This window comes from Zalophus californianus, chromosome 4, assembly GCF_009762305.2.
Source record: "Zalophus californianus isolate mZalCal1 chromosome 4, mZalCal1.pri.v2, whole genome shotgun sequence".
NCBI lineage: Eukaryota > Metazoa > Chordata > Mammalia > Carnivora > Otariidae > Zalophus > Zalophus californianus.
In genome coordinates, this window is record NC_045598.1 from 99,038,739 (window position 1) to 99,301,994 (window position 263,256).

General features: G+C 39.9%; 2 protein-coding genes and 1 pseudogene across 2 annotated transcripts; 1 reads left to right on the top strand and 2 right to left on the bottom strand.

The window, feature by feature from the left end:
* The first annotated feature begins 539 nt into the window (after nucleotides 1-539).
* Nucleotides 540-199,471, top strand: MAN1A2 (mannosidase alpha class 1A member 2). The gene is made up of 13 exons (XM_027599147.2): nucleotides 540-1,313; nucleotides 48,762-49,017; nucleotides 55,331-55,427; nucleotides 74,163-74,281; nucleotides 79,719-79,799; nucleotides 99,771-99,865; nucleotides 130,390-130,513; nucleotides 134,935-135,028; nucleotides 156,157-156,272; nucleotides 159,825-160,044; nucleotides 165,054-165,226; nucleotides 168,140-168,255; nucleotides 193,580-199,471. The coding sequence occupies exons 1-13, from the start codon at nucleotides 1,012-1,014 to the stop codon at nucleotides 193,710-193,712; spliced, it is 1,926 nt and encodes a 641-aa protein (XP_027454948.1). The 5' UTR covers nucleotides 540-1,011; the 3' UTR covers nucleotides 193,713-199,471.
* On the bottom strand, nucleotides 30,205-32,976 carry LOC113914490 (annotated as a pseudogene).
* A 3,612-nt stretch (nucleotides 199,472-203,083) lies between the features above and the next one.
* Nucleotides 203,084-204,641, bottom strand: LOC113936171 (casein kinase I). Its single transcript, XM_027619217.2, has one exon. It carries the CDS (start codon nucleotides 204,524-204,526, stop codon nucleotides 203,864-203,866), a length of 663 nt encoding a protein of 220 aa, XP_027475018.1. The 5' UTR covers nucleotides 204,527-204,641; the 3' UTR covers nucleotides 203,084-203,863.
* Nucleotides 204,642-263,256: the final 58,615 nt, after the last annotated feature.

The window sequence follows — 263,256 nt, forward strand, 5'->3', positions numbered from 1 at the left end:
TGCCCCGGGCTCTCGGACTGAGGGGCCGCGGCTCGACTTCTTCCCACGCCGCGGAGCGGCGGGGGCCCGGTCACCGCTGCCGGGCGCGGCGGGGTCAGCGGCGGCCTCGTCCAGGGAGCAGGCGCCGGGGTTAACTTCGGCGGCGGCGGCGGCGGCGGCGGCGAGCGGGAGGAGGAGCCGGGCGGGGGCGGCCGCCGCGCTTCCCCTCCCCCCGCACACGCCGGGGCTTCTCAGTGGCCGCCCGAGGAGGAAGTTCCGCTCCCCGCCAGACCCGTGCGCTAGCAACAGCGGCGGCGGCAGCGGCGGCTGCGAGGGCGCAGGCATTTGGGGCGCGAATGCCCTTCGCGCCGGCCGTCGAGGGAGCAGCGGCGGAGCTCTCCCCCGAGCGTGGAGCCTGGGGGCGGTGTCGGGAGGCGCGGGCGTGCGAGACCCCTTTCCCGCGGCTTCGCTCGGCGCCGCCGCTTCGCCTTCCCGGCGAGGCGGGAGACCTCCCTCCTTCCCTGTTGGCTGACTTCCGAGGAGCCCCTTATTTTTCCACCACCGAGGTGAAGAGGTTCTGGAATCGAAACATCAGAGGTGGTTAAGTGAATCAGCTGCAACTCCTCGGATCTGGTCAGTCTCCCTTTTGGGGCGGGAGACCACATTGGAGCATCTCACTGGGGTGCAGGAATGGAAGACCCCACCTTGCATCCTTTCTGCAGTGTTGCTTGCCTCATCTACTCTTAGGAATGAAGAGGAGACTTGTGATAACCCGATGAGGTACTGAAAACCAAATGGCAGAGAAAATATTACAGGACACAAACTAGTGATCGGTGTGGGGGCCACGCACGTTTCTGAATGTAATTGGACGAGCGTGAAAGAGGTGCCCTATTAAAAAGCACAGGAGTCCTTTAAGAGGAGCAAAATTGAGTTTCTCCATTTTTTTGCCAAGATTTTGGAGACCGTTCAATGTCTTGTACGTTTGATATAAGATGAGAACTTTGTAAGATATTCTGTTCAAGAGCGTAAACGATGACTACCCCGGCCCTGCTGCCCTTATCTGGACGAAGGATACCACCTCTGAACCTGGGGCCGCCTTCCTTCCCACATCACAGGGCTACCTTGAGACTTTCCGAGAAGTTTATCCTCCTCCTTATTCTAAGTGCCTTCATCACCCTGTGTTTTGGGGCATTCTTCTTCCTTCCAGACTCTTCAAAACACAAACGCTTTGATCTGGGTTTGGAAGATGTGTTAATTCCTCATGTAGATGCCAGCAAAGGGGCTAAAAACCCTGGAGTCTTCCTCATCCATGGACCTGATGAACATAGACACAGGTTTGTTTATTTCAGAAGTTTTGGTATTAACATTTGTTAGAGCAGGGTATGGTTTATTGCATCAAATCTGTCTTATTATTATTTTTTTTAGTAAGATGTAATTTTCCCTGAGTCGTTAGAGTTGTAGTTACTTCAAAACTGGTGGAATAAAACCATGGACTGGAAGGGCTCCTAGAGCCCCATCTAAAGTGCAGCTCCTTTGTTTTATATAGGAGAAACATTTGTGCTCAGCGATATTATGTCTGATGTGAACAATTGGGAGGTAGGAGAATTTAATCTAAAGAAATGATCACCTATGCTACGTCTTCATTTATTAGAATGTGTTGCATTCAGTCATAGTGCCACCCTGTGAAATAGACCCATTGAATCCTGACAGCTTCTATGAGTTCTCTTCCCAAGGGCTCTTATTCTCTAGCTTGTAGTTAAAGATCAGTAGTGAATCTTACCTTTTTAGGAAGACAAACTATGGACAGAATATACCTGTCCTTTTTTAGCGTACAAAAGTACCCTGACTTCTGTTATTTTCAGGGGATCTGTTTTGGTACTGCATGTGAAAATCAGTTATGTTAAAAATATCATCGAATCTTACAGTCATTTCACTTTGTGTCTTGTAGAAAGATTTGGTTATGTTTTTAAATTTTTTATTTTTTTTTAATATGTGAGTTGGAGTGTGTCAAGTAACTTTTGCAATATGGTTGATGGTTCACGTTCTTTCAAATCACCAAATTTGAGGAGAGCTCTTGGGTGAGTAAAGACAAATTAGGATAGAATAGGAGCTCTAGTGATTATCTCTTTAAATCATTTATGCAATTTGTGCCAAAAGAAGAGTTTGGGAAAGTAGTTTACTTTTCTCAAACCTACATTTTTTTTTTGACCTGCTAAGTCCCCTTTTTCCTGTTTCTTAAAATAATTTTTGAGTATGTGGAAAAAAAAAACTATACTTGAATTCTGTTTTCAACTGACATTAGTTTTCACTTTTTATTAAGCAGGAGTTGAAGAAGCTTAGGTTTAGATGTGAGCCTAAGTTAAATACTTGGGATAATGCAATGTTGTAATGACAGCTGGTTTTTCCTTTTTCTCAATCTTAATTCATTATTTGCTTCCCAATTCTTTGACTTTTGGCCAAACCTTGTGGAGTAGTTACTTCTAAAATTGTTTCAAGCCATTATTTTGTAACTAAATTTGGACTTTTTGCCATCATTTTCAACTTCTGTACTTTTTTGCATCAGTTTCTTTTATTTTTGCTCTTTGCTCTTTGTGACTTCGAGAAAAATCTGATGTGATCTGTGAAATATGTTGCTGAAAAATTAACACTGAAAGTACTGTTTTCCTGGAGAACCTTATTTCCCATGATTTTTATACAAGCTATGATAAATATTTGAGAATAAAGGGTGTTAAGACTGGCTTCAGATTTCTTTGAGAGCCACACATTAACATTACTGAACTCTATTACACTAATCTGTCATGTACTAAACAGTTTATATTTTGTGTGGTCTAAAGGTTAATTAAAAAATATACAATATATGGCAACATTCTAGTTTAAAAATATTCACTAGAAAAATTCTCTCTGGGCGCCTGACTGGCTCAGTCGTTAAGCATCTGCCTTGGGCTCAGGTCATGATCCCAGGGTCCTGGAAATGAGCCCCGCATCGGGCTCCTTGCTCAGCGGGGAGCCTGCTTCTCCCACTCCCACTGCTTGTTCACCCTCTCTCGCTGTGATGTCAAATAAATAAAATCTTAAAAAAAAAAAATTCTCAGTTAAGTGTAGTTAAAATGTAAGATTTGAGAAAAAAAAGATTTGAATGAGAATACAGGTATGTCCATCTTTTTTACATTTTTAAAAAGCCTACTTAGATCTCTTAAACAAGAAATCTTTCTTTTTAAAAAAATATTTAATTGAGAGAGAGAGAGACAGCGAGAGAGGGAACACAAGCAGGGGGAGTGGGAGAGGGAGAAGCAGGCTTCCTGCAGAACATGGAGCCCAATGCGGTGCTGGATCCCAGGACCCTGGGATCATGACCTGAGCTGAAGGCAGTCGCTTAACCGACTGAGCCACCCAGGTGCCCCTCTTAAACAAGAATTCTTAAGTTTATATAACCTGTGAATATTTTGCTTTGTGTATTGTTATCCAAAACTAGTGAGTTACTGAGTTGGGAGCTTTGGTTGGTTATTGAGTCTAATGGTAAGGGATTGTGAGCCAGATCCTGAGTTTTGGATATTAAGAGCCCGGGTATCAAATGATACATGTGAGAATTTATTCAGACTGCTTAGTTCCTGAATTTTGGAAAGCAAGGATTCAAATTGTGAGGGTTCCGGTGAAGAGGGATCCCTGTATTATCTCTGTACGTATTTCTGAGGTTATATCCGTTTATATTTGTTTGGTATGTTATCGGTTGTTGCTTATATCTGAAAGCACAATCTGTAGCAGTTTCTAACATGGGCAATAAACTATATTTCAAAATAGAGATCATTCAAGTAATAAGTTTAAAATGTGAGACATAAAACATCAAGCTAATGTAGAAACATTAGCTCATTTAAAAATCATTCAGAAAGATAATATTTCAACAGAACTAGTTGGTGCTAAAATCATACCTATTTTGGGTGTGGTTCAAAAAAATCTTAATTTGAAAACTACAAATTGATAATTTATCTTTATTTTGTGTATGTAGAAGGGTGCAGGGTAGAGGGATGAGAAACCTCACTTTAATGGAGAAGTAATGGAACATGAATCATGGCCATTATTTCTTATTCACAGTATTTAAGGGGTACTTGTTGAATTGACTTTTCTTTATTAATGAGTTAATTTAGTATTATAGTTAGGTGCTTAAGTTCTAGAGCCTTGACTGCATGGATTTATGCCCTAGTTTTCACTGATTAGATGTATGATCTTGAAATTTTTAAACTCTGTGTCTAAGCTGCTTCCTCTGGATGACATTGGCATCTACTTTACAGATTGTTCTAGTGAATGAGATAGTACATGTAAAGTGCTCAAAATATTTCCTAGTATTTAGTAAGTGCTCAGTAAAGATTAGCAGTTATTGTTACTGGTAATTATAGTTTTAATTGAATTATTTTAATTTTGAGACCACTTTAAATACTGTACATGTTTCTGAAAAGTTAGGAACAGATTAATATTTTAAAAGTATACCCAAACCTGTTGTCTAAAGGAACATTTTATAACCAGAGTAGTTAGCAAAAAATGTGTATCGCATGTCCACTGCGTGTCAGGCCCTGCTTTGATGGAGCTTCTCATCTAGGGGGATGATGGGCATTAAATAAATACGTTTCTTTTCTTTTCTTTTTTTTTTAAAGATTTTATTTATTTATTTGACAGAGAGAGAGACAGCGAGAGAGGGAACACAAGCAGGGGGAGTGGGAGAGGGAGAAGCAGGCTTCCCGCCGAGCAGGGAGTCCGATGCGAGGCTCCATCCCAGGACCCTGGGATCATGACCTGAGCTGAAGGCAGACGCTTAATAAGTGAGTCACCCAGGCGCCCCTAAATACATACATTTATTTTCAAAGTGTGCTAAGTGTTATGGAGTTGTACTCAGTGCTGTCCAGGGCACATAATGGTGTGATTTATCCTGTGGATTGGGGTGAGGGGGCAGCCCATGGGAATAGGGAAGTTTTCATTGAGGAAGCAATGAATGGCTCAGAGACTTAGAACAAATAGATCGCTAAGTGAGGTAGAGATGTGGGAAAAAGTGATCAAAGCAGAGGACACCACATTTGTGAGAACCCTAAGAAAAAAGCCTGGCATCATTGAGGATCTGAGAAATGTTCAGTATGGCTGGTGTAGAGATTTAGCAGTGTGGGGCTAGGCGAAAAGACTACATGAGAGGTCAGATTTGGCCTCCTTGTTATTCAGAAAGTATGAGTTAGTTGCAGGCCTTCACATATCAGATTTCACATGAAAGTCTGGACTTCTGATTTCTCTTGAAAAAATTGGAGGATCTGGCAACACCCAAATGGGTTTTTTCACATGGCAGCCCTGAGCTGGATCTGGGCAGCTGCTCTCTCTAGAGGGGTATGTGCTCTTCATTTTACGCCTCTCCACTACTAAGCTGCCAGATAAGTAAATCTAATGAATCAGCATTTCACCTGGTTGTTGTTGAGTTGGGAATCCCTGGGCACGATCCTGGAGAGTCTAGTTAAGTTTTTGGTCTTTATCCTGAGTACTGTGGAAAGTCATTGAAGGGTTTTCGTTAAAGCAAAGCAATGACATAATCATTTTTTTAAATTTATTCTCTTTTTTTTATTTTTTATTTTTTTATTATTATTATTTTTTTTTAAAGATTTTATTTATTTATTCATGAAAGACAGAGAGAGAGAGAGAGAGAGAGAGAGAGAGAGAGGCAGGCAGAGGGAGAAGCAGGCTCCCAAGGAGCAGGGAGCCCGACGCGGGACTCGATCCCAGGACCCTGGGATCATGACCTGAGCCGAAAGGCAGACGCTTAACCATCTGAGCCACCCAGCCGCCCTATTCTCTTTTTTTTTAAAGATTTTATTTATTTGAGAGAGAGAATGAGATAGAGCATGAGAGGGGGGAGGGTCAGAGGGAGAAGCAGACTCCCGCTGAGCAGGGAGCCTGATGTGGGACTCAGTCCCGGGACTCCAGGATCATGCCTGAGCCGAAGGCAGTCGCTCAACCAACTGAGCCACCCAGGCACCTGACATAATCATTTTTTTAAAAATTTAAATAATCACTATGGTTGCATTATAAACACTGGATTGGAGAGGAGCCGAGGGCATGTGAAATTAGGAGAGGCTAGGCCACAGGAGAGATTGGCTTAGACCACAGTGGTGATAATGGAGAAGGAGAGAAATTAGTGGAGAAGAGTGGTTGATTCAAGAGATGTTAATATGTTAAGTTTCACAGAAATTGATAGTTGATCAAATATAGGGGCTAAGGTAGGAGAGGAGGGAGTCCAGGATAACTCTCAGTTTCTGGGTGACATGCTATGGATTACTAGGAAATATATACCATACGGGATTAATACTTTAATTTATATAATCGATAATACATGAATTTGAGATAAAGTCTTTTCATGAGAAAACCTGTATGTTCCCTTCTATTAAGTGGTTCACAAATAACCCATAGTTCTCAGATGATAATAATGTGAAGTTCATGGTTTGATGTTGATGACAGTCATTTTTAGCATCTGTGATTTCAAGGTAACCAAAACAGGTATTGGTTGTAAAACACAAGAATGTTGTTACAAGTGTATACTGATATACATAAAGTATGTTCACGATTTATGTACATAATAGACCTATCTAATTGAAATTTTACTAATTTCATTCTTGAAACTGACATTTGTTTTATATAATGGCTTTATATAAATGGGCTTTGTGGTTTGTTTTGTTTTTTAAATATTTATTTGAATTGCCAGTAAGTTTCATCCTCGAGTCAGCAGTTTGTTAGTGTAACTTGAATACTTGAAAATACGTTAACTTCTGATAGTTTCCTCAAACAGAAAGAATAGGCTTTGGAGTTAGAAGGACCTAAAGTTGCGTCTTTGTTTTACTAACTAGCTGTAAGACATTGTACTAGACATAATCACTCTAAACCTGTGCTGGCCAGTGTGTTTGTCACTAATGACACGTCAGTGTTGGACTTGAAATGTGTCTAGTCCAGATTGCAGTGTGCGTTTTTCAGTGAGAGTTTTTCAAGATTTTCATGTCATGATTTGCATTGTTGCTTGATTCAGTTTTGCTTTTTATTGCAAGAGTAGAGATTTTAAATCTCACTGTCATCATTTTAATTTTAATATCCTTCCTTATCTCATTCCTCCTCCATGCCTTTTTCCGCCTTATCCTGTTGTTAGGGAATTCGGCTCGTGTTTGGGGGAGGTCACATCATTTTATCCTGTTAAGTCTGCTGGGCTTTCCCTTGTAATGTATTTACCCTCTTTGTTTCATGGTTATTTTTCCCACTTGCCTTTACTCAGATGTGAAATCTGCTTATACTTGATATTTATCAACATTCTGATGTAGATGCCTTGATTGTATGTATGTTTATATAGACTTTGTTTACTTTTATTGAGTGAATAACCTTTTCACTTCTGTAGTTGGAGAACAAGTTGATCTGTGCACCTCAGTCTAATTTCCTCTACTCTGCTGTGATACTAGCATCTTTAGTCCTCTCAACTGTTTTGGTGCCAGAATACATTTTTATGTGATTCCTAAATTAAGAGTACAGTTGGCTGCATGGACAGCTACTGAGATTCTTCTTGTCTTGTCCATTACCACTTAGAAAGCAGTTTTTCATTGTTTCCCACATACTTCCCCCATCCTCCAGGAGTTGCTCTCTGACTGAACCTGATCAGTTAGATAATAAGGTAAGAATTGGGAAGAGAGTGGGGAAAGGCAAGTTGAACAGTGAGTGCTCTTACTGTATGGAGGTCTCTGTCCCATTTTCCTATTGGGACAGACCCTTGGTCTCTGAGATCAGTTACAGTTGGGGTAGCGTAGTAGTTTGGGCGTTTTTTTGTTGCATGAGGTGAGGCTTGATTCTGTATAATCTTAAGTATGGTTGTCAGTAAAGAATTCTTCCAAATTCTGATGTGATGGCTCTTATTTCTTTGATAGTCTGAGTTTTCATCATTTTCTGCATCTTTCATAAGTATTGATAGTGATTTGGAAGAGGCTGTATTTTGGCATTGTCACTGCTCACCAGATGACATTTGGTATATTCTTATTTAAAGTCGAATTTTGATCCTAGACCAAGTGACAGTGACCTTGCTTTTATTAGTTCAGCATTATCAAATCACTGAATATGTCAGTATATTTTTAATTCTCAGAAATGAATAAAGTATTAGAATGGTATGGTTAAAATGCAGAATGCCAAGGTATAAATTGTGATTTTCATGTTGGTCAGTGAGTGTTGGAAATTCTAGGAGATGATGCTCCGAAATTGAATGTTAATATATTAACAGTATTTATTGGATCAAGTTAAATGTTTTAAGGAAATCAAATTTGTTCGAGCATTAGTTTATTTGCTTTAAGAGCTATAATAGCCTTTCCAAAATTTCTCTTGGGTTTTATAAGAAGTGTTATAGGGCTATGAAATGTTTCTGTACTCTTATTAATATTTTTGGATTTTCTTTAAAGGATCAAGCAATCTAAGATTATTACTTCCAAATTATTAACGTTATCTTATGTAGGTTATGTAGTCTCTATAACATGTAGTTTGAAATTAGATTTTATTTTTTATCAGCATTATTTATTGTAATTCTGTGCTTCAGTTACGTTGAGTGATTTGCATTTAATCTTATTTCCTAATAAGATTAAAATAGAAATAGTGTTTTCTGATCTACAGGGTTCTTGTTAGTATTAATTTATCCATTACAGCTGAGATTGCCCAAATCCTCTTATGGGTTTATTTCCTTACCTCCCCTGTCTGTAGGTAGTGTTTTTCCCAGGTACTTTATCTTTCTCATGTATGTCTGTGATTGCATATTTACAGTCTATTTGCTTACTTCTCTGTCTCTCCTAAAAGAGTATGGGTTCCTTGAGGGCAAATAACTGTCTTTAATTTATCTTTATATGTCCAATGCTTGAAGTACATTTGGCCCTTAATAAAAGTATATACCTGTTGAATAAATGATGTGCATGGCAAGGTGGCAAATTCCCTAAGAGAAGGTATAAACAAAACACAAGGAAGAATTGAGAGGTAAAATGCAGAAGTAGGAGGAATGATGTCTTACAGTGAGAAGCATAGAGTCTTTAATAAAGGCCATTTATAAAAAATAATTTAAAAAATTAAGGAATGATTCCTATTGGCCCTCTACAACATACTTATTCCTATAAATGTATCTAAGTTATTTTGCATGCCCCCACATTGAATTTCTCCTTCTTTAGGAAAAAAGGAAGAAAATAATAGAGAGCATGTGATAAATGTTTTCACACATTTAACCTATAGTCTTTATGTCAGACCTGTAAGTTAGGTATTACTAACCTAATTTTTACAAATATAGCTATAAAATTAGATCATGCTGAAAGTTGGCACCTGAGAAACTAAACATCTCCAGTAGTTCCCCCACATCCGCGGTTTCACTTGCCTGGTTCTCAGTTACCTGCGGTCAGCCGCACTCTGGAAACAGATGATCCTCCTTCTGATGTGTGTGAGGTCAGTAGCAGCCTAATACTAGGTCACAGCACCTACATTCACCTCATCACGTAGGCATTTTATCATCACATCATCATCATCATAAGGGGAGTGCAGTACAATAAGGTATTTTGAGAGAGGGAGGGAGACCATATTCATGTAACATTTATTACAGTATATTGTTATTTTATTATGAGTTGTTTATCTTTTACTATTATTTATAAATTAAACTTTATCATAGGTATGTATAGGAAAAAATGGTGAATATACAGGGTTTGTTACTATCTGTGGTTTCAGGCATCCTTTAGGGGTCTTGGAACTTATCTCCCACAGAGAAGGAGGTCTTTTTTTGAAATCAGTAGTACCTGGTAAACATTAACTAACTGGACAAATGTTTTGTTTACTGTTGTTTGAAAATTATTTAAAAAATTAGCCTGTGGTTTGGGCTGATGCTACATATTAATTGGCCAGGACAATCATTTGCTGTTTTTAATTTCAGATAAATCAGAATTTTGCAAATTCTGTCAGAAAAGTTTCTTTTGATTGCCATTGAACCTCTGCTGGAAATTTTTCCTTTTAGAACATGGCTATAATGAAGAATACGCTGGAGATTTAGTTACAGATTAGGTTTTAGGATTTATTATAAGAAAAATCTTCAAAGGGCATTCATTTCAGTGGTCTATCTTGGAATTTTATGTAGTCCAGAAGGAAGGGATCATTGTATATTTAAAAGAACATCAGGCTCAGTGTTAAGAGATAGGGGCTTTAGTTTCAGCATTGTCCTTTCTTCCTGGAATGTGTTTAGATAAGCTATAACTTCCCTGTGCCTGATTTATGAAATGAGGGAATTGATTGAATCTTTAAAGATTCCTTCCATCTCATACATATGAAATATTAATAATTTCATGAAGTAGGGAACTGAAAAATGTGGCAGTAATTTACTTCAAGATATTACAAATACTGTGAAAACAAAATGTGTTCTAAATAGGAATTAGCAGTGTCATTTTTACATATAAAAATAAAGGTTAAAAACCATATCATATGTGACTATAATTCATTTCATAATATTCTGATTATATAATGAAATTTGTACCAATTTAAAAAGTGTAAATGAATGAAATACTGTTTTATAGTCTTGGTTCTCGTAAGTTTGAAAGTATAATCTATTGAACATTTTTTTGGAAACATTTTATGTGCTGGCCTGGATGAAGGTAATAGGTATATTTAGAAAAGTATTTCCAGGTGTCATTTTTGAGCCCAGTTAACAATTCCATCTTTATTTTTTTATTTTTATTTTTTAAAGATTTTATTTATTTATTTGACAGAGACACAGCAAGAGAGGGAACACAAGCAGAGGGAGTGGGAGAGGGAGAAGCAGGCTTCCCGCCGAACAGGGATCCCGATGTGGGACTCGATCCCAGGACTCTGGGACCGTGACCTGAGCCGAAGGCAGACGCTTAACCACTGAGCCACTGAGGCGCCGAACAATTCCATCTTTTAATTTGCTAAGTCTTTAGGATAAATGCTGTGGAAAATAGAGTCCCAGAGTAATTCAGGCTTCAGATCTGTGAAGGCTCTTACTATTCTTGATGCAAAATTTTCTTTGATTTCCTAACCTTAATATTGAGAGATGCCATTGAAAGTGTCTGTTTTCTTTTATTCCCCATATCTTAGCAAGAACTTTAGGGACAAGTTCTATAACGAGTTAAAGAAACAAAAGGATTTGAAGTAATCTGGAGACTACAAAGAACAATGTGTATATTGTTTTTCCTTTTACATTTTTGACATTTACATATTTATAAAATCAACCTCTATCACTTGTACAGATCTCTTGGCCTTTCCTTTGTGATAATGATGTTACCATTAGAGAATATTGGTCACATTCATTTATTCAGCAAGTGTTTTTGAGTATTTATGTGCTAAGCATTATACGAAGTGCTGGGGATTATAGAAGATTACTTTTGACTTGGACACCACTGAAAAATTTAAATCTTAGATTCAGATCTTAACATCATTCTTAAAGTATGTATTATCATCTTTGGAGTCAGATTCTGTGGGTCTTAGAGATACCTTCTCACCTAGATAAGACTTGGTGTATGCTTTTAGGTCATTGGCATTTTTTGAGGGTTCAGATACGTTATTGTCTTATCTTTCCTTCTCTCTGTTTTTTCTAATGCATTTATGTCATTAATTTGTGCATTTCTGAAATATGGACTGTGTTATCTGGAAATAAGGTACAATGTTCTATAGCTTTTTTCAGTCAGCATCTAGACTCTGGCATCTGAAAAAAATATGCCCACCAATTAAGATCTGGCATGATTGTATTTATGTGTCTGAAACTCTGTAGATAGCCATATTATGGTTATATTTGTAAGTTTATTTATAAAGTTATATGTGCATACATGACCTCTTAAATTACTTGGCAGTAAGGTGGCATCTGATACAAGGTTTATATTTGATACGTATCTGTTATGCATATAATAATAAATGTGAATATTTTTTCTGTTAATTAGTGATGTCATCAATAAACATTTACCTTTTCATGACCTGGATTTTTCCCTCTACCTAACAAGTAGAGTACTTAAAAGATTGGTAATACCTCGAGTGCAGTGAACATTGAGCGACTGGCTCCTCTTGCTCTTAGACTGTTTGTAGGTGTAGATTCATAGAGTCTGTGAAGAACAGTTTGGTACTATCAGCTAATTTAAAGTGCATATTCTTTGATTCAGCTCTTCTAAGAACTTATTCTTGGGAAATCGTCACATCACTGCACAAAGAAATGTTCAAGAATATCCCATGAAACTATAACATGACATATTTAAATGATCTAAATGTCTGTCAACAGGGGATTACTTAAATAGATGATAATATATCCCAGTATGTGCATAGTTCTTTTTTTTTAACCCCCTTATGGATCTTTCTGGTTATTCCCCAAAGCACTACACTGTTTTAATTTCATAGTTTTATAATAGTATGTTTTGATATCTGGTATAAATTCTCCATCATTTTTTACAAGAGTTATATGCATACATATAAGTCTTAACATAATATTAATGTAACTGTACCTGCTATTTAAAATGTTAACATTTTCCTATTTTAGCCAAAAATTACTCTTCTGGAGGCAAATTTCTGGCCTGAGTTGACATTGTCTTAAGTATATGATTTTATACTTCCGTAACACATATTGATAAAATTATCTATATAAATATAAATGCATAATTATATATTGTTTTGCATGTTCTTAAATATTATATAATATCATTCTGTGAGTTTCTTTTTTGCTCAACATTTTTTTAACAATTTATGTTGATATTGGGCTGTGATTCAATTATTTTATTCTCTTAATCCATTTTATGACTTAATGATAGTCCATTTTTTCTCCATGGTAAAAACTTAATAATAGAACTACTGGGTTGTAAAGTTGGTGTATCACTGACTCAAAATATTTTTTGCTAAATTGTCTGTAGAGTGGTTGTACCAATTTACACTCCTACCTGAATCTTCATAAACCATAAACCATGTGGTATTGTTAGACTTTAAACATCTTTATTAATCTGATGCCAATTTTAGTTTTTATTTCCCTGAGTACGAGTGAGGTGGGACTTTTTTTTTAACATTGGTTGTTTGGGTTTCCCAGTCTTTGAGTTGCTCGTTTACATTTTTTTGGTCAATTTTTCTTTTGGGTTTTTCTCCTTTTTCTTACTTGTATGAATTATTTATACATTCTGACTGAATTCTTTGTTATCTGCATTACACATCTTCTTGACGTGGATGCCTTATTTTTATACTTTATGGTTTCTTTAATGTTACAGAATTTAAAATTTTAATGTAATTGAAATTGTTAATTTTCTTCATGGTATTGCTTTGTGAATTTTGCTTAGGGAATGATTTAAATCCTGAAGTTATAGTGACCTGTATTTTTAATTCTGGCAGTTTTCAAGTTTTGTTTTTCACACCTAGGGATTTAACTTACTACTTGGTTTTAATTTTCTGTGTGATAAGGTAGGGATTGAGTTTATTTTTTTTTTTGTACAGGTGTCCAGTTTTCCCTGTGCTATTTTTTGAAGAATCTGTCTTTTCCCATAGATTTGTAATGCTGTTTCTTCCATAAAACAATTTTTCATAGGTTTGTTTCTGGGCTGTCTGTCCTATTTCTTTTGGATGTGCATGATGTGCTGTTTAGTAAGTGTATTAATGAGTGTAGCTTTACGTAAGTCTTGATATCAGGTAACGCTGCTGACCGAATGCTTGTGTCCTCCCAAAATTCGTGTGTTGAAATCCTGATTTTTAGTGTGATGGTATGAGGAGGGTGGAGCCTTTGGAAGGTAATTAGGTTATGAGTCTGAAACCCTCATGAATGTGATTAGTGCCCTTATAAGAACATGTGAGAGAGCTTGCTTTCTCTCTCTGCGCATTCCACCATGTGAGGAGCTGGCAGTCTGCAACCTGGAAGAGGGTTCTCACCAGAACCTGACATACTGGCATCCTGATCATGGACTTCCAGCCTCTGCAACTATAAGAAATAAATTTTTGTTGTTTATAGGCCACTCACTCTATGGTACTTTATTATGGCTGCACAAAGACAGGGTGGGTTTTACCTTATTCATTAAAATTGTGTTTGCCCTTCTTGAGTCTAAGCTCTTAAGTATTTCTTCAATCAAGGTAAATTTTGCATGACATAAAATCAGTCATCTTAAACAATTTAGTGGCATTTAGTACATTCACGGTGTTGTGCAATCACCGCCTCTGTGTAGTTCCAAAAATATTTTCATACCCTAAAAGAAGCTCCATACCCATTAAGCAGTGACTCCCCACTTGCTCTCCCCACCAGCCCCTAGCAAACTACCAGTCTCCTTTCTGTCTCTGAGGATTTTACCTATTCTGGTAAATGTTATGACCCATGTGGCATATATTTAACATAAATAGTATCACGCTATGTAAGACATTTTGTGTCTGGCTTCTTTCACTTACAGTGTTTTAGAGACTAATCCACATTGTAGCATGTGTCAGTACTTCATTCCTTTTTATGGCTGAGTGATACTCCATTGTTTGTATAGACAGTTTACAGTTTGTTTATGCATTCCTCTGGTGATGGACAAGTTGGACTGTTTCCGCCTTTTTGCTACTGTGAATAGTGCAGCTGTGAACATGTGTTTACATGTATTTGTTTAAGTATCTGTTTTGAATTCTTCTCTTGGGTATATCCCAAGGAGTAGAATTTCTGGGTCATATGGTAATTCTGTGTTTAACATTTTGAGGAACTGCCAAACTGTTTTCCATGGCAGCTGAATCATTGTACCTTCCCATTTGCGACATCTGAAGGTTCCAGTTTCTCCACATCCATGTCAAAGTTTAAAAAAAAATTATATCCATCCTAATGTGTGTGAAGTGGTATCTCATTGTAGTTTTCATTTGCATTTCCCCTCATGACTACTGATATTGAACATCTTTTCATGTGCTTATTGGCCCTTTGTGTATCTTTTTTTAAAGAAACGTCCACCCAAGTACTTTGTCCCTTTAAAAAAAATTGGGTGGTTTGTCCTTTTGTAATTGAGCGGTAAGATATATTTATATCTTCTGGATACTAGATCCTTATCAGATTGATGGTTTGTGAGTATTTTTGCCCTTCCTGTAGATTATCTTTCACGTTCTTGGAAATGTTCTTTCATGTAAATAGTTTTTAATTTTGATGAAGCCCAATTTATTTTCTTTTGTTACTTATGCTTTTGTTGTCATTTAAGAATTTATTACCAAACCAAGGTCACAAAGATTTACTCTTATTTTCTTAAGATTTTTATGACTCTTATTTTCTTAAGATTTTTTTGACCTTATGATTCTTAAGTATAGTATAGTACTGTCTTTTAATACCGAGTTTTTATATTTAGGTTGTGGATCCATTTTGACCTTTGGTGTATGGTATGAGAAAGGGGTCCAACTTCATTATTTTATGTGTGGTTATTCAGTTGTTCGTGCACCATTTATTGAGGAAACTTTTTTCCCCCCATTGAACAGTATTGGCACCCTTTTTGAAAATCAGTTGTCTGCACTAGTATGAGTCTATTTCTGAACACTCAGTTCTGTTACTTTCATCTGTATATATTTGTGCTTTTATGCCAGTACCACACTGGTTTTTTTGTTGTTGTTCTTGAAATTACATAGCTTTTACCCATTTAGTTCCACATTATCATGAAAAGTAAATCATTATTATTTAATATATAAAAAATTAAATAATGGACCTTATGTTAGCATCAGTCATAGATATAAAAGGCCATTTGGTCTGAGCTTAATAGGACTTAAAGTCCTCTAAAAATGTACATACATTTTAGAGAGAATGGGGATGAGGGAAAAAGAGAGCAATCAGAATCAGAAAGAGATGCAGGCAGAGGGAGAGACATTATTTTAAATAGGTATCTCATTCTCCACCACTGGGGTTGCACACACCTCACATGCAAGAGAATATAATAACAACATAATCTCGAAAATGCATTCAGAGATAGGAATTCATGACCTAGAATAGTACCACACAGTTTTGATTACTGAACCTTTGTAGCAAGTTTTGAATTTGGGAATGTGAGTGCTGCAAACATTGTTATTCTTTTTCAGGATTGTTTTAACTATTTGGGGCCACTTGCAGTTCCTTATATATTTGAGGATCAGCTTTTCGATTTCTGCAAAAACAGCTGTGGGAATTTTCATAGTGATTTTGTTGAATCTGTAGAGTGCTTTGAACAGTCATACCTTTTTAACAATATTAAGTCTTCCAATCCATGACTATATCTTTCCATCATGTACGTCTTCTTTTTCTTTCAGCAATATTTGTAGTTTTCAGTACACAAGTATTTCACCTCTTTAGTTAAATTTATTTCTAAGTATCTAATTCTTTTATATGCTATTATAAATGGAATTGTTTCCTTAATTTCCTTTTTTGGATTTTTTCATTTGTGATATATAGAAACGTAACTGATTTTTGTGTGTTGAGCTTGTGCTGTCGATTTTACTGAGTTTGTTATCTCCAGTAGTCATTTTGTGGATTCTTGGGGATTTTCTGTACATATAGGATCATGTCATCTGTGAATAGAGGTAGTTTTACTTTTGCCTTTCCAACTTGGATTCTTTTGATTTTTTTTTTTCTTGCCTAATTGCTCTGGCTAGAACTTTATAGTATAATGAATAGCAGTGGTGAAAGTGGGCATCTTTGCCTTATTTCTGATCTTAGGGGGAGAGCTTTTAGTCTTTCACTACTGAGTATGTTAGTTGTGAGGTTTTTATAAGTGCCCTTTATCATGTTGAGGGAAGTTTCTTTATATTCCTAGTTTGCTGTATGTTTATCATGAAAGGGTGTTGGATTTTGTCAGATGCTTTTTCTGCATCAGTTGAGATGATCATGTGTTTCATTCCCTTTGTTCCATTAATGTGGTGTATTACATTTTGTGATTTTCTTGTGTTGAACCACATTTGCATTTCTGGGATAAAATCTGCTTGCTCATGGTATGTATAATCCTTTTAATATGCTGTTGGGATTAGTTTGCTAGCATTTTGTTGAGGATATTTGCATCTGTATTTCTAAAGGGTATTGGTCTGTAGTTTTCTTGTGGTATCTTTGGCTTGATATCAGTGTCATGCTGGCTTCATGGAATGAGTTAAGTGTTCTTTCCTCTTCTATTTTTTTGGAAGAGTTTGAGGAGGATTGGTGTTAATTCTTTGAACATGGTAGAATTTACTTGTGAAACCATCTGGTCCTGGGCCTTTCTTTTTTGGGAGGTTTTTGGTTCCTGATTCAATATCCTTACCTTTTACAGGTTTATTTAGATTTTCTGTTTTTGCTTGAGTCACTTTTTGTAGTTTGTGTGTTTCTAGGAATGTGTCCAATTCATCTAGGTTTTCTAATTTGGTTGTGTACACTTATTTATAGTACTGTCTTTTAATCTTTTTTATTTCTGTAAGGTCAGCAGTAATGTCTCCATTTTTATTTCTGATTTTAGTTAGTTACATCATCTCTGTTCTAGCCATTATTGAAAGTGGAGTATGGAAGCTCCAACTATTATTGTAAAATTGCCTGTTTCTTCCTTCAGTTCTATCAATGCTTGTTTCATATATTTTGGGTTTTTTTTGTTTGGTGTTTATAATTATTATGTATATATTTATAATTGCTACATCTTCTTGATGAATTGACATCCATAAGTATTTTAGAATTAGGTTATCAAGATCCCAGCCTGCTGCTTTCCAGTTTCCCTTTAGTACTGCTTATTGGTTAAACCTAGTAGGAAGCCAGTTGATAAAAGAGAGGGATAATTTGCAGAGTCTAAGCCCCAGCATCATGAAGGAAAGTATAGAAGAGTAGATATGGAATTGAAGATTTGGGTTTACTCACTGGTGCTATCTGGCTTCCTTGTTTTTAGTGTATGGACTTCTTAAATAAATTTTTATTTTTTTATAAGATTTTATTATTTGTTTGAGAGAGAGAGAGCATGAGCAGACAGAGGGAGAGGGAGAGGGAGAAACAGGTTCCCCACTGAGCAGGGAGCTCCATGCAGGGCTTGATCCCAGGAGCCTGAGATTAGGGCCTCAGTTGAGGGCAGATGCTTAACTGACTGAGCCACCCAGGAACCCCTTTTAGTATATGGACTTTAATTAGGTCCAGATGAACAGTCAGTGGGGCAGTCTATGAGGGGCCTCTTTTTTGTAGACTTGGAGTTGAATAGGCAGTAGTTCACCTTAGGCAAAATGGATCCCTTTTGTCATGGCCTTTTCTCTGGAGAGCCCTGTAGTCTCCCTCAGGTGATGGTTTTGAACTGAGCAGATGATCAGGAGGACCTCTTCACAGGAGTGACTGAGTTTAGCCTTGCTGAAAGTTATAGCAGTTGGCAACTCAGGTATGAGAATAGCTTTGCAGGAGAGCAGGCTATATAGGTTAGTGCTTTGCCAAGTCCCAGGTCTCTTCCCAGATTCCTGAAAGTACTTTCTTTATCAGTGAGTAATAGTAATCAGTAATTATGGGTTGGTTGACTGCCTTCCTCCTCTCCAGCTTCTTCTCATTTATGCCATATTCAGAATAACTTGGGAGTTTAAAGCATTAGGTGGAACTCCTCTGTTTTTCAGTGGTGGTGGTGGGTCAGAATTTTTCATTCTACATTGGTTGCAGTTGCCTCACCAACATTTGAGAGTGAGTCAAAGGCATGGCATAGTCCTGGAATACCTCTTCCGTCTGCATTAAAAAAATTATAGTAGAGGAATTTTGGATACAGACAGTAGAAACCAAGTGTAATGCATGTTTAAAAAGGTATTTATTGGAAGGATATTGTTTGGCTTTCAGAATTGATATAAAGGCTAGAGAACTAGGTTTAGAAAATAGGCATTAAAGGAAGCTAGGTATGCAGAACCATAGTGAAGTTCAAGAAACAGTGTACCACCGTTAGTGCTGCTGTCACTGAGCAGTGGTTATGGCTTTGCTACCCTTTTTTTTTTTGTTTTATTTTGTTTTAAAGATTTTATTTATTTATTTGAGAGAGAGAGAAAGAAACAGAGGGAGCATAATCTGAGGGAGAGGCAGAAGCAGACTCCCCACTGATCAGGGAGCCTGATACGGGGCTCGATCCCAGGACCCTGGGATCATGACCTGAACCGAAGGTAGACCCTTAAGCGACTGAGCCACCCAGGTTCCCACTTTGCTACCTTTTGACACTGGATCTGCTTCCTGAGTTATTTCTAAAATTGAGTCCTTGTTTATGTCACTTCAGCTCTGTAGTCCCAGCCAGAGCATCTGATTGCCTAAGTGTGGGTTATAGGCTCTTGTCTTGTTGTTAGATGATAGAAAGACAAACTATCTTGAACCTTCTGACTTCTATAGGAAGAGAAGGGATTCTGCTTCCAGTATAGTGGTGAATTCCTCAATTTAGATAAGGGATTACGTATTAACATCTTAAGAAACCTAAGGTAAATTGAAAAGAACCATAAGTTTTATTACAGTGACTGGTATTGTAGTTGCGGATGAAATTTTTACTTGTGCTGTGCTATTTAGAAATGTAGATATAAACAGTCTTTCTAGACTCTACCCTTTCAGTACTTTCTGTGCAGTGGTTTAAAACAGGGGCCAGTATTCTCCCCTTAGAGGGTTGTTGGAAACATGAGGGCATTTTTTGCTTGTCACACTGATGAGAAGGGTAGCATTACTGGCATTTAGTGGATGGGCACCAGGAATCCTAACCACTGCAGTGCCCTGGTATTCTGCACAACAAAGAATTGAATTATCTTGCCCCAAATGCCCATAGTGCATTTGAGAAACACTGGATTATATGGATTATCTTAATGAAGGGCTGCAAATTATTATTGGCCTCTTTTACTTCACTGTCTGTACCCTCTAGTTTGAGCTTTCTTTCTTACTTCCTTGCTTTGCTTCTTGGTACTTTTCTTTTAGTTCAGGGACTTTATTCCTTTTCAAGCCAAAAAAAAAAAAAAAATCTTCAACACCACATACAAAGATTAACTCAAATTGATCAAAGACCTAATGTAAGAGCTAAGATTATGAAACTCTTAGAAGAAAACTTAGGGGAAAAGCTTCATGACATAGGATTTGGCAATGATTTCTTGGATAGGACACCAAAAACACAGGCAACAGAAGAAGAAAATAGATAAGTTGGACTTCATTAAAATTAAAAGCTTTTGGGGGCACCTGGCTGGCTCATTTGGTGGAGTGTGTGACTGACTCTTGGTCTCAGGTGAGTTCAAGCCTCACAATGGGTGTATAAATAAACTTTTTAATAAAATCTTAAAAAATTAAAAACATTTGGGTTATCACTAGTTTGTGGACTGCAGGGCTTGGAGCTGAGGATAGGGGGGTCTAAGTCTGTGTGGGCTGCCATAGCAAAATACCAGAGTGAATGGTTTAAATAACAAATCTATTTCTCATAGTTCTAGAGGCTAGAGAGTCCAAGATCAAGATCCAGCAGGATTTGGTTTCAGGTGAAGACTCTCTTCCTGGCTTGCAGGTGGCTGCCTTCTTGCCGTGTCCTCACATGACCTTGTCTTTTGTGCTTAGGTAAGGCAGGAAGGGTGTAGAGGAGAAAAGAGAGAGATTTCTCTTTCTCCTTCTAAGGCCTCTTATCTCCCATCATGAGGGCCTCACCCTTATGCAGTCTAAACCCTCATTACTTCCCAAAGGCCCCATTTCCAGATACTATCGTGTTCAGGGTTAGTTTCAATATACAAGTATGGGATACAGACATTCAGTCTATGTGAATTTTTAGGGATACATTCATTTCTAAGAGATAGCATCTTCGGGAGAAACCAAATAAACTTAGACCACAGAAGCAAGTTGTCAGTTTGAAGAGGCTAGGTGGAGAAGGAAGATATGAACCAGAAGAAAAATTAGAGAAACAAGAAAAGGAAGGTTCAAAACTAGAAAATGGGAAGGCAGAGCTGACCAGGAACAAGAGAGGTGGCTACTGCTTTGTTCCTGAATCTTATGTTTCAGGTGTAGGCAGGGGGTACTTGGTAAAGATGCTTATGGTGCAAACAGCAGCTTTGGGCCAGGGGCTGCACTAAAGTCTGAATGGATAATGTTTTAGTCCACAGGAAAATAAGGAGTAATGTTAACAAAACCTTTTTAAAAAGAACATTTAGAGTAAACTGTCTTTATGTCTTCACAGATGACCTTTAGTGACCTATAGTTTTGTTTTGAACATGATTTCTTTTTTTCTCTCTTTTTTAAATTTAAGTATAGTTGACACACAGTGTTACGTTAGTTTCAGGTGTACAACATAGTGATTATGTGCTTGCCCCAAGTGTAGCTGCCATCTGTCTCCATACAATGCCATACAGTGCCATTACCGTACTATTGACTATATCCCTTATGCTGTGCCTTTCATCCTGCTGGCTTATTCTAACTTCCATGACTGGAACCTGTACCTCCCACTCCACTTCATCCATTCTGTCCATCCCCCACCCCGTCCCCTCTGGCAGTCACCAGGTCTCTGTACTTATGGGTCTGTTGCTGGTTTTTCATATGTTCGTTTGTTTTGTTTTTAGGTTACACAGATGAGTGAAATCATATAGTATTTGACTTTCTCTGTCCAACTTATTTCACTGAGCATAATACCTTCTATTCATGTTGTTGCAAATGGCAAGATCTCATTTTTTTATGGCTGTGTAATATTCCATGATATGTTTACATGACATTTATACGTTTATTGATGGATACTTAGGTTGCTTTCATATCTTGCTATTGGAAATAATGCTGCAGTAAACATAATGGTGCATATATGAATTGATGATTTCTTATAATCAATCTAGCATAAATGTTGTCTCTGGCCTGCATTTAATGGTTACTTTTTGATGATTATGATTTTTGGGGAGAGAGGATCTTTATAATAATCAGAAAACCATCAACTTTCATTCTTTATACTTTCTTAGCTAGTTAAAAGGACTACTTAAAATACTGAGTCAGTCACCTTCTAAGACAAAAGAACATTATGAAATAAAGTCTTATAAAATATTGAAGCTGAAAGAAAGAGGCTGGGAGTTGCTGTGTACATAATAGTTTCTTCTTTTGCTTTTGAGTTTTATACCTGTTTTCAGTTTCTGATTCACTGCAGGATGGCCAGGCTTTGTTTTATTTAGAACCTCTGTTCTGGGGTAGAGATTTTACTATTTCTTTGTTACATATTTTTAAATGATAAGAAAACACTTTGAATTTCTCACAAGGTTTGTTTTATAATGGATTCTGGCATGTGTGGTTTGGTTATCTGTGCGCCTGCTCTGTCTGTGCTTTAGATTTTAATCTCAGGAGAGCAACACCTCAAGGAAGAAGCAAATTGACAAAATGTGGGGTTTTTTGGCCTTCCAAATAAATTGTAAAAATCGGTTGGGTTAAAAACAAGAGACATGAGGGGCGCCTGGGTGGCTCAGTCGTTAAGCGTCTGCCTTTGGCTTGGGTCATGATCTCAGGGTCCTTGGGATCAAGCCCTGCATCGGGCTCCCTGCTTTTCGGGAAGCCTGCGTCTCTCTCTCCCACTCCCCTGCTTGTGTTCCTTCTCTCACTGTGTCTGTCTCTGTCAAATAAATAAATAAAATATATTTAAAAAACCAAAAAAAACCCAGATACGTGAGAGAGATTGTAATCAAAATGATCACATGAAGGAAACAAACTTAGCACTATATTTATTGTTGAGGGATGAAATAAGTATGGTAGACGTAGATGATCAAGATGAAACAACAGGATCCGAGAAACATGATGAAAATTAAGGTGGCTTTCCATGTGATCATTCATTCATTATTCATCAGGTATTTATTGAGTACTATGTTTCAAACAGTGGGAATATAACAGAGTAAGATAATGCCCTAAACTTAAAAAGTTTAACAAACTTATAGAAAAATGATAACTATGAAAATAAGATTTATAAATAAAGGGCTATGGGAAGAGTGATGTTAGCATCATGGTTGCATAAGATGTCCCTCATTTTTGTGCCCTACCACCCACAACAATGTTTCAGCTTCTATCCGTGAACAAAAGTGCCTTTGTGGGGGCTTTGCAATCAGCATTATACACCAAAAGACCCAGGAGGAATCTTGCCCACCCCATCAGATAATAGGCAAAGAGACCTCTGTCCTGGCTGTGGACCCTGCAAACTGGCCTTTGACCTGGATTTAACCTTTCTTAGCTGCAGTCTGAAGCCCCTGGAGAACACTGAGACATTCACCTGTGGACAAGAGAGCCTTGGTGGGCATCCACGTTTCTAGAAGAGAAGTTCCAGCACTCTGTGGGAGCAAAAAAATATATGAGTTTGGACTCACTGGAGTGGGTAAAAGGAACAGCTTGGCCTTACCTGAATCAGCCCTCCCCCAACGTAGCACAGCTTCAGACCAGAGCCCATTTCAGCCCATGATTTCTCCCACGGGGGAAAGGCAGAATGGGTAAGTGAACATCCAGCTTCCCCAGCTATGCTGGATGTTGCCAGAGAGACTCATTTCTCTCTCCTCCCATCTAGTGTACTAAATTGGGAGCTCCCTGACTGAGATGTGAGAAAAGACTGGGATAGTGGCAGAAAGGACTCTTGGACATTCAAGGGATGTAGATTCTCTTAACTGCTTCATGGACCCCCATCAAGACGCTCACCCCTGAGTTGCTGGAAAAGCCTCACCTGTAGATTCCCTCAGCGGCCCATGGGCACCCTCAGCACTCCCTGTGCCATATACCTCCTCCCACTATGGAGCCAGATCTTTGTGCTCCTGAAGGCAAACTTAGGCACCCCAAATCTGTGGCTCAGGGAGAGAGCACAAACTTGTGCTGTCGTGCCACCCTTAGGAGAACAAAAGAGGCAGTCAGCACTCCACCTGGTGCATCGTAGGATTGAGAAAAGGCAGACAAAATCGAGAATTCTCCCACAAATGGGAACAAGAAGTATGAAGCAGGTGTATCGATAGAAAGTCTCAGAATTTCTAACAGGGCTGATGGAAGGCATTTATTCTCCCCAGAAGGCAGTTGGTAAAGACTAGAGGAGGTGACTGATACTTCAGCTGCAGAGAGAGCAATGCAAAAACTCCCAAAGAACATGAAGAACCAAGGAAACATGACACCACCAAGTAGTCACAATAGACTTCCAGTAACTAGACATGGAGATTGATGAATACAATGGATAAAAAATTCAAAATAGCTGTTTTAAGGAAAGTCAGTGAGCTATGAGAAAACACAGAGAACAAAATCGATACATGAGCAAAATGAGAAGATTAACAAGGAGATAGAAATCATAAGGAAGAACCAAATTCTGGAGCTGAAGAATTTGATGAAAGAAAGGAAGACTGCAGTAGAGAGAATCAGTATCAGAATGGACCAAGCAGAAGAATGATTCTGTGAGATAGAAGACAGAAACTTTGGAATTACACATGCAATAGAGAATAAAGAAGAAAGATGAGAAAGAGTGAAGAAAACCTATGTGATCTTTGGGATACTATCAGAAGAACCAATTTGCAAATTATTGTTGTTACAGAAGAAGAGAGGGAGAAGGGGGCAGAATACATATCCATCTCAGGTGTACACAGAACATTTTCCAGGATAGATCATAGGATAAGTCACAAAATAGGTCTTAATAAATATAAGAATATTGAAATCACACCAGGTAACTTTTTCAATAACTGGTCTGAAACTAGAAATCAATTACAGAACAAAAGCTGGAAAATTCATAAGTATGTTGAAATTCGGCAACACTTGAACAATCAGTGGATTAAAGAAGTCCAAAGGGAAATCCAGAAATACCTTGAAACATACGAAAATGGAAACACAACATACCAAAACTTATGGGATGCAGCAAAACCAGTTCTGAGAGGGAAGTTTATAGGGATAAACCCCTACATTAAGGAAAAAAAAGATTTTTAAATAAATAGCCTAACTTTAAATCTCAAGGAACTAAGAAAAAAACAAACAAAACAAATGAAGCCTACAGTTAGCAGAGGAAGGAAATGAAAAGAGCAAAAGGAACTGAAATGGAGACCAGAAAACCAATAGAAAAGATCAACCAAACTAAGAGCTGTGTTTTTGGAAAGATAAAATGGACAAGCCTCTACCTACACTGCTAAGCAAAAAAGAAAAGGCATGGGGCACCTGGGTGGCTCAGTCATTAAGCGTCTGACTTTGGCTCAGGTTGTGGTCCCAGGGTCCTGGGATCGAGCCCTGCATCGGGCTCCCTGCTCCGCGGGAGGCCTGCTTCTCCCTCTCCCACTCCCCCTGCTTGTGTTCCTGATCTTGCTCTCTGTCAAATAAATAAATAAAATCTTAAAAAAACCCCACACAAATAGAATCTGAAATTAAAGAGGACACAACTGATAGCACAGATATACAAAGGATAAGAGACTACTAAGGACAAATAAATGCCAACAAATTGGGTAATGGAGAAGAAATTGATACATCCTGGAAACATACAACCTATCAAGTCTGAATCATGAAGAAAGAGGAAATTGAATCAGTAATAGAAAAACAAGGAAAAGCCCAGGACCAGAGGGTTTCATGGGTGAACTCTACCAGACATTTAAGGAAAAATTAAGGTGACCAGTTCTTCTCAAACTCTTCAGAATATTGAAGAGGAGGGAGTACTCCCAAACTTATTTAATAAGATGAGCATTATCCTTATTTCAAAGCCAGACAGGGACACTCGAAGTAAAGAAAACTGCAGGCCAATATCCCTGATGAGAAAACTGCAGAAATCTCAATAAAGTATTAGGAAACCAAGTTCGGCCTCACATTAAAAGTATCATATACCATTATCAGGTGGGATTTGTTCCTGGGATGCAAAGGTGGCCCCAAATATGTAAATCAATACATGTGATACACTGCATTAATAGAATGAAAGATAAAAGTCATATGATCATCTCAGTAGATGAAGAAAAAGCATTTGACAAAATACAACATCCTTTCATGATAAAAACTCGCGGTAAATTGGGTATAGAAGGAACATACCTCAGCATAATAAAAGCCATATATGATAAGCCCACAGCTGTCATCATATTCAGCAAAGATTGAAAGCTTTTTCTCTAAGATCTAAGATAAGGCAAGAGTGCTCACTCTCATCACTCCTATTCAACATAGTACTGGAAATCGAAGCCAGGGCAAGCAGGCAAACTAAAGAAGAGACTGATCCAAATTGGAAAGGAAGAAATAGAATTGTCTTTGCAGATGATATGATCTTATGTGTAGAAAACCCGGAAAGACTCCACCATAAAAAAGATGGGAATATTCAGCGAACTCAGTAAAGTTGCAGGATATAAAATAAACATGTAGAAATCAGTTATGTTTCTGTACACTAACAAACTATCTGAAAAAGAAGTAAAGCAATCCCATTCACAATAACATCAAAAAGAATAAAATACTGAGGAATAAATTTAACCAAGGAGGTGAAAGATCTGTCAATGAAAACTACAGGATTTTGATAAAAACGATTGGAGAGAGATATCCCTGCTCATGGACTGAAAGAATTAATACTGTTTTTTTTTTTTTTTTTAAGATTTTATTTATTTGAGAGAGAGAGAGAGCATGAGAGGGGGGAGGGTCAGAGGGAGAAGCAGACTCCCTGCCGAACAGGGAGTCCGATGTGGGACTCGATCCCGGGACTCCAGGATCACGACCTGAGCCGAAGGCAGTCGCTTAACTGACTGAGCCACCCAGGCGCCAAGAATTAATATTGTTAAAATGTTCATACTACCTCAAGCTATCGATAGAGTCAGTGCAATTCCTGTCAGAATTCCACTGGTATTTTTCACAGAATTAGAGAAAACAATCCTAAAATTCATATGGAATCACAAAAGACCCTGCATAGCCAAAGCAATCCTGAGAAAGAAGAACAAAGCTGGAGACATCACACTTACTGACTTCAAAGTATACTATAGAGCTATGGTAATCAAAACAGTATGGTCCTCACATAAAAATAGACACAGACAAATTCTACTTGTAAGTAGAATATAAAGAGGCCAAAATCATAGAAACAGAGACTTAATTGTGGTTGTCAGGGGCTGGGAGTGGGGGAAATGGGAGGATGTTGGGTCAAAGGGTACAAACTTCCACTTACAAGACAAACAAGTTCTGGGGATCTAATATATAGCATGGTGATTATGGTTTAACAATACTATATTGTATACTTGAAAGTTGTTAAGAGAGTAGGTCTTAAATGTTCTTATCACAAATAAATGATAATTATATAACGATGGAGATGTTAGCTGATGGCTGTGGTGGTTATCATTTTGCCATATATAAATCTATCAAGTCAACATGTTAATACACCTGGAATTTATACAATGTTCTATGTCAGTTATATCTCAAAGTTGGAAAAAGAAAAAAAGGTGGGGAATATAGAGAATGCTGGATATAGAGAGTGGGATTTTTACAAATGCATATGAACTCATCAGGGCAGAACAGAGAAGACTCCAAAGGAGGAGTGGTTACCATGTGCATAGTCTGAAAGGTGCAAAATTGCAAAATATGATTAGAGTTAGGGTTATAGATTTTCTACAGTCCTGTCCGTGAATAAATACAGTTTTACTTCCTTCTTTCTGAAGTGGTTGCTTATTTTTTCTTGCCCTTTTGCACTGGCTAGAATCTCTAATACATTTTTGAATTGAAGTAGTGAGAGTAGGCACCCTTCCCTTGTTCCTTATCTTCAGGAGGAAGCATTCTGTCTTACCATTAAGGATGATGTTAGCTGTAGGTTTTTCATAGATGCCCTTTATTGGATTAGGAAGTTGCCTTACATTCTTAGTTTGCTGAGAGTTTTTTTTTTTTTTTTTAAATCAGGAATAGGAATTGGATTTTGCCACATTTTCTTTCTGTATCTACTGAGATGATCATATAGTCATTTCTTAAAAGTCTGTTAATATGGTGACTTGCATCGTTTGATTTTTGAATGTTAACTCCATTCAGTCATTACGTATTTTTTAAATCATAGAAGTCCTTTCCCTGTTCACAAGGAGTAGTTATTATTTTTGTCTGTTTTGGTATCAGAGTAATGCCCTCATGAAAGGAGTTGAGAAGTATTCCCTCTTCAGTTTCCTGAGTTTCTGAGGAACTGATACTGATTCTTCTCTAAATACTTGGTGGAGTTCACCAGTGAAATCATCTGAACTGCTGGAGTTCTCTATGGAAAGTTTTATGTACACATTCAGTTTCTTTAATAGATATTGGCTGTTCAGGTAGTAGTCTAGGTTCTCTTGAGTCCACCTGAGTATTTTTTTTTTTTTTAAGCAAGGAGTGTAAATTGTTGAATTTTTGGTGTAACCTTGTAAAAAACAGTCTCTTACTGTAACTTTATATTTGTAGTATTGTAGTTATGCCGCTGCTTTCATTCTAGTTATTATAATTTGTGGCTTTCTTTATTAGTCTTGTCAGAAATTTATCTTTTTTTTTTTTAAATCTGAGTGTGAGCCTTTTGTTTCATTGGTTTTGCTCAGTCTTCAATTTTTTCTTTCATTTCACTTTTATTATTTCTTCTGCTAGTTTTAGGTTTAGTTTTCTCTTTTTCTATTAAGTTAGAACCTGAGGTCCTTCATCTAAGATCTTTCTAATTTGGATTGGTTATGCTAGAACTGTCCCTGTAACCTTTCTTCTTTTCTTCATGCAGGCATTTAGTGCTGTGAATTTTCTGTAAGGATTCCTTGAGCTTCACCTACAGATTCTGATGTTTGCATTTTCTTTTAATTCAAGCCACTTTCTGATTTAATTTTTTTTAAAAAATAGCTTTATTGAGATCAAATTCACATACCATACAGTTCAACCACTTAAAGTGTACATTTCAGTGGTGTTTATTTATTTATTTATTTTCCTAAAGATTTTATTTATTTGACAGAGAGTTGGAGCACAAGTAGGCAGAGCGGCAGGCAGAGGCACTCCCTGCTGAGCCGGGAGCCTGACACGGGACTCGATCCCAGGACCCTGGGATCATGACCTGAGCCGAAGGCAGACGCTTAATGACTGAGCCACCCAGGCGCCCTCAGTAGTGTTTAATATATGCATACTTACATGCATCCACCACTGTATTATCTAGTATCACTTTTGATTTCTTTTTTGACCCTTAATTATTGAGAAATGTATTACTCAGTTTTCAAATATTTGGAGATTATCTAGATCCCATCATTTTATTGATTGCCACTTCAGTTCTATAGCAAAAAACATACTCTATGGTTTGAATCCTTTTAAATTTATTAAGACTTGTTTTACAGCCCAGAAAATGGTCTGTATTGGTAAATGTTTTATTTACATTTGAACAGAATGTGTGTTTTGCTGTTGTTGGGTAGTGTGTTTTATAAATGTCATTTAGGTCAGGTTGGTTGATGGTGTGTTGCTCATCTTTTATGTCCTTACTTATTTTCCTTCTTCTTTTATGAGTTATTGAGTGAAGGGTGTTGGATTTGCCTAATATGCTGTGGATTTGTCTGTTTTTCCTTTTATTTTGGTCAGTTTTGCTTCATATGTTTTGAAACCCTCTGATTAGATGTGTAATGTTTACATTGTTAGATTCTTTTGCTGTATTCTCTTGATGTATTAACCCTGTTATTATAAAACCTGCTTTATCCCTGCTCTGAAAACTACTGTCTGATATCCACATAACTGCTCCTACTTTTTAATAAACATCTTTATGAGATTTACTTTACATACCATAAAATTCACCCATATAAGTGAACAGTTAGGTGGGAGCGTCAGCCCCTCCTGTAGGCTGATGATTTCCAAATGCATGTCTTCAGCCCTGGAGATCTTAACCTGCTTGCTTTGTTGGCTTTTTTAAACACAATGTCTAAAACCATACTTACTCATTTCTTTCTCACTCTTTCCCTTTATTCCAAGTCGACCTTTTCTCTATTTTCTGTTTATTTATTTGAGAGAGAGAATGAGATAGGGAGAGAGAGCATGAGAGGGAGGAGGGTCAGAGGGAGAAGCAGACTCCCCGCCGAGCAGGGAGCCTGATGCGGGACTCGATCCCGGGACTCCAGGATCATGACCTGAGCCGAAGGCAGCTGCTTAACCAACTGATCCACCCAGGCGCCCTCTCTATTTTCTTTCTTTTTTTTTTTTTAACAATCACATAAGGAAGCATTTATTTGAGGTTTAACATGGAATCATACAAATAAAATTTGTATAAACACAATTCCACATCGAGTCATAACACAGCAAAAGACAAAGTAAAAACAAAGAAAACTAATTGGCGGCTATATACAGTTGGACAGTTGTGTCTTGTACACTAGAAAGTCTTTTACAAAATAATCATCTTAGATCAACAGAAGACCAGTGTTCAGTGTCATCCTGCAAGATGGGTTAACTTTAGCAATCTCCTCCTGTTTTCTCCAACATCCTCCTTTAGTATGGCTGGTAATTGTTTTGGTGATTGCCACCCCCTCGAGACGCCTTGCCGTAAGCGCTCTGTTGCCCACTGTAGTCTGCACATCCCTGTCCATATCCATAGTTCCCATAGTTATACCCGGTATAATGATAGCCGCCATAGCCACTATAGTTTTGATCACCACCATAGGCACTATTGTAATTTCCATATCCTTGATCATAATAGTTATTAAATCCTTGGTTCCAGTTTTGGCCCTGATCTCGTCCACGACCCCTAGTACCACCTCCTCCACCAGCTGCAGCACCTCTTCCTCCTTTTTGTTGTTGCTGTTGCTGCCTGTATACCTCTTTGGGTTGTGCAACTTTGATTTCACACTTCCCAGAACCAATTTGATGATACCTGCTTTCTAACAATTTCTTTACTGGCTCTTCGTCTGTATATGTAATAAAACAAAATCCTCTTCTTTCATTTGTTTTTGTATCCATGGGAAGTTCAATATTTTCAATCTCTCCAAAGGCTCCAAAATATTCTTTAATTTGTTCTTCAGAAGTATCTGGGCTCAATCCAAAATCCAAAAAGGTTTTTGTGGGGTTCTTTCCCTTTTAAAGCTTTGGCCCTTTTGGGGTCTATCAATTTGCCATCCAATTTGTGTTCTTTCAGTTCCAAAACCTTATCAACACTAGCAGCATCTTTGAAAAGCACAAATCCAAATCCTCTTGATCTCCCAGTCACTGGATCTGTTTTTATTGTACGGTCTACAACTTCCCCAAATCGAGACAAATATTCAGTCAGATCTTTCTTGCTCGTATCCCAGCTTAAGCCTCCAATAAACATTTTACCGTCATCCTGCTGATTCTTGCTCGCGTTGATCTTGGATCCGTCTGCGAATTCCTCTATGTTGCTGTACTTGTTCGTGTGCTCCATGGTGGCGGAGTTGTCGGCCGTGGGGTGCTGGCGCGCCGTCCGGGTCGCGCGGCAGCAGCGGCGGCGGAGCGTTGTATGGAGCTGGATTTAAAATGGCGGCGGAAGAGCCGCCCTCTCTATTTTCTGTTTAGTAAATGCTTACCCCTTTCTATCTAGTCACTAGAGTGAAAAACCCATCATACAACTCCTTTTCCCATTCACATTTAATCACTTAAACTTATTGTTGGTCCTGCCTGTCTAGGTCTCTGATATTTGGTCCCACCTCTCCCTATCCACTTTAGAGGGATTTTATTAGGTCCTTATCGTTTTTTGCTTGGGTGACCTCCTGACTCCCATTTCCTGTATCATTTTCCTTCCTAACTCCCTTGCCACCATGTTAGTCCTCAGGAGGCATTTTTTTTGTTTTTAAGATTTAAGTACAGGCATGCCATTTTCAAGTAGAAGTCCTTTAGTGGCTTCCTTTTGTCATCAGGATGCAATGCAAGCTCTGTTCATGATTAAGACTTTGTCCTCTCCAGCTTCCTTGTTATGTTCAGTCTGTTTTGCTTTACTGTACCATACCCTCTCCCACCACACACACTATGATTTAGCATACACAGCAACTAACTTGTGTGTTGTGTCACTTTGATATCTTTATATACTATCCCTTTTATGCCTAGCATGCCCATGTTTTCTTAATCTGTTTGGCAAACTCATGTTTTTACTTTTAATTTGTATTTGAAGATCATGCATTTCTTTTTTTTTTCCAAGATTTATTTTTATTTATTTTAGAGAGAGAGGGGGAGGGGCAGAGGGAGAAGGGAGAGAGAATCCCAAGCAGACTCCTTTCTCAGTGCGGAGCTTGATGTGGGGCTCAGGCCCAATCCCACGACCCAGAGATGGTAATCTGAACCAAAACCAAGAGTCAGGACGCTTAACTGACTGCGCCACCCAGGTGCCCTGAAGATCATGCATTTCTAAACTATTTTCCTATGTAAATCTTCTCAAGGCATATGTGTATACTTCGAGAATACCTTTTCTGTGGATAACTTACTTCTTCTGTCTAACCTACAGTCCCTGGTACACCACCTGTAGTTACTTACTTCCCTTTTTGTGATCCACTCATTTTGCATTTACTTTCTTTGCATGGGATTGTTAACTTCTGTGGGCAAATAATACCTTATTTTTCTTTGTATTCCCTGCACCTAGCTCAGTGCCCCTCACATTTGGTAGACATTTATTGATTATCATTGAGTTAAGCTGAAATTAATTCAATAACTGATAACTAGTGATTTAACCTGAAATTACCATTAACTCAAACTAAAATTCCCTAAAATGTAGTTAGATTGATCTATAACAGTTCTCTGTTGTAGACAAATTTTTTTGATAGCCATATGGTTTACCTATATCTGAACAAATTTAAGATAGAGATAGTGAATTGTGTTGATGGTTCAGGAGCTGCGTTATTAAAACGGGAACATGAAAGAACTTGGTATTTCATGGGGCCCACATGACCAAAGTAAGTGGATTTGGTATGGAAACTTGAGGTCGTTGGATTTCTCAGTGAATTTTATTTCACTTTGAATCTCTTTCAGTTTTTTTCAGGTGACTGACCAGTTACTTATTTTGGTGAACAGTTGTGCTTTCCTTTTAATGTGTTTTCTTAAGAATGGATTCACTCTTATGGAATAGGGAACCCAAATGTGATAGAGTTTGTGCTGTTTGGTTCTTAACTACAAATCTGTACACCAGAAGGTACACGGTTTAGCTTAAAATGGTAACATTCAGGAAGTTCTTTGTCGTTTGTATGACAGTGTATTCTGTGCACGTAGAGTGCGTTCATTTGCTATGAAGAATCATCTTAGACTATATATTTGTGAACAACCCTCTGAAAATAATTAGCATTGTTTTAACTCTTGGTTAGCTTGAGTTTAAGGAGTTCTTCCTTTATGACCTTGAAGCAGTGGCATTTCTTTTGGAAGGTATTAAATTCTTTCAGGCACTTGCCACTGAGCCTTGTAGAATATTGTTATTCCAGTATATTCTGTAGCTGTTGCTGACTATCTTGTGGTCGTTTCCTAAAACCATTCTTGGCCTATGATTGTGCATAAGTAGCTAGCTTGTGCTCTGTTTCTGTCTCTCTCAAATAAATAAAATCTTAAAAAAAATAAAAAAATTTAAAAAGGCCATCATATAGGTCATTGTCATTTCTCTTTTGGAAGATAGCATTACATTTTTGAATCATTCAGCATGTTTTTTAGTCAACCCATAGGATGATTAGAATTTGGAGATTAGTAAGAGTCACTTTAATAAAATTCCTCACTTATAAGGCTTTAGAAAAGTTATCTTTAAGGGCTTTTATGTTTCTTAAATCTAAATCAGAAGACAGGGCCTGGAAATCTTAGCAGTGCAATAATGGATGTGAATGAAAGCTGATGTAAACAGTGATTTTACCTTAAGAGAAAAGACTGTGTCAGTGGAAGTTTGAATGCTTGGAGTCTAGACAGGTGAGACCCAAAGGGTGAGAAGGAAGGGCAGTGACCTTTATTGGGGGCCTCCTTTCTGTTTGTTTCCTTCTCTTGCTGCACTCTGGTTTCTAATAATTTGTAGATTCTTTGGGTTTCCAGTGTATAAATCATATTATCAATGACAGAAGACTTTGAAATTTTTCTTGTATTTTCATCTTCTTTTACTTTGCTGGCTAAGACATCCAGTACAGTCAAATAAACTTTTTAATTTTTTTTTGCATTTTATAAATTTTATTATGTCATGTTAATCACCATACATTGCATTGTTCGTTTTTGATGTAGTGTTCCATGATTCATTGTTTGCATATAACACCCAGTGCTCCATGCAGAATGTGCCCTCCTTAAACCCATCATCAAGCTAACACATCCCCCCACCCCCTCCCCTCTAAAACCCTCAGGTTGTTTCTCAGAGTCCATAATCTCTCATGGTTTGACTCCCCCTCCAATGTCCCCCTGTTCATTTTTCCCTTCCTACTATCTTCTTTTTTTTTTTTTACATATATTATTTGTTTCAGAGGTACAGGTCTGTGATTCAACAGTCTTACACAATTCACAGTGCTCACTATAGCACAAACCCTCCCCAGTGTCTTATCACCCAGCCACCCCATCCGTCCCAACCCCCACCACTCCAGCAATCCTCAGTTTGTTTCCTGAGACTAAGAATTCCTCATATCAGTGAGATCATATGATACATGTCTTTCTCCGATTGACTTATTTCGCTCAGCATAACACTCTCCAGTTCCAACCATGTCATTGCAAGTGGCAAGATTTCATTCCTTTTGGTGGCTGCATAATATTCCATCGTGTATATATACCACATCTTCTTTATCCATTCATCTGTCGATGGACATCTTGGCTCTTTCCATAGTTTGACTATTGTGGACATTGCTGCTATAAACACTGGGGTGCACGTACCCCTTCGGATCCCTACATTTGTATCTTTGGGGTAAATACCCAGTAGTGCAATTCCTGGGTCATACGGTAGCTCTATTTTCAACTTTTTGAGGAACCTAAATACTGTTTTCCAGAGTGGCTGCACCAGCTTGCATTCCCACCAACAGTGTAGGGGAGGGTTCCCCTTTCTCCGCATCCCAGCCAACATCTGTCGTTTCCTGACTTGTTCATTTTAGCCATTCTGACGGGTGTGAGGTGGTATCTCATTGAGGTTTTGATTTGGATATCCCTGATACCGAGCGATGTTGAGTACTTTTTTTCATGTGTCTGTTGGCCATTTGGATGTCTTCTTTGGAAAAACGTCTTTTCATGTCTTCTGCCCATTTCTTGATTGGATTATTTGTTCTTTGGGTATTGAGTTCGATATGTTCTTTATAGATTTTGGATAGTAGCCCTTTATCTGATATGTCATTTGCAAATATTTTCTCCCATTCTGTCGGTTGTCTTTTGGTTTTGTGGACTGTTTCTTTTGCTGTGCAAAAGCTTTTTATCTTGATGAAGTCCCAATAGTTCATTTTTGCCCTTGCTTCCCTTGCCTTTGGCGATGTTTCTAGGAAGAAGTTGCTGCGGCTGAGGTCAAAGAGGTTGCTGCCTGTGTTCTCCTTTAGGATTTTGATGGACTCCTGTCTCAGATTTAGGTCTTTAACCATTTTGAGTCTATTTTTGTGTGTGGTATAAGGAAATGGTCCAGTTTCATTCTTGAGACTGTTTTTTGTGTGGTGTAAGGAAATGGTCCAGTTTCATTCTTTTGCATGTGGCTGTCCAATTTTCCCAACACCATTTGCTGAAGACACTGTCTTTTTTCCATTGGACATTCTTTCCTGCTTTGTCGAAGATTAGTTGACCATAGAGTTGAGGGTCCATTTCTGGGCTCTCTATTTTGTTCCATTGATCTATGTGTCTGTTTTTGTGCCAGTATCATACTGTCTTGATGATTGTAGCTTTGTAATAGAGCTTGAAGTCTAGAATTGTGATGCCGCCAGCTTTTCTTTTCTTTTTCAACATTCCTCTGGCTATTCGGGGTCTCTTCTGGTTCCATATAAATTTTAGGATTATTTGTTCCATTTCTTTGAAAAAAGTGGATGGTATTTTGATAAGGATTGCATTAAATGTGTAGATTGCTCTAGGTAGCATTGACATATTCACAGTATTTGTTCTTCCAATCCATGAGCATGGAACATTTTTCCATTTCTTTGTATCTTGCTCAGTTTCTTTCATGAGTATTTTATAGTTTTCAGAGTACAGATTCTTTGCCTCTTTGGTTAGATTTATTCCTAGGTATCTTATGGTTTTGGGTGCAGTTGTAAATGGGATCGACTCCTTAATTCCTCTTTCTTCTGTCTTGTTGTTGGTGTATAGGAATGCCACTGATTTCTGTGCATTGATTTTATATCCTACCACTTTACTGAATTCCTGTATGAGTTCTAGCCGTTTTGGGGTGGAGTCTTTTGGGTTTTCCACATAAAGTATCATATCATCAGCAAAGCGGGAGAGTTTGACTTCTTCTTTGCCAATTTGGATGCCTTTTCTTTCTTTTCGTTGTCTGATTGCTGTGGCTAGGACTTTTAATATGATGTTGAATAGCCGTGGTGATAGTGGACGTCCCTGCGGCGTTCCTGACCTTAGGGGGAAAGCTCTCAGTTTTTCCCCATTGAGAATGATATTCGCTGTGGGTTTTTCATAGATGGCTTTTATGATATTGAGGTGTGTACCCTCTATCCCTATACTCTGAAGAGTTTTGATCAAGAAAGGATGCTGTACTTTGTCAAATGCTTTTCCTGCATCTATTGAGAGGATCATATGGTTCTTGTTCTTTCTTTTATTCATGTATTGTATCACATTGATTGATTTGCGGATGTTGAACCAACCTTGCAGCCCAGGGATAAATCCCATTTGGTTGTGGTGCATAATCCTTTAATGTACTGTTGGATCCTATTGGCTAGTATTTTGGTGAGAATTTTTGCATCCATGTTCATCAAGGATATTGGTCTGTAATTCTCCTTTTTGATGGGGTCTTTGTCTGGTTTGGGGATCAAGGTAATGCTGGCCTCATAAAACGAGTTGGGAAGTTTTCCTTCCATTTCTATTTCTGGAACAGTTTCAGGAGAATAGGTATTAATTCTTCTTTAAATGTCTGGTAGAATTCCCCTGGGAAGCCATCTGGCCCTGGGCTTTTTGTTGGGAGATTTTTGATGACTGCTTCAATTTCCTTAGTGGTTCTAGGTCTGTTCAGGTTTTCTATTTCTTCTTGGTTCGATTTTGGTAGTTGATACATCTCTAGGAATGCATCCATTTCTTCCAGATTATCTAATGTGCTGGCATAGAGTTGCTCAGAATATGTTCTTATAATTGTTTGTATTTCCTTGGTGTTGGTTGTGATCTCTCCTCTTTCATTCATGATTTTGTTGATTTGGGTCATTTCTCTTTTCTTTTTGATAAGTCTGGCCAGGGATTTATCAGTCTTGTTAATTCTTTCAAAGAAGCAGCTCCTAGTTTCGTTGATCTGTTCTACTGTTTTTTTGGTTTCTGTTTCATTGATTTCTGCTCTGATCTTTATTATTTCTATTCTCCTGCTGGGTTTAGGCTTTATTTGCTGTTCTCTCTCCAGCTCCTTTAGGTGTAGGGTTAGGTTGTGTATTTGAGACCTTTCTTGTTTCTTGAGAAAGGCTTGTATTGCTATATACTTTCCTCTCAGGACTGCCTTTGCTGCGTCCCAAAGATTTTGAACAGTTGTGTTTTCATTTTCATTGGTTTCCATGAATTTTTTTAACTCTTCTTTAATTTCCTGGTTGACCCATTCATTGTTTAGTAGGATGCTTCTTAGCCTCCATGTATTTGAGTTCTTTCCGACTTTCCTCATGTGATTGAGTTCCAGTTTCAAAGCATTGTGGTCTGAAAATATGCAGGGAATGATCCCAAGTTTCTGGTACTGGTTGACCTGATTTGTGACCTAGGATGTGATCTGTTCTGGAGAATGTTCCATGGGCACTAGAGAAGAATGTGTATTCTGTTGCTATGGGATGGAATGTTCTGAATATATCTGTGAAGTCCATCTGGTCCAGTGTGTCATTTAAAGTCTTTATTTCCTTGTTGATCTTTTGCTTAGATGATCTGTCCATTTCAGTGAGGGGGGTATTAAAGTCCCCCACTCTTATTATGTTTTGTATGTGTTTCTTTGCTTCTGTTATTAATTGCCTTGTATAAGTGGCTGCTTCCATGTTCGGGGCATAGATATTTACAATTGTTAGATCTTCTTGTTGGATAGACCCTTTAAGTAGGATGTAGTGTCCTTCCTCATCTCTTATTACAATGTTTGGTTTAAAATCTAATTTGTCTGATATAAGGATTGCCACCCCAGCTTTCTTTTGGTGTCCATTAGCATGGTAAATGGTTTTGCACCCCCTCACTTTCAATCTGGGGGTGTCTTTGGGTCTGAAATGAGTCTCTTGCAGACAGCATATCGATGGTCTTGTTTTTTTATTCAGTCTGATACCCTCTGTCTTTTGATTGGGGCATTTAGCCCATTTACATTCAGGGTAACTATTGAAAGATATGAATTTAGTGCCATTGTATTGCCTGTAAGGTGACTGTTACTGTATATTGTTTGTGTTCCTTTCTGGTCTTTGTTACTTTTAGGCTCTTTTGTTTCTTAGAGGACCCCTTTCAATATTTCTTGTAGGGCTGGTTTTGTGTTTGCAAATTCCTTTAGTTTTTGTTTGTCCTGGAAGCTTTTTATCTCCTTCTATTTTCAATGACAGCCTAGCTGGATATAGTATTCTTGGCTGCATATTTTTCTCATTTAGTGCTCTGAAGATACCATGCCAGTCCTGTCTGGCCTGCCAGGTCTTTGTGGATAGGTCTGTTGCCAATCTAATGTTTCTACCATTGTAGGTTACAGATCTCTTCTCCCGAGCTGCTTTCAGGATTTTCTCTTTGTCTCTGAGACTCGTAAGTTTTACTATTAGATGTCGGGGTGTTGACCTATTTTTATTTATTTTGAGAGGGGTTCTCTGTGCCTCCTGGATTTTGATGCCTGTTTCCTTCCCCAAATTAGGGAAGTTCTCTGCTATAATTTGCTCCAATATACTTTCTGCCCCTCTCTCTCTTTCTTCTTCTTTTGGGATCCCAATTATTCTAATGTTGTTTCGTCTTATCTTATCGCTTATCTCTCGAATTCTGCCCTCATGATCCCGTAGTTTTATCTCTCTTTTTCTCAACTTCTTATTTTCCATCATTTGGCGTTCTATATCACTAATTCTCTCTTCTGCCTCCTTTATCCTAGCAGTTAGAGCCTCCATTTTTGATTGCATCTCATTAATAGCCTTTTTGATTTCGACTTGGTTAGATTTTAGTTCTTTTATTTCTCCAGAAAGGGTTTCTCTCATATCTTCCATGCTTTTTTCAAGCCCAGGTAGTATCTTTAAAATCGTCATTCTGAACTCTAGTTCCGATATCTTACTAATGTCCGTATTGTTTAGGTCCCTTGCAGTTGGTGCTGCCTCTTGTTCTTTTTTTTTTTAGGTGATTTTTTTTCTGTCTTGTCATTTTGTCCATAGGAGAATAGATGAATGAGAGAACAAAATGCTAACAGGGTAACAACGACCCCAGAAAAATATACAGTAAACAAATCAGAAGAGACCTGAACCTGGGGGAAAAGAAAGGGAAAGAAAGAAAAAAGAAAAAGAGAAAAAGATTAAAAAAAAGTATCAGATGTGATCAGGATGGTGCATAGATCAGTACCACACACTAGATTTTGGGTGTATTTTGGTCTTTTAGAAGAAACTGCCTCCCGGGCGCCTGGGTGGCTCAGTTGGTTAAGCGACTGCCTTCGGCTCAGGTCATGATCCTGGAGTCCCGGGATCGAGTCCCGCATCGGGCTCCCTGCTCAGCAGGGAGTCTGCTTCTCCCTCTGACCCTCTTCCCTCTCGTGCTCTCTCTCATTCTCTCTCTCTCAAACAAATAAATAAAATCTTAAAAAAAAAAAAAACTGCCTCCCAAAATTTTAAAGAATGAAAAGGTTATATATGTACCAAAATAAGGGTAAATACGATGAAGGGTTGGAATATGACTGTAAAGATGAAAATTAAAATAGATTTTATAAAAGGAATTGATAAGTTGGTTTAAAAAAGAAAGAAGAGAAATTAAAAAAAAGAATGTGATCAGGCAGGAGACTAGAACAAAAGCCATACGCTAGAGATTTAGGGTGTATTTTGATCTCTTAGAAGAAACTGTATCCCTAAATTTTAAAGAGAGAAAAACATATATATATATATATATATATACACCCAAATTAAGGTTAACTACAATGAAGGGATAGAATGTGAGTCTAAAAATGAAAAATAAAAAATATTTTTAAAAAAAGGGATTGAGAAGATGGTTGAAAAAGGGAAAAAGAAAAATTCAACAAAAAAAAATTAAAAAAAATTAATTTGAAAGACTAATGAATCATGGTAAAAATGCCCTGAATTCTGTGTGCAGTATTCCCCTAGTGCTGGAGTTTCGCCGTTCTCATTGATCAGTAAACTTGGGCTTGGCTGGCTGTTCGTGCTGATCTTCTGGGGGAGGGGCCTGTTGCCGTGGTTTGGAGGCAGAATTGCCCCGCCTTTGCTGGGTCCGGGCTAAGTAATCTGCTGGGGTTTGCTCTCGGGCGCTTTTGTTCCCTGCACGATTTCCGTACAGCTTTGGAGGAGGAGAGTGAAAATGGTGGCCTCCCAATCTCCGCCGGAGCAGCGGAGAACTCAGGGCCCCACTCCTCAGTGCGCCCACAGAGAAAAGTAGTCAGTCACTCCTGTCTCCCCGTCTCCGGTCACACTCCCTGCACACCCGGCTTGTGACCGAGCGTTTCTATCTCTGGCACCCGACTCGGTGTGGAGTCTCTAAACCCAGCATATCCCTGTGGTGCGCTCCTGCGCCACTCCTCCCCAGGGGAGGAAGGGGAGTCTCCCCGGATCTGCCGCTTGTTGGGTCCCTGCTGGAGGAGCAGTGGCCCAACTGGGCCGCGGATCACGGTGTATGTCAACCCCGAGCTGAGAGTCCACGCCTCGGCTCTGTCTCTGCAGCCAGCTTCCCGGCTCCGATACCCGGGAGCTCTGCCGCACTTAGGCACCCCCATCTTCTTGTGACCCTGCGGGTCCTGAGACCACACTGTCCCAGCGAGGGGTTCCCCCCCCCCCCCCAGCTTAGCCACTGGAGTGACGTCCCTCAGCGGAGAGCCTTCTAAAACTTCCGATTTTGGGCTCCTCTGCTCCATCACTTGCCAGAAGTGGCTGACGGAGGCCCCCTCCCCCACCGTCTATCCTACCGAATATCCCCTTGGATTCACTTCTCCGCAGGTCCTACCTTCCAGAAAGTGGTCGCTTTTCTGTTCAGAGACTTGCTTCTATTCTTTACTTCCATCTCCTCTTGAGTTCGTAGGTGTTCAGAATGGTTTGATCCCTACCTAGCTGAATTCCTGGGACCAGATGAAATTTAGGTCTCCTATTCCTCTGCGGTCTTGCTCCTTCTCCCTCAAAGTTTTGATGGTGAGCTTTCTTACTTGTTTCCCTCATTTTGAAGGGAATGCTTCTACAGTTTCACCATTAAGATTGCTGTTTTTTTATTAGGTTGATAAAGTTCTCTTTTTCTCCTTTGCTATAAGGTTTTATTTTTTTTAAAGATTTTATTTTTTAAGTAATCTCTTCCACCCACGTTGGGACTTGAACTCACAATCCTAAGAGCAAGTGTTACAGGCTTTACGACTGAGCCAGCCAGGCGCCCCTTGCTATAAGGTTTTAAAATCAGGAATGGATGTTGAATTTTATCACTTTACTCTTCTGTTTCTACTGAGTGATTTATATAATTTTTTTTCTTTAATACTAAGTAAATTACATGGATAGAATTTTCTAATGTTAAGCTGTTCTGGTTTCTGGGATAAGTCCAATTACTTATGATGAATTATTTTTTTCCATGTTTTGTTGCTGGTTAACTTTGCTGGTATTTTAATTAAAAGAAAAATCTGTTGTGAATGAACTTAGCCTGTGATTGTCCCTTTTCCATAGTAATCATTCAGTTCTGTTTTGGACGTGTTGAATTGGAGGCGTTTGGCAAATAGTGGCAGCGTCTCACATTATCGTTAGAAATTTGGATTTGGAGTACTTGGTAACCTGGTAAAGGCTGACCGTATATATATATATATATATATATATATATAGTTGAGAAAATACAGTTGGTTCGTGTTGAATAGGAAGAGTACATAGAGTGAGAACAGAAGTGGGGATGGAATATGACATTTTGGGAGCCGATTGATCATGGTAAAGCCAGTGATCAGCAGTTTGTTGGAAAGGCAAGTGTGAGGACGAGGTGGTTTCAAAGGATGGATAAACTTGGTTATCAGTTTTTAACTGTGACGGATAAAAGAGGGATGTGAGGTTAAGGAAAGTAGAAATAGCAAGTGTAGTGCTTTTAAAAAAGTACAGTGATAGAAGGAAGGGGGACACCAGTGATAGTGGAGACAGGCAGTTTTGAGGGAAGTTTTTATTTTTAAGGATGGATGAGACTTTAGGTTTCTTGGGTCAAGAGTAGAGAGGGAGGAGAGTATTTGTATATCTGCCTAAATCTTTGCCAAACAAGATTTCAATGTAATTTTATGTATCCTTATGTAATTGAGGATTGTATTTGCCCTTCAGAATATTTCCAAACATGACTTATTTTAATACTCTAATTGGAGAGGGAAATTTGTCACCTGGTTAGTTTCTTTCTGGCAAATCAGCTCTCAGATACTAATGAAAGCCTCAGGGAAAGAGAACATTTAGGTTGGAGAGTGTGTGGTTCAGTTAATATTAGGTCATTTTACCAAACCTAAAAGTCACAAAACAACAGTGGCTTGAGCCAAGATAAAAGCTTATTTGTGATCACACAAATTCTATAGGACGGTTTCAGTAAGGGAGGCAGAGAAAGAGTTTTACTTTTAGCAGGAGCATGTGTTTAGCTAAAAAGTGAGGGCTATAGGATGAAAGAAAGGTTGAAAAATAGTGTTTGTATCTACACAGTAAGAGACAAACTCTTAAATATAATTCATCTCTTCTATGAAAGGTGCTATTTGCATAAATGTTTAAGAAGTCAAAATGTATATGCTTGTGTCTAGGCTCTCTACTTACTAGCTCTGTGACCCTGAACAAATTACTTAATTTTTCTCTTTGTGCCTTAGTATTTTTTCTAATAAGATGGAGAACAGTGCTTAATAGAGGGTATCTCATAAATTGGTGTGAGAATTAAATAAGATAATCTTAAGTCATTGACTAAACCATTGTCACCATTGTCTTATATGATTTAAGCCAAAGCAATTGTTGCCATTTGCCTTTGCTTTTCAAGGACCAAGGGTGCATGGAGGGACAAAACAAGACAAAATAACAACAAAACCTTATATTATGTATAAGGTATCAAAAAGTGAGTTAAAAATTACACATTAACATGTAATTGAAAAAAGCAATTCCAGATCTCATGAGAACCTGTATATGTAAGACTGGATTTTATTGGAAGCTTCGGAAGGTGCCCAGAGTTAGCCCAACTTCAAAGTTTAGGTCCCAGTTCTACACAAGACCACCTCCCTTCTGACACCACCTGCAATTTCAGGGATCTCCCACAACCACCATCAGGTTTGATAATTTGCTAGCACTCATAGAACTTACTGAAAGGAGTTACACTCACAAAGGATTGTAGATTATAGGGAAAGGATAGAGGTTACAGTCAGCCAAAGGAGGAAGCACATTGGGTAAAGTCCAGGAGAGTTCCAGATGTGGAGCTTCTAGTGTCCTGTCCTTGTGAACTCAGGACATTACTCTCCTCCCCTCAAAGTGTGCCAGTACATATTGCTAACCAAGTAAGCTTGCTTAAGCTTTGGTGTCCAGAGTTTCTATTGAGGCTTTGTTGTGTAGGCATGATTAATTGATTGCCCACATGATTGAACTCAGTCTCAGTAAAACTGACCCAGAACCCTCACCCTAAGTCATATGGTTGATGTTTCTAGGGTGGCCAGCCGTGACTCTAGGACTATCAGATGTGGCCAACCCCACCCTAAGATTGGGTGCGGCCAGCACTCACCGTAAACAAGGACACTTTAGTCAGATGTGAAAGATTACCTCCCGGAACTTGAGGACAAAGGCCAGACTTCTCTTTGGTGGAGGCTAAATTCTTTACTACACGGAAAGATACAAGACACTGATGGAAAGGTAGAGGAAACATACACAAGTGCAAGTTCAACATGATTCTCTGTTGGAGATATCAAAGTTAAAAATAAAAATCTTAAAAATACATAAGTAAAAGATCAACTAGGTGAAAATAAACGTCCAAAAGAGTTGATTCAGCTGGTGTACTTGCAAATCTAGAGATTTGGCCACTAAAAATTTGAGGAGCCCCTTGAAAGGAGACCAAAATGAAAATAAAAGTTTGATATATATATAGAGAGAAGAAAACTATCAGAGAGATTAGGATGTTTGAGATAATTAATGGATTACAGTTTACTAAGTACTTTTATTTACCTTGGATACCACTAGCCAAGTGGTGTAGTCGGGGTAGTACCCAGAAAGTACTGATCTTGTGGTTTTTAGTGATTTGTGTCAGATTGCAGAGTAAGTCGGGGCAGAGCTGGAGAGAGAATTGTCTCCTGGCTTTTGGATTAAGTACTTTTACCTTAAGTACTTTTTCTCCTCAACTATAAAATGACTCTTCTTGGCACCCAGTTAACAGGAGGTCCAACTCAATTCCTTGGACTCGAGTTCCTCTTGACTAGATTGGTCTTCCTTTGAGCTCCAGTTCATGGTGGTTATTCTGTGGTGAGTGTACTCACTAAACTGCTAAACAAATAATTATTTTTGAGGGACAAATGCAAATTTATAGATCTTTTGATTTTCAAAATATTTTTTAATAAGACTGCACAATATTGCAGCAGTATAGCTCTGCTGAACAGTGTTTGGATGCCATAACAGTAACCCAAGTGAGGTAAAGTGACTGGGGGCTTTCCTATAGAGTACTAAAATTTAGAGGGTTGAATTTTTTATTTTTAAAAATAATTATTAAAAATTGTGTAATTTGAAAATTGTTTTCATATATAGGTTGCTCTCAAATATACTTCTTTACTTTTAGAGAAATAATTGATATTAGCATTTAATTAGTAAAATAGTAAATGAAAATAGGCTTCCCTGCACTCATGCCCATTATGCCTTCTATTTCTGAGGTAATACTGAAGGCCCCAGCTGTCGTTAATGGACATATGGGCAAAGGAGTCAGGGATGGAAAAGGGAGGTCACAGCTCCCTGCTAGTTCTACGGGAGACTGGCCACATTTTAAGAGCATTTGGTGCCCTCTAAATCCTTGTAGGTTTGCCCAGAAGCTCTTATGTCATTCAGTGCAGGGTTGCTGAGAAGTTGCAAGATGTCCCTGGGTATTGGTCCCTGGTTCCTGAGGCCACTGCTGTTATCCCACATCATTAAATGGCACTGTGTGTGTGTGTGTGTGTGTGTGTGTGTGTGTGTGTGTGTGTGTGTGTGTGTGTGTGTGTGTGTGTGTGTGTATCTGTGTGGGGTGAGGAAAAGGATAGGTGGTAAGGGAAGGAAGGAACCTTAAGTTGATAAGGACTTTTCTGTACTACTAGACTCATGTGTCATCTCATCCACTCCTCACAATAGTCTTGCAAGGTTGGTGGGGATACTCTTCACAGACGGGAAAAGGAGGCTCAGAGAGGTGACATACATCTAATGTCACACAGCAAAAAAGTAGTGGGTTCTACCAAAGGCTTAGTTGGTTGATGGCATAGTTTGAGGACATTCATCTATGACAGTGTGTTTCGTGGCATGCTAAAAGGAGTGTGTGCAGAAAAGGGCAATATGACTAAAAAAGGTTGGGCAGTGTTATGCTAGGCACCTTTATTGCAGAACTTCTCAGAGCCTTTAAAATACTCATGTGCATTGTGAAGCTTTTGAGAGGGATATAGAATGTGTTGTGGCCTGTATTTCTCCCCCACCATTAGGGTGGGCTCTAGAAAGTGGCATGTAATATCCACTGTTTGTGGAGGTTCACTGGTGGGTGAGGATGCTTTCACAGTGATGGCACAGATGAGCCATTGCAAACATGGTAGGGGCTTCCATGTGCCGTTCAGTGGTAGCATGATGCTTGCAGCTAGAAGGGGAAAGCATGGTTCCCGGTGGAGACTCTCCCAGTCATCATCAGGACAGAAATCGCCCTTGAAAGAACCAGTCGTTCCTGTTTGATGTTACTCTTCTTTGGAACTTAGTCCCAGGCCTTCTGCTTTCCTCACTCTGTGTGCATTGTTTGCTCGCTGAGTGAGTGAGTTGGGAACATTCTTATTTGGAAGTGACAGAACACCTAACTGGTTCAGCTCCACAGAGTCCGAAATGTGGGGACTGGCAGTTGAAGGCCCTGGTAGCAACCTAACGATATCAGCAGCACTTTACGGCTTTCTTTTCTTTCCTGAACCATGTTGGCCATTTATCCACAGGCCTTTTGTCTGCAAAATGGCCGTCGCAGCTTTAGGCATCGCAACCACAGCTGAAGACAGGAGTAGGTATTTGGATAGGTTTGGTCTTAGTAGCTAACAGGCCCTTTTCTCAAATGGGTCTTTCCATTTTTTAATCCCAAAAGGAAAATATTTCCTAGTAGCCCTCCTTTGTCTCTTTGGTTGGAATAGGGTTATGGATCACCCCTAGCTGCAGGGGCATTTGAGAAAGACTTGGTTGACATAGACACATTAATTATTCCTGGGCTAGGCACAGTGTTTCTCTGTTGGGAAGGAGAAGGAAGGGGGCTGGAAGGCTGATGATGCCCTCTTTTGCCTGAGTCTTCTGAACAGATCAGCCCAGAATTGCTCATGAATTCGCTCAGGGGACAACCTTGGCTTCTCCTTGCTGCATTCTTCCCACCTCCAGTCTGTCTGGAGGCCCCATGGATTCTTTCTTCCTACCCTCAAGTGCCCCTGTGTTTGTCCTGAATGTCTCTGTTGCATTCTCTCCTGTTTCCCTCATCAGCCCCTTCTTACTGCTAGCAATCCAGTATTTTTTCTAAACATTTAACATTTTATTTTTAGGGGCGCCTGGGTGGTTCAGTCATTAAGTGTCTGCCTTCGGCTCAGGTCATGATCCCAGGGTCTTGGGATAGAGCCCCGCACTGAGCTCCCTGCTCAGCGGAAAGCCTGCTTCTCCTTCTCCCACTCCCCTTGCTTGTGTTCCCTCTCTTTGCTGTGTCTTTCTCTGTCAACTAAATAAATAAAGTCTTTAAAAAAAATAAATAACATTTTATTTTTAATATTAGACGGAAAATTGATATTTTTCTCTTGATATTCTGTGATTTTTAAACACATGTACATATTCCCATAATCACTATAATTAGGTTACATAACAATGCTTTCATCCCCCCAATTTTCGTCTGTTATTCCTTTATAGTTAACCCCTCCCCCATCCATAACTCCTGGCAACCCCTGATCTACTCACCATTCTTATATTTTTGTCTTTTTGAGAATGTCACGTAAAAGGAAAATGTGGAATGTAACCTTATGAGATTGGCTTCTTTCACTCACATAGTAATATCTTTGAAATTCATTCAAGCGTGTATGAATAGTTTCTTTTTACTGCTAGTAGTATTCCATAGTGTGGCTAGGCCACAGTATAAACAGTGGTTTGTTTATTTACTTGTTGAAGGACCCTTGGGTTGTTTCCAGTTTTTGCCTATTATGGGTAAAGTTATAAACATTTTTGTATGGGATTTTTTCTCCAATTCTTAGAAATTGTGGTAAAATACATATAACATTTATCACTAACTATTTTTAAGTGTACAGTGCATTGGTATTAAATGCACTCATATTGTGTGTGTAACCATCTCCAGAACTCTTCTTGCAAAACTGAAACTCTACCCATTAAAGAATAACTTCCCATTTCCCTTTCTTCCCCCATCCTCTGGCAGCCACCATTCTACTTTCTATGGATTTTGGTTTCCTAAGTATCTCATTGAAGTGGAATCATACAGTACTTGTCCTTTTGTGTTGGGCTTATGTATAGGTTTTTGTGTGAACATAAGTCTTCACTCCTCCGGGATAAATGTCCAGTGCAGTTGCTGAATTTTGTGATAGTTGCATGTTGAATTTCTTAAGAAACTGCTGACCTTTTCCAGAGTGGCTGTACCATTTTTCTGTTCCCACCAGCAATGTTATAGGTCCAGCTGTCTGCAGAGTTTGAATTAAATTTCTGGAAAGGTAACTCTGGTGACTACTGAGTTAGATATTTACCCTTAGAGCAGTCATCATTGGCTGATGTGGAAAATAGTAACTACCACTCCTGTATTCATTCACGTGGATTGGGGTAGAAGTGGAGAGAAGATTGAACTCTCACAAAAGTAGGCCAGGGTAGAAAACCCAGTAGGTGTCCACTGCAGTAGTGGTGTCCAAACCTGTGTGCATACCAGAATTCATCAGAGGAGCTCTTCATAATACACAGTTGTGGGTTTCATACAGACTTACTGAATTGGAATCTATATTTTTAACAAGGGTTCAAGAGAGTTTTAAGTACTCTCTTAAACAATTCCTACAGTAGTTGGGAATTGTTGAGTTTTAAGATCTATAGTATTTTCAAAATGTAAAAGTTTTGGAAGCGTATCATGTACTGTATAATAAATGAAAAATTTCCCTAGCTCTTCTCTTTTCCACTTATCTCTTTCCTTGACCCTATATTTATATTTTTGTACCCTCCCCATACTTAATTCTATTTTTAATTTTCTTTCCCCCATCAAGTTTTCTCTCTGGTTGCTTTCTTTTTCCCCTTCCCTTTTCTTTCCCCCTCTTCTTTCTCATTTGTCTTCTGATAAGTTACTGATTGCTCTTTTATCTGTTCTCACTGGGTCCTGCAATTATAACTTACTTTCTCGGTTCCCTCTTCTTCCACCTTGTAAAGTGTTTGGTCTTCAGCATCCAGGGCTCATACCAAGTTATATTTATCCTATTTGGGCAGATAGATCTGAGTCTCTCTCACAGATCATCCTTACCTTTTAATGGCCAGAGTAGAAAACATCTATTAGGGTTTGGTGGAGGAAACTTTAAATTTTATGTTCAAAGATTGAGGTTCTTAAGGATCATTCTTACCAGTCTTTTTTTATTCTCCTCTTATAGGGAAGAAGAGGAACGTTTGAGAAATAAAATTCGAGCTGATCATGAGAAGGCCCTGGAAGAAGCAAAAGAAAAATTAAAAAAGTCGAGGGAGGAAATTCGAGCAGAAATTCAGACAGAGAAAAATAAGGTAGTCCAAGAGATGAAGACAAAAGAGAAGAAGCCACTGCCGCCAGTCCCTATACCAAATCTAATAGGAATAAATGGTGGAGACCCAGAAGATAATGACATAAGAAAGAAAAGGGAAAAAATTAAAGAGGTAATAAAACAGATTTATGATGTGGAGTGGTTTTGGTATTTGACTGGATTTAAATATATATGCATTTGTATCATCTGTGATGTCATACTTTGTTCTTGTTTGTTTTGGGGTCATGGTCATAGTTCAGATTCCAAGTTGGCAATAAGGGCTAGAACTTTCTTAATATGGATTATAGTATAATTATTGGACACTTAAAATTTTGATATAATGTTGTTTGCATCATTATACCACTCTGTTGAGAGAGCTTTTGATATCCAACATTTTATAAATAATGTACAATAGATCTGTAAATAATTTATCATTGAATAAGAAATTTCTGAAGTGTTTAGTTACAAGGGACTCTGCTAGATACTATGCAAATCTCCTCATAAACATGCCTCTGAAGAATTAGCATTGTATCTGCCATCTGTTAAAGACTAGGTCATGAAACCCTTCACCCATATTGCAGATATCTTCCAGAGTCTCAAAGGATTGAAGAATGGGGAACAATTGACCTCAGAATTCTTTAAATTGTTTAGTCTCAGAAGTCTTTCAATTTGTTATTCTAGGAATTATTTGGAGATAAAGAGAATGCCAGTGTGTGTGTGTGTGGGGGGGGAATTTAGTGAATATTACAGTTAAGTTTTGTTAATTAGAACTCCTGCTGATTTTTGGTAGAGTTTGCCATTGTACTGCCTGTGAAGAAAAAGATTTTGTCAGGTTGTAACAGTATCAACAATATTTCAAAAGGATTGTTTATCATAAAATAAGACGGAAGTTTAGTTCAAATAGTTAAATATCTATTTGGATATATTCTAGTAATGAATATGAAAGATTTAGCAGGTACTTTAAGCTTGGCCTTACGAATTATTGTGAGACCTTGACCTTGATGGAATCAAAATAGAGCTGTACTCTGATGTTACCTTAGCTCTGGAGACTCTTTTCTGTGCTGGCTGCCAAAGGCACTTTCTTTGGACCATATTGGGAAAACTCTGATAGATTTTTTTTTTTTTTGAGATGACTGACCTGCTATTTTTTAGATGTCATTAGAATTTATTGAAATACCTTCTTATGTACATAACAGTTCCAGTAACAGTGTGTGTTTAGGGGACTCCCAAGACCACCCACAGCCTCAGTGATTTGCTAGAAGTATTCCCAGAACTCGGCAAAGCTGTTGTATTCATGGTTTTGGTTTATTACAGCAGTAGCATACGGATTAAAATTAGTAATAGAAAAGGCCCATACGACGGAGTCCAGGAGACACCAGATGCAAGTTTCTAGCTGTCCTCTTCCACTGCAGTGGTATGGACAGTGCTTAACTCTCCCAGCAGTGATGTGTGGTAAGGAAGTATGGCCAACCAGGGAAGTTCCCCTGAGCCCCGGTGTCCAGGGTTTCTATTTGAGGTTCATTATGGAGGACTGGCTGACTTTAGTTCTCTAACGCCTCTAAAGGTCAGGCTGATACCATGTGGCCCAAGGCCCCCACCATAAATCACATTGTATGGGTAAACTGTCTGACATGGCCCAAGGCTACACTTAAATGAAGATACTCCAAAAGGCAGGATAATAAGATAATAAGATAATAAGAAAATAATGGTTATTTTCCAGGAGTCTGGCACAGGCCAAATCTTTCTTTGGGATGTATAGGATTTGGACAACCCAGACCTGGTGAGTTAACCCTTTAGAGCACACCATAATATCCAGTGTTCTTACAAGTCAACACAAAACATATTAAGGCCTCCTGTATAGGCTCCTATTAAACATTATGGCCCCTGGCTTAGTACGCAGAGAAAGTTGAAACTTAAGCTCATAGGGGAAGAAACTAACAAGAGGCAAGGTGATGTGAACTGAAGGATACCTGAAAGTTTGAAGAATTAGAGACATTGTTTACTTCTGAAGGCAGGGGTATAAAATGAAGTTGGAAAGGGATTATTTGAAAATTTTAAAAAGTGCTCTTAACTCCTAGATCCCCAGTTCTCCAGCTTAGGCATCCTAGCTGCTGCCTTCCTTTCCCCAACAGAAGACTAAAGTGTACCTTTTGGAGGGATAAATTAAAGGAGGTCTGGATTTGGGGAATACCAGTTATGGCTGAGGGAAAACACAAAAAAGGTGGTTAAGGTGGAGGGAATTAAGTGAAAAGTGTTCTGAATATTGAGACTGTTTTCTCCTGCTCAGCTCTCAGAATTCCGGCAGCCAGGTTTTTATATTCAATAAGTGGAAGATGGGAGGACTTCTCTCCAGTGAGACTGGCCCAAGAAAAGAGACCTGCACTGTTCCTCAGTGAAAACCCCTGGGTTTCACCTGTGCTCCCTAAAATGAGGCTCAATTCATGTTTTGCTCATTCACTGGCAGCATTTAATTATCTTGTAAGTGCTTCCCTCTTACGTGAAGAACAAACCAAAGACCACCAGGTGTTTCAGGAAAGTTTCTCACACTAGAGAGCAAAACAGATGAAGGATTCAGGAATTCAGAGAATACAGAAACCAGGGAGGACAAAAAAATAACAAAAAAGAATTAACATCATTGGAGTGACAAAAAATGGAACTCATAAAATGAGAACAGTAAGCTATGAAAAGGAACATTTGCAGAATATGAAGGAGCTCTTAGAAATTAAAAAATATAGAATTTTAAAATTCAGTAAAAGAGTTGGAAGATAAAATTGAGCAAATCTCTCAGTAGAACAAAGAGATGAGCAAACAAGAAAGTAAGATCAGTCAGGAACATCTAACAAGTGATTAGATGAGGAAAATAGAGAAGAAATCAATTTAAGAAAATTGGCTAAACCTAAAGAATGTGAGTTTACAGATTGAAAAGAACCCACCAACAATGAGCCAAAAAAAAAAAAGGGAAAAGAAAGACTCCTGAAATTTTAGAAAAATAGACATTCAAAAACAGAGCCTAAAAATTTAGAGAGGAAAAAAAAGTTTCCACTCAAAAGAGGATTGTATATAATGGCATCTCAGATTCCTCAACCATAATATTGGAAACTGGAAGAGAGTGGAGCAATGGCTTAGAAAGAATTATATATTCAGCCAAATTGTGAATCAAATCTGAGGGTAAATTTAGTCATTTTCTCAGATTGCTACTGGAAGCTATGCTTCAGCACAAAAATAGGAAGAGAAGACATTTTGGCAACAAGGGATCTGTCACTAGAGAGAGAAAGGAAGGGCATTCTCGGGACTCTGAATAAGGGACTCAGCAGGGTGACTGCTGTGCTTCAGGCAGAGAGAACAGAAGTCGAGGTCAGAGCAGGAGGGATAGCTTCAGGAAGTTTATATCAGGATAAAATGGAACTGATAGTTTATCTGATGTGTTTGATTATACTGAGACAAGTTTTTGAAGCTCAAGTACAATTTGGAAGTAAATTCAGAATTGTTCCATTAAAAACCTAAGTAAACAAAAAAACCCAAGCCCTCAGACAAGTAATTAAAAGCAGGAAAAACAAAAGTTGCATAAAGTAATATAATTATAAGAAAAACTTGTTGTTAATTACATCGGGAGGATGTGGGCCAGGGAAATATATGTGGGGAAGTGTATGTGGAGGTAGTGCTATAAAAGAGCTAAATTATCTTAACTATAGGGGAATATAGTACATACCTAAACCTTTTTTTAAAAATCAAGAAATAGCACTATAAACTCTATTTCAAGATATAGTGATAAATAGAAGAACAGGTGAAGGGCACCTGGGTAGCTTAGTTGGTTAAACAGCTGCCTTTAGCCCGGGTCATGTCATGATCCCAGGGTCCTGGGATCGAGTCCCATGTAGGGCTCTCTGCTCAGCCGGGAACCTGCTTCTCCCTTTCTCTCTGCCTGCCTCTCCCCCTGCTTGTGCTCTCTCTCTCTCTCTCTCTCTGCCAGATAAATAAAATCTTTAAAAAAAATTGAGCTTTTTGAGACATGATATGTATAAAATAAATTGTACCTCTTTTAAGAGTACTGCTTGTCGATGGGTTTTGACAGATGTACATACCTGCATAACAACTATTATCAAGATGTTTATAATCTCAAACGTTTTTCTTGTGCCCCACTCTGGTCAGTCCACCCAATTCCTTGGTCCCAGGCAACTACTGATCTACTTTTAGTCATTATAGATGAAGTTTGTCTTTTTCAGAGCTTCAGTCAAATGGAATCATAAAGTATGAAAGTGTGTGATATTTTGTTTCTGGGCTTTTGCTCAGCATAATTTTTTTGAGATTCATCTATGTGGATTGCACACAAAGGTCATTTTTTTCTTAATAGTATTCCATTGTATGGGTATACCATAACTTGTTTTATTTATTCACCTGTTGAACACTTGTTCAACATTTGTTCCAGTTTTTGGCTATAATGAATAAAGTTGCTGTGAACAGTTGTGTACAAGTATGTGTGTGGGCACATGATTTAGTTTTAATTTTGACATTTCAGTCTGTGATCTGTTGCCAGTTAATTTTTTTTTATTGTCTGAAGTAAGGGCTGTGCTTCAGTTTTTGCCCATAGGGCTTTCTAGTTGTTTCAGCATCATTTGTTGAAAATATTATCCTTTTCTTATTGAATTACCTTGGCACTTTTATTCAAAATCAAATGACAAAATCTGTAGGTGTTGAGCCTCTTTGTGGACTCATGCCTATTCTGTAACCCTTACTGCCAATAGGACACACTGTATTGAATACTTTAACTTATAGTAAGCTATGACATCAGGTTAAATCTTCCAGCTTTGTTCTTTTTAAAAATTGTTTTGGCATTTTTGGGTCCTTTGCCTTTCTAGAATTAGCTTCTTTATGAAAATAGAAGGTTGCTGGAGTTTGGGATTTTACTAAATCTGTAAATGAATTGGGAAGAATTATTAACAATATTCAGTGTTCCATGAACATGTTACATGTTTCCACTTACTTAGGTTTTCTTTGATTTCTCAGCAGTGTTTTATATTTCTCAGTATATAATTCTTGTACATATTAATTTATTCTGAAATATTTCATGTTTGAAGCTAATATAAATGGAATTATTTTTTAATTTCCATTTCTATTGTTTATTACTAGCATATAGAAATATATTTGATTTTAGTTTTCTGAACTTGTTTCCCTGTTACTTTATTGAAATCATTTACTAATTCTTAGGATTTTTCTTTATAGATTGCTTAGGATTCTCCTTATACATAGTAATGTGAATAGAGGTACTTTTCCTTTTTGATTTTTATGCCTTTTATTTCTTTTTCTTGTATCGTTACACTGGCTAGGACTTCCAGTACGTTGTTGAAAATAGGTGGTGAGAATGGACATACTTGATCTCAACTTTAGGGGTTAAGCATTTAGTCTTTTTCCATTAAATATGATGTTAGCTGTAAGTTTTTTGAAGATCCCCTTTTTTAGGTTTTAGATGTTTCCTTGTAGTTTACTGAGGGTTTTTATCATGAATGGGTGTTGAATCTTGTCAGGTGCTTTGTCTACCTCTATAAAAATGATTGTATGATGTTTTTCCCTTTATATTATTCTGAATTATATTGATTAGTGTTTGTTAAATTAATCTTCTATTCCTAGGTTAAACTGTACTTGATCATTATACAGTATCCTCTCTCTATTGCTAATTTTTGTTAAGGAATTTTGAATCTGTGTTTTTGAGGTATATTGGTTTTCAGTTTCCTTGTAATGTCTTTGTCTGGTTTTGGTGTCTGAATGATGCAAACTGCAAAAAAACAAGTTGAGGAATATTTTAATGAATAGTATACTGTTAATTGAATAGATTTTTTATATACCACAGTCCACTATTAAATAATTCAACTGTTATGTAATTAAATACTCTGCTTTGTGTAGCTTGGAGCTTCTTGGGTTGTAAGAAGTGCAGTTCAAACTAGTTGATAGAAAAAATATTTATTAGCTTAGTGGCTCTAAAGTAGGGCGTCAAGCTTGGCTTGGCTAAGTCCACATCTTAGATCTTGTTAATAATATGCACCCTTGTTCTTTTGTTGTTTAGTTTCTCCATGTTGGGGGAGCGTTAGCCCCCATCAGCTCCAAGATGATATATTACATAGACCTTGAGATTGCAAATTGAGAGAGTCCCTTCATCTATCCATAAAGGGACTTGATTGCTGCTACTTGAATCATACCTACCTAGTCACTTTGTTTAGGTCAGGGGTTGGCAAAATATAGCCTGCAGGCCAAGTTTTTTTTTTTTCTGTTGTGTAGACTGAGGTTAAACATGGTTATGTGTGTTAATCACACTGGTACAAATGTTAATAGAATAGTATCCTAACGTCGGAGATACAGGAGAGTGGGCAAGGCAGTAGTGATATGATCTAGATAGATGAAATAACAGTCTGTGAGTAATGTAAATTGATGGATTATAATTTTTCCTTTCTCAGATGATGAAACATGCCTGGGATAATTATAGGATATATGGATGGGGACATAATGAACTCAGACCTATTGCAAGGAAAGGGCACTCCACTAATATATTTGGTAAGTTTACTTCTAATTATATATCCACTACTATATCCGTTTTCTACGGCCATCTTTAAAACAGAATCTAACTTTTTAAGTACTTTATAAAATCTGAGTATTTCTATGTAACAATAATTTGAATTATAATAAGTGTATAACATGTACTTTGTTTCTTTTTTTTGCAAGTTTCAGTCAAGATTTAGTGATAGTTGCTTTGGAGTATACAGATGATGTGGTAGATTTTCTATGTGTATACACACACACACACACACACACAGATGTTATAGTCATTTATCTGAGTATTTTGAAGCTTTTTCTGCATTTTTTTCTTTAGTATCAGAGAAATCCAGTACCTATTTGTAATTTTTCTTCAAACGTAGTTCTGATACTGCTCATATTGTATAGGAGGAGGGGATGCAAAAGAAAGCAGTAGTGTTATGTATGTATAAAAAAGTTACATGCCCAGGGTGATTTCGTTGGTAAGGTGAGTGGGTTATGTTGTACATTCACAGTTCCAAGGGAAGGATTAATGTGTGTGTGGATGGAGGTCTGGGGAAGAGCTGTGTTCACCTTAGTTTGCTCTAACTTTCTACCTCTCCTGACTTGACTCCACTTGGTAAACTCAGTTTAAAAAAGTAAGTTAATTTACTTAACTTTTACTTAACCCAAGGACAAATCTTGAGAATTATCAAGCTGTTCTTTATCGACTTCACCTCCTTCCCCCATTCTCAATTTTTCTTGATGTGATGAATATCTTTTAAGTAATGATATGTGAAGGCAAGAAAATATTAATGGGGTAAGAAGGCACACATACTAGCTTTGTGCAGTGTAGTTATCTTTACTAATTATAATGTGCCACCACAGTAATCTTAATAACATTTTTCTTTGTGATATTTGGAAGAATTTTTCTAATACTATGATTTCTCTTATAATTTGTTTATTGCTTGGTTATTTTTTGTAAAAAATAAAGTGACTGAAAAGATCATTTCTCCCAGGTTTGAGAGATGTTGGGATGGAGGGATAATTTTCCTTTAGGTAATCAAAGACACTAGAGATCTTTTAATACAATATTTAAGTTACTGTCTATCACTAACTTAATACAATATTAAGTTAGTGTCTATCACTTAATGAAATAAAGCATGTTTCCTCAGTAGAGGTTACAGATAGAAAAGTTCCCATTGCTTTGTGGATGCCCCATTATGAGACATTAGTGCAGGAAAATTTATATTTAATGATTAATTAAAATTAGATCCTCTCTTCAAGTAAATATTTCTTTATATTAAACTCAGTGGTAAACTTGTGAGTCTTTTTAAAGGATTGGAGTATAAATGTGTACTGAAAATAAGAGTTGGATGTTAATTTTCTACTTGTTTTTTTAAACCTTATTTCTCAGAACATCTACTATATTAATATTTATCAAAGAGGTATGGGTCCTGAGCAAGGTAGTAGGTAAATAACATACATTATTTCATTTAATCATTGCAGTGACTGTCTAAGGAAGGGTTGTTTGCTGAATTTAAATTCAGAATATAAATGAGTCTTTAGGTAACTATTTCAGCAAGCAAAAGGGATATTTCTTTCTTAACTGAATGTTTTGTTAGAATCCTAATGGAGAAGTTTTGACTTAATTTTTTTTCTATTTAAAAACAATAGCTTTTTTTTTTAATGAAAGGTGGTTTTAATTTGTGGTAATTTTGTCAGACTTCTTCAAATGTAAACTTTGTAGATTACTCTTTGGTTAGGTTGGTGAATGATGACTGGGGCATGGCAGGTTCAAATTATTGTCAGGTGAGTTCTTGCCAGCTGGTTATTACAGCATTTAAGTTGATTTCGTGGGTAAACTGAGAATTATGTGTGAGATCCTAAAGGTTAAAGGAAGTTAGAGTTGGAAAGGGAGGCTTTACAAAATAAGCCCTTTTATTCTGAGTTAACGAGGTACAGAGGCAAGGTTTTGCCAGTGGTCCTCCATTTCAGAGGGATCATCATATAAATGAAAGCAATTAAGTACATATCAACAAGAAGTTTTACCTTCTTTGCTACCAGTCTGGCAAGAGATCAGTAACGTTAGGGATTCTGTAATTTGGTTTATGAATAAGACTGTTTTCCTTTAGAACAATAGTCTTATGCACATTAATAGAAACTTCAATAGTATTTGTATAGTTCATATTGCTGTGGACTGAATTGTGCCCCCCATAAATTTATATGTTGAAGCTCTAACCCCTAAGTCATTATATATGTAGATAGACTAGGAGTTAATAAATGAGGTCATAAGTGTGGGGCCCTAATCTGATAGGGCTGGAGCCCTTAAGAGAAGAGGAAGAGACACTAGAGCTTGCTCTCCCCATGCACATGCACCAAGAAAAGGTCCTATGAGGGCATAATAGGAAGATGGATGTCTACAAGCCTTCACCAAAATCTGGAACCTTGATTTGGGCTTTTACAGCCTCCAGAACTATGAGAAAATAAATTTCTGTTGTTTAAGCCTCCTAGTCTATATATTTCATTATAGCAGCCCAAGCAAAGTGATAAATGTAGTAGATACTGAGGGCTGGTTTTAGAGATGTATGTGAATGAACTTACTTTGCATTCAAAACAACCCTAAGAGGCAGGTGCTGTGGTTACTGTTTCCATTTTATAGATGAGGAAATTGAAGCACAGTTAGGGTTAACTGTCTTGCCCAAAGTCACCCAGTTAGTAAATAATGGAGCCAAGATTTGAATCCCAGCAGTCTAGTGTCAAGGTCCCTTTTTCTAACCGCCATTCCGCACTGTGTCAGTAGACTCTAAGGAAAGAAAAACATTAATAGCAGAACACAGGAAAAAATCCATCGTGAGAAGAAAATTCTAGTGAAATGGTAGAAAATGTGAAAATGCAATCTATAGAATTTTCAGTAATCAAAATTAGGTGCTTGATTCTTTTATTAAAATTTTTGAGTGGTTATAATTCTTTCCCTCCAAATAAGCTAACTAGGGATGGATCCTTTATTGTTTATTTTGTTTTATATTTTTAGATATTAGTTTATTAAAGGATTAATAAACAAAGGTCAAGACTTTGTTTCCCACTTATTCTGTTCTTTTTTGCATCTCATGTTCTTGCTGGTGAGTATGATTTGGAAGCTTAAAAAAAAAAAAGTCTTTTTTTTTACTTTTTTGTTGTTTACACAGAAGAAGTTTAACCAATGGGTGATAGTTCTGAGTGTCTCATTTGACATCCCAAATTCAGTTTGCCTTTACAGAATCAGAATCTTAGAGTTGAAAGGAACTTTAAGTTTAAAAGTCTGGCTTCTCTATTACGGAACATATAGGCTGGTATTGAACATATAGGAACGTACAGGTGAGTATTGAAACTTGTAGTATTTGAGATTATATGGAGAACAACTTAAAATGTGTCCTTTTCCATTTTATTAGCTTTAATTATGAAAAAAATCCTTTAAATGGTAACTGAAATCAGTGTTCCTCTGACTTCTAATAGTTAGCCCTTGGCATTATATGATTCTTTATGTGCAGAAAACAGAAAACCCATTTCATAATGGCTTAAGCTAAAAGAAATTTAATCAGCTCAGTGAAGTCCTAGCATAGATTGGAGTCCAGCTAAGCTTTTTCTTTATGTCTTTCCTCTGTTTTCCTCTGTGTGTTGGTATCTTCAGACTGGCTTCTTAGCAGGATGGCTGCCTCAGCTCGAAGCTTTATATGTTCATATTACCACATCTGTAGAAAAGAGAACACTGTAGGGAAGGGAGTACTTGGGTTTCTTAGAAACTTCATTGAAAGACTTACTGTTTCTTGTCTCTAACTGGCTTTTGTGCCCATCCTCGAACCAAATGCTGTTCCCAGGTTGGTGGCATATATTCCTTTGGTTTTACCCAGTTAAGGCCGACTCCTGTAGCTAGTGAATGCAAAGAAGGAAATGTTGCTGGATGTAAATTAGCACTGGTATTAATTATTCCAACAGTGGAATTCATGGAATGAATTCTTTTTACTTAGACATTCTGGAGAATAAAAAGTTTTATTATGGATAGGTCTCTTTGTATTTAAAAGAAAGAATTTTGCTTTGGAAAAGAGTGTTACTAACTTTGCAGTGGTTTTTGAAGTATGCTTTTATTTTCAGTATGTATCTATGTATGTGTTTGTGTAAATTCTTTTTGCTATTTCCAACTTAACTGGGTTTTGACTTCTAATATTTTGTCAAGGATTTTTGCATTTATATTTTGCATTATCTTTGTCTTGTTTTGATATCAGAGTAATGCTGGCCTCATTAAATGAATTTGGAAATATTCTCTGCTCTTCATATTTCTGGAAGAGATTGTTTAACATTGATTTTATTTTCTTCTTTAGTGTTGGTAAAATTCACCAGTGAAGCCATTGGCGTCTGGAGAGTTTTTTTCTGGGAGGTTTTTAATCTGTAAATTCAGTTTCTCTAGCAGTAAGGACCAATCAGTTTATCTACAATTGACTCTTGAACAATATGGTTGTGAACTGCATGGGTCCACTTATATGTGAGTTTTTTTGATAAATACAGTATAGTAGTATATATTCTCTTATGATTTTTTTCAAATTTTTATTTAAATTCTAGTTAGGTAACATACAGTGCAATATTGGTTTCATGAGTAGAATTCAGTGATTCATCACTTACATACAACACCCAGTGCTCACCACAAGTGCCCTCCTTAATACCCATCATCCATCTCTAGCCCATCCCCCACCCACCTCCCTTCATCAACTCTTAGATTGTTCTCTATCATTAAGAGTCTTTTTTAAGATTTTATTTATTTATTTGAGAGAGAGATAGCAAGAGATAGAGCATGAGCAGGGGAGAGAGGGAGAAGCAGGCTCCCCGCTGAGCCGGGAGCCCTATGCTGGGCTCCATCCCAGGACCCTGGGATCATGACCTGAGCTGAAGGCAGATGCTTAACCGACTGAACCACCCAGGTGCCCCTATCGTTTAAGAGTATTTTACAGTTTTTCTCCCCTCTCTTTTTTTTCTTTTTTTCCCCTTCCCATATAGTCATCTGTTTCTTAAATTCCACATGAGTGAAATCATAATATTTATCTTACTGTGACTGACTTATTTCGCTTAGCATAATACACTCTAGCTCCATCCACCTTATTGCAAATGGCAGAATTTCATTCTTTTTGATGGCTGAGTAATATTCTATGGTGGGTGGGTGTGTGTGTGTGTGTGTGTGCATAGTATATATACGTATATATAACTTCTTTATCCATTCATCCGTCGACAGACATTTGGGCTCTCTCCATAGTTGGGCTGTAAACAATTGGGGTGCATGTAGCTTCTTATGATTTAATAACATTTTTTTTAGCATACTTTATTGTAAGAATATAGTTTATAATACGTATACAAAATACGTGTTAATCAACTCTTTGTTATCAGTAAGGCTGCTAGTAAACAGTAGGCAATTCATGATTAAATTTTGGGGGATTCAAAAAATTACACATGGGTTTTTGACTGCATTGGGAGCCAGCACCCTTAACCCCGGCGTTCTTTAGTTTTGGGTTCTAAGTTTTGGTAGTTTGTGTTTTTTTGAGGAATTGGTTTATTTCATCTTAGGTACTGCTTTTATGTGTGTAGAGTGTTTGGAGTATTGCCTTGTTATCTTTTGATTGTGGCAGCTGTAGTGATAATATAATATTAGTAATCCATGTTTTTTCTTTGTCAGTCCTGCTAGAAGCTTGGTTTCATTGATCTTTTAAAATAATTTATCATAGTTCACTTTATTTTTTTTATTCAAGTAATATCAACATAGAGTATTATACTAGTTTTAAATGTACAATATAATGATATAGAAATTCTCTACATTACTCAGTGCTCATCGCTATAAGGGTACTCTTAATCCTCTTCACCTATTTCACCTGCCCCCCACCAAACTCCCCTCTGTAACCATCAGTTCATTCTCTATAGTTAAGAGTTTGTTTCTTGGTTTACCTCTTTTTTTCTTCCCCCCATGTTCATTTGTTCTGTTTCTTAATTTCCACATAGGAGTGAAATCATACGGTATTTGTCTTTCTCTGGCTTACTTATTTCACTTAGCATTATATCATCTAGATCCATCCATGTTGTTGCAGATGGCAAGATTTTATTCTTTTTTTATGGCTGAGTGATTGTCTATTGTATATGTATATCACATTTTTTTAAATCCACTTATCTGTCAGTGGATACTTGGGTTGCTTCCGTGTCTTGGCTATTATCAACAATGCTGCAGTAAACATAGGGGTGCATTTATCTTTTTAAATTTGTTTTCATTTTCTTTAGGTAAATAGCCAGTAGCAGAATTACTGGATCATGTAGTAATTCCATTTTTAATTTTTTGAGGAATCTTCATACTGTTTTCTACAGTTGTGTGCACCAGTTTATATTCCCACTAATGGTACTTGAGTGTTCCTTTTTCTCCACATCCTTGCCAGCTCTTGTTATTTATTGTGTCTTTGGTTTTAACATTCTGATAGGTGTGAGGTGATCATCTCATAGTGGTTTGTTTTGCATTTCCCTGATGATAAGTGATGTTAAGCATCCTTTCATGTGTCTGCTGGCCATCTATATATCTTCTTTGGAAAAATGTCTGTTCATTGATCTTTTTTATATTTTCTTTATGTTTTCAATTTCTTTGATTTTTGTTCTTTATTATTTTCTTTCTTCCACAGATTCGGGTAGATTTAGCTCTTTTCTGATTTCTTTAAGTGGAAGTTTAGAGTATGGATCTGAGATCCTCTTTTCCAGTGTAAGCATTTAATTCTATAAGTTAACTGTGAGGTGCTGCTTTAGTTATATCCCAAAGATTTTGATATGCTGTGTTTTAATTTTCATTTAATTCAATATGTTTAAAAATTTCCCTTGAGGAACCTTCCTGCACCGTTGGTGGGAATGCAAACTGGTGCAACCACTCTGGAAAGCAGTATGGAGGGTCTTCAAAAAGTTAAAAATAGAACTACCCTATGACCCAGCAATTGCACTGCTAGGTATTATCTGAAAGATACAGAAATACTAATTTAAAGGGATACATGAACCCTGATGTTTATAGCAGCATTATTTACAATAGCCAAATTATGGAAAGAGACTAAATTTCCATCAATTGATGAATGGATAAAGAAGATGTGGTATAGGTAGTCCAAGACGGAGGGGGAATAGGAGGCCTTAGTTTCATCTGGTCCCAGGTTGAGCTAAATAGCTGTCAGATCATTCTGAACACCTGTGAACTCAACCAGAGATCTAAGAAAAGAATTGCTGCAGTTCTACAAATAGAAAAGCGATACTTCTACAAGGTAGGAGGCGCAGACAAGTGAATCCGAGGTGATATATGGGCAGATAAGCCTCGGGGGGAGGGAGCTTCTGTAAGCCAGCTACTGGAAAGTGATATAACAGTGGAGTGCAAAATCAGAACTTGTAGAAGTTTGCTCCAGTGGGGGACATCCCTGCCTGAAAGGCTCTTAGTTGGCAAAGCAGGGTGGAATCGTAGGTGGGACAGTGTGGTCTCAGGAACCCTGGGGTTACAGAAAGACCCTGAGTGCGGCAGAGCTCTCAGGTGTCTGAGTGGGGAAGCCGGCTGCAATCAGGTGAGCTCAGAAGTGGGCTTTCAGCTCAGTGTTGCCATAAACCACAAACCCCTGCACGGTTGGGTGACTGCTCTCAGAGCAGGGGCCCAGCAAGTGGCAGAACTATGGTGAGATCCTATTCTATCCCCCGGGAGGAGTGGCACAGGTGCACCCTGCAGGAGTCTGCAGGGTTTGGGGATGTGAATGGGGCTTGTGTGTCTGAGGTAGAAACTCTCCTTGGTCACAGGCTGGGTGAGCACGGACTGTGGCTGGAGACCAGGGAGAGAGGAGTGATTGCTTTTCCCTGAGGGCAGCTGAAGAGTGGGGCCCTGAGCTTTCAGCTCTGGGGCTGGAGATTGGGAGGCCTCCATTTTCATTCTCATCCTCTGCAGCAGTACGGGAAAACCTTCAGGGAACAAAAGCGACATAGAACAATCCTGACAGCTTCCTTAGCTGGGCCCCCTGGCAAGCGTGGTGCAGTTCCATCTGGGGCAAAGACACCTGAGAATCAATGCGATAGGCATTGATCAGATGGGCAAGATCAGAAAGAACATCCAGTCAAGACCAAGTGTACCAGTCACACACAACTGTCAAACTCCAGTGCTGGGGGAAAATAGTATATAGAATTCATGTTTTTTTCCCCATGATTCTTTGGCTTTCAATTTTAATTTTTTTCTCTTTCCTTTTTCAAATAATTTCTTATTTTATCAACTCTTTTTTTAAAATTTTTTTAAATTTTCATCTTTAAATTTACATTCTATCTTTTCATTCATTGTATTTAATTTTATTTTTGTATATATATATGTTTTTCTTTCTTTACAATTTTAGAATGCAGTTTCTTCTAACAAACAAACCAAAATACACCCAGAATCTAGTGTATTGCTCTGTTCTTGTCACCTGTCTGATCATATTTTCTTCCTTTTTTTTTAGTCTTTTTAAATTTTTATCTTTACAGTTACATTCTATCCTTTCAATGTTATTTAATTTTATTTTTGTATATATGTGTTTCTCTTTCTTTACAGTTTTGGGATGATAGTTTCTTTTGACAAACAGACCAGAATACACTCAGGATATAGTGTACTGCTCTGTTCTGTTTATAGTCCTTCTTTTATTTGTCTTTTACCTTTCATTTTTACATTTACATTCTGTCCTTTCATTGTATTTAATTGTATTCTTGTACATACATGTTTTTTTCCTTTACAATTTTGGGATCTAGTTTTCTAACAGACTAGGATACACACAGGATCCAGTGTTATTGCTCTGTTCTATTCACATGTCTGATTATAGTCACTCTTTTTTTAAATTTTATTTATTTTTCCATTTCAGGTCTCTTCTGATTTGGTTAGTGTATATTTCTCTGGGGTTGTTGTTGCCCTTTTAGTATTTTATTCTCTTGTTCATCTATTCCTCTCTGGACAGAATGACAAGGTGGAAAAACTTACCTCAAAAAAGAGAATAAGAGGTAGTACTCACTGCCAGGGACCTAATCAGTATGGATGTAAGTAAGATGTCAGAACTAGAGTCCAGAATAACGACTATAAAGATACTAGCTGGGCTTGAAAAAAGCATAGAAGACACTAGAGAATCCCTTTCTGGAGAAATAAAAGAACTAAAATCTAACCAAATCAAAATAAAAAAGGCTATTAATGAGATGCAATAAAAAATGGAATCTCTAACTGCTAGGATAAATGAGGCAGAGGGGAGAATTAGAGCTATAGAAGACAAAATGATGGAGAATGAAGAAGCCGAGAAGAGAGATAAACAACTACTGGACCACAGGGGGAGAATCGAGACATAAGTGATACCATAAAGCGAAACAATATTAGAATAAATGGGATCTCAGGAGAACAGGAAAGAGAGAGAGAGAGAGAAAGAGAGGGAGGCAGAAAGTATATCCGAGCAAGTTAGAGCAGAGAACTTCCCTCATCTGGGGAAGGAAACAGGCATTCAAGTCCAAGAGGCACAGAGAACCCCCTTCAAAATCAATAAAAATCGGTCAACACCTTGACATGTAATAATGAAACTTGCAAATCTCAGAGACAAAGAAAATCCTGAAAGCAGCTTGGGGGGAAAAGAGGTCCATAACCTACAAGGGTGGACATATTAGACTGGCAGCAGACCTAGCCACAGAAACCTGGTAGGCCAGAAAGAACTGGCATGATATATTCAGGGTGCTAAATGAGAAAAATATGCAGCCAAGAATACTTTATCCAGCTAGGATGTCATTCAGAATAGAACAAGTGATAAAAAGCATCCAGGACAAACAGAAACTAAAAGAATTTGTGATCACTAAACCAGCCCTGAAAGAAATATTAAAGGGGATCCTTTAAACAGAGGCAGAGCCCAAAAGTAAAATAGACCAGAAAGGAACAGAGATAATCTACAGAAACCATGACTTTACAGGTAATACAGTGGCACTAAATTCACATCTTTCAATATTTACTCTGAATGTAAATCAGCTAAATGTCCCAATCAAAAGACACAGGGTATCAGATTCAATAAAAAAGGAAGACCCATCTATATGCTATCTGCAAGAGACTCATTTTAGACCCAAAGACACCTCCAGATTGAAAGGAGGGGGTGGAAAACCATTTATCATGCTAATGGACATCAAAAGAAAGCTGGGGTAGCAATCTTTATATCAGACAAATTAGATTTTAAGCCAAAGACTCTAATAAAAGATGAGAAAGGACACTGTATCATAATTAAAGGGTCTATCCAACAAGAAGATCTAACAATTTTAAATATTTATGCCCCTATCATGGGAGCAGCCAATTATATAAGCCAATTAATAACAAAATTAAACTCATTGATAATAACAAAATAATAGTAGGGGACTTTAATACCCCCCTCCCTGCAATGGACAGATCATGTAAGCAGAAGATCAAGGGAACAGGGGCTTTGAATGACACACTGGACCAGATGGACTTCACAGATACATGCAGAGCGTTCCGTCCTAAAGCAACAGAATACACATTCTTCTTGAGTGCTCATGGAACGTTCTCCAGAATAGATCACATCCTGGGTCAACAAATCAGGTCTCAACCGGTACCAAAAGATTGGGATCATTCCCTGCATATTTTCTGATCACAATGCTTTGAAACTGGAACTCAAGCACAGAGGAAATTTGGAAAGAACTCAAATCCATGGAGGCTAAAGAGCATCCTACTAAAGAATGAATGGGTCAACCAGGAAATTAAAGAAGAATTAAAAAATTTCATGGAAACAAACGAAAATGAAAACACAACTGTTCAAAACCTTTGGGATGCAGCAAAGGCAGTCCTAAGAGGAAAGTATATAGCAATACAAGCCTTTCTCAAGAAACAAGAAAGGTCTCAAATACACAAGCTAACCTTACACCTAAAGGAGCTGGAGAAAGAACAGCAAATAAAACCTAAACCCAGCAGGAGAAGAGAATTAATAAGATTAGAACAGAAATCAGTGAAATAGAAACCAAAAGAACAGTAGAACAGATCAACAGATCAATAAAACTAGGAGCTGGTTCTTTAAAAGAATTAATAAGTTTGATAAACCCCTGGCCAGACTTATCAAAAAGAGAAAGGACCCAAATAAATAAAATCATGAATGAAAGAGGAAAGATCACAACCAACACCAAAGAAATACAAACAATTATAAGAACATATAATGAGCGACTATATGCCAACAAGTAGGCAATCTGGAAGAAACAGATGCATTCCTAGAGATGTATAAACTACCAAAACTGAACCAGGAAGAAATAGAAAACCTGAACAGACCCACAACCAGCAAGGAAATTGAAGCAGTAATCAAAAAATCTTCCAACGAACAAGAGTCCAGGGTTGGATGGTTTCCCAGGGGAATTCTACCAAACATTTCAAGAAGAATGAATACCTATTCTTCTGAAGCTTTTTCAAAAACTAGAAATGGATGGAAAACTTCCAGACTCATTCTCTGAGACTAGCATTGCCTTGATCCCAAAACCAAAGACCCCGCCAAGAAGGAGAATTACAGACTCATATCCCTGATGAATATGAATGCAAAAATTCTCACCAAGATACTACCCAATAGGATCCAACAGTACATTAAAAGGATTATTCACCATGACCAAGTGGGATTTATTCCTGGGCTGCAAGGGTGGTTCAACATCCGCAAATCAAGCAATGTGATACACTACATAAATAAAAGAAAGGACAAGAACAATCTGACCCTCTCAAGAGATGCAGAAAAAGTATTTGATAAAGTACAGCATCCTTTCTGGATTAAAACTCTTCACAGTGTAGGGATAGAGGGAACATACCTCAATATCATAAAAGCCATCTATAAAAAGCCCACAGTGACTATCATTCTCAATGTGGAAAAATTGAGAGCTTTTCTCCTAAGGTGAGGAACACAGCTGGGATGCCTGCTTTCACCACTGTTGTTCAGTATAGTACTAGAAGTCCTAGCCTCTGCAGTCGAGACAGGAAAAAGAAATAAAAGGCGTCTGAATCAGCAAAGAAGTCAAAATCTCTCTCTTAGCAAGTGACATGATACTCAATGTGGAAAACCCAAAAGAGTCCGCCCCAAAATTCCTAGAACACATATAGCAAGGATATAAAATCAGTGCACAGAAATCCGTTGCATTTCTGTACACCAACAATGAGACAGAAGAAATAGAAATTAAGGAGTTGATCCCATTTATAATTGCACCCAAAACCATAAGATACCTAGGACTAAACCAAAGAGGCAAAGGATCTGTACTCAGAAAATTATAGAATTCTCATTGAGGAAGACACAAAGAAATGGAAAAACATTCCATGCTTATGGATTGGAAGAACAAATAATGTCTATGCTACGCAAAGCAATCTATACATTCAATGCAATCCCTATCAAAATACTATTAACTTTTTTCATAGAGTTGGAACAAATAATCTTAAAATTTGTATGGAATCACAAAAGACCCTGAATAGCCAATGACACACTGGACCAGATGGACTTAACAGATATATCGAATGTTGCAAAAGAAAACCAAAACTGGTGGCATCACATTGCTGGTCTTCAAGCTCTATTACAAAGCTGTAATCATCAAGACAATATGGTACTGGCACAAAAACAGACACATAGATCAGTGGAACAGTATACAGAACCCAGAAATAGACCCTCAACTTTATGGCCAACTAATCTTTGACAAAAGAGGAAGGAATATCCGATGGAAAAAAGACAGTCTCTTCAACAAATGTTGTTGGGAAAATTGGAGAGCCATATGCTGAAGAATGAAACTGGACCATTGTCTTACAGCATACACAAAGATAAATTCAAAATGAATGAAAGACCTAAATGTGGGACAGGAATCCATCAAAATCCTGGAGTAGAATACAGGCAGCAACCTCTTTGACTTTGGCCACAGCAACTTCTTGTTAGAAACTTCTCCAAAGGCATGGGAAAGAAAAGCAAAAATAAACGATTGGGATTTCATCAAGATAAAAAGCTTTTGCACAGCAAAGGAAACAATCAGCAAAACTAAAAGGTAACCTACAGAATGGACAAAGATATTTGCAAATGACATATCTGATAAAGGGCTAGTATCCAAGATCTATAAAGAACTTCTCAGACTCAATACTCCCAAAACAAATAATCCAATCAAGAAATGGGCATGAAGACATGAAGAGGTATTTTTCCAAAGAAACTATCCAGATGGTCAACAGACGTATGAAAAAATGCCCAACATCACCTGGCATCAGGGAAATACAAATCAGAACCACACTGAGATACCAACTCACGCTGGTCATCTTTGAATTAAACTCCTTTTTTAAATTTATTTTTTATTTAAATTCAGTTAATTAACATATACTCTGTTATTGGTTTCAGACCTGGAGGTCTGTGATTCATCAGTCTTATATAATACCCAGTGCTCATTATAAAAGGTGTCCTCCTAAATAACGGTCATGCAGTTATCCCATCCCCCGACTCTCTCCCCTACAGCAGTCCTGCTTGTTTCCTGTGATTAAGAGTCTTATGGTTTGTCTCCCTCTCTGATTTTGTCATCTTTTATTTTTCCTTCTCTCCCCCATGATCCTCTGTTTTGTTTGTTAAATTCCACATATATGATCATTTCAGTAGATGCAGAAAACGCATTTAACAATACTCAAGATTGATCCACAATAAAAGCTCTCAGGTGACTGGCATAGAAGGGAACTTCCTGAGCCTGATTAAAGAAAGGCATTAAAACACACAGACACACAGATACCCCAAAATAAAACAAATGGAAAAAGTTTGCCACATGCTTAATATTGGAACACTAGATGTTTTCCCTAAGATTATGAACTAGGCCAGGATGTCTGCGCTCTTACTTTTGTGAGATTGGAGTTGAGGTCCTAGACAGTACACTAAGAAAAAGACAAAAGAGGTATAAAGATTGGAAATGAAGAAGTACAAGTGTCTTGTAGTCAGTAAGATTGTCCATGAAGAAAATCTTAAGGAATCTACCGGACAACACCAACCAAGTACTAGATTGAATAAAATTTAGTAAGGTCATAAGGTACAAGTTCAGTGTACAAAATAAATTGTATTGAGGTGTCTGGGTGGCTCAGTCGTTAAGCGTCTGCCTTTGGCTCAGGTCATGATCCCAGGGTCCTGGGGTCGAGCCCTGCATCAGGCTCCCTGCTCGGTGGGAAGCCTGCTTCTCTCTCTCCCTCTGCTGCTCCCCCTGCTTGTGTGCTCGTTCTCGCATTCTCTCTCTCCCTCTGTCAAATAAATAAATAAATTTTTTAAAAAACAAACAAAACCCCAAAATAAGTTGTATTTCTATATACTAGCAATAAATAGTCACAATGCAATTTTTTTTAATAATATCATTTGCAATAGCATCAGAAAATAGGAACTGTATGTGGGTGAATTTAACAAAATATGTGCAAAACCTATACACTTAAAACTGATTATCGAGAAATTTCAAAGGACTTAAATAAATGAAGAGAGGTGCCATGTTCATAATTGGAATACTCAATACTGTGGGGATGTCAATTCTCTTAAAAATCATGTTTAAATTTAATGAAATCCCAATCAAAATGACTTTTTGCATAAATTGATAAGCTGACTCAAAAATCTATATGAAAATGCAAAGCTTGTGCAATAGAGTAATTTTTTAAAAAGAAGAACTAAGTTGAGGGATTTATATTACCTGATTTTAAGATGTACTGTAAAGCTGCAGTAATGAGGACAGTCTTACTAGAACCAGAGAGATCAGTGGAAAAGCACAGAACTAGGACTGCACATGCATGGTTGATTCAAAGGTGCCTGGGTAATTCAGTGGGTAAAAAGATACCTTTCCAGTAAATCATGCTGGATCAGCTACATATTCATATAGAAAAATGACAAACCTTGACTCTTCATTGTACATAAAAATTAACTTGAAATGGATCATAGAGCTAAACGTAAAAGCAAGAAGTATAAAACTTTCGGTAGAAAGCTTTGGAGAAAATCTTTGTGACTTTGAGGTAAGAGTTTTTAGAATACAGAAAGCATAAACCATAAAAGGGAAAAAATGGATAAATTGGACTTCATAAAATTTAAAAATTTCTGCTCTCCAAAAGACATTAAGAAAATGAAAAGTCAGCCACAAGACTTGGAGAAAATGTTTGTGGTACACACACACGAATGTATTTAGAATATATAGATGATTCATATACCAAAGAAAGTTTATGAATAGCCAATAAGCACATCAGTTTCCAGAGAATTAAAATTCAACCCACAATGCAATATCCCACACACTCATTAGAATGTCTAAAATTAAAAAGGGCAGCAATACCAAATGTTGACAAGGATGCTAGAGCAACCAGAACTCTTCTGCATTATTGCTGGGTGTATAAAATGGTACACTCTGAAGAGCTGTTTGTCAGTCTTTTGTAAAGTTAAACATAAGCTTATCACACAGCTCAGCAATTTCACTCAAATATTTCCATGATGCTCACAAATGAGATCAGATAGTTTTATTTTTCTTACCGAGATTTTTGCATCAGTGGTATACAGAACATAAATTGGATTTTAAGATCTCTCTGTATTCTATAAAAATTTATGTAGGAGTTACTGTTCTTAAAATTAAAGTAAAATCTATGGAACTTCCAGAGTATGATACTTTTATGGTGGGTAGTTCTTTGAGAACTTCTCAGTTTCCTCTGTTTCTTGGTCTGTTTTGTTTGTTTAGATTTTATGTTTCTTTTCTAAGTCAAAGTTTTATATATATATGTAATATTTTTATTTTATTTGTTACTATATAATATTAAATATATAATATATATTCATAGAAAATCAGTTGCACTCATTTTTTCAAATTTATTGATGCGATATGACTAAAATGGGTTTTGTATAGTTTCTTGGTTTCCTCTGTATCTGTTGATGCAGTCTTATTTCTTATTTTGTGTTTTTGCATTCCCTGGCTACTTTTTAAACATTGGTTAGTGGTAGATTCATTATATAGTTCTTCTGATAGAATTATCTCTTGAATTTATATTTTTGACAATTTTCTTTATTTCTAATTCATTAATTTTTGCCTTTAACTTTTCTGATTCTTCAAACTTTTTTGCTCAGGTTTATCATTCTTTTTTTGTTTCCTTAGTAAAATGTTGTGAATTTAATTATTTTCATTGTTCTTATTAAATAACATAAAATTTTCAAGTTACGAGTTTTGAGAACTTTTTACCCACTGAATTAGTTGAATCCTGTGTTCTCATAATAAAGTTTTATTAATCTTTTATACATTCTACAGTATTGTGTTTCACTTCTTCGACCCAAATGTAGATTCATTTATTTATATATTTAAGATTTTATTTATTTATTTGAGAGAGAGAGTGAGAGCATGAGCAGGGAGAGGGAGGGGGAGAAGCAGACTCCCATGCTGAGAAGGGAGCCCAAATGCAGGGCTCGATCCCAGGACCCTGGGATCATGACCTGAGCCAAAGGCAGACGCTTAACCGACTGAGCCACCTAGGCGCCCTGTCCCAAGGGTAGTGTTGGATCTTTTAACCTTTTCCAGTTGAAATCTTGAGTTGTCTAAGTAAACAATCATAGTGATAGCCAGGAACTTCAGTTTTGCCTTTTTCTTCCCTGGGCTGTTTAGCCCATGGCACAAACCTCTTCTTGTGGAACTAACCAGAATTGGTACAGAACAGGTGGGTCAGCCCTTTTTCCATTCCAGAGTTATCTGCACCTTAGAGGAATATGCACTTCCAGGATTCCATAAATAATTAGAGAACTGAAGCATAACTACCTATAAAAATTGAAATAACAAAAACAGGTACTCTTAAGGATTTAAAATAAGCATAATAAATATTTTGGATGAAATACATAAAAAGATACATATTTAAATGATTATGGAAGAGGTAGGGATATATGGGTGATTAAAGGCTTGATAAAATATTTATCATCTTAATAAAAAGTTGAGGAACAAAGAAAAGTAAATGGAAAGTATGTCTGTAATAACCCAGAACAAACATTCTAGTTAATGTCAACATGAAGGGAACTTAAGTGGGGAGAAGAACCAGGAACTTATCAGAGTGTGGTGGAATGCTTGTCTTTTTAGTGGAAAGATAATATTTATTGATGAGTTGAGAAAGTTATTAGAATCATGTGAAGAAGAAAGTGTAAGTTAAGGACATTTTAAGAACGAATTTGTATAGCTTTAAAAAAGCATCAGAAGTGGGGCGCCTGGGTGGCTCAGTTGGTTAAGCGACTGCCTTCGGCTCAGGTCATGATCCTGGAGTCCCGGGATCGAGTCCCACATCGGGCTCCCTCTCAGCAGGGAGTCTGCTTCTCCCTCTGATCCTCTTCCCTCTCATGCTCTCTGTCTCTCATTCTCTCTCTCTCAAAAAAAAAAAATAAATAAAATCTTTAAAAAAAAAAAAGAAAATTAAAAAAAAAAGCATCAGAAGAAAGCACTGTTTGCCTAGTGGAAAAAGGGTTGGAAAAAAAAAGAAAGGAAAGAAAGAATAGTAACTATGCAGTGTCAAACGCAACTTGTTGATAAGACAAAGCTGAATTTAATGCTTAACTGTGGTACAGTAGATCACTACCTCACTAGAACCTTAGTGGCCTGTCAGATGGAGAAGGACAAAGTTGAGATATTTATTGAGATTTTAAGTCTGGGTTAAGATGGGCCTTTCAGTTGGGGTAGGGGTACTTGGTTATGATTGGGTAAGGACCATAATATAACAGCTTAGGATTGGTAAGCAGAGAATTTGGAGGTACAGAGTTCAAAGTTTTAAGCCATCATTTGATAACTTTCCATTGAAGAGGTCTTTCAGGAATTTCCTGGAATGAACAGTAAAATTATTTTGCAACTTTTATCCTTTTGGGCCAGGGTAACAGTAAACTCACGTTGATGAAGACAGTAATAAAGCCATTTTAATCTAGGTAGTAACAAGTGTGGATAATTTTCATTCTCAGAAGATAGAAATAATTGTGTTCTTGGGGCTGGGGAAGACTTATCTGCTCCTTGTTACTTACTGTTTTATATGCTGTTAGATTTGTTTTAGATTGTATTCAGGATTTTGCAGTTCTATTCATTAGTTAGATTGACCTGTTTTCTTGTCATGTGTTTATAGTGTCTAGTTTTGCTATCAGCTGGTTTTGTTGAATTAGTTTCTCCCTCCCTGAATTGTTTACTTTAACATCGGGATTCTTTCTCTCTTTAAGATGGGTATAGATCCTATTATTTTGATTTTATTCTACTCACATTTTGTTTAATACTTTGTTTTTCGGTATGATTAACCTGCTTTTTGAATGGTAAGGATTATTATAGTTTCTGTTTTACCATGGTCATCTAGCCTTATTGTACTTTTATTATTATTTCTAAGTATATTTTTTGCCCTTTCTATGCATTTGTACCAGAACAGCATGGTTGTCTTATGACTTGGATTGACCTCTTGAACCACCCTCCCTGTTTCTTGAATTAATCCTTTTTTTTTTTTTTTAAACTTAGGTAAGTAGGTAGATATCTCCTACTGTGACCACGAAGAAAATGAAGGAGAGCTACAATTTTAGTTTTCCTTTACCTTCCTATTGGTGGTTAACATGTCATCTTTAGGAAAATATATTGAACAGTGTTTATTATTTGTTCTTAAGGAAAAGTGAACCATGTTGGGTATTATTTTTGGTCCTTATATTTCTACTTTGATTTTTTTATATACTAAAAAATTAAAACAGACCTTATATGAAGGGCATGTTATTAATGACAGTTTTCTCTCCACCCCGAATATAGGAAGTTCACAAATGGGTGCTACCATAGTAGATGCTTTGGATACCCTTTATATCATGGGACTTCATGATGAATTCCGAGATGGGCAAAAATGGATTGAAGACACCCTTGATTTCAGTGTGGTGAGTATACAATTGATGACTTCTTTGATCGACCTTGAAAAGACAGCATATAACCAGAGTAGTTTTGAGCGTTAATACTAACAGTTTAAGGAAATCCTAAATTCCCTGTCTTCTTTTGGGATTAGAGTTGTTATTTAACTTTTGTGTAAAATACATACCCTTTCTCACCATCTTCCTTTCACTTTTCTTAACCTTATCATTTGAGGCAACGTGTTCAGTGTGTTAAGCAGGAGTTACAGAAAAAAACACTTGGGAATAGAAATACCAGGAAAGCCTAAACTACTTTATAAACAATAAGCGTTTTATTATTTTTTAAAGATCAGTAATCTAGTACAGCTTTGATGAACCTTCATAACTAGGCCGATGCCCCTCCTTCCAGTATTTTGGCATAGTTGTTAAGTGGTGGGGCTAAAGTTTGAAGCCCAGCATAGCTACATTCTTGCTCTGTGACCTGGGAAAGTTCCTTATTTTTTCTAAACCTGTCATAAAATTACTATCGCATTGCAATATTGTAAGGATTATTTGAGATAATCTGGTACACATTAAATGCTCGTAAATGGTAGCAATTTTTTTTATTATTACCAGTATTCGCCTGCAAGTTGTATGGACTGTTTTGTCATGTTCATTATTATCTATCATGATATTTGTGCTTGCTGTTCTTTCTTGCTGTGGTCAGAAGTCACTCTTTCACTATGTGTTTTTCTCTTTGGCAGACTGCATCACTCAAATTGTGATTTAAATCCATAATTATTTCTTCTCTCATGCTTTCCTGATGCTAACCACACAAAAATGGATTACTTTCTTTTATGTTATTCTAGCATTTTGGACATACATCAATTAGAACAATTTTTATTATCAGTTAGATTTAGGTTTATCTGTGAGTGGCAGAAAATCTAATATAAAATAGCTTAAACAAGATAGCTGTTTATTTCCCTCTCATGTAAATTAAGCATGGAGATAAGCAGTTTGGGGTTGGCTTGGGTAGCTCCTTGATCCTCAAGGATCTAGGATCCTTTGTCTTGTTGCTCTGTCAACTTCAGTGTATAGCTTCAACCTCATGGTCTAAGCAAGGTGGTTCCTCAGTAAGGTGGATAAACCTTCCAGTTGCAGAAAAGAGGAAAGATACATGACTCTTCTATGACACTTTACAGGAATCGGTTACCCCAATTTTGCTTGTATACTGTTGAATAGATCTGACTCATACGGCCCAACCTTAGTGTCAAGGGAGGCTGTGAAATACAGGTGTTTTTTGTTTGTTTGTTTGTTTGTTTTTTCCTCCCCTGTTTGGCTATGTGGTCCTTATAGGATGTGGCTTTTTGTATCTAAGAAATCCCTACTCTTATTGAAGATACATGTCTATATTTCATTCTGAATGTTTTAAAGTTTGGTTTTTGCATTTAGGACTTTAATCCATACTAAACTGTCTTAACTACAATATTTTTGGAGGAAGCTTGATATCTGATCTCTTTCTACTAGGAAATTATCTTAGCACTTCTCAGCTCTTTGTTCTTGTAAGCTCTGGAGTTCTGTTGACATTTTGATGAGGATTGCATTCAATTTACAGATTAATTTAGAGAGAATTGGTGTCTGTACAGTCTCAAATACTCCTGTCCATTAACATGTCAGCTTTATTAGGCCTGATAATCCGCTGGTATATCATTGCTATCAGTTCACTCATTCAGGAACCAGAACTATACCATTTATTTTAGTTAGAGGATTTAATGTTTAGAATTGTTAACCAAATAACAGGGAACTGAAAAGGCAGAAAGAGAACATTGTGGTATCACAAGAGGTAGTAACTACAGTAAATATCCACTTCCCTGGGATTGTGAGAACAGTGGGAAGAAGTTGGTAATTTGGGACTCTGTTTCTGATACGTAGGAGCTCTTAAAAGAGCTTTTTAGAGTGGGGACTCAGACCTCTAAGGAGAGGGCCCCTAGCTGGTGGGCCACAGTGAGGCTGATGTGGAGAATGTGTGTGTGGCAGGGGACCTGTAATGTGGAACCAGCTGCCACTGCCAGGGCCAAGAACCATGGCTGGTTTGACATGGTCAGAAACCAGAAGTAAATTGGAAGGAATCAATCCTTTCTCCTTCTTCCAGCCTTGTATTATGTTTGTAAAACTTCCTGTTGGCATGGCCCATAAGGGAGCCAGCAGGCTAATGAGACATGCATTTGCAGAGTTCCAATTCCAATGTATCAGGTAGGCTCTAGAAGGATAGATGTGAACCTGAGGAAAAAAAGCTTAATAATCAACACAATCATTTACCATCCCTTTACTTCTAATCTTTCTGTGTCATGTGTTTTCGCTATATATTTTGCATGTAGTGTGTGTTTGGATTTTGTTATTTTTATCCAGTCTTGGAGTCTTTTAACTGTCAAGTTTGGAATATTTACATTTATTGTGATTATATGTATTTGGAATTGGGTCTTCCATCTTGGTTTTTCAAGCTATATTATTGTTGTACTTTTCATTGTTTTTATTTGCTCCTTCCCTTATTTTATGTTAAGTTACTTTATGTCTCTTTTTCCCTCTACTTCATTGACATTTATACTTGTCATTTCCATTCATTCTGGGGTTGTCCTTAAAATTTTATATGTATACTTTTAAGTTTAAAATTGATCATTTCTTTTTCCTCCTTCTGAAGAACATAAGCCTCTTGAATGCTTTAATTTAGCTCATCTCCCTCTTGTCTTATGTGTAATTGTTGTCTAGCTGGTTCCAACTTGTATTTGAAACTTCCAGATTAATGAGTGAATGGATGACTGACTGAATGAAAGAATAAATAAATAAATTTATTGAATGCCTTCTCAGGGACAGGCACTGTTCTGGCTTCTGTGGATTACAGTAAAGAGCAAAACAGTCTTATTTCTCCTTGAGTTTGTACTCTAGTTTTGGGAGAAAAACAGTAAAGAAATCTTCAAGTCACATATAGTATATCAGGTGGTGATAAATGCTGTGGAGAACAGTAAAGGAGAGCAAGTAGGATTGGAGCAAGTGTGGGGTTGCCATTTTACATGGGGTGGCTAGTGAAGGACTCTGTTACAGTGACATTTCTGAGAAGAGACCCAGTGGAAGCCATGTGGATATAAGGCTCTCTTATACTGGATATTATAGTGGAGTATAGTATTAGAGGTTGATTATTTTCTCTTAAGCTATGAAAGGTACAGTTCCACTGTCTTCCTGTTTCTGTTATACTATTGGAAAGTATGCTGTCAGTCTAATTTTTCACAGGTAATCTGTTTTGTTTTCCCTTTGTTTTAATCTGTTTTGCCCTGTGTTCTGTATTTCCATTACCATGTGCCCATGTGTGGATTATTCTTTAAAGGACTCATAATGTACCATCAGTCTGAGAGCTTACGTTTTTATCAATTTTGGAAGATTTGTAGTCACTACTCCTTTGAATAATGCCTGTCTTCTCTTTTGTCCCTTCTATCCCTCTAGAACTCTTATGTGTCTTTCTTGTGAGGGAAGTTCTGAATTTTACAAATAAAGAATTACATGTAATCAGATGGCGATGTGTTAATTGGGGAAATAATGCAGGCTAAGAAAGATTAGTGATGAGGGCTTACTTCATTATTTTGTATGGTGTGTTTGGATAAGCTTCCTATTCAGAGACCTGTAGGTAGAGGGTAAGACTGACATACAGGAACGATGAGTTCGGTAATTCTAGAACAGCAAGTAGACCCATTTGGTAATAAAGTGAGTCAGCAGGACTCCTATTGGTAGGAGATGATGTCATACAGCTAGTGGGGAATCGGAATATGTTGGGTCTTACGGTTATTTTGCTCTAATGTAACCAGTGGTCATTGTAAAAGTTTGCACACAACAGTAACTCAACCTGACTTAAAATGTAAGAGGTTCACTGTACCTACAGGGTGCTGAATAAATGGAATGTAAGGAGGAGAGGAAGGCTGAAATCAGGGAAACTGATTAGAAGGTTATTGTTTTGGTGAGTGATAGAGGCCTGCCCTCCCTCCCTCTTTCTCTGCTTCTCTCTATTTAGTGATGTCTGCTGTGTGCCCTGCAGTATGCTCTATACTGGGAATATATGAAGTAATATAAAGCATATTCCTGTTGAGGATGGGATGGGATGATAGATATGTTATTAAAAAATTGCAGGAAGTAATCAGAGGGGGAGATAAACCATGAGAGACTCTTCACTATAGGAAACAAACTGGGGGTTGCTGGAGGGGAGGTAAGTGGGGGGATGGGGTAACTGGGTGATGGGCAGTAAGAAGGGCACGTAGTGTGATGAGCACTGTGTGTTATACGCGACTGATAAAGTATTGAACACTACATCTGAAACTAAGGATGTACTATATGTTGGCTAATTGAATTTAAATTTAAAAAAATTCCGTATCAGAGATACATACTTGTGTTAGTAAATTATGTGTTCTGCCTGTGAATGTTAGAAACACTTCAGGATAATATATATTTCCTTTTAAATTTTGTTAAAAAATTAGTTATGGACATTATCTTTATACTAGTCAATTGTGTATATCCTGTGGATTCTTTGGTCATGTTCTCTGCCACTTCTACTTTTCTTTCCATGTATTAGAATTTTTCTCAGCAATATCTATATCTGTATCTAAATACAAACATAGACTTTATATGCTAAGGTTATTAATACTGCTATATTTGTGCCAAATTTCCTTCTGTTTTTTTTGTTTGCCTTTTAATTTTGTTCATAATTGCTTTTCCTTTTAGGTCATTCTTATTTTGGGGAAACTCAAGTCTTTCTATCATCATTTGTTGTCAGTACAGTTGATTTTATGCTTACAAAGTACCTTCTTTGTCAAGGAAGTTTGTATGTTGTCACATTTTCTTCTACTTTTTTATTCTAATTTTTCTACATTTATTTCTAAATTACTTGGACTTCATTTTGAGAGAGAGAGGTATCTGAAATGAGGATCCAAATTAATTTCTAACCTAGGAGTCAGTTTTCTCAATATTAATTGAATAATCCATCATCCTATCATTTTTTTGGTCCCTCTTTTAACATTTATTAAGTTTTTATATACATGAGGAAAAATATTTAAAATTCATGAGAAATAAAAATGGGACAGTATGCTGTAGTAACTAGAACAGAAGGAAATGGACCCAGTAGAGATACCGCTATTCCAGAATTCAAGAAGTGGAGGCTTTCATGAAGAGAGAATAGTCAAGAGGATCAAATATGTTGATAATTTCACAATAATAGGTAAATACATATAAATGATTTTGGCTAATAGGACGTTGTGGTGGCAGTAATAGAGGAGTTTCAGTAACATTAATAAATTGAAAGTGAGATTTCAGTTGCATGAGAAATGAAGGTGTGGAAAATGGAAAAAGCATTCTCTGCAGGGTGTTTGTGAGAAGCATATGAAGTACTGAAAATATTTGGAAAACTCGGAAGTTTTATGTATATATGAATATTTTCAACATGTCTTCACAGAATTCAGAGGTGTCTGTGTTTGAAGTCAACATTCGATTTATTGGAGGCCTGCTTGCAGCTTATTACCTTTCAGGAGAAGAGGTGAGCCACTAAAGTGAAACATTGTTTGGGGGGAAGGGGCTCTGAATGGACTTAAATAAAATGAAAGATTTCCCTAACAACATGTCATTTTTCTTAATTGTCTAATATTGAACTCATGTAAAGGTTTGCTGAGGGAACCAGATGCTTCAGGTAGAACTGTCCTTGGAAATAATTATTTTTCCATTTTGAGAATTTTAGTAAAACATAAATTCATCACAAATCCTGTCTCTGTATATACCACTTCTCCTTTGCAGGAGCTATCCTCCAGGGTTTTGCCACTGCAATTAAATTACATAATCGAAACAAGGTGGGGGATCGATTAATAAGATCACAATTACAGAATGAATCAGGAAGAATGAATATGGATCCTCCAAAGACCAAAAATTAATTATTAAAACTGCCTGTTTGGAAATCAAATGAGATTTTTTGCTATAAATTTAGAAAACCAACACAGCAACAACTCTGAATTCTCCTTTCTGGAGGTCTTGGTGTATGTAGTGTACACATAGATTGATTTGAGACCTGCTGTGATGGGGAAGTGGGTGTGGGAAATTCCTTTTTACTCAGGTGGGTTTAAAGGATAGGTTTGGAGAGTGGGAGAAAGAGAAACTAAAGGAAGAGGTTATAAGTCATTTCTCTCTTGTTTCCTGAGGAACTTCTATATTTAATTGGTTTGTTGGTCTAAATGATTATAGGAGTTCTTTGTAAATTTAAGAAAATTCATCTTTTGTTTTATGTGTTGTAAAGATGGATTTCTATGTTGTTGGTATTTAAGAAATGTTTGCCTAATCCAAGGTCACAAAGATTTTCTCTTATGTTTTCTTCTAAAAATATTAAGCCTTTACTTTTACTTTTAAGTATGTAATTCATTTTGAGTTAAATTCTATATGTGCTGTGAGATATAGGTTGAGCTTTTCTTTCTTTCCTTCTGGATATTCAAAAATTCTAGCAACTCTTGTTGAAAAGACTCACCTTTCTCTGTTTTAATTGACTTGGCGCTTCTGTGGAAATCAGTTGAGCGTATATGTGTGAGTCGACCTCTGCGCTCTCTGTGCTCTTGCTGTCTGCGTCGGTCCTTTTGCTACACTGTGTGAACTATGCTGCATTCATTATTGTGGCTTTATAGAAAGTCTTGAAGTCAGGTTGTGTGAGTCTTCTGACTTTGTTCCTTTTCAAAATTGTCTTGGCTATTCCATTTACTTTATTTTCTATTTTAGAATCAGTTTGTTGATCTCTCCAGAATATTCCATTGGAATTTTGATTGGGATTACCTTGAGTCTATAAATGAGTTTAGAGAAAATTGGTATCTTAACAAATATGGAGTCTTCCAAACCATGAATATGACATATCTATCCATTTATTTAGTCCTTCTTTAATTTTCTTCCTTGGTGTTTCTAGTTTTTAGCATATAGATATTTTATATATTTTGATAGATTTATACATATTTTATACTTTTGGTCCTATTATAAAAGGTACTGTATTTTTTATTTCAATTTCTAGTTGTTTATTGCTAGTATTTATAAATACATGGGTGCCTGGGTGGCTCAGTTGGTTGAGCGACTGCCTTCGGCTCAGGTCATGATCCTGGAGTCCCGGGATCGAGTCCCACATCGGGCTCCCTGCTCAGCAGGGAGTCTGCTTCTCCCTCTGACCCTCTTCCCTTTCGTGCTCTCTCTCTCTCATTCTCTCTCTCTCAAATAAATAAATAAAATCTTAAAAAAAAATACAATTGATGTAAAAGAAAGTTTTAATAAAGACTTAAATTTTCAGCTGGCTTAGGACATCTTGTTTATCACTGAATAACTTCCTGATGCTGTCATTTTTAAAAATATTATAAAACGTACATAACAAAATTTTTCATTTACCATTATAGTTCCGTGGTACTAAGAACAGCATTCACATTATGCAATATACAGTTGATCTTTATGTTGACCTTTGTACTCTGAGATTTTTCTAAATTCAGTAATTAATTCTCGTTGCTTTTTTGGGATTTTTTTTTTTTTTTGTAAACGATCATGTCATCAGTGAATAGTTTCATTTCTCTGTATAGGGAACAATTTTATTTGTGTAGTTCTTTTATTACTTTGTCTTGCCTTACATCCTTGTCTGTTTCCTGATCTTATAGGAAGAACATTTAGTCTTTCACCATTGCATGTAAATGTTAGTCATAGGTTTTTTGTTCTTGTTTTTTTTTTTTTTGACAGAAGATGGTGGTGAGGGAAAGGGAGAGAAAGAATCTTAAGCAGGTTTCACGCCCAGCATGAGGCTGACGCAAGGTTCGATCTTACCACCCTGAGATCATGACCTGAGCTGAAATCAAGAGTCCGAAACTTAATCCACTGAGCCACCCAGGCACCCTGTTAGCCATAGGTTTTTTTGTAGATGCCCTTTATTGTCTTGAAGAAGTCCCTTTCCATTCCTAGTTTGCTGAGATTTTTTATTTATTGTGGATAGATGTTGAATGTTGTCAGATGTTTTTGTGATATTCAATAAGATGATTATGTATGATTTTTTTTCTTTATCTGTTGATTTGCAGATTATATTGGTTGAAGTTTGAATGTCAAACCAGCCTTGCATTTTCAGGAAGAAACCCACTTGATCATGGGGCAATCTTTTTATATACTGCTAGGATTGATTTGATAATACATTGTTGAGAATTTTTTGCATTTATATTCATGTGGAATATTGATCTATGTGTAGTTTTAATGTCTTTGTGTGTGTTTTATATAAGAGTAATGCCGACCTCATAATATGAGTTGGAAGTGTTTCCTCTTTTTTTTTTTTTCCTTTCACTGGAGAAGTTTTTGTATAATTGATATTATTTCTTCTTTAATTGTTTGGTAGAGTATCCTTCTGAAGCCATGTGGTTGTGGAGCTTTTTGTTTCTGTTTTTTTTACCTAAGTTTTAAAACTATTTAATTTTTTTGGTAGATATAGCACTGTTCAGTTTATTTCTTCTTGAGTGGCTTTTGTAGTTTTTGTAGTTTGTGTATTTCTGGGGATTTGCCTATTTCCTCTAAGTTGTGTAAACTGTTGACATAAAGGTGTTTGTAATATTCCCTTATCCTTTTCATATCTGTAGGATTATTAGTAACGTGCCCTATTTTGTCTTCTCTTTTTTTGTCAGTCTGGATACAGGTGTATTGGCATTTTTGGTTTTTTCAGATAACTTGTTTTTGGTTTTATTGATTTTTCTCTATTTCTGTGCATTCAATTTCATTTCTCCTTTGATACTTAGCTCTGTTTTCTCCTTTTTTTTCCCCTAGTTTCTTAGGTGTGGAGCTTAGATCATCAATATGATACCTTTCTTTTAAAAAAGAACAGTGCCATAAATTTGCTTCTTGGCCCTTCTTTAGCGACATCCTATGAATTTTGATATATTTTCATTTTCCTTTAATTCAAAATATTTTCTAATCTTTTCTTTCTCTTTGATTCCTGAGTTGTTTAGAAGTATATGTATTTTTGGGGCACCTGGGTGGCTCAGTTGGTTGGGTGTCTGCCTTCGGCTTGGGTCATGATCCCGGGGTCCTGGGATCAAGCCCCACATTGGACTCTCTGCTTGGCGGGAGCCTGCTTCTCCCTCTGCCTCTGCTTGCTCCTCCCCCTGCTTGTGCTCACTCTCTCTCTGTCAAACAAATAAATAAAATCTTTAAAAAAAAAAGAAGTATATGCATTTTTATATGTATATGTCTATATATATACACATATATGTATATATATATTTTAAGTAGACTTCACACCCAGTGTGGAGCTTGAACTCACAACCCTGAGATCAAGACCTGAGCTGAAATCAAGAGTCGGATGTTTAGCTGACTGAGCCACCCAGGTGCCCCAGAAATATATTTTTAAATTTTCAAGTATTTCAGGGTTTTCCACATATCTTTCTATTATTTCTAGCTTAAGTTTTTGGTAGGCAGTGAATAGAGAACAGTTCTACTGAATTTGTTGAGGTTTGTTTTATGGGTCAGAATATGGTCTATTTTAAAAAGAATGTGTACTTGAAAAGAATGTGTATTCTGTCGTGGTTTTGTTAAAATATCAATTAAGTCAAAATGGATAATAGTGTTTCTCAGATCTTACGTAATTTTACTGATTTTGTGTCTGGTCTGTCAGATACTAGGTGAGGAGTCTGTATTTTGGAGGCCTGTTCTTAGGTATGTACACACTTAGGATTGTTTGGTCTTCTTGGTTGATCCTTTTATTGTTTTACAATTTTTCCTCTTTATCCTTGGTCACGTTTTCTGTTCTTTTTTTGCTTTTATTCTTCTAAGATTTTATTTATTTGAGAGAGAGAGAGAAAGAGAGCACGTGTGTGCGCCTGCATGAGCAGGGGCAAAGGGGAGAGGCAGAGGGAGAAGGAGAAGCAGACTCCCTACTGAGCAAGGAGCCTGACACGGGGCTCAATCCCAGGACCCTGAGATCATGACCTGAGTGAAAGGCAGATGCTTAACTGAAGTCAGACACTTAACCAACTGAGCCGCCCAGGTGCCCTCACATTCTCTGTTCTTAAATCTAGTTTGTGTGATACTGACATAGTCACTCTGGCTTTCTTTTATGTAGTGTTTGCATGGTATATCTTTTAACCTATATGTTTTTATATTTAAAGTTGGTTTTCCCGAAGAAAGCTTGACAATCTGTTTTTAATTTGTGTGTTTAAACCCTTTACATTCAGTATAACTATTGATACAGTTCATTAAATCTACCGCATTGTTAGTTATTTTCTATTTGTCCCATCTGTTCCTCATTCCTCTTCTTTTTTTCTGCCTAATTTTATATTATTTTTTGTGATTGTTTTATCTTCATGATAGACTATTCTCAATTTTTTTTTCTTTTTTTTAGTGGTTGCCCTTTTTGTTTACTGTATATCTTTAATTCATCCTAGTTCTACCTTCAGTCAGTATTATGCTGATTCACTTGTACTGTGAAAACTTTACAACTGTATATTCTTAATTCTTGTCATTCTTCTTTTATGCTGTTTTTTGTTACTGTACATTTTTTGCACTATAAACGCATAGGACATCGCTACTAATTTTTGCTTTAGGTGGTCAGTTATTATTTAGAGCTATTCAAAATAAGAAAAAAATACCTTTTTATTTTTCAGTCATTTTTGTTGGTCATTTCTCTTTGTTGGTTCAGGTTTCTGTCTGGTATCTATTCCTTTTGTGTGAAGAGCTCCCTTTAACTTTTTGTATAGTGTAGGTCTCCCGGTGGTAGATTCTCTCAGTTTCTGTTGGTCTGAAACTGTTTCTTCTTCAGTTTTGAAAAATAATTTCTTTGTGTGTATTTTTCCTTTTAACGCTTTAAAGAACTTACTGCATTAGCTTAACATTTGCATAGTTTGAGAAGTGTGCTTTAACTCTTTGTTCTTCTATATGTAATGTGTCTTTCACCCTCCTTTGTGCTTTAACTCTTTATTCTTCTATATGTAATGTGTCTTTCACCCTCCTTTGGCTATCTTTAAGATAATCTGTTCATATTTTATTTCATATGAAGACTCTTGAGTGGTTTTACTTTACCTTTTTTTTTTGCTTTTGGAGGGGCAAGTAGGGCTTATTTATCTTGCTTGAGGTTCTCTGAGCTTCTTAGATGTATGGTTTGGTAGCTTTATATTTGAAAAGTTCTTATCTTTTAAAATATTTTTTTTGCCTCTTCTCCTTCTGGAATTCCAATTTACATATACATTAGACTGCTTGAAATTGTCTCTTAGCTCATGAATTCACTATTCTTTTTTAATCCCACCCACTGCTTTTTATTCCTTGTGTTTCAGTTTGGGTAATTTTTATAGACCTGTCTTCAAGTTCACTGATCTTTTTTTTTTTTTTTTGGTCAGCTCCATTGAATCTACTTTTAATTAAGTCTGTTGATGGCTTTCTCTATCTCTATTACTTTGATTTCTGAAAAATTATTTCTAGTATTTCATTTGACTTTTATAATTTCTATTTCTCGGCTACAGTTCCTCATTGTCTTCCTGTTTTCCACTTGATCCACTAACTAGGTCTTTTAACATGGTAATCAAAGTCATTTTAAATTCTCAGATTGTTTTAACCTCATCAAGCTTGGTTCGTCACTTGCTTTTTGTTTCTAGAAAGTGGGGTTTTGTTTTTGTTTTTGTTTTTGCCTTCTTAGGTATTTCATAATTTTTGACTGAATGCCAAATATCAAGTATGGGACAGTAAAGACAGGTTGATACTGTTTATGTCTGTGCTGCTAGCATCAGGGGTTCAGTCATTTTAGTCTGGAGTTGAACCACGTTTTGGTTTTTTACTGCTGAGATTACCCACGATGTGCCAGTAGTTTCAAATTCCTCTGACATTACCTTGTCATTAGAGTGCACCTGGCAGGCAAGTTTTTCTTAACATTCTAGCTCTTCCCTCCACTTCAGGCATTTCCTGTATGCCTGCTCCTCAGAGAGGGTCTCTCTCCACCCATACCTTGTCTCCCCCCACCCATACCTTGTCTCCCCCCAGGCATGGACTATTGTTACTCTTTCTAACCTTTATGTCCATACTCTTTTCTGTTTTGATCTCTAAATATTGGCAGCCATGAATTTGTACTAATAGCTCTAATTTCAGCCCAATACCAAAAGGGTTATTCTGGTTTTCTGCCTTTTCATATTTCTCATTTTCTTTTCTTTTCTTTTTTTTTTTTAAAGATTTTATTTATTTAATTGACAGAGAGAGAGACAGAGAGAGAGGGAACACAAGCAGGGGGAGTGGGAGAGGGAGAAGCAGGCTTCCTGTCTAGCAGGGAGCCCAATGCGGGGCTCGATCCCGGGACCCCGGGATCATGACCTGAGCCGAAGGCAGTCGCTTAACCAACTGAGCCACCCAGGCGCCCCATCTCATTTTCTTTTCTGATAGTGTGAAATCTGCCCACTGTTATTCCTCATATATTTACCTACTTGCTTAGTCCTACTCTATGAAACCACTTTCCTGCCCTCACCAGGCTGCTGCCTTGTTCAGTGCATCTTCCTCACATGGACCCCTCTGGGAGTCACTCCCCTTTGCTTGGCTGGCTTCATTTTCCTCATGTTGGTCTTAGGCCCTCTCCAGACAGTGCTGCCCACCCTAGGCATACCATCTGGGCACAGAACCCTGACTTCAGGAGCTTCTGGATTGAAATATTAAATAATGAGAGGAGGAAGGAAATGGTACTATTTTGATGCCTTCAGTTTCAGATTTATTTCCAGATTAGACATTATAAGATGTCCTTGAGAAAGGAAACATTTTTTTTTTTTATACTTTCATGCTTATCTGACTATGTAGAGGAAGTACTTAATTTTGGGGGTGTAGTGACAAACTTGATTAGTTTTCATACCAAAAGGCATATGGTTCAAAATTAATTACGAACAGCTTATGAAAGAGAAGTGTCAGCCTTGGCTGTTTCATGTTAGACTCCCTATCTGAAGGTTGAAACAAAATGTTGAAATTTTGGTTGTTACTGTCTTAGGAAAACATTAAAATGCTGAAAAAGTATATAATGTTACCAGTATTTCCATTTTTGCTGTTTTTATGCATCATACTTTAAGAATAAACATTTTGAAGTGGAGGGAAGCACATATGCTTTGGAGTTTAGAGGGTCGGGTTCCTACTCTGCCTCCTTTTCATAATGATATTTGGCAAGCTGCATAATTTAAGTTTCTTCATCTATGAAAATGTCAGAGAGTTCACCTGAGAGTTGTTGTAAGGATTAAGTTATGTGAAAGTGCCTAACATAGTATCTGACTCAACAGATATTACTTTACCTTTCTTCCTCCTTTGACTTTTTCCGATGTGGTAAATATTCCGTGTTTCTAATGGGTGGGGAATCCCTTTACTTATTTTTTTTTAAATTTAAATTCTGTTAATTAACGTATAATGTATTATTTGTTTCAGGGGTACAGGTCTGTGATCTGTCAGTCTTATATAATACCCAGTGCTCATTACAACACATATTTCCCCGATGTCCATCACCCAGTTACTCCATCCCCCCCAGCCCCTTCCCTCCAGCAGCCCTCAGTTTGTTTCCTAAGATTGAGTCTCTTATGGTTAGTCTCCCTGTCTGGTTTCATCCTATTTCATTTTTCTTTTACTTATTTAAAAGGAGACATCATAAATTAATTTCTTAGGATTTAGTCTACTCAGGTAAGAAGTATAAAGAGAAGATGTTTTACTTTTCTGACTTTCTCATACAGTGGGATTCTGCTGACCTTTTTACTTTTCTTCTTGATCATTTTATGTTGGAATATGTGATCCATATCTGTTCTGGGAAACCAACAATAAATCTCAGGTCTGCTAAAAATAAAACAGAACAATAATTTGAATATGACATTATTATAATACAGGATATACAGTAAATTCCTACATCTCACATAAGCCAGGAAATTAACTCTAATTTATAACTTGGCAGAGTGCCTTTCTTATATTAAGGTAGTATGTAAATAGAATAAAGAACATTTTACATGCATTCTGTTTTCTGGTACAGGAAACCAAATGAGGGTTACATGCCATCCTAACAAAGTGTTCCTCTCGCCTATTGATTTATTAATATAATAAATGTGAAACTTTATCATTTTATTTTCTCAGAACAAGGCTGTTTATATTAAATATTCACAAGTTAAAAAAATCTTAATGATTTATTATGTTTACTTGATGTTAGCCTCTAATATATGGCATTTCTGTTATAGGATTGTCTCATTTTTTTTTTAATGGTTATCAAAGTGGTATCCCTTCCTTAGTAAGATAATAACATAATTTATGTGGATAACTGCGTCTGAAATCTGTCAGATAAAATAGAGAAATGGTTATGTGGAGTTTAATACATGTTTTATAGATAATAAAAAAGTAAAAGCAACAAGAACAAAATCTTTCTTTACTAAACACAAATGTACTCTGTTGCCTGTAGTGTAAGATGGTTTCTGATTAAGTTTAGGGATATTTTCTAAGACAAATACAGTAGTCTCTTTTGACCCAGATATTTCCTGGTTTAAATATTAGTCATTATTGTCCTTACTGCACTAATTCTCATTTTGTTTTTGGAAAACCTGATATTGCTCCATAAATTGCTATTTCCATTGAAAATTTGAGCTCTTCATTCTCTGTAGATGTGCTGGTAATTGGGCAAAACAGTCCACTAAGCTTTACTGACTCAGATAACATTTTTAAATACACTCTCCAACATATTCCTGTTAAATGTGTGAGTTCGTCTATACATCTGTACACATTCTTACATGTTTAAAGTTATAGCCAGTACCAGTCATAGTTGACAGTTATGGTTGTGATTATTGGTTTGTCAGATCAGAAGGCAGAGTTTGGAGCTACCACAGGAGATAGAAATTAGGAGTGAAATCCAGGATAGGAGGGAACCACAGAGGAGAAGCTCAAAATTCTGCATACATGAAACTATATTTAGACCACATTGTTTTATTTCCTATGTGTTTATAGACCTCTACCATAATTTTCTGCCTAAACTAGACTAACCCTTCCACATTCTCTGTCTGATAAAGAACTTCAGGGCCCAGCTCAAAGATTATTTTGTTTATTTTAAGCAACTTTACATACAGTAGAGTAATTTACATACAGTAAAATGCCCTCACTTTAAATAGGATGTAATTAAATGTATAGTTTAAATTTTAACAAATGGGTGATAAGCTATTGGAGGGCATACAGATGATACAACTTTTTGGAAAATAATTTGGTGGTGTCAAGTAAACATTTAAAATATAAAATTCTCCTTGACCTGGTAACCTGCCTCTAGGGATATATTATCTAAAAGTAACAATGTGGATACATAAGAAATATTTAGAAGTATATTTTGTTGCAATAGTGTTTTTAGTAGCCAATGTTTGAAAAGACCGGAATTCATCTAGAGTGGAATGTTTGAATAAATTAATACATCTCTCAGTTGTACAACTGTGAACATAAGTTTGATATATTTTATCTAGGAAAAATATGCTTAACATATTCAATGACAAAAGCAAGTTATAGACTAATAGTTGTAGTGTGGGGGGTGTATGTGTGTGTGTGTGCCTGCCTGTTTGTGTGTGTATGCTATTCATCTAGTTAGTTAGCCATTGCAGTATTTGGGGCACGAAATAATGGCAGCTTGGACGCAGATGGGTTGTAGAGATGAGAGATTAAATGATTTCAAGGGATTTGGGAAGTAGATTCCAAAAGATTGGGTGATACTTTGGAAGGGGGGATGAGGCAGAAGGAGGAGTTGGTCCTGTCTCCAGTTTCAGGGTTTTGGTACTGATGGCGAGACAGTTATTTGAAATTACACACTTTTTTTTTTTAAGATTTTATTTATTTATTTGAGAGAGAGAGAGAACGAGAGACAGCACGAGAGGGAAGAGGGTCAGAGGGAGAAGCAGACTCCCTGCTGAGCAGGGAGCCCAATGCGGGACTCGATCCGGGACTCCAGGATCATGACCTGAGCCGAAGGCAGACACTTAATGACTGAGCCACCCAGGCACGCTAGAAATTATGCACTTTAAGAACATTAAATTGGGAGTGGAAGATCATCAATTCATTTTAAGTATTTTGAGTTTGAGGGGATTTTGCTACATTTATGTGGGAATAGGTAGTAAACAGATGTAATGGAGCTGGTGCTTATTTTAGAAGTCTTGTTGAGAAATATAAACGTGGGAGTCAGTTGCTCTGTACCTGATAATTGAAAGCAAGCACATGTGAAGTTGCTCTAGGGGGACAATTTAGGATAGGAAGATAGAGGAATCAAGCCTGGGGGAACACAGCCTCAAAGGTCAGATATGAGGAGGAAGAGTCAGTGAAGGAGGTAGGGAGATTGTGGGGTTACTGAACACAAGGGGAGAAAGCATTTTAAGAAGGAACTGGTCGATTGCTGGAGTGTTGGGGGGTGGGAGGGATGGGGTGGCTGGGTGATAGACATTGGAGAGGGTATGTGCTATGGTGAGTACTGTGAATTGTGCAAGACTGTTGAATCACAGACCTGTACCTCTGAAACAAATAATACAGTATATGTTAAAAAAAAAAAAAAAAAGATAGCAGGAGGGGAAGAATGAAGGGGGGAAATCGGAGGGGGAGGCGAACCATGAGAGAGGATGGACTCTGAGAAACAAACTGAGGGTTCTAGAGGGGAGGCGGGTGGGGGTATGGGTTAGCCTGGTGATGGGTATTAAAGAGGGCACGTTCTGCATGGAGCTTTGTTATGCACAAACAATGAATCATGGAACACTACATCAAAAACTAATGATGTAATATATGGTGATTAACATAACAATAAAAAATTAAAAATAATAAAAAAGAGAGAAGCTAGTAGGAAGGGAAGAATGAAGGGGAGGAAATCGGAGGGGGAGACGAACCATGAGAGAGGATGGACTCTGAGAAACAAACTGAGGGTTCTAGAGGGGAGGGGGGTGGGGGGATGGGTTAGCCTGGTGATGGGTATTAAAGAGGGCACATTCTGCATGGAGCACTGGGTGTTATGCACAAACAATGAATCATGGAACACTACATCAAAAACTAGTGATGTAATGTATGGTGATTAACATAACATAATAAAAAGAAAAGAGAAGGAACTGGTCAGTAATGATCTGTGCTCAAATGTGTGACTAATTATTAGCAAGATCAAGTTCAATGAAGTGATGGGACAGAAGCCATGTTGGAATAGGATGAGGAGTGAGTGGGAGGAGAGGAAATGGATACAGTAAATTGGACAGTTTTGTAAAAATTGGAAAGATACTTCTGTTATTATGTTAGTAGCAGGAAAAGATAGAATAAAAATCTACTTAGCAGTTGTACGTCCTTAGAACAAAAAGGATGGAAATATATCAAAATATTAAGAGTATTTGGTTCAGAATACAGGAACTGTGTATGGTTTTAGAAATTTTCATTTTCCTCATTTTAAAATATATAACAAAATATGAATTATTTATTTATCAGTCAGGATCCAGTTAAGAGACAAAGCATGGGCACCTGGGTGGCTCAGTTGTTAAGCGTCTGCCTTCGGCTCGGGTCATGATCCCAGCATCCTGGGATCGAGTCCTGTGTCGGGCTCCCCGCTCAGCAGGAAGCCTGCTTCTCCCTCTCCCACTCCCCCTGCTTGTGTTCCCTCTCTGGCTGTCTCTCTCTCTCTGTTGAAAAATAAATAAAATCTTTAAAAAAAAAAGAGAGACAAAGCATGCCAATATTTGAACAGAGAGAATTTAACATACAGATCATTAACTAGGCACAAAGTCACCTAGTTAAGTGCTAGATTAAAAAGAATGTTCTAAAGTATCATGGAGGTGGCTCTTACAGGAAGCAACCAGGGCTGAGACTGAAGGTTAGAAACCATAAGAGGAAGGACTAAGCAGAGCTGAAATTCAGACCTCTGATGAAAGTGTGCTGTCACGTTGGTGCTCTTGCTGCTGTCTTTCCAGTGAGGGTTAAGGGTCATGAAGCTGGTTCTGCTAGCATCAGAAAAAGGGGATTTAGCTGCTGCTACAGGAAGGCAGTGCTGCTGCTGATGTGAAGGGTTAGGAAAGCAAAACACCATAGTGCCTGAGTATCCCTGCACACTTTTGCCAGGAATACCAAGGGTATAAGGCCTTGACTGCTCTTTACCCAGGTTGTTAGGGTTATACTTGCAGGGATGAATTAAGGTCATCAAATCAGCTTGCTTTCACTTACTATAAAAGAGATTCTCTAAGCTCAGTGTTGTTTTCTGCAACACAACCCACCACGTGTGCAGGAATCCACCACAGACTCTTTGGATCATCCCTCCGAGATCTAGGTGGGGGTGAGGGTGGTGCAGGTACAGGCAGTGAAGATTAACTCAAATCTTTGGCTGATACTTTGCTGTGAATAATATAGTCCTCTGGTCTCTGACCCAGCAGTCAGAGATATTTATGGCTCTGTGGGTATTCATGAAAATGTGGTATGCTAACTTGTTAGCTCGTAAATAGAATAAATCTTAGATTTCATTATGAGCTTGAGAATATTGTTTGCAGGCTCATTTTGAGGGAGAGGTGTGTGTGAATATGTTTCTACCTCTTTGTTAACCTGCAGCTTTGTAGTAACTTTCACTTGATCCTGAGGAACACCTGTCTAGCCTTCAAGGATGTTCATGGTGAAGATGAAAAGTCATCCAGAATGCAATACAGAGTCAAAGAGAAAAATTAAGAAAAAGAGTTGAGATATAAAATAGTAAGAGGTTTCAAAGAATGTTTAGTAGGAGTTTTAGATGAGTTTAATGGAATAAATGATAGAGAATAAAAATTTGAAAAGATATCAAGAATAAGGAGGAAATATTAAAAGCTACTAAAGAGAAAGGGCTGATTACTTACAGAAGGATAACAGCTGACAGCAGAGTGCTCAGTAGCAATAGGCGCCCGAAGACGCTGGAGTGCTATCTTTAGATCGCTAAGATAAAATAACTGCCAACTCAGATTTTTATATTAGCCAAACTGTCATTCAGAAGGGAGGATGTAAGGTACAGGACAAAGATATGTGCAATGAATTAGTCAAATACCTTGAGGAATTTAATTGTTGACTACAAAAAGTAAGATTAAATAATACAAGGTGTAGGAATGTCTTTGTCTACATTTGTGTCTATATCAAGATGTCGGTAATCTAGACATCTGTTATCTTTATCCAATTAGTGAAATTGTCAAGCAAGAACATGGACTCTGGAGCTAGACTGCCCAGGTTTAAACTCAGCCTTACCATTGACTGGTTGGATGACCAGTCAAATTAACTTACTTGTTTTATTTTTTATTTTACTTTTTTTAAAAGATTTTATTTATTTATTTGACAGAGACACAGTGAGAGAGGGAACATAGCAGGGGGAGTGGGAGAGGGAGAAGCAGGCTTCCCAAGGAGCGGGGAACCCGATGTGGGGCTCGATCCCAGGACCCTGGGATCATGACCTGAGCTGAAGGCAGACGCCTAATGACTGAGCCACCCTGGTGCCCCAACTTACTTGTTTTAAACCTCAGTTTCCTACTCTGTAAAATGGGAGTAACAGTATTTATCTCATTGGGTTGTTGTGAGAATTAAATGGGTTAATATATATGTGTGTCATTATCATTGTCATCATCCCAACATTTCTGTAGAATATCTTAAGAAGGTCTTAAAACCTTTGCATGTTAATGTCAGACATTTTGGGGATATGGGGTTGGTATGGAAGAGAAAGAAGATAGTTACTTGTTTATTATAAATCTCAGGCATTCAACAGGCAACAAATGGGGTAGATATGTGAGAGCACATGTGTGTTTACACACATATACATACACGTACACTCACTGTTATTGAGAAGCACTAAGGAGAGAAGTAGAACATGGAAGGGGATAAAAAGGTTTTAGTTTCAAATAAGATGGTCAAGGAGTTTGTGCGAGGTTTACATTTGTATAAAGACCTGAAGGAGATAAGAGAGAGCCATGAGAATGGCTTCTCCTGAAGGAGAAGAGAGAGCCTTTTTAAAGAGCATTTAGTTGAAAGGAACAGCAAATGAAAGGACACTGAAGCAAAAGCATAACTGGCATTCTTAGAAAACAACAAAAATGGTTAGTAGGGCTGAAGTAGGTTGCTGGAAGGGAAAGGAAGGAGAGAGTGAGGCATAGAGGTCATAGGTTCATCGCTTATAAAGATATATAGCCTCTTAAAGGACTTTTACTCTGAATGAGATGGGGAGTCATTTGAGCATTCTGAACTCTTCACTTCGACATTCTAACTCTGCTAGGTTAAAAACAGGCTGCACAGGAGTATTACATTACTAATTAAATTCAATAAAGAAAACAAAAGCACCCATGGATTCTTTTTTTTTTAATTTAAATTCAGTTAATTAACATACACTGTATCACTGGTTTTAGATGTAGAGGTCAGTGATTCATCAATCTTATATAATATGCAGTGCTCATTACATCACATGCCCACCTTAATGCCCATCACCCAGTTCCCCCATGCCCTCTACCCACCTCCCTCCCCTCCAGCAACCCTCAGTTTGTTTCCTATGATTAAGAGTCCCTTATGGTTTGTCTCCCTCTTTGATTTCATTTTGTTTTATTTTTTTCTCTCTTTCCTTATGAACTTCTGTTTTGTTTCTTAAATTCCACATGAGTGAAATCATATGATAATTGTCTATCTCCGATTGACTTATTTTGCTTAGTGTAATACCCTCTAGTTCCATCCACGTCATTGCAAATGGCAAGATTTCATTTTTTGATGGCTGTTTAATATTCCATTGTGTGTATACCACATCTTTTTTTTTTTTTAAAGATTTTATTATTTGACAGAGAGTGACACAGCGAGAGAGGGAACACAAGCAGGGGGAGTGGGAGAGGGAGAAGCAGGCTTCTCACCGAGCAAGGAGCTTGATGTGTGGCTCGATCCCACGACGCTGAGATCATGACCTGAGCCAAAGGCAGACGCTTAATGACTGAGCCACCCAGGCACCCCTGTATACCATGTTGTCTTTATACATTCATCTGTCGATGAACATCTGGGCTCTTTCCATAGTTTGGCTATTGTGGACATTGGTGCTACAAACATTGGGTGCAGGTGCTCCTTTGGATCACTACATTTGTCTCTTTGGGGTAAATACCCAGTAGTGGAATTGCTGGGTTGTAGGGTAGCTCTATTTTCAACTTCTTGAGGAACCTCCGTGCTGTTTTCCAGAGCGGCTGCACCAGCTCGCATTTCCACCAACAGTGTAACAGGGTTCCCCTTTCTCCACATCCTCATCAACAAGTCATTTCCTGACTTGTTAATTTTAGCCATTCGGACTGGTGTGAAGTGGTATCTCATTGTGGTTTTGCTTTGTATTTCCCTGATGCTGAGTGATGTTGAGCATTTTTCATGTGTCTGTAGGCCATTTGTATGTCTTTGGAGAAGTATCTGTTCATGTCTTCTGCCCATTTCTTGATTGGATTATTTGTTCTTTGGGTGTTGAGCTTGGTAAGTCAGTTTTGGATAGATTTTGGATACTAGCCGTTTATCTGATATGTTATTTGCAAATATCTTCTCCCATTCTGTCGGTTGTCTTTTCGTTTTGTTGACTGTTTCCTTTGCTAGCTAGCACCCGTGGATTCTAATATCCCTCCTCACGAATCTGCAGTGGTTCTCTGTGTTTTCGGTTATGTTACTTTAAGTTTCATCGCTTTTATTTTAAAGCTTTTTGTAATTTTGCCACATTGTATCCATTTAACCCCATTTCTTCCAGTTCTTCCACACCTAGGAATAATTCTTCCAGTCCTAATTCTTTTAAACCTAGAACCAGTTTTAGCATAGTTCCATCACCTACCATTTTTTTCTGGTAAAAATAACTGGAAGATTTTACATGATGGACGTTGAACACATAAAAGTTTTTTCTGTAACTAACTGAAATGTTGTAGAAGTCTTAATACTATTGAGCCTCTTAAACATACATAATTGAGTTGCTCTCATCTTATCCATCAAGAATCGTAGTAAAATTGGCAGAATCTGTTTTACCTTGTGATTTATTACAGGGTACTGACTAGTTAACTGAATCTTGGGGAGGGCCATGACATGAAGCTTTTTTGTTATATATCTTGGAACCATGCAGTCAGGAGAAATGCTCAAGCATGCCATACCATGTATCTAATCGATTGCCTTTATTGCCCACATGGTCTCCGTGAAGATGGGGACCAGTCACTAGAACTTCCGTTAGAGCCACGACAGAAGAATCAGATAGCTCCACCATGATGTTTGCAAGGCCACTGCCTCAGATCCCTTACTTCTTCCTTCCAAATACTGTGTGTTTACGTATGCTTGGCAATGCCTGTGCCATATGTTGAACCATAGGTGGAGTGGACTCTGGGAAATGTTATGCAGTTTTCCATCCTCTGCAGTGTTTGAAGGTGTGCTTGAAAGGAGATTTGAATGAGTGTTGAGTATCTACTGCATTTATAATAAAAGTAATGAAAATAAAAATGACACCAGAGTCTCCTTTTTCAACTGTAGATCTTTCTTGACTTACAGTGGAGTTACCTCCTGATAAACCCATTAAAGTTGAAAATATTGTAAATTGAAAATGCATGTAATACACTTAATCTACTGAGCATTATAGCTTAGCCTAGCCTACCTTAAATGTGTTCAGAACACTTCCATTAGCCTACAGTTGTGCAAAATCATAACACAAAGCCTATTTTATAATGGTGCTGAATATCTCTGTAATTTATTGAATCCTATACTGAAAGTGAAAGACAGAATGGCTGTGTGGCACAGAATGGTTGGAACTATATTGGATGTTTACCTTCATGATCCCATGGCTGACTGGGACCTGTGGTTCCCTGCCTAGCCTGGGAAAAGATAAAAATTTATAGCTGGTTTCTACTGAATGCATATCACTTTCACACCACTGTAAAGTTGAGAAATTGTGAAGTGTTCATCATTAAGTTGGACCATTGTAAATTGAGGCCTGCATGAGATTGGCAGCAATCAAAAGTTTGCTAACTTTTGTGTTAACAAGAACACAGGGGAATGGCTACTCACACATTCCAGTAAGAATATAAATTAGTAAAACGCGTGGAAGACAAAATGGCATTAACTGTCAAAATTACAAATGAATATGCCCATTGATACTTCAGTTCCCATTTTGGAATTTATCTTATATAGTCACATAGTTTGGAAACATATTTCTGTCATGTAGGGGACTGACTAAATAAATTCCAGTATATCCATACAAGGAGAAATTCTGCAGCCACTAAGGAGAAGGATGTGGTAGACCTTTGTAGACTGATTTGGAAAGATCTCCAAGGTACAGTAAAGTGAAAGAAGCAAATTCAGAATAGAGCGAATGCTATTCCATGTTTGAAAGAGACAGAGACAAAAATGTGTGTGTGTGTGTGTGTGTGTGTGTGTGTAAACTGTAACAGAATTTCCATTTCTGGGAGGGTCAGAAAATGAGGATTTGATGTGACAAGGCTAGGAACCATGCACATCACGGAACTGATTTAACGCAAAATATTTACTAGATATTTAAGAAACTGATAGCTGTTTGCATTGTAGAAGAAAGTGGGGTTGAGGAATAGGACTGGAAAAGAGACTTATTTTTTTTTTACTTTGATACATTCTGGATTTTGCATGCCAAAAAATAATGTGTTTTAAATTAGCTGTTGCTTCTATCTATAAAATATGTTTCTGAAAATAGATTATGTAGGGCTATGATTTATCATTAAAGAGTTTGTATATTTGTGAATAAATTAAGATAAACACACTAAGGAAATTTTTCTCAGTGATATTAATATTAGGGTGTTGTGTTGGGGGGAACGGTGTACTATAACTGGTTAGTATATATGTTATCTGTTATTAATAGTACAAAGTAGGTGAAAATTAGAAAATATCTTTTGGAAATTTACTCCTGGAAGTGCAGTGAGAATGCTTTCTACTTAGAAAGTGTTTATGTTTGTAAGTCATTTTACCATTTCGACTATTAGTTTTTTTTTTAAAGATTTTATTTATTTATTTGACAGAGAGACACAGCGAGAGCAGGAACACAAGCAGGGGGAGGGGGAGAGGGAGAAGCAGGTCTCTCGCTGAGCAGGGAGCCTGATGTGGGACTTGATCCCAGGATCCTGGGATCATGACCTGAGCCAAAGGCAGACGCTTAACAACTGAGCCACCCAGGCGCCCTCGACTATTAGTTTTTATATGTAGAAAAGATGTAATATAAAAATGTGTGATTAATAAATCCATGATACTAATATTAGGTAAGAACTTAGTCCCTTTGTCTTCGTGGTAAACACAAGCAGTACTGCTGTTCACTATATAATGTAACTTGGCTTTTCTAACATAAATGTTAATATGGAGAGAACAGTTTACATTTGCTTTTCTGAATTAATGAGATGAATATGAGAAAATTATTAAAACTTTAATCTTAAATTGTTACATTTTTCATTGAGACCTTTGTGTCAAAGTAGGTATTCAAGGAAATGGTAAATTGTTGGAAGTAGGAGAATATCTAATTAAAAGTTCTGCTAAAAGGTTTTGCCTCATTTAAGGAATCTTGCAAAACAGCATCATATTTCTTTGTCAGCTTGCACATATTTCTAATATCTTCTACCCCCAGTAATGTTGGGATGCTTTGTTTAATGTAACCTCAGTGTAGAACTTTTGATCTGTTCCAGACTGTCAACTACTTATTTATTTGAAGGATCTAATAATATTTTATCAACAACAGTTGACTGCAGTGAAAAGATGGGAGCTTAAGTATCTGATCAATCAGTTTGAAATCAATTTGAGAAAAGATAGGCTTGAAGCATAGAGGAGAACATACTGCTTTTCCTAATGGGATATTATGACCCAGTTTCAGTTTAGAGCCTCTAAGTCAACAGTCTCCAAAGTGGGATACACAAGCCTATTTGGATATGCTAAGAATATTAGAAATTTTACTGTGTATATTTTGGTAGTAGTACATGATTTTAAAAGTTTGGAAACCACTGATACTAAGGCAATTTATTGTTTTGGTACCCAGAATAACAGTAATTGGGACTGAGGGGTGAAGCATTTATTACTCTCCAAGTAAACTTGGATTGTGAACTCAAACCTTTTCTTTTTAATAATGTGGACAAACCTTGATGGAAAATGTTGAGACATAAACATGCCTATAGTAATTCAAGGACATTTATCCAAATTGGGTTGCATCTTTTTGCTTTAATATTTGTACTAAGCTTATATACCATTGTATGGATTTTTTGTAACCTGACGTTTTCTCTAAGACTTTTGCCATTTGAAAATACAGATAATATTAACACCTAAACCATATCCTTCCCTTTCAGTAATTATAATTTCAGGACATTACACACTGGTAGTTTTCCTCAGTATCCAGCTTAAAAACATTTTCTCTGATTGCTGTATGCTACGTGATACTAAAGAGATGCCATTTCCCCCCCTTGGACTTCTTCCCTGTAGTATGCATCCTGTGAGAGATCAGCAAATGATAATGGCTGTAATTTATGAATGGGTGGCTATAATTTTTTTTTTTATAAAAAATATTTTTGTGTTTTGACCTCAGATATTCAAGATTAAAGCAGTTCAACTGGCTGAGAAACTCCTTCCTGCCTTTAACACGCCTACTGGGATTCCTTGGGCAATGGTGAATCTGAAAAGGTAAATTTTATCTTTGTATGATTATTCCTGTTCTGAAAGAATTAGATTAACTTAATGTTAGAAATTAATGATCTCTCCCCACCATACTTTCTAAGACTTAAATTGTTTTTTTCTCTATATATTCAGAAATATATTTCTTTAAAGCATTCCTTTTTTTTTTTTTATTAAGTTCTTTACTTTGCCACAGTTCACTGGCCTTAACTGTATTCCAGTTCCTCCAAGTCTATTTTTTTCTCACCTGTTTGTTTCTTTTATTTGCTTATTCATTTCCATTTCATGCTCTAATGGATTCAGAGTGCTTTCCCTCTCTAATTTTTTGTACACTACCTGTTGATCTTCTTCTAAGTCAAAATGGAACACAAATATGCCTTAAAATCAGGGCTTCCCATTGCTGAATGATAGGGAAGACATAATTCATGATGTTGACTATAGATAGGGTCCTTATGGTATTTGTACTATTGAAGTTCAAAGTGAACTCAACATTCTTTGCACTTTGTTTCATTTTGATAGAAAATACTGGTTTCACTTAGAAACAGATGAAAAAATTTTTTGGATAACTTTAAATCATGCAGAGATATACAATTAATATTAAAAATTTTGAATAATGTCAGCATATTTAACTTGCATTGAAATAATTTATGCTGACTGAAATTTTGCCACTTAGGTTTTTCTCCAAATGAAATTTATTACTTCTCTTAATGTTGGAGCTTGGGAATTACATGAAAATTTGATACTTACTCTCCTTGCCTGCAGGCCCTTTAGAATGAAAGTTAGGAGAATTTATTTTTCTGGAGTTGTGATTCTGTGACATAAATTATTTGAAAAAACTAATCTATTTTAGTCATTTCTTTGTAATGGAGAGTTTTATAGAATTTAGATTTACATTGAGAAATTAGTATTTAATACTGAACATTAAATTTAACTTTATTCTTCTCCAGTTTCATGCACTATATGTAATGTATATTACCTCCTTGCGAGGGGAATAAGGCAGCTGGAGCTCCAAAGCAACCTGCACTGAAGGAAATGGCCAAATGATGTGTATGCACCTGTTCTCATTCCTTAGTTTTATGACAGATTTTCTGATGTTTCCTTCAGTACCATTGTCAGTATCCTATAACTTTCTTACATAATAAATTTAATTAATTTAAAATTTAATTCTGAGATGAAGAAAGAATGCAGGACTTCTTCTTTTTGTCTCTGTGGAAAAAAAATCTAGCTTAAACCACAAAACTTCAAACTCCTATTGAGATGAAAGTAGAAAGATACTCAACAATCATGTCTTGAACATTTTTATAAACTTAATTTTCATTTCACTTCTGCATATATATTCATACAAATACATACTTTATTTGAGTTTATAGATCACAAATATAATTATTTACCTATTTTTTCAAAGTTTTTTTTCTTTCTCTTTTGGTTGAGGTCTGCCGATGTCTTACACATACTTTCCTCCTCTCTTGCTGCCTGAAAGCCAACCCCTGTTAACACCCAGGCTTATTTATCTTCTACGATATGATACAGCATACAGAAACACAAACATGTTCTGGTGCAGCTTTAAAATTTTGTATGGGTTTTTGGATGCTTGCTTTTGTATCTCTTATTTTTCTCACTCAATAGTATTTCCTGGAAGTACTCTTCCACATCACCTGATAAAGCTCTAAATCAGTGTTTGCGATAACTACATAGTGAAACGTACTATCATACATTGGCTATAATGCTCTTTCATAGGTTATACGTAATTGATTCCATCATTTCCATGTCAGTGGTATTTGTTTCCATTATTTTGCTAACATAAACATTGTTATAGTAGTATCCTATTATATATGTCTTTGTATAATGGGGACTTTTCTCTGATTCTCAAGAATATGATTGCTGGATCAGAGACTCTATGTCTTTTTATTCTCGAGTTTGGGATTGCTGGGTCAAAGGGTATATGCAGTATTCCCAAAATGTTTTCCAAAAAGACTGTAGTTCATCATATTTCTACCTACAATGGGTGAGATACCTAAATGTCTGCAGGTGTAGTTCTGTTTAATTTTTGATAGACTGATAACTCTAAAGTTTACTCATTGTTATCTTCATTTCTTTTTTCTGGCTAGTGAATTTGAACATCCTTTTCATAAATATATTGGACATTTAGATGTGCTTTTTTTGCTTTATTTATAATTTTTATTCATAAGCTTTACATTTTTATATATTCAAATCTTACAACTTTTGAGTTTATAATTTTTGTTAAAAAGATTGTCTCCATTGATATTTTATAAGTCTTCTAGATTTCCATTAAAGTTTTTTGTAATATGCTTTTAAAAAAATTTCAAGTATGGTGTTAGTGGTAGATTTTTCATCAGTTGCCTTTGCCAGGTTCAGGACGTTCTGTTCTCTTCCTATTTCACTTAGAGTTTTTATCATGAATGGGTGTTGAATATTGCCACATACTGTTTTTCTTCATCTGTAGAGATGATAACATTTTTCACCTTTGTTCTGTTAATGTGGTAAATTACTTGTTAGATTTTCAAATGTTAAACCAACTTTTAAAATGTTAAACCAACTTTGAATTCCTGGGATAGTCCTTGGCCATAATGTATTATCCTTTTTATATTTATATTATTTTATTTGGTATTAGAGTTATCTGCCTTCATAAAATGAAGTGGAAAATAGTCCCTTTTGTTTTCTGAAAGCATCTGTGTTATATTGGTGATACTTCTTAAACGTTTGATAGATTCACCTAAGCAACTATCTGGGCTGAAAATTAGCTTTGTGGGTAGGTTTTTTTTTTTTTTTTTAAAGATTTTATTTATTTATTTGACACGGAGAGACACCGAGAGAGGGAACACAAGCAGGGGGAGTGGGGAGAGGGAGAAGCAGGCTTCCTGCCAAGCAGGGAGCCTGATGCGGAGCTCGATCCCAGGACCCTGGGATCATGACCTGAGCCGAAGGCAGATGCTTAATGACTGAGCCACCCAGGTACCCCTGTGGGAAGGTTTTTAATAACATTCAACTTTCATATATGTATATATAATATATATATATATTGCTGTTCAGATTTTATTTTCATTTTGTGTCAGTTTTAGTTAATAGTATTCTTAAGGAATTTCTCCATTTCATGGAAGTTACCAGAGTTTTTGGTGTGCAGTTGTACATATTTATTTTCTTATGCCTTTCATGTTTCTGGGCTTTGTAGTGATAATCCTTCATTCATTCCTGATAATGGTAATTTGTTTTCTCATTTTATCAATCTAGGTCGTCATTTATCAATTTTGTTAATCTTTTCAAAGAACTAACATTTGTCTTTAGCTGCATTTAGTAACATTAACTATTATGTTTTCTGTTTCATTATTTTTACTTTTTCCTTCCTTTTCCTTAGAGTTATTTAGCTCTTTTTAGAGCTTTTTACATTGGAACTCTAGGTCTGATTTTCATATTTTTCTTTTTACTCTAATGAGCATTTTTTTCTGTAAGAATTTTACTTACAAAAAAATTTATTTTTTTGCTTATCTATTTTCTTTTTCTATAAGAATTTTTTCCCTCTAATGACTGCTTTGGGTACATCCCAGATATTTAAATATGTTTTTTTTTTCATTATTACTTATTTAAAATATTTTATAATTTTCCTTAGGATATCTTCTATGACAAATCAGTTATTTCTAATTGTGTTGTTTAATTTGCCAAATTTTAGAATCAGGGAGATTTCTTAGGTATCTTTTTTTTTTTTAAAGATTTTATTTATTTGAGAGAGAGAGAGAGAGAGAGCGCACGCATGTGCCTGCACGAGCGTAGGGTTGTGGGGGGAGGAGGGGCAGAGGGAATATGGAGAAGCAGACTCCCTGCTGAGCAGGGAGCCTGACATGGGGCTCATTACCAGGACCCCAAGATTGTGACCTGAGCTGAAGGCAGGCACTTAACCAACTGAGCCACCCAGGCACCCCTTAGGTATCTTATTGCTTTGATTTCTAATTTAATTTAATTGTGATCATAAAGGATACTCTGTATAACTTAAATCCATTTAAATCTCTTGTGCTTGTTTATGGCTCAGCATGTGGTCTTTTTTGGCAAATACACTTGAATCTGTATTCTGCAGTTGGTGGGGTAATGTTTTATAAATATTAGGTTAAGCTAGTTGATGGTGTTGTTTAGCTGTCTTTCCTGATTTTTAATTAATTAGCTTAATGAAGTTAATTAATGATATACTTTTTTATGAGTTGCTGAGATGAAGTATTAAACTATTTCCAGTTATGATTGTGTAGTTGTCTTCTTTATTTCTGTAAGATTTTTGCTTCCTGTATTTTGAAGCTTTACTTTTAGGTACTTACTTACATATTTATGATACATCTTTCTGATGACTTCAACCTTTTATTATTATGATGTGCCCCTCTTCATCTCTGGTAATATTTTTACTTGGGAGTTTGTTTTATTAGATGTTAATATAGCTACTCCCCCTTTCTTATGCTTACTGCTTTTATGGTGTATCCTTTTAATTTTCAACCTAACTGTATCATAATTTTAGTCCTTTTGGAGACAGCATGAGTTGGATTTTGCCAGTATGAAAATACTAGACCGTTAACATGTAATGTAATTACTGATGCAGTCTAATTTAAGTTCTCTGTTTTTCCTTCATTTCTTTTGTCCTAACTTTTGAATTGGTAAATGTTTTAGAATTCTCCTTTATTTATTAGTGTTTTTACTTAATACATTTTTGGGGTGGTTGATATAGAAATTACACTGTACATAGTTAATTTTTCATTTAACAGAGTTAATATTGTACTAGTCATGTACAGTAATATTTCAGCCATACCTGTTCATTTAATTCCTCTCTCCCATCCTTTTATATGTCATAGTTGGGAGGTGAATTGCATATACTACACTCTAAATCTCAAAATACATTGTTAAAATATTGGCTTAAACAGGCCTATTTACTTTATAGAATTGAGGGGAATAATATTCTAGTATTTACCCAGGGGGTTACTATAGCCAGTGCTCTTCATTTCTCTTTGAAGATCTGACCTTTAATTTGGTACCACTTCATTTCAGCCTGAAGAACTTTAGTTAGCATTTCTTGTAGTGCTCATCCCTAAGGAGTGAATTCTCACTGTATGTCTTTGAAAAAGTTTTTACTTTGCATTATTCTTAAAGGATTTTTTTTAGTGAATGTTAAACTTTTGATTGATGACTTTTTCTTTCTGTGCTTTAAAAACATTGTTTCTCTCTCTGTTTTCCATTGTTTGATAAGTCAGAATTTAAATAATTGTCGTCGTGTGTGTGTGTGTGTGTGTGTGTGTGTGTGTGTGTGTGTGTGTGTGTGTACATATTGTCTTTTCCCCCCCTCTGAATACTTTTAAGATTTTCTTTTCTTTTTCTTGGTTTTCAGCATTTTGATTAAGATGTACCTTAGAAAATTTCCTTTCTGTTTTTGTTGTTGTTGTTGTTGTTCCTTCTGTGTCCTCCTAAGGCTTTGCTCATGAGTATGTTGAATCTGAATGTTTAGGTCTTTCACTACATATAGTGGTAAAATTTTGGCCATTCTTCAAATGTTTTTTTCTGCCCCATTATATCTCCTTCTGAATCTCATTAACCCATATTTCAGAATTTTTATTTCTGTCTCACAGGTCCCCGAAGCCTTTGTTTATATTTTTCAATCTTTTTTTTTTTATTGTCTTCAGACTGAATAATGTCCATTAATCTATCTTCATGTTCACTGACTCTTTCCTATGTTGCTCTTATCTGCTCTTAAGCCCATCTAGTAGAATCTTTAGAATTTTGATCTGACTCGTACTGTTTCTGAGATAGAGATTTTCTGTCTTCATTCACTGTGAACATATTTTCTATATTTCATGAAGTATACTTGGATACCTGGCCTAAAGTCTTAGTATTTCTAACAACTGGGTAATCTTGGAATTGGTCTAAGTTGATTATCTTTTGCTTGAGGCTAGGTAACATTTTTAATGAATCCTGGACATTCTGGAAGTTTTGTTATGGAAATTCTGGATTCTGTTATAATTTTCTCAGGGGGGTGTGTGTTTGTGAGAGAGAGAGAGATTGAGATTGAGATTAAGTAGTCATTTAACTTCTTTTTGGATTCAAACTTCAGTGTCTCAATTCATTTCATTTCTTTATCTTTAACTGGCTTGCTTTGAGTCTTGTTTTCAAGCATTCACGATTCACATGGCAGTCAGAGACATAGAGTTCATATTACAGAACTAGGGGTTCCTCTCTCTTGCTCTCTCTCCTCCCCAGGATTATTTCTTCCTCTTTTTTCAGGAGCTGTAATTGCTGCAAAAACTGGCTTCTGATTCTTTAAGACAGAAAGACTACCTACAAGTTTTCTATCAGATTTTCACTGTTCTGCCTGTATGGGCTTTGACTTTGGGATAAAAGCTGTGAAACTTAATCTCATGCTAGCCTATATTTGCTAGTTTCCACTGTCCTTGGAATCTGACCACTTTTGTTTATTCTCCAGAGACTTTAGGCTATTGTCATTTTGTATTTTGTTTGGAGGTTATAACTTTTTTCTGCAGAAGAGACTAGTTCAGTTATTAGATTTCAGGGATCATAATGAGAGCAGAAATTAGAAAATTTTTGCTAGATTTATTCATGGATTCTTGGTTTTTAAAAGTGCTATAGGGGCACCTGGGTGGCTGTCAGTTAAGTATTCGACTCTCGATTTCAACTCAGGTCATGATCTCATGGTCCTGAGATAGAACCCCATGTGGGGCTCCATTCTCAGAGTGGAGTCTGGTTGAGATTCTCTCTCTCCCTCTGCCCCCCCACCCCTGCTTGTTTTCTTGCTGTCTCTCTCAAAATAAATAAAATCTTTTTAAAAATGCTATAAAATGGTATTTTAAAATTTTCATTCTCTACTGCTGGAACATAGAATATAGTTGTTTTGTAAACTTATCTGAGTTCAGCAATCTTGCTGATTTGAATTCTCTTGTTAATGTCAGTAATTTATCTGAGATTAATTTGTACTTTTTTAATATACAATCATCTGATCTGTGAATAGGGATGGTTTTGGTTTTACTGCTACTCCCCACCCTCACCCCCTTATCATGCTGACTAGAACTTACAGCACAGTATTGAATAGAAGTGGCGACCAAAGATACTCTTGTCTTAGTGGAAAGTGAGTTTTTACCATTAAGTATGATGTTACTTATAAGACATTTCTCTATTTCTAATATTTTAAGAGGTCCCTTTTTAAAATTTTGTATTGTTGAACTTTTTTCCAAGCAATTTTTCTGTAGTTACTTCATGAAATGTTGATAAGAATTTTGTTCCTAAATCTTTTTATTGCAGGCATTAACACTGATTTGTTTTCCAATGAGAAACCATTATTGTATTCAAGGAATAAATCCAGTTTGATCATGTTGTGCTATTCTTTTTATATATTGCTGGATTTTGTTTCCTGGTATGTTTTTTGGGGTCATCGTATCTTTTTCACACATGAGATTGGTCTGAACTTTTTAATACTCTTGTCTAGTTTTGATATCTACGTTGTTTTCTTTTTCCAAAACATGTTGGGTAGTGATTCTTCTTTTACTCTTGAAGAGTTTGTATAAGTTTTTTGTTTTGTTTTTTTTCTTTTCCCCGCTGAGATGCTTGATAGAAGCTTCTGGTAGTTACTTGGGTCTAGAATTTTATTTTGAGTAAGCTTTTATACTGATTTAATATCTTTTATCAATTAATTAAATAAGTTATGTTACATAATTTGTTTTCTATTTAAGTAAATTTTAATAATTTATACTTTTCTAGGACTTTGTCCATCATGCACAATAAATATATTCTTGTGTCACTTGTTTACTCTCTGTTTTATCTGTTATGTATCTTTTTATACTGGTATCATATATTCAGTAAAAGATAGCATTTAAATTTTTAAATTTTTGCTGAACACTCCTAAACAACATACTATAGACATTTTGGGTGAATAACACACAGTTTTTTACTTTTTTTAAAATTTTTTATTAGGAAGCACAAAAAATGAATCTATTTAACACCAGGTACCTTTATAAACATGATCTTATTTAAGTCTAATAATATCCATATGAAATAGATACTTAGGAAATGTTTTCTCTACTTTTTATAGATAAGGAAATTGAACATCATAAGGTCTCTCTCCTGACAGTGGATCAGTCTGCTTCTGTCATTTATTTTTTTATTTACATTCCAGTTAGTTAACATGTAGTGTAGTATTAGTTTCAGATGTACCATATAGTGATTCCACAGAACATTATTTGGTGTTCATCACAACAAGTGCACTCCTTAATCCCTATCATGTGTTTAACCCATCCCCCCACCCTTCTCCCCTCTGGTAACCATCAGTTCTTTCTGTAGTTAAGAGTTTGTTTCTTGGTTTGCCTCTCTCTTTTTTTCCCCCTTTGCTTGTTTGTTTTGTTTCTTAGATTCCACATATTAATAAAATTACATCATATTTGTCTTTCTCTGACTTATTTTGCTTAGCATAATGCTCTCGAGTTCCATCCATGTTGTTGCAAATGGCAAGATTTCATTCTTTTTTACAGCTGAGTAATATTCCTGCGTGTGTGTGTGTGTATGTACCACATCTTCTTTATCCATTGGTCAGTAGATGGACACTTGGGCTGTTTCCATAATTTGGCTATTGGAGATAATGCTGCTATAAACATTGGGTGCATATATCCCTTTGAATTAGTAATTTTGTGCTTTTTGGGTAAATACCTAGTAGTGCAATTTCTGCATCATAGGGTGGTTCTATTTTTAACTTTCTGAGGAACCTCCATACTGTTTTGCCAGAGTAGCTGCACCAGTTTGCATTCCCTCCAACAGCACATGAGGGTTCCCCTTTCTCCACATCCTCGCCTCCACCTGTTGTTTCTTGTGTTGTTGATTTTAACCATTCTGACAGGTGCGAGGTAGTATCTCATTTTAGTTTTGATTTTCATTTCCCTGATGCTAAGTGATGTTGAGCATCTTTTCATCGGTATGTCTTCTTTGGAAAATGTCTATTCATGTCTTCTGCCCATTTTTTTAATTGGATTATTCATTTTTTGGATGGTGAGTTTTAGAAGTTTTTTATATATTGGATACCAGCCCTTTACCAGATGTCATTTGCAAATATCTTCTCCCATTCCATAGGCTGCTTTTTAATTTTTGTTGATGTTTCCTTTGCTGTGCAAAACCTTTTTATCATGATGATGTCCCAATAGTTTATTTTTGTTTTTGTTTCCCTTGACTCGGGAGACGTATCTAGAAAGAAGTTGTGATGGCCAGTGTCAAAGAAGTTACTGCCTGGCTTCTCTTATAGGATTTTTATGGTTTCAGGTCTTGCATTTAGATCTTTAACCCATTTTGAATTTATTTTTGTGTATGGTGTAAGAAAGTGGTCCAGTTTCTTTCTTTTGCATGTTGCTGTCCAGTTTTCCCAACACCATTTATTGAAGAGACTTTTTTTTTTCCATTGGATATTCTTTCCTGCTTTGTGGAAAATTAATTGACCATATAGATGTGGTGGCATTTCTGGGTTTTTTTCTGTTCTCTTGATCTGTGTGTCTGTTTTTGTGCCAGTACCATACTGTTTTGATTACTACAGCTTTGTAATATAGCTTGAAGTCTGGAATTGTGATGCCTCCAGCTTTGCTTTTCTTTTTCATGATTGCTTTGGCTATTCAGGGTCTTTTGTGGTTTCATACAAATTTTATGATCTAGCTCTGTGGAAAATGCTGGTGGTATTTTAATAGGTATTGCATTAAATGTGTAGATTGCTTTGGGAAGTATAGACATTTTCACAATATTTGTCCTTCCAATCCATGAGCATGGATTGTTTTTCTATTTCTTTGTGTCATCTTGAATTTCTTTCACCAATATTTTATAGTTTTAAAAGTACAGGTCTTTCACCTTATTGGTTAGGTTTATTCCTAGGTATCTTATTATTTTTGGTGCAATTGTAACTGGGATTGAGTCCTTAATTTCTCTTTCTGCTGCTTCATTATTAGTGTATAGAAATGCAACAGGTTTCACTCAGTTTTTACTTTCAGAGGACAAGCCAGGGCTGTGATATTCAGTGGAATGACATATGGCAGGTACCTGAATATTATGTTATAAAGTAGAAGGCATTAGTATGCAGTCAACATGATATGAGATCATCAGAGAAAAGGAAGTTTATGTTTATTTAGGAAGATCAGGGAGTTTTCATGGAGCACTTTGAATTGCTTTTATAAAGGAGTGTGATACTAATAGGCGATACAGATGGGTAGGGCATTTTGAGTGGAGGAAATAGTTTAACCAAAAAGAGATGTGGAGATGTGGAGAAAATTGAACTTTTAGAGGAAGGGCTGGTGATGAAATAGGGGGAACCAGTATATATGAACCTCCAAATGCCTCAGCTAATCCTTTAAGTAAGGAGATTTATGAAAGGGCAGAAATGCCATTTTGTAAAGAGGCTTAACCTTTAACTGGAAAGCTTGCCTTGGAGTTATGGAGATAAATTTTATTATCAGGAGTTTGAAGGAAGATCTTGAGAGTGTATTTGAAATTCTTTTCTCTTCTCTGAAAAAGTAGCAATACGTACATAGGGTAGGAGTAAAGAAGTTTACTTTACTTCTGGGGGTTTAACTCATGGAACAGACTGGAAGCACTTTCTTGGGAGTTTTTTGCCCTCCTGAAGGCAACAACATTCAAAGGCAATGTTGCTTAACCCCTACATTAGGTTGAATTCTCTTGCTGTGTACGTCCATTCCACAGAAGCATGCCTGTTTTGTTCACCACCATATTCTTAACACTGAACATGGTGACTGCATTCAAGTAACACCTATGCCAGCTAGAAGTCTCATAAACGATGGTATGATTCTTACATGGTTGGCAAAAGCACAGTGCATGAGGCTAAACTGAATATGCAGCATAAAAGCCGAGCCCAGCAGAAAACCATATATGGAAGACTCCATTAAAAAGAGAGCAAAAAAAAAAAAAAAAAAAAAAAACCCAGAATGAACCACACAGAGATGAAGTTTCCTAGCCAACAGTTTTGGTATCCTCCATATAACCCTCAAACTGGTGTGTCACTGAATTTCTTCAGCTTGACCCCAGAAGGAAGTTCTATTATCATCCAGGGTTCAGTGAAGGGTTTCTAAGAGGAAATTGTCTACTGTGACTTTGGATAAATTCTTAGCTTGGATTGATCTCTCATTATTGAGGAAGGAGTAAGTAGTTAAAAATTAGGACCTTTAAAAAACAAAGAAAGAATAAGAGAGACAAACCAAAAAACAGACTCCTAACTACAGAGAACAAACTGGTTACCAGGGGAGAGGTGGGTAGGTGGTGGGTAATTAAGTGATGGGGATTAAGAGTACACTTATCATGATGAACACTGAGTATTATGTAGAATTGTCGAATCACTATATTGTATACCCAAAACTAACATAACACTGTATGCTAACTCTACTGGAATTTTAAAACAAAAGATTGCATACCTTAAAATTTGCAGAGCTCAGTCAAAGAGGCAGAGTAAACAGGCATTTAACAAAAGTTTTACTTCAGGAAATATTTAAATTTTAAACATACGCTTGCTTCTCTTCAATTTTTCAATCATGTTGAACTTAAAGCTATTATAAAACATCATGAATGAAATTCAGGGGGAATAACAAACTGGAACAATGCTAATAGTAATGGTATTGATAGCATATGAGTGTCGTTCTTAATATATAAATAGCTTATACTGACTGTTAAGAAAAATACCCACCAATTATTTAAAAAGCTGCTAAATACATGAAAGGGTAATTCAAAAATGTAAAAAATCTTCAGCCACTTTAGTAATCAGAAACATTTAGATTTGAAATAAGATTATATTTTCTTACCTAGAAAATTGACAAAAAGAGAGTGGTATTATTTAGGACTGGCAAAGTGAAGAAATGAGAAGCACATATAGTTGTTGGAATTGGAAATTTGAGTAACTTGGAAGATAGATTGGCAGTAGGTTTCAGAAACTTTGAAATATGGGGTAAATCGGAGGGGGAGGAGAACCGTGAGAGACTATGGACTCTGAGAAACAAACTGAGGGTTCTAGAGGGGAGGGGGTGGGGGGATGGGTTAGCCTGGGGATGGGTATTAAAGAGGGTACATACTGAATGGAGCATTGGGTGCTATATGCAAACAATGAATCATGGAACACTACATCAAAAACTAATGATGTAATGTATGGTGATTAACATAACATAATAAAATTAAAAAAAAAAGAAATATGCCTGCCCTTTGACCATGTAATTTCACTTCTAGAAATTTATCTTAATACAAAGTAGTTGTTAAGTATTTACAGAGCTTTAATTGTAAGGATGCTCATAGCAGTGAAGTTTATATTAATGAAAAGAGAATGTACATTAAATTCAGAAGAGTGGCATTTCCATAGAGTGGAATGTGACACAGCCATTTGAAATTTATGTTCTGGGAAGTGAATTTTTGTAGAAAGATAATACTTGTGATGTGGTAGGTGAAAAAGCAGTATATATAAGAATATGACCCTATTTTTGTTAAACAAACCACTCTATGGCTTCTAAGTAGGAATCAGAATTCACTTTGTTACTGTATCTTCTTTACTTCCTTCTTCTAAGACTACCAAAGCAACAATAAAATAAATTCCTCCCTCCTTTCTCTCTCTCCCTTTCCATTCCCTCCCTCTCTCACCCGTTGTCTCCCCCCTCACTTTCTTTTTTTTTCTATTTTGCATCTTTTATATTTTAAAATTTAATTTAAGCATTTTAATATAATTTTTTCACATGTATTCCTCCCACCTTTTTTTTCCCTTTAAATTCCCCCCCCCACTTTCTTTTCTCTTTTTATTTAGCTAGATATTTTAAGAAAAAGAAATACATGTATTGGGTGAATATACATGTATTGAAATAGCATATTCTCAACTCTAAAGTAAGCCTTCAGTTCCAGATCCCTAGTCCTTTAGGGAAGCCACTATTACAAATTTCTTGAGTATCCTTCCAGACATGTAATGTACTTATATGTTCATACATACCCTTGCATGTATGTATTGTTTACTTGTCATTTTCATTTATCAGTAGGTCTTGAAAATTATTCCATATCAACACTTAGGTATATTTACCTCATTCTTTTTAAGAACTTCATAATAATGATGAAAGTACCATAATTAATTTAAGATAGATCCTGATGTTAATGAATTGTTAGATTATTTCCAGATTTTTGCTATTAAAAAATGCTAGAAGAAATGTCCTGCATATGTTGGGAATCGTATGTGTGTGTGTACATGTGTGTACGTGTGTGTACATGTATATGTGTTGATATGCCTTTGGTAGAAATGCTGGATCAAAGACCTAACATTTTGCAAATACTGTTTATTGTTATTTATCAGATAGGTACAAAATGAAACCTTAATTTTCATTTCACTGGTTTTTGAGTGAAGTTGGGTGTATTTTATTCATTGCACAGCTTTTTTATATCCTTTTCTGTTTTCTAGTGGATATTTAAAAAAATGAATCCTTAAGATCTTTTTATATATTAGTTGAATCAGTACTTTGTCATGTATGTTGCAAATACTTTTTGCTCTTATTGCTATTATTTATGGGAGGTTTTTCTTAAAAGATTTATATATTTTCTAGTAGAGTAATGGTTTAATTTTTCTTTTATGCCTTTGATCCATTTGACATTTATTGTGGTATAGGAAGGAAGATAAAAATTGAGCTTTATTTTTTTCGAGATGCTTAGGTTAGTGCTATGACATAACTTCTCAATGCCTACTGAAGTCTTAATTTTATGATAAAATATAATGAAATACAAAAAGTATTTCCAAATATATGTGATCTGTTTTTTAGACTTTTTCTTCTGTTGCATTAATAAGTGTATTTATTTTAACTCTACATTGATTTAATCACTGTACTGTAATGCTTTACTGTGTGGTTGGACTGGTCCCTTTAGTATCCTGCTTCTCAGTATCAGCTGTTCTCACATATTCATTTTCTTTATATGAAATTTTGAATTATTGTGTCTAGTTTATTTTTTATCTTTTATAGTTTAGTTGGGTTTGCACTAAATTTAGAAATTAATTTAGGGAACATCTTTACATGAAATCTTCCTTTCCTATAATTTATGTCTTTTCATTTGTTTAAATCTTATTCTGTGTCAAGTCAGTAGAGATATAAGCCTTCTTTTATATAGATTCTGAACTTTTAAGCTCACTTAAGAATGCTTAACCTTTTACATTTTTACTGGTACTTGTTTGGGGGGCATAAATTCTAGAGGAAAAGAGAGAGAATGATTTTATTTATATCATCTGGGCACCAAAAGATTTCTAACATGATAAAAAGCATGGAAGTTGTACAGCTTTGATTAAACAAAAGAGTTAATGAAATGTTGGAGACATCACATTAAAATCAAGAACAAGAAAGTATTTCATATTTTTCTTGAGGTTTTAACAAGTGTAACCAAATAAGAAAAAGGAATAAAGTGAAGATACAGATTGGAGACAAAATTACAATTAATAACAGATCATATGGTTGTTTTCCTGGAATAAAAAGAAAATGATCAGTTGAAAAACCATCAGAATAATAAAGGAGTTAAATAGATTGGCTAATTAAAAATTAAAACACTTCTTTGAACACTAGGGATATTAGGTTGAAAGTACAGAAAGGTCTTGCCTTATTAGTAAAGAACTGAACTAGACACAGAGTAGACAACTGTAGATCGGTCCTAGCAAAGCCTGAAAACAGCCTTTGAAAGAGCTGAGCTGTCCACAAGTTATTTGACTGTCTGTCAAAAGAAAATTGAAAATACTTTAAAGGAAGAAAATAAAATTCAGATATTCAGGAAATTGTCACCTATAATCAGGAGGAACAAAATTATCAATAGAAGCATACACAAATAACAGATCATGGAGATTGCAGTAAAGGACTTTAAAATAGCTATTATAAGTATGCTCAGGGATTTAAAGGGAAATATGAACATAATGAGAAGAGAGATTTTATAAAGGACTAAATGGAACTTCTAGTGCTGAGAAATACATGAAATAAAAAATTCACTTGATCAGCTTAACAGCACATTTTACACTGCATCAGACAAAATCCCTGAGCTTGAAGACATAGCAGTTGAAACCACCCAAACCAAAGCACAGAAAGAAAAATGAAAGGAGCAAAGCCTGTGACCTGTGGGACGATATTAAATGTTTAGGATACATATAAGGGAGTGGTTGGGGGTGGGGAGCAGCAGTAGGAGTGGCAGAAAAACTGTTTGAAGAGGGAATGGCCCAAAATTTTCCAAGTTGATAAACAGCAGTAAGCCCACAGATTCCAGACACTTGAAGAAACCCAAACAAGGTAAAATACAGAAACATAATGAATGGGTGAAAATCCATGGAAAAAAATAGTTTTTTTAACACCAGAGAAAAAGACATTATGCATAGGGAACAAGGATAGAAGCACCTACCAGTTGCTTCTTGTCTGAAGCGGTACAAGCCAGAAGACAATGGAATGCACCTTGAAAGTGCTGAAAGAGAAAAGTGGATCTAGAATTCTCTAACCACTGAAAATATTTTTTTAAAGCTGAAGGTGAAATTAAGACCTTTTTAGACAAAAGCTTAGAGAATTTATTGCTAGCAGGCCTCTATTACCAGAAATGTTAAAGGAACTTTTAATGACACTACATGAAGAAATGAAAAGCAGGTAAAAGAGTAAATATGTAAATATATATCAAAGGCTTACTTTTTTTCTTAGGTCTTAGAGTTTTCTTTAAAAGATAATTGGTTGTTACAGCAAACAGTAAATTTGCATTGGAGGTCTGTAATATATGTAGGAGAGAAGTGTGTCATCACACTAGCACCAAGGATGTTATGGGGATGTGAAAGTATACTCTTGTCATGTTGTTAGTTTACATGTGAAGGGTTGTGATATTTGAAGGTATACTGGGGTAGGTTAATTGTACATACTCTAATCCGTAAAGCAGTCACACACACAAAAATAAGCCAGTGGAGAAATGGAAATACTAAAGAATACTCAATCCAAATGAAGGCGGGAAAGAGGACTAAAGAACTGATCATAAAAAGTAGGTGGCAAAAAAAAAAAAATCAAGATAATAGACCTATGTTGATGGGATATAAAATGGTACAGCCATTTCGGAGAACAGTTTTTATACAGTTAAAATAGAGTTATTGGGGTGCCTGGGTGGTTCAGTTGGTTGGGCGACTGCCTTCGGCTCAGGTCATGATCCTGGAGTCCCAGGATCGAGTCCCGCATCGGGCTCCCTGCTCAGTGAGGAGCCTGCTTCTCCCTCTAACCCTCCCCCCTCTCATGTACTCTTTCTCTCTCTCATTCTCGCTCTCTCAAATAAATAAATAAATCTTTAAAACAAATAGAGTTATTGTAGGACTGAGAAATTTTATTTCTAAAGTACTTACATGCCCAAGAGAAATGAAAATGTATGTACAAAGTTTGTTCATAACAACCTTACTCATTTAACAGCCCCAAACTGTAAGCAACCCCAGTGTTTATCTAACAGGTATATAACTAACTAGTTGTCGTATCCAAACTATGGAACGCCACCTTGTAATAAAAAGAACTGAACTACTGAGGTGGCAGTATGCATGAATCTCAGAGATAGGGTGCACGAAAGACTCAAATATGGAAGAGTGTATACTGTGTGATTATGTTAACATGAAATTCGAGAACATATAAAACTAATAATAGAGAAAGTAGATTAATAGTTTGCTTGAGACTGGGTGGAGGAAAATTGTGATTTGACTGCAAAGGTGCATGAGGACAGGTTTTGGAGAGATTGGTTTGATTCTTATACCAGTGTGTTCATTTGTCAAAACCCTTGGAACTGTGTTCCCGAATTGATGCATATTTGTATTGAATTATACCTCAATGTGTTTCTTTGAAAAGAAAAATAAAAACCAGATCCTAGGCTTGGCTGAGAGGGTCTGTGTGTGTGTGTTTTTTTTTTTAAAAGGCAACAACAAAAATTACCATTGATCTGTAATTGAAAAACACTTAAATTTGAGAAATATTAGAAAAAATGTTTGGAAAAATACGGAATTAAAAACATCAGAAAAATACAGAATTAAAAAAATGACCAATCAACATATAAAGTGAAGTTAAATACTAATGTAATAATTCAAATTGTGCTTATATAGGTATGAAATTTTCTGAAAGGATAGATGAGAAAATGAGAGGAGAAGTTGGCTTTGGAGCTGGGAACTGATTAGAAGAGGTACTGGGCTTAGAGGAGACTTTTTACTTTGTGCTGTTTCCTATCTTTTTTTTAGAGTTTTTATTTAAATTCCAGTATAATCAGCATACAGTGTTACATTAGTTTCAGATGTACAATATAGTAATTCAGCAGTTCCATGTATTACTCAGTGCTCATCACGACAAGTGCCCTCCTTAATCCCCATCACCTATTTCCCCCATTCCCTCACCCCCCTTCCCTCTGGTAACCGTCAGTTTGTGCTCTATAGTTTGTTTCATATCTTTTTACCTTTCCCTTCTTTCCAATTAAGTGAAAATGAAACGAAAATGAGATTTCATATTAAAATAAAAATTAAACCTGTTGCATTTATATTCTGTCAAAAAGGGAAGGTTTTAATTTTTTAAAACAGTGTAACATTTCTTGTGGATAAGGATGTGGGAAGAATGTCATTCTTACATCACATCTTTCCTTGTATCCAGCATCCTTGAAGAAGCGTCTTTCATTGTCTATCAAAAGCCCTTAAAACATGTTTCTTTTAACCCAGCAATTCTGGCAGTTTAAGTCTAAGGAAATAATTGGAAGGCTGGACTAACAAGACATACATGAAATGGTATTTATCATAGCATGTTTCACGAAGACTTAAGTACACATTAAATGTCCAAGAGGAAGGTGATTAGGTAAGCAAATTTTGGTAGTACCTAAGATAAAAACAGTGTGCTACCACTTAATTGATGTCTTAGGGAAAATATTGACATTTTTCACAATTTAAAAAATGTTATGACATTCTTATAAAGAGGGTAACTTCATAAAGTGTGTTATTAAGAGTGAATGGTGGAGCTAAAATAAGTTGATTTTTAAAATATTTAAAGGCTAACAAATTGGTTTTATTGGATGACCTTTCAAATAGTTCTATTCAAAAATGAAACTAAAATTAAACCACTTCTAAACAAATACATATATCCTTGTACATTTATCCAGATATGAAATTATTAATACCTTCAGTTGACTCTCGTATGCTTTTGAGAAAGTATTCTCTCTACAGTTGCTCAAAGCAGATTCTGCTCAAAAGTAGGATATACTCAATTCTAAATTTTTGTATATTAAAATGTGTAAATATTTTAGACTGGGTATTTTCACAAATGCCATTTTCTTGCTTTCGTTCAGAGTACTTTCTACATAAAACTTCTGTTTTTTTTTCTTTTTAAGATTTTATTTATTTATTTGATAGAGAGGGACACAGCGAGAGCAGGAACAAAAGCAGGGGGAGTGGGAGAGGGAGAAGCAGGCTTCCCGCCGAGCAGGGAGCCTGATGTGGGACTTGATCCCAGGACCCTGGGATCATGACCTGAGCCGAAGGCAGACGCTTAATGACTGAGCCACCCAGGCGCCCTGTTTTTTTTTTTTTTTTCCATTCAAGTATAATGAACATACGTTGTTAGATTAGTTTCAGATATACATTATAATGATTCAGCAGTTCTATACATTTCTCAGTGCTCATCAACCCATCTGTTTATTTAAGAGGTTTTTTTTTGTCTTTTTGTTTTTTGTTGTTATTCATTTGTTTCTTAAATTTCACATATGAGTGAAATCATGGTATTTGTCTTTCTCTGACTGACTTAATTTTGCTTAGGATAATACACTCTAGCTGCATCTGCATTGTTGCAAATGGCAAGATTTCATTCATTTTGATGGCTGAGTAATACTTGATTGTGTGTGTATACACACACACACACACACACACACACACACCCCACATCCTCTTTATCCATTCATCTATCAATGGGTGGACAGTTGGGTTGCTTCCCTGTCTCGGCTATTGTAAATAATGCTGCAATAAGCATAGGGGTTGCATGTTATCTTTTTGAATTAGTGTTTTCATAATCTTTGGGTGAATACCTGGTAGTGGAATTACTGGATCATAGGGTAGTTCTCTTTTTAACTTTTTGAGGAACTTTCATACTGTTTTCCACAGTGGGTGCACCAGTTTGCATTCCCACCAATGGTGCATGAGGGTTCCTTTTTCTTCACATCCTTGTCAACACTTGTTATTTCTTCTGTCTTTGATTTTAGCCATTCTGAAGGTGTCAGGTGATAGCTTGTGGTTTTGTGATGCTAAGCATCTTTTTATGTGGCTATCATTATGTTTCCCTTGGAAGTGTCCATTCAGGTCCTCCACCAATTTTTTAATTGGATTATTTGGGGTTTTTTGGTGTGAAACCTCTAATTTTTTTTTAAGATTTTTTTTTTTTTTAATTTGAGAGAGCGAGAGAGAGAGACCATGAGTTAGGGGGGAGAAGCAGACCCCCACTGAGCAGGGTGCTCTGTGTGGGGATTGATCCTAGGACCCTGGCCCCATGACCTGGGCTGAAGGCAGACGCTTAACCAACTGAGCCACCCAGGTGCCCCTAAAAACTTCTATTTTTAATTTACTTTAGTATATCTTCTAATTTAGTTGATGCAAAATCATAGGTCTTCTCAAATTTTTTCCATTGAAATATATCTAATTAAATGAATTAATAATTAAATAAAGAGATATATCTAATTAAAAATAAGAGCTTCATCAAAAGTCTTCCTCTAAGTCAAGATATTCCCATTTAAAAATGATACATTGTTTGAGGTTTCGTCATTTAGTTTTTTAGTTCCTCCTTTGATTTTTCTGAGAGAAATGTCTGTCAACCTGTTCATGTGCTTTGTTTTTAATAACTGCAGATACTGAAAACTTTCATTCCTTGAATTCATCAAAGAATTTCAGTAGACTTTGAACAAAATAAAAACAATATATAGATAACTCATTATCAAAAAAATTTTAGTAAAATGTAGGACACTGAGGTTGATTTGTCTTGTAAATTACCAGAAGTTTATCAAACATTTCTAAAATCTGGTTGCTGGTGGTCAGTCAAGAGAGATCATGTTTATATATATGTATATTTTAATATCGATACCTTTTATTTTTGATTGGTTAAAAATTACAGCATTTCCGTGAGATTATGATCTGATCGTTTTTTATAGTTGGAGCTGTTCTGTCCTCATCAGTGTTATATCTTCTTAGGGATTTTTAAAATTTTTCTGAGTTGTTAGAATATAGACAGGTATCAAATTTAACATTTTAGATTGTTCCTGTGAGTTGTGTGTGAAGTACATGAAAAATCTTGTTTAGAATTTAGTGTTTTGAAAACTGTTTAAATGCACTTTGAATGAAAATTTCCTTTGGGACCTTTGGACGGAAAGTTTTTTTTTTTTTTAATTAAAGGATTTTTCTTTACTTCTCATACCAAAGTATGAAATTCTTTTTTTTAAATTTTATTATGTTAATCACCATACATTATATCATTAGTTTTTTTTATTATGTTACATTAATCACCATACATTACATCATTAGTTTTTGATGTAGTGTTCCATGATTCATTGTTTGCATATAACACCCAGTGCTCCATGCAGTATGTGCCCTCTTTAATACCCATCACCAGGCTAACCCTTCCCCCCAACCCTCTCCCCTCTGGAACCCTCAGTTTGTTTCTCAGAGTCCATAGTCTCTCATGGTTCGTCTTCCCCTCCGTTTTCCATTCAATGCATGTCCTCTTTAATACCCATCACCAGGCTAACCCATTCCCCTCACCCCCCTCCCCTCTAGAACCGTCAGCTTGTTTCTCAGAGTCCATAGTCTTTCATGGTTCGTCTCCCCCTCTGATTGCCCCCCCTTCATTCTTCCCTTCCTACTATCTTCTTTTTCTTTTTTTTTTTTTTTTAACATATAATGTATTATTTGTTTCAGAGGTACAGGTCTGTGATTCACGGACAGAAAGTTTTCATAGGGTAGAGTAAGCTGTTAGACTTCCTAGGGGCTTTGTGTTTATATTTGACCACACTGTAATCTATTCATCATGTTGATGCCTGGGTAATCTTTCTAAATGGTATGCTTTATTCCTTAAATATGATGTTACATTTCTTAAAATCCTCCATGACTTTTTTTTTAAATTTATTATGTTATGTTAACCAGCATACATTACGTCATTAGTTTTTTTTAAATTTTTTATTGTTATGTTAATCACCATATATTACATCATTAGTTTTTGATGTAGTGTTCCATGATTCATTGTTTGTTCATAACACCCAGTGATCTATGCAGAATGTGCCCTCTTTAATACCCATCACCAGGCTAACCCATCCCCCTACCCTCCTCCCCTCTAGAACCCTCAGTTTGTTTTTCAGAGTCCATCATCTCTCATGGTTCCTCTCCCCCTCTGACTTACTCCCCTTCATTCTTCCTCTCCTGCTATCTTCTTCTTTTTCTTTTTTCTTAAAATATGTTGCGTTATTTGTTTCAGAAGTACAGATCTGTGATTCAACAGTCTTGCACAATTCACAGCGCTCACCGTAGCACATACCCTCCCCAATGTCTATCACCCAGCCACCCCATCCCTCCCACCCCCAACCACTCCAGTAACACTCAGTTTGTTTCCTGAGATTAAGAATTCCTCATATCAGTGAGGTCATATGATACATGTCTTTCTCTGATTGACTTATTCCACTCAGCATAACACCCTCCAGTTCCATCCACGTCGTTGCAAATGGCAAGATCTCATTCCTTTTGATGGCTGCATAATATTCCATTGTGTATATATACCACATCTTCTTTAGCCATTCATCTGTCGATGGACATCTTGGCTCTTTCCACAGTTTGGCTATTGTGGACATTGCTGCTATAAACATTGGGGTGCACGTACCCCTTCGGGTCCCTACATTTGTATCTTTGTGGTAAATAGCCAGTAGTGCAATTGCTGGATCGAATGGTAGCTCTAATTTCAACTGTTTGAGGAACCTCCATACTGTTTTCCAGAGTGATTGCACCAGCTTGCATTCCCACCAACAGTGTAGGAGGGTTCCCCTTTCTCCACATCCCCGCCAACATCTGTCGTTCCCTGACTTGTTAATTTTAGCCATTCTGACGGGTGTGAGGTGGTATCTCATCGAGGTTTTGATTTGGATTTCCCTGATGCCGAGCGATGTTGAGCACTTTTTCATGTGCCTGTTGGCCATTTGGATGTCTTCTTTGGAAAAATGTCTGTTCATGTCTTCTGCCCATTTCTGGATTGGATTATTTGTTCTTTGGGTGTTGAGTTTGGTAAGTTCTTTATAGATTTTGGATACTAGCCCTTTATCTGATAGGTCATTTGTGAATATTTTCTCCCATTCTGTCGGTTGTCTTTTGGTTTTGTGGACTGTTTCTTTTGCTGTGCAAAGGCTTTTTATCTTGATGAAATCCTAATAGTTCATTTTCCCCTGGCTTCCCGTGCCTTTGGCGATGTTTCTAGGAAGAAGTTGCTGCGGCTGAGGTCGAAGAGGTTGCTACCTGTGTTCTCCTTTAGGATTTTGATGGACTCCTGTCTCACGTTTAGGTCTTTCAACCATTTGGAGTCTATTTTTGTGTGTGGTGTAAGGAAATGGTCCAGTTTCATTCTTCTGCATGTGGCTGTCCAATTTTCCCAACACCATTTGTTGAAGAGACTGTCTTTTTTCCTTTGGACATTCTTTCCTGCTTTGTCAAAGATAAGTTGACTATAGAGTTGAGGGTCCATTTCAGGGCTCTCGATTCTGTTCCATTGATCTATGTGTCTGTTTTTGTGCCAGTACCATACTGTCTTGATGATGACAGCTTTGTAATAGAGCTGGAAGTCCGGAATTGTGATGCCGCCAGCTTTGCTTTTCTTTTTCAATATTCCTCTGGCTATTGGGGGGTCTCTTCTGGTTCCATACAAATTTTAGGATTATTTGTTCCATTTCTTTGAAAAAAGTGGGTGGTATTTTGATGGGGATTGCATTGAATGTGTAGATTGCTCTAGGTAGCATTGACATCTTCACAATGTTGGTTCTCCCAATCCATGAGCATGGAACGTTTTTCCATTTCTTTGTGTTTTCTTCAATTTCTTTCATGAGTATTTTATAGTTTTCTAAGTACAGATCCTTTGCCTCTTTGGTTAAATTTATTCCTAGGTATCTTATGGTTTTGGGTGCAATTGTAAATGGGATCGACTCCTTGATTTGTCTCTCTTCTGTCTTGTTGTTGGTGTATAGGAATGCCACTGATTTCTGTGCATTGATTTTATATCCTGCCACTTTACTGAATTCCCGTATGAGTTCTAGCAGTTTGGGGTGGAGTCTTTTGGGTTTTCCACATAAAGTATCATATCATCTGCAAAGAGTGAGAGTTTGACTTCCTCTTTGCCGATTTGGATGCCTTTGATTTCTTTTTGTTGTCTGATTGCTGTGGCTAGGACTTCTAATACTATGTTGAATAGCAGTGGTGAGAGTGGACATCCCTGCCGCGTTCCTGAGCTTAGGGGAAAAGCTCTCAGCCTTTCCCCATTGAGAATGATATTCGCTGTAGGTTTTTCATAGATGGCTTTCATGATATCGAGGTATGTACCCTCTAACCCTATACTCTGAAGAGTTTTCATCAAGAAAGGATGCTGTCCTTTGTCAAATGCTTTTTCTGCATCTATTGAGAGGATCATATGATTCTTGTTCTTTCTTTTGTTAATGTATTGTATCACGTTGATTGATTTGCGGGTGTTGAACCAGCCTTGCAGCCCAGGGATAAATCCCACTTGGTCGTGGTGAATAATCCTTTTAATGTACTGTTGGATCCTATTGGCTAGTATTTTGGTGAGAATTTTTGCATCCATGTTCATCAAGGATATTGGTCTGTAATTCTCCTTTTTGGTGGGGTCTTTGTCTGGTTTTGGGATCAAGGTAATGCTGGCATCATAAAATGAGTTTGGAAGTTTTCCTTCCATTTCTATTTTTTGGAACAGTTTCAGGAGAATAGGTATTAATTCTTCTTTAAATGTCTGATAGAATTCCCCTGGGAAGCCATCTGGCCCTGGGCTTTTGTTTCTTGGGAGATTTTTGATGACTGCTTCAATTTCCTTAGTGGTTCTAGGTCTGTTCAGGTTTTCTATTTCTTCCTGGTTCGATTTTGGTAGTTGATACATCTCTAGGAATGCATCTATTTCTTCCAGATTATCTAATGTGCTGGCATAGAGTTGCTCAGAATATGTTCTTATAATTGTTTTTATTTCTTTGGTGTTGGTTGTGATCTCTCCTCTTTCATTCATGATTTTGTTGATTTGGGTCATTTCTTTTTTCTTTTGGATAGTCTGGCCAGGGGTTTATCAATCTTGTTAATTCTTTCAAAGAAGCAGCTCCTAGTTTCGTTGATCTGTTCTACTGTTCTTTTGGTTTCTAGTTCATTGATTTCTGCTCTGATCTTTATTATTTCTCTTCTCCTGCTGGGTTTAGGGTTTATTTGCTGTTCTTTCTCCAGCTCCTTTAGGTGTAGGGTTAGGTTGTGTATTTGAGACCTTTCTTGTTTCTTGAGAAAGGCTTGTATTGCTATATACTTTCCTCTCAGGACTGCCTTTGCTGAATCCCAAAGATTTTGAACAGTCGTGTTTTCATTTTCATTTGTTTTCATGAATTTTTTAAACTCTTCTTTAATTTCCTGGTTGACCCATTCATTATTTAGTAGGATGCTTCTTAGCCTCCATGTATTTGAGTTCTTTCCGACTTTCCTCTTGTGATTGAGTTCTAGTTTCAAAGCATTGTCGTCCGAAAATACGCAGGGAATGATCCCAAGTTTTTGGTACTGGTTGACCTGATTTGTGACCTAGGATGTGATCTGTTCTGGAGAATGTTCCATGGGCACTAGAGAAGAATGTGTATTCTGTTGCTATGGGATGGAATGTTCTGAATATATCTGTGAAGTCTATCTGGTGCAGTGTGTCATTTAAAGTCTTTATTTCCTTGTTGATCTTTTGCTTAGATGATCTGTCCATTTCAGTCAGGGGGGTGTTAAAGTCCTCCACTATTATTGTGTTGTTGTCAATGTGCTTCTTTGCTTTTGTTATTAATTGGTTTATATAAGTGGCTGCTCCCATGTTAGGGGCATAGATATTTACAATTGTTGGATCTTCTTGTTGGATAGACCCTTTAAGTAGGATATAGTGTCCTTCCTCATCTCTTATTACAGTCTTTGTTTTTAAAATCTAATTTGTCTGATATAAGGATTGCCACCCCAGCTTTCTTTTGGTGTCCATTAGCATGGTCAGTGGTTTTGCACCCCCTCACTTTCAATCTGAGGGTGTCTTTTTGTCTAAAATGAGACTCTTGCAGACAGCATATCGATGGTCTTTTTTTTTTATCCAGTGTGATAGCCTGTGTCTTTTGATTGGGGCATTTAGCCCATTTACATTCAGGGTAACTATTGAAAGATATGAATTTAGTGCCATTGTATTGCCTGTAAGGTGACTGTTACTGTATATTGTCTGTGTTCCTTTCTGGTCTGTGTTACTTTTAGGCTCTCTTATTGCTTTGGGGACCCCTTTCAATATTTCTTGTAGGGCTGGTTTTGTGTTTGCAAATTCCTTTAGTTTTTGTTTGTCCTGGAAGCTTTTTATCTACCCTTCTATTTTCAGTGACAGCCTAGCTGGATATAGTATTCTTGGCTGCATATTTTTCTCTTTTAGTGCTCTGAATATATCTTGCCAGCCCTTTCTGGCCTGCCCGGTCTCTGTGGATAGGTCTGTTGCCAGTCTAATGTTTCTACCATTGTAGGTTACAGATCTCTTGTCCCGAGCTGCTTTCAGGATTTTCTGTTTGTCTATGAGGCTCGTAAATTTTACTATTAGATGTCGGGGTATTGTCCTATTTTTATTGATTTTGAGGGGGTTCTCTGTGCCTCCTGGATTTTGATGCCTGTTTCCTTCCCCAATTTAGGGAAGTTCTCTGCTAGAATTTGCTCCAATATACCTTCTGTCCCTCTCTCTCTTTGTTCTTCTTTTGGGATCCCAATTATTTTAATGTTGTTTTGTCTTATGGTATCACTTGTCTCTCGAATTCTGCCCTCATGATCCAGTAGTTGTTTATTTCTCTTTTTCTCAGCTTCATTATTTTCCATCATTTGGTCTTCTATATCACTAATTCTCTCTTCTGCCTCCTTTATCCTAGCAGTTAGAGCCTCCATTTTTGATTGCACCTCATTAATAGCCTTTTTGATTTCGACTTGGTTAGATTTTAGTTTTTATTTCTCCAGAAAGGGTTTCTCTTAATATCTTTCATGCTTTTTTCAAGCCCTGGTAGTACCTTTAAAATCGTCATTCTGAAGTCTAGTTCCGACATCTTAACTAATGTCCGTATTGATTAGTTCCCTGGCAGTCGTTCCTGCCTCTTGTTCTTTTTTTTTTCCAGGTGATTTTTTTCTGTCCTGTCCTTTTTTCCACAGGAGAATAGATGAATGAGAGAACAAAATGCTAACAGGGTAACAGCGACTTGAGAAGAATATACACTAAACAAATCAGAAGAGACCTGAAACCAGGGGAAAAGAAATGGAAAGAAATAAAAAAGAAAAAAAATAAATAAACCAACCAACAAAACCAGAATATGATCAGATATGATCAGGCTGGTGCATAGATCAGTGCCACACACTAGATTTTGGGTGTATTTTGGTCTGTTAGAAGAACGTGCCTCCCAAAATTTTAAAGAAAGAAGAGCTTATATCTGTATAAAAATAAGGGTCAATACAGTGAAGGGATGGAATATCATTGTAAGGATGAAAATTAAAATAGATTTTATAAAAGGAATTGATAAGTTGGTTGTAAAAAGAAAGAAGAGGATTTAAGAAAAAGAAAAGGGAGAGAATGTGATCAGGCAGGAGACTAGAAAAAGCCATACAGTAGAGATTTAGGGTGTATTTTGGTCTGTTAGAAGAAATTGTATCCCCAAATTTTAAGGAGAGAACAATATATATGTATATACACACCAAAAATAAGGTTAACTACTATGTTGGGTTAGAATATGACTAAAAATGAAAAAGATTTTTTTAAATATGGGTTGATGTTGGTTGAAAAAGGGTAAAAGAAAAATTCAAAAAAAAAAAATTAAAAAAATTAACTTTGAAAGACTAAGAAATCATGGGAAAAAAAGCCATGAATTCTATGTGTGGTATTCCCCTAGCACTGGAGTTCTGCCCTTCTCATTGATCGGTAACCTTGGTCTTGGCTGGCAGTTCTTGCAGATCTTCTAGGGGAGGGGCCTGTTGCCGTGGTTCCCAAATGTCTTTGCGGAGGTGGAATTGCCCAGCCCTTGCCAGGCCGGGCTAAGTAATCTGCTCGGGTTTGGTCTTGGGAGCTTTCCTTCCCTGCAGTCTTTCCCTACAGCTTTGGGGGACGAGAGTGAAAATGGCGGCCTCCCAATATCCGCTGGGAGGAGCCGAGAACTCGGGCCCCGCTCCTCACTGAGCTCCCAAAGAAAAGCAGTCAGTCACTCCCGTCTCCTCAGTCTCCGGCCACAGGTGTTTCTATCTGTGGCGCATGACCCAGTGTAGAGTCTCCAAACCCAGCAGATCCCTGCGGTGTGCTCCTGCGCCGCTCCTCCCAGGGGAAGAAGGGGAGTCTCCCCGGATCTGCCGCTTGTTGTGTCCCTGCCGCAGTAGCAGTGGCCTGACTGGGCCGCGGATCACAGTTTATGTCAACCCCGAGCTGAGAGCCCGCGCCTCGGCTCTGTCTCTGCAGCCAGCTTCCCCGCTCCCATAACTGGAGCTCTGCCGCACTCAGGCAGCCCCGGTCTTTCTGTGACCCTGAGGGTCCTGAGACCACACTGTCCCACGAGGGTTTCCCCCGCTTAGCCACTGGAACGATGTCCCTCAGCGGAGCCGACTTCTAAAAGGTCCGATTTTGTGCTCCACGGCTCTATCACTTGCCAGAAGTGGCCAGCGGAGGCCCCCTCCCCCTCCGTATATCCTCCTGAATATCGCCTCGGATTCACTTCTCCCCACGTCCTACCTTCCAGAAAGTGGTTGCTTTTCTGTTCAGAGAGTTGTTGCTATTCTTTTTTCCATCTCCTGTTGAGTTCATAGGTGTTCAGAATGGTTTGATCCCCATCTAGCTGAATTCCTGGGACCAGACGAAATCCAGGTCTCCTACTCCTCCGCCATCTTGCTCCTTTCCCCTCAATGACTTTCCATTACATTTAGAATAATTTTTTTTTTAATTTAGCATGGCCTTACAGAAATCTTTGTAACCTAGGTTATACCTAGCTCTCTAACCTCATCCTTTATCATTCACTTCCACTTCCTAAGCTCTAGGTACACCCTCTACAGGGTCATTGCATTTGTTGTTTCCTCTACTGGGAATTCTTTATTCATCACTCTTCATCTCTTAATATAGATTTCAGTGCATATTGTGTCATTTCAGAAACAATTTCTCTGAATGTTATACATAAAGAGCTTTTCTTTTAACTTCTGTCACTAGTAGTAGTATTCTATTTCTCTAGTAAATTTTCTTCATAACAGTTACCACTATTTAAAATGGTCTTATTTAGTATAGGAGTCTAGGTCAGTTTCACTACTGTATTTCCCAGAACATAATAGGCTCTTAATATTTGCAAATGAATGACTGCTTAGTTACTGTATCCATATTTTGTCCTTGATTCTCACTTCTAGCTACAAAAGAATCTGTTCGTTCTATTTGCCTGCCTGTCATATTTTCAAAGACAATGTAAAAATAGCACCAAACAATTAAAGAACTTTAAGCAAGGTAGTAATGTCTTAGTATCTCTTTTAATATTTTCTCAAGACAGATAACTAATAATGGCATATTGAATTGGCAGTATGCAAGTGGATATAAAATAAGAGAAAGACTTACATTTTTACTTCCTCCTAAAAGTAGAAAAGACCCTGGTGAATGGTGTAGAGTTCTCTTAGGAATAACCCGTGAACTCTGCTACTTAAAAATTAATCTAGACTTCCAATTCCAACCATGGAATACCTTATATCAGACCAATCCTCCCACCAAAACCAATCATAAAGCTAGACAAAATGGTTTGAGGACCTTGGAGAGCAACTCAGATAGGCCTTCCTAGGAGAAAGTTATCTCCATATAAACATTGGCCTTTTCCCTGAGGGCATGTTCTAAATTCTGGTGGAGGCATAAAGGCCAAGCCTGAAGAGGTGGTCACTTGGGTCAGAGGACACTATGGTCAGGTCTTAGGGTTGCCAGAGTGGCTGAGGCATGAGGGACAAAAATCTCAAGACAGGAGGAACTTGCAGAGGAAAAGCCCAATAATTTATGTACAAATTTCCCTCAAGTTGTTGACTGATTCTACAATTTTACATGCCTGGGGAAGAGTCAGGGAAACCCAGCAGAAAACAGCAGATGGAGGCTCAAGGGCAAAGAAAAAAATTTAACAGCCACATGGTACTGGGGAGGCAGAAATTAGTGTTTAAGGCTGCCAAGGTGAAGGGCCCTTGGTACACGTCAAGCTTCCAGCTCAGATCCCAGAGGGCACTCCCTAGAAGTAGCGGTAAAATGGAAATAGACTACCCTTAGCAAAGCCTGAACCCTGAGTAGTCTGCCTGTACTCAACTTGTGTTTCAGAAGAAACTTAACCTTTAGAAAGAATATAATGCTCAAAGGGTCTATGCTTTTTCATTTATATAGTCTAGCTTCCAATAAATTATGAGGCAGGCAGACTGAAAAAAGGTAGGAAGATACCGTAGAGATATATCTACACAAAAGAAATGTACATAAGATTATTCACTGTGAAAGTTGTTATTAATAGCAAAATACTAGAAAAATGCTAAAGGACCACCAACAGAGGATTGATGAATTATGTTGGTTCATAATTTACTTAATTTTTTACACACGTCCTATCGGCATGTGGGGCAGGAGGGTTCTTTATTTTATGACACTGTGCTGACCATTATTGGGCATGTTACATCTTTGGCCCTAGCACAATAAATGCTAATTGCACCTTCAAGTTTTGATACAACTTGGAATGCTCTCACACATTTTCATATGCCTCTGGGGTGGGGCATTCCACTTGAAAATCATTAATATCATGGAATTTTGTGCCACTGTAAAAAAGAAAATTGTTTATGAACTGATACGGAAAGTCCAGTGCAGTGCATCTTAAGAGTAAAAGGCAAGATAACTAGCTGTATGTGCACTTTGCTGTATTTTGTTTAATAAAGGAAGAAAATAATATATATATTTGGATTGCTTATATGTGCATAAAATTACTGTAATAATACATAAGAAACTAATGAAAGTGATTATCTATGGGGCCTGGTGGGGTGAAGAGAAATGAGATTTCTGGGGTGAAACATATTTACTGTATACTTTTCTATATTTTGATTTTTAAAACTACCTATTCATAAAATTTTTAAATAATAAAATAAACCATTAGATATAAATAAGCTATTGTGTAAAATATAGTAATTTCTAAGAGAATGAAAGTTTATGTATTCATTAAAAAAATGTTTTGGTCTTTTTCCAATTCTGTCTCCTTTTACCTTTGCTTTCATTCAGTGGAGTAGGGCGAAACTGGGGCTGGGCATCTGCAGGTAGCAGCATTCTTGCTGAATTTGGTACACTGCATATGGAGTTTGTCCACCTCAGCTACTTGACAGGGGACCCAGTTTACTACAAAAAGGTTAGTTTTCTTGCCTTCTTTTCTCTGTTTATTATAGAAGAGTTCTTTAAGATTTACCAAAAGACTTGACTAATGCTTGGAAAATGTTCACCTTTCTAGAAATGTGTTTATCAGGACGCTGGCCCTTTTATTCTTTTTAAATTATCTAAATAAATATCCTTTCTATTTAAAATATTTACTGTTATTTGAAAAGTTGTAAACATTCGTAGGTTTCAAACATTCTGTTCTATTCAGAATTGTGCTGCAGTGTTCCTAGCCAGCATGGGAAGACAAGAAAAACAACATGAACAAAAAGTTAAAGAATTGAATTGGATTGAAAAGGATGAATGGAAAGAGTAATTATGCACAGATTACAAGATTATTTACCTAAAATGTTAAGACAATTTGTATTTAAATTATTAGAAATAAGAGCATATATATAGTTTTGAATAAAAGATCAATATAGATATGAAAGATCAACAGCATTTCTCTGCACCAACTACAACCAGCAAGAAAGTATCACTTTTCAAAGACATATGTGGTAGGAACAGGAGTTTAAGTTTCCTACAAATAAACCTAACAAAAGAGAAATGAAGTTCAAAACAATTAAATGACACTGAAGAGGAGAGTATGTTATGTTCATGTAGAGCTAAAGAATATCATAAAAATTTTAGTTCTCTCCAGATAGATCTGTAGCATCAGTTCAATGCCAGTCAAAACTCCAGTGGCTTCTTTTACAAAAATGAAACTTGGTAAGACTCTTGTAGAATTTATATAGAAGAGAAAAATTCAAGGCACTCCTGAAGAAAAACATGTGGAGTGGGTTTGTATTACACAGTTTTCGACACTCACAGTGAAGTATCGGTGCATAAGACAACTAGACTGATGAACAGAATAAACATTCCTTAAATAGATCCATGTGGAAACATTATGCAAGGGTAGCATTGTAGATTATAACAATTCTAGGAGCATTAAAGGCTTATATTTAAAAGACAAATGTAGTAAAGTTTAAAATACATATACCCTATGGCCCAGCAGTTCCATGTGCATTTATGATGTGCATTTATATCATATACATGGAAGCATTGTTTGTATTAGCATTTTATATAATAAAATTCAATACAGCAGTAAAAAATAAAGGAATTATAGTTAACATTTATCAGTTAAAATAATATAATACCGGGCGCCTGGGTGGCTCAGTCAGTTGAGCGTCCTACTCTTGATTTCAGCTCAGGTCATGATCTCAGGGTTATGAGATTAAGCCCGGAGTTGGTCTCTGCACTGGTCACGGGAGCCTGCTTGAGATTCTCTCTCCCTCTCTATCTGGCCCTCCCCCCACCTTAAAAAAAAAAAAAGATACAACTTTTTAAAAAATTTTAACACAAGCAGAACTGAATAATATGCTTTGTTTAGAGATTCCGAAGTGATTTCAGTAGAGTTAAGACAATGGTGAACATAAAATTCAGGACTGTGCATATAGCCATTACAAAGACAGTGATGTGTGAATGCATAAGCAGAGCAGCAAAGGTGTTTGTAGTGTTGTATTTTTTAAATTAATCTATATATATAGTCCTTTCTGTGTATGAACTGTTTCATCAGTTGAGAGGAATTTTCAGGTAAAGACAGCAGTGGAGCCAGACCACAGAATTTTTTCTTTTCCTGAAGAGATGAACAATAACAACAAAAGTAGTAAATAAAGACCAGCAAAAATTTATCAACAGCAATGAAATGAGGAAAGGCTGCAGTCTCATGTCACTAGCAAGTGACAGCCAAAAAAAAGAAGTAAAAAATTTCTGGTATGGTACTTAAGTCTGTTTCTCACCTTGTCCTGAGTCCTTACTGGGCAAAGAAAGCAAGTCCACAAATTCCTGGTACTCCCCATTAATCTCACAGAAGAGACCAATGCCAGGGGTGTTGAGTATACAACTGTCCACAGCTCTAGAGGGGGTTCCCTCCTCTATCCTTCTTGAACACTAGTACTCCAGATCTCACATTGTGTTCAGGGGGGAGGAAAACCCCCACTCCCCAGATGCACAGTAGGAAGGAATTCAGGGACAAGTCAGCTGTGCCATATCAAATCAAAGTCCAGGTCAGAACTGACCCTGTTCATTGGGAGCAAGATGAAAAGGAAAAGCATGGCAGGTACGCAAACAATACTGCAACGTGGTGGAAAAAAAGCATGGTGGTAAATAGCATGTAAAAGACTGATAAAGGACCTTGTTTCAAATCTTATAAAGTCACCGTAATTTATACATAATAGCAATTGAACTCAGTAAAATTAGAACTCAAATCATAAAATGATACAAAAAGATTGTGGAACTGAAGAAACAAATTGAGACCTTAAACATTATATTTCTGTAATGAATAAATAAATGAAAAACAGCAAAAGTGTACATAATTGAAAACCAATTTACTGACATGGAATAAAGGCAAGAGACAATCATAGTAGAAACAAAGAAAAAGCATAATAAAGAGTTTAAAAGCGTGATAAATTTGCAAAATGAAGGTCATCTAGCACAGTATTTCTGAAGTGGAGGACCTAACACACAGGACCTTCCCTGAAAGGAAGGAGAAACAGAACTGTAAACTCCATTTTTAACAAAATTCAGAGATACTTGATATATCACATCACAAAATAGCAAGAAAGGTTGGCATAAGCCATCAAGGGCAGAGAGGTTTGGGAAACAAGAGAGGATATTTGTGGTTGCAAATTTCAAAAATAAAAAGGCAGTAGACTGCAGTTCTCTGAAATCAGTGGTATGTCTTGAGGTACAAAACCAAAGTCCTCATGAGCAACATTGAGCACAGGGTCATGGGTTGATGGTGGGTGTGTCTTTGGACCCCACTAAACCCGGTATGTTGAGAAGCTGGAATAACAGAATTCTGAGGAAATTCTGGTGAGGGAAGAGAATGAATGACAGATTTTCTTTTATGAGCAGTGCTGCATGGCTAGTGTCAATTATTTGGGGAGAAGCAAATCTGTGTCAAATTCGCGTGTGAATAGCTGGTTCAGGGAAAATAGAAGGGAGTAATTGATCAAAAAAGAATAAGGGTGCAATTTATACAAAGATGTTATCAGAAAAAAAGAGGGAAGGAACATGTGATATACAAGTGATAACCAAAAGATACCTCTCAGAAAATAGCAGTTAAGTCCTGACCAAACATCACCATGAGAGGGGAGATGATGGAGCCCTCCTCTCTGTAAATCAAGTATATCAACAGAAATACAAGTGCTCAGACTGTAAGATATGCTATCAGTAACAAATTACAAGAAAAAGTTATCACCAAAAATGAAGGCCAAATTGGAAGCAGTACAAAGGAAGTGTTGAATGTATAGTGATGGACTTAGAATACAAAATTGAGAAAAGCTAGTAAAGGTATAGACATTAGAAAAGAGAGGGATAAAAAGAATCTGAGAGGAAAGATAGCGGTGGAAGAGGCAGAGAGGATTCAATGTGTGCATAATTTTTAGAAGACAAAGGAATGCAATTTTTCATTTTTCTTAACAGCATCATTTCAAACTGACTAGCCTTGATTCACGGAATTATTCAGACGGAGATTGTCATACATAGAGCTGGTCTCAGCCTTTAAAGACCAGAAGGAACACAGCATCCCTGAGCCCATTCCTAAAACCGCCTGATTTCAGAGTCCAGCCAAAGGGAAGATGACTGGGACCTTGTCGTCAGAGGATGCGTGCTGTGCTCAAGCCCAGAAAATAGTGAAGTAGATGTTTCCCCAAGTCATGTATACCAAGCAAGTTATCCTCCAGATGTAAAGAAAACATTCTCAAATAAGAATACCAAGAATAGAATACATTTGTGCCTTTTTTTGTAAGCACGGACAAAACCCATCCAATCTATAGATGAATGCAGATAAAGTCCTTGGAAAAGTTTACGGCTTTTTAGTATATTTTGATTTTTTTTCCTTCTTAGTGTTAGGGAGATCTTTTAGGGATCAGAATTTTTGGAATTTTGGGAATTTAGGGATATCTATTCTGGAATCAGTATTTAGAGTTCAGCAATTCAGTTTTTCATCTATTAAATTCAAATTTATTTTAAATGTCCTTTTATGTTTCCATTTCTATGAAATTATTTCTGTTCTTATATTTAGATATGTACATAGTGAATATGTCTGGAATGATATCACTGATGTTTCTGATGGCTATTTCTGGATAGTAAAATGTTGGCATTTAAATTGGTTTTTCTTGTGCTCTTTTCTTCATGTTTTTAATTTTTATTTGATCTTTATTTAGTGATCATATATAATCTTGTAAAAATAATGAATCAGTTATAAAGTAGAAGCCTTTCCTGACCACCACACATGCAGAAAAAAGCAGGGGGGAGATGGTGTAGGTTCTGAGTGAGGAAAACCCACAAAGCCTAGATTAATATAAAGCCTTGATGATATTTATTTTATTAATTGCATTCCTTATTTGTGTTAAGGTAATGCACATTCGGAAACTCCTTCAGAAGATGGATCGTCCAAATGGTCTTTATCCAAATTATTTGAACCCAAGAACAGGTCGCTGGGGTCAGTGTAAGTATTTCTAGTACAGCTGATGCTATGTTAAAGGATTATTTGTCTGAAAACTTGCTTGATGTGATGAAAAGTACACTACATGTAGGGTTAGAATCCCTCAGCATTGAACCTTGTGATCTGTTAGTGCTGTTACCTTTGACAAATTTCTCATTTTTCGGTAGCTTTGGTTTTTCTACTTGTAAATGCATACCAAATAACCTGTGTCAAAAGCGGTATTTTATTTCATGTATGTGAAAGTACTTTGTTAAAATATAGTGCAGTCTTTGCACAAAAGGGTTGCCCCTATTTATAAACCATATCTTCATGTAAATAGAGCATTGCTTGGGATAGGTATTTGTTAAAGAAATATGAAGAACAAATGAGTATCTTAAATGATTAGAAAGGAGGGCAGTTGCTCTTGGGCAAGCTTTGTCCCATTATTTTAACAATAGATATCAGGGTTTTTTATTTATCAGGCTCTGTGCTAAGTTCTTGGATGAAACTGGAGATGGGGAAAGACCGTATAGAACTTGGTCGGATTTTAGGGAGCTCCCAGGCCAGCAGAGTAAACAGACACACTTAAATGTAGTTGGAATAAGATGTGATAAATGTTATGGTAGAGGCATGTACCAGTTGTCATGTGAGACTGGCCGAAGTGACTTCCTCAATGAGGAGAAAGTATTTTCCTTGGGGCGAGGGTGATCTTCTTATTAGAGCTTTAGAATTGATCTTTGAAGGAATAGATTTTTAAAATATAATAATAAATATTTATTTGGAAATGTGGAATGTAAAGAATTAAAATAAAATATGGGTTTATGAATAGTATTCTCTCTTAAAAGATAGGAGAACTGGAAGAAATACTAGAAGGTGTAACTTTCCCCCAGGTGTAACGTGTTTGGATTATTTTTGAAACTAATAAAATCATAATGAAATAATAAAAAAGTAGTAAAAATAACAGCCACTTAATCTGTCAGTGAGAAATTATGCTGGTGTTTGCTACCAAGAATAGGAAAACATTTGTCATGGAATTTGGGGAAGCTCCATCCAAGGAAATTGTCCTTTATTTTGTGAAAGGAAACAATTTGGTCAATACAGTTATGTCTTTCATGGATCTGGGAATAGATCTCAGTCTTTGGCTCCTCTTATGTACTTTTTTGAAATTCTTTACATGTAGCTTATTTTTCTCTTTATTTTGAGGAAAATACAAGGGCCGTGCCTAGACTGAGTGAAAATGATACTTCTTGGAAAAAACAAGCCCGAGGGCAGCATTTCTAAAATACAAAAATGTACTTTTCTTATTCCAGATAAGGATGACTGGTTTGGATGTCTTCTTAGTAATTTGGGTGAATTTTATTGTATACTTCACCCCCTAGAGTTTTATTAAAATAGATTTGGGAATATTCTAACAGGAAAAAATTATGTTTGGTCTTTCTTTATGTCATATGCCAGTGTGTATTCTATAAGGTGAAACTTATATTTAACTGTAAAAAAAATAACAGTATGAAAATACTAAAAAGTGAGGCTTTTTTTATAATCAGGAAAGCCTTCTCCGTAAAGAAAAAGATTATCCATTTTTGCCATATATAAACATTAATCTCTTATATTTCATAACAAAGGCAAATAACTAGCTAACGAAATACATTTGAATGTATTTGGAAAACAGAATTTTCATATCCTCTCTATCAAGAACTCTATTTATAAGATCATAAGAAAAAAGATCATCTCAGTAGAAAAGTTGGTTAATGAAAAAAAAAATGGAAGTAAGCAGATGTTCATTTTTAACCCTGGAAGTGGTATTACTGAAGATAAATAGTACATAGAGACAATGTAATGCGGTACCACCTTCTTTCCGCTACGCTACTATAGTAGAACGTGCGAACACTACCATCTTTGGTATCCTATTTGTAGCATCTTCACAGACTGGTCACCAGAGGTCTTTGTCCCTCTCTTGTACCACTTCACAACCACGCTAATCAAATCAGTGCAGCTTTTATTTGACTTATTTTATTGAAGTGTAGTTGACATAAAATACAACAGTGTAATACATACAATACAACAATATAATACAATGACCTTTGAACAACGTGGGGCTTAGGGGTACTGACCACCTGCACAGTAGAAAATCCGTGTGTAATTTTTAACTCCTCACCCAAAAACTTAACTACTAAGAGCCTACTCTTCACTGGAAGCCTTACTGATAAACATAAACAGTTGATTAACACATATTTTGTGTTATATTCTTATACAAAAAAAGTAGCTACAGAATATATTAAGAAAATCATAAGGAATAGAAAACAAATTTACAGTATTATACCTTGTTGAAAAAATCTGCTTGTAAGTGGACCATGCAGTTTAAACACATGTTGTTCAAGGGTCAACTGTCAACTAGTAGTTTCAGATATACAACCTAATGATTCTCGATGCAGCTTTTAAACAGAAGACACTGTTCATTATCTATTAAATTAATAAGGGAAATGGACACATCCCTGTACCCAGAGCTTCAAAAAGTGAAAATTTGTATGCCATTTGAACCCGTGACTCATTTCTACATATTTATTCCAAAGAAAGTTGCACAGCTATGTATAAAAAGTTTATTTACTATACCTTTGAAGTTATTTATAATAGGAATAATTTGGAGACATTCTAAAGCAGTCTTGTCCAATAGAACTTTCTGTGATGAGGAAAATGTTCTGTATTTGTGCTGTCTGTACAGGCGTCAGTAACCACATAGGGTGTGGGCATTGGAGATGTTGGTGTGGTTGTAGAACTGCATTTTAATTAATAACTACTTGTGCCTAGTGCCTAATGCCTGGACACTGCAATTTTAAACATCCTATGAAAGAGATTTGGTTAAATAAATTATAGTACCTTCAGATGTAATATACCATGCAGCCATTAAAAATTATGTTACAGAATACTTAACATAGATATATGTTATTTCTGTTTTTTCCTTAATGTTTGTTTTTATTTTCTTCTTTTTGTTTTCCTTTATTAGTTTAAATTTGATAATGAACATCTATCACTTTTGAAGTAAGATTAAAAACATTTTTAAAGCAGTTATATTGATATATAACCCATATACCATGTAATTCACGCAAAATATGCAATTGAATGGTTTTTAATCTATCCACAGTGTTTTGTAACCATCACCAACATCAATTTTAGAAGATTAAGCCCCCAAAGAAATCCGGTGCCATTTAGTTATCACCTACCTATTTGCTGGTTCTCCCACCCCTTGCAGCTTTAAACAACCACTATCTACTCTGTGTCTCTATAGATTTGCCTGTTCTGAACTCTCCATATAATTACATATTATGTGGTCTTTTGTGATTGGCAAAATGTTTTAAAGATTCTTCCATATTATAGCATGCATCAATATTTGGATTTTTTTAATGCCTGAATAATATTCCATTTTATGGATCTACCACTGTTGTTTATCCATTCATCAGTTGATGACTTTGGAGTTATTTCTACTGGGTTTTTTTTCCCCACTATTATTCCTTTTTTTAAGTTGATTTGTAATTGACATACAATATTTTTTTTTGATATACAATATTATATTAGTTTCAGGTATACAACATAGTGATTCTGTATTTTTGTATATCACCTTGATAGGTCTGGTTACCCTCTGTCACTATACAAAGTTATTACAATATTATTGACTGTATTTCCTATGCTGTGCATCATATCCCCATGACTTGTTAATTATATAACTGGCAGTTTGTGCCTCTTAATCCCCTTCACCTATTTCTCCCATTCCCCGAACTCCCTCCCTTCTGGCAGCCACATTTGTTCTGTGTATCTATGAGTCACTTCTTGTTTTGTTTGTTTTTTTAGATTCAAGATAGGAGTGAAATTATACAGTATTTGTCTTTCTCTGTCTGACTTACTTCACTTAGCATAATACCCTCTGGGTCCATCTATGTTGTCACAAATGGCAAAATTTTATTCTTTTTTTATGGCTGAGTAATAGTCCATTGTATTATATGCACCACATCTTCTTTATTCATCTGTCAGTAGGCACTTAGGATGCTTCCATATCTTGGTGATTGTAAATAATGCTACAATGAACATAGGGGTACATACATCTTTTTGAATTAGTGTTTTTGTTTTCTTTGGATAAACCCAGAAGAGGGATTGCTGGGTCATATCGTAATTCTATTTTTAATTTTTTGAAAAATCTCCATACTGTTTTCTATAGTGTTGCACCAGTTTACATTCCCACCAATAATGCGCAATGGCTCTGATTTCTCCACATCCTTGCTAACACTTGTTATTTCTTGTCTTTTTGAGAATAGCCATTCTGACAGGTGTAAGCTGGTATCTCATTATGGTTTTGATTTGCTTTTCCTTGCTGATTAGTGATATTGAGCATTTTTTCATGTGTCTGTTGGCCATCTTTAGGTCTTCTCTGGAAAAATGTCTGTTCAGGTCCTCTGTATATTTTTTAATTGTGTTTTTTTGGGGTTTTTTTTTTGTTACTGAGTTGTATCAGTTCTTTTATGTGTTTTGGATATCAACTCCTCATCAACTATATCATTTGCAAATATTTTCTCCCATTCAGTAGGTTGCCTTTTCATTTTGTTGATGGTTTCCTTCATGGTGCACAAATATTTTTAAATATAAAGAGGATGTCATCTTCCACATCAAAATCTTAGAATACTGAAAAAAATTAGTCAATGTTTGAGACTTGCTAGTCTTTGAAATGATGAACAGTAGAGCATTGACAGCATCTTAATTATTAAAAATATAACATTTTCTCATTAAATAAACGGTATTATAATAGAAAACTGGATAGCTACAAGGAAAAGAATGAAATTGGGCCCTTACTTTATATCATATATAAAACTTAGCTCAAAATGCATCACTCTGAATTTAAGAATGAAAATTATGATACCCTTAGGAGGAAACAGGGAAAAACCTTCATGACCTTGGATTTGGCAATGGTTTTTTCAGAAGCAGAGGCAACAAAAGAAAAAAATAGATAAAATTGGATTTTATTAAAATTAAAAACTTGTGTGTCAAAGGACTTGATAGAGACAGAGGAAGCAAGCCACAGAATGAGAGAAAATATTTACAGATCACATGTCTGATAAGGGATTAATATCCAGAATATATGAAGAACTTTTAGAACTCAACAACAAAAAGATAGTTAAAAAATGGGCAAAGAACTTGAATAGATATTTCTCTAAAGAAGATATGCAAATGGAAAACTAAACATATGAAAAAGATGCTCATCATCATTAGTCACTAGGGAAATGCAAGTCAAAAGCCCAGTGAGATTCTGTTTCACACCTAGTAGGATGGCTGTAATCAAAAGACAGAAAATATGTTTTAGCAAAGATGTGGAGAAACTAGAACCCTTGTCCATTGCTGTTGGGAATGTAAAATGGTGCAGCCACTGTGAAAAACAATTTGATAGTTCCTCAAAAAGTTAAATACAGAATTCCAGACGATCCAGCAATTTAACTCCTAAGTATATACCCCAAAGATTTGAAAACAGGGACTCAAGCAGATACTTGTATGCTAGTGTTTACACAATATTATTTGTAGTAGCCAAAAGGTAGAAATAACCAAAGTGTCCGACAGATGAATGGATGAACAAAATGTGGTCTGTCCATATGATGGAATATTATTTAGCTGTGAAATGAATGAGGTTTCTGACACATGCTGCAACACAGATGAACCTTGAAAGCATCATGAAAAATGAAAAAGCCAGTCACAAAAAAGGACAAATACTGTATGATTCCACTTTACTAAATCTAAAGTAGTCAAATTCATACAGACAGTGGATTAGAGGTTGAGACTTAAGTGAAAGGGGAATTGAGAGTTACTACTCCGTAGGTACAGAGTTTCTATTTGGGATGATGAAAAAGTTTTGGAAATAGTCATAGTTGTACAAGGTTGTGAATGTAATTAATGCCACTGAATGATACATTGAAAAAAATGATTAAAATGGCAACTTTCATGTTACATATATTTCAGCGCAATTAAAAAATTGCGATAAAATAGTGTCTTCTTGTTTTTCTTCTCACAATAAATTTAAATTACTTCTTCAGAATATATTCACTCTTAATAGTTGTTAATTTAGAGAATGTTACAGAAAGAGCTAGTCACTGGTTATCTTGGCAAGGGGCTTTAAAATCCTAGGGAAGCCATCCTGATATCCTTTTAGCAGCTGTAGTCTTGACTAAATTGTCCAATTTGTTCCTTTTAATGTTTTTGTATATTTTATATCAGCTTCTGAAAAGTATATCAGATCCATTATTATCTTTGAGCACTATACATCTGTCATATCTATAAATAGTCTGCAGAACAAACAGTGAATTGAACAGAAATTTAACAATCCAGCTTTGGCTAACTGTATTGTAATTAGAGTAATGGTAATATCTGTGACATGCACATAGCAATCACAGAGAATAATTACTGGTAATTACCTTCAGGAAAAGTACTTGGCAACAGATATAAAAGAATATAGTAAAGAACCTAGATTTAAAGGCACATTATTAATATTTTCTCTCTTTTTTTTTTCCTTTGTTTTCTCACTAGTTTTCTAAGCACAGTGCTTAGCCTATGCTATTTAATGACTGAAGTGAAGACAATATAGGAAATTGGTCATTACTGATTCATTATGTTTTATACCACTAAATTAAAAAATTGTAGAAAAAACAAGAACGGGTATAATATTTGGAGTTAGAAGACTAACCTTGGCTTTCCTGCTTAATAATTTAACATAGTAATGTAGATAAGTTATTTAACTTCTGCATGCCTTTGTGTCTTCATGTGTTCTAATTATTTAACACGATGATCATGTAGGTCATATTTGAAAATGTTTCATAAACCATGACATGATACAAATACTTTTATTTTAGAATTTCCTATAAGAACGCTTCAAGACATAGCTTCTGTTAGTAACCTGCCATTAACTTTATAACATGCTGAGATAGATCATATGAATCATTGCTGTTTAGTAGTGCTTTATAATGTGTTACCAATTTCTGCATCTCCAGAGGACCTTGGAGTGTCATGGTTCATCAGATTTGACACTGGGGTAGGCATGATTCAGTGGTTTAAGTAAGAAAGACTACCGGGTGATAAATTCCGTAGTTACCATGGATCTCAGGCCTCTGCTGCTTACTTACTAAGCGTATAATCTTCTAGAAGAGCTGGAAAGAGAACTTGTTTTCCTAGTATGCAGGTAACTTACAGCTAAATCTGTAAACCCTGGCAATAATTCACAGACCTAAACAGCATTTCCTCTAAACCATGGTGACAAAGACTTTTGCCTTTCCCTGCTAATTTCACCTCTTTTAATTGTTATGTCTTTGTTATCTTGTTTCCTTTCTGTAGATCTGTAACATACCCAGAAATATGTACGAGGCCAGTGCAAAATAGAGAATGCTCTATGTGTTATTTTAATGACTCTTTCTTCTATAAATGTCATGCTCTGAAGTACCATTTGTACTGTCTTTAATCACTCCATGCAAACTCTCATGGCTCAAATCCATTTCATATATTGGTAATTCCCAAGTGTATACCCCCAGTCTCTGGATTTCCACATGTCTGATTGCCTGTTTGTCATATCCATTTAGATATCCATCGGGGACCTCCAGTTCGATATGCCCCAAATTCAAACTCCTACTTTAAACCATTTCCTCCTCCAGTATTACCCGTTTCAGTGAAGAGCACCATTGTTCCATTTGCCCAGCCAGAAATCTAGACATCATCCATGATTCTCTTTCTTCACTTATTTCAGTAAACACTTGATAGGTATCAAACTGAAAGAGTATAGTATTGTCAAGAAAGATTATTCGATTGTTTTAATCTTAATATTAATAATAAATATTTAAAGAGTTAGATTCAGTTGGAGGGTAGAAATTGAAGATTAAAACTGTCCAAGAGGGGAAGAATTCCTGAGAAGAAAGCAGAAGTGATTAAGGTCCAGAATGAGATGGAGTATGTAGAGAAGTAATATATCTTCCTCTTTAACATGCAAAAGGAACAGATAAATTGATAGATGGGGTGCAGAAAGTTGAAAGATACATTTTTGGGTTTCCCTCTTTTTGCTGTCAATGGTTTGTATTTTTTCTGTGAATGAGGAGGCGTGGTTGTGTGCTGAGAGTAGGAAGAAGGTTAGAGCAGTATGGGATTTTTGAAGAAGAGATTTCAAATTATCTGTTTTAAAGAATGGGAAAGAGCAGTAACCAAAAAGTCATACTAAAGTTGACAAGCAATGCTGAGGTTCTCATTCTTGGTGATAATTGTAAGTTTGAGGATAATAGTAGAGCAGACTGACAATTGGGCTAATGTTTTTACTGGTTGGATGCAACAAAACAATGGAACAAGGATCCTGAGTATCTGGACAGGAGGATTGCCTGTTGCTTTTTTTCCTATCCAGCCTAGACGGCATAGGCTCCAAGCCAGTATGGGAATACTCGAGTACCTTACCTTCTGTTTCTTCTGTCCTACAAATCCCAAAACTGTTTCAGTCCCGCCATCTACCTTTCCCATTCATATACTCAGCTGAGCATTGCTGATGAAAATCGTCAGTAGTACAGGCTGAAATCGAAACCAGTTGCAAATGGATCATCAGTACCTCTGACCGTTCTTTAACTTCAGTCAGTTTACTTCTATTCCTTACTCTCCCCAAGTCTTCTTTACAAACCTCCTGTCCATCCCCAACTCACTTTCGACCATTTCCTTATTTTCAGTTTCCTGAGCAATTTTGGTTTAGGTATATCTTTAGTAAAAAGTATTTATGGAGTATTTATAGAGTTTTTTTTTTTTTTTAATCTTTAAATCCCAGTGTGACTCTTAGTATTTTAAAAACTGAGTTAAATTTGTTGATGTTACTAATAGGTTTGGACTAATTTCAGGTATCCTTTTTGTTTTGTTTACTAGCTTTTTTTTTAAATAGCTTTATTAAGATGTAATTGACGTATAACAAATAGTACATGTTTTAAAGTGTACAGTTTGATAAGTTTTTAAATAAGTATATGCCTATGGAATCATCAAAATAATCCTGTATATCACCTCTAAAGGTTTCCTCATCCCCCTCTATGATTCTTCTTTCATTCCCCTGTTCACTTCTTCCTCAAGCAACTGCTGATCTGCTTTCTTTCATCATAGATATATTTGCATTTTCTAGAACTTTATATAAATGGAATCCTTTATATGCATTCTTTATTTTTGTCTGGCTTCTTTCACAGAGAATAATTATTTTGAGATTTGCCCATATTGTGTATATCAGTAGTTCTGAGTAGAATTCTACCTTGTGGAATACCACAATTTGTTTATCCCTTCACCTGTTGATGATCATTTGGGTTATTTCCACCTTGGGATTATTACAAATAAAGTGCTGTGGACATTGACCTGCAAGCTTTCATGTTGACATATGTTCTCACTTTTCTTGAGTGCATACTTAGGAGTGGGATGTTTGTATCAGGTAGTAGGTGCGTATGCTTAACTTTTAAAAATACTGCCGACCTCTTTTCCATAGTGGATATACCATTTTACATTCCCATCAGTGGTGTTCCTCTACATACGCACCAGTACTTGATATGGTCAGTTTTTTCAGTTTAGCCATTGTGTCAATATAGGTGTGTAGTGGTAATTATTGATGGCTTTAATTGTCACTTCCAAAATGACCAATGATGTTGTATGTCTTTTCATGTGCCACTTCCCATCCATTTATCTTCTTTGGTGAATTGTGTGATCCAACCTCTCCCTAGGTGCCCATTTTCAAAATAGATGTTTTCTCTCTGTCTTTGTCTTGTCTTTTCATTCTCTTAGCAATCTTAAAGAGCAGAAGATTCCAACTATGAAGTCCCATTTTACCAGTCTGTTCTTTTATGAATTATTCTTTCATGTCATATCTAAGAAAGCTTTGCCTAACCCAGGGCCACAAAGATTTCCTCCTATGTTTTCTTCTAAAAGTTTTAGAGATTTAGGTTTTATATTTAGGTCTGTGATCTGCTCTGAGGGGATTTTTATATAGGTATCACAGTTCGTTCCTCCCTCCCTCCCTCCCTTCCTTTCCTGGGTATCTAATTATTCTGGCACCCATTTGTTGAAAGAATTGTCTTTTCTCCACTGCATTGTCTTTGTACCTTTATCAGGAATCAGTTGTACATATAGATATAAATTTTTGAATTCTATTCTGTTCTGTTGAACTATTTATTATTATGCCAGTACCATGCTGTTTTGGTTATTACAGCTTGAAATCAAGTAGTGTTAGCCCTCTCATTTTTTTCTTAAAACTGTCTTGGTTATCTAGGTCCTTTGCATTTCCATATTAATTTTAGAATCACTGTGTCATTTTCTATAGAAAAGCCTGCTGGTATTTTGATTGGGAAGTCCATAGATCATTTGGGGGAATTTGACATCTTAACACTGTTTGACAGTTGATACCTTCTAGTTCATGAACAAGTTATATCTATGTCTACATTTATTTAGGTATTCTTTATAATTTCTCTCAAAAATACTTTGTAGCTTGCTATGTACAGGTCTTACACATGTTTCACCACGTTTATCTGTAGATATTTCATATTGTTGATGCTGCTAAAATGATTTTTTAAATTTTAGTTTCTTATATTTTGTTGCTAATATATAGAAATAGAATTGATTTAGTATATTAAGCTTGTATCTGCAACTTTCTGACTTCACTTTTTAGTTCTAGTAGCTTTTTTTGTAGATTCCATCGAGTTTTCTTCATAGACAGTCGTATTATATCTAAATAAATATAGTTTACTTCTTTATTTCCAGTGTGAATGCCATTTATTTAAATTTAATTCATTTCTTTTTTGGCTTCATTGCACTTGCTAAAACCTATGGGTCAGTATTGAAGAAAAGTGATGAAAGTGAACAGCCTTGTCCTGTTTCTGACCTTAGGGAGAAGGCATTTAGTCTTTTACTAAGTATAGTATAGTGCTTGCTGTAGGTTTTCTTGTAGTTGCCCTTTATGTGTTTTTCCTGGTTTGCTGAGAGTTTTTATCAGGAATGGATGTCAAATTTTTTGTGTGCGTGTCTATTTTCTTCTTTGGTTTATTGAATATAGTGAATTACATTGATTGATTTTTAAATGTTAAACCTGCTCTGCATTTCTAGAATAAGTCATATTTATTCATGATATGTATTAGCCTTTCAGTATTTTCTTGTAATTGATTTGTTAAATGAGAAATACTGCTCTGTAGCTTTCTTTTTATGTCTTTCTCTGGTTTTGGTATTATTATAATGCTGGCCTCAGAATGGGTTGTGAAGTATTCCCTCTTCCTCAGTTTTTTTTTTTATAAAAGTTCGTGCAGAATTGATAATGTTTCTTCCTTAAATGTTTGATAGAATTTGCCAACATAACCATCTGGGCCTGGAGTTTTCTTTGGGGAAGTTTTTTAAATATAATTTCAATTTCTTTGACAGATAGAAGGTTGTTCAGATTATCTGTTTCTTCTTGAGAGAGTTTGGTAATTTTGGTCTTGCAGAGAGTTTGTCCATTTCATCTAGTTTTTCTAATTTATTGGCATAAAGTTGTTCATAATATTCCTTATTGTCCTTTTAATATCTGTAGATTCTGTTTCATTGATTTTTGCCCTAACATTTATTATATATGCTTTATCTACCTACCTTGTGTTTAATTTTTTTTTTTTTCTTTTTCTGGCTTCTAAGGTGGAAGCTGAAGTCATTGATACGTTTCATGTTGTTAATTTCCGCTTATGTACTGTATCCCACAAATTCTGCTATGTTGTGTTTTCATTTTCATGTGGGTTTTTAGTTATTATCAGATTTGGAGATATTTTTAGCTCTTATCTCTTCAGGTAATTTTTCAGTCATGCCTGTCCTTCAGACATTCCAGTTATCCTAAATGTATTAGGCCACTTAGTTCACCGATACTTTTTTATTTCTGTTTTTTACCCCCTCTGTGTTTCATCTTGAATAATTTCTATTGCAGTGCCTTCAAGTTTACTAATCTTTTCTTCTTTATTGTCTCATCTGCTCTTAATCCCTTCCACTGTATTTGTTTGTTTCTAACACAGTAGTTTTCATCTTTGGAAGTTCAGTTTGGATCTTTTTATATCTTCCTTGTCTCTGCTTACCTATTTGCACATAGATAAACACAGTTATAGTAACTTGTAATATTCTTCTCTGGTCATTCTACCATTTGTGTCAATTCTGGGTCAGTTTGGACTGGTTCCTTATTTTCCTCATTGTGAGAGTTTTCATTCCTGCCTCTTTGCATGCCTGGTAATCTTGGATTAGATGTTAGACATTGTCATTTTTATCTTGTTTGAGTGCCGGATATTTTTCTTTCCCTAGAAATCTTCTTGAGTTTTTTTCAGGGATACAGTTAAGTAACTTGGAAACTGTTAGACCTTTTCCTGTCTTGATTTTATGATTTGTTAGGGGGATCTGGTACATTTTTCAGTCTAGGGCTAATTATCTTCTGCATACTCTAATGGCCCATGAAGTATGGATTTTTCTTGTCTGGTTCATGGGAAGAGGCATTATTACCAGTAGGGTCTTTGTGAGGCCCAGGCAGTGTCCCCTCCCATCTTTTCATGTGGTTCTTTTCCCAATCTCAGGTAGTTTGCTCACACGTGTGTGCTGCTCAGTACTCTACTGGATGCTCAAGGGAACCCTATACAGATATCTGGTTTCTCTTTCTGTGCAGGTCTCTTTTCTCTGGTACCCTGTCTGTGAACCCTAGCTGCCTTGGACTTTCTGGACTGTGCCTTATTTTCTCCTCCCTATGCCTTTGCCTGGAAACTTTCTTGAGGTAGTCGTCTGGGGGCAGTCACAGGATTCCCCTTGTTTATTTCCCATATCTGACAGTTCACTGTCCTTTACTGCCTGATGCTCAGTGTCATGAAAACCATCATTTCTTGTATATTGTCTAGTGTTTTTGGCTATTTTAGGTTACAGGGTAAACTGTTACTTCATTCTGGTCCAAAACACAAGTCTTTTTCTAAGTCAGTTTCTTTTATCTTGTTTTTTTTTTCTCCCTGTTACGCATTCTTAAAATAGCCTCCCCATCCTGCCTTATGTCTTTTGTTTCATTTTCTTTTTCTTTCCCTGTTTCAAAATTAATATATATTTTCATTTTTCTTAACAATTGCCCTTGAATTTTAACTTAACGCCCTGATTATTTATATTTTTCTAATGACATTTAGACTTAATCATTACTGGATCTTCCCTCTGAGCAAGATGAGAACTCTAGCATACTTTTATTGCTCCATTGCCTAATTCATCATAAACTTGTGGTTCAAAGTGTTAATTTCTTTTTCTCACTGTTGCTCCTTGTATGTCCCATTCTGTGCTTCTAGTTTTTAAAAATTATTATTCACAGAATGCCTCTTTGGTAGTTTTTAAAAAGTTGGTCACCATACCCCTTTACCTCACTTCTATGTAGACAACCTTGCTTCGTAAGTCAAAGTGAAAATGAAGATGCTTATGCAGGAGATCTCTTTACCTGTAAGCTCATTTACTGGGTCACTGGGCTTTATTTCTATTTTTCCAGTCTCAGAAGATCCTGGCCAGTATTTTTCCTTTGACCTACGTTCTGTATTCTGTCCTCTTTCATCTCCTGAACTCTTTCTTTTTTAGTATTCTCATTGTGATTACACCATGTGTTAAACCTCCTGGTTCCTTTCTCATTGCCAGTGAGCCCTTCTCTCTATTTCCTCTACTCTTCTTCATTGCCATAGCCCCTTCTAGCAGACATTCCACCTTTCTTCTTCCTATCAGGATAAAGCCTTTTGAAGAAATGTTTATGTGTGTTGGTTTTTCTTGTTTGCCTTCTGTTCATTTCTTTTGATGCATTGCATTCTGGGCTCTGCTTTCTACCACTCCACTAAAAGTAATTTTTTATGTGGCCCAGCGACTGTCCTATAGACCAGTCCAAAAAGGACAACGTATAAGTTAGCTATTTCTGTATAACCACTCTAAAATTTAGTGACTTAAAAGAATGTATTATTTCTTCAAAGTCTACAGGTTGGCTGAGAGGTTCTGCTGGTCTTGTCTGGACTTATTCATGTGTCCCAGTGAGCTGGCAGGTTGTCTGGAGGCTGGCTAATCTATCATGGCCCCACTTGGGGATATTCAGCCCTACTCCCTATGGTCTCTCACCATTTATCAGGCTGTATACCATGCTTATTTCCATGGCAGTAACAAGGTCCCATAAAAAGAAGTGGAGCACAATTAAGTCCTTTTGAGGGTTAGACTTGAAACTGGCACGATGTTACTTTTTACCACGTTCAGTTAGACAAAGCAAGTACAAGGCCAATCCACTTTAAAGGGATGGGAATTTGTTTCATATTCTTCTTCACCTAGCTTCTTAAATGTGCATATTCCTAGGAATTCTTCTTATCCTTTCCTTTTTTGCCTCACAGACCTCATCTCTTTTTACTGGACGAACTGTGTCCTATATATCTGTGAAATATGAATCAGCAACTGGCAAACTAGGCTAGCCTCTGGCCTGTGTTTATATGGCCTACCAGATAAAATTTTTTTTTTTTTACATTTTCGAAGGGTTTAAACAATCATCATCAACAACAACAAAACAGAGGGGCATGCAACAAAGGCTGCATGTTATCTGGCCCTTTATAGGAAAAGTTGCCCCTCCACTCCCACCCCTGATGTAAATCAGTATTTCATTACTGATTTTGCTTGGGCTTTGAACTTCTATCTCCCCTCCCCACGTACAGGATATTTGTTTCCTGGTTATTTGTAGGTATCTTTTTTTTTTTTTTTTAAGATTTTTACTTATTTATTTGACAGAGAGAGAGAGAGAGACAGCAGGAGAGGGAACACAAGCAGGGGGAGTGGGAGAGAGAGAAGCAGGGAGCCCGACATGGGGCTTGATCCCAGGACCCTGGGATCATGACCTGAGCCGAAGGCAGACGCTTAACGACTGAGCCACCCAGGCAGCCCCTATTTGTAGGTATCTTAAACTCAGTAGGTACAAAGTTGAGCTTATTATCTCTTCTTTAAAATTTATTCCCCATTGTGATTCCTTATTTCCTCCATACTTTACATAGTCTGGCCTGTGCCAGAAACTTGACAATTTGGCCAGATTCCTGTCCTGTTGTTTTTACCTTCTTAGTAACTCCAAAATCTGTTCCTTCCTTTCTTCTTCCCTTTGGTTAATTTGGGCCTTCAGTTCTCTCCCTCAGTTAAGTATCACCCTTACTGCCTCACCCTCCACAATGCTCTTTGTATGGTCTAATCATCTTCTCTTGCACGTACAGTTTACTTGATGTATTGGGACTGAGAAATGACTGTTCGCTTATAGAGTGCCGTTTTGGTTTGGCTGTCTGCTGTAGGCCAAAGCCAGAATGTAGGGGAATAAGGAGCAAGTAGGTGAAGAGAAAGAAGCAGGAGTAAATTCAAATTCTTTTAAGAGAAAAGAGGAACGGAATTAGGTATTTGGTTATTTTTAGAAAATACATTCTTAGTTTGTCTCCCTTTCTGATTTCTTCCCATTCAGTTTTCCCTCCCTTCCCCTGTGGTCTTCTGCTCTATGCCTTATGTTCCACATATGAGTGAAACCATATGGTAATTGTCTCTCTCTGCTTGACTTATTTCACTTAGCATAATACCCTCCAGTTCCATCCATGTAGATGCACATGAGAGACTCTGGACTCTGGGAAACAAACTGAGGGTTACAGAAGGGAGGGGGTGGGAGGATGGGGTAACCGGGTGATGGGTATTAAGGAGGGCATGTGTGGTAATGAGCACCGGGTGTTATATGCAACTAATGAATCGTTGAACACTACAACAAAAACTTAAGATGTATTATATGCTGGCTAACTGAACATAATAATAATAAAAAAAAGAAAATGCTTTCTTACTACAGTCCCCTGAATAGTTGAAATATTATATCTGGAGCTGAGCTATAAGAAAATTAAATATTAAGGAAAACCTTAATATCAAGACTTTTGTCTATATTTCTGATAATTCAGATGAATGAAGTTTTATAAGGTTTTTAAAATTATATTTCAGTGGATATTTCATGTAAGCAATTGAATATACTACAATTACAGACATCCTAGTATTGGGGGAATTAGGAAAGTTGAAAAATATATACACATAAATTTTATTAAAACTTGGAAGAATGAATAAGGTAGTTAATGAATTGATTCTATAAACATTTTTTTATTGAACTTGTAAATACTAGGTGTTAGGTATTACTATTTATCCCATAATTACTTGTTTCCCTAAACTGAAAAAGAGAGATTGTGAAAGTGGAATCATTTTTTTTAAAAAAAGTGATCCAATTCATCTTAAAAAAGAAAAAATACCCCTTTAAAAAAAAAGATTCATTCATTCATTCATTCATTTATTTATTTATTTAGAGAGCAAATACGTGCATGAGTGTGAGGGGCAGAGGGGGAGAGGGAGAGAGAATCTCAAGCAGACTCTGCTGAGCACAGAGCCTGACATGTGGCTTAATCTTGTGACCCCTGAGATCATGACCTGAACCAAAACCGAGAGTTGGACACTTAACTGACTGTGCCACCCAGGCTCCCCCGCAAAAAAGAAAAAATACCTTAAAAGACAAGTTATTATAATTGTGAAATGCTATTCATACTTGAAAATGGGAAAATAGCCATTCATTTAATAAATGCTTATTGAGCACTCTTAACTAGAACTAAGAATTGTGCAAAGCATTGTAGGGTATATAAAGAAACAAGCCAGTGAGTGTCTCTGGTCAAGTTGCTCATAGTTTAGCAGAGTCTGCTTTCCTTTAAGGCAACTCAAACTTCTCAGCATATTAAACAAGACTGTTATCAGATTCATTGTCTAATTTTTTTTCCTGATCTGTCAATTTTCAAATAGTTGTATTTTTAAAATCTATGTTTGCTAATTTTTCAGTGCAAATTGATCAGTTTTGGCTTTATACGTTTTTTTCTCTTAGTACACTTTTAAAATATTGAACTTGTTTTCAAAACGTAGCTGCATTATTTGCTTTTTCATGGTATAGTACATTCTTCTATTTGCATAGTTGAATTCTTTTATGACAAGTTTTCCTTATGTGCATTGGAGTTTTCATTTGCAAGCTCAGTTTGAGTGAGAGCTCCATGATGTGTGTTTTTCTTTCCACTCTCACTATTTACTACTCCATTCCTGGCAGTTTTATTAATGCCTGTACTGGCTCATCAGTTCAGAACTTGGTCTTTTTTATACTGGAATGTCAGCTCTCCCAAGGATATTAGAAACTAATTTCATACCCAGAGTCCAACCATGAGTGAGTGCTTTGAATCCTATCATGTTGGGGGAAGTAAACTTCTAGATGTCTTTATTTATTTTCAAGAAATAGAAACTCCTGCTTTTAACGTTGAGTTTCTTTGTATTTCTTATTTACTACAATTTTTATTTTGTTTTCAAGTGTGAAATAACCTGTTAAATAATTATTTCATCCTTTCTTGTTGGTCTGTGCTCCAGGGCAGGGGCAGGATCTTGCATGAAGTTAAAAGATCATCTTGACAATAGTCATTATGTAACTATGACAACGACTTTTTTTTTTTTTTTGAGAGAGAGAGGGAAGAGGGGGAAGGGCAGAGGGAGTGGGAGAGTCTTCAGCAGGCTCCACACCCAGTGCAGAGCCAGATGTTGGGCTTAGTCTCACAATCCTGAGATCATGGCCTGAGCTGAAAGCAAGAATTGGACACTTAACCAACTGAGCCACCCAAGCGCCCCATGACTGACAATTTTTAAAAAAGTTATTCTGTGTACCACCTAAAATCATCCTGAATTACATAGTGGTTACAAACTTACCATCCAGAAATATTGGACTAAACCAAGATGCCCTAAGTTCCCATCTGCTTTGATTTTTATTCATGACAGGACAACAATGAGAGCAGATTAGGAGACGGGAATGAGAAGTCATACATATATAGCATTAACAAATTGTAGAGTTATCCAGAGAGAACTCAGATTGAGAAAGTTTTATTAGGACTTCTGCTTATGGTGGAAGATTGAACTATAACTTCGCCACTGTGGCCAGCCATTCTCCTTGAGATCACAGTAAAATGCAAGTACAGAAAAATGTAGAAAGCAATTAACTCAAGATGGTAAAGAGATTTGGATGGAGGTAAGTGGGAGATCATAATGGACAGGATTATTTAAACAAATTTGCTTAAACAAATTCATGTAATGCACTGTAGCTGGGAGTGTGTGAGTAGAACTGAGAAAGGTGCAACCTAGAATATAGTAAAAGAACGTTACAAAAGGGTAACTGATGTAAAATCAGTTCACAAAATCACAAAATGCAGAGTTCATAAACAATAGGAATTGGATAAATTTAAGTGAATTACTGTCTTCTGGTTCATTAGCAAATAATGTACCCAAAAGGCATCCCTCAACATTTCTCTGTCCTGTATGTAATCTCTGTCCCTAAATATGAGGGACTTTCTCTGTCTACTCAGTTCCATATTGTTTTAATATTTTACAAATATGTGTTATCTTTTATGATTTCCAGTAACTATAAAATATATAAATCTGTTGGAATTTAGCATCTAAGTGTAACTTATCCTTTAAACCTATCATCATATATTACCATCATTATAAAATTCTTAAATGTAAGTATGGCGAGTATTGAAAGCTGTTAGAAATTTAATTGTGATCTTCTTGTGCAGTCTGAGAGAAAACTCTTTTGTTCCTCTGTCTTCTCTAATACCCAAGCACTTTAAATGTTGGAGACTCAGAGAAGCCTACATAAGGCATATATCTGTCTAGATATTTAGATGGAAAACAAAGGAGATCATTAAGCTACCAAATCATTCTTGAAAGTATACTGCCATTTTATACAAATGGTTATTCTATGTGAACTTTAGAAATTGGTGATCTTCTTGGCAGTCTGAGAGAAAACTCTGTCTTTTGTTCCTCTGTCTTCTCTAATACCCAAGCACTTTAAATGTTAGAGACTCAGAGAAGCCTACATAAGGCAATATCCTTCTAGATATTTAGATGGAAAACAAAGGAGATCATTAAGCTACCAAATCATTCTTGAAAGTATATTGCCATTTTATACGAATGGCTATTTTATGTGACTTTGACAAATCATTTAGTGATAGAGGTCAAAAAAACGGTTATCTTTGGAAGTTGGGTATTGATTGTGAGGGCCACATGAGGGAGACCTTGGAATGCTGGAAATGCTCTATATTTTTATTTTGTGGGTGTATATATATATGTAAAAATTCATTGAAATGTATACTTATGACTAAAGGAAAAAAGTGACAAATAAGAGCATTTGAGATGCAGGCTATTGAAGGTACAAGCGAATTACTAAAGTAGTAGCAGACATGTTGTTTAAAGTGAACGGTGGCACTTTCCCCCATTTATTACTTTCTATAACAGAAGATGATTTAATCACACAAGTTACATAGGCTACTCTTGTAGAGGTAGTCACTGTGCACAGTTGTCTTTTTAAACCTTTCCTATGTATACAATAATATTCTTTAAACATACAAATTTTTAGTAGTATCAAACTATATTATTCTGAAACTTACCCTCCCCCCTGTTTAACAGCATATAATAGATATCTTCCAGTATCAGATCACAGATTCACCTGATCCTCTTTAATGATTGTGTGTTCTCTTATAGTCTCTTTATACTGTAATTTATGTAGCTACATCCCTAGACCTTTGAGGTTATCTTACATTTTTATTAATGGATACAGTGCACTGATGACCTTTTTTCTTCTACATCTATACTTGTGTATTTGTTACAGAATAATTCCAGAAGTAGAAAACCTAGTTAAATTTTGATAGCTACTACAAAATTGCCCTCCATTCCCACCACCTATGAACCATAACTTTGTCTACATTGGATGCTATCAGATTTTAAAAATGTTTGCCAATTAAATAGACAAAAATGGAACCTCATTGTTTTAATTTGCTTTTCTCTGGTCACTAATAGAGTTGATCTTCCTTTCTTATGTTAATTATCAATTTGTGTTTCTTTTTTTAAATTACTTGTGTGTGCTCTAAAGCAGTTTTCCTTATTTAGTTATCAGAGTTCTTTGTATAGGGTATTGATCTTTATTTCTATTATAAATGATGTAAATATCCTATTCAGTTTCTGGTCTTACAAATTCATTTACAGTAGATTGTACCATATGATGCTATAAGTCTTTTCCATTGTGACTCCTTCATTCTGTGTTTTGCCTAAGAAGATCATCTGCTTAGGAAGAGCAGACATCTTCTTATGTTTTCTTTTGGAATACTTATAGTTTTGTGTTTTACTTTTAAATCACTAATCCACCACAAATTTATTTTTGTCAGCTAAAGATACAAATATTAATATGCATTTCCCCCCAGATAGCCAGTTGTTCCATAAACTACCCAGCGGTCCATCGTTTCCTCACTAAAGTAGGAGACCAGTGCTAGTGCTCTGTGAATGATTGACAGGTCATAAAAGTGTGCTGTTTTTCTTTTTTGTGTGGGGAGGATGTGCGTTCTTAAGCAAAGATTAAAAATGTAGGGTGGGGCTTATGGAAAGGGATAGAAGAATGGGGTTGCCTTGGGAGTTACGCTGTTGCCTTGGATAGGATTAAAAGTATAGATGGGGTAGAATAAGAATACACATGGGGCAAACATATGAAGTAAAAGCTATATAAATAGCAATCAAGTGTATTCCTTCAGTAGCTTAGTATATTATACAAAGTGTTACTACAAAGGCCTTTTAGATTTATTTTACTTTCCTGTCTGTGGCACAGAAATCACCACTAACCATCCTAGAGAAAAATGGGCTCTTTTTAGTTAACATCAGATTCAGGTGTATCTCATGTTTAATCTTACAGCTTGTATAGTTAAAGTCGTTAATATATGAATGATAATTGTTTTCACTTCTGGAAAAGTTTGGTTGTGTGACACTATACAAACTATGTGGCCGAAGAAAAAGACTCCTACGTATGTTAAATACCCCATCCAGCAGAAAGGGGTTTCTGGAAAGTTCCCTCTACACATGTAGAGGGAAGTAATGAGGGCATATTTTTACTAGAGTAAATTTGAAGTATGCTGCAAGTAAGGCTGTCAATATAATTTTTAAATTGTTGACCAGTAATAGTCATTATACTTGAAAAAGATTATTTCATTGTCTTCTGTCTTCTCTTTCGTCCACCTCCATTCTTTCCTTTTTCTTTCATTTTACAGACCATACATCAGTTGGCGGGCTGGGAGACAGTTTTTATGAATACCTACTAAAAGCATGGTTGATGTCAGATAAAACAGACCATGAGGCGAGAAAAATGTATGATGATGCTATTGAGGTAATTCTTGTCAGAACATTTACCTGCTTAACATTCTATGAATATACAGTGTGTTTCTTAGTGACCAGTGAACACCTATGTGCATTTGGTTCTGTGCCCTCACTGTAGAATTTTGGTATTTTAATCTAAAAATCTTGTATTGTTTTCCTTTATTGTGGCATTTTAAAGAAATTGCTGAAGAGTAAATATATATTTATGTATGAAAATTTATTTTATTTACTTTTAGTTATTATCTACACAGACTAGAAAAACTTCTGACTTCACAGACATTTTCATAAACATTTCTTCTTTCAACTGACGTTGAACCTACACATGGAGAGCCTTATGGATAAATAATACGGGCAAAACACTTATCTAGTATTTTCCACACGCCAGGTGCTGTTGTAACCCTTTTTACACATAAATCATCTCATCTTTACTACCATTTTACATTTGAGAACCTTATGGCACAAAGAAGTTAAGTAACTTGCTCAAGCTCGTAATAGCTAGTAAGTGATGGAGCCTGGAACTGAACAGTCTGGCTCCAGGTGCTGTGCTTTTAACCACTTTACTGTTATCGCTTCATATTTATATAACCTCTTACCACAGTGTTGTGACAGTTTAAAATTGGAACAGGTTTCAATCTTGGAAGCACTTACATGTGATATTTCCAAGCAAAAACTGTGAAATAGTAAGGTGTGTTACCCACTTACTAAGCTATTTGTTTTCTGATCCAGTACAAACCCATAGCCCTTTAGTGATTTTAATCGGTTTTTAAAGTTGTATTGGCGCCTGGGTGGCTCAGTCATTTAAGCGTTTGACTCTTGATTTTGGCTCAGGTCATGATCTCAGGGACATGAGATCAAGCCCCCTGTTGGGCTCAGCACTGGGTGTGCAGCTTGCTTAAGATTCTCTCTCCCTCTCCCTCTGCCCCTCCCCTCCACCTCTCTCTCTCAAATAAATAAACATAATCTTTTTAAAAAATCAGTTTTTAAAATTAGATATATATTTTTTAAATTTTATTTTTATTGAAGTATAACTGACACATAATGTTGCATTGTACAACATAGTGATTCAACAAGTCTTTACTACTATGCTCACTCCAGGTGTAGCCAGCATCTGTCACAATATAATGCTATTGCAGTACCATTGACTATACTGTGTTTATCCCTGTGACTTACTCATTCCATGACTAGAAGCCTGTATCCAACTCTCCTTCGCCCGTTTTGCCCATCCTCCCACCCTCCTCTCTTGTTCTTGATATTCTTAAGTTTTGTTTTCTCTCCATTTTTCTTCATCAAAGTTGTTTGGGATTTTCAAAGAAACACAATAGGCTTTGTTGATTTTGTATGATTTTCTATATGGCAATACCATTCTGACGGTAGTTGATGATTGGTATTCAGAGTTATAGTTACTGTTGTGTTTTTAAATTAAAGCAAGGATCTTATTATCCTTTTTATAGCCTTACTTTTGGGGGAACTAATTCCCTACAGTCATTTACAGAATGCACAAGTGTTAAACTGATACGTGGCACATAGTGCTTAGTTCATTGTAGACATTCAATAAATGTTTCTTGAGTAGGCATCTCTTGTGTGCCTTATATGTGGAAAACATGCCAGATGCCATGAGGCCCACAAAGATGAAAACCATTGCCCTTGCATTCGAAAAACTAATCTTTTCTTTTTTTGGTAAAGATTTTATTTATTTATTTCACAGAGACAGCGAGAGAGGGAACACAGCAGGGGGAGTGGGAGAGGGAGAAGCAGGCTTCCCGCTGAGCAAGGAGCCCGACATGGGGCTTGATCCCAGGACCCTGGGATCATGACCCGAGCCAAAGGCTGAATCCCAACGCCTGAGCCACCCAGGTGCCCCTAAAACTAATCTTTTCATTTGTGCTTCAGCATACTGTGGTTAAAACAACAATCGAAACATATAAATCAGTGGTAGTCCCTTATTTTACCTATCACCCACTCCTTATTCCCCTGACAGCCAAAATACAAGTATCTACCATTTATTTACAAAATGACTTCTTGAATGTTTATTGACTGGGGGCACCTGGGTAGCTCAGTCGTTAAACGTCTGCCTTCAGCTCAGGTCATGGTCCCGGGGTCCTGGGATCGAGCCCCGCATCAGGCTCCCTGCTCCGCGGGGGGCCTGCTTCTCCCTCTCCCACTCCCCCTGCTTGTGTTCCCTTTCTCGCTGTCTCTCTCTCTAATAAATAAATAAAATCTTTAAAAAAAACACAACATTTATTGACTGCATGCTACACTTAGAAGCCTTAGGGAGTATAAGGTGACGAATGAGGCATAGTCCTTATAATTCTGCAAAACAGATGTTATCATTATAAGAAATACACAATAAATTTTTCCAAAACTGATTGTTTCCAAACTTGTCAGAGAACAACACCCAAAAATGTGGGTTAGTTCTTATTCTTCTTTATTGTCAGAAAACTATAAGTCTCTAATCATATATAATCCTTTTCACCAAAGAGAACTGAATTAATGCAATTTCTTATGCTTTTCCATAGAATTATCTCGAAAGGCAGAGAATTTATAAGCAAAGTCTGAGAACATAGTCCAAAGGAACAAAGCTCTTAAAAATCTCATTTTTAAAGTTAAATGTACTCGTTGGACTCTACTTTGTGTTACATTCAAGTTTAATATAAAATATTTCTCTTGCCATCCCCACGTCTTTTGGGTAAAATTGGCCTTCTGGGAAGATAACTGTGTTTATCACATGGCCTCTCATAGCCATGGCACAGCACCCGAAACAGATGCCTAAGTTTGCAAAGTATGGGGCTGAGGAGTTAAGTTTGAACTTCTAACTAGTTTTTTTTTTTTTTTTTTAAGATTTTTATTTATTTATTTGACAGAGAGACACAGCGAGAGAGGGAACACAAGCAGGGGGAGTGGGAGAGAGGTAAGCAGGCTTACCGCAGAGCGGGGAGGCCAATGTGGGGCTTGATCCCAGGACCCTGGGACCATGACCTGAGCCGAAGGCAGACGCTTAACGACTGAGCCACCCAGGCGCCCCTTCTAACTAGTTTTGTAAGCTTTATAACATACACGATGTCTCACCTAATGGTGCCTTTTTAAAGTACTTTGACAAGAGGTATAGATACATGGAAAAGGAGAAACCATTTTAACTAATTACCAAAATCATTTTTCTGATTAACCTAGATACTCTTCCTCTTCAGTTTTAGTTTGTGAAATAGAAAATAAATTGGTAGAGCCTTTTGGGTTATAACTTGTCATCATGATCTCAATTGACTGATTCTTATGAATTCCATTTAGCTCCAGAAGAAAAAACCTGTAATACAGGTATGTCTTTACTTTAGGTCAGTCTTCCCTCTCCCACCTGTCTTTGTCATAGTAGTGATGAGGTATTCATTCAAGATTTTATGCGACTTGTTTGATCTCTAAAACTTATGATAAATTAACTATTCCAGTTTGGGAAAGTAACTGATTTCTAGAATATCTTATTACCAAGGTTTTATGACCGCTAGAAAGATGTAGTAAGTTTGAACACTAACACTTTGCTTCTACAATTTTGAATATCTACTCTTTTTTACAGGCTATAGAGAAACATCTTATTAAGAAGTCCCGAGGAGGTCTCACCTTTATTGGAGAATGGAAAAACGGGCACTTGGAAAAGAAGATGGGGCATTTGGCCTGTTTTGCTGGGGGAATGTTTGCACTAGGAGCAGATGGTTCCAGAATGGATAAAGCTGGTCATTATTTAGAGCTAGGGGCAGAAATTGCACGTACATGTCATGAGTCATATGACAGAACTGGTAAGAGTATTAGTAACACTAACTACTTAGTCTAACATAACCTCTAAGTTAAAAATATATCCAGGAATTGGAAAATATATAGGCATTTTTCACTTTAAAATAGGCTATTCTAATACAGTAAATCATTTTCTTAAGAACCTGAATTTTAATTCTGGAAATGTGTTCCTGCATCATTTTTTAAAATTATTCTGAATTCTACTGATTTTATTAATAAAGATTTTGAAGAAATTGTTTTAATGACGAGAGGCGGGGCATTTGAGGATGTATGGGATGCCATTATTTATTTTAATATAGTAAGAATCCATTTTAGCTATTCATTTCAGTGGCTTCTGTAAAAGTAGTTACTTTTTAAAAGAACACAAAATTGGCTGATTGAGGTTACTTGCCTTGCATATCTTCTTGTGAAAATAAGAATGACCAAAATATAATAGTTATATTGAATGTGTATTGAATGTATTGGTCAGTTCACCAATAATTTTTGGGTTGATTGTGCCCAAGACTAAAAAGAGTTTTTTTAGTCAAATACGTAATTTTTCTGGGCTTCAGTGTCCTTACCTGGAAAATGAGATGGTTCTCAATGGTGAAAAAGATTGTCCTTGGGAGTGGGAAAAAAGAAAAACTTTTTTTTTTTAAATATATAAAGACTAGATAGATATGCAGTCATAGATAAACAGTGTATATTTATTAAAATTTCCTGGAGAGAAAAGGCAATCAGGTTTTTTTAAAAAGCCTGAAAAAGGATTGAGAAATACTAAAGTAGACCTTCCAAGAATTTTTTCTGGTTTTAAAAAAGTGTTTCTATGTGAAATAATGGAAAAAGAGTTCCCAGAAAGACTAAAAACTAGGAATTTCTGTTTGTGATTTCAGAAGTTGAATTATTGCTTTTATGAAGTAACTGAATTTCCATTTTAGGATTATTTTGCCGTCAGGTATCATGACACAGATATGAGTGGCTTAAAATTTATCCTAGCTCATCTTAGTTCATAAATCCGTCAGGTTATTTTTATATAATAAGGAATTGAACTTATGATGAAATTGACCTTTCAGTTCCCTCAGTTAAGGATTCCATTTCTTGACAAAATACAACTAAGTCAAAAGGACATTGAAGCAGAAGGTAGAGTGGTTTAGTGTTGGTATGTAGTACATATAAAGTTGGTGATCTAATTATAAATGGAAGCTAAATTATATTATATTGACTATATAGAGTATCAAATATATATTTAAAATACAGCTAAAATTAGTAAAACATTGAGGACCAGAATGGATATTCAGTGTGTGTACTAGGACCCATGATAATAAGACTTGTTATGCAGATTTTGACCACAAATGAAATAATAGACGTATAATAGTAGGATTTTATACAGCAGACATGTTAAAAATATGATATACTATTGTTATTATCATTAATTATTCACTCCATTAAACATGAACACCAATGATGTGTCAAGCCTTATGCTGGATGCTTACAGATGAAAGTGTGAATAAGAGCTATCCCCTACCTTTGAGAAATTCATAGAATACCAGCGTTATGAGAGGATTCCCTGACTGTCACATTTCATAGAGACCTTGCAAATGCTGATATGAAGTACTGTGATACTGTAGAAAGGAAATGTGCCTAGGATTCAAAAATCCCACGTTCCACTATTTATTATCTCTGAACCTTAGCCAACTCCTCATTTAACTTGCCTAATTCTTAGGTGCTCCATCTGCAAAAAACTGGAACAATAATACCTACCCTATCTTCCTCAGTATGTTGTTATGAGTATAAGTGAAATTTTAAGCAGTCCAGCCTGTGGTTGTTGCAGTCATGCTGGTTCTGATGGTCACTCTCACAGGGCAGCTCTGAGCCTGGGACACTCTTTGCCATGGTATACCCCAAAAGATTATTGTTTGGTTTGTGTCAGTCTTTCACTATTTTTACATATTTAATCTCAACTTAGATCCTTTAATTAAAAGGTACAATCCTAGTGTTGCTTCTTTCCCACTTGGTTATTATATCTCCTGTGTTTTGGTATAGCTGTGCTATAAGTTTTTGGCCGGCTTGTTTAAAAATATCCATTCACTTTTTAGCAATTATTCCAGCTAAATTCATATGATAAGGACTTTGGAATTTCATTTTCATTTGTTGTTGGAATTAGAATTAACATTAATGCAAAATTTGGTAATCCTCCTATATTTCACCTTATTGATGAGCATGGGCCACTGCTAAATAATTTAGCTAGGTTTGTAGGAAACATGGCTGAATCTGTTCATGAAACTGAGTAGTAATTTAGTGTAGTTTCAGACATTATTGTATCTACATGGGAAGCTAGGTTGATATGTTGTTTTAGTTTATTTTGAGGTATAAGGCAGAATTGGTGCCAAACAAGATCTTAGACTACCAAAATATAGAACTGTTCTTTTTTTTTTTTTTCTGGGTTTCTAGATTTAAAAAAAAAAAAAAAAACAAACCCTACTGAACATGAATAAAATAATGACTGTTATTTAATTTAATTTACTTCTTATTGAAGTTGGCTAAGGTCTTCCCTAGATCATGTGCTATTATATTTTGGGGGAAATTTTAATGTTTAGATACATATAACATAGTGGACAAAAGATCCATTGGACATGAAGTTTTGGACCTAACTCTTTTTTTCCTTAAAAGGAAGTTAATAGGAGGGAAATAGTTTAAGTTCTTCCCTTACTGTTAGCCTACTGAAACTGTAGTCAAATAGTCTGTCCCAGAATATTCCTCATGCTTTTTTATCTTTTGTTGACCTGAGATGCTTATTTTTCCCATCTCTACAGATTCTATCTGGAGGACTCCTTATGACTTGCGAACTAATCTATGCCTTCTTAAAATGTATCTTTCACCATCTTACTATTGACCTTTGTCACATTTGATATTTTATTTGATTTTTTTTTTTTTTCTTTGTGCATGTCTCTTACCTTTTTACTTAGGCACTAAATTATTTATGGTTTCAACTCAGTTTTTACTTGCTGGCTTAGTTTCCTTTTAGAAATGAAGTACAAAATGTAAACGGGAAATTTAAGATAGAAAATAGAAATTAAGTGCAAGATAGATTGTTAGAAAATTATTTTTTACGATTCTTAAACAAAGGAGCACCTAAGAAATAATGCCCTCAGAAACAAACCAGTGATTTGACCAGCCTAATGGATGGAATTGGTATATAATTTAGGCTTATACATTTTTATTTACCAACTCCTCACAAAGCAGATACATTCTCTTTCTGGTATGTTTTATTTGTGAAGTTATGAATGGCCAATAAGGGAGATATACTTTTTAGTGAGAAGTTTAAAATACTAGTTCCATGCAGCCAATTTCTACTTCCAACTCAGGCGATAATATCATTACAGAAATTATTGTCTAATTTAAAGTTAGCCTTGAGATTAACATTTGAAAACTCCATATGATCACCTCTTAGCACTCATTCTTTGAGAAAGGAAAAACATAAGAAATTCAGATAAAATGACTTCCTCTATGTTTTTATTGCATTGCCATCATCTCAGTTCTTAATGATGTTTGACTTTTATCATTTTAAAAGCATTTATTAAATGCCAAATCATATTTGATCATATACTGACCTTGTCAGTAAACTGGAAAGAAGTTCTCTAACAAAAAATATTGATGAGTTGTTGGTTAATCCTAACCTCCAATCCCATTGAAGAGCTGGTAAAAGCTCTATGTGCGCACAAAGTTATGCATACAATTTCAGAGGCTTCTTGACAGAACACTGTCTTCTTCCAGAGCCTATCACAGAGTTCATGACCCTCAGGTTGAAAATCTCCTGCTTGAGTTCTGCTTTAGTTCTCTAAGACTTATCAGTCAACTCTTCTCACATATTTTGCTTTCAGTAGAACTATTTACAATGTTTTTGGTTTTGTGTTTTTTCTTGGGGGTGATGGGTTGGTGAGAAAGCCCCGATTTTCACGTTTGTATGGGATTAGTTAGAGCTTACAGTGTCTCCCTTGTAGTGCTGAAATTTGGCCACAGCAACCCATGTCATTCCAGCAACTATGGCATGATTCTGTTTGTGGCCTAACAGCATTATAGTTCTTGTTTTACCTTTTCTTTTCTGAGAAAATATAAAAATGTCTAGCATTTTTTGAAAGAGGTGAGAGACCTTGAAACTACCCGTAAAAGGAAAGAAAAATGGCAGCTGAGAGTGGTACTTGTGTGTGAGTCCATCATCCCAGTGGAAGATGACTTTATATTGACCGGAGTTAGGGTGCTCGGTGTGATTAGAAAGAGGTAATAAAAAATACTTTGATGTAGTGCTGTACTCTAGCCTTGAACGAAAATCATGTCATTCAAAAAATAGTATGTAGCGTTGAAATATATGTGTAATGGCCCTATTTTATTCCAACTGATAAATGGGCAATACTAATGAAATTCTTGGTGATTGACAATTTGAATCTTCCTTGCTATATATACAGAGGCTATAGGAGAAAAGAGTTTATCTTTAAAACTGGTTTAAGTTTGAAAATATATTGCTTTTTATATATTATGGGATGCTTGAAAAGAAAAGTATATAATCCACACCTAAATCTAATTCAAGATCCGAGCTCTAAAATGTTTTCTTACATATGTGTGTTATGTTAAAAGGACTTTAAAATTGTCCTGACTTAAAAAAAAAAAATTCTACACAGTACAATTACCTGTCTCATTTTATTTTGGAACAGAACAGAATATGTAATGTGCTTATGTCTAGCTTTGCATTTGTTGCCAGAGGATTACTAGACTCTTGTCAGTATAGTTGGATTTAGCAGTATGTTGATGTACATTATGTATGAGAAACATTTCATGTCAGGATAATAGGAATATTTATAAGGCTCGTATAAGAAAACCAAATGTGGATCTTTTAAAGTCACTGATTTTGCAAAACAGCAATAAAAATAAAATGAACATAACTTTACATTATACCCCATTCTTTCAGGGGAAAAAGCAGCTCTGGTGAACAAACACAAATGGTTTATTGTGCTCATTTGTTTCTTTTGTCATGCTACAGCATTAAAACTGGGTCCTGAATCATTCAAGTTTGATGGTGCAGTAGAGGCTGTGGCAGTCCGGCAGGCTGAAAAGTATTACATCCTCCGTCCAGAAGTAATTGAAACCTATTGGTACCTGTGGCGATTCACTCACGATCCAAGATATAGGCAGTGGGGCTGGGAAGCAGCACTGGTAAATAAGCCAGTATTTCATTTTATGTGCAAGAGCGTTAAATCAAGCCTTCCCATAGTGCCATATGCCCTCATCCGTGTTACCTCATGTTCAGTAATTGTAGTGCTACTTTCATTTATCTGGTGGAAAGCCTCTGTTACTCAATTTAAGTTTCAAGTTTCTTTTTTTTTAAGATTTTATTTGTTAGGGAGAGGGAGAGCACGAGCAGGGGAGGGGGGGCAGAGGGAGAGGGATAATTTTACGTAGAGTCCCCCACTGAGCACAGAGCCTGTCCCTGTTGTGGGGCTCCATCCCAGGACCCTGAGATCATGACCTGAGCTGAAGGCAGACGCTCAACTAACTGAGCCACCAGGTGCCCCTTAATTTGAGTTACTTTAGCAGTAGAAGTAAACCTTAGAATCCAGTTTAGTTCTTGATTAAAACTATTTTCCTACTGGTGTTCACTCATTATTCTTTTTGAATCATAAAAAGTCACTTAAAAGGCATTATGGGTTTCAGTATGATTATACAGTTTCTTTCCTTGCCAATTAAGGCTTAACCTCTAGAAAACAGAAATCATAAAACTGCCCAGACTCACAGCCTGGGTAGATTACCCACTGTTCACTTCAGCTTGTGTTCCAAGTAATTTCTCAGTGGACCATCATAAGAAGAATCAGTGAATTGTTAAAATTTTTCTAGATTGAAAGACTTTATTTACTTATCTATTTATGAGACATTTTTACTGGTTAGTAAGTAAAGAAGGCAAGTGGTTTATTCTTAAAATAGCCTTTCAGAGAACCCCATGGCTATCAGTAACTAGGGAGGAAGAAAAATATTAGTCTTCTCATGAAAGTATAGCGTATTCCCGGGAGTGAGGGAGTATTTTATTCTTTGAGATATACTAATTATGACAAATAGCAGTAATTATGATGAATATTCATATTTCAATTGTTTAACTTAAGCTTGCAACCTAGATAGAATGATGACATTCTAGGTGAAATAAATAGTGTTAGTAAATTTCTTAGGTAAGAGCATGCAAGCTATGTTTTAGGGCAGAATGTAAACCAATTTATGTAAAAAGAAGGTTTCACAGTGGCAACCAGAGTATAAAGAACATGAACTGAAATAATTACACTTTAAATTCATGTTTCAGAAGTATGCCATGATGAGGAAAGGCAGGGGTGGAGACAAAAAGGAGGGTTCACATCTTAAATAGAAGTTGCTTTCTTGTCCATCACAGGCCTCCCTGTTGGGTGTGAAGAAGGTAAAAGGAAGACAGGCTGAGACAGAAGAATAGTATCTTGTATGCCTTCTGTAGCTTTAGCTATTCCATTCCCATCTTCAGACTTCCAGACTTGAGCATATTTGCATGAAAACTTGCCTTCGAGAATGACTCTAAATGGCTTAAAGATTACTCGTGCTTCCCTGCTACTTTCGCAGTATCCTTAAACTGCTCTGATAGTTTTCTGGTGGTAGAGACACATGATCATTACACGGAACATGGCATTTAAAAACTCCTGAATTTAAAATATGTTTAAAATATTTAGATACAGAGACGGGGGCCCTGGGTGTCTGTCGGTTCAACAGCCGACTTGATTTCAGCTCAGGTTGTGATCTCAGGGTCCTGGGATTGAGCCCTTTGTTGGGCTCCACGCTCAGTGGGGAGTCTGCTTGGAGATTCTCTCTCCCTCTCTGTCTGCCCCTCCCCTCACACGTGCACACATCCTCTCTCCTCTCTCTCTTAAATCTTTAAAAAAAAATTTAGATAGAGAAAAGTACCAAACTCTTTGGTAAGAAGACTTTTAAAACCCAGCTATAGTAAAAATGGAACTATATAAAAATGAATAGCTTGATTAAATAAAAATTTCCAGTGTTAATTAGCTTTTCATTAGAGAGGAGGAAGGCCAGAAGAGTAAGAAAGGTGGCAAGATTAGGAACAAGAAGCCATGGCAGTAATGATTAAATAACTGTACCTTCATTTGACAGTATCTCAGGGTTAGGTAGAGAAAGAAAAGAACCACGTGTGATTCAACTTCTCATGAATGGCTATTTTTGAAGTGATACACCTGCCTAAGCAGGATATTTGCTTGCTTTGAATTAAAAACAGGGTTTTGAATGGGTGCCTTTTGATTCAGTGCATTTTATTTAGAGATGTTCAGAGATAAAAGAAGATATCTAAATTAAGAATTTATCTCCCAGCTGGGCAGTAGAGCACAGTAGTTAATAATGTGGAGCAAATTATTACTCTTTGCCTTAGTTTTCCAATCTGAAGTAGAGCCTATTAAGACAACCTCATGGGTTGTTAGAGATTTAAATGTTAATACATGTGAAGCCTTTAGAAGAGCCTTCAGCATGTAGCAAAAACTTCATAATGGTTAGCTCTTAATATTGTAATTATTGTAGTAGGTACGTGGGTGGGTACTTCCTGCCAGGTGGTACCACCTAACTTGTAATTTAATGTCTATCATACAGTATGTTTGCAGTGAATATTACCTCATTGCTATTACTATGGAGAGCTCCTAGGTAATACTTTTTTAAAGCATGTTTTGTATTGTTTATCCTTAGAAGTGAAAAAATTACCTTTAAAATTTAATTCAAACTGACCTCCCCTCATTTGTCAAAATTAATAAGGCTTTATTGTGCTAGATAGATCTCTAATTCAGTGTGAATAGCCCAAACTTGACTTTCCTAAGTGAGGAAAATGTAAGATGTTTTTAAAAATTAGAGTTTTGGAGAGGGAAGAGTTCCACAGGAAACAGGATACCTCAGTTAATTTTTCCAGTGTGAGAATATTTCCATTTGATAGTAAATCTTATTCTTAACCTATCAAATTCTCATATAGATCTTTGTGAACTTTTGACTGTGGCTTCTTAATTTGTCCTTCAAAACTTGAAATTCTGTGGAACTGATTCTTTTGTCTGATCTCTTTCATAGGCTATTGAAAAGTATTGCCGAGTCAGTGGTGGATTTTCTGGGGTGAAGGATGTGTATTCTTCTACTCCTACACATGATGATGTACAGCAGAGCTTCTTTCTTGCTGAAACGTTAAAGTAAGTAGATGCCTTTAAAAATTGTTTATTGTAGGCTGGTTTTGCTGTATGATCACTACATGATGAATTATGACTATGTGGTATGTTACACCAGATTTTATTACAAGTATCTTATGTCTTAAATTTTTAGCTGCATCTCAAGAAGAATGACTTTAACTATGAGGTAGATATTTTGTCAAATAAGAGTTTAGTACCTTCATTTTGTCCTTGGCTCTGTGGTGTGCATTAGAATCCCCTGGAAGACTCCTGAAAACATACATCACTGGGCCATACCTGCAGAGTTTCTGATTCAGTAGGTCTAGGGTGAAACCTAAGAATTTGCATTTCTGACAAACTCCCAGCTGATACTGGTGATGCCAGTCCTGGGCCCACACCTGAATTTCCTGCTCTGGCTGATGAAATCAGTTCAGAATAATCATGGAGTTTTGAAGGTACTAGAGAGAATATGATCATAGTCATGCATCCTCCCTGTGAGGTTTCCTATAAAGATACACATAAAGGGAAGAGTGGGAAAAAAAGACAGCTATTATTTGAGCTTACTCAGAACTCCAGGGAGAACTCTCTGAACTGACCTGGAAGAAGGTGGAGACCTGAAATGTGTCCAGTTCCCTAAGGACCTACAAAGTAAGTATCTTTTGATATACCCTCTCTTAAATTTCGTATATTTTCTGTCTTATCTATACCGAAGGCTTCATAAGCTGTCATTTCATTTGCTCAAAAAAATATTTATTTCCAGGCATTGTTGAGGTTACTTATGGATATATCTGTAGAGAAAAAGGACAAAAATCCCTACCCTCCCACGGTCTACATTCTAGTATACTTGTAGCTGACATTTGGGGACATTAAAATTGAAATGTGCATATCTCAAACTAAGTTTCTTATCGTAAATGGCCATCTTATTCCAGTTTTTCTTTTATATTATCCCTAGCACTCTTCTTTTCCTGTCTTTTCAGCTTCTACATTATAAAGTTATTTCTTTATTCTCTAATATTTCACTAAGTCTTTATGATTCCTGTTACACTGTTTCTTTATTTTGCCCCCTCCTTTCCATATCTCTGACCGACCCTAAACCAGGCCCTTATTGCCACTGATGGTTTAGAACATCTGCTTGGTAGTCAGCCCCCGGCCTCTGGTCACCCCTTATCCCTTGTTGGATTCACCCTGTGTGATGAGGCTGAAGGCCGTGTGAGACAGAGCACTGGGCGAAAAGGTAAAACCACAGCAGCTTGAGTTATATACTGGCTGTGCCCTAGCTGGATGAGCCTGTCAAAATAAATTTTCTCTGCCTTCTGTTTTCATATCCATAAACTATGGAATTTGACCTAAATTATGTAGGATCTTTTGCCTTTTTTAGACCAGGAAAATTGTAAGGATAGCACAATGAATGTTTGTGTATCCTTCACCTAGATTTACCTATTGCTAACTTTTGCCACACTCCTCTACCCCTGTGTGTATATGTCTGTGTACATGTACACATACACATGGTTTTACTTATTTTTAAAAATTATTTGCACTCTAATTTGAGAGTTAGCAGCAATCTGATACTTAACACAAGAGTTTGGGAGGAAGGGGAATAATCCTACATGATCACAGTGCATTTAGTACATTTGTGAAACTTAACGAGCATACAGTACTGTTGTTTAATACATAACCCACTTTCAGATGTTTCCGTTGTTCTAATAATGTACTCACAACTATTTATTTATGTATTTATATATATATATATATTTTTAAAGATTTTATTTATTTGACAGAGAGAGACACAGCGAGAGAGGGAACACAAGCAGGGGGAGTGGGAGAGGGAGAAGCAGGCTCCTGGCTGAGCAGGGAGCCCGATGTGGGGCTCCATCCCAGGATCCTGGGATCATGACCTGAGCCAAAGGCAGACGCTTAACGACTGAGCCACCCAGGCGCCCCACAACTATTTATTTTTAACTCCAGTCTCGGATCCAACAAAGGATCATTTGTTGCATTTGGTTGTCATGTCTCGCTAGTTTTCTTTAACCTAGAGCATAGTGTTCCTGTTTTGCCTCTGTCTTTTATGACACTGACGTAAGTATTCAGGCTAGTTGCTCTGGAGAATGTCCCTCAGTTTAGATATTTGTGATTTGTTTCTTCATGATCGGATTTAGGTTAAACGTTTTGGGCATGAAAGAGGCACATGATAATAAGTTAGCCCATTACTGGTGACTCTAAGTTTGATCATAAGGTTAGATTTGATTACAGGGTCAGGTAAAGAGTCTTTTTTGTTTTTGTAAGTGATAAGTGATCTGTGGAGTAATAACTCCCTGACTGGGTGAATATCCTTTTTCCAGCAGTCTTTCACCCAGTGTTATTAGCATCTTGCTCAATGAACTGTCACTGTAGTAGTGGTAAAATGCTAATTTGGAGGCTTCTTCGAGTGTTAAAAAGAAATTACTTTATTTTCAATATTCATATACCATTTTCTTGACGTCACTCTCCTCAAAAAGCTACAGCTCAAAAAAGGTTCATCTCTAGCTTCATTTCTCATTTCTTTTACTATAGATTCTATTCTTAAATCAAGCTAATCTATAGTCCAATATATATATGTGTGTGTGTGTGTATATATATATGTGTATATATATATATTCCTTTGCATTTCATTGTCTACTTCATATTTCATTGGCTCTGGTAGGAATGCCTTTACCATTTTTATTACTTCCCCTCTCTTGTTTCTAAATTCAGTTCAGATCTCATCTCTTACAAATTGGCTTTCATAATTCTCAAATTCCTCATCAATATAGACCTTGAGTACTTTTAGTACATGGTACTGCAAACATGTGCCATGCTGCCTTTCCCTTTCCAGTACATATATGGAATATCACCAGATCACCAGTTGACCTTGGTACTTTTCACTGCTGAGTTCAGGAAGAATCCTTTTGAACACAGCATTCTAGGTAACCAGTTACATATCTACATAAATAACTACTATATATTACTATATATATAACTACATCTATTCAACTTTCAGAAAAACACGTATACATTTGGATCAATAAAATTGAAAAAAGTCAAATAAGAACAGTCATACAGGTAATTATAACAAAATTTAGGCTGAGGAAATTATCACAGTTGAGTACTGCATTCAGCACTGAGCTTCCTGGTAGCTAAAGCAAAAAGGAGCATTTTGTTCAGTGTCATTCTCATCTTTGTAAATTGGGAGAACATGTTACCTTAACAAGTGAGACAAAATTTTTTCTTACCACTAAATTATAAGATGACTTAATTTGATAGCTCATTAAAGACTGAACTGTTAGATGAAGCACATAAAAATGCCCTTTTTATAAGTCAAAAAGAGCTGAGTACTGCCAATTTTTCACGGTTCAACCTAATACATAATGGCAATTGTCTTCAAACAGTGATGTTATAGACGATGTCAGACTCTTAATATGACTTATTCTTTATAGAAACTGATGGCATAATATAGAATGTTTGAATCAAGACATTTCTGTGAAGACTAATGTAGGTTTATATTTTTCTTACTATTAAGATAGAGCTTAAAACTCTATAGCAGAATGAAGATTAGTATGATTTCATAGGTTTTTCTCAAATACCAATTAAGGCTTTTGTCAGAAGCTGAGTAACTGTTAACTGAAGTTTGCATATTCTGTCAAGTGGCTCATATTTATTGTTAATTCATTAAGGGGCAATAATCCATACGTTTTAGCTACCAGAGATGGCAACTGATTAGGTTGGCAGTGGCACAGTTAAATGTAAAAGCCTGTGTTCTTGACCTACTTGAGGGCCATTTAACCTCTTACATATTGTCGGGCTGCCGTACTGTAGATGGACTACAGCTGTAGCTAGACGTTTCTCTCCAGAGGATAAGATGCTGTGCCCTCTGTGTCTTTGTTTCCCTCAGTAGTTGCCAGTTTGTTTATTCCTATAGCATATATACTGATGGCACAATAAAAACTATGTAATGAGTAAGGTCGGAGATAGATTAAAACTCTCACATTCTAATAGAGGAAATAAAACACGTGCAGATTTGTAAAAAATGTTAAATATAGTAAGTGCATAAGAGAAATGTTAATAAAGTGAGCGAGTCTTCTGGAGGAGAGTTTGCTTAACCTAGAAAGCATAAAGGAAGAATTCATAGAAGTGGTGGCATTTAAACCAGACTTGAAGGCATGATGAGTAGAGTAGGATGAATTCGTATTTGGGGAGGCAGACAATGAATTATTAAGGATGAGATACAAGCACTCTTTAGTGTAACTGACGGGTGCTAGTATCTTATTAGATGTAGAGCGATTCGGAAAGAAGGAACAGTAAGATACAACATTAAAGTTTTCAGTGTGGGTAACTAAGGATTATGACACCAAGTTGCAAGAAGAAATAGATTTTCAGAAAAGATAATGAGTTACTTTTGACATATGTTCCCAAGAGGCATTTGAAAATATAGATCTGGAGCTCAAAATACAAGTTCATGAAGATTTTTAAGGATGAAGAGAAAAGAAGGCATGTATCTGATCCTTTGAAGATGCCTACATGTAACAAAGGAGGTGTTCCAGGTTAGCCTGGCAGAGTGAACACCTGCATTTATCCTCCATTCTCTCTTGAAAGCCATTAAAATGATTATAGAGGGCTAAGAAGGTGTAAAAAAAGTGAGAAAGAAATCAACAGCGGACAAGAGATGTCAGCAAATTTTTAGAAGATGGAAAACAGAAAGCTAAAGTACCTGCAGCAGAAGGAGTTAATTGAACAAACTGGTGAGCGCTTGAGAACCTTGGAAAGACCCAAGACTGCAGGGTGCGTGGTAGGATTGAAAACTGTAGAATTTTTAAATAAGTTTATATAAGGAGTAGCTAGAGCCCAAGTTCACCCCTGCCTCATCTCTACCATGAATGAAACTAGAGATTTTTTTGTCTGAAGAAGTCAAATGATGGAGGCTGTGGACTTAGGGATGCCAGGCACAGCTGAAAATAGACAGAAGGTTGGAGGGTTCCTTTCTAGGAAATGGATTAGTCTACAAGAAGAAAAACTAGAGATACTGCTACAATGAGGTTCCCTCAACAAAATGGTCACATCCTCCCCCGCCCCGCAATGGTGCAGCCACCAGTAAATGCCAACACGCCTACAGTTTCTAATCAGCTATTAGGGACCTCGCTTTTAAATATTAATGGGAGTACTGACTTAGAAATATTTATCAAACTGGATGTTTATGTGTGTACACTTAAGAGTTTTTAAAGTTTATTTAAAAAACAAAATATGAATACAACAAGGTAATTCAAGAAAATATCCCGGAAGTGAAGGACATGAGTTTCCGGATTGAAAGCAGCCATCAGGATTCTAGCACAGTGGATGAAAACAGACCCACACCAAGGCACAATGCTATATTCAGACCCCTTGGGGTAAAAGGAAAGATCGAACAGCCTCCAAAGAGAGGGGGAATAAAAGTCTTGGAATAATGACCTGACATCAGGATGGCTTCAGACTCCTCAAAAACAACAGTGAAAGCTAGAAGCAGTGGAGCAGTTCATTCAAAATTATGAGAGAAAATTAATTCCAACTTAGAATTTCAAGTTTTTAGCCATGCAGGGTCTCAAAAGTCTACTTTCTAAGTTAATGCCTTGGAGGATATATGCTATCAAAACTGAGCATAAACCAAAACAGAAGACATGGGATGTAGGGAACAAGTGAAAGGAAGATCAAGAGGGTTATCAGTCTAGATTGAACGTGACAGAAGGCTCCGGAGGGATTTTCTCAAGATTAAATTTATAGGATGTTTCTATCTGAATATTTTAAAAGATTTAGACAATTGAAGATTTCGGTGTATTATTAGAATAAATACAAGGCAGTCTGCTTTTTAGGTGAGGAGAGGACTTACGTAAGAAAAGAAAAGCCTGAATAGCTTTCAGCTCAGGGGGAATTGCTTAACTTAAAGCCTTTTGTTTGGAGTCTGGATTGTTTTACAAAAATAGGTAAATAATATCACTGTGCCACATTTGTCTGGTTGCAAGAAAGAGAAATATGCTCTTTTATACTGGGTTTGTTTTCTCCAAGAATTGTCATTTCATTGGTTTTTAGTGTAATAGGAGCTGATCGAAAACCCCTTATGCTACAAGAATTCCAAGAGACATATCTGTACCTCAGTATCTACATCCATTAACCTAGGTCTAATTCAACTCTCACCGAATCTCAGCTCAGTTCTGTTGCGTCTCTATTTGAAGGTCTGATAAATTGAGAAAAGTGTATGTGTCGAAGATACATTTCTGTCTGTTTTTCTCAGTTCATTATATTAGACATTAAATGGCTATGGGAAATCACAGGTTAGTTGGAATCATAGTCCTCTTAATAAGTTTGTTATTGAAAGAGAAACACCATAAAGACCAAGTTTACCACCATAGTTTGTATGCTTTCACTGGCAAAATCTCTATAGCAGAAACTATGTTTTGTTTGTCTTTCTGTGAATCTTGCTTGTGTACTTTTTTCCCCCTTCCTGTCTCTTAAAATTCAAACTTTGAATATAATAGCAAAATTCTGGAAAACTATGTAAGAATATGTCAAGGATCTTAGTCAAAGCTATGGAAAAAATTTTATGTACAGGGGTGTTTATTACTATTATAAAAATAGCTATATTATATGTTCAATAATAGTTGGACAGTTAAATAAATTATGGCACATCCACAGTGGATATTATGGACCCGTAGCAGTTATGGACTCTTCATAATAGAATATTAAATAGGCTATTATGTGCACATATACCTATGTATAAATAAAATGTGTAAACATCCTCATGTGTATTTCAACATCAGAAACATTGTTTTTACTTTTGTAATCAGAAAAACAATCTTTTAAATAAATTAAACTGCAACCAAATTTTCCTGCATGGCATTTAGTTGCTGTTTTTGTGCCTAGAATCAGAGGGAAAGTTTTTTGAGGTGCAAGAATATTTAGAGGTCATTCAGTCCAACAAAACCACCACAATCCATTTCTTCCTCCTACACGCATTCCCAATGCTAAAAGTCTCTTTACAACACACAGAGTATTTTGTCTTAAAGTCTTTTCTTAAGCTTGTCAGTTGATGGGCAGCTAGCTCGCTGCCTCAAAAGGCCAAGCCATGCCACTGTTCAAAAGCTTTGTTAGAAAAATCTTTCTTATTTTCAGTTAAAATCTGCTTCACTGTGAGTTCCATTCAGTGATCCATGTTTTGCCCTTTGGACACATACAATCTTCTGCATAAATGTTCACTAAAAATACTTGTATTTGTCAGGCTAATCATTGTAAGTTTGGGTACGGTTCTTTCTATGACAGCAGTCTGCTTGCCTTCTCTGGAACTGAGTACATGGTTTCTGGACTGAACACTGTATTTAAGGTGTGGTTAAACCAGGGCGGGTTACCTGTCCCTTCTGTGGTCATTATACTCGCATCAATGCAAGATAATACTGTTTTCTATTTTCTGCTAACCCTATCAATATAGCTTGAAATTTTTCTGTAGGTCTTTTTTTGGGGGGGGGGGGATGAACTAAGATAATTATTTTCTCTCTTATATTTGGAATGATTTTTCTGAAATTTACTTCATTTTATCTTTATCCTTATTAAACTTTATTTTGTCAGGTTTAACATATTCTCATTTGCTGAAATTTTGAACTCTTGAATTTTTCATCTATTTTAGCTATTCTAGCTTTGTGTCACTCACAGATTTAATAAATGTCTTTTCTATATATATCCAATTAATCATATGATACAGACATCTAACCATGTATTCTCAACCAGTACGTATTTACCTGTTTTATCCCAACTCTTTCCCTTAGTAGCTGTGTGACTTTGGACAAGTTACTGAGTTTTCTGCCTCAGTTTTCTCATATGTAACAAGGGAATTAATAACAGTGTTACCTGAAAGAGTTGTTGTGGAGATGAATATAGCGAAGCATTTAGGAAGCATTTAGAATTACACCCGGCAGGCACAAAATGCAACGTAGCAGGTGGAAAGTCTCAGGACAATAGGGCTGGCAGCCGGGGGAAAAAAGCTAGATGTGAAGCAAAGGAGGCCAAGGACAAACTGGAACTCACAAGGACAAATGATCCCATATCTGTTCTCACGACCTCCAGCTTTGATAAGCAGCTAATTTGCAGAAGAAGCTGGCACCTGTTGCCATGGGGCTATCCATGCCTGGCTTAGGAATCGGAAAAATTGCTGAGGAGCTCCAACAGGAGCTGCAGGTGCTGCGGGTCCGGCCACCGGCCCACCCTCCAAGGTGAGGCCGGCGATCACTGGTGAGTGTGTAGTGTTCTTAACGGCACATGGCAGCGCTGCACTCGTCTGAAAGCAGAGTGGGGACTGCTTTATTGCAGCCTCCAAATCATGTGCACGCATAGGTTTTTGTAGCCAGCCCTAACTTAGAACCATGCAGAGAAAGTGGTTCTGACAAACGTAGTTCCAGCTCAGCTGTGTTTGACAAAGTACCCAGTCACTGCAGGAGACAAGCCCTTCCAGACAGTGAAAGAAATTATAAGCTACTTTATATCCTATAGTATGCAATATCTGTATATAAAAGACCATTTAAAAACTGTTATAAAGCTATAATAAATACAAGTAGTGATACTAGAGTAAATGGAACAGTGGAAGAGTTCAGAAATAGGCCCACTTACATGTGGGAATTTCATCTTTGAAGAAAAGCCGTCCAGATCATTGAGGAAAAGTTAGATTAGTTAATAGATGATGTTAGGAAAACTATTCATTAGGAAAGAATCCTGGAAATTCAGCTGGATATCTGGTAGATACCAAAACTGATCTTAATATAGATCATGCTTTAAATATAAAAAGTGAAATAAAATCATGAAAAAAGTTGGAAGTGCTTTTTTCCCAACTCCGGGGGTGAAGATGGCATGGACACAAAACCCAGAAACCACAGAAGAAAAGATAAAACATTTTAGCCACTTGAAAATGGGAAAGATCTACAAGGCAAAAAAAACCCCAAAAAACACTAAAGTAAAAAAAATGTCACACTGGGAAAACATATTTGCAAAACATTTGATAGTCAATGGGTAAACTTTCTTAAATTCTGAAATTAAGGAAAAAATATTAAGTTAAAATAAGTAAAGGCAGTTCACTGAAAATATAGATGGAAAATCCCATAAACACATGAACAATAAATGTTTGATCCACTCAGAGAAATGACATAAAATTAATAACCAGATGCTGTGTTTTACTGTCCACTTAATTCAGACTTGAAAAATTTGTATTCTGGTGTTGGCAAGGATGTAAGGATCTAGTCATTTACACAGGAGGTGAGAATGTTTGTTGTTTGATGTGGGTGGTAGAATCTTTGGGAAAGAACCTATTGAAATACTAAGTTCACCTTAATTTTGCCCCAGGAGTCCTACTTCTGTTGTAGAACTGCCCTGAAGGTATACTCCCCCAGGTGAGGAAGACAGATGAAGAGATGCTCCTTGCTTCCATGTGGTTGACATTCTTTGCTCCTGTACTGAATAATTAAGTGCTACATACAGCTTGTGCTAGACCACTTTCCCCATGCATTTGATCTGTATCTGCCTGTCTCGCCTTTTCGCTGACATGTCCTTACTCTTGCTGTTCCTTCTGCCTGCAGTGCTCATTCCTTTTTTTTAACCCCTAACAAAATCCTATGACTTTTTCAAGGCCTAGTTCAAAAACACTGTCTGTGAATCCTCTCCAACACTAAGGCGGAATTAATCCATCCTTAGGTATACTCAAGATACTTCCCTTGTCCTGATCGTCTACAGGAAACATTAATACCTTCAGTGTTTAGTTTCATGTTTGGGTGAGAGTATTCACTCAACAAATGTTTGTTGAACTGTACAGAATTAACAGCTAATTCTTGTCATATTAAAATTAGTTCTGTAAACATCTGTCTCCTCTATATTGTGCAGCTCCTCAAAAATCAAGGCTAATGTTGTTTTTAATGTTTATTTTTTAATTATAAAAATAATGTGTGGATATGGCAAAATGAATTAAATATTAGTATGGAACAAAAAATGAAAAAGAAAAGTTTCTCTGTAGTCCACATCCAGTCTCACTTCCCAAAGATAACTGTTATTAAACAGTTCTTGATGTATCCTTTTTAGAAGTTTTCTGGGTATAACCAAACATATAAAAATATATATTTATAATGTATATCCTTTTAATAGCCATTTTTCCCCCTACAGAGGCATAGTATACCTACTGTTCTGAGACTTGCTATTTTCATTTTACTTTTTATCTAGAAAAGGTTTCCCTATGGACACATAAATCAGTGAGGAATATCTCATTTGTTTAATCAGTACTTTATTGTTAGATACAGAAGTTGGTTTTAGTTTTTTGCTGTTATAAACAATGTTTCAGTGAACACCCTTTTACATATAACTCTGCTTCTTGTATGAATATAAATATTGGCTAGATTCCTAGCAGGAGGGTCAGGGGGCATGTGCATTTGAGTAATGATCATTTTAGAGAGCTAAATTCACAAAACTTCTCATAGATAGAAAGCTCTGGAAGTTCGGGGGGGGGGGATGTTTTAGAAAATTAGCTGATCAGAAACGTTAGAATCAAGAGAATATTCTGAGAAGTAACAAAACAGTACTTGATAGATGAAGTAAGCTTTGAATGATCTGGCTTTTTAAAAGTCAATCTTAGAATAAATCACTTAAATTTTTTTTCTGTAGGTTAAGAACACAGATAAAAAGTCAAACAGAGAGGGCGCCTGGGTGGCTCAGTCCTTAAGCGCCTGCCTTCGGCTCAGGTCATGGTCCCAGGGTCCTGGGATCGAGCCCCGCGTCGGGCTCCCTGCTCTGCGAGAGGCCTGCTTCTCCCTCTCCCACTCCCTCTGCTTGTGTTCCCTCTCTCGCTGTGTCTCTCTCTGTCAAATAAATAAGTAAAATCTTTAAAAAAAAAAAAAAGTCAAACAGAGGTTCTTAGGAGATTAATGGGGATAAAAGTTTAGCATTTGCTCACCCTTCCCAACTATCATTTCCTGGGATCCTTAATTCCACCTCTTTATGTGTATCTGAGCTCTTTGTCCTTATCTACTAAGTAAGTGGTGATCAGAATATAGAAATGATACAGTGTAGTATATGAAATAATTCATCCAACAGATGCTAAAGGGCCTCACATGTGCCTTCTCTGTCTTATGTGCTGGGGATACATCCATGAATATAATAGAGAACAGTCTTGACGTCAAGGAACTTAGAAATTGCGTTCCTACTCTCCTTAACTTATAATTGCTGTATTTTTTGAGTGCCTGCCCATAAAAATAGGCCCTGTGTGTGTATATCATCTGTACTTTCCATTAGTCTCTCCCCTTGCCCTGCTCTATTTTTTTCAGCACTGTTACCACCTGATACATATGTTTGTTTTTTAATCTCTCTCTCCCAGTAAGTAGAATGTAAGCGCATAACTTTGGGAACTTTTCCTCTTAACTACTCTCACCTCCCTAGCACCCAGCACACGGTGTATGAGGCACTCAATAAATATGTGTTACATAAGGGAAGAGTTGGCTGTTTGCCTCTGTATGCTGACGCTCTTAAGTAGTAGTTTGTTTTTCAGCTTTATTGAGATCTAATTGACGTACAATGTTGTGTAAGTATAAGGTGTACAGTGTGATTATTTAATACACTTATATATTGTAGTATGATTACCACCTGCAGTGTTAGCTGACACGTCCATCATGTCACATATTTAACCATTTCTTTTTTGTTGTGAGAGCATTTAAGAGCTCTCTTAGCAGCTTTCAAATATATAATACAGCGTTGTTAACTATAATCACAGTGTTATACGTTAGATCCCCAGAACTTACCTTCTAGCTGAAAGTTTGTACCCTTTGACTAACATCTCTGCAGTCCCCCCAGCCCCACTCCTCAGCCCCTGGTAATCCCCATTATGCTCTCTGTTTGTACAAGAGTGTGGCCTTTGAAGATTTCACATATGGGTATCATACAGTCTTTGTCTTTTCTGACTTATCTCACTTAGCATAATGCCCTCAAGGTCCATCCGTGTTGGAAATGGCAGGATTTCCTTCTTTCTCATGGCCGAATGGTATTCCTGTGTGTGTGTGTGTGTTTGTACACACTGTATCTTCTTTCTCCATTCATCTGTTGCTGGACACTTAGGTTGCTTCCATATCTTGGCTACTGTGAAGCTTAGCTAATGGTGCAATAAACACGGGAATGCACATATCTCTTTAAGATCCCAGTCTCATTTCCTATGGATGTATACCCAGAGTAGGATTGCTGGATCATATGGCAGTTCTATTTTTAATTTTTTGAGGATCCTCCATACCGTTTTTCACAGTGGCTGCACCAGTTTGCATTCCCTCCAACAGTGTGCAGTGTTACCCTATTCTCCACATCTCTGCCACTGCTCTCGTCTTTTGATGACAGCCATTTTAACAGGTGTGAGTTGATACCATTGTGATTCTGATTTGCATTTCCCTGATAATTAGTGATGAACCATCTGCATGTGCCTGTATATCTTTTTGGGGAAAAATGTCTATTTAGTTCCTCTGCCCACTTTTTAATTGAACTGTTTCATTTTTGTTATTGACTTGTATGAGTTATTTATATATTTTCTGTGTTAACCCCTTATCATATATATGATTTGCAGATATTTCTCTGATTCAGTAGGTTGTCTTCCATTTTTTATTGTTTCTTTTGTTATGCAGAAGCCTTTTAGCTTGATGTAGTTCCATGTATTTATTTTTGCCTTTGTCATCTGTGCTTTTGGTATCATAACCAAAAAATCATTGCCAAGACACATGTCAAGGAGCTTTTTCTGTTTTCTTCTAGGACTTTTGCAGTTTCAGGTCTTAAGTAGTTTTTAATCATATTGTTTTGTCGTTTCTAATTGTATTTTTTTAAGTTTTTATTTAAGTAATCTCTACACCCATTGTGGAGCTCGAACTCATGACCCCGAGATCCAGAATTGCATGCTTTTCCAACTGAGCCAGCCAGGTGCCCCTCTAATTGTATTTTTAAGGCGTTCCTGATCATCCTATATAAAATTTCAGATTGCTCCCTTTTTTCCATTTCATTTCCCCTTACTTTAACTTTTCTCCATAGCACCCAACTTCTAACATACTATATCATTTCCATAGGCTTTCCCCAACTTAAGAGTATAAATTTCATGAGGGCAATGAGTTTTGTATATTTTAGTTATTGTTGTATCTCCAGTATCTATGGTGGGAACACACATTTGTTTCAGAATTAAGTATTTGTTGAATGAAGGGATTGAATTATTTGATTCCAAGAGAGACAGCTGAAAAACAGCAATTTTATAAGATATTACAAAAATGGGAGCAGGAGGGAGAAGAGAATAATAGAACTATTTTATTTATTGGTTGAGGCTCTGGGCTTGAACTCAGAATTCAGTTTGTGCTGGAAGATCATTACCAGTGAATGGGTGAGGGAATTAATGAAGTAAGAAGAAAAGGCCCAAGGCAAGCTGTGAAAAGTGAGGGAGTCAGGACAATGAATTCTTTTCAGTAGAGTCAAAGGTTCAGATGCCCACATGCAGGAGAAAAGCAGAAACAGTGCCAACTAACTCGTGTTGGAAGTTAGATAAAGTTGGTAAACCCAGGGCAGTGGTTCTTAAGCTTGAGCTTGTATCAGAATCACCTGGAAAGCTTGGTAAAACACAAGATGGCTGGATTCCATCACCAGAGATTCTGATTAGTACGTCTCGAGTGGGGTCTAAGAATCTGCATTTACAAGTGCCCAGGTGATGCTGATGCTGCTGGTCTTTGAGAAGCCTCTGAACACCTGTGAGTCAGTGCACCGTTTATGGGTCGAAGAATTACCTGTGCTGACGAGGGATAGCCAGTATACCATGCGGTCGGGGGGGCCAATCATTGCTCTTAGCTGCTGTGTTTGTGTTGTCCAGGCTCCTCAGATGGTACACTAGAGGACCAAAGCCATGGTCTGCACGGTTTTCAGTTCCTCTCAGGACTTACCACAGTGCACAGTGCAGTCCAGGTGTTAGATGGTAGGGACACACATACACAGGGTGAATTCCCTGGCACTATTTAATAGAAGCGTTTTTTCAGTTTCGAGCCTGTGTTACTTTGAAGTATCCTTGCCATTGTTTTTTTGCTGCAGTAGAGGGAGCCACAACCCAAATTGTATTTATGTAGCAGTAACACATAATAGGGTTACTTCCCTTTCCATCCTTTTCCTTTAGTCTTTTCTTTTTTTTTAATTTTAAAAATCCACTTTAATGAAGTATCTTAAGCGTGCAGTTCGTGGTCTTTGGGCCAGCAGATAAGCCTGGGCGACGACCACCCCAGTTACTATGGAACACTTTAATTCCTGCTCTTGCGGTGATTTCCACCCCACCCCCAAGTGCGGAGCTGCTTTTGGTCACTACAGGTCGCCTGCCTAGAACCTCCTGGAACTGGAATCGTGCAGTATGCGCTTGTTTTTGTCTGCCATTTTCTTCAGCATAATGTTTTTTAGATTAATCAGTGTGGTTGCATGTATCCATAGTTCACTTTTTCCTACTGATAAGTAGTGTCCCGTTATATGGATATACCATGTTCTGTGTATTTATTCTCTTTCTGATGGCATGAGTCCTGTGCTTTTGAAAGGAATTGGGGAGAAAAGGAATTATGTTTGTTTACCATTTGACTACATGTAAGTACCGTGCTCTTAATTTTTTCTTTCTAGGAAGTTTTTAATTCTTCCCTTAAAAGTAATAGTACCTAATTTGCTATTATCAAATAAATAGTGACTACCAAATAATTTATTATTAAATAAAATTTTAAATGTTTCTGATCTTGCTGCTTCTTAGAGATGGCATGGATGAAACCATAACAGCCAAAATTTGTGGCAACAGTCTTCCTCTCAAAACTTAAGTAAATATTGTTGCCTAAAGTTTGTTATTCAAAGTTTGTTCTGATTTTTTTAAAAAAATTCTGGTGAGACTTCCAGTTTTCCCTTTGCAAACAATTTTACTGATCAAGTTTTTCTTGATACTTAGCTAGGTTTGCTAATTAGCTGTTCTTTCTAGAGGGACTATTTCAGTATGATAAAGAAAACTAGTAATACATGAAGAGGGTAATAGACCTGTGATCAAGAAATACACCAAAATGCTAACTGTAGTGTCTAGGAGGTGAGGATGTATGGGTTTCACTGTAAAATTCTTTCAAAGTTTCTGAGGTTTGAAGGTTTTATAGTAAAATATTAGGGTAGGGGAGGAAGGGAAAGCTAGTGAATTGTTGCAGGACAGACATTGTTCCTGAATGTTGCTCTCCTGTCCTCCAGTAGTGCTGGTTCTCCTTTTTATAGCAACCCTGTTACCTGCCTATTCCCATAAAGTTATTCTCAGTATGAGCAAATGAAAGCAGAGTTAGCCAGCTACCAGACTGTTAAAGCTAAGCCCCTAGTGAACAAGGATTTGAAGTAGGTTCAAAGACAGTTGTGATCATGGTTTTGTCAGTAAAGTATCAAGAGTCGTATGACTTTTAAGTTTGTAGGCCAAAGTGTCCAAGTAATATATTTGGGAGAGAGGGAGGAATCAGTGAGATCATTGGAGTAAGGATTCTTAGCCAAGGAAAAAACAGTTCAGGAGGGAAGACTGGAAAAACCAAGCCACTGTTCCCTTCCATTTATCTTTCATCTTTTATCTTGTCTGTAACTGGATCCTAAAGTTAACCTCCTGCCATGAGAGAAGGACTATTTTTCCAGCTGGATGAGAAAAGTAGCATTGTCTCCTATTCTGTGCTGTTCTCTGCTCACTTACCCCTGAAAGCTGATTTGTAAACAAAGGCAAATCCATAAGTATTTATTAAGTAATTGCTCTCTTTTCAGAATTGTGCTCTTTGGAAATTAAAGCATATGAAACATAACACCGTATGAGGAGCTTGCAGTCTAGTTAAGAAATCTCTTATTTCTGGCCCTGGGCAAATTCAATAAAAGTACAAACTGTGTAGTCAAGTGCTAAATCGAGTATAAATATTGTAGAGATTCAAAGGAGGGAACTTTGGCATGGGCCGGGGTAGTCTCGAAAAAAGTTTGAGATAATGCTACATGTTGATAGGTGAGGTAAAGCAGAAAGTCATTTCATGAAAAGGGATCCAGCGTGAGGAAACAAATGCTACCGTTCTTTAAAAAGACAGTGAGAAAACTAGACTGACTAAAGAATATTCATTGGAAGTAACGGGAGATAGGCTTCTAGAATCAAAGTCAGGGAAGCAACAGTATGGATGAGCATCGAGAACATTATGTTCAGTGAAATGAGCCAGTCACAAAAAGACGTACTGTTATGATTCCACTTATATGAAGTACCTGTAACCAAACTGATAGGAACAGAAAGTAGAAGGTGGTTATCAGGCGCTGGGGGAAGGGCAAAGAGGAATTGCTGCTTTAAAGAGTATAGAATTTCAGTTTTGTAAGAGGAAAGAGTTCAGGAATCTGTTTCACAATTGTGTGAACATAACACTACTGAACTTAAAAAGAGTTAAGATGGTAAATTTCTTGGTTTCTTTCTTTTTTAAACTATAGTTGACGCACAGTGTTAACATTAGTTTCACGTGTACAACATACTGATTCAACAACTCTGTATATGCTCTGCTCACCACAAGTGTAGCTCCCATCTGTCACCATACAGTGCTATTACAGTATCATTGGCCATATTTCCTGTTCTGTACCTTTTATCCATGTGACTTACTCATTTCATAACTGGAAGCCTGTATCTCCCTCTCTCCTTCACCCATTTTGCCCATCCCTCCACCCCTACCCCTCTGGCAACCAGCAGTTTGTTCTCTGTATTTATGGGTCTGATTCTGCTGTTTGTTTATTCATTTATGTTGTTTTTTAGATTCCATATATGACTGAAATCATATGGTAAATGTGTTTGATTTATTTCACTTAGCATAATAGTGTGTAGCCCCATGTTGTCACAAATGGCAAGATCTCATAAGATGGTAAATTTTATATTATGTGTTTTTTACCACAGTAAAAAATCAGAGAAGCAATGGGGGGCATGCTAAAAAGGAAATCATAAGATAAAATGCAAAGCATCTACACTTTAACTCCCACCCCCCCCCCAACTCCTATAACTTATAACTGGAAAACATATATGGCTGAGAGAATACTAGAGCTCCAAAGGAAGAAAAGTAACTTGTTATTTTAAATGATTGCAAGGATCCTAAAGAATTACATATCAAGGTATTACTACACATGTAATTTTGTAATTAATATTCTTTCAGGAATGATGGAGAGAAACGACAGAATTAGCTGATTTTAAAGAAGGGAAAAGTTGGATTGAGAGAAATAAAAGTATATGGATTTGATGTCCATATTCACAAAGTTCTAGGAAGTCATATGACTTTGATATGAAGGTATGAATACTTTGGAGAAAATTAGTGATCAAGAAGAGCCAGAAGGACTTCCTCAGAACAAGTTCTTGCTGGACTAACCCTCATGTTCTTTTAGGATTGGTTTAATAATAGAGGACTAAGTGATTCCGTGAAAGTGCATGGTGTTCAGCAAATTGTTTGACAAAGTATCTCAAAATGGAAGAGCCGGACTCTTCCTCCAAGATGAAGTAACAAGGCTCAGAATTTACCCTTCCACCCGAAGCAGACAGATAAAGTATATAGGAAACAGTGGTTTTCAGAACACCGGAGAGGAGGCAGTGAAGGAATGTGGCCTCTGAGAGATGGGAAACAAACCAGCAGCCGTGGGTTTGCCCCAGCTTGCTGCCTCTGTGGAGCTGCTGGGCCACGGCACAGGGAAGGGGACCTAAGGCCTGGTGCAGGAACTCCCCGAGGAGATCGGAGTTGGAAGTCCAAGGAAACGGACGTAGCTGGTGTTTTATAGAGAGCAGCAGAGGGCTGCGAGCTGCATGGAGAGAGAACCCGAGAGAACCCCTGGGAGTAGTCAGCAGAGGGAAGAGACTACACCTGAGCCGGGGAGAGAGTCCTCTTTGGAGGGATTAAAGGGAACAGTTTATGGTGACCACACAGGATGAGGAACAGTGCCTGTTCCCCAGTGCCAGGAGCCTGACTGGAAAATCTCTTAATTCACAGGGCACTGAGTAGAGTACTCAGGATAGTCCTTCCTCAGTGGTGAGGAATAATCTATTGCTGTGGGTCTGCATAATAAATCACAAAAGCAAGACCTGAAGGGATCATACTGTTTCCAAGTAACTTAACTGTATACCTGAACAAAACTCAAGATTTGTAGGAATACAAAATTATCTAGCAACCAGAAGGTAAAACTCCTAACGTCTGGCATCCAGCCAAAGATACCATGTATGCAGACAGACCGGAAGGGATGACCAATCAACTGAAACTGACTCAGAACTCATATAACTGTTAGAATTAGCAGGTGACATTAAAGCAGTTATTATGATTATATTCCATATATTCAAAAAGTTAAATAGAGACATGGGAGATGATAAAACCCAAATAAAACTTCTAGAAATGGAAACTGCAATGCCTGAATTGAAAAATACACCATAGAGGATTAATACCAGATTAAACCTTGCAAAGGAAAAGATCTGTGAACTTGAAGACGCTGCAATTGAAATCAAAATGAAAACGAGCAAAAAAAGAATCTCATAAAAATGCAGAGTATTCGTGAGCTGTGTAACAACTGTAGGTTGCTTAAAATACATGAAATTGGAGTCTGTGAAGGGGAGAGGACAGAGGAATGGATAAAAAAAAATAAGGGCCAAAATCTTTCCAAACTTATACCCACAGATCGAAGAAGCTGAACAAATTCTAAGGACAAGAAACTTGAAGGATACTTCACCAAGGGCACATCATAATCACATTGCTCTAAGCTAGTGGTAATGAAAATAAATCTTAAAAGCAAAAAGGGAAAAAGACAAGTTAGGTAGAAAGGAACAAATATAAGCATGACAGCCAGGTTCTTATTAGAAACAAGCCTAATATCCCTCATGAACAAATATATATATGAAGCAGCTAAACAAGATTTTAGCAAATTAAATCTTTTCAATAGATAATACAGCATGACCAAATGGTGGATTTACCCCAGGCACAGAGGTTTAACATTTAAAAATCATTGAACTGAAAAAGAAAAATCATATGATCACTTTAGTAGACACAGAAAAATTATTTGGCAAAATCGAACATCCCTTCCTGATAAGACTCTTAGCGAACCAGGAATGGAAAGGAACTCTCTCAACCTGATAAAGAGCATAAATGAAAAATCTACACCTAACCTTGTACTGAAAAACTGAATGTGTTCCTCCTAAGATCAGGAATAAGACAAGGATGTCTGTCTGTTCTCTTCACTTCTATTTAGCCTTGAACTGGAGGTTCTAGCTAGTGTAGTCAGACAAGACAAGGAAATAAAAGACATCCAGACTAGAAAGGAAGAAGTAAAATTATCTTTCTTTTCATAGAAGATGTGATCATCAAAGTAGAAAATCCTGTGGAGTTACTGGAAAGTTACTTAGAATTACTGAGCATTTAGCAGAGTTGCAGATGCAAGATTAGTATACCAAAATTAATTATGTATATACTAACCAATGAACTGAAATTGAAACTTAAAAACACAGTAGCATAAAGTTATGAGATACTTAGGGATAAATCTTGGCAAAACACATAAAAGACCCTGAAAACTAAAAATCATTGCTGAAAGAAATTAAAGCGACATAATGAAGTGGAGAGATTCATTTTGTTGATGGTTCTGAAAACTCAGTATTGTTAATTCTCTTCAGGTTGATCCGTAGATTCAGTGAAATCCCAGTTGAAATCTCAAGAGGGTTTTTTATAGAAATTAGAAAGCTGTTTCTAAATTTCATTTGGAAATGTGAAGAACCTAGAATAACCAAAACAAGTTTGAAAAAGGACAGAGTTCAAAGCTTAACACTACCTGATTTCAAGACTGATTATAAAGCTATGATAATCAAAACACTGGGATATTGGTGTAATGCTAGGCAAATATACCGATGGGACAGAATAGAGAGTCCAGAGAAGAAAAACCTGATACATATTTGGACACCTGATTTTTGACAAAGGTACAAAGGCATTGCGATGAGAAAAGGCTTCTTTTTAACAAAAGGTGGTAGAATAATTGGATTTCTGTATGCATATACAAAAAGTCAGTTCAAAATGGGTCATAGACCTGAGTTTAAAACCTAAAAGTACAGCTTTTAGTAGAAAACAGAGAAGAGGATCTTTGTGACCTTGGGCTAGGCAAAGATCTTTCAGATACTACACCAAAAGCATGATATCTAAACGAATTGATCAGTTGGTCTAAAAATTAATTCTGCTCTTTGAAAGACATTTGAAAGAGACTGAAAGAAAATGGAAGGGATGAGACGATAAGGCACAGACTGGGATAAAATCTTTGCAAAGTATATAATTCACTAGGGACTTCTATCTGGGCGATATGACAGATTCTAAAAGCTCAACAATAAGATAACATGCAACCCAATTTAAAACCTGTCAAAAGAATTAAACAGATACTTCATAAAAGAAGATACAAGGATGGCAAGTAAGCTCATGAAAAAATGCTAGACATGATTAGTACAAATTAGAACTACAATGAGATACTACTTACTACACATGTATTAGACTATCAAAATAGACCCACGCCTTTATTTTCTGACTTTGGACTTGTGTGGAGAGGTAAGGTATGGAGCATCTTCTAATTCTGAGAAGAAAGTCAAGAAAATTGTGAAGATCCTGATGACTGGGGGAAAAACTGGAAACCAAATCTTCTGCCAACCCAGGAAATCCTCTCCACAAATATAGCAGAGAAAGAAAACATTTTCGAAAACGTTTTTATTATTGGATAAGCATGAAAGCAGGCTGCAGTTTACATCACAGGCAGATTGCAAAGACAGAAATCTCACCTTCCCATATAACCAGACAGACACAATCCGTTACATATGTGTCCTGAAGATAAATGATAACTTGTCCGTATGTAAGAGTACTTCCTCCACAGCACCACCTGCTATACATAGTTCATTCTAAATTCACATGGTGATTCGGGTGACCATCTGTGTTAGTTAATTGTCTTTAACCAAAGGAAAACTGACACTTCCATCTCTGACAAGGGTTAGTTAAGAGCTTTGGAGAGAAAGGCACCTAAGCTAGTATCCCACAGTGATGGGAACATTGGGGTGCATCTTCCTTGATGATTGCGTTGCAAAGGCAGGCCTCTAGGAGAAACTAAATTGTAAAGCTGGCAAGAGGTTTATTCAGCTTTTAAAAAGATTCACGTACATTTCAGAGGGACAGTTAGTTTTCTCAAGGCAGTGATCTAAGGAGGAAAGAAGGATAAGGTGTTTTGGCACCAGGAAAAATGTAATATTTTATTAACCTTCACAACACCCAGAGCTCTGATAGGGTTTTACTGCTGAATGAACCAGCCTTTGTTACCATCTGCCTCTGGGCTTTTTGTTATAGAAGCTGGCCGCCACTGTATATGTAGTTTAGGTATCCTGTATCCTGTAGGCAAAATCATTCTGACTGACTCATCCCCCGAGGGCAAGGAAAATGAATCCCCCCCAACTCCCTTATACCTCAAGACAAAGCCTAAACCATTGCAGTGATCAGAAATATCTGCTTTCTTCAGTTTATCTTTTTAAAAAAAATGCATGTGTATTTTGCATTTGAATTTGTAATATACCCACATTAGTTTTAAAATTTCTCTCTTCCCCATCCCATCTCCTTAAAAACAAACAAAAAACTTTTTAAGATTTGAGAAAAGATGTGGGAAAGAGCAGAGGGGCAGGTCCTTGTGGAGAGATTAAAGAATGTATGTTTTAATGTGTATCTTTTTTTTTTTTAATTTATTTGAGAGAGAGAGAGAGAGCGTGGTAGGGGGGAGGGCAGAGGGAGAGAATCTTCAAGGAGACTGCCCGCTGAGCGGGGAGCCCAGTGCGGGCTTGATCCCACAACCCATGAGATCATGACCTGAGCCAAAACCAAAAACCAGACGCTTAACTACCTGAGCCACCCTGGTGTCCCAGTGTGTTATCTTTTAGAATATAATTTCCACTGAGTATGTTTCAGTTTCATTTGAATTCTAACCTGTCTGTTGCAAAGACATTATTGAAACATTAGAAGTATAAATGAAATGGAAGTTTTAAGTAAATTATTTTTCAGACAATCTAAGGGGTTTTATTTATGCGTTACATATACATGTAAATGCAAGCCTTTTTAGAGTTGGAACATCTCCCCATGATACACTGAACATTGCCATTGGTAGTTGTGAAGAAGAATAAATACGTCATCAAGGCTTGTTTGATAAGTCAACATAAAGGACCAAGTAAGTACATTTTAACTTGGCAGTTGGTTCTTTTAGCCTTACCGTTTCTCTTTCAACACTTAAATTTTTCTCCTCAGATTTGGTTGACTTTTCTTTTTGTAAAACTTGCCTGTTCGGTTACCAACACTTGTGTTGAGATGACTTCTGGCATCACCACCTCCCGCATACCTTGTCTTTAGATGAGAGAAAGCTAAAAGAGACATATATGAACAACATTTAAAAGTAGCCCTAAAAAGGGGTGTCTGGGTGGCTCAGATGGTTAAGCGTCTGCCTTCAGCTCAGGTCATGATCCCCATGTCCTGGGATCGAGCCCCACCATCGGGCTCCCTGCTCAGTGGGAAGCCTGCTTCTCCCTCTGCCTCTGCTGTTCTCCCTGCTTGTGCTCTCTGGCTCTCTCTGTCAAATAAATAAATAAAAATCTTAAAAAAAAAAAAAAAGCCCTAAAACGTAAGCCACACATCCATTCAAACTGAAGTACTTAGTAGCACCTTTTTATATGCCTATAGGCTTTTGTCAAAACCGTTTGTCATCTATTAAAACCATAGTTTTAAGAAAATTAATATTAAAGGAAAAAATAGTAGTGTGGTAGCTAATTTAGATTGTAGACTTTTCTCAGCTTTCACAGCAAAGATCACAATTCTCCAATGTTCTATTTTTAAAATCCAGGTTAAAAATCTTAAATCAGTAACAGTATACCACGTCCTTGACATCCTCTTCTGAATGTGTAATCCAAAATTAAAAAGAATTGTTTAGCTATATTACTTTAATTTCAAGCATTGATTTTGTTATAAATTTGTGAGTGTGTGTGGTGTGTGTGTGTGTGAGAGTACGTGTGTTTGTGTGAGTGTGTGTGTGTTTGTGTGAGTGTGTGGTATATGTGTGTTTATGGGAGAGTGTGTGTGTGTGTCCCCGTATGTCTAACCCCTCCTCTCTAGTCTTGCTCCAGACCCGTTGGACCAAGCAGCAACGCTAAAGGTCTAGAGGTATCCTGGAGGTTGGGGGTAGAAGCTGTATTAGTTCCTAGGGCTGCCTTAACCAGTTACCACAAACTTGATGGCTAACAGAAATTTATTTTCTCCTAATTCTGGAGGCCTGAAGTCTGAAGTCCCTTCCCTCTGAAGGTGTTCCTTGGCTTGTGGCAATAATAGCTTTAATCCTTGTCTCTGGCTGCATGTGACCCTCCTCCCTGTGTGCCTCTGGGCCCAAATCTCCCTCTCCTTTCTCCTGTAAATTACAAATTACTGGATTTAGGGCAGGCCCTAAATCCATGGCCTACCCTAAATCCAGGATGATTCATCTCAAGGTCCTGACTGATGACATCCCCAAAGACCCTATCTCTAAATAAGGTCACATTCTGAGGCTCCAGATGGATGTGAATGGGGGAGGTGGGCACACACTGTTCAACCCACTATAGTAGTATTTAATTAGGTTCCTTTTATTATTTTACTTTAGAGAGTTGAGGGGAGGAGCAGAGGGAGAGGGACAAGCAGACTGTGGTGAGCACAGAGCCCAACGTGGGGCTTGATCCCATGATCCCGAGATCACAACCCAAGCTGAAGCCAAGAGTCCGAGGATCAACTGACTGAGCCACCCAGGCACCCTTGATTAGGATCCTTTTTAAAAATGGTTTAAAAATAATATTCCTAAAAAACCTAAAACTGATGTCCCTTTTTGTTATCTAAAACTTCCACATTCATTATTTTCTTGATTTTTATAATGTTTGTGTTTACATCAGGTACTCCCATAGCATCCCCCATGGAAGGGAATCATTTTGTGGGAAACTCTTGAATTTTCTCTCACTGTTCCTTCACTCACTTCTCTCTCAAGAAGTGATGAAATTAGAGCAAGCCTGATCCATCAGCCCACATATAACCAAGAGACATGGGATTGCACAGAACATAGCGCTTCCGGACACGTTTGTGCCCAGAACTCCCAAGAGCTTGTGCTTCTGGTCTCCCTACAATAAGCAGACCCAGCAGTCTCTTGCTACATCCAGCCAAGTCTGTTTTTTCATTTCCAACTTCTCTGCCCATGACGTGGTGGATAAATTTCAAGTCAAGCAGGTCTCAAGGTCTGGGGTCAGGGAGTGAGGTTGGAAGCCCTGTTACTTTCCATTCCAGCTTTACCAGTTATAACGTTAACAGGCAGTCCCCATTTACCTCAGGACTGTCTGTTTTTACTTGCTCATCTAAGAACTGTAATGGTAATCAGAAAAGATATTAATGTGCCTGTTTTTAAGATAAAGAAATTTCAGCAAAGTCACTGTAAAGGAGTTCTTCTCCAAATCCTAATGAAGAGTTAGAACCCAGATTTCCTGATTCTCTGGAGTTGGTTTTCTTATGCTCACCTTGAAGACTCCTTTCATAGAATTTAGATTGGAATATGCCCAACATTATAGGTCACAGTTACTGTTTGTGTCAACCCTGTCACTGTTGATTTGTGAGGGACCACTGCGGCTTTCAGTGCCCATGGAGAGGTCGGGAATCCTTGCCTTCATATAAACAATGCTATTACCTATGGAGAGCAGTCATGAAATTCTTAGACCTCCTATTAATCCATAGTGTGTTTGAAACCTTCATTAAACAGTTGGCATTACCTGCTGGAAGAACTGCAAAAACTACTCAAGTATCAGTATATAAAAGTCCTTGCTAGGTCCAGTTAATATACTAGTTATTTCCTTCAGTGTCTGTTAATAAATGTGAATTAATCAATTCCTACTTGTACTCTGAGCTCTGTAAGCTGCCAAAATAGATGATTGATCTTATATGTGACTTTTAAAAGAATGTCTGTGAAAAATCATGAAGTGGTTTGTTTTATGCCATTTTACAACCTTGTCCTATGTGCTTCCAACAGGTATGTGGACTTTGTTAACTGTCTTACATCAGAAGTCTAGTTGTGCATCTCCCTGCATTTTCTTATGCACTGTACTATTCTAGAACACGTTATTATGTTTTAGATCGTGTGAGTGAGTTTCATTCTGTGATGTGTTTTTCATCAAAGCTGTTCAAAGTAGGTTATTGGTTTCCTCTGCCACTGTAACTAGATCACTTGATCTTGTTGAATTCTAATTGAAGCTCATTTCTCTCCCTTTTATTTTCAGATATTTGTATCTGCTGTTCTCCAGTGATGACCTTTTACCTTTAGACCACTGGGTATTCAATACAGAGGCTCATCCTCTGCCCGTGTTACATTTAGCCAACACCACACTTTCAGGAAATCCTGCTGTTCGATGAAAGCAGCTCCAGAAAGACCATTCTCACCTGTGTTTTGTTTACATGGACTACTACAGAAATTAGTCTGGAGAGGGGGCTTTGGGAAACCTGGACCTTATAAGTCACCATGGCAGGGTGAAACATGACTATGCCCCACAGGACTTTTCAACTTGTAGATATCTCAACTTTGAAATGATTCCATTTTATACCTGACCAAAATATATTCTGGTATGTATAAGACAAAGACCTGGTATGCTTGGATTCTTAAAGAGATGGTCACATGGGAAATTTTGCCTGTTACTACTATATTGTTTTTAGAGTCCTGGAATCTGGAGTCTAGACTGCCTAAGAATAAGCCAAGAATGTGGAGCACCTTGTGGGAATGAGAGATGGCCTTTGGAACCAATTATATATGTGTTCCTTCCAAAGCAGAGCTGCTTTCAAATCAAATATTTACTTATCGTTTCTCCCACTTTTCTCCATTTTTAATAATGGAAGGAACTAAAACAAAAGAACAGTGGAACTGCATCAAGAGCAATGAAGACTGGAAAAAGAAACCCAAGTACCTGTCCCTGTCTCAGTTTCTAGTTCCCCATTGGACAACCAGACTGGCAACCATTTCAGATCCCAGTGTATTCCATTGAAATTTCTTGGTTAAATTTAATTTTCTCTAGGGGCATGATCTCACAAAGAATACTCTTCAAGTCTTTGTCTCCATATGGAATCATTGAAACTGCTATTTATCATAACCACTACTTATGAGCCTGGGTTTGGGATTTTGTGCATGTTGATCAGTCTAGTGTGGTAGCATGACCAAAAGTGGGGGAAACGCTGCAGTTTGTCGCCTTGAAACCTGTTCTAAGAGAAAGCCTTGGTTTTGTTGGGAGATTTTTTTTTTCCCAAACCAGCAAATCTACCAAGTGAATTTTATCCACTTTAACCTTGTTATAAATTTAGTAAAATCCCTCAACTTACAACTTTATGTAGCTTGGCAAAATTCACTATACTATTATGCAGCTCTGAATTTACCCAAATTTCTTTTACAACCTATTAAATCAAAAAATAAAATACAGTGAAACTTAAACATTCTATCTGGAATGGGAACAGGGGATCCTTTATTATCTCGTCAGATGAGTGAGCTTTTCACAAATATTTTATGTAAAAAATAAAATTCAGCTTTTATTTTCTGCAAGGATATTTATAGAAATCCAAAGAACAGCTTCAAAAATAATTTTTAGCAAAAAAAAATGTGGTATAATTAATCATATTAACTAAATTTGGGATATATCTAAGGGAGTTTCTCTTACCATCAATAGGTTTTACAGTGATATTTATTTTTAAAGAAATTACTATTTCTTTATATTTGGGGGGAAGAACTTAAATTTTATCAAGAACTGTATTGTAAGATAAATATGCTTATAAATTTTCTGTCCCTTAAATTCATGTCACAGTGCAAGATACTTTTTCTTCTTTACATTTAATACAAACGGCTTCCATTGACAGTAAAAATTGGAAGCAGTATAATTAGTCTGATGTTTACTCTGAATTTAAAGATTTCATGAACAGTGTTTGGAGAAGCCCACCTTGGATTCTGAAGGCATATTTTCTTATTTTGATAGCTTTTCTGTTTAACCTTTTAGCATGTAGTAGATTTAAACTGGAGAAAAGATTTAATAAATTAATATAATTAAGTATTTTCTACGGGTTATCATCTTATGCCACCAAGAGTCAGACAATCCTCACAATTTAGCAAATGATCCCCAGTGTTTTCAGTATACCTAGAAAATAAGAATGTGGAGCCAGTGCATTATTTAAGTTTTTAAGAGAGTTGAATTTTAGCACACATTTTGAAATTGTAATATCTTTTACTACTTGAAAAATAAAAATTTTTAAATGAGAAGGATAGATGACTAACTTGAGTAAGGAAGGGTATTTTGTTCTCAAAAACATGTTAGCCTTCCTCCTAAAAATAGTGCAAGCCCACTTATGAGTCACTAAAAAGTGTGAATAACTTGAGGTAGCAAAGAGCCACTGGGTAGCCGGCCGTGAGCCCACGTGCACTTTGTTCAGAGGAGTGCAGAGTAAAGGGGCCTTCTTGGTCTCCCAGGAGCCTCTCAAGGAAGGAGAAGACAGAGCCCCCAACCACAAGTGCTCAGTTTCTATCTCTGGGCTGACTGGGGCTTAAGAGGAGGCGGAGAGGTGCCCGACCATGGCCAGTTCTCAGGCAAAGAATCTGAGAGGGGCAGAGGAAGGGTCTTCTTCACCACCCGCTCCCTTCCCTGTGATGAAAGAAGACTAGTGCTTATCACAATGCTTCCATTGTTTTTTTCTCTGAATACCAAAGGCAATTAAAGTCAGCTACAAATGACTTGCCATTGTCATGTTTTGTTTTGTTTTGTTTTGTTTTTACAGATTTTTAAAATTATTTCCTCTAGGATCAATCCTTATCCCATATTTACTTAGTTTCCAAGAGTATTTACTTTCTTCTGTCCCTTACCGTTCTTTGCATTTTATAGACCTATTACTCAAGTTAAAATACTCACCACACATATAAGACCTTCGCAAAGAACCTAGAGATGCTCCTTTCCAGGTGCCTCATCAGAGAGCTGACACCTCACTTTGTGCCTTTGGCACAAATGTGCTGAGTAGATAGATCAGTTGGTACATAAAAGAAAAATAGAGATGTTGAACACCCCTCTACCTTCTACATTTCTCTTTTAGAATTTTAGAATCACACTTTTTTGTTGAAACCGGTCTGAAGTTGTTAAAGCCAAGCGAATGTGGCCCTAACCAAAAAGTCATCTCTGCAGAAAAATAACACCCCAGTCAGAGGGTTCTTGCTTTCTGGTGGGTTGCATGTACGTGCTATTTTGTGTCTGACACCCACTTACACCTGTCTTTGAGCAGATGTTTATATGTAAGAGTGAAGCCTGGATATTGGAGGAATGTGTTACTTTTGTGGATGTTGACCCTCATTATCTGTGACATTAGCTAAGGCACCCTTGGGCTGCCCTTGGTAGATCTTAACCAAGCAGTTTGGAACTGTGACCATTGGCTTCTCATCTCCACTCTCCTTTGCCAAAGTCTTTGTCCGAGCTACAGATTTGTTGATAAAACATTGTGCTTGCCATTCTCGTTATGCAGTTTCTCCTTCCGCCTGGATTTCTGTGAATGAATGCACGAGTGAATGAGAGAATGAGTGAACAAACATGGAGTCCCTAATATGTGCCAAGCGAGCATTGTGCTAGGCATGCACTCTCAAGCATTAGAACATTTGTGATTCCAGTGGCATTTTCTGTGTAAGAGTAATTCATACCATTTTAAATGTTTTCCAGTATGAATTATGTTACAAAATCCTTAATTTTATATTTCATTTAAATTAAAGAGGAAAAGAAATGGTTTATAATATATTTTAAGCAATGTGTTACTATATAATACTAACAGCTATAATTGTTAATAACTAAAGTCTCTTGGAAAATGTCAAAGAAATACTTGACTTCTGATGCAACTTTGACTAAAATATTTGCTTTAGAAATAAAAACATTCTTTTGCTATATCACTTTAATTATATAATTAAAAATTAATGTTTTATAGAAATGCTGGTTATTTTATATTCAAAAAATTTTGTCATGTAAGTCATGGGTAAAATCTGCAGTTGTAAATTGTTCTTGCTCTGCTAAGGGTCCTGCTCATGGTCCCATGCTGTTTAAATATAAAGAAAAATATACTAAAATATTTCTGAGTTCCAAATAACAAGTTTCTAGTAATCGTATTTTGAGTTCTTATTTCTCTTTAGGTCTCCTTACCTTCAAATTGGCTAGCTCATATCTTATCTGTTCTCTACATAGATATATACATAAATACAATTATTCACAGATTTTTAATATTGTCTGTGTTTGTTAACACAGTTAACAAACACAGTTGTTAACTAGTTTTGGCTACACAAATTGTAAGCAGAATGGTTGAGTTAGCCAAATATGATCTGGAGATATTTTAATGTACTTTTCTGGTTCAAGAACACAGGTGAAGATGATTTTCTGTTACTTCAGCTCATTCAGATCATGATGGAAACATTCTTTGATCTCTAATGGGTCAGCAAGCTTTTCTGTAAAGGGCCAGATAATAAATATTTTAGGCTCTGTGCATCATACGTGTCCTATCTCTACTACTCAGTTCTGCCATTGGAACATGAAAGCTGGTATAGATGGTATGTAAATGAAGGGGTGTAGCTGTGTTCCAACAAAACTTTATTTACAAGAACATGGAGAGCTGGATTTGGCCCATGGGTCGTAGTTGTTAACCTTTTATCCCAAGTTTAATTTCTGTAAGACCCTTATGTAATCTCTGATCAGCATCTTTTCTCTGTGTTTGAGTTACGTAATTCATTTTCAAAGCAAAAAGATGGTGTGTATGTATGATTGTATGGATTTGTGTAACCTAAAGCTATATATTTTGTCTTGAAAATAGATCTACTCTTCTGGAGTCTGTTCAGGTTTCAATCTGATACAACTGTCATGAAAGTGGCATTTTTTGTTGTTTGGGGGGTATTCTCTCAGCCAGTTTCCTTGCCTTGTCATTTAATGCCACAATTCCAGACTCCCCATATAAAAAGGAGGGTCTCTGTGGTGTCAAAATATTGAGTCTCACCAAGTTCCGCCTGCTCATTGATCTTTGGACCAGGACTCTGGCTTGCTGGAGCTGCAAAACTCTTCCACTTGAATACTCTCAGATCCCTACAACGAGAATATAATAGAATCTCTAACCTTCGTGCTGCAAAAACCAATCTCTTGAAAAATTTGAAGCAACAGAAAATGGGTTATGTGCCTCATTTGCCATTTGGCAGCCACTATTCCTTTTTCAGACTGCAGAACGGTCCTGCCTCTGTTACCTCGAGAACAGCCTAAATCGGAGTGCAGAGAAAAGATACATCCAAAAGGAGAGTTCCCTTTTCTCTTACTGCATAACTTGCCTCAAATCCTTTACAAGTCCATCGCATTATTTCAGAATGTCAATATGCATCATATTTAAATTAAAGCATCCCTCAACGTCAGCCTTACATTTCCACTGTTGAACAGCGAATCTCTTTTAAACTTTGCTTGAGCCCAACAGCACTCGTGAAATTACTCAGAGTTACACGACACCATATTACTAGTATATACGTTGCAGTGTACCCAGTCATCGTGACTGAGAGATTTTTCACTAAGAGGTGTATCAAATAGGCATTTCATTCTTTTTGGAAATTCTAGAGGAGGGGAACCCTGTAAATGAGCTGCCTCTCTACGTCCCCCATATGCAGAGAGCTTCAGTTCGGTGTGGGTGTAAGTGTGAGCACACAAACACAGAAACCCACATCTATACGTGTTAATATGCACAAGATTTTAATCGCAAACATTTTGCTGCTATTGAATGCTACAGAATTCTATGGCAAATTGCTTACCAGGACACTCTGTGGAGATAAGTTCAGCTCGCTCTTGAGAAAAATTATTTCTTAGAAAACAAATTAGTTTTTGTTGGCTTAATTAAATAAGGTATCCCCCGTTTTAATTACTAGATTTGATTGATTTGATTACTAGATTGAGGAAATTGAAATGCCATTCCTCAATCTCACTGGTCTCAAATTCACTGATAAAATTTTTCCCTAAACCAATAAGTGGGGTAAGTATAACCTTCTAGGTGGGTACCCACTGGCCGCTCTTGAACTGATTTCCAGTCATGTCCTCCATATGTAATTTTTATAAATTAAAGGTAATATTGTATATTAAAGATCAAATAAAGATGTTCCTTAAGTGAAAGTCTTTGTTTATCCTTCATGTGTACCCACTGATGGCAACAGAGTTCAATCTTCCTACTTACATGACAACTTTGGCTTTTTTTTTATAACTGGTAGTCTTCAGTCTCCTACCTTCAGAGAGTATTTCTTTTGATTCAGCTGATGTTTACACTTACCGGTTTATTGATTTTTTTTTAAAGATTTCTTTATTTTGGAGAGAGAGCGCACGTGGAGGGGAGGGGCCGAAGGAAAGAAAGAATCTCAAGCAGACTCCCCTCTGAGTGTACACTCAGGAGCCCAGCGCGGGGCTCGATCTCAGGATCCTGAGATCATGATCTGAACCGAAATCAAGAGTCAGACGCTCAACCAACTGAGCCACCCAGGCACCCCTGTAAAGGGTAATTTTTATCCCATCTGATTTTGAGAAAACTAACTATAGACCTATGTGACAATCTTACAGTGTTACTGTGCCTGGTACCTCTAAGATCCAGTCCAACCGCAGGTCATCGAGCTTAAATCCTGCCTTAGTCACTGGATCTCATTCTGTCACATTAAAATCTGACCTGATTCTTGAGCAAAGACGGGCTTTGGGGGCCTGAGGAATCGTATCAGCTAGACTATAGATAAGTGGTTTAATCTATCAATACTGTAAAGACATAGGGTTTTTAAAACCTTGAGCGCATGTGGCATCAAATAAGGTAGTGGTAAAACCTGAAGCAACAGCTAATTTACAACCAGGGTCTCATTCTTCCCGGCACAGTGGATTTCAACTTGATCAAAATTTTAAACAAGGAAATTTACCTTGTGGGCATATCAAAATTCATTGCGGACTTGCGTTTTCAAGAACAACAAAAACAGGACCAGATAAAAGAACAAGGATCTCTGGGTGACTCCGATTTGATAAAATCTGGGCCTCTGTCTGCCAGATACCTGCAATTTCCATCATTATTTTATTGGGTTACAAAAGATTGTCAACATGCAAATAGCACTCACGTTAAGAGAATGGGTTCATCACAGAAACATCACAGATGGGTGATTCCTGGAGGGTGGGGGCATGGAAATGCCACAGGGCACAAACCTCTATAAGGTGAATAAATTCTGGGGATGTAATGTACAGATGATAGGTTTGTATTCCGTACTTGAAACTTGCTGCGAAAGTAGGTTTTAACGTTCTCATCACACACAAAAAGTATGCAAGAGGATGGGTATGTTAACCAAGTTTATTGTGCTGATCATTGCACAATATATACCGTATATCAAATCATATGCAGCTTAAGTTTGCACCCCCTTTGCCAATTCTATCTCAGTAAAGCTGTTTTTAAAGAAGCGTGGAACCCATATGCTTTTTTTTTAAAGCTTTACTGAGATGGAATTGGCATAATGTGTAAGATGAAACTGCACCTCATTGGCTGACCTAAGACAATTTTTTAAAATTCTGTGATAAATTTAAAATGTGCTATTTAACCAGTGTTAAGGGTACAGTGCCTTGGCATTAATAGTTACCTTAATGATGTTCTCTAAGCATCGTCACTATTTCTAAAACTTGCTCATCACTTCCAACGCATCTCTGTAACCATTAAACTTGTTCTCCCTTTCCCCATCAAAAAAAAAAAAAAAAAATCTCAATTTCTTAACCCCAAGAGAATCACCATTTTCTTGTTGGTAAAAAGAGAATAATAAAGGATTTTCAGGAGAATTTTCATTTGAGAAGAAGAATCCATGTACCTGGCCTGAAATGAGTTCACAAGTTCTATCACTGTTTCTAATTATTTTTATTGGCAGATCAGAGTAATCATTTCTAAAGGAATAGAAAAAATTTTTAGTAAAGAGGGGAAGGGCATGGGTGCCTGGGTGGCTCCGTCGGTTAAGCGTCTGACTCTTGATCTCAGCTCAGGTCTTGATCTCAGGGTCGTGAGTTCAAGCCTCGCATTGTAGCATCGTACTCCCTGCAGGGCATGGAGCCTACTTAAAGAAAAAAAGAAAAAGGGGGGAAGGGCAGTTAGGTCAGAAAAGGGCCAAGAAAACCATCTAGTTCTACCTCCTTATACATAAGGAAATTAAAATCAAAAGAGGGGTAAAATGAAGGTATTAGATAATCTTTAAGATGGTTTTCCAGTTTTGTCATTCATGATTCTATGAAATAAGACGTGCAGTTTTGTTACAAAAAATTTAACGACAAATATGCTCATAATATATATGAACCAAGCAGCTTATTTATTTTAACCAAACAGGTTTTTTTTTTTAAGATTTTATTTATGTTGACAGAGAGAGACACAGCAAGAGAGGGACCACAAGCAGGGGGAGTGGGCGAGGGAGAAGCAGACTCCCCACTGAGCAGGGAGCCCAATGCAGGGCTCATTCCCAAGACCCTGGGACCATGACCTGAGCCGAAGGCAGACGCTTAACGACTGAGCCACCCAGGCGCCCCTTTAACCAAGCAGTTTAAAAACTATAGAAATCATTTTTTTTTTTTTGCTAAAACAGCAAAAAATGTAGATTAAAAGTGGCCCTTATCTTTGTGGGGTAAGGGTATAAGAACTAATTTTTTGATATTTGCTTGCTTAAAAAAATAACAGCTTTCTTGAGGTGTGATTTACATCAGGCTTTCCCACTGCAAGTGGGAACTAGTGGATGCTGAGTGAGCTTACAGGGCATACAACACTCTGCAACAGCATGCCCCACTTGCAGTCGATCTTCGTTCCTATCCTGGCTTCCGACAACCACTAATCTACTTACAGATTTGCCTTTTCTGGACACATACACACCGCATCATTCACATGTGGTCTTTTGCCTCTGGCTTCTTTAACCTAGCGTAACATTTTCAAGCTTTATGCTGTAGCAAGTATCAGGAATGTTCCTTTTTGTTGCTGGAAATACTTCATTGTATGGATATATCATAGTTTGTTTATCCACTCACCAACTGATGAACATTTGGATTGTCTCCACTTTTTGGATATTGTGAATAATGCTCTTATGAACGTTTGCAGACAAGTCTTTGTGTGCACATATGTTTTCATTTCTTTTTTTTTTAAGATTTTATTTATTTGACAGAGACACAGCGGGAGAAGGAACACAGCGGGGGGAGTGGGAGAGGGAAAAGCAGGCTTCCCGCTGAGCAAGGAGCCCGATGTGGGGCTCGATCCCAGGACCCTGGGACCATGACCTGAGCTGAAGGCAGACGCTTAATGACTGAGCCACCCAGGCGCCCCTGTTTTTATTTCTCTTGGTTACATACTTAGGAGTGGAATTGCTGGGTAATATGGTAAAGTTATGTATAACTCTTTAAGGAACTACTATATTGTCTTCCAAACTGTTTTTACATTCCCACCAGCTCTGCACAAGGGTGAGAGTACCAGCTTCTCCACAACCCCATCAACACTTGCTATTCTCTCTCATTTTTAATAGCCGTTTTAGTGGGTGTGAATTGTATCCCAGTGTAGTTTTAATTTGCATTTCCCTAGTGACTAGTGATTGAATATCTATGCTATTAGCCATTCCTCTATCTTTTGTAAAATGTCTGTTCAAATATTTTGCCCATTTAAAAAATAGGATTGTTTGTCTTATTGAGCTGTAAGAGCTCTTTATATATTCTCTATTTTATTTTCTTTTTTTTACAGAAACGGTTTTTAGTTTTTAATGAACTTGTAAACAAAAAAGCTCCCATTTCAAAATAAAAACAAAATCCCAGATCATATAGATGTTTACAGTGATTACATTTATCTAAGCAACATACATACATGTTCAGTTGTAAGATGTTAACTAAATTTCTGTGACAAATATGTTTTTTTAATACCAAGAACATTATAGAGTTAATGCAGAGTCCTAAGGATAATCTAGTAGTCACTAAGTTTTTCTTAAGTCTTCACTTTAGATGCTGTTATTTCTAGCACAGGTAAGCAGGCAGTCTTTCGTGTGCTCAAACACTGGAATCTTTGTTTGCTACCATATCAGCTGGCTTGCAAACAAGAAGCCAACCATTTTAAGAATGTTTTAAGTGAACAGCTTGCAAACCCCAGGGATGGATAAACCCTAAGAATGCACAATTGTGAGCATTTACAACCATCACAACTGTGGCTGAAGACTGTTCATGCCGTTCTTCTGAAATGAGATCTCAAAGCAGTATAGTTCAAAATAAAAGATTTTAACAAAAAAATTGGCATATGCGCAATTTCTCCACCAATTTGTGTGTGTCAACCATTTAGTTAACTTTTCCACTTGAAAAAAGTGCAATAGAAAACTGGACACCATGTTTCACTATCTCAGTTAATATTCACAATTACAGCGGCTACAACTCGGGACACGACATCACCAATGCTGTCCGGAGCCAGTTTATACTGAAATTAAGTTCTTTACACTAGGTAAATGGTTGTTCACTGGCTAGTGTACATATGAACTAAAATTCCTAGATTTGGGGAGAAACAAATGCTGCTCCGATCATCTGCTCTGCTTTTTCCATGTCATCTCGGCGACTCTGTTCAATCCCAAGATGTGCATTGATGCTAGCGTATCGAGCAGTGCCAGTGAGATTTTTATCTTCTCTGTATGGTATGTGTTGCCTTGTCCTGTTGTCTCTGTACTTTTTGGCCAAACCAAAATCAATAAGGAATGACTTATTACAGTGACGCCCAATACCCATTAGGAAGTTATCTGGCTTAATGTCTCTGTGTATAAAATTCTTTGTACGCACATCCTCAATTCTACTGATCATCTGGTCAGCTAACATAAGTACAGTTTTCATTGTGAACCTGCTTGAACAGAAATTGAGGAGGTCTTCAAGGCTGGGTCCAAGAAGGTCCATGACTAGCACATTGTAGTGTTTTTCCTGACCATACCACCGTATGTGGGGGATGCCCACCCCACCTTGAAGAATCTTAGAGAGTTTGCTCTCGGACAGCAACTGGGGATGCCTGGCCTTCTGAGATTCTAGCTTCACTGCCACTTCCTCGCCGCTGGTAATGTTGATCGCCAAATAAATGTCCCCGAAGGAGCCAGACCCGATCTTCCGTACCAGTTTATATTTCCCTCCGACGATGAATTCGGCCTTGGAGCCGCTGCTGCTCGCCATCCTCAGAGATGGGCCAAGCCCCGACACCTCTGAGGGGAGGACGGAGGCCTCAGGGGCTCGTCCGCGGAGCAAGGCTGCGGAGGAGAGCGGCAGGACACGAAAAACGTTGGCTCTTTCAAGGCGTTACGGGGCCCAGAATCGGCCGAGGGGAGCCTGATCACCGCCGCTCGATTCGGCTTCTTTCCGCCAGGCCGCAGTTTGTGAGTGGGTTCTCTCGGTTACGAGGCTGGGCCACTCGTTTTGGGGCGGCCGCCGCTGGCTCGCTTTCACGGCGACGTCGCGGGCTGGAAAAGGGGCGCGGTGGTTTAGGGCGGCGATCCCGCTGCCACCGCTGCCGCCGGCTCCCGCCCGGAGGGACCCCGGTCCCTCCGCCGACGCCGCCATCTTGTTACTCCGGCTCCAGCCAGCACCCTGGATTTATTTTCTTTAACATTGTGGTTTAGTCTTTTCGTTTTTTAATGGTGTACTTTGAAATACAAAATATTTTTATTTTGATAATGGGCAGTTTATCAATATTTTCTTCTTTGGATTGTCCTTTTCTTGCCTAATCCAAGGTTACAGAAAGTTTAGACTTATGTTTTCTTGTAAAAGTTTTGTAATTTTAGCTCTGACATTGAGGTCTAGGATCCATTTTGAGTTAATTTCTCATGTATGTATGGTAAGGGTCTAAAGTCATTGTTGCATGTGAGTAATTATGCTAGTACCATTTATTGAAAAGACTACTCTTTCCCTATTAAATTGCTTTGACACCTTTGTGAAATATTAATGTATCATAAATGTAAGATTTTACTACCGGATTCTTAATATTGTTCCATTGATCTTTGATTGTCTTTCCTTGTGTCAGTACCACATTATGTTGATTACTATTGCTTTAGGTCAGTGGTTCTCAGCTCAGGGCAGTTTTGCCCTGCGTCCCCCAGGAGACCTTTGGCAATGTCGGAAGACGTGTTTGGTTGTCCTAACTGTGGGGGAGAAGCGGTGCTGCTGGTATGGGGGGGCGGTCACGGGCAGTGGTAGTATTTATTGACTCCCTGATAATAGTTTACTCTTGTTTGCATATCTTATAATTTTTTATTGAAAAATGGACATTTTAGGAGCGCCTGCGTGGCTCAGTCAGTTAAGCATCCAACTCTTGATTTCAGCTCAGGTCCTGATCTCAGGGTGGTGGGATCGATCCCCGCATCAGGCTCTGCATTCAGCCCTCCTGCTCTGCTCCTCCCCCCTACCTCTCTCCTCTCTCTCTCTCTCTCTCTCTCTCTCTCTCTCTCAAATAAATAAAATCCTAAAAAAACAAAAGAGAGAGAAACAAAAATGGACATTTTAGGTAATTTATTTTCGTAGCAACTCTGGATTCTGATCTGTTCTCCACCCAAAGAGGAGGTGGTTGTTGCTACAGCTGTTTTTTATTTGTTTAGTGATTTCCTTGGACTAATTGTGTGAAGATTTGTCTTTCCTGGCCACTGATGTTTCTGCTCAGTTTTGTATTTTTAAATCTTGTTTATATTTTTATTTTTTATTATTTTTTAAAAGATTTTTTATTTATTTGAGAGGGAGAAGGAGAAGCAGACTCCCCGCGGAGCAGGGAACCCGACGACCAGGGCTCCATCCCAGGACCATGACCTGAGTGGAAGGCAGACACTTCACCGACTGAGCCCCCCAGGTGCCCCTAAATCTTGTTTGTATTTTTAGATCTGGCTTCCTGGAGCCAACCCTGTGTCAGCATAGCTTGGAGATCAGTCAATAATTTGTACAACAAAAATTGTACTCAAATACCTTTAGCCAGTAAGGGCTTCCACCCTTTGCCACTGGATCTGTGTGTAGGTTGGGGAACACGTTTCAATGTTCAGGCAGTTGACAAGTCTTCCCTAGCTTTTTACCCTGGGCCCTCCTGTGTATGTTTTGCCTGTATGCAAGGCCTCACACTCAGCTAGGAATGTGTATGAATGTCCAGGGCTCCCTCTGGTTTCCCCTGAATGTGTGCACTGCCCTGTTTTTGTGCGCAGCCTTCCAGCCCACCAGGGATGCGTGGCAAGCTCTAGTATGGCTGTGTCATTCCCCGGATCTATCTCCCTGGGACATTTCTGGCCAATGTGCCAACCTGTGGCTTGTCCCAACCAGAACCGAAACCTCAGACTAGCCCTGTTCACCTTTCCTATTCATTTGCCACTGAGGTGGCTTCTGTCGGTAACAATGCCCAAGGGCATGTTTTCTGCACACCACTCCAGATCAAGTCGTCCCCTCCCAGCTTCTCCTGCCCCTGCTAGAACTGCCGCCCAGATGGAGCTGGAAGGGAGCAGAAGGAAGCTGGACTAGAAAATGTGAATGTGATGCATAAGATAATTAGTATGGTTATTATATTCCACACACATTTATCGAACTTCTACCCACTGTTTCCAGAGCTCTAAAAAGCTTCAAAGATACATAAATCAAAATAGAATCTCCACCCTCATCTAGGGAGGGACTTGGCCTGCTTAATATTGTGCCAAATGCTCTAATAGAGGAAAGCATTGTGTGTTCTCTATAGTAGGAGGAGTACATAATCAAGCTTAGGAGGATGGGCTTGGAGGAGGGAGGATAGTCAAGAGCGATTCTTCAGGTCGCTGACATTGGAACTGAAGTGAGTTTGAAGATAAGGGGGAAAGGAGCTATCTGATAAGGCAAAGATAGCTGAAGAAGCCAGGGGATATGATTTCCAAAGGTGGGAAGACTAGCCTCGAACTTGAGAAAAGACACCCACTTCACAGAGACCCATAAAACCATCCTCTCCTGCAGTCCTTTTCAGGCCCCGCAACTGCACCGCTCACGGCGCAGGGTAGGTCCACAGGGACCACCGCCCCCTCCCCCTCCCCCCCACCCACCGAGGGTCCCGGCAGTGGCTCTCCCTTCTGAAAGCCTGGGTTCAGCCATCCGCAAGGAGACACACAAAAAAAGAATGTATTTAGGAAGTGATTAAGGGACTCCCCTGGAAATATCTTTCGAAAATACTCATCAAAACTTTGGATGACTCCAAGATGAATGAGCGTGGGCAGGGTGTTTTGAAACAGTTCAGCGGTAGGAAGCCGGAAATGCACGCCACTAGAGGGCGGTCGTCTCAATTTACTTTCTTGTTCATTCGCTCTTCAGCTGGTTGAAGCGTGGGAGGCTAGAGCTGCAGGGAAACCTCTTGCTCATGTTTTTTCAGTGCACCCTAACGTTGGCTAACAGAGGATGCCCCAGCTCCGGGCTGTGGGGCAAAGTGAGACTAAGCACTCGCTGGGACCTCTAGCGGTCCCGCCTGCCCCGGAGCTCGTGCGCCACCGATACCAAGTCCCCCACGGAATGTTAGCCGAGCAGAAGACAGACGTCGCCTGAAAAATACTTTAACATTCCTCTCCAAATATGACCTCTCCCTTCCTTTAAAGGCTTTGAACTAATAGCTACGAGTTATTAGAAGATGAAAAATACCTCCAATCAGAAGAGAGACCTAGACAAATTCTAATTCGAACGCTACAAACGATTTTAGCTCACATGGGGACACGTTGCTGATTGGTATACGTAATGACATTTTATAAATCAAATGATAATTGCTCACCGTGTTTCTTATTTATATTACTCCGCTTAAGTCCTTTCGGAATTATTTTTTCCTGAAACATTTCTTGAGCATCTATGTGCCAAGAACTGTGCCTGGCGCTGGAGATTCGGCACCAACTCTTGACAGGTGTGGATCCGCTGGGCTAGAAGAGGGTGGACCCGCAAGCCGAAAAGCATGCTTTCTAGCAAAGGTGTGTCCCAAATGCCACCGGAGCTGGGAAGAGAGCACTGCCACGGGCAGGCACAGGAGGCTAGGACAGCGACCCAATGAGATAATGAGCCCTGACTGTGAGGGAGCCCCCCCTACCCCGTCTGCAAAGCGGGGGAAGTGTTTTGCTAAGCAAGGAGGAGGTCTGAGCTCACAGAGAGAAGGGTTAGACTGAAGCTGGAGGAATGAGAAGCTCGTTGGATGTGGTAGGAGTCCGGCTGCAGCAAACAGGGAAGGGCAACCTAGGAAAAGGGAAGGTCATATTTAAGACACGGAGGCAAGGAGGAGAGTGCCTTTTCCAGCCACCAGGCCTTGGAGGAGGGGCTGCTGGGCGGTCAGCGCATTGCCCTGTGGCAGCGAGCTGGGGGCCGACCCGACAGGTACCTGGCCCGACACTTGAGACCTGCGATGACTCACAGTCACCTGGGTGACTGAGCGAGGGAGATGGGATGGCTCTGTGGTTTTGAAGGGTCTGCGCAGAGAACCCGTTGGTGGGGGGCAGTGAAGAGTCTGCCGAAATAATCCAGATGAGGAACGATGGCGACTCAAGACCGGTAGTGAGGGCAGTGATTTGGTCAGTCTTCTGAAGCTAAAGCCAACCTGACTTGTTCACTGGTTGGTGATGACCATGAATGGAAGAGAGAACTCAGGGTCGGTGCCCAGGTGTGTGACCCAAGCACCCGGCAGGATGGGGTTACCACTTACTGAATGAGAAAGACAAAGATTTGAGAGGGGCGCACTGAGGCCTTTGCTCTTGCGCACACGCAGTTCCTGCTGGACCCGGAAGTGCATGGGGAACATAAACAGTGGGCAGTGCGAGCCTGGGGTTCAGGAGAGTCTGGGTGGCGGGGGGGGCAGAACTTTGGCCGGTGGTGCGCACAGAGCCACTGAGACGCGTGGAGGCACGTGCTGGGGTCCCCGGGAGGCGCTGGGAGAGCCTGAGAGCAAGGGAAAACCGCGGCTGCTCAGTGGGCAGACAGGGGAGGGAAATAACCTGGGCCAGAGGAGCCCAGGGTGGACACAGGCAGTGTGTGCGTGGGGGATGGGGGACAGGAGGGAGGGAAGTGGGTACTGTGCGTGCAGAAGAGTGTGAGTTCTATATGGGTAGAGGGGGCTGTTCACGGTGGGGGTGGGTGTCCTGGCCTGGCGCCTAACCCCCCCCCCACCGGAATCCCACGTCTCCTTACTGTAGGGAAGCTCGGGGTGCGGGGGCCAGCAGGACCGCCTCCACTCCTGCACTTAGTGAAGGGCATTGCAAGCCAGAAAGGATGAGGTCCAAGGCAGCCGACCAAACCCTTGCCCTGCATGGAGGGCCCATCGCAGCCCCCACTTCTTTTCCTCATCAAGGTAGACAGATGTCCTCGAAGAGCCACCTGACGTGGCTTTGGGCCTGTGTCTGTCAGTGTTCTTCCATGCAAGGCGCAGAGAAACCCACTCTGGCCACTTAAGTCAAAGGGCTTTATGACAAGGCTACACGGGGACTCAGACCACCTGCAGAAAGCTGGAGGTCAGGCGAGGACAATGGGTGGGAACCAGAGAGTCAGGAAGCAGGGCCACCGAAACCCCCAGGCAGGAACCCCCTGGCAGACACACCCCGCGCCGTGGGACCACCGCAACTCGTTCTTAGTGGCCCCTTGCTGCGCAACCCCATGCGAGGTTTGAAGTTTGTGTTTGGGCTAAATAGTGGCGGGCGGTCCAGTTGCTCACTCTGGCTAGCAGGGAGAAGGAGCCTTTGCCCACTGAGACTCATGTCTCAAGGATTCCCTAAAACTTGGAAGGCCGTCTGGGTGCTGGCAAACAGCAACAACAGAAAAGACAGATAAATTACAAAGTCAAACCCTCGAGGTTCAAATCCCAGGACACCGTGTGACCATGAGCCATGGATCTACCATCCCGAAGGATCCATCTTCTCATGTGAAAAATGGGATGATAATACACCTCTAATAGGGTGGTCGTGAAGATCAAGTTGCTTGTCCCACACGGCATCTCAAGGCTAGGCCGAGGTGTCCGGGCTTTACTCAAGGACCCGCCACTTGACTCCCAGGCTGCCGTAGTTTCCACGGGCCAGGGTGGCTGCATACATCCTGTGGAGACTAGACATCCCTCTGTAACTCAGGCTCCTGTTATTCAGCTTGACAATTACACCCTTGTATCCCGAGGCCTTCTGAAATGGCAGGCACCCCAATAATCACATCACAGGCATCATTTTATGTAATCTTCATAACAAAGCACGAGGTAGGTACTAGGGTCACTCCCGTGTTCCGATGAGGCAACTGAGGCTCTGAGAGCCTAAGTAGCTTCCCCACGGTCCTTTGAGATGGGAGTGCATCCTGCTAACCGCTAGACAGGACCACCTTGACCATGGCTGACGGAGCCTGCCTATGGGCCCGGGTCCGGCCCCCTTAGCTCACAGCATGAAGCCAACCTGCCCCCAGAGCCAGTGCCCACTGGGAAGGTTACAGGCATCCTGCTGTTTCCTTCAGAGCTGGGCGGGGGGCGGGGGGGGGCAGCCCTTCTTCCCCATCCTGGTCCAAGCGTGTGGCCAGGGCGAGGGGAGTCCTGCTGCAGCTCTGGGCTGCCCACCCAAGAGCTCAGACACCCGGCCAGCCTCCTCCCTTGGGGCCCAGAGGAAGCAGCAGCAGACTAGGCTCCTCACAGAAGCCACGCTGAGCACCATGCAGTCCCCAAAGAGCTCTGGAACGAGCAGAGGACAGATGAGTGCTAGAGACCTCCCAGGCATGCCAAGGATATTCCCTCGAAAAGGGCACCAGTGCAATGCAAGGGCGTGCAGTTTGCCCCATGCATGCACGTCCTGGCGCCCTTCCGACCAGGTACCTGGGGCAGGCCGCACTGTGCCTGCTGGATGAAGGGAAGCAGGTCACACCTGGCTCCTGAGGGGATGGTTTCATTTTACTCCTCTGAGGAAATGTTTCTAAGAAACGTAAAATGAAACATTCAGAGGGTTGGGTATTTTTCCACTTGGCAAACACCTGTGATTTATAGGCACAGGTTACTCCTCCCTTGCTCTAGTCTTTTCCTTCTTCCTCCACCCCCATTCCCTGGCAGCCCAGTGCAGGTCAAGATGAGCTCAGCTCCCCTGGGTTGTGGGGTCCCAGGGAGAGTGTCTGGAGAGGTCCACCACCAGCACCCTCAAGGGCCCGTGGCAGGTGCTCACCAGCCAGCACCGTCTGCTGCAAAGTAAGTTAGGGAGTCTGGTGTCTCTGTGGCCCCTCCAGGAGCCAGGAGATGCCAGGAGAGATGATCTAGTTCCCAGCAACATCAGGAGAGCAGAAGATGCAAAGGGCAGAGCCACCCAGCACCCCTTAGCCACAGGGCGAGTGAAGCTTCCCTTAGCTCACACCTTGGGCTTAAGAACCAACAGCCTCCACTTAAAAAGGAGCTAGAATTTTTTTTTTTTTAAATCTAGCTAGAAGGGGTCCTGAAGACTGTCATTGGAGACAATTTGCGAATAGGAAACAAAAAAAGAAAAAAGAAAAGAAAACAGAGAGAGAGAGGAAGGGAGGAAGGTTTTGTCAAATTCATTCATGCAAACTTTGTTTATTTAGAAAGCACATTGTGTAATCATTAGTGCTGAGTTAGTGGAGGGTTTACAAAGATTGTTATATTTAGCCCCTGGCCTCAAGGACCTATCACTATATTGTCATTTCTACTTTGCTCTCAGGATGATCTGAATCAGGAAAATCACCCTGGAAAGGGCTTTATCCCATCTGGTCTTTTTGTCAGTAAATTTTAGATCTGGCTTGTTTTGGTGCAGATGACTTGGCTAACAATTAGACGAAAGACAGTTTTAAGTAGAGTTAGTGTAGCTAGGATGGGTTTCGTTCAACTCAACAAGCACTGAGCGAGCATCTGTTATATGGCACGTATGGGGCTGGGCGCCAGGGGTGCGGAGGTGAGTGAGGTCAGTCCCCGTTCTCAAGAAGATCCCAGTCTAAACACATCCAGATTGCAAGGTGGACTAAATACTGTAAAAAGACATGACATGCTGTGGACAGTGAGGGTAAGACCCCACGGCTGGGGATCAGGAAGGTTTTTGAAGAAGGCGTTAGAGAGTAAAAACAACCCTCCCCCCCCACAACTCTGCACCCCCTTCTGTCTCTCTGTCCTACCCCAGTCTATTTACTCCCTCCCTTAATCATTCATGCACACATTCAGCAAATATTTATTGAGCTCCAAGATGTCCTAGGCACTGTGCTAGCCTTGCGAGTACCGTGGTGAGCAGCACAGATCAAGTCCCAGGCTTTTGTATGCATTCCTCTAGGTGGGGATGGGCCAAAGACACCAGCCAATGAAGGGACAGACATACTGCCATGTCGGCGATGGTGAGTGTTACAAATTAAAATAAGGTGCAAGGGACACATAGCTCAGTGCACACAGGGAAGGACTGTGTATTCCATTTCAAGTACAGCATTACAGAAGCTCTCTCCGAGGTGGAGACACTTGGGCAGAGACCTGAATGAAGTGGCAGAGTGAGCCTGGGAGCTCTGGGGGGGAAGAGTATTCCTGGCAGAGGGAACCAGCAAGTACAAAGGCCCTGGGGTAGGAACGTGATTGATGACCAGGTGGCAGGAGCTTTGTGAATGAGGGGAATGGTGGGTGGAGAGGCAAGCAGGGGCCAGGTGAGGAGTTTGGATTGTATTCTAAGGGTGATGGGAGGCCACAGGAGAATTTGAACAGGGACTCAGTTCATCTGACATGTGTGTTGAAGAGATTATTGTGGCCGTAAAAGGTCAAGGAGGGAAGCGAGAGGGACTTATGGAGTATTTTCAGTTTGAGGAACAAAAAACAGAGTTGACCTTTCCGATATAGGGAAATAGCAAGAGGAGTAAGGCTCGGGGCGGGGATTTCAGGGGCTCAGGTTTGGGCATACCAAATTCCAAGTGCCTGTTTAGATGTACCTGAGTGGAGACACTGAGCAGGCAGTTGGATCTGAACTTTAGGGACTAGTCAGAAACACCGTGGCCACGCAGAAGGCCAAGTAGATGAGAACTACCAAGAGTTCTTTCAGATTTGGCCTATAGGAAATTCTTAGAACCTCCTTTAATGGAGCAATAATATCAGTAGCATAATGAGGTAAAAACCAAATTATTGGTGTAAGACAGTGAGTATAGATTATGCTTCCAGAAGAACGAACTTTGGGCTTTGTTCATTCCCTTTTTCTTTGTTTCCTATTGCATTAATTTCCACCCTTATCTTTATTCACCTCCTTCTATTTTCTTCGGGGTTTCTGTTCTGCTAATTTCGTGGAGGAGAGTCTCACCTAATTAATTTTCAGCTTTCCTTCTTTTCTGAGGCAAGTGTTTCGGGTAGAAAAGTTTCCAAACATCACATATGCTGCGTTGCACAAGTTTTAAAATGTGGTGATTATGCCATTGTTTTGTTCTGAGGATTTCTAAATTCCCATTGTGAATGGAAATTCTTTGACCCTTCCTCCTGTCTCATCCCCAGCAAGGATGCAGTTATAAAGAGAAGTTTACTATAGAAGGGGCACAAAAATGACAGGCAGATCTGAATAACAAAGACATGGAAATTCTAGAAATAAAAAGTGTAACCACTGCAATGAAAATCACATTCACTAAAGTAAACAGAAGATGAGATGACACATTGAAAGAGAATTTATTCAGAGCGCCTCAAAGAAATATAAGAATATGGAGAAAACGAGAGAGAAGTTAAAAGCATCAAGGATAGAATGAGGCCTATCACGCCCGACTGGAGTTCTGGAAGGAGAACAAAGATAAAATGGAGCAGAGGCGGTCAATATTGAGGAGATCCCAGAAATGATGCAAAACACCGATGAACCCACAGATCCAGGACTCGCAACATATGGGAAGCAGGATAAATTAAAAACAAATCCATGCCTAGACACACGGTTTTGAAATGGCAAGACATCAAAGACAGAGAGAAGACCTTGAGAGTCACCAGAGAGAAAATACAGATCCCTTGAAGAGGGCAGTTGGAAGGAAGCCAACTTCTCAGCAGAACACCGGAAGCGAGGAGACTGACCATACTGGGTCAAGCGAAAAGAGCTGTCCACCTAGATCTGTGCCCTCTGCCAAAGGGCTGATCCAGGGGCGCCTGGGTGGCTCAGTTGGTTGGGCGTCTGCCTTCAGCTCAGGTCAAGATCCCAGGGTCCTGGGATGAGCCCCGCATCGGGCTCCCTGCTCAGCAGGGGGTCTGCTTCTGCTTCTCCCACCGCCCCTCCTCCCTTGGCTTGTGCTCACTCTCTTGCTGTCTCTCTCTCTCTCTCTCTCTCTATCAAATAAATAAATAAAATCTTTAAATAAAAGGGGGGAGGGCTGTTCCAGAATAAAGGCCAAGTATCCACAGGATGCAAAATTGAGAGCATTTACCACCAAGAGAACTATTCTAAAGAATAAACCTCAAGGAAGAAAATGATGCCAACAGGACGGTGTGATATGCAAGAAAAAACACTAAGCAAGTAAGTGTCACTATAAATATGTTTTTCCCTGGAATTAAATATTCTGAACAGCACTGGGAGAGTTCAGAGAGGGAGAAATGGGATGGGGAGGAAGGTCACACTCAGCCGTAAGATTTTCGGTTAAATATGTACAGTAAACTTTGGAGGGAACCATTAGAAGCATAGAAATAGCACACGAACATTCCAATTGTGGCAAGACAGAAAAATATGTAATAAAGGCAACAAGTTGGTTAATTTTTTTTTTTTTTTAAAGGCCGGAATGAGGAATGACAGGGATGGTCAAGTTCAACTAAAACAGTGATGGGCTATTGACGCAAGGCGAAACTAAAGGTTATGGCCTAAGTTAGGTGCCCCCATGGAGGGGTTTACCCTGAGAGAGTGGTGGGTCAGACCAGAGCTCTGGGAAGGTGAGGTTGCCCAGCGTGGAGGGTGCACCCAGGGCGGGGGCAGGAAGCTTCACCACACTGTGGGCCTGAGCTGGGGCTGTGGCAGTGACTGGGGACAGGAGGGGCCGGCTGAGGAGATGGAAAAGTCCTCTCTGTCGTCCCGACAGAAGGCCAGCAATGGCTATGCCCTTCCAGTCCAAATGACAGCCCCGGTCCTCTGATCTCAACCCGGGAAGCGTAACGCTTGTGCCAAAACCAGGCCAGAATTCTGAGCTCCACATCAAGGCCTCTGGAACTGAGAGAGACTGAGCTTATTTTACTTACAAGTGACGAAATTAATGCCCCAGGCAGTCCGGGCTTTCCAATCCTGCCATCAAGGGAGGGGGCTGTCCAGTCGCCCCGTTGAAAACCTACCCCTTGGCAATTGTCATTTGAGGCTGTGCTCACTCAGAAACTAAAAGAACACTAGGGACTGAGAGACACACACACACAGTATTCAAAAACTACCCGTTCCACTGTTACTGCAATAAAAATTCCTCCCACATGAACCAAGCTTGGCTGATTCCAAGTCCCTGCTCTCCCAAGTTCTTCACACCTCACCTGAAAATAATAGGAGATCCTGTTATTTCGGTAGGCTGGGCGGGTATTATTTTCACATTTCCTTTTACTGATGAGGAGACAGCGACCCAGAAGCTGACGTGGCTTGCCGGAGATCACTCCCCGGTGAGCGCAAGGAAGCTGGGCTGCGTGGCGCGGGCCGGTTTCTCTCTCTGCCGGCAGGTGCGAACTTGTTTGGGTGACAAGAGCGAGTCAGTGGAAGAGAACGGGGCTGACTCCAGCCTCTGTTTCCAACCACCCCTCCCACTCATCTTGCTGCTGCTTTTTGTAAGGGGGTTTGTACCTCTCTGAAACTGTGACATTTCTGAACATTGTAAACAAACAAAAAAACCTGGAGAGCTTCTAAAGAGAGGCAGAGTACACAAGTCATATTAAAAGGATCAGGAATGGGTTTGGATTCCCTGAACGTCACCCTGGAAGAGAGAACATATGGATCATTGCTTTCCAGGGTATTCTGTGGGAAAGCGATGTCCAACTTGGAATTTTACATTTGGCCAAACTGTCAAGCATGAGGCTCAAATAAGGACATTTTCAGATAAGCAAGGTTTTTAAAAATTTACCACCTGAGGAGATGATGCTTGCAAAATAGCCAAGCTAACATCGATCGGTGTTTGGCCGAAGCCAAAACGCACCACCTGAAACACACGACTAAATCAGAAATTTTATTGTTAAAGTTTACCTATTCATGTAACTTTTATTATGAAGAGCCTTAGAGGTCGATGTTTAAAGTCTGGCATTATAATGCAGGAAGAAGAATTTGTCAGCACTTCAAGCTGCTAGACTATTCCTGTGGTCATTATATATGTCATACAAACAGGCTCACTTTCAACTGAGTTTGGGTGAGAAAGCTCATTTTAGGGTCTCCTTGCCAGCCCGGGGTACCACTGATGGTGACGTTGTTCCCAAATGATTAATCTTTTCTTTTCTCTATAGTAACTCCATTAATGCTTATCTCCTTTTCAACTCCTACTTGAAAATTGGGTTGCTGATGAAGATGCTATTTTGTGGAAGCAGTCCACCAATGGAAGTTTTGTACTGTCAGAATATTTTCATAAGGAAAGCAAATTTTTGCTCTATTTTTTTAAACCTTGGATAAACAGGTATGGAAATGAAGTAACAGAACTGGATTTCAGAATAACAGAGTCTTCTATAAATTTTCGCCTGTATCTAAGATTTTATTGCATTGCAGCAATTTCAGCATCTTCCCTGAAGAAGGATGAAAGGAGGAACTTTGAAATAGGCATAATTTAATATGCTAAGTGAAATAAGTCAAGCAGAGAAAGCCAGTTATCATATGGTTTCACTTATTTGTGGAACATAAGGAACAGCATGAAGGACATTAGGAGAAGGAAGGGAAAAATGAAGGGGGGTAATCAGAGGGGGAGACGAACCATGAGAGACGATGGACTCTGAGAAACAAACCGAGGGTTCTAGAGGGGAGGGGGGAGGGGGGATGGGTTAGCCCAGTGATGGGTATTAAGGAGGGCACGTTCTGCGTGGAGCACTGGGTGTTATATGAAAACAATGAAGCATGAATCACTACATCAAAAACTAATGATGTATGGTGACTAACATAACACAATAAGATTTAAAAAAAGTAAATAGGCATAATTTAAGAAAAAGTTGTTCTCTGGGGCGCCTGGGTGGCTCAGTCGCTGAAGTGTCCGACTCTTGGTTTTGGCTCAGGTCATGATGTCAGGGTCGGGGGGTGGAGTTCTGTGTCGGGCTCTGTGCTGAGCGTGGAGCCTACTTGGGATTGTCTCTCTCCCTCTGCCCATCCCTCCCTTCTTCACTCGCATCCGTGTGTGCGTGCATGTGTGTGTGTGTGTGTCCTCTCTCTCAAAAAAATAAAAAGAAAAAAAGAAAAAGAAAAGAAAAGTTGTTCTCTCAAGGTCTTTCAGTTTGGTTACTTCTCCAGCAGAGTCGACCTAATGAATTAATTTCTGTGCAGTCAACCAGTGGGTGTGAGCTGATCCCACTAAGTTGGGATTATTACCTGACACCTACAAGATTAAGTCATTTTTTAAAAATCAAGCCATCTTTTATGGGTAATAGCTGCTGTTCCATCTGTTTGACCATCTCTTGTAAGTACATGACAAAACAATTCCAAAGTCATGCAGTTTCTCTTCTGCTGAAGACTGATGAAAATGGCCCATTATCTTTTTGCTTCAGCCTGTAATTCTGTTAAAATAGAGTTGCAATTACATTCTTAATACACAACTTAAGGATGTGTGCAAAGTGTTTTGCTTGGGATTCCTAAGTCACTGATTATCTTCGCTGTGATTTTTCTCTTGTCAGTCTAAAGATTGGCTTTCTGTTCTATAAACGCGTCTTCTACCAGTTTTGCCCTTCTCTTGGTTAGACTGCCTGTCCCCGCTCCCATGCCCCGGCCTTATTCCTTGACAAGCAACTTTTAAGTACTTTAATTCCTGACAGTCCTTACCTTATGAAAAGGAGAAACACAACCGTTTCCTCTACTGTTTCCTTTTGCTATTATTTGCACCAATACTTCTGGTCACCAAATGGGTGGGGTTTGTTCTCACACCAGCCAATTCTCCAACACCAGCTGCATGTCCTATGATTCCATTCAGTTCGGACACCCACTGCCTGGAGTCAGATCCCACAGGTTAAGGGCTCAGCCTCACGAGACTGTTCTCCCTTCACATACCAAGAGCCAGCATGAGACCTCAGGTACCCACATTTCTGTATGACTTGGCTACAAATCAGGGGTTCCTCAACCCCCTCTTCAGGTTTGATAATTTGCTATAGTGGCTCACAGAACTGAGGAAAACACTTACGTTCACTGGCTTATTATGTAATAAGGATATGATAAAGAATACAGACGCTAGCTAGATGAAGAGATACACAGAGAGGTCCAGGAGGGTCCTGAAAGCAAGAACTCCTGTCTCTGTGGAGTTGTGGTGTACCCCCCTCCCAGCACATAGATGTGTTCACCAACCTGGAAGCTTTCTGAACCCCCTAGCTCAGGGATTTTTACTGAGGCTTCATGACATAGGCATGATTGATTAGTAACTCAGTCTCCGGTCCTGCTTCCTTCCCTGGAGGATGAGGGTAGGACTGAAAGTTCCAAGCTTTTGTTGGTCTTAGTGACCCTTTCCCATCCTGAAGCCATCTAGGAACCCACCAAGAGTCACCTTATTAGAACAAAAGATGTTTCTATCATCCAGGAAATTCCAAGGAGTACAGGAACTCTGTGTCAGGAACCAGAATCAAAGACCAAATATTAGGACAGAAGGTGTTGCTAGCACCTTTATTGCTTAGGAATTTAAAAAGGGCTTTAGGAATGCTGATCAGGAGCTGGGAATGAAGATCAAAGTATTTATATATCTTATTAATCACAATACTATACCATATCTGGGAAGTAGTAGAAGTATGAATTTATGGAAGACTTTAATAAGTCAAAGACCCCTGTTGTAAATTCTAAGGGTAATTAAAAAAAGGAAAAAAAAAGCTTGTGGAATGGAAGGAAAAAATGATAGATATATATATAATTTTATTATGTATATTATTTATTATATATTATTATTAAATATTACATATATTTATTAATGTAATAAAAGACAGGAGAGAAAAAGCCACATAGATCATTTGAGATGAATAAAAAATAAAGATATGCCAGATTTAAACCCAAGTATGTCAACAATTACATTAAATATAAATGAACTAAACACTGTAATTAAAAGCAAAGATTGTCAGGATTTTAAAAAACAAAAATATTAAGCTATATGATACTGTCAGGAGAGTCTACTGGACTATAAGGATAAGAAATGTTAAAAGCAATAAAATGGATTAGGGTACACCATGAAAATATTAATCCAAAGACATCTGGCATTATTATATTAATATCAGAAGGATTACCAATAATGCCTTGTCTGCATAGGAGACAATGAGGAGTAAGTTTTTTAGTATTATAGTTCTTTTTTTTTCAATCTGGAATTCATTGCTTGAAGAAATCTCAAAAATACATCATCTCTGATTACTGAAAATTGATGTCAGTCTATTCAGTTCTTTTAACAAGTATATTGTTTACATTTTTCTCCAAGGACTCCAAACTATGAGAACCTATCTTAAAGCACTCTTATGATGTCTGCCACCTTGAAATCTGATAAGTGAAAAGAAAATGCGTTTTGTTTACCTCATTTTTTTCTAAAAAAAATTCTTTTTTATACATTATTTATGTATCATGTTTAGATAGAAGATGATTTATTGTGGATGGTGTTGTATATGGTTCGGATTTTTTCCTTCTTATGAAATGTTGAGGGGACAAAAAAATCCTCAAAAGCCCTAACAAGTATTCTTGAAATACCTTTGGCCTAAGTGGAATTAAATAACCAAAAACTAAATATAGTTCTTAAAGTTTATTTTGTCAGTGTTATGAGTACTAGTACATCGAGCTATTCTATAATGATCTGAATCATGCTCTATTATTCTTTCTTGCAGTATTTAACTTTTCATTGACACTTTGGGTTCATAAATTTCTTCTTATAGTTATCCTTCTAACTCATTCTATCTTACTCTTCATATCGACTGACATTCTATTTCCTATATATTTAGCTATTTGTTTTTAATAATTGTTTTTATATGTAAAATTACTCGTTAATTATGGTAGCATTTCAATTGTGTCATAATAGATACACATTCATATTAGACATATTTATTATTTATAGAATAATTGTAAACTTATTTATGGAATTAAAACATACAAAAGTACACAAAAAGATTCTCACTCCAAAATACATTTAAAGTGATTACTCTCAAAAATGAATATTCTAAATATTAACAATAAACTGAATGGCATAATTATTCAAATGACTGACATTTTTACACTAATTATATATGATGGTAACTCTCAATGTCACATAATCATTGATTATCACAAACTCACGGATGCCAGACATTATGCTGGAGTGTGCATCTGGGTCTTTGGCCCTCTTAGGGCTGAGGCTTAATACCAACACCCAAACTGAACTAGTGTGCACCCTATGCATACTACTCTCCATTTTTGAGGTCTTCTACCAAAACAGGGTGTAAAGCAAGAAGAAGGAAATGTGAGATTCGGGAAATCAGAGTTCCATCTTTTTTTTTAAGATTTATTTTGAAGAGAGAGGGTGTGAGTTGGAGGGGAGGGGCAGAGGGAGAGGGAGAGAAGCAGACTCCCAGCTGAGTATGGAGCCCTATCAAGATGCAGGGCTCGATCTCCTGACCCTGAGATCACGACCTGAGCTGAAATCAAGAGTCGGGGGCTTGGGCACCTGGGTGGCTCAGTTGGTTAAGCGACTGCCTTCGGCTCAGGTCATGATCCTGGAGTCCCGGGATCGAGTCCCACATCGGGCTCCCTGCTCAGCAGGGAGTCTGCTTCTCCCTCTGACCCTCCTCCCTCTCGTGCTTTCTATCTCTCATTCTCTCACTCTCAAATAAATAAATAAAATCTTTAAAAAAAAAAAGAGTCGGGGGCTTAAGCAACTGAGCCACCCAGGTGCCCCCCAGAGTCCCATCTTAATGGAGGCAGGAAGAAAACCTCTAAATGACAATGAAAGGAGATTTTAGGACAACAGCTATGTGTCAGTCCTGAGTGAGGCAGGTTAAAAGCATCGAGAGGTAGATCTCCAGGTGGTTGAAACTAATAGAGAACCTGATGTGTTTGAGTGATTGAGGGGAGTTTTAGTGGATAGCTGAGAGCAAGGTTGCATTAGTCATACATATATGGAAAATTGTATCAGACAAGCTCTGTGAGCCTCTGCTTGCTATTCTGGGCCAAGCAGCCGGTCTCCCAGGCTTTGTTTCCTCTCGTCACTTCCGGTGTTGGGTGAAACACTGCATCGCAGGCTGAGGGATCTGGCATCCCAAGTGGGCAGCCCGTGAAGGCACTGGATAATGCAACCTGGAAGTGCAAGGGAATAGATTCACCGGGGGGGGGGGGGGTGAATTTTAGGGAATGAGAGAACAGAGGTAAGAAGGAGCCAGGCAGATAAATTCTCTGTTCTTCTCTTCCATGGAGGACACCGGGACACAGTTTCACCTGTCGGCTCATCTGGGGAAGTCACAGGGGCAGATGAACATACCCGTCCAGCAACCTGCTCTGTCTCCCGGTGGCTCTTTGTGCTACGGAGCACACTAACACACCACTTTGTGTTGCTTTCCCACCTTTTCTACCTCCCTTCCTTTCCCCTCATCCTCATTTACCTGGATTTGCATCTCCCAAATAAAGTTGATGCACTTTAATCTGCACTTCAGACTCTACTTTTTAGAGGATCTGGGCTAAGATGAAAACAAATAACTAAACAATGAACTTATATGAAAATTCAAAGTAGTGTAAGAAATGACAATAATAGTCGAGGACATGCTCAGCCATTAATAGGGTATGGTCGTAACACTGTATATACTAAATATCCAACAAACAATGAGCTAGAGCTGCCTTGGAAGACTAGCTGGGAGAGAGATGATTGGTATGGGTGGCAGTTCTGGTTAGAGACCTAAATTCTCATCTTCCATAGTGAGAAGTTAATTAGACTGAAAATCTGAAAAACTGAATATTAAAAAAAATTAAAAGAAAAAACTAATAGATGTGAAGAATGATTGCCTTTGGGTGCAGGGGAATAGGAAATTGAAGACCATTCTTTTTCAAGTCTCCCTGAATAACCAATTCAGCCATTTACCTCTGTGACTTCAATCTTCCAAAGACACATTTGAAAATGCATCTCAACTACGATAAAAGGCAACAATGTGGCTTTATTGTTGTTTGCTGGATAATCAAACTAGGGTAAATGTATGTTTGCTTTTATTTTTTAGTTTTTTTAGATTTTATTTCTTTATTTGAGAGGGAGAGAGAATGAGCAGGGAGAGGGACAGAGGGAGAGGGAGAAGCAGGCTCCCCGCCGAGCAAGGAGCTGGATGGAGCCCAGGACCCTGGGATCATGATCTGAGCTGAAGGCAGATGCTTAACCAACTGAGCCATCCAGGTGCCCCTGTATGTTTGCTTTTAAGGAAACTTTCAGTTTTCTGAAATAACACCATTTTTATTGCCTCCGGCACTTGAGACTGTCCCCCATGATGCCTCCTCCGAGGTATGGGCCACACTGACAGAGCTTCATGGCCAAGAGCAATGGGTAGGAAGAGTCTGGGGGCCCTGTGGCCCTCTGCAGTGATGTTTATGAGCCCAGGGGTTGGCGCTGTGTGAGTCAGACCCGATCTGCACCCCTTACCCTAAGGCCACTCAGACACAAGGCTTCCACCTGCCCCCGGAGGATGGCTGTGCCCTATACCCTGCAGGTACGGAACTTCTTGCCAACTCTGGCAGCCAAGCCAAATCAGGCACCAAACAAAGGCAGGGGACAGAGTAGCTTGAAAGCAGTCTGTATAGTGGGAGCTTCTCATAAGCCAGCAAAGTAGCCTCATGGTGTCTCAGGAGGGTGTTGTTCAGCCTGGTGCCCAGGATGGCATTTCTTAGCGCATGGACCATGTGTGAGGGAGAGAATCATATTAGACTGGGAGGCACCACCCACGGAGGAGGAGAATGAACAGTTGTGAAGCCCCCACTAAGCGCCAGGTGCCCCACCGGTTGGTCTAAGCACGCTATCTCTAAGCCCCACAACACCTCTGCGGGGTAAACCTTGTTGCCCCATCTTGCAGACGGACCTGAGGTTCAGAGAGGTAAAGTACCTGGCCAAAGGGAACACAGCACCACATGGAGAATCAAAGATCCATCTACCTCCGGAGCCCCATGTTTCTCCACTAACACCGGGGTCCTTACAGAAAGAAGCCTACGGCGGTGACTGCTAGAGATTGAGAACTAGCAGGCAGTGGGGAGGTTCCTAAGGAAAGCACAGCAGAATCTGCTGTCAGGTCACCTGACAGCGGACGACACCTGGAAATCTTCGGCGAATGGCTTTCCGCATCCTCATTGTCATCATCGTAGGACATCGTGATGCAGCCAACGAAAACTTGCACGGCCCTTCTTTGATTTGCACTTACGTTACCCCGAGAAGCAGATGTTATTATTCTGCCTGTTTTTGAGATGAACAAAATGAAACACAGAGAAACCCCCTCTCCTGGAAACTTCCTTTCCAGTGAGCTCCCTTTGGAGGCCAGAGCTGCAGGGGCAGCCCCTCTGAGGGCTGGCGTGGGAGGGCAGGGAGCAGGCTCGCCGTCCCAGGCAGCGAGGGGCCCTGCCAAACCTTTGTGGGTGTGAGTGAGGTGAGGGAGGAGGAGGCCAGGCCGAGTGGATTACTGAGCATTTGAACTCAGCCTCAGAACAGCAAATATTGATTCAAGAAGCTGCCCAAAGAAGCTGACATTTTTATAGTCAACAAATAAAACCAAGCCCCTCCCAGCCCCCCTTCATCAAAGGCTCTTTCTCTCTGCAGCTGCCAGGGGACATTTGTCACCTGTGCCTGGGAAGAGGTGGAAGAGCTGGTGGGAAATGTCCACAGGGGCCTGGCTGATGGCAGTACTTCACCTTTAGAGAGAACCGAGAGCCCCAGGCCCCAGGGGTGGGACCTCAGGGAGCTGGGCAGCCAGCCCAGCAGGTGCCGGAGTCGCTTGGGGCAGAGCAGAGCCTGACACCTGAGTCTCCAAAGACAACAGACACACCTCCCACACAGCTTCCTCCTGTGGTGGCTCGTTGGCTGTTTACCACAGCCCAGTGCCCCTCATTCGTGGACTAGAAACCTGAGGCCCAAAGAGATAAATGGCTCTCTAAGGTAAACAGCAAGAGAACAGCAAGGTCTGCCCAGCTCCTTGGTTTCAAGGCCTAGGGGAGGGTCGGCTCTCACGAAGCTGAAAATAAGAGGTAACCACGTGGCAGACAACTGACCCTGCCCCCACCCCCCAGCTCTGCTTCCATGACCCAAAGCCTGGTCTTCGCGCCCCTGCTCCAGACTTTGCTCAGACAGCGCCCCTCTACCTGGAATCCCTCCCTCCCCGAACCCTTTTGGGACACTGCTCATCATTCACGCCTCACCCGCCTGTCACCTCTGCAGGAAATCTTCTGAACACCCTCCCATATCCCAACACTCCCCATGCCTGCACCTGCAGCTTTGGGCAGGCAGAACCCCACTTCTCTCCCAGTGCACCCTGAAATGTGGGCTGCTTCTGGTCTGCTCCCCCTGTGGCTGTTTCACCTTGGATGGGTCCTCCCTTGGGTACTTGTCTCTCCGTCCTTCCAAGCTAGGTACTCCATTACGGGCAAGAGCTGTGCTCGATCCACTCCAGTCACCCCGAAGAGCCTAGAAAAGTGCCTGGCATATGGCAGGTTCTCAATCAGCACCCCTGGGATTGAATCAGAAGACTCTAAGATACGCAGCGAAGAAACCAGAGAAGCAAATCCTGCTGCCTCTGGACCAGGGCAGGAAGGTGACGGCGCCCCAGGCAGGCCCCCCTCAGGAGGGAGGCTTCTACCCTTTGTTGCTTTACTCACCCATTCTCATCCTCCTCGCCATCACCTAGGGCCTGAGCTTATTTTCCGGGTCAGGCCCTGTTGGCTGCTGGGAAGGCCAAGGCTGCCGAAGAACATGCAGCCCTACGCTCTGTCTGGAGCTTCTGGAGCACGCCAGGGCACGGGGCCAGGGGAACCCAAGAGGCCTTTCCATTTGCTCCCTGGTGTGTGGGCCAGCCTCTGAGCCGCGGCTCTAGGGTCTGTGGCATTGGACTCAGTGCAGTCAAGGGCAGTTCTCCGGACCGGTCCCAGGCTGAGCTGTAGGGAAGCCGTGGAGCTCATCCCTGCTGCTCACCAAGGCTCTCCGCCTTCAGGGCACCGTCATAGGATGAGACTGGACCCGTGGTTGGCTGTGGGCCTGGAGCTAGTTCAGGGCAGAAGGGGCACAGACCCCTTCGGAGATGGATATGCAAGTGGTCTATCGCATCACTTGCGTGAGACCCACGAGGACTCTCTTTTCTTCCGACGGGGCAGTTCTGCACCCCGAGGCCCTCCGGGGACCAGTAGCGGGGCAGCTCTGCCACCCTCCACACGAGGCTCCATACCCGGGTGCGTCCAAGGCAACTGCTCCACGTGTCACCATCTCTTAGGCAGCGGGCAGCGTGGGGGGGGGGGGGGGAGAGGGCTTGCAGGCCTGCAGCTGGGCTTTAGGAAGGGACCCAAAGGTGCTTTCGTTCACGTCTGCCGGTTTAAACTTGGCCACATGGCCACGCCTACCGCAAAGGCACATGGGAAGTGTAGTTTCTGGTGCCGCAGCCATGTGCCCAGCTTAAGCTCCGCAAAGTTCGTTATTCAAACGAAAAAGGGAGTATGGATCCTGGGGATCCTCACTCACCATCTGGCTCTACCAGTGCCTGGGGCTCCTGGACAGATCCTGACTGCCCACAGCCCAACCGCCAGCCGGCTGGACCTGGGAACTTTGCCTCTCTGCTCACCACCTACCTTCCAGCTCGGAATGACCTTGGGCAAGAGGTGTCTCTTCCCAGGGCTTCCTTTTCCTCATCTGTAAAAGACAAGATTTAGACCAGTGATCACTGGGGTTCCTTCCAGCACTGACATTTGACAGTTGTGGTTATGGGCAAGTTTTTTAACCTCTTTGGGTTTCAATTTCCTCATCTAGAAAGGGGAGATAAAAATAGTTCTCACCTCAGAGGTTGTTGTGAAATCATCTAGGGTTGTGCCTGACATATAACAAATAATTGATGAACATTTGCTATAATCAAAGTAATCTGAATTCCGTTTGTCAGTTCCTTAGGAAGAATCTGGTGAACTTGTTCATGCGAAGACAAGTATTTGCCACAAATCCTGTCATTATCCTCCCTCTTCATCTCTCTGAGGCTGAGGCTGCCGTCTGGAACACTGTATGAGTTCAAAAGTGAATTCTAGTTCCTGTGGCGGGCAAGCAGTGGAAATGCTTGGGGACAGGTGGTGGGCTACGGGACCGCCTTACAGAAGACCATGTTCCCTGCCTCTGCAGGTTCCCGCCAGAGCAGTGAGGCCGGGGTCTCTCCAGCCAGACTTCCCCTGCAGGCTGGCTGGACACTTCGAGTGAGCTGGGGCAGCCAGCACCCCTGGGGACCGAGCCAGGCCAGCAAACCTGGAGGCCACCAAGTCTGCTCCGAGGGAGCTGCCCTCCCCGGGGTCCACGGAGGTCTGCCTGCACCTCGGGCTCCAGGATGCAAGGCAACTTGCCACTTAGCAACTAATGGACCTGGGAGAGCTCAGGCACCTGTTTTCCACTCTTGCAGACCAATGCCCAGCATCACCTTGGTGACAGAAGGGAGAAGTGGGGGGGGGCAGGGAGGGCCGGGGGAGTGCCATCTGCCAGGTTAGCCCAGAGGGGTGCCCATTGCTGGGGCTCAGGCAAGCCTCGGGGTGGGGGGTAAGGCAGTGACCACAGCTGTCCTCAGGAGACCCTGTCGAGCTGTGTGCAGCACTCACAGACAAGGTAGAGGCACGGCAGCTGGAGACCTGGATTTCTAGTGCCCTGGCTCATGGCCATATGGTGTCATCTGATTTGGGACTGTAAAATATGGCTACCAGACATGAGTTTGACGGGGAAGCAGTATGTAATCTGAGGGGGGAGGGGGAGGCCTATATTTGCCACCTATCTACCCTCTGGCCTGTCACAGGCCCCGAAACTCCAGAATCGAGATGAAAGCAGGTCACTTTACTAAGAATAGTAAAGTGCCTACCTGATCTGCGATTGCAGCCATTTTATAAATGAGGAGCCTGACACTCCAGAAGGTGAGGGACTTCCAAAGGTCACATAACTTGGAAACCAGGTCACAACCCTTCAGGCACGGGGCTTGGCTCTCCGTCCGGCGGGCCTGTGCAGTGAGGATCTGTTCATCAAACCAGTGCTTGATGCCGCTGCCCTGCAGCCAACCCAGCTCTGGGCAAGGGTCACCGAAGAATGATAGCTAATGATTATTAAACATTTAACTTCTCCTGTCACTGGTCTCAGGTGATCAAACAGCACCCCTGGGCCAGGGCCAGGTGTTGGGGGTTAAGACAGCAGCAAGCCAGGGACTCTGCCCTCCAGGACTCAAAAAACTGCTGGGTGGTAGTGCCTACAGAATGCTCGGCGACTAGCTGGCGGCATCTTCACTGGCATCCTTGGGTAAACAGCAATAACAATGATAAACCATTATTTGGGAAGAAAATGTGTTGAACTCTTATCGGTGGCCTTTCCCTTCGCCCCTTCTGTGTCTGCCGCCAACCCCCAGCTTCAGCCCAGGGCCATCCATTTCTTCTGGAAGGATTAGGATGGTCACCACAGGAATACAAAGGGAAAACATCATTATGCAGGTTCTTCTTTTTTTTTTTTCTTAATCATATAGTTCATTTTATTTGAAATATTCAGGGCAGGTAAGTCTATAGAGACAGAAAGCATATTGGTGGCTGCCCGGGGCTGGGGCAGGGGAGAATGAGGAGTGGTGGCCCAATAAGTATGGGGCTTCCTTTTGGGATGGAGAATATGTTTTGGAACTTAGTAGAGGTGCTAGTTGCACAATATTGTAAATCTACTAAATGCCGCTGAATTGTATGTTTTTAAGTGGCTGACTTTATGTTATGTGAATCTCAATAAATTAAAAAAAAGGGAACATCACGGCAGCTTCTTAAAGGCCCTTTCAGAGGCAAAAGCTGTGAAAGTCATCCCCATTCATTCACAAAACCAAGGAGTGTTGAGAGGAAAAAAGGTTTTTTTGCAAGTCCAAATTTGATCATAGTCGCTTATTCCAGTACTTACTGAGAAGCCGTTTTGCGTCACACACGCTGTTGTAGATACTGAGACCCTTGGTGCCCGTATCCAGTGAGATATGAGGGCTGGATAAAGAATTAGTCAGGCCCCAAGAGGGGTTGGGACGATCCTGCCTTGTGGGTTTGCGGGGGGCAGGTAAAGTTGAGGTGGGGGGGTGTGGAAGGTAGAGGTTGGGTCCAGCGGGGTCTCCGAGTTCAGAGGTCAGTGTGGGGAGTCGGCCCTGCCCGAGCACCCACAGACTCCCTGGTTAGCGCAGCCCAGGGAGCAGGTCTGCACACTGTCTGTGCCAGGAGCTTTGCCTGGCCCCTGGATGGTCTGCTGCGTCGTGGCCCATCTCATGAGAAGTACCTGTCCGCACCCACTAGGCCTCAGAGCCTGCGTGGCAACCCCTTGTCTGGTGACCCAGGTCCCCTTGGCAAAGGACTGATCTTCCCAAGCCCCAGCTTTCTCATCCTGTGGAATGCAGTTAGGACTCTGCTTTACCTGGAATGTCCCGTGCCTTCATCTGCACTTATTCCCAGGTTACTAGAAGTGGAAGTCCTGGGTCAAAGGGCCTCAGCACCGTTAAGACTGGCTCTACATATGGCCAGACAGTTTTTCAGAGAGGTTATACTGATTGAAAAGTCCTCCAGCAGTGGGCAAAAGCCCTCCTTTCCCTTTGTCTTCTTCAACACGGAGAGGTAGCCTTTCCTGATGTTTCCCATTTGTCGGGTAAAAAAAAAAAAAAAGAAAAAAAAGAAAGCACCTCGCCGGGGAGATTAAACATGGTATGTCGGTTCAAGTGCAGTTTGTGGGGGCGGATTGCTGGGTTGCTTACAGCCCTACCCCATATAGGCCCTGTGACCTTGGCCTCAGATTTCTTCATCTGTACATCTGTACATCTGTAGGGTGGGGAGACATCACGTAATTGTTGAAGGGTTTAAATACGATATTGCAAGCTAGGCGGAACATGGTATATGTTTAATAAATGCACTCTTTCCATTTCTTTGGCTAATGGTAAAGTTGAATTTTCTTTTGGATTTCTTGTCTTTCTTCTCCAACAAATAATATGTTTGTCTTTTGCCCATTCTTTTGGAACACAGGACTTTTTCTTACTGATCTTTGAATAAGTCTTTATCTGTTCATTATATTAACACTGGGTCTTCTAATTTTTAATACTAGATCACATTAGAGTCACCTGGGAGCTTCTAAAACTTAAACCAATCTGTGAGTGAGGTCTGGCATTAGAATTATTGACATCCCTATTCCCCTGTGTCACCAGGGTTCAGACACAGTGGTTGATTTAGTGTCATTGCATGCTTGCTGATTTTGTTTATGTGTGCCTTCAGATTCTGTAGTTTAAGGGTTTACGTGTGCAGCCATGTTTATCTTTATTATTTCGTGAGTATCCTTTATGCTCAAGAAGCTCTTTCCCACTCAAGTAGTCACATATCTCTTCTGGTTTCCTGTGATGGCCTCACCTCTCACTTCCTGTGTGATCTCGACAGGTCGCTGAATCGGTCCGGGCTCCCGGCTCCCCAAAATGAGGGGGTTGGGCTAAATCAGACTTTTCCAAAGTCCTCTGAGATGCTTTGTGGAAAAATGGCTTCCTGGCCAAAGAAGGTTGGAAAATGCCCATTATGTCAAACATTCTGAGAAACCGTACAGTTGAGCCAAGTGACTCAGCAGCTCCACTCCTGGGTCTATGCCCAAGAGAACTGAAAACACATGTCCTCACACAACTCGTCCCCAAATGCTCGCAGCCGCATCGTTCGTGACAGTCAAGAGGTGGGTCCAGGAACTGATGAGTGGATAAACAAAATATCCAGATATCCACACCATGGAATATTATTCCATCGTAAAAAGAATGAAGTCTTGATTCGTGCTAAACACAAGCCTTAAGAACATCATGCTAAATGAAACTGGCCACGGAAGACCACACGGCATCATTCCATTGCACCAAATGCACAGATGAGGAAAATATATGCAGACAGAGGGTAGATCAGAGGTTGCCTGGAGCAGAAGGAGTTGGCGGGGAGTGAGGAATGGTGGCTGATGGGGACAGGGTTTGGATCTGGGGTCATAAGAATGTTCTAAAATTAGATTGTATGGATGGTGTACAACTCCGTGAATACACTAAAGTCCACAGAACCATACAGTTTAAAGGAATGAACTTTATGGCACGTGAATTATACTTCATAAAGCTGTTTAAAGAAAGAAAAGAAAAGAAAGCTCAGGACTTTGGAAGAGCTGCTACCTCCCAGCTTTGTGCTCGCCTAAGCCCAGGACCTGGAGCAAAGCTTTTTGAATTTTCATCTTCGAGTCTTAGTTCCCTCATCGGCACAACATGGCCCCTAGCTAGCACGACTTTGCATCATGAAAGGTCACTTCCACGTCTGCTCCTCGTAGCCCCTCCAGGAAGAGGCTAAGGCAACAGAAATGAAATCTGAGGCCTTGCAAGGGTGACTTGCCTTGGTTCACGCAGCGCTAAGCGGTGGTGTCTAAGTTTCTGCCAGGCCCAGCCAGGGTCATGTGCTGCCAAGTTTGTGGCATGCTCTGGGACTCGGAAGGGGCTATGCAGTTGTGAAGTGTCTGCTAGCTCGTGACCATGGGAGAGGGGTGGCCTGGGGGAGTCACACCTACACCTGCTTCCTCTGAGGCTAGACCAGCCTCTGTTTCAACCCATGGCCCCTGATCAGCCTCTGCACTGCCCCGAGCTTTGTGTTCCTTCTTGTTAAAATGGATGGCAGGCCCTTAGCTCATGGGGGCAGTTCGCAATGGGTGACCTGATAAGTGGCCCCTTTATTGAGTGCCTGCTAGGTGGTCTGCACGCCCCCAGACGCAGTGTCTTGTTTAAAGCTGTGAGTTTTCTTGGACGGGCCCACGGAGGCTCACCAGCCAGCCGGTTTATGGCCTGCCTCTTCTCCACTTAACTTCATGCCCGCTAACAGTCTTCAAATAGGTTATCAAAGGCTATATGATATTCTGTCAGAAGCCGAAACTTCCTTTAACTATTTCCCTAGTTTTTGACATTTCTTCCTATCGTAGTTTAAATACAAGCAATGCTGTGGTGGACAAAGCTACGGGTAAAATTTTGTATGCCTCTCTGCCTATTCTCCTGAAGGCAGATTCCTGGAAGTGGATTTAGGACCAGGTGAAAGGGTGTGAACTCATTTACTGCTCCTCATATGGGCGGCTGAGCAGCTTTCCAGAAAAGAAAGGCCGAGACATCTACACCCCCACGAACAGGGTTGGTGACGCCAGAGGAGGCAGATGAGAAACCAGCCTGGGCCTCTGTTCTCTCTCTCTCTCGTCCATTTGGATGATGCCCTGAAAACTGACCTTACCCAAACTCGTGCTAGTTAAGATGTATGTTAACTAGTAACTGGAAATAGTCAATTCCATGGGTCTCTTCCGTGGGCTGTGGAAATCCCCAGGGCACCTGCCCATAAATCAAGAGCCATTAATATGCCTGCTCACGGTCTCAGGTGGCATTTTCGTGCAGCAAATGCAGGGAATGTGGTGGTCATAGTATAGATGATGACCCTATCAGACCAGTTAAGATCAGAATCTACACATCTCATAGAGTGTACTTTATCTGTAGAGGTTCATAAGACCAGTACAGAAATAACTAAAGCAAATTTTAATAGATTACCATGCATGTGGTAAATGATCATTTCTTAAGAAAAACAGGTGAAATTCTTCTCATCTAAGAAGTACAGGCCTTTGAATCTGTCGTCCTCAAACCAGTCAATCACAACAGTTCCTAACATTTACTGAGTGCCTACTCAAGAAATTATGTGTATTAATTAATTTAAACCGGATAACAATCCTCTGAGGTAGACTTTATTATTATGCCCATTTTAACAGTGGGATGAGGAAACGAGGGCACAAGATTGAGGAACTAAGGTCACACAGTAAGCCGGTGGTGGACGCGGGATCCGATCTGATTGCGGCCGGTCGGCCTCTATGGGCCACCGCCTCATCCCCCCCCCCCACACCGCATCGCTATGCTGTGTGCCCGAGGGGCAGCGAGTCCTGTTGGGCCACCCCTCTTGAATTAGCTGGAGGGTGCAGAGGCCTGAGACCCCCTGACTGGGGCCGGTTTCTGGTAAATTCTTTTGAGAACAGCACATGACAGAGGATTCAGGAACACTTGAAGTCACCTACTGAGGTGCTGGTGGTGTCCACCAGAGGCCTCGAGGTGTAACAGGTGGAAGATGGTTCTCATCCGTTGTCCTCTGTGTTCAGTGAAGGAGGACGTTCCTTGTAGCTCTTCCCTGCGCTGCCAAGAGTGAGCAGTACTGAGAGTCCATGTGGCCACCAAGATGCTCCGGTCCTGCCCAGCTGTGTGGGGTGGCGGGGGCAGCCCTGCGCTGGCCCGCTGCCCTATCAGGCTCGTGCTCAGAGAGCTGGAGAAAGACCTGGAGTGGTGAGTGGACAGATGCTCAGTAAAGGTCCTAGCACAGTTTCTTCCCCAAGTCCCCGCGAGACTGTCGGCTCTGCGCGTCCACTGCCACGTCCCCAGGACCCAATGCCATGGGGCGCCCAGTAGACAGTGAAGAGTTAGGCGGAGGTGGAGCCGTGAGATCGTCAGACAGATGTGGGAAGGATTCGGTTATTTTGGAGTTAGGAAAACAGACATACAGCCACAGGAAGAGGAAGTCAGGTGTGGAGGAGACAGCAGGGGGAGGAAGTGAAGGGCGCGGCTGATGTGGGGACAGAGTGACCACAAGAAGATGGTGAGAGGCCACACCAGGTGAAGGAGGCGCAAAAGCACAGCGGGGGGCACTGGTGAGGGTGTGGGCTGGTGCAGAGAGAAGAGGTTGGCCGGGTGCACGGGGGTACCTAGCTATCCAGGGACCCCACTGTCCCTGGATACATCACAGTCACCGGAAGTGCTGATTTGATTGGGATGCTGGGTGCACCCCCAGAGTTCCTGATTCTGCAATTCTGGGGAGGGCCTGAGAACTGGCGTTGCTAGCTCTTCCTCCTGACACCTGCACAGCTTTGGGCTCGGCCCTCCTGGCCGCTTTGGGACACCCTGACCCTTCATCCGAGGCTGAGCCCAGGGCTCAGGAGCATCACAGCGGGTGGGGGTGGGGGGGGTCCTGCTGGTACATGAGGCAGCCTCAGGCGATGGGGAGGGGGCCGGAGGAGGCATGAGGCTGCTCTGTGGTTTCCTGCCCACGCACCCGTCCTACCTGTTCCTCTCCAGAAGTGTGGTCCTTGAGAGCACATGGTGGAAATGAGATGTCAGGAGCAGCACGAAGCAGGGCTCCAGGGAGGCCCAGCCCCGTGAGGCTGACTCACTGAAAACAAGACGGGCTTTCGTCCACTGTCTCCCCCAGGCTGCACACCACCGCAGATGCAGCAGCGGGTCTGGGTGCGGGGCGCGCCAGGAGGGGAGGCTGTACAGCTGGAGACTCCTCCCATGAGCACGTCGCAAGAGACGTTGGACACATGTCCGTACACAGTCACATGCTCTGGGTTGAGAGAACCAAGTCAATGCTGATCCCTGGAAGGGAACCCGCGAGGCCACTGCGACACCAGCTGGCGCTCGCCCCAGCTGTGGAGTTGGGGAGCAGGCGTCCTCTCATTGAAGACCTAGGGAATCAGGGCTGAGACCGGGAGAAGCAGTGCACCTGTGGAATGGGTTCAAGTTCTGCTTCTGCAGCTGGGCTCCTGTGCAGAAGGCCCTGGGGTTCTTGCTCCTCAAGGGCCCAGGCCCACACGCCCGGCCTGCCCCTGATCCAGCCCTCCCCTGGGGTGCTGGGGCGTGGGAGCTGAATCAGGGATCCCATGAGGCCAGAGGTGCTCAAACTTAAGTGGGAATCGGAAACACCTGGACGGCTTGTTAAGCCAGCCTGCTGGGTCCACACCCAGAGTTTCTGATTCAGTAGCTTTGGGGATCAGCCCGCGCGCCTGCCTTTCTAATCAGTTCCTGGGTGAGTTGCCCTTTGAGAACCACGGTGTTAGGTTCATCTCTGCCAGGCATTCTACCAATTCCGCCCCAAATGGGGTTAAGGTGTGGCACTATTCGGGCCTCATGTCAACAGCATGGGGCTCTGGGAGCCTCTGCTGGTTGGTGACAGTTGACAGCTGGTGTTTCTGCCATGGTTCTGTCACATGGGCCTTCCCTTCTGCTGGTTCTCCCTGAACGGCCTTCGCTTCCTTAGCCCTCTGCTCCGGGGGGGGGGGGTGCCCAAACCTGGCCTGAGCTTCTGGGGTCCCCTGTCCCATGGAGGGAAAGAACACACTCATTCTTTTCCCCTCCCTTTGCCTTTTGCTCAGGACACAGCTCCATCAGCATTTTGGGCCTCTGCGGAGCCTCCTCCCTGGGCCCATCGGCCACACTCACCCCAGCACTGCTCCCCTCCTCCTGGTGCCTCTTTTTGACAGAGGCCACCCTCTTGTGTCTCTGAAGCTCTGCCCTCCCACACCTCCACTTCACCTCTCGGGCCTTGGGCTTTATCTTGTTTGGCTCCGTTTTGGCCGGGGCCCCTTCTCCAGAGCTTTCCTCCAGCCCCACAAAGGGGGCAGTAAGGGAAGGGCTGAAGGCTCAGGAATGCGTTGGCCCTGGTGGGAAAGGTTTGCCTCCTATAAAGTACATATGAAGCAATTATTTAACAAAGGGAAAGGTAATAAAGGAGCTCAATAAATATTTGTTGAATAAGGGAACACAAAAGCTGCTTTCCATGATGAACAGTCAAAACCTCCTCTTATGAAAAAGCACTTTGATTGTGAGAGGCTTACAGGTGTGCCCGCAAAGTGGGAAACGGGAGCCCCCTCGGTGGGCATTTCTCCAGCACTGTGATTTTCAGTGAGTTCCATGGCAGCTAGTGTCCGTGCTAAGAAGTGTTACACACCCAAAAGGGGCCCCAGGGATAATACCTTTGGCAAGCGCTCAAGTGAACAACTATCAGCTGGTGCCTGTATTAGGGGGACTTCCCTGGGCCTGCCCTGGGGAGGGGCTTGTGTCAGGCCTTGAGGACGATGCTCCAAGCCCATTGGGCCCAGGGCCAGTGTCTGCTGGATATCTGTGCAGGAACGTGGGGGCGGTTAAAAGTGAGGGTGGGAAAAAATAAATAAATTAAAGTGAGCACAGGAGTGAAAGTAGTTTTATTTTTTCACGGAGCCCCTCCCAGCCCAGAGGTGCCAGCATTTGTGCCCAGGAGGCAGAAGGTTGCCTTCAAAGCTTCTACCAGCAAGGCCAGAGAGAGGCACCTGCCTCCCCTGCCTCCCAAAGGGATGCTGGGGCCTTGGGGGTACTTGCTGAGGACCATGACTAGCCTGATGACCTGGGGTCAGAGGTCTCCTCATGCACACACACACACACACACACACACATGCACTTGTGCAAACACACGTGCATGCATGCACACACAGCCTGGGGTTGTGTGTGTGGTGAGCCCTGCAGCTCTAAGTCATCCTACCCGGGACTCATGAGCCAGAGGAGGACTCTGGTAGGAATACGGGCAAATGGGTGGACGAGAATTTGGAGGGCCATTCCCAGCACCCTCAGTTCATGCTCTTCTCCTGCCCTATCATCGGGTCGCCAAGGGAGGAGCACAGAGCAAGGAGGGGGTCACTAATCAGAGGGAAAGCTGGAAGCCAGAGACTTCGGGGCAGACAGTGACCCTGATCCTTCCCCTCCTGGAGATGTCTGGCAGCTGGTTCCTTTTGTTCTGTTTGAGGACCTACAGCCCCCCCGGGGGCTTAGTCAAGGGGAAGGTGGGATGGCTCAGGAGGTCGAGAATGAGGCCCGGAGAAGGGGAGGGTGTGAGGTGGGGAACAGGGTAGGGGTGGTGACTGTCCTAATTGTTCTGGAGAGAAACTGGATAAGGGAAGGAACCCCTTCCCCTGGGGTCCCCTGAAGACCCTGATGATAGTTCATGTGGGCCCAGAATCCCAAATGCCTGAGTCAGTAGTCAGCCAACAGGGACTCACCAGGCCTGGAATGGGCCCTTCCCCACGGTGGTAAGCGGGCGTGCGGCTGTGAGGCCTCCTTTTGCGTTCTCCTCGGCCACCCTCCGCTGGGCACACTGTGGCCACAGGTTAGGCCTGTCCATTACAGTGGCCCCCACCCCTCAGCCCCTGGGGAGCGCTGCCCCTCTTTGTCCCTGTTTGTGTGGCAGCTGCCGGGGCCAGCCCCGAGCCCGGCGGGCTCTCACACCCACTCGCCCACAACCAGCCCCACGCATCGCCTCTCTCTGCCTCTTGTAGCCTCCCCCGGCTCCCGTCTCTGGTTCTCATCAGGCAGCCTTCAAGCGTCAGAACGAAGGGGGCGTTGGGTAGAGGTCGGGGCTGGTGGGGGGTGAAGGGAATGGCTCCCTCCACAGCCACGGGGTTAGAGTTGCCAGGTCCTTGCTGAGGAGACAGACACCTCATCACACAGACCCGGCAGGCACCCTAGGTTTCCTCCCCAGCAGGGCTGGCAATGAGGACTGCGTCTCTCTAACAGTAACCACTTCCTGTTGCCCCAGCTGTCACCTCAGAAAGCCCTGACTTGTCACCATTTCAGACCACCCTTCCACTCCTGGTGGCCCTCATTGCTTCAGCTTGTGGCCTCCCTGAGCAGACCGTCAGTGGTGAGATGTCCACACAGCCTAGAGCCCACAAGAAGCATTGCTAGGTGAGGACACTGTCCCTGGGATCTTTCTACAGAGAATCCCTCAGCTCCTGGCCTGTCTACAAGGCAGCTCTGAGGTACAGGAACCATCCTGGCGCCTGGGACGCTCCGGTTCCCCCTGGCCTGATGTCAGTCCTGGTTTCTAGGCTCCCAGAAAGCTGTTCAGGCTGAGTTGTTGTGCAGATGTGAGGGGACCCAGCAACCTGGAAAATATCATTCTCTTGCTGGGAAACAGGGACGGTATTGAGTGCCTCCCTCATCCCTGATGGTCCCACAAGGCAGGATTGGCAAGACCCAGGAAGGCCCTGCTCTTCAAACACCTTCCTGCCGCGGAGAAGAAGACAGAGCCTAGGATTTGGGGCTTGGCTCTTCACCAGGTCAGGCCTGAGGTCTTGAGCACCGTTTGCTTGACTTTCCAGACCCTTAGCTCTCCCCTCTGAATTGTAGATCAGTGACCTGCCCTACCCTCTTCAGACTTGCCGTGAGGGTCCTGTGTAGACCCACCCAGCGGGTTTGGGCTGACAAGAGGTGGAGGCGGGGAGCACTCCAGCATCACAGACTTCACCGTGACCGATGAACCTCTGCGCTGGGAGGGCTTCAGACTGTAAAATCTGAGAGCTAACCCTTGGACAGTTGCGTGGATTCCCAGCTCAGCCCGAGAACCAGGCCAGGACTGGGAGGGACACAGCAAGAGGGACAGGAAAACACCCAGGCAAAGTTCCCTCCTTAGGACTGCACCCCAGTTTCCAAGGTTTCTGGGATCTGCTAGAGCCTCTGTGCACCGACACAGCAAAGTCCCCAAGGTCCCCCAATTCCATTCCCCTAGAGTGCCTACAGACGGGCCACATGTGCCACGAGGCCTCTGCAAAGTTCGGGAAGCAGAAGGGTGCCCAGCTGTGTGTGAATTGGGGTTCCCGGTAGGTCGTGCCAGCTTCTCAAAGAGGAACAAGGGGGCAGGCTCTCAGCACCGAGACCCCCAGGGAGCGGACCTCCTGGAAATGTAAAGGCAGGCTCCAGCCCTCTTGCTCGAAACCTCAGAAACATTCCTCCCTCCAATTCTGTCACTCAGCCCCTCACTGTCCCGCAAGGCACTGCCTGGGCTGGCCTCAGGCTCAGGCTCGCCACAGTCCCCACTCCTTCCCACCCCCTCAGCCCTGGCGACTCTCGCGGTCCACCTTTCCTCTCACCAGCCCTGCTGCTCCCTCCTTCTAGAATGATCTTCTTGCTCCTCTCTGCTTATTACCACCCACTCTTCTCTCAGATCTCCCAGCCAGGTCAAACCCTCTTTTTATGAGCACCATGTCCTTGTTCTTTGAAGCTTTTGCAGGAAGCCCCCAACCCCAGGTGTCCCCGGTGCCAAGCACTGAGCAAGACCCTGCAGACATCTGTTGGATGGATGGATGGTTTTCACTCTCCGAATGTTGGCCGGCCCCCGGGCTGAAAGGGATGTCCCTTGGTGGCCCCCAAACCAAATGACCGTTGGCTAAACTTAGGGCCACTTGCTTTGGCCCCAGCTATGAGCCCTGGGGAACCACAGGTGGGGAGGGCGATGTTATTCCTCCAGAGGCTGAGATCTGGCCTCCCTGGCCTGGTCTGACCCTCCGTCTTCGTCCAGGCAGGCTGCTATAACAAGAACATTACAGACTGGGCGACTTAAGCAACAGAACTTGATTTCTCACGGTTCTGGAGGCTGGGAAGTCCAAGATCAGGGTGCCAGCAGACCGTGCTTCGTGAGAGCCCCTTCCTGGTTCACGGGCGGCTGCCTTCCTGGGATGGAGAGGGTGAAGAAGCTCTGTTATTACCAGAGTACACACCCAGTCCACGCGGGCTCCGCCCTCACCACCCAATCTCCTCCCAAAGGCCCCGCCTCCAAATGCTTGGCTCTTCTGGGGATTAGGATTGAATATGTGAACTTTAGGGGGTTGCAGACATTTAGCTGGGCACACCCCCCCTCCCCCCGCCGCCGGTAACTCAGCCCTTCCCCAGGTACACAAGCAGACAGGACTTGCTCAAGCCCCCATTTGCCATTTACTTGCTGTGTGACCTGGGGCCCTCACTTAACTCTTCCAGCCTCCGGCCCCTTGTCTGCCCTGACACCCGGCAAGGCCGCTGGGGCGATGGACTGCGGTCACGTGCAGACACTTGGAAGGCCCCGTCGGAAGCAGCGTGAGCCGCATGGACGTCAGAGGTCCTGCCGCGGGTGAATTATAGTCACAGGGCTGTGTGGTCCTCGGGCTGAAAGTGAAGGCTCCTGGACTCCTGTATGTTTTGGGCTCCCGTCTGCCCTCGGCTCAAACCCTTTGCTGGCGCCACTGTCCTTTCCCTGGGCTGACCCTGCTTCCCCCCAGGCCCCACCAGGCTTACTTAGCCTGGGAAACATGGCTTCTCTGCCCTGGGCCCCAGGCCCGTCCAGTGGCTTCTGGCCACCATGGCTCCACGCACCCCATCCCTTCAGCGACCACTGTCCTCACAGCGTCCCCCTCCTTCCTTCGCTTCTGAGGTGGCGCTGACCCTGGGAGCAGGCAGACACAACTTAATCTCGGTTCTGCCACCCTAGCTGTGGGCGCTGGGACAGCTCCTTGTCTGCAAAACTGCCACCCAGTCCCCCTGCGGGTGGCAGCGAAGATGCAATGAGGACATGGGTGAAGTGCTGGCTCAGTGCCTGCAAATGTGGGGTGTACGCCTCCCCTGAAAGTCTGCCTTCTCCTCACAGCTCTATTCTCAAGCCTCTAAACCCCAGGGACACACACAGATAAGGCCTGGCCTCCACCTGGCAACCTCATTTAATCTCCTCTGAGTTGCTCACTAGGCTTCTTCTACCCTCCTGCCTTGCTCCTGGGGACAGAGGAGGCAGACAGACCACTAGCTGAGGCCCAGCCTGGAGGCCCCCCACCCCTGTGTCAGGAGGACGGGGAGGGAGCCCCGCATCTGCCAGGGTGTGGAAGCTCACACACCTAGCGAGTCATCGACAGGGGAATCTGACTTACACCTCGCCTCTTCATGCCCTGCCCTGGAACACGGGAGCCCCAGAGACAGGCTTGTCCCAGCCAAATCCGCAGGGAGCTTTGCTGGGCCCCAGTCCCGCAGCCTGGGGGACACCCACTGCCACCGACAGCTTTGGATCCCTTCAACGTGATTCAGTTGGAATCAACACTGTATGATCTCCAGCCAGTATATAGAGAGCACCTCGTGGGTGCCAGCCACTGGGGGAGGCCCCGGGGATGCAGAGAGGGGAAAGCACAATCTCGGCCTTCCATGGGCTTCTAGCCCTAGGCGGACAGACAAGCACCAGCTACCCTGTGCGTGCGCGCGTGCACACACACACACACACACACACACACCAGCTCTGCTCCAGTACATTGGCTCTGTCCTCTTCACTGTGGGCAGCTTGCGGCTCCTTGAACCCTGCACAACCCCACCGGCCACACTCTGGCCACCACACTTCTGTTGTCTGAGACACTCTTTTATGACATTAGGTTCACCATGCTCTCATTTATTCACGTAAGATTCTCCAGTTTTAAGTGTACAGCTCAGCGGGGTTGGACAAATGCATACGATTGCATAACCCCCGCCATGGTCAAGAGGTAGAACACTTCCACCAAGCCAGGAAGTTCCCTCGGTTATCCACATGGCTGGCTTCTCACCTCCTGGGGTCTTGTGTCAGTCACCGCCGGCACTTACCCCTCTGTCCTGCTGAATCCCAACCGCACCCCCCAGTACTAAACCTCATGCACCTATATACTTAGGCCTACAACTTATATGCATCTCAGATACTTCCCATCCAGGACGGAATGAAACGATGTGTTTTGTTTGCTGTCATATCCCTGGTGCTCAGTTATTGGAGCTCAGAATTCCGAGTCTGAGAGAAAGGTCACAGGGGTGTGGGGCTGTGGAACACGGGGGGGGCCCTCCTGCAGTCATCGGGAAGGGACAGGGATGGCAGCAGGTGGAGAAGGAAGGAAAGGGTGTTGCCATCTGAGAACCAGAGTTCCGTTTGGTGGGAGTGATGAGAAGCAGCTGGAGAGGCACGTAAAGGGTGTCAGGTCTGCCAGGGTGGGAGTTCTCGGGCATTCGACCCGCTGCCCCATTCCCCAAAGCTGCCTCCTCCAGAGGGGTGGTGATGCGGGAGCGTCTTAAACAGGGTCTGATTTACATGTTAACAGGGACTGTCTGGGTGCGTCCCGGGGGCTGGCCTGGAAGACCCACAGCCCTGGAGGCTGGACATTGGACATTAGGTTGGGACGGTATGGTGGCTGAGATGGAGGCTGGGGCAGTGGGTGAGAGAGGAGAGACTCAAGTGAGGGCTCGGTTTCTCCTCCAGCCAGCTCTACCGGCTGTTCCTAGTCTGCAAATGCCAACCTCTCAGTGCTGGCCACACTCTGCTCTCTCATTCTTCATGCTTCTGGCCCTTCAGATCTCCCCCTGCCGGGAGGTCTTTCTCATGGCAAGACACCAGTGGGTGACTTGTGAGCCCCTCTGGAAACTTCTTGCTGACTCCCGCTTCCTGAAGGCAGGCACGTCCTGAGGCCGTGTGATGTTTAGGGCCTTGTCTTGATGTCCATTTTAGATGTCCTGCCCCATAAAGGGCTTGGGCTGGGAGTTTCAGTTTGCTTTGCTGGGGGGGAGGGGGGCATGAACGATTAGCCAAAAAGATGCTGTTGTTGTTGTTGTTGTTGCTTTCCATTTTAACACATTTTAGCTGAGCTTTCACTGAGTGCCAAACTCTGTGACAGGAACTGCGGATGTAGAGATGGATCAGACACACTCCCTGCCCCGAGCAGAGCAAAGGAAGGTGACATAGCCAATAAACCACAGCACAGAGAGATACATAGACCCAAAGTGTACTGGGAGATCCCACAAGAGGGTGTGACTGACTATGGGAGGGAGTGTTTGGGGAAAGCCTCCTGGAGGAGGGGACATTCAAGTTGGGTTTTGAAGGATAAATAGGAGTTCACTCATGGTACATAGTAGGGAAGGTTGGCAGACATTTTAGCAGAAGGAATAGCTTCTGCAGGGCCTGGAAGGTCTGACGGTTCGTGATGGGTACAGAGCTATGATCACTGAAAAAGTCCTTTCTGGGTTGCTTGGGTGACCAAGAGTGACTCCTGGAAGCCAGGTGTTCATCTTAGAGGACAGAATGGACAATTCTTCATGGATTGCTTTGTAGCTTCATCCTAGTCTGACTGCCATTCTGCCTCATGCCATCCTTTCTCTACGATCTCTTCTCCTTCCCTCTAACTCCCTTGCCTTGCTCTGCGTTTGCCCCTTCTAAGATGATCTGGTGCTGGGTGCAAGGCACTGCAGGACTTTCATAGCCAGACAGTGGCCTCTAGAACTGCTCCAGCAGCTCATGGAGAGGCAAGGAACAGGGCAGGGATGCCAGGAGGCAGTAGATGTGCAGGGAACCTGCGGGGGTCTGTCTGTGGGTGGCAGGACTCCGGCTGTGAACCTAGGCATAGGGAAGGAAGGACAATCTTCCCCACTGCTCCCTAATCACCAGGTGGGGCTCAGAGCAGGATTCCACTTTGGAGGGCACCTGAGGTACCAGCAGGGTGGCTGGTCAGAGCCAGGGTAGAGAAGATAGAGCTATGCCCAGGGGCTGGGGCAGAGACACCAGTTAGGGATGCCTGCCCGGGGCAGCAACATGGGGGCTCAGTGGACAAGGAGGGAGGAAAACCAGTTTCATCACCTCAGGAAGCAGGGGGGGGGGTGTCTCATGCTGGATTGTTTTCTTCCACAGAGTGTTGAAGGCTGGGCCAGTGTGACAAGCCTACCGTTTCATGCCGATACCTCGTCTTCTTTGGGGCTTCCCATGGGTCGGGCACTCTGCTATATGTTTTGAAAACGTTGCATCACCTAATCTTCATACCGGCTCTGCGTGGGAAGTGCCACTACCATCCCTTCTCCAAGATGAGAAACCACAGTGCAGGGCACTTACCCAACTGGCCTCGCCGAGAAACCATAAGAGGGGCCGTGGCTAGTTGCTGTGCCCCCCCGCCGCTGCACCCTGCCACCTCACCCCCAGGGCACATGGAGAGAGCAAACCAGGCTGTCCCTATGCTGCCTGCTGCCCCCTGCTCCCCACTCTGTCTACAGCCTTTGCTGTTGGGGGATGGGCCGCCTCGAGGGTAGTGGCTGGGAGGACACGGGGGCTGGAAGCTAAGCCATCCTGTTCCGCCCCCTCTCCCCTCCCCCAGCTAAGCAGAGCCCAGAGCCTGGGCATCTGAAAATTGGGTTGGCCCTCCTGGGGCTGAGAAGCCACCCGGGGCTGAGTCACAGAGATTTCCTTGGGATTAACGATCCTCTGAGGTCCATGGTACCTGGTTGCGGTGGAGGCAGTTGGCTCTTCCAGCAAGGCATTAATCCTAGTGAAATACTTGGTATTTCCAGTCATTCCGGCTGGGATTAAAAAATCAAGCCCCAAGAAAAGCAGAGCCAGGAGAATGTGAGCAAACGCGCCAAAGAAACCAGGCAGCCGGGCTGTTCAGATGCTGGCCTCAGTTCTCGGGAGCTGTGGGCCATTCATGGCCTGTGCCTGGGAAGCAGGAGGGGGAGCGAACGGAGTACCCCACTGCACTCCCAGGATCCTCCCCACCCTCGGCCGCACCTTGTGGACTAGCCAGCAGTCAGGTAACAGGCTCCTCAGCGTGGTGGCTGAGCGAGGCGGCCAAGGGCCAGAAGCTCTGGGCTCTCAGCGAGATTCTGCTGTTATCACAGTCCCCTTACCCAGGGGCACGCGGGTCTAGTTGGTGGCAGAGAGGCAGCCCAGCTTAGGGGCTGGGGCCACTGTGCCTAAACCTGGCTCCATCGCCCACTGATGGATGACCCTCCGGGCCTCAGTTTCTCCATTTGGGAAAACAAGAGACGAGGTGCCTCCCTGGGTGACTGTGAATATGAAGTGGGCTAATACACATGAAGAGCTAATGTTGTGAGTGTTGGGAGTACCAAGCGTTAGCTATTATTGCTCCTGGGGCCTGGCTTCCTCACCAGCAGGGTGGAGGTAGGGGAAGGCTTTGACCACCGAGGGCCCTCTTCATGCCCAAGTTCTGTGCCTGTGACGAAGCCCTGCTTCTGGAAGGGCACTCACCCTCCATGGGAGGAAGTGGGTGGACCGACAGCATTACATGCCCCACAAACCACACCCCATTCCGTGGCTGTGCATGCGTGCAATGTGCATATGTGTATGTATTTATGTATGTGTTTATTTACTTGTATATGTGTGTGTATGTGTTTGTGGGTATATGTGTGTGGGTGTGTATATGTGCTCATGTATGTGCACGTGTGGTTTTTCTGTGTGTACATGTGGAGATGTGTATATACGCATGTGTATGTCAATGTGTTTGTGCGTGTGTGTATGAGCATTGTGTGTATAAGCATGTGTGTATGAGCATGTGTATGAGTGTGTGTGTATGAGTGTGTGTGTATGGGTGTGTGAGCGTGTGTATGAGCGTGTATGTGTATTTGTGTGTGTATGAGCATGTGTGTATGAGCGTGTATGAGTGTGTGTATGAGCGTGTGTGAGCGTGTGTGTGTGTGTGTATGAATGTGTGTGTATGAGCGTGTATGAGTATGTGTATGAGCATGTGTATGGGTGTATGTGTGTATGAGCGTGTGTGTATTTGTGTATTTGTGTGTGTATGAGCGTGTGTGTATGAGTGTGTATGAGCATGTGTGTATGAGTGTATGTGTATTTGTGCTGCGTGTATATATATATACACACACACACACATGCGCATGGATACATGTGTGTGTGCATAAGCGTGTACATGGGTGCATGTGTGCGTGTGTGTGTGTACCCGTGTGTGTGTCTGTCCAGGTGAAGAGTACAGAGAACCAGCCCATTTTGGTTCTTTGTTGAGGTCGGATGGGAATGTGCTCCCGCCTCATCCTGCACCGCGGCATGAACCTGTCTGAGCGGGCAGTGGTAACCCAAACCCGAGAAGGAGGGCTGCAGAGGTGCGCGTGGAGAGTGAAGGACATGAACGCAAGTGCTTTAACCAAAGAGACAAACCAGGATGCGGAGCGAGCGGAGGAGCTGAAAAGGCAAAGCAAGACCCGTTACTCAGTGGTGGGCACAGCCCCCTAAGTAAGCGCTTCTGTCACAGAGAGGAGCGTAAAGCTCAGAAGTCACCGGTGATCAAGCCAGGACTTGAGAGTGGGTCCACTGATCCCCTGGCTCCCTTGCCACCCTGGGCCGCCCCCTGGGGGGAGGCAGACAGACTGGACAGGGACGGTCCCTGGGGCTTCACTCCACCAGGCCCTAGTGCAGGGAGTGGTCAGCGCTCCAAAGTGCTGGAGCCCCATGCCCCAAGCCTGGCACAGAGGAGGGATTGCCGAGGGCAAGAGTGCTCTGGAGCCCCCAGAAACCAGGGAAGGCCAGCGGGCTCCCAGAGGAGAGTGAGGTGGTTAGAAAAGGGCCATGCTATTGGTATTTTAGTTCTGTTTATGATATGTGCTATTTGGGCAAGTCAAGTCACCTTTCTGAGCCTCTGTTGGTTCATCGGACACTGCTCCGACCCTGGCCTCCTAGGAAGCAGCAGAGTTGTGCTGAGGTAAAGTGTAAAGCCTTTAGTGTCCCCAGAGTGACTCCCAGCCCTGACCCTTAGGAGCTGTGTGACTTTGGGCAAGTCACCCTCTCAGGCTGTTGTCTTGTATGTGAAATGAGGTTAAGAGTGGTCTCTACCTCATACGGTTGCGGTATTAACTCAAATAATGCCTATAAAACACTTAGAACAACTCCAGGCCCAAAGACAGAGGCTAGGGAATATTTACTACTGTTGCATTTGCTATTATTTCATAAAATTGTTAGAACAAAACCAGCTTCCATAGAGGAGACTGCTGAGCTGTCGAGGCACCTGCTGGAAGGCAGGCAGATCGTACTATCGTTTGCACTATCCATGCCCTCTGTCCCTTTGAGAGCAACATATATTTTCACCCTACTGATTTTGGACTTGACCTGGTGACATGATTCGGCCCATGGAAAATGAATGGATATGATGGTGTGTTCCAGGTCTCAGCAGAAACCTTACTATGCATTGATGAATGCTTCCACCATCACCCTTGCTGACCCAAATGGGGCAGCTTGGGCTCTGGAGTAGGAAGCCATGGGGCAAAGCCATGGGAGCCACAGTGGGCGGTCACCCACATGAGGTGTGAGTGAGGAAGAAATGTTTGTTGTCATTGTGAACCCCGAAGATTTTGGGGTTGTGTGTTATCACAGCGAGACTGCCACATACAGACAGTATTAAGAAGAAGGAGGGTCTCCAAGGAGGGGTCCCATGACCTACTGGAGAGGATAAGAGCCAAGTCTTGGAAGCTGAAGTCAAGGAAGGGATTGAAGTAGACAAAACGCATGCAGGCCCACGCAGACATGCACACATACACACAAAACATGAGGAAACCGTCAATACTGTCTGCCCTCCATTTCCATAAGACATCATAGTGCTTAGCAGGTCCCTGGAGCTAGCCAGCTCTCCCACAGGGTCTCTTCATCTCCACCCCCAACCCTAGGAGCTCCTCCCTGGCTCCTGGCCTTGATTTCTGGGTTGTTCTCATTGAGACAGCCCAAGAAGCCCTTTGTGTTGGCTTTGGTTTTGTTTGCTTTCACTTGTGCCATCCTGTTGTGGACAAGAAGGAAGCATGCCAACATCAGCCCCTGCCACAGACCAAGGGAAACATTTCCTGGCCTCCGGTTGGATGCGGTTCCCTTCCCGTGGGTCTTCCTTCCAGAGCCAGGTCTGTAAACTTGGGGAGCAGATGCTTTGTTGCGACACTCTGTCTGGCCCAGAAGAGGTTTTTCTCAGGGGGGACTAAAGCGGGAGGGGGCCGAGGTGGCCAGCCCTCTGGTCCCCAGCAGTTCTCCCAGCTGGGTGCAGAGGCTCTGGTGGATGCCGCCATCTTGCTTTTGGAAGAGGGGTTGCTCACAGATCTGACCTCACTGGTCCGGGAAAGTTTTCCATTTGGACTGCTTTCCATTCCAGGAGGCAAAGCAAACATCTGGTCCCACAGTTCCCTTTTTCCCTGCCAACTACCCCACTGGGGGATGCTAGACATTTGTTCCATCATTTCTTCATTTTCTTTCCATACCATCTAGCTCAGCTCTGGCTGTTGCTGTCTTTCCTCCCATCCAGGGCGCCACTCACAGTCTCTCTCCCCTCGTGTCTGCTCCTGGCCCTGACGGGAATTTTCCTGTGGCTTTCTGTGGTCTCTGACCCTGTAATTTACCACCCAGAGCTTGCAGGCTCTCCTTGCCCTGAGGACTTTCCGAGCAGATCTTGGTCCAGCTTGGTGGCTCTGGGTGACTGTCACAGAAGGCCTTGGAAAAGCCGCCTCTATGGCCCCAGCAGTGCTCCAGCCCCGCACCCAGCTCATGGCAGCTCACGGCAGCTCTGTGCTCATGTTTGGTGTTTTGGGGGTGGGGGTGCAAGGACTGGAGGCCCACTCAAGCACTGCTGGCAGGATGTGTGGGACTGGACCGTGGAGAACGTCCTCTTGGCTCCTCACTGCTCAGCACAGCAGCCTGTGGTCCCTCAGATGCCACACCATCTTCTCCTGCCCCTGGGTCTTCACCACCCTTGCAACTCGGCTTTCTCAGCCACTGCTTCCAAGCCTGCTACTCCAGTCTCTCTCCTCCCCATCTCATTTGCTCTTGCTTGTGCATGATGCATGCTGCTTTGTGGCTTCTGCTTCTGATGACCCCCCGAGGGTCTCAGCTCTGCTGCATTCTGCTGACTGGGGCCATCTCTGGGGCTGCCACCAAAACCCCCAAGAGGATTTGGCTGGGGCAGTTCTTTCTGTCTGGCATCTAGTCCTTGCTGGGCAGAGTTCCACGCCAGGCCACCTCACAGGTCTCTGGCATCCTCATGACTAGCCTCTATGTGGCTCTTTTGGAGTCAGGTGCCAAGCCTTGTGTCACCTGGCTATTTATGGCCAGACTTGCATGGTCACACGACCCAACAGCATGGCAACTGGTGGGTAAGGAACAGTTGGAGGCTGCTCTATTCAGCATGCAGCGTGGCTGTCGTGGGCACTCGGGGACTCTGCAGCCACCTAACAGCACCCCCCACTGCACCAGGCCTGGTCTACAACTCAAGAGCGCCACTATCTGTCCAACTGCAGACTAGCCACCCAAGGTTTCCCCTCCTGCTGCTCACCACACGCCACCCCTGAAATAGCGTAGTCCCTCCTGTATGTCCCCATTGTCCCCTAGCCAGAGTCCCCCTGCCAACCACCCACTGCTCAAGGGTCCGCTCAACCGTTCCAACTCCTCCTTGAAGTTTCCCTCCCCCTGCCCTTCCAGGGTGTCTATGGGGCCTACCATAGAGACTGGCCCTTGCGGTGGTTTGTCCTGCACTGTTTTCCAATGGCATCACCACACTGCTCCTCAGTGAGGCTGACGCTTGGCAAGGGCCATTGTGGAGTGTCAGTCGTCACCACCCCGGCACCCCACGAATAGTCCTGCTTTCCTTTTTGGGTCAGCTTCTGCAGACTGACGAAAGATACAGGAGCTCTCCTGGTGGAGCGATCAGACCAGAACCCAAGAAGGCTTCACCAACAACCGCAGTATTTGTGGAATCGGATTATGCCACTGCCTTGCTTGAAACCCTCCAGTGCTTTCTGTTTGCTCCAGGAGTCACATGGAGCCCTCTGTGGAGCCTGCAGGTCCTGTGTGACCCAGTCCCCGCTGACATCCTCCACTTTCAAGCCACACCCCCCAGCCCACCCTGCCCCACCACCCTGGCTTTTCAGTTCCTCAAACACACCAGTCTGGCTCCTTGGCTCATCTGTAAGCTCCATATGGCAGGGGCTAGGCTTTTTGACCTCCACGGTGCCTGAAATGATGCACAGCACACGTAGGTGTTCAATAAATGTTTTTCAGTGACTAAGCGAGCAATCTGTGCGTTGATGTGAATGGAGGGAAAACCATTAGGTACATATGAGGAGCAAGGAGGAGGCGGGCCAGGCCAGACTAGAGAGGGCAGTGGTGGCAGACAAGTTGAAGGGGGTTCGAGTCAACTGTGAGGCCATGGGTGCTAGGCCCGAAGTCTGGCCTGCCCCCATCTTCTGTAGCCAGCAGCTGGGAGGTCTCACTGAGGAAGGAGGGTGAATGATTCAGGAGGAAGACTTTGGCAGTCACGGGCAGAACAGATTGAAGCATGAGAAACCTGAAAGTCAAGAGGTAGGTAGGGAGCCTTTGGAAATACCCCAGGGCTGGCTGAGGACGCACACAGACTTGGGGGGCAGAGAGCAGGTGGCGTGAGAACGGAAGGCTCCGGAGGCCTGGCAGTGGGGGAGGGACTGGCCCGACTTGCTGGTGGAGTGGAGAAGGAGCCAAGTCCAGGAAGGTGGGGACTAGGAGTCGCCCCACAGGGGCCACAGCCTGATTTCTAGAAGGGCAAAGGAACGGTAGAGGCAGAAGCAGGGGGCAGGTGATCAGACCAAGAGCACAGGGAGGGTGGCCATGTCGGTGGGGCATGGGCTTTGCCTGAAGTCCAACCGCCCTGGTTCAATTCCCAGCTCTGTGGCTTACTAGCTGGCTGAACTTGGCTAACCCCTTAACATCTCTGCCCCTCCGTTTCCTTATGTGTCCCGCGGGAACAACGATGTCCTAGTTGCAGTGACTCGCTAAAGTAATGCAGGCAGAGAGTGCAGCGTGGGCCCCAATGTCGTGTACTCAGTCCTGGGTTAAATAGTTAAATAGTAACACTCTTTTGTAACTAATATTATGAATACAATAATAATAATGTTAATCCCACAAGCTGGTGTCCCTGGAAGGACTCATGCTTGAAGATGGATGCACAGGAGCTTGGTTGCAGAATGAGGTCCTCAGGAGAGTAGGAGCAGGGTGGTGGGAACCCCCTGGCCTGCATCTGGGTTCTCTGGGAGGTTGTTAAGCCCCTCGCCGGGGGCTGAAGCACCGGGGTCCACAAGCCTGCTGATCATGGACTGGACTCAGGTGGGAGGAGCTGGGGGTGGAGACAGGTTCCCATCTGGCATCTCCCCTGCTCCTTGGGAATGCTTCCCACAAAACGCGTGACTGAGGCGGCGGGCCACCGACTCACCCCTGCGTTGCATTTGTCTGACAGCAGTACTTGGAAAGGAAGTGCTGTTGTCTTGGACACAGACAGAGCCAAGAGCAAGCCTGGGCCCTGCTGCTTCTCCACAGTGGGTTCCCGGGCCACTCCTGAACAGCTCTGCACTCCCTTCTGCACATCTAAAAGCACAGAGATGATGCTAGTTGAGTCCTTAGTCTGAAAGTTTGGTAAATGCTAGCTGGTCATTAACATTCAGCAAAAAGCTGTCACATCCCTGATCACGGTTCACCCTCACAATAAAGCCATGGTCCAGGGGAGGCAGTTATGATTAGCCCTGTTTTATAGGGAAGCCCAGAGAGGGTACGTAGCTGGCTGAATTTCACCTAAGCCTGAGTCTTTCCCCTCGAAGCTCATGCTCTGTTCCCTACGTGCGGGGTTTCCAAAGAGCCCCTCTGGCTGGTTAAGATTCTGATTTAGAAGGCATGAGGTGGTTCAAGAAATGATCCTTAACAATCCCCCTGAGACGGCAAAGTGGGGAGCATTTCTAAAGCTCTGAGCCCAGGTTGTTGGACTCAAGTCCCTCGTGAGAAAAGAAACATAACAGGTGGCCCTGGGCAAATAGTGGAAAATTCTTCGAAAGAGAAATCTGCTTCTTCCCAGGCCACAGTGCCAAGCTCCAAGAAAGGAGGTGGAAAGGGGGTGTCCCCAGAGCCGCCCAGGAGCCTGAAGGATGCCCCCTACCCTCGAAAACCCTAGAAAGGCATGGCTCTTCAACAATGGGCAGCTCTGGAACGAGATGACTGGAACCCGAATCCTTTCTCCCCAGCTTGCTAGCCTCATTGCTTTGACAAGTCATTTCACCTCTCTTGCTTCAGTTTTTCCAAACAAAGATCCTACCAAGGAAACAGCCCTTGGTACAGCTCCTGGCATGTAGTGGGCATTTCATTGTCGTGAGCTACTGCTCTGACTATTGCTGTCTAGGACTTCAGCAGCCTCTCCTCCTTTTAGCTGCTACTTCCCCGAAGCTATGGCCAGACCCAGACAGGAAAGCAGAGGCACAAGGATGAGGCATCTCCGAGCGTGGAGATGAGGCCGACTCAACAGAGGACCAGGTCAGCTTTGCTCCAAAGCTCTGTAATCCCCACTCAGAGCCTTTCCTTGCATCAGTGTGATTAGGGGCCCATGGCGTGCTAGCCAGGTGCGGTGACAAGCCCCAGCCCTCTGGCTGCCATTGCCCAAAGACACCTTGGAAATGACAGCCACTGTAAAGCTAGCCTTGCTCTCCTGGACATGCGTCGCAGGGGAGGGGCACGGCAGGTGGCACAGACACGCGGTTTCTCAGCCACCCCTCAGAGCTGTGTCTCTTCTTCCCAATGCAAGACAAGTGGGGACTCTCATCAGCACGGTGGCAAAAGGCAGAGGTCAGGCCAAAGAAGTGGGTGCCCAGAGGAGCTGTCCATTCTTTCTTTGCCTGTCCTGGTGTTACAAAACCTTGGCTAAGGTTCTTAGTGCCGAGAACTGCGTCCTCATCTTGAGCTTTCTCTGTTACCCCCAACCGTGCTCTGCTTGGATGGCTGACCTGGGGAATTTGTTCAGTGCAGAACAAATAGAACTGTATTTTGTACTGGATCATTGGTGACAAGGATGGGTTCTCACTGCCCTCTGGCCCGTGAAACCAGAAGCAAGACCAGGCATCATTCTACGGAAACTTGGAGGCCAGTTCCCTCACCCAGACATACAGACTCCAGGCTAGAAGGGTATGGGTCCCTCCTTCACTGTGTGGTTGGGAACCCCAAGGCTCAGAAGCCATCCTACCAAGGTCCCCAGCTTGTTTTGTGTGGAATGGACCTCACTCTTGGATGTTTGCCAGGGCTTAAATTGTCCTTAAATTGTCAGTCATTAAGCTTAATGAGGTGGAAGCAGGTTTATCCTGAATTTTAATTATTAAAAAGGATGATTTTAAAGTCACTTTCTAATCTTCGAAGATTGAATTATGCTTAGCAGAGTTTGGGGGTTGCCAGGTGCTCTGTATAAAGCTGCCATCCTCAAACATTAATGTGTATAAAACCAGCCAAACAACTTTAGGTGTGGTCCTTGGCCATTCGGGTCAGAACTATCAGGGGTACTTGTCAAAAATCAAAGACCCCCCCTGGGACGCCTGGGTGGCTCAGCTGGTTAAGCATCTGCCTTCAGCTCAGGTCATGATCTCAGGGTCCTGGGATCGGGTGCCGCATCGGGCTCCTTGCTCAGCGGGAAGCCTGCTTCTCCCTCTGCCTGCCGCTCTCCCTGCTTGTGCTCTCCACTCTCTCTCTCTCTGACAAATAAATAAATAAAATCATTAAAAAAAAAATCAAAGACCCCCGCCTCTCAGTGAGCCCAAATCTTTGACCACACAGACTATCCTGTTTATATAATGGGTGGATACTAGTTCTTGGAATACCACTTGAAAAACCGGACGTGTAGGATCTGAGAGCCCTTGCGGTGTTTGCATGAGGTGCCCAGCACAGTTGTGATGTCAGTGTGGAAACACACTCCCTGCTGACAGGGGATCTGTTTGGGGCCAGGGGGGTGGCTGTGTAACAATGGAGCACTGAGGGCTTCCAGGCAGAGGGCCTGTCCAGTTGCCAGAGAAAAGAGGAGCGTGTGAGTGTGCTGGGGTGGGGGCGTGCTAGGGTTGACTTGCTCATCAGTGAAGATTCTGAATGGAACATCCTAAGCTGGTATTTCTTTGGAACATTAGAATTAACATTCATTCCTGTAAAAAGTGCCCCTTGACAAGTACAGTTCTGCAAGTGAGCTTCTGGTTAGACTCTGTCACCCATGCCTACCTTCCCATGCACTGAGAGCAGCACCTCCCATCATTTATTCTGCTCAATGCCCCGATGAGGTGGATATTAATCTGTTTCCATTTCTCAGAAGAGGAAACTGAGGCACATAGAGATTAAACAGCTTGCCAGAGGCAATACCATCAGCAAGTGGCAGAGCAGGGCCACAAACCCAAGCCTGCCTGACACTAAAATCTTCCTCTTAACACCAGGTTTCTTTAGGTGTGGTCCATTTGTGTCAGAACTATCTGGGACACTTGTCAAAATCAAAGGCCCCTAGAATGGAAGGCTCTGGGGTCGGGACATAGGAATGTATCACAAGTACCCCCACGGGGTTCCAACGATCTTGAAGTTTGAAGAAGAAAGTCCTACCCAAAGCAACAAACAATGCCCACGGATGGGAAGCCCTCTCTTGGTACTTCAGGTCAGGACCCCAGGGCAGGGCTCCCATCCCAGGAGTTCAGCTGTCTCCAGTGTGATTGGCACACCTCTTCCCCAGGTAACTGACACCCAGGACTGATGGGACCCTGTGATGAGATCCTCCCCCTCCTTATAGGGGGCCATCCTGAACCCCTGGTAGGTGCTCTGGGCTGACTCAGCACCATGGCCAGAGCATCTCCTGGCCTGCTGTTACAGCGGCTCACTCTCTTTCTACTGTGACTTTCAGTTATCCATGCTGTCACAGCCCCCACCAGCAAGATCGAAGGAGCGGTCTCACTTTGCCCAGCTGGATGCGAGCTAGACGGTTCCAAAACAGGCCTCTAAATGCCATAGCCATAGTAGGAAGCCTACTCCCTGGGTGCTGGGTCATGACAGGCACCTTGCCCTCTGCTTTAGTTAATTTGTACAGATTGGGGCCCACGTGGTTACAAAACCTTCTCTGTACAGTCTGCAAGCTCTAGGCCTGTGATTAGTTGAGGCTTTTTCATACAAAAACAAGCCCTTTGGGAGACAGGCTATCACAGCTCCCAGGCTCTAATAGCACAATAATACCTTTGCTTGGGGATGGCACCAGCCCGATGGGGAAGGATCTTTGGCCTGGGATGGATGGGCCCAAAACAAGACAATGAGAAAAGAGGGAGGAAAATGCCCACACCTGTATACGGCTGTGTCACATTGCTGCTTGTAGATAAGCCCACTGTCCCTGTAGTGGATGGTCCCCCTCTGCTGTTCCTGGAGCACCTGTACCCTGTGATTGCACCCAAGGGACCGCAGCTGAGCACATCTGGCCCCAGGAGGCCAACCTCGCAGCCACCAGAGAGAAAACGCATGCCCACATAGAGTTGCTGGTGCCCCTCAGACTTCTTCTCTGGGAGTTTACATTTTAGATAGCAAAGGAGTTGGGGATTTGTGGTAGAAGAAGACTCTAGAAAAAAAAAAAGCAAAGTCTTATTAATTATCAGAGATCAGTAATATGTGCTGAGAGGACAGGGAGAAAAGTGAGCCCCTAGAACATTTTAGTTCCCCAACCAGGTGCCGAGCACTGAGGTTAGCTTTCCCCTGTCTGGGCTCCCTGGGAGCTTCTTGTCTCCTCAGTATCCCAGCAACATTCAAACAAGCCTTGTTATCTGCAGCCTAGGGAGAGAGTTTCTTTTGCTGCCACCTCAGGGGAAACTCTTTCCCACCACTCACTGCAGTGATGGCCCGTGGCCTGGGGCTCCAGAAAAAGGAAGAAAATGAGTATCGACAAGGCACCATGGTATGACAGGGACTTTCTGACATCAAGTGGGTTGTTTTACATAATTTTTATGGTCTCTGAGAGAGACAGGAGGGTGACCCTACTTAAGGATGAGCATCCTGAGGGCCCGAGGGCAGGATGACAGTATTATAGACTCTCAAGCTCCGTGTTCATGGCCCTGCTTTTCCTGTGCTGTATACGTGATGATCAGCATGAACTGGCCCTGTGTTTCTCTGCTTCAGTTTCTATACTGAAAACAAAAACAACAACAAAAAATCAAAACCGACATGGATGTCCTCCCTGAGGGCCCCGGAGACAGACAGCCCCTGCAATGCTTCTGGGGAGACAGTGTGTGAGTGAGCTCTGAGCACATGAGGATGGAGTCCCTCTAGAGCATCCCCTTCTTTGTCGGAAGAGCACACAGGGTCTCAGGGATGTGAAGTCTCTCAGACTATCTCTAGCTAACATTTTTTGAAAACATCCTGTTTGCCTACACATTCATGAGTATACATGAATTAGCTCATTTAATCCTCACAACACCCAGATGAGAGAGGTTGTCTTTTTATCACCTTCTTTTTTTTTTTAAGATTTTATTTATTGATTTGTCAGAGAGAGAGAGAGAGCACAAGCAGGGGGGAGTGGCAGGCAGAGGGAGAAGCCCCATCCCAGGACCCTGGGATCATGAATTGAGCTGAAGGCAGACACTTAACCAACTGAGCTACTCAGGTGTCCCTATCACCATTTTATTGTCTTGAGATAAGGACACTGAGGTTTAGCGAGGTCAGATAAAGCTCCAGAGAAACAGGCTGAGCTGGGACTTGAACCCAGTCCATCTGATCAGGAAGCCCCTCCTTCCAACCACCAGGTGAATCATGCCCTTCCCGCTGCTGCGTTTGTCCTGCTACAGAGACCTGGTGCTCAAATTGGCTTAACTTGAGTGTTATGATGCATGTGGTGCTGCCCTCCCAGGCCTCTGTTTTCCTTGACACTTGAGAAACTTTGGTTGTTGAGACTAACATTTCTGATGCTTAGTCACTACACAATAAAACAGGAAAAGGAGCGTTATTTGTAAAGAAAAACAAAACTAGTGTAGGAAGTGCCGATGTGTAAGGTAAAACAGGGGGACTGTGGGGCCATGAAGATGTCATTTGGAAGGTCGGCTTGAGTGAGGGTGATGTGAAATCAAAATTGTCCTTAAATTGTCAGACTTGGCGCTTTTTGTTTGGTTAACAGGACAGCTCTTTTCTCTGTCAGACAGTATTTGAAATGTAAAAAAAAAAGTTATTTAATTATATCAGATGCTGTTGGTTGCTAAGTATCAGAAAATACAGTTAAATTAGCTAAAGCACAGGGAATTGTGGGTTCCTGATGAGGAAAGTTCAGTGGCAATGTGGCTTTCTGACCTGGTTGTCTTGAGTTGTTGGTCCCGCCCTTGCTGGTGTGTGGGTCTTATGACACGTTGGCTTCTCTCAAGTCAGCAAAACAATGGCACCCATTCTGGGACTCACATCTACACCCCATCCTGCCCGGACAGAGATGACCATTCACCACTTCCCTTTCTCCAACCACTGAGGCAACTTCCCATCCCTAAATGATCCCAGGGCAAGGGGATGGAAGTACCCTGATGGCTTGGGCCCATCGTTGGGACACTGGGGGCATCCACCTCAACTCTGCCCAAGCATCATGGCAATTCCCCAGTTAGGGAAGGAGAAATGGATACTGGGCACCAGCCTAGAATTCCCACTACAGACATTTCCTATTTTCGTTCCACTTTTTAAAAAATTTATTAGTTTCTTAATTAAAGTATAGTTGACACACATGTTACATTAGTTTCAGGTGTACAACATAGTGACTTGACAAGTCTATACATGACGCTGTGCTCACCACAAGTGTAGCTCCCATCTGTCACCACACAGTGCTATTACAGTACCATTGACTATATTCCCTGTGCTGTATCTTTTATCCCCGTGACTTATTCACTCCATAACTGGAAGTCTGTGCCTCCCACTCCCCTTCACCCATTTTGCCCAACCCCCAACTCCCTCTCCTCTGGCAACCATTATATTGTTCTCTGTATTTATGGCTCTGTTTCTCCCTTTTGTTTACTCATTTGTTTTGTTTTTTAGATTTCACTTATAAGTGAAATCATATGATATTGGTCTCTGTCTGACTTCTTTCACTTAGCATAATACCCTCTAAGTCCAACCATGTTGTCACAAATGGCAAGATTTCATCCTTTTTTATGGCTGAATAATTTTTTTCACTTTTAAGTAAGGAATATCAATTATTTTATACCATCCCTGGTGTTAGGTTTTAGTCTTTCCCCGTGATTCGCTAAACTTCATTTGCTACAATTCCCTATGTCCATTAATTAAAAAGCAACTACTATTACTTTCTCCCCATTTCATAGACTGAGAAAACTAGGGCATATTGCAATCATGTTATAAACCTTGACAGATAATTAAAATTATACTATTCTACTGAAAATTGCAAAGCCTCAAACGTCTGCTCCCTCTCACAAACAACTATTACTAGGGCCATCTTTAACCTGGGTACTCACAAATCCCCTGGAGAATTTTAAGCCCTGATCTGGAGTGGACTTGGCCCAGCGGTTCTGGATAAGATGAACAGGGTCACCCTGGCCACAGGCAGGCCCATGAGGAGACCAGGGACAGGGAAGCCCACAGCCTACCTGAAGCCATCTTCTGCAAAGCCAAGAAAATGGGCCAGATTATTACTCTGGGTTCCTTTGGAGTCTATCATTCTCTAGTGTAGAATCTGCCTTACAGGGTCCTGTGATTTAGGCAAGGAAATTAGTGGTAATAAATTTGATCCAGTAATCCAATGGGATCCCTTCCTCTGACCACTTCTTCTCCCAGGACAAGAGTAATGCAGTGGTCCTCAGACTTTTTGGTCTCAAGACCCTTTTATATGACCCCTTAGGATTCCCTTGAGAACACCAAAGAACTTCTGTTTATGTGAGTTATTTCTGTGGGTATTTATTATATTAGAAATTCAAACTGAGGAAGTTTCAAAACACAGGAACATAGAGCATACATTCCATTAGCCTCAGACTGATGTCATGACTGTCTTGCAGCCTCTGGAAACTCCAGTGTCACTTTGGAGGGAATGAAAATTCAAAAGGCAGACAGCACCTTAGAATAACATTAAAGTAGTTTGATCCTGGACTTACTGTAGTAGCACATAGATTTTGAGAAAACAGGCCTTTGAATCAGACTGTCTGGGTTCAAATTCTAGCTTCACTATTTCAACTTCTCATGCCTCAGTTTTTTCAGCTATAAAATGGGGACAAGAATACAATTTCCCTCATGCGGCTGTTGGAAGATTTAATAATATAAGTACCTGCAAGGCACTTAGAACAGCACCAGGATGTAGTAAATACATTATAATAATAAATAATAGTAATACTATTATTAATAGATATCAATTACTATTGGCCTAAAATAGGAGCTTATAAGTCGCTAGCGTAAGTGCAGAACTTCCTCCTGGGGCTTGCCTCTCTGCCTGACTCATGGGTGCTGGTGTTGTGCCCCTCAGCCCCTATGAGGCCGTGAGCTCCTGGCAGCCACTCCTCCGACTCCCCCACGGTGCCCAGCACTCTGTCTTGTATCAGGGAAGAGGCCATATTGACCGAATAACTGTAGAGCTGACTGTCTCAAATGAGCAAGTAGAGAAGTCAGAGCTAGGAGCCAGGGCTCCTAACTCACTGTGTTGAAGGCAACACCACAAAATAACAGCTCACCCACTCGCTGTGGTCAAGGAGAGAATTAACTCAGAACACTGCATTTTCTAGATCTGGAATTCTAGAAATTGAAAACCAACCGTTGTATTCATAAATGCACACAGAAAAGCATGTTGGACAGCCTCCATTTGCCCATCCAGACTCTCTCTCCTCCCTTCCAACTCCCCGCTCTGTGTCTCGGGAAGGCTGACTTTGAGGGACTGTACAGATCTGCCTTCAGCTTGAGCTTGGCTCCGGGGAGACACAGGCAGGAGATCAGAGGGCACGGGGAACAACCAGCCAGGTGTTTTTCCTCTGGCTCCCTCCCTGCTGGCAGCAGATCATTGTTCATCAAGAGGCCACGGCTCCTATCAGGTAGCCCTCCCCTAGCTGCCTGAATACATGTGTGTGAGAGTGTGTACAAGCACACACACACTAGTGTGGAAGGGTAAACACCAAGCGTTAACAGGATTCGTGCTGTGTGGTCAGTAATGATTTATCTCTTCCTTCTGCTTTTCTAGATTTTCCGATTTTTATAAAATATGTATTATTTCTGTTTAAAAATAATTGTAAGAAATAAAGGATCACAGATTTGTGAAATCCAGTTGTTTCTACCTAAGAGGGTTTGGGCTCAGGGGAGACTATAGAAGCGCTCGGATCCAGATCCTTTGGGGGATAGATCTGGGCCCTGATCCACTTTGGTTGAAGGAAACCAAAGACACTGGTCTTTACTGCCTAGATCAGATGTCATGAGGATTAATGAGATAAACATGTCGGCAGCTTGGAATTCTTAATGTGATTAAAAAGAAAATAAGAGGCCCATTATCATTCCTTGGCTTTGAGGTGACCCTTCGACCTTGGCTGCCTCAGTCTTGCTGCCATCCTGACTGCTAGGGCTATGCCAGGTGCACAGTGGAAGCAAGAGGACAAGTCGACCATGGGACGGGAGCATGGCTCAGCCTGGTGGCCTTCAAGCTTCAGCATGCATAGAATCATCTGAGGATGTACTAAGGGCAGATTCCAAGGCGTCTACCCAATAGGGCCAAGATGGGCCCCAGGAATCCCATCTCAAAGAAGCTGGCCCTCCTCCACTCCCACACACACACACATTATGACGAATGGAAGTGCCTTGGCCACTAAGTTTTAGGTACAAGTCCTGCCTCCTTTGGGCTCTCATCCTGAAGACTCAGTGAGCAGAGAAAGGGAGGAGATCGAGAAGGGCGGGGAGAGCTGGGTGGCTCAGAGGGGCAGTCAGCAGAGGCCCAAACCACCCTGGTCATCACCAGGAGGAAACCCACAAGCGGAACATTGAATCCGCTTGGGCGATTAGTGCTCCGGAAACCACGGGGACCCACTGGAGCCTTTGACTGATGCTGTGTTCTTTTCCATTTCTTCTCTGATTACATTGATCCTGTACTTTTGCTGATGTTGTGACAGTCTAATTATAGACTTCTAGGCTGCTGAGCAAACAGTCGTCCCCTCTCGGTAAATCCGCCTGTTACACAAGCCCCAGCTCTGGGACACTGTCATTATATGCAGCCAACCCCATGACGTGCTGGGCAGTGCCGCCACACACCCGTTACCTCCTTCATGTCACTGCTGGAGCCATAGGTGCTGCAAGTAAGCTAGGCCAGGTCCTTTTGTTTTCACAGGTAAACTGAGGCGCAGAGTTGTGGCTAATGCATCACAGAGCCAGGAATGAAAACTGAGATATGGTGGGGAGTGGGGGTGGGGATGGATGTTATCCAAGGCCTCTTTCTTTCTTTTTTTTCTTTTCCTTTCATTTTTCTACCAAACATCCCACTCAGGGCCTAGTCTAAGAATTTTGAAGAGGAAAAATGTCATCTGGCCAAGAGCAGAGAATACTGGCAGGGTAGCGTGAACTGGATGGCCTCCATCCTTGAAGATTCTCAAGAATCCACTTCCTGGTCCTCCAACTTGTAGGCTTCAGAAACTTGTCTGAGTCCCAGAGCTAGATGGATCAAAGCATGATGATTCATTCAAGCAATGCTCACAAGAGATGGATGTAAAGGCTGCAAGAAAGAGGTACAAGTTCTGGTCAACCAGCATCTGAACATCCTTCCTCTGTTTGGAGAATCCTCTACGTTAAGAGGTAGAGCCCACTCTCCAGGATGAAAGCTGTAAAGATCACATAATCTGTTTCTGAGCCATCTTTGCAACCAGGGCTTGGACACATGATCTGGGCTCTGCCAATCACATGCTCCCTCCCAGATTATGACCCAGAAGCTTGTGGTGGGAAGAAGCAGAGACACAAAGACTCCAGTTATCAATGGGTGATGGCCATGGTGGTGGTGGCCATTATGTCCAGTTTCCAGAGACAGTAGTGGCCTAATGATAACTATGAAGTTATCATTAACTTCATGGCATCTTCCCTGGACCAGTTCTGCAATATGATCTTGGAGCCATGTTCCCGGTAGCAGAGCCAAACGGCGAAGCTCTTCAGCCAGCCTGCTGATGCTGTGGGCTCCCCGATGTTTTAAGTAAATTCCGTCTTGCTTAAATCTTCCAGAGTCATTTTCAAATGCTTGCAACTGAAAGTCCAGGCTGATGTGAGGACTGGGAGACCAATGTCTGAACATTGGGAACCACGGCTGGCAGGCGAGTTAACCATTCCTAGCAGGTGGGCATCCTCTTCCTCTGGCAAACTATGTGGGAATGATGGGAGTCTCTTCCCCAACAGGCATGCACTCCAGTGCTGGAAGTTTCAGGAATTACAACAGCTGGTGAGAGAGACATCTGGGATCTAAATGTAAGTCAGCTTCGGAGTGGACATGGTTGGTCAGGAGATATGAAATGATCAGCTAACAATTTACATTTTCATGGAATCCCTTTTCCCTGAAGGAGGATTTGAAAACGTTAATCCTCAGATAAGAAATCTGGGGCCCCAGAAGTGAAGGGAGCCACGACAAGGTGTTGGGAATTTCCTCTCCTCTGTTCTCATCCAAGTTGCTTGCCAAGCCATCCTGACGGTAAAGTGAGAAAGGGCCTATGGTTGGCAGAGAGAAGTATTGTAAAAAGGCAAATGTTTTCACATGCATTCACTCCCTCATTTGATTGGGGCGCACCTCCACAAAGCAGAGAGGCTAATTGCACTTTCCTTTTTTGGATTTGGAAGCTAAGACTCAGAGAGTTTGAGCTATCTGACAGGGATACGAGCCATCTGACTAAACCCTACATCTTTCCCCAGTGACACCGTCAAGGAGGTGGGCAGGAAGTGTGTCTAGAGACACTAGCTCAGAGAGCTAAAGTTAGCACTACTCATATTTGGCATCTTCCTTCCTCTGGCAGAGCCACCATCACTCTATCCCCCTTTCTGGGCCCCTATCTTACTCTTTTCATGCTGCCTCAGTTTCCCAGGGCCTCCACAGCCATGTTATACTTGAGCCTGCTATAAGATCACTGCCCAAAGATGCAGCCAGCTCCCTCCTCCCTGCCCCATCAGATCTGACTAGTCTCAGGTCCATTCCTCCTGTGCTTTGTTCTAAATAAAATTTACACCTTCTTACTCCAAACTTCGTTCTCTTTCTGCAACACCCCAAAAAAATATTGGCCTGAGGGAGCTCGAGAAGAGATAGAGATTCACTAGTAAGAGTTCTAGGTGGGAAGTGGAGAGCCAAGTCACGCCTTGGCCTCACCAGAGACTTGCTAGGGTGTAGACAATACCGCTGTGGTGGTTTTAAAATGGGTGCACAGTGCTGTGGTGCTCCTTTGTTTCTTGATCTACATGCTAGTGACACAGGTGTGTTGTTTGTGAAAGTTCATTGAACTGTGCTTTTATGATTTGTGCACTTCTCTATATGTCCATATACACAATCAAAACTTTACTTAAAAATCATTTTTTTTTAAAGATCTACTTATTTGACAGAGAGAGAGCGAGCCAGAGAGCACATGTTGGGGGTAAACGGCAGAGGGAGAGGGAGAAGCAGGCTCCCTGCTGAGCAGGGAGCCCGATGTAGGACTCGATCCCAGGACCCTGGGATCATGACCTGAGCCGAACGCAGACACTTAACTGACTGAGCCACCCAGGTGCCCCTAAAAATCAATTTAAGAAAGATACTTAGATGAGGGTAGTTTAATAAACATTTATCATGATAATCTACCTTGAGATAAGGTACTACAAAAACTCAAGACTTAAAAAACTAATAAATGAGGATATCTGGGCACTAAATAGAAGTGTTTTTTTTTTTTTCCCTTACAAAAATAATTGATGATAGAATGTCTTTGCTTCCCTAAGTCTTTAAAATAAGATTCTATTGAGACATAAAACATTTTCAAAGTCATGACCACAAGTGAGGCACACATGCATTTTAAAAACGACTTCCTCCCTCTGCTCTTCTTTCCTTAGCTTTTGTAGGTATAGATAAGTGAACCACTCAGAATGTAAAGGTCTTTAAACCATTTTGATTGGATGTGTACTGGCAGGAGCTGGAATTTGGCAAGGAGGCTCCAGTAATCTTGGAAAGTTTCAATATCTGGTTCTGTGTCCAACGGGCAATGACACCCCGAAACTCCTTCCAGCTCTAGGATGCCACAGTTTCATGAGGTAGAAAGAACACTGTGTCTTTTATAAAACAAAACAGACAAACAAAATCAGAAACAAAATTCTAGAAAAGTCAAGTAATGCCTCGGGAATAAAAAGGGGACCAAGGAAAAATATATACACATATATGAATAATTCATTTCTTTTCTGGCTCTTGGTTCTCCCCCCTCCTTAATGATCAAAGTTACCTACTGGTCAGGAAGCTGAGCAAAATTTTACCTCCACAAAGGTAGAACCAAACCATGCCAGATCAAATTCTAGGTAAGAATTTCTGAACCGTGTTCTACCCTGAGGCTACTTGTGCTAATGGTATCCACC

Bases quoted from the DNA above. Each gene is read 5' to 3' on its own strand.
- LOC113936171 (XM_027619217.2), bottom strand. From the start codon at position 204,526: ATGGCGAGCAGCAGCGGCTCCAAGGCCGAATTCATCGTCGGAGGGAAA.
- MAN1A2 (XM_027599147.2), top strand. From the start codon at position 1,012: ATGACTACCCCGGCCCTGCTGCCCTTATCTGGACGAAGGATACCACCT. The intron at 1,314-48,761 runs GTTTGTTTATTT...CTCCTCTTATAG, and splicing joins CCTGATGAACATAGACACAG to GGAAGAAGAGGAACGTTTGA. The intron at 160,045-165,053 runs GTAAGAGTATTA...GTCATGCTACAG, and splicing joins TGAGTCATATGACAGAACTG to CATTAAAACTGGGTCCTGAA.